The following is a 229,958-nucleotide window of genomic DNA, read 5'->3' on the forward strand; positions in this document are numbered from 1 at the left end:
TTTTTCCCCAATAACTGAAGAAATTGATTGACAACTAATTTTTTAATGCATTTAATATTCAGTGATGCAACTTATTTTATTGTAAGGGAGACATGTCATACACACTATATGAAAATTATATGATTTCATGTAATAATATAAGAAAAAGGGAAGTGGGGGTAGGGCCGTAGCCAGAAGCATTTTGTTGGGGGGGTGTACCAGCTAAATTTGCCAACTAAATTTGGCGTGACAGCGCCAACGTGAGCACAGGGGGAGTCTGATGGGGGATGTGCCCCCCCCCCCTACAATAATCACATGCTAAAAGATTTTGAATTTTTAGAATTGAATTGGTGGCATTTGGTGAATACTTTAAGGTAAAGTATACAAAGATATACAAAGATATTTGCACTTTAAAAAATAAAGGCTAGTGTGCCGTAGTTGCTAACTTGCAGTATAATGATATACCCTATATGCAATAATGATATCAAAATCAAAGATTTGTTAATTTTTAATTGACCTTCTGTGCAAGATGTCTCAACTAAAATTTCAAGAGTGCTACTGCTAACAGTGACGTACCGTGGGTCACCAGCAAAAATTTAGAGTCATTAAGTGGGCGCGCTCAATTGCCAGGTATACTGACCTGATCAGACGGAGACGTTTTAAGGACTGTGGCATTAAACGGATATGTATCTTAGTGATCAAATAATGCGAGCGCGAAGCGCGAGCTGAAAATGTTTGATATTCAGTCCTAAAAAGGGACATTATAAGCAAAGTTTTGTAATCATGATACGTACCTGTCTTACAAAACAAACAATGCGAGCGCGAAGCGTGAGCTGAAATTTTTTGTATAACTTAACCCTAAAAAGGAACATTTTCAGGACTATCTTTTGGAATTTATGAAGTGCGTACGTATCTCATCATAGTCATCTAATACAAGCGCCAAGCGCTTGCTGATTTTGTTAGAATTACACTGGCACATGAAGCACTTTTTGTGGTCATTGTAATCATGAACATGATACGTATTTCACTAATGAAATATTGCGGGCGAGAAGCGCGAGGTGACAATTTTTGAAATTCAGACCTGAAGAGGGGCATTCTATGGCTTGTTTGTAGGAATTTACTATTTCACTAATTAAGTGATGCGAGCGCGAAGCGCGAGCTGAAAATTTGTTATAATTAGATCAGAAAAAGGGACATTTTAAGGACTGTCTTTAGGAATTCGTGCACTGCAAAAACGCCTGTGTTGATTTAACACCAGCCCGGTATCTATATCGGTCCACACCAATGCGAACGTAAGCACTGACTGGAAATGTTTTATTAAGGCCTTAAAAGGGGGCAATCACTTTAAGTATATAGTCATGAAAAAAGCATATGTCACTACATAAAACAATGATAACTTGAAGTGCGAGGAGATAGTTTTTTGCATAATCTTTATGGACTTAAAATACAACAGGACTTTATGTCTCATTAGTCAGACAATGCGAGCACCAGGAATGATGCAACCCCAACCTGCCCCCATCCCCATCCTAAGCACCTTCTGACACCATAAATTAAAAAAAAAGTTTAGTAAAAATAACTTAGAACATTTTTGTGTTTTTTGCCAACTGCAAACTTGTAGACAAGCCAGTCTACAAGTTGTAGACTTGTCTTCATGAATTTGCCAACTGCAGAGTTACCATTTTTTAAAGTCTTGTGTTCTGTTCTTTTCAGATCTGAAACGGGGCAGTACTTGTACATCACTTTGCTGACTGGTAGAGCGTATAGTGTTCTGCCACTTTAATAGGCCCACTTTATAATTTGCCAACTATACTTTGGCTTTGATTATTCAACTTAAACCTTGGAAATTCATCCAACCCAATATTTATGAACCTAGTCTTGCCTCTAATTTTACAAAACTAATGTGTTTGTTAAATCGTCAATAATTGTGGTATAATTTGCAAACTAACAAGCTTGTTCACATTGGGGGAGGACCGGGGGCTTACTTTGTGTGTTATTATAGCTCCATCTGTTTTGTACTTAGTATTTTGCTGACTAGTAGGGCTCTAAGCCTGGCTACATGGACTTGGATTTGCCAATTGGTTGTCTTTACTCTAAAAGTCGTTACCTTCTTCAAAGTTAGTACCCCTATTTTCCTTTTCTTTCTTTCTTTCTTTCTTTCTTTCTTTCTTTCTTTCTTTCTTTCTTTCTTTCTTTCTTTCTTTCTTTCTTTCTTTCTTTCTTTCTTTCTTTCTTTCTTTCTTTCTTTCTTTCTTTCTTTCTTTCTTTCTTTCTTTCTTTCTTTCTTTCTTTCTTTCTTTCTTTCTTTCTTTCTTTCTTTCTTTCTTTCTCTCCCCCCTCTCTCTCTCTCTTTCTTTCTTTCTTTTTCTCCCCTATCCTCCATTTTGCCAACTGGTACATGATTTTGCCGACTGCCACGAATGTTGGGGGGGTGTCGCACCCCCCATACCCCCCCTCTAGCTACGGCCCTGAGTGGGGGTCTGACATCATCAGCACAACAAGTGAATATTCATGACAACGTGCATATAACTAATTTTCACAAAATATTTCTAAACGCTTACATTCAATAACTTTGTTATTAATTGTTATCCGACTTTGATTAAATTTTCAGCATTTTGCTCGGTGAATTTTACGCTTTTTAGCCCGGAGTACAGTGGCGTACCTAGGATTTTCCTCAGGGGGGGCAAAACCGTCCGCCCAAAAATTTGACAAGCAAAAAAAAAAAAAAAAAAGGTCTTCGATCACAAAATTAATAAAAGATTCCGTACCAGAAAAAAATTGACAAGCAAAAAAAAAAAAAAAAAAAAAAAAAAAAAAAGGTCTTCAAGCTCGTCAGGGGGGCAATAAAGGTCTTCAAGCTCGTCAGGGGGGGGGGGGCAAAAAAGGTTTTTCAAGCCCGTCAGGTGGGGCAAAGATACGTCTTTTGCATTGGTTGTGACTCGTCAGGGGGGGCAGAGTGCCCCCCCTGCCCCCCCCCCCCGTAGGTACGCTAGTGCCGGAGTATATACGCTTTTTAGTCTTGTATGGTTTGAAACTGCAACAGAAGATATCCGATATATCAGCAGGTTGTGGTACTCGAAGGTTTAAAAGACCTCTCTTTCAGGTTGTGCAGTAGACCCATTTCTTTAATAGCATTTACGAAGTTAACCTAAATATGTTTTTATTTTTAAACGTAACCCGTCCACTGTCATTTTTTTTACTCAATGCGGGCTACTACCTGACAATTTATTTCTCTTGAACATATGAAGAATAATCTAACAAACTTTAACATTAAGGGTAATTCGACTTTGGTATGATTTTACCCAGGCTGGTTGTAGGTGAAAGCCCACCCCCCCCCCCCATTAAAAAAGACGGGAAAAGAAAAAGAATAATAAAAAAAAAAGATTAATCAAGAAGGCATAAATGCTCAGACAAGGAATGGAAAGATACGAACGCTTGAAAAGGGTTTAATTTGTTTGTTTTAGATTATTCTAATTAGAAAAATTTTAATTCATAGAGTTATAAATGTGCGTTCCCCCTAATAAACTTTTTCTTTCTCTGGGAAATATTAAGACTACAGCTAATTTGTACACATAGGTTGTATATCCCTGTAAAGGAAGGGAACATTGTTCTGACGCGGGTCAAACTCCCCGTCCAATGCATGTTTGGTTTACAGATTACGATAAAGTACATTAGCTGGCTAGGCTAATCTTATCAAAAACATCTGTTATATTTCGCATGACAAATGATATGTAGTAATATTTGAAAAAGCAAGCGTCTTGAATAATTTAAGATAAAATAGTAATTAATCAATATTATTTCCCGATGAAATTATTTCAGCAAATGGAATGACGACAAAACCTTATCCGGATATTTTGTTATGAGTTTGACTACTCGCAGATTACTTAAATTGGGTTATTCATTCAGTCGTCATGGCTTTTAGAAGGTTGCTTTTGATTGTTCTTGGTGTTCTTTCAAAACAAGGTAAGAAACGAACCTTTTCTTTCATGTTGGATATATAATGATAACGCGAATATGCATACAATTGCTGGACAGATATTTTCTGGGAGGGGGGCTACAAACATGATACAAGTTTTGTTTGGGCTTTGAATTAGTCAACCTAACGATGGGATGGCAGTTTGTTACCATGACATTTGCTCTGGTAACAATTGGTCCGCTGCAAAAAAAAGCCCGGAACAACAATTGTCGCCGGGGCAAAATGTTGTGTACCGGCTGTTCATATACAACCGTATTGAACCTTATTTTGCTTTGTTGTAAAGTTGCAGAGCTCTAATGGATTAGGACCCCGCCTTATGGTGGATTAAAAATGCCACAAAGATTTTAGGGAGTTTTCGCAACAGCTACTCAGACGCTTTCTGAAACGTAGAGAATATATTGTCAATTCCCCTCATGACAATGAAGTCTTTGTCGAGGGTTGGTCAATCGAAACAGCAGTTTCGTCCGTGACGCTGGAGCTCCAAACTGTCGGACGAAACTGCTGTTTCGGTTCACCTATCCTCGACAAAGACTTCATTATCATGAGGGGAATTGACAATATATTCTCTACGTTTCAGAAAGCGTCTGAGTAGCTGTTGCGAAAACTCCCTAAAACCTTTGTGGCATTTTTAATCCACCATAAGGCGGGGTCCTAATCCATCAGAGCTCAGCAGCTTTACAACAAAGCAAAATAAGGTTCAATACGGTTGTATATGAACAGCCGGTGATTTGACTTACATTTTCAGTGCATTCTCTTCGTACTGGGATAGAGTTTTGCGTGGCAGTTAGTACAAAAATTCCCTATTATCTCGTCATGATCGGCCTATTATCTCGTCATGATGGGCCTATCATCTTACTAGCGAAAATATCAGATGACGAGATCTTGGATCTTATCGACATCGTGTTGACATCCTTGGATGTCGTTATTATGTCGACATCACGTGGGAGAGATTATCAGATTACATGATCTCGTATCTGGTCATTTGTACATACATCCTTTTGAAGAAATGATCAGATAACAATATCTTGGATCTCGTCTTGTCTCCTCTACATCCTGTGGGAGTGATGATCAGCTGACATGATCTTGGATCCATGATCATGTCATCTGATCATCTCTTCTCGAAGCTGAAAACATGACGAGATCCAAGATCTTGATATCAGAACAGAAGGGAAATGTGTCATGTCTTCCGCACGTTTTACTGTCATATTAGAGCTAAGTTTGAAATATGAATTACTGATATTATATTGATATGATATTCGTTCTTTTAACTTTGAGACCTTGAATTTAAAAAAAATGATTTTCGCTGTAACCTCATGAACAAAAATGTAGAGTTTTTGTAAGATAGTTATAAATAAGATATTTTCATCATTCATTTAACAATACATAATGTATTTCCAGATTGAAACAATTTGGTGAAAGTGTTAAAATTCTCGATGTTGCCCTTATTTGCCTTAAATTCTGAAAAGGTAGCAAAAGTGGTATTATCGTGTAGGAAATGCAATTTTCATTCATTATAGAGTATATACTTACGAAGATCTTCCATCGCTCTTGATGCAGGATAGGCTATCGGCAGGAAGATCTATGCCTTCTGTTCTGGGCTGTCCTTTTTATAAATCTGTCGAGTTGCTTCAGTCTCAGATTCTGCTTCAATATCTAGATTCTAGCTGTTTCGAGAACGAGCCCTCCTTCGTCTAAAAAAAAAAAGGTTAAAAAGAATACAAATGATCAGTCAAAAATGGGGGTTTTCATGTTCACTCCATATATAAAATCACTCACACAAGCATGCGAGGTTAGAAAATCTGAAGTGACATTGGGTGTTAAATATGCAAATCATAGTGTTTTAAACGAATTAATTTGCACACAGAAAAAGGATAATAATTATTTCATTATTTATTCAACAATGGCTTGAAGTTTACGTTGTTAAGAATGTGCCTGACAAATTTCGACGCAATCGCGCGAGCCGTTACCGAAATAAGAAGGGGGGTATCAAGTCTTCAATAAGCCTCAAATAGCCCAGTCCTTTTAGGTCTAAAGTAACGTACAATAATTTCGTTCAAGAAATAAACTTTTTATCTTTCTTCATTCAATGCAAATATTCATTAATCATTGTATTTTAAAATTCAACCTAGAGTAAGGGAAATAAGCTTCATCTATCTTCGTAATTCAATGGAAATGTAAAATGCATTTGACCATGCATAGCCTAATATAAGCCCTTTACATTAACATTATTTTGTCTGTGACTGTAAGCAGTAACAAACAATGATTAGAATTTCACTCTGTGTTAAATCACACTTAATGAAATTAAACGATTCAAATGATATAGTGACTTCTTTGCTTACCTTTCTGATGAAATTAATTTTCTAAATTTGCAGAATGACACTGATAAAATGGAATCGTAGCCCCATCTAAACATACTAGAACCTGATAATGAGCTGTAAAAGCGCGGATGAATACATCTTCGCATTCAGACCATGCGGTCTTGAGTCGGCGGTGCCAGAACAAAAGGTGTTTATTTCGACATAGCAACAATGAGGCATGACATGCCATTCCTTTACATGGCATCACATACCGTTAATCCAACAACCAACAAACCGGTCAGTAGTCACAAGGGGCGGGTACAAGATTTCATAGATGGGATAATAGCCATATATAGCTCTCTGATAAAGAGTTATCACACACAAAATTACATTTCCGTCTTATTTTAGGGGCAGATCGCCCCCCCCCCTTTCCCTCCTAGATCTGATAGGAAGAGAGAGCACAAAAAAGTGACCTGGATAGTTGACGTTAGTGTTTCATCATCATATTATATTTTCAATAAACGTTCCCATTTTTATTTAGTTAAACACTTAATGAAAGAAAAAATCCGGGACTATTTCCTTCCAGTCGGCCCACTACCCATTGGGAGTCGTCACCTTATGCACTTTTTGTTTTCAATCGGACAAATAAATTCGAATGAAGTAAAGCGGATTTTGAATATAGGCGCCGCCATTTTATTTGACTTTGAAATATTCTATTCACCTGTATTTTCACGTCTCGTTATCAGGGGGTGTTTCATCAAGCAAATAGTCAATGATTTTTACTGACAAATTGGCTCTGAGCCAATAGGATGCGAGGTATTTGCCTTTGGTAGAGGCTTATAACGAAATAGTCCGTGAAAATCACTAAATAGTTTCGTGAAATGCTCCCTTGATCACTGAAGCAGACGTGTTGCGAACATTGTTATACCAAAGACATTCTGACACATCAACATGATTATAGCACATTGTAACAGATGTACAACATTCTTACATCAAGATCCAAATTCTTTTGGGCTTTTCTTCTCGGTTTGCACGAACAAAATAATTAATTAATTTGGTTTCCTTGTTATGTAGTATTCATTGGATAATAAAGTGAGGATGGATGGATTCAATGGAGCATTAATCCGGGCAAAAACAAAGGCACCATCATGTTTTATTTCGAGGGAATCAGATTCGTAAATGCATTTGCCTTTGGGAAAATCCCCGGGTGCTGCTCAAATAGCGGTCATTCTTCTTTTTTATTGTATTAAAACAAACATGGATGGATAATTTTGGAAATGGAAACATAAGCTAAACAATGTGAACAAGATACTTAAAATAACATTATTTAACAGTTATTGATTCTCTCAAAAAAAATAGGTCGTTGGTAAAAAAAATTGTTCTTATTTCTTCAAAATAACATGATTTAGCCTTATTAATTGGTGTATTTGGAATCAAAGTGTTTATTCACCAAGAGTTAAATTAAGCTGCTAAAATGGATAAGTCCGTGGAATGTACTTGAAATGGTAATGCCTTTTGCATTTTTAAACTTTCTTTATATCTGGGGTAAGCAAGCTGCAATCTCATTTGGGGTATGAAAAACACGATCAATGAAGACAGGGTTATTTGGTTTTAAACTACATGATTGATTTTGTTTTTTTCACGGAACATGTGCTGAATTTTCAGACCGTTATGAGCCAACGGATTTTTAAATTCAGAGGTAAACTTGGTGTATGATTCAACTTGAATCAATGTCAATAATTCAGAACATTATGAATACATCCTCTTAATTCACTTCGGTTTATTTCGAAGTTTTATCCGAAGAGATATGCTACGATGACGTTGGTTGTTTTACCGATGAAGATTGCCACTGGCTAGGTTTCCCGCCGAAATCACCTCAAGAAATCAACACGCGGTTCTTTCTCTACACAAGACGCAATCCGGTCGAACCACAGGAGCTCAAACGGGGTGACGTCGACGGTCTCCGAGCGTCGAACTTTGACCCTAGGAAGAAGACAAAGATTTCCGCTCATGGCTACACAGCTGACTCCTTCAGGCCATGGGAGGTAGATAAAAAGGATGCATTCCTTGAAGCGGTAATGAAATACTTATTTATTCACTTCGATTAGCATGAGGATTTGAAATAAAAAGTCAGATGTAAAATACAAGACTTAATATAACTGTATAAGTCAATAATAGTTAAGATTTCCAAGCTTCTCGAAAATTAATTTCCATCCTTACAGAACATGCAGAATTCCTAAAGCCAACAGCCACGAAACCTTTCAATATTCGTGTTTAAATGGCCTAATGAACTGATAGCACAAATTATTTTACTCTCCCTATATATGCTTCTGTATTTGTTCGGGATTATCTGCCTTATTTTAAGCGGGGGGGTTTTTTGGTGAAGGTTGTTGAGTTGCCAACAGTGCATTGATTCATTATTCACTTTATATTGGTTAATGAATATGGCTCATCACCACCTTAGAAACCAAATCTTCGTGTGGTTTAAATGCAATCACGGAGGAGAAAGAATTCTACAACGTCGAAAATCTAACGTCAAAGCCCTTCATGACAAAGCAGCCTTTGTCGAAAAATCGTTGAAATCGATCAAAACAGCAGTTTTGGACTCTGGACTAACGACATATTTGCAATTTTTCGTCAGCTCAGAATCTTACGACGGTCAGCTCCCCCGGTTTACCAATTTTCGACAAAGACCTCTCAGCTGTTCATTGTGATTTGACGGGCATTTTCAATAGATTTTCTATGTTGTATAATCCGTCCCCGTCAAGATGGCGAAAACTCGCTATTGTTATTTTACCGCGCCCTTTTTTCATCCCCCACAGGAAGATGCAAACGTCATCTGTGTCGACTGGTCCGAAGGCGCCTCAGGTCTGTACAGCAAATGCCACCAGAACGTCCGCGTGGTCGGGCGTGAGATTGGCCTTCTCATTCGTTTTCTTAACCTGGAGATGGGGATGTTCTACAAGGACCTCCATGTCATTGGGATGAGTCTTGGGGCACAAGCAGTTGGATACGCCGGCGAATTCCAACCTGGAATTGCAAGAATTACAGGTGCGAGGATGGCGATTCCCTCGCCTTTAAGCTGTCCAAGGAGATATATCTCCTTGATCTGTCCATACCATTATGTGACTGAATTGAATTTATTTCCACATCGCCATGTGTAATAACCTACATTTACATGAAACAGTACATCACAAAATAGATTTATTTTATCAATATCCAAAGCAACTAATAGTATCAGGGACGGTGCTACTAGAGGAATCGGGTGATCACCCCATCATATCTAAAGTACAGAACGAAGAGGAGAAAAACAAGAAAAAAAAGGTACTGAAAAGATCAAATAAAAGTATCAAAAGGAGAGATATTTTTATGTCGTCTTTCCCTTATCAAAATACTCTGACACATATAAACTTTTTACGATACGCTTCATTTTGGTATAGAATATAGCTAGATTAATGTCTATCCTAATTCCTGAATACATTGAATAATGATAATTTATATGATGATATATATTATATATTGAGGGCGATCCACTGGCGTACCTAGGATTTTCCAGAAGGGGGGGGGGGGAATTTTTTGGAGGATATTTCGTCCGCGAAAAATTTAGACAAGCAAACAAAAAAAGGTTTCAACCACAAATAAAGGATTTCTTAGCACACACAAAAAATTGACAAAAAAAAAGGTATTCAACCACAAATAAAGGATTTCTTAGCAAAAAAAAAATTTGACAGGCAAAAAAAAAAAAAAAGGGTCTTCACGTTCTCGTCAGGGGGGCAGGGATACATCCCCTGCATGTGTTGTGACTCGTCAGGGGGCAGTCTGCCCCCCTGCCCCCCCCCCCCCTTAGGTACGCTAGTGGGGTGATCATTATGAGTAATCACTTAATCCCGGGACTTAATCAAGCTCTATTTATACATAAATTATATAATACATAACGCCCATTGAACGACCACCACCGAGTGCTTCTATCCGAACAACAAACCCTTGTTAATATTGAGTACTGTTAATGAACACTCAAGTTATTTAAAATTGTGACATTCTTATCTGATATCTTGTCTTAATGAGTCTTTTTTTGCTGTTATACAGGTCTTGATCCTGCCGGTCCGTATTTCCGTGACGAAGGTTTCGATTTCCGCAATAACGGACCGCAGTGTCGACTTGATCCGACGGACGCCCTATTTGTAGACGTCATCCACACAGATGCCAACGACATCACAGGAGCAGGTCAAATGTTACAGGTAATACCTTGGTCACATTTGCTCTACGGCGGCCGTACGGCGAGTCGAAAACAGCCGTTTTATTAATTTTAATTCAAACCACCTATATATACACTGTTGGTCATAAAGGTGGAATATTTTTTTTCACAAAATGTTCACAGCGTAATTATTACAACATGATTTGAATATGGCATTTATGGTGCATGATAACCACTTTACTTTATTATTATGCCTTTCACACACGTTTGACAGGGATTTTTACAAGTTTATGTCCTAAGCGATGGATGTCATGAGCATAGAACAACAATGACGACAATATACAGTAAATTGAAGGATCATGATATATTTATTTTCAATCTCTCTCAGTTTTCCAGATGACTTCTTTTTGTGATTTCATGAACAAATTTGCATAAAACTTGAGTCATTGTTCTTACTCAGTCACTAGTATCGGGTATGTCCACCCCTGACACGAACCAGCGTATGCAGACGTCGTGGCATGCTGTCCACTAGCTTGTTGAAGACGTCAACAGGCATAGCGTCCCATTCTTCCCTCAGAGCATCTGCCAACTCCTGCAGATTTTGAGGAATGACCTCTCTGTCGTTGATGGCTCGGCCTAGGGCATCCCATGCATGATCTATGGGGTTCATATCCGGCGAACAAGCTGGCTATGGCAACTGTACGACGCCCTCTGCCTCCAGGAATTCCCTTACTGCAGCGGCCCTGTGCGGTCTAGCGTTGTCATCCTGCAGTCGGAAATTGTGCCCATACACTCGTCTTGCATATGAAAGACAGTGGAACTCCAAGATATCCCTGTAGGCGGCGGCGTTCAGGTTTCCGTCCGGAACCACCAGTGGCGTTTTCCCTCCATAATGGATGCCGGCCCATATCATCACTAAGCCGTCTCCGCCTAGAGTCGTCTCGTGGATACATTCATCGCGAAGGTTTTCCCCGGCTAATCGACGAACTCGTTGTCTCCCATCCTTTCGGTCAAGGATGAACCGGCTCTCTTCCGTGAAGGCCACATGTTGCCAATGTCCTGGATGAAGCCTTCTGTGCTCCCTAGCCCAAAGAAGACGAGCTACTCTGTGGCGAACAGACAGGCGTGGACATTTGGTCAACCGTCGTGCTCGGTAACCACGTTGGAGCAATATGGGATTAACGGTTGACCGGGAAACGTTGATCCCATGATATCTCCTCCATAAGCGACGAAGACGGCTTGTTGGCAATTTCCGGTTTCTGCGGCTGAAATTCAACAGTTGGCGATCATCTCTTCTTGTGGTCAATCTGGGACGTCCTGGAGATTTCCGTGGCCGCTCAATCCCCGCCTCACGTTGACGTTTTAGGATCTTAGAGACTGCACTCTGTGATATCCCTAGGACTTCTGCGATATCAGTTTGCTTGTAGCCCTCCTGTCGCAGTGCTACCACTCTCTCGCGTGTTGCTGTTGCCGTTGGACCAGGCATAGTCCAGGGAACGTCTCTACCGATTTTTATTTCAAACGGTACAAGGAACTCGAAAAAATGCAACCTTCTTATACACATTGCTATATAAGGGAAAGGGACATAATATCATATGCATAGGCTTTTATAGTCTACAACAAAAGAATTTATTACGTAATCCAAATTTTTCATGTTATAATGTCACCTGTGTAATGGGGAAACATTATGTAATCACTCAATTACTATTTTGTCTACGCGTAGCCTTTCAAATACCAACAAAATTGTCGATTTTTATTCAAAAATATTTTATTTCCACCTTTATGACCAACAGTGTAGTTGGACAAAAAAATGTTATAACGGCTGTTCTCGACTCGCCGTACGGCCGCCGTAGAACAAATGTGACCAAGGTATAAGACTGTTATCGGAGCTAGCAGGGTGTGGATCATTTAACTGTTTAAACCAACTAGTTTAGTGACGAGATTTTAGTTTAACTAGAAATAAAACACATTCATTTCTGACTAGAATGAAATTACAGTGAAAATATAATATGTAATATTTTACAAAGTTGACCCCCAAATTCATAATAATTAGCTATTTCAGCAATGATCCTTGATAAAAGGAATACAGCACACAAGCACAACTTTTTTTCACTCTTCGGAAGTTTTATTTCTTATATTATGACAGTAAAATAGACTTATCTCTTAATAGAAACTTTAGAATATTTTTTTTCTATACGTTAACAGGGGAAGTCCTTTTTTTAAGAGAACAGTCTTTATTAGACACATTGCATAGTGTAACCTACATAGACATACTGTCATAAAAAAATCGCGCACTAACTCATTCAATAAATACCTTTAGGCAACTTTCGCTTTCGTTCGCGCCTATATCCTCATGATTACCTGTTTTTATTTGCATGAATGTGGTAATCATTATCATCTCAATAGAGTTATGGGAAATTTTTGCTCTTTAAAAACGTCATATTTGCGTTATCTGCTTAAAATATAGCCATATATGGTGCATTATTTTCGATTAATAGGCCAGAATGAGACTCTCTCAGAACAGTCCTCATTAGAAATAAATGACTAACAATCACACCAAATCATACATTCCTAAAAATATATACCTTATCATTATGTTCGTCTTGCGTACAAAAGTTTCAATTTTGATGACACTTTTTTTTTCCATTTTACACGTGGACTCGTCACACATTTACATATGTTATCTTTGCAGCTTGGCCATCAAGATTTCTACCCAAATGGAGGACGCAGGCAGCCCGGGTGCGACGGCCCAGACTTGACATCCGGATGCAGCCATTCCTGGGCATGGAGACTATTTACTGATAGCATTCGATCCACAACTTGCGATTTTACCGCGTACCCCTGCCAGAATTGGGCTCTGTTCGTTGGCGGTAACTGCCGTGAGTGCGGTGACCGCGGTTGCGCAATCATGGGTTACCATGCCGACCAGAACACTGCAGTGACGGGCAAGTTCTACTTGACGACGAACGCAGAGATTCCATATTGCATACCTGAATAAGTACCGTATTTTCGTAATAGATACCCATGATATTTTCAATCTAAGCATCCCCTCCTCATCTGTGCGCCGAATTGTCTAAAGAAAAAAAAACGCTTGTCATACTTGTGATTATATTCCATTGGAGGCGGAGCCATTGTATTTCGATAGACGGCAAGCGGATCGTGTTTCTCAATGAACTAGATGACTTAGAATAATGGTATAAGCCACTAGTTCAACGACATAGTTCACTCCCTTTTATCCATTCCATTTTATTTTTATCACTTATATCAAAATAATATTGAAGGTCTTCCCTGTATATAAGAAGTATATTAAATCATTTAGGCACCTAATGTACAAAATATGTAATATTTATGCTGAGATAGAAATTAATAGCCAGAGTGACAATATTTAATAGCGATTTCTGAAGGGTGTGCTCAAATAAATATGCTCCTCCTTGTTAATTTTTTCTTTTGCCTTGTCATTTATAATACCATCCTTTTTGACACACTTAATTGCGTATTTTATCACTGAACGGGTGATGCGAGGTGATCAAACTAACTATACGGTCATGACGGTAGTTTGATTATTAACGAACGGTGCACATAGCATATTGCTTAATTTTAGTTCATAAATAAAGTGTTGTTTGTATCCACAAGTGCTTAGATCTGTCGATTGCTATGTTTATTAATGTAATGGACGATACAAGTCATCTGCGTGTGTGTGGGTGAGGAAGGGGTTGTGTGTGTGTACATTAACATAGGCCTGTGAATGTAAACAACATGTAAAAATTGAACTTTTACGAACAGTATTGTCTGCATAAGTGCATTGAAGGCTATATTTAGTTCCATGCTTCAGCTTGTTTGTTTCTTTCTTTCCTTTTTAAATCATTTCTTTCTTCTTCTTTTTTTTTTTTTTTGGGGGGGGGTTGCAAACTCACGCCATGCTAAAATACCTGGTTATTTCCTTTCCCATTTGTCCCCAGCATCTCCCCCTTAATCTCTCCTCTGTTCCCTCCCCCCCCCCTCTCTCTCTCATATTTCATATTCTTAGCTCTTCCTTCATTTCTTAACCAAGTACAAGTTAACTATATGGAGCACTAGAACGAGAAAGGTCCTTATTAAGAAAGTAATGCCACTTCTTTAATCTCCACGCCTATATTCTATATCATCAACCCCATACCAAAATGTCCGTTTACTCCCAGTCCCCCCCCCCTCTCCCACAAACACACCCCCTCACATCCCCCACACACATATATTGAATATTTCTAAGGATTTATTCAACCAATAATAGTAGTTCCATACATAACTGTGGAGTGTAAATAATAAGGTACACACCCTCGAAAAGCCCCCATCCCACCTCTCTATCTACTTACCAAGTAGACTTTGTTCTACTCAAGGATTATGACGAGGTCCATTATCGCTTTATACATGATATAAAAGTATGTAAAATAGGCACAGTTTTAAGCTTAGCATCAAACATATTTTAACATAACTGTACAAGAGGGTCATTACAAAACATCTTGAGTAATTGCATATCTGTGAACATTTGGAAACATTTAGGCCTACTTCATTGCTATGGATTTCATGTACCTAACATGCCTAATCTGGCTTAGTTTTGTTTCAAGACAAGGTAAGTTATTGAAATTTTTAAGACGTGTTTTCTTGAATCTCGCTAATAATAATATTCATCAATTTGTACCAGTATTAATTATGACAAAGGTCATGACATTTGTTTGTTGGTAATGCCATTTTAAAGTGTGCTCTTTTTTAAACTCTTATTCACTTGCATTTTCTTTGGAATGCAATTATGTATATATCATTAGTCAAAACCTACGTATGTAGGTAGCATAATGATTTATTAAAAAATATATTACAGTGGTAATGTGACGAGTTATTTAGCAATGATGACGCGTGGAATTGTTTTTTTTAGCGAGAGAGTGGAATGTGCTTTAATAATTGGACTACAATTCATTTTTCTGCATTGAAAAACATGAAACACTTTCAGAAAAAAAATAGGTTTGTTATGTAATAAATGTATGGAATTGTCAACTATAAGTTAAAATTGCACAAAGTATCATAACTAGGCCTACTTAAAATATTATATCATTATTTAACCAACAGCTATGGTAGGTTAATAGATTTACCTAATAACTGATAACTGGATTTAGAAATCCTGAGAATACACGTGGGCATATAGGCCTACTCACTTTTCAATAGTAGAAAGTAACAATTTGTCCTCTCTTTGTTTTGCGTCTTAATTTTAAAGTTTTATCCGAAGAAATTTGTTATGAGGAAGTCGGTTGTTTTACGGACGAAGATTGCCACTGGTTAGGTTTCCCACCAAACCAACCATCCGATATCAATACCCGGTTCTTCCTATATACCCGACGTAACCGGTTTGAACCGCAGGAGCTCCGACGCGGTGATATCGACGGCCTTCGAGCGTCGAACTTTGACCCGAGGAAGAAGACGGTCTTCTCTTCACACGGTTATACTTCGGATTCTTTCACGTCATGGGAGCTGGATAAAAAGAACGCCCTCCTCGAAGCGGTGGGTGTCTAATCATTCTTCCAATATTATGAAATGATAATATTCCAATTTTATAACAGAGCGACTTCTCTAAGCGCTTGATATAACATTACCTCTGTCATCTGATTATTGCTTGCCCGCACATAATGTATGCACTTTCTCCAGTCCCTGGGGAACATTCCATGATTCCAGCATTAATTTCCAAACTTATGCACACTACACTAGCTTTCGCATCCCAAATCTAAAAGAGTTTTTTGAACCAATACTTAGAATAAAACAATAATACACATCAATTGATCGCAAGGCCAAGTGGGCAAACTTACTTAATGGTTTATGGCCATAAAAGTGTTCAAATTGTAACATTCTTTAAAAAGATACAATATTCTACTGGCGAGTCACAAAACACTCGGAATCCACATTCAACACACTTGTCAAGCAAGCTTTGGGCAAAGTTTCGAGTTGTGATTTTGAAATGTTTATAAGCCAGAAAATCATTATGCCACAGATCTATTATCCATATAATTATTTGATTTTGTCTGTCTTATATCTTTCTTCCATCATCATTACCGGGCATCATCACCACCATCATCCTCCTCATCATCATCTTCATCGTAATTTATATAATTTTCATCATTATCATCGTCGTCTTCGAATGCAGGAGGACTCAAACGTCATCTGCGTAGACTGGGGTGCGGGCGCCCTGGGTCTATACAGCAAATGTCATCAGAACACCCGGGTAGTTGGCCGAGAGGTCGGTTTGCTGGCCAGATTTCTCAACCTCGAGACCGGCATGTATTACAAGGACGTTCATTTGGTCGGTATGAGTCTCGGAGCCCACGTCATGGGATACGCTGGCGAGTTTCAACCTGGTATTGGAAGAATAACAGGTATGCTGACAGAGTGTGTAGTTTCATTTTGCCTATTTACCTTGGACTTTGTATATTGATCAGTTGCAAGGCAAAATCGCTTACACATAATATAACTATATTGGAAATTGGCTTAGAGTGTCCAAAACACAGTGCCCCCCCCCCCCCCAAAAAAAAAAAAAAAAAAAAAAAAAAAAATAGATAAAAAATAAATAAATAAAAAATAAATAAAAAACATACACACAAAGACCTTGATAGGCTGACTTTACCTGTTTGTTTAATTCTTCTTTCAGGTCTCGACCCCGCAGGTCCTTATTTTCGCGATGAAGGTTTCGACTTCCGTAACAACGGACCCCAGTGTCGACTGGATCCGACGGACGCCATCTTTGTTGACGTCATTCATACAGATGCCAATGACATTACAGGACTCGGACAGATGCAACAGGTCTGGGTCTTTTTTCTTGCTTTATGTGATTGTGTTTTAATAATAATAATACAAAAAGTTTTTTTCGTATACATAATAAACCGATTGTGACAATTTTGTTAATTGAAGATAAAAATTATTTTTTAATATCCCTCAACGAGACTGTAGGCATGAAATATCTTTGTGGATATGGGTTCACTTTCCGGCTCACTTTGTCAAACATTTATAGTTCTCGTTGACCAAAAAAACGGTCGACCAAATGGACCAATGGACACCTATCACAAATTTGACTAGCAAAACAAAAAAGATAATAGAATATCAACTCCAAGAGCTTTTGACATTACAACCTTGTTATTATTCCTGACCTTTAACAATAACCTAATCATTGATCATCACCTCTTGACTAAATTTTCCAAACTGTGTGGAGTTTTTTCCTCAATCTTAAACATTATTGGGACTGATTATTTATATTTTTCACCTATTAGATATTTATGATTTTATTCAGTATGGACGATGGAAGTTGAATTGGTTATATTCAACTGAATTCAACTTGACGAACCAATTTCCCCTTCTTTTCATACAATTGTTATGTTTGATAAGTACCTTTGATCTTGTCCATAATACCTAAGAAATATCTCAGTCTTGGTTTTCCACGCCCCCTCAGACGTCCCCCTCTCCATTGGCGGCGGAAGCCAAAAATTTAGGAAGGTCCACCTGAAATTTTGGGATGGACACAGGTAAAAAATTTGACAAGCAAAAAAAAAAGGTTATCACCCAAAAAATGTTAGGGGGGATCGTCCCCCATCTCAAATTTAGGGGGACAGGACCCCCCCCCCCCCCCGCTTCCGACGCCTATGCCCCTCTCCCACCAAATCTAATCATATTCCAATATATTATATTCATAGATGGGGCATCAAGACTTTTACCCTAATGGTGGACGAACCCAGCCCGGTTGTACCGAGTCAGACCTTCTCTCCGGTTGCAGTCACATGCGCGCTGTCGCTCTATTCAGCGAGAGCGCGCGGTCAACCACCTGCAAATTTACCGCGTACCCGTGCGACAGCTGGAGAAACTTTACATCCGGTGGATGCGGTGATTGCGGAGAGAGCGGTTGCGCCGTGATGGGCTTCCTCGCTGACCAAAACACCGCAGTTAGCGGTAATTTTTACCTCCACACCGATTCGCAGTCGCCCTATTGTTTGCAAGATTAACGGATGCATAGTCTTATTCTTGGGTTTCATTGTATATGAAAATAGCTATTTGCTTTCAAAATATCTGATGCAGAGATGTGCAATAGGTCATAGTTATGATGTCATAATGACAGAGTATATTTTTTTGTTTAAATGTTTGTTGAAAATAGTAATCGTTTTACATAAATATAAATATCCCTTTAATGTCTACTAGTAGTAATAACACAATAAAGTTACTAGCGATTTGTCGTGGTACTAGCACAATGCTAACATTAATCATGTTCATTTGCTGAATTCTTAAATTAAGGGTGTATTCAGAGGTTCATGCACGTTCAGAAAATAGACATGAATCTATTCATTCACATTAATTTTGATTATAATTAGCAAGACATTTGTATGCCAATTTTACAACCTTATAAGATCATACGCAACTATATTTACTTTATATATATTTCAAAAATTTGATTGCAGTTTCTTTTGTCATTTTTGTAGTATTGTTGTATACCGTTTGCTGGTAATAGAAACAATATTCTCCTAAATTTTCCGGTTGATAATGGGATATGAATATAGGAGACAAAAAATGCGAACTATGTAATATTGGGTAATGAAATAATTAGGTATTTTAGCCATGTATTTTTTGTTTGTTTCTGTAATCTCATAAAAATAGAATCTACAATACTAACAATAAAGAAAGATGCTAATCATAATAGTGGAATCAATGCGATAGGGATGAAGAACTGAATGCGATGATTTGTGGGTGCCATGCACGATGAGATGGCGATAGAATAAATTGATGATAGTAGTGATGTCGGTATATAGTGATGATGTGGATGTGGAAGATTGTTGTGGTGATTCTGATGACGAATTGTAATATATTGCAGCAATAAGGGTTGAAGGGCATCGAATTATGTCACGTCAAGGCATAGCAATAACAATGAACAAAACTGAAGGCTGATGAGGGGTAGAAAATATATGTGCTATAATGGGATGTAGCAGGTAATAATTGTGGTGTTGGTGATCATTCTGACTATGATGATGATGATGATGAAATATTGATGATGATGATGATGGTGGTGGTGGTGGTTGTGGTGGTGATGACGATGTTCGAGACGACGACGCTTATTACGATGACTCCGATACTAAATGGATGCATGGTGAAGATGATGAGGACGACGACGATGATATTGTTTACGACGTCGATTATGATGATGATGATGATGATGACGACGATGTTCGAGACGACGACGCTTTTATTACGATGACTCCTATACTAAATGGATGCATGGTGAGGATGACGATGATGGCGACGAGGTTGGTGTTGAAGACAATGATGAATTATTACTGAGCAATTCTGTAGAATCGAGATAGCGGTGAGGCAAGATACTCAGCCTCTTCAGTATTTAGAAATTTAGATAGCTGTCGGTCAAAGTTTTCATTTAAAGCATCTTGGTAATAAGAACTATAGACCTTATATTGATTTTGATTTCTAGCAGATTGGGATATTGAATTCTTATGTATACATATAGTAAAACTCAACAAAACGATACTAGTGTATGTCCCATAATTCAGAGGGATGATTTGACTAATTCTTATAGCAAAGATAAGATTTGATAATCTGATTGTGGCCTGAATATAGCATCTGCACCAATTCTCATAACAAAAAATGATAAACAGTAGGTCGAGCTTTTGAAGGGTCATAGTATTTACAGTTTCATGATTATACTCGAGCAAGCCCTGGACAAATCCATCATGAAACTATACGTTCCACTCTTCGCTTTGCTGTTTGCTTATCATGGTGAGTGATTTTTTTTATTCATTTCTCTTTTTGTAGATTCTCAACGATATATAAATCAGAACTATATTTGAAATTCCATCGATTGTAATTAGGGATGAATTCGAGATTGAATATATATATCTTTTAACTCTACGTGACCTAAATCAAAATTATATATTTGTGTGTGTGTGTGTATATATACATATATATATAATTTTGGATTTCCTCTCAAACACAACCTTTTTATTGGTTTTAGATCAAGGACATTCCGGCAATAGGCCTTCGTGAAATATTGAATGTTTTTATATTATTTTATGTTATTTGATATGGTTTCGCAAAGAACAGTCGATGATATTTTTCTCTCTGTGACTGAGTCAATACCAGAGTCCTTGCGTATTTCATCGGTAGTATATAATTTTAACAGAGTTTTTTTTTACATATTCAGTTATACGTGCGTAGGCCTATCATGTTCTTTATATCAAAAGATTTTTAAACACCTAATAGATGTACTTTAAAGTAAGCTACAAATTTATATTCAATTTCATATCATGCCGAATAACATTATATAGTATATCACGGAGAAGATTTCCTGAAAATTGGGCTTTATTTTTCTCCTCGTTGTTAGAAGATACGGCGTTCGAACACACGAAACCTATCCATATCTTCTGAATACTATAGGGTCGAGGATATTCTAAATGATATATTGTGGTAGTCATAAATATTGATTTTATACATGACTTGCGTGGAAAGATGACCTATTAATGCCTAATCTTGATTGTGAAAATGCTATGATAGGTACCACCCCCCCCCCGGCCCCACCCCACAAAAAGGGTGAAAGTCGTGTTTTATATCGTTTTCTTAACCCCCCCCTCCCCCTACAGTTCAAGCCGCCGAGATCTGTTACGAAGGCTTGGGCTGCTTCACAGACGATCTCGAGTGCCACAAATACCGCTTCCCGCCACAAACTCTGGAAGAAATCGACCTCCACTTCTACCTCTACACTCGACGTACACGGGACACACCCTACGAGCTATTTTGGAATGACGTCGAGAATATTCGAAGCTCGAACTTTGACCCGCTGAAGAAGACAAAGATTGTGACGCATGGTTTCCTGGGGAATTACTCAGAGCCTATTTACGCCGACATTAAGGATGGCTTTATTGCAAGGGTAAGTTGATTTTATGATTACAAAATACAGAACTATAAAACAACAGCAATCGAATGAAATTCGACAAATAGTTTATTTGATCAGAACGATACCAGAAATAAATGTATGTCGACAGTAGTGGACCGTGACCCGGAGGAGACAAAGCATTGGAGGGGCACTGTATTGTTTGTGAACAATGCTGTGCCCCCCCCCCCAAATGCTTTGTCTCCTCCGGGTCACGGTCCGCCACTGTATGTCGATGAAATTATGATTGCAATCACCTGTTAGATGAGAGCGTAGATATGACGAATGTCACGTAGCGAAATCGTGATTGGTCAAAAGTTAATCACGTGAGGAGATCTCCGTCCACCAATCACACGAGAATTACGCCTAGGACATGTAGGAGTATACTGTCCAGAATGAAAATGTGTTGCAGAGCTATACTGCCTGCACATAAATGTTGAGACCAACAGGGTGTATTATTTGATGAATCAAGTTCTTTTTTGCGATTTTGGGCCTATTAATATATTGTATATGTATACCTGTACGTCATTCTATTGGTTATATAATATATATTTGCTGATGTGAATTAAAATTACATTCCACCGCTGCCAAACTTAAGGAGCATGCCAAGGTTCGTTCAGCACCCCTTGGTAGATTGCAATGGAAGGTTTACCAGGCAGACACTCGAGAGTTTTCGCAACTGCAATAGGGACAGATTCAAGAACACAGTAAATGTATTGAAAATGCTCTTCAAATGACAATGAAGAGTTGGAAGGTCTTTGTTGAAAATTGATGAACCGGAACAGCAGTTTCTTCCTAAGTTTCGGAGCTGACAAAAACAATTTCAAATGTGTCGTTTGTTCAGAGTCCAGGACAAAACTGCTGTTTTGACTCAACCATTTTCCATGTTTTGGACAAAGACGTCTCGGTTTTCTTTGACGGTTCCATGACATTTGCTCCGGCGACAATTGCTCCGATGGAAGATCTGCACGTTAAGTCAACTATTATAATCTAATCTCCAAAACTAAATAAACCCTTATCCTTATCTTCACACTCTTTCGAAACAAAAACTCTATTACAATCCCAGCTGTAACTCCATTCCCTCTGCGATATTAAGACCGGAGTAAATGTCGCAGGAGCAATTGTCGTGTCACCTCTTTGGTTTAATTTGAAGGGCATTTGGCAATATATTTTTCTATGTTTTTTTAATCCGCCATGCGTCGTGGAAACAAAAGCACCCTAGTGGTTGTAATACGTTTCTCCATGCAGATGCATTGACGCTACCCCCCCCCCCCCCGCAGGAGTCAAAATACGAATAATAAACCAATGTATATTAACAAAATCGAAAATCATAACATCCCCTTGAAGATTTAGATTCAAGATTCTTTTATTGGTCAATGTACGCATACAAAGAAATTTTGTTTTCAATTGCTCTAACAATTTAGGTATACACAAAGATGAAAAGTACAATTTATCATAACAATATTGAAAACTTTATACATTAAAAAAAAAACTAAGCTATTAACTTTCTGCAATTACTTTAGTACCCCTAAAAAATCATTTTTTTTACAAGTAATAATTTTCATATAATTTATTTAAGTTTATATTCAAATAGCTATATCATTCTCTTCAAAATATTTTAGGAAGATGTGAATTTCATTCTCCTTGACTGGCGGGATGGGGCCGTGACGCTTTATCCGAGGGCCATGCAGAACGCCAGGGTGGTGGCCCGCCAACTCAGTCTTCTCATCAAGGCCTTGAACAGGGAGTTTGGAGCCTACTACAAAGACGTCCACATCATGGGCTACAGTCTTGGTGGCCACGTCGCCGGGTACGTCGGGCAAGAGATCCCTGGACTTGGAAGGATTACTGGTAAATAAACAGATCAATTTTTATTTCTTCATGATCAGGATGAAAGTCGGCCATAGGTACCTAAGCTCTGGATAGCGGTTTCCTGATTTAATTTAATTTATCACATTTTTAAAATCATTTCCATTGCTTTTATTACGATTATTGAATTTTTGTCATGATTATATTACGTTTGTGTTTGTAATGTTGTATACTCATTTCTGATGTGAATGCAGAAATGAAATCAATCAATCAAATCTATCTATAAAACTCGATCAAAATGATAGTTTTATTTACGTGTCGTTTCCCGTGCTGTTTCCACATGTGATTTTTAAAACTACCGGGTATGTTAATTTGCAAAAAAATATCCATGGTTGCTAATTTGCGGGGTGAAAGTAGAATTATTTCAAACTCAGAAAACTTGAGGACCATCACTCTCTACAATTATCATTCCTCTTCATTACAGGTCTTGATCCAGCCGGTCCTGGTTTTCAGAACACTGACATTCCCGAATGTAGATTGGATAAAAGTGATGCGATCCTTGTAGACGTCATCCATACTGATGGAAGACCTGCTGGATATGGAACACTTACACCGGTAAGAACTCTTTATTGATTGTGATGATATAACTGCGTCACTTGCTGATCCAGGGGAGGGGCAAAGCCGGCCGGTGCCCCCCTTGAGAAGCACAATTAAAGTTTGTAATATAAAAATGCCGTTAAAACTGAAGTGTGCCCCCCCCCCTTTGAAAGTGAAGAATTTTTTTTTTGGTTGTCAATTTTTTTGAGTGGACGAAATATCCTTAATTTGGGGTTAAAACCCATTTTTTTTTTGCTTGTCAAATAATGTGCCCCCCCACCCCTTTTGGAAAATCTTGGATCCGCCCCTCAATTGCATGTACTCCTTAAGTAATATGATTGTCATTTTTCATGAGTCAGGCTCTCGAGTATATAATATACACATCATGTTTGTTTGGTTTGTTTTTTCAAAATAGCTGATTTTTTGTTTGGTCACTGACGGGAAATATCCCAGTTCGATTTCGTATTTTTAGATAAAAGGCTTTGCTCTGAAACGCGTAGGACACTGGCGTAAATCCGTGTTGATGGGTGGGGGGGGGATGACTGAAATATTTTGGCATTTTTTTGCAATCCTGTTTTTAGATATGCAAGGAATTGTCATTGATATGTCCACAGTGGCGTACCGTGGGTCACGGCATTGGGGAGGGGGGCACCAGCGAAATGTTTGAATCACTGAGTGACCGAGCGCGCTCAGTTGCCAGTTATACTGACCTACTAGGGACATTTTCTGGACAATGTCATTAAACGGATATGCATCTCACTGATCAAATAATGCGAGCGCAAAGCGCGAGCCGAATTTTTGTTATATTCACACCTAAAAAGATACATTATAATCAAATTTGTGTAATCATGACAGGTACCTGTCTCGCTAAACAATAAGAGCGCGAAGCGCGAGCTGAAGTTTTCGTATATTTTGACCCCAAACAGCGAGATTTTGAGGAATATATTTTAGGAATCCATTAAGAGTTTGCATATCTCACCATAGTCATCTAATGCGAGTGCCAAGCGCTTGCTGGTTTATAAGAATTACATCTGAACACATGAAACACTTTTTGTAGTCATTGCAATCATGATTTTCATACGCATCTCACCAATCAAATATTGCGAGCGCGAAGCGCGAGCTGAAAACTTAGATAATTCAGACCTGAAGTGGGGCATTCTAAGGTTTCTTTGTAGGAATTAACTAGGACCATACGTATTTCAATATCCAAATGATGCGAGCGCGAAGTGCGAGCTGAAAATTTTTGATATTCAAATCAGAAGAAGGGACATTTTAAGGACTGATTTTAGGAATTCATGAAGAGCAGACATATCTCACCAATCCACTAATGCGAACGTAATCACGGACAGGAAATGTTTCATATATACGAAGACCTTAACATGGGGCAATCACTTTTTGAGTCATGAAAAAGAAGCATATGTCACTACATAAAACAATGATAACTCAAGTGCTAGGAAATATATTTGGTTTATATTGACTTGAAAACGGGATGTTTCAGTACAACAGGATTATATATCTCGTTAACAGACAATGCAAGCACCAGGAACAATGAATACGTAGGCCCTGGGCAAATTATGTTTCATGAAGTTATGATAAAAATGTTTCTTATGTAATGTAACATAACATAATTACAATATAACATTATAATGAATAATATTTTCTTCTTTCCCACTATACGCTTTTCTTCCTTTCTCCCTCTTTTCTCCTTTTCCCCCTTTTTTTTTTGGTCAGCCGATGGGGGGGGGGGGGCCGTAGTTACGCCACTGTATGTCCATATGGCAAATATATACCCCTCTAATATTATTATCTTTTTTACCCCATGATGGTTTAATGGTTTAATTAGAGATTACATTAAAAAAGAATTGACATTCCAACTTAATCCCTTCCCAAAGACCCCAACATTGATGAATTAGAAGAAACGGGAGTTTCGCTTCAATGTTATAATAAGGACATAAGTATTTCGTTTGGAAATGGTGAACTGGCTCTTTATTTGCATTTTATGATTCAATTATATTGTTTTATTTGTTAAGCGGTATTTCAGGAAGAATCTTCACCAATAAAACAATTATCTCTTGTGATTTTTTTTCATTTCTTTCGTAAAAAGTGGGGGGGATGTTTGTACAGGCCATCCCCCCCTCCTCAAAAAGTGGGGGGGATATATCCCCCCCATCCCCCCCGGGATTTACGCCAGTGGCGTAGGACGTTGATTTTTTTTAATCTATCATCTTTGGGGATGACGTGTTGTTGATGGCGGGTTCTAAGTTATTTCATCGGCCGATTTCATTTTCTTGTTTTCTGTTATTTTTTTCACACTCCTCATCGTTTCCCACTCCTTCTTTTTCCACTCCAACTTTTTTTTTTTCTTCTTCTACCCCTTTCTTCTTTAGCCTTCCTTTTTCAATTCACTTCAATTACCTCTTTTTTTCTTTCTTTCTTTCTTTACTTCTTACGTTTTATTTATTATTATTATTATATATATATATCCATATTTATCTACATGTATCTTTCTTTTTGCAACTTTTTAAATAGTTCGGTCATATGGATTTCTACCCCAATGGTGGTCTTGATCAGGAAGGGTGTTCTTTAGATGTTGTGTCTGTATGCAGTCATATGAGAGGTAGAGATTACTTCCTCGAAAGTCTGGTCAACCAAGACTGTCACTTTACATCCTATCCGTGCTCCGACTGGAATAGGTAAGGTGGGAGGTAGATAGCGAAAGAGGAGAGGGAGAAGAATAGGATGAGCGAGGGGGAGGGGAGGAGGTACCAGGGGTCCATTTCATAAAAAGTGTTATCGTACAAAATTTGCAATAACAGTTTGAAGCTACTGAAATCAGTCAATTTGATTGGCTGATAGTAAACTTGTTATAGACATTGTACATAAATTGTATTTTGTTATTATAACAAGGACCCTGATAAGCCTATAGAAAGATTCGAGAAGAAATTAACATGGGTGAAGATTGGGCAATTCGACAAAGAGATTCATACATAAGAAATTAAGAACAAATTCGCAGGCTGAAAGAATAAACATGATAAATCAATTAACGGATCATAACTTATACTAGACATGTTCTTCTTTTTTTATGAAGTCATTTTATCATCAGGTATGCAGGGACCGCGCCAGTCTGTTTTTTATAGGGAACGGTGGGGTGGCGGAGATCACGATTTCATGATGACTTTTGAAAGCATTATTTTATTTCCCTTTAATTGAATTGTGATGGAAAAATACTGTGATTTCTGCCGGCGTGTGTTACCAATAGGTTGGCCTATCTGGTTAACACTCTTCTTTCTTCGCTTTTCTTCCTTTGTTTTCTTGCATTTCATCTCCTTTTTTCTTTTTTGTACTTTTTTAAAAGAATTAATGAGGGGCCGCCCCCATGCACCCACCAGTGACGCCGCCCGCGCCCCCGTCGTCGGAAGAATACAAAAAAAAAATACGGCGAAGGAAATGCTTGCATATTATAAATTTAGTCGTTATTTTTTGCCAATACTTTGCTAAGACCTATCTGTTTTATACATGATACGCCTTTTTTGATGCAGTTTTACTTTTTTGTTTTGCTTTATTTTTTTTATTTTTTAGCTTTCGTCTCGGTCGATGTAATTCTTGCGATGACGGTGGGTGTCCACCTATGGGTATCGATGCCGAGCTCAACCCGATCGAAGGCTCATTCTACCTCCGAACCAACGCCCAATCTACATTCTGCATAGAATAAAATAATTATCAAAAATTATTTGATTGTTATTTAATTATTAAACATTAATATGAAGGGTGCAATTTTCAAATCCACTCAAAATAAGAGTCGAGATGAATTTAAAAAATAAAATAATTAAGTAAAATTTTATAATGTGATAATGACAAACATGTTTTTTCTAAAAATCAGAAGATGATAATAAAGTTAACACATATTCAAAATATCCATTTTGTATTTTGTTGTGCATAATCATGTCGTCATATTAAAGTTAATTAGCGGATCCGAAGCTACTTATGTCTTGTGGCACTTCATTTTCTTTTGAATCCAGTATTTTGTTATTGTGTAGGAAAATGTTTTTTTATTGTCTGTATAGAAAACTCAAGAAATTTAAACTTTTGTATTTATTGCATTATAGTAGTGTATATCTGTGAAAATAAGATGGTTTAAAAGTAATTTTTGTCACACATACCCAAACCGTCATAAGTGACGTAAATCCGATGCAGCAAATTTGACAAGCAAATGAGGATTACACATAATGTTTATCCAACACTCATTTGTTACATACAACAGGGTAAGGGTTTATTTAGAAGTTCATATCATTATCTCAATTTTCTGCTTTCTGCTTCAAGCCAGTGTGAGACTTCCATTTGAGAGAAATTTTGTTTTTGTTTTGATGTAGCATGTATAGGATCAATGGATATCAGTAGCTGCTATCTCAGGAGTATAATTCCCCCATGTCAAAGAGTATAGTCTTTGGAATGAAAAAAAGAGTAAAATTAAACAAGTAAAAACAGAGAAAAATCCCTCAAAGTCGAATTGTGTGGAGAGTGTCTGGAAATAATTTACATTTGGGAAATAATAACAGATGAATAAAGTCTATGTGTTGATGGTGGTGGTGATCCCTGGTGGTGATGATGATGATGTTGATGATGATGATAGTGATGATGATGATAATCTGATGATGATGATGTTGATGATGATGTTGTTGATAATGATGGTGATGATGGTGATGATGAGGTTCATGATGATGATGATGATAGTATAGTATTTATTTTCCGTATAAAAACACAAAAAAGCAAAACGGATGGATAGCCCATTATCAGTTTAGTCGACATGACTATACTGTTCTTCCATGGGGTCCATATACAATACAAAGTAAAAAGTAAACACATATGAAAGAAGCATAACATATACGGTAAATCAAACAAAATAACAAAAATGACATGATATATGTTGTTACTAATAAGAAAAGATCATAAAATTAAATAGTTTGGCAAGAATTTACACTAAATATTTTTAGAATGAAAGAATTGAATGAATTAGGCTGCTATCACGTTATTGAAAAAGGTTTCACAAGGAGCAAGGAATAATAAAATGAATAATATGATGATGATGATGATGATGATGACTGGATGATGATGATGAAGTTGATGATGGTGATGATGGTGGTGATGATGATGATGGTGACGATGGTGACGATGAAGATGATAAAAGGTATAGATCCTACTACTGAGCTAGCCTCAGCTAGCAGGAAGTATAAGCGTTTTTATTTAACACTTTAATGCTGCCAAAGGAATTCTGAACCATTTTCTGTTTCACACATTATAAATACCGTGCTCTCGTGGTCTTTGTTTGAATCATTTAATTATTATCATTGTTTTATTATTATTTTAAGCACACTTATGAAGGTTTCCATGGCGAAGAAGAATGGTGTAGCAGGTTTCACGGTACACCATGTATCTTTCTTGGGCATTCTGAAGACGACAAGAACAGCAAGAACACAGGTTTAGCGCCATCTCTTGTTTCAAACATTACAACCTTTTCACTCAGATCAGCTCAGCTCAGCTCAGCAGTGCAGTACAGTAGATCTAGATAATAATTCAGCTCTGGAAAAGGTTTTGTGGTTGTGCAGTCGAAAAATGAAACTGGTGTCCTGACATTTGTACATAATTTACGTCAATACGTGGGCATCTACAGCTGATCGAATTGACTTGGAAGAAAGAACAACTTTGTTGGATCGATTCGACATTCAGGTTTCTCTTCATGGACATTAATGAATCCTGTTTCATCTCCACCACAAAATGACGGAAGGGGCAAGTGTTACCGGTATGTGTACAGTCCCATGAAATGATAATGGTGTTTTCTCCCGGGGGGGGGGGGGGGGGAGTAGCTGTCATTGGACATTGACATTGATTGAAACTGAGAGTGAGACAGCCTCCGCGAAAATTAATTTGGCATGCCATTAATTTTTCAAGGAAGGTGCCATTCTCTATTTGTTTGTTGATTCACTTGTGTTGTAAAATAGGGGTTTCAGGTTTAACGTTAATTCAGATTTTTTTTAAAACAATTTTCTGCAGCAGTGCAGGTCTTGTCCCGGGCGGGGGGGGGGGGGGGTTCACGATTTATAACATGATACCTATGTGCCGTACCAAAGTATCTCCCATAGAATTTGTGTGCACCTAAAACTTTTGAATTGCAAAATACTCTTTTTTTTTTATTAAAGAAGACTAATTTTTCGTGTTGTTTCTCGCTCCCTTTTTTTTTCATTTGGTACGTACTTAAAAAAAAATTATTTTGATAAGTTCATCTTCAGAAATCCTTATCCAGAAGATAGAAAGGGTCAAGACATGGTCATTGGGGAGAAAGTGAGCTCATTTTGGGAACAAAATACATTAATTTTATGCATGGGTGTGTGTGTGTCGACTCTACATTTGCGAATTGATGAGGGCAATACCATATTTGTTTTACTTTAGCCTAAAGTTAGGTGTATATGCATATAGTTTTAAAAGGTCATAATGTTTTACAAGGTATATTTCGGCTAAAAACCAATGCTGGTGATGATGATGTCAAATTGCCTGTCTGATTATATACATGTACTTTGTATCTGTACAACTCTGCGAATCTTTTTCTTGTGGTTGTGTAATGTCTGATTTTGCAACCCTCTAATACAAATGGATAGGTGTAGTAGGTTATGCAGAGTCAGAGGCGGAATGGCAGTGACCAAAGCCAAGGGTGAACATGGTAAAAGGCCAATGGATGAAACAAGAGAAAGGACTATAGTTATAACTATGGAGCTACATGTACTATTGTAGGCAGAGTAGCCTATACATGTAGTATTACCCCAAATATCCAAATACATTACAGTTTTCTGTTGATTATCTGTAAAATCAAGGGAGAAAATGTTTTATTATAGATATCAAAGACTTATAAATTGAAATTGAATTGAGCTTGTAATGTAATGTAATTCCTCAATCAGGAATCTCGGAAAGAGTTGCACCTATAATGCCATGAAGATGGTAAAATTTTAAGAGCACAGACAATTTGCTTGTAAGGGTTTTGTCAAGTTGTCTCGAGGTAGAGTATTCCTGCAATACCATGGTACCACACTGGATGTACATGTATGCGACATCTATTGAACTGTTTATGTATTTTGTTCCTAAATTGAGCTCATTTGACACCATTTTTATCTACTGGATAAGGGCTTGTTAGATAGAGACTTTTCAAAATAAAAAAGACATTAAGAACACAAAAAAGGAGCTTTCTAACCACTTTTAGTGTATTTAGTGCCTTCCAATGAAAGTTTGTTGACCTTTTGACCTTTCTGGTCATAACTTTATAATGGTAGGTCAAGGGTACATGGTGCTGTACACTTGTTTGTTTAGTATTAATTTGAGGGGCTTTTAAAAATATTTACCCCATTTTTACCCCTAACATGGTCAAGATGAACATTAAAAATTTGACACCAAGTTGAAAGTTGTTCCTTGTGATGTCACCAATAACATAAAAGTGAAAAATCAGACTTGGCTAATTTTCAAAGTATATGTAGCTGTTAAATTATGACATATTGACATACATGTACATATATATATACATAATAAAACCATCAATTTGTTCAAGTAGCTTTTTTGTAAGGAACATCAATTTTTTTCACATTCACAAAAAATGTTGTTCTTTTCATTTTCACAAAGGATATAAATCCTTAAAATCAAAGTCAACTTTTGAATAATGTGCACGTTAATAATATATATCATACTTAAAAAAAAAAAAAAAAAGGATAAATTGTAGTTTTATCTATATTAATACCATCAATTCGGTCTTTTTTTAATTCTTGAAATATTAATTTTGAATCTTGTGACATAGAATTTAAGACATTATCAAGAAAGTACATATCAGGTTTATTCATTGGTCAATATAAATAACATTCAAGGAAACTGATGTCATCATACATGAACATACATATTGTAGTTTTGTGAAGAATACCATCTCTGCAATTATTTACTTCTTTTTACACAGGAATGTACATGTAAGCCATAGAAAAAGGAATTAATACTTTATACACTACATGTGATGTTTAATACTACTAAATCCATAATTACTGACATCAGTATAAATTACATTTTTTCTGAATAGTATTATTAGAAAAGATCATTAGAACTGATTTTAAATAAATGAACTTCTTTGTACACCTTGTGATAGACAGGCATGTTTGTTTACCTTCAATGTCAAAACCAGAAACAAAACTGATAGTATGTAGAGCATATTGTAGTTTTGTGAATGATATCAATGCAACCAAGCTATTTGTTGACATGGTGCTACATTTTCACAACATTTTTGTGGTATTTACAACCAAAAAATAAACTTTTGTTTAGAGAGAATTTGCTACATGTCGCCATAAAAATAAGATTTCAACTGGATCTTTGTATTATGAAGTTAGATTTTCAAATATATGAATTGATGGGCAGTCAAAGTCATCTTCTTTCAAACTTAATATTTTTTTTACCATTTACAGGGTAGGCCATACTTCTACCTCTTATTATGAAACAAATTATTGTCCTCAAAAGAAATGATTTGCAATAGCGTGTTTTTAAACTTTAATTACTTTATATATGATTGCAAAAGTTTGTCAACTGAATTAAACTAAGTCTTGGTGATTTGCTTTAAGTAGCTAGATGACACCCCCCCCCCCCCATTTCATGAATTTTATCTTTGTTTATTTATGTTTGCTTTAAGTCATTGCTTATAATACAAATGTATAATGGTGTCTTTGATCTCATATTTTAATTTGTTTGCTTGTTAAAAAAAAAACGCAAATTGCTTCCAGTAATGGCAGTGACCTTTGTCTTTTATTTTGTGCTTGGCAGAAAACTTTTCTACAGTACACCACTCCCCCCCCCCCCCTGCCTACGCAGTAAATCCCAAGATCCACTCCTGGTATTGTATGGATTTTAAAGGGATGGTCCGGGTTGAAAATATTTATATCTTAATACATTCATTAGGTGGGCTGATGACGTCACATCCCCACTTACCGTTTTCTTATGTAATGACATGAAATCATATTTTTTTCATTATTTCATACTTGTGTGAATAATATGTCTCCCTTATAATGAAATAAGTTGCAGCAATAAATATCTAATGCACTAAACCAGTTGTCAATCCAATTTTTCTAGTTCTTGGAAGAAAAATTTTGAATAAACCTAATTTCATATAATAAAATACAAAAGAACAAGTGGAGATGTGACATCATCAGCCCACCTAATGAATATTCATGACGACTGTTTTCACAAAATATTGCTAAACTTTAAAATTCAATAAGTTTGTTATTTGTTATCTACGGTAATTTTGATGAAACTTTCGGCATTTTGCTCAGTGAATTCTACTCTATTTATTAAGCTATAAATACTTTCAGCCCGGACCATCCCTTTAAGGCTCATGGGACCTGTGCATCATAATTTTCTTGAAACAGAGAGCAATTGGATTACACTGCACATTTTTTTTTAATGAAGTAATGAATGGCTATAAAATAGTTAGAGAATTTAAAGTTCCAGACTGGACCCAAAAATGAAATTGACAAATTGTATTCCAATCAAAATAAACTACTTAAGCTTTAAATGCATTTTCACCACTTAACAGCTGAGTATTTTGCTTAAGAATACATGTAGCTCCAATATCAGGCTTTGAAAATAGACTTTCTTGTAAATGCTTTCACCAGCCTCGAGACCGTGACGTCATGTGTTAGAAGCGATATAATTCCATAGAGTTGTACACAGAAAAAGTGGGTGATTTTTCCCCTTTCTGATTAATACGCATTTTATTTTCTTTACTCCTATCACATAGAGATATCATAAATGCCTTTTTCTGCAAGCTTGAATGATGAAATCTGCTGCTTTTGACTAGTTTTCATCATATCTTATTTCTTTCTTGTTTGGCAGAGCCTTCGAATTATTTCTGCATTCAGATTATGTGTAACAAGTTTACCTGACATAGCAATTTAGGCCCAATAAGAGCTAAGAACAGAAATCACAAATATCTAGTGAAGAGGTGGAGGTTTCCATCCATTCGAGCACTGAATAATTGTCATCGTCATCATTTTTCTGCAAATAAAAAAAAATCAAATTCAGAATCTGAAAAGCAGAAAAATAACCCTCTTTTTCAGTGTACAAGTCTATGAAATCACGACGCTTCTAACACAACATGACGTCACGGGCTTGAGGCCGGAGAAAGGCAATGGGAGCCTTTTGTCCAAATCCTCCACGAAACCCATTAATTTTAATTTTTCTTAAGCAAAATACTCGGCTGTCAAGTGGGGAATATGCATAAAACTTACACTGTTGTACTATGTAACTTTATATACATATTTCCCATTTGTCAGTTGCACTCTTAACTCCGGTCGGGGTCTTTAATGAAAATAAAAGTGACATCATATTGACTTTTAGTGCAAATTTTTGGGGTTGAAATCTTTTAGTGCAAATTTTTGGGGTGAAATCATCAATGAATGGAAAAACGGACTCAATTTGGAGGTACATGTACATACATGAATAATTAGTAGGATTTCTTTTCTAATTACCACTACAGAGCCACGTGAAATGATGGCAACGTAAGTGGTAGTTAATGTGTGTTGTGTAATTTGTCCATGATAACTTGACTGAGGTATTCATGAAATGTAAGATGACTCAATCACTCTTCAACACAAATGGCATCACATAGTTAGACACTGACAAAAGAGAGACAGGGAAAGACAAGGACAGAGAGAGAGAGAGACCTGAGTAGAGAGTGGAAAAGAGGACTCTGGCCAGAGTGGCGAAAGGGCGAGGAGTTGAGAGAGAGAGAGGGGGGGGTAAGGAGAGAAGGGAGAATAGTAAATGAGAAAGGGGGAGAGAGTAGGAGAGAGAATAAGGTTTGATAGAGGGACCGAGTGAGAGAGAGGGGGGGGGGGTGGTAAAGGAGAAAGGGGGAGAGAGTAGGAGAGAGAATTAGGTTTGATAGTTTAATAGAGGGAGAGATCGAGAGGGGGGGAGTGGTAAAGGAGAAAGGTGGAGAGAGTAGGAGAGAGAATTAGGTTTGATAGTTTAATAGAGGGAGAGAGAGAGAGGGGGGAGTGGTAAAGGAGAAAGGGGGAGAGAGTAGGAGAGAGAATTAGGTTTGATAGTTTAATAGAGGGAGAGAGAGAGAGGGGGGAGTGGTAAAGGAGAAAGGGGAGAGACCAAGATACAGTAGGCAAGAGAGAATAAAGTTTGATAGTAAAAGAGAGAGATGAGAGCAGGTGAGGAGAAAGGGAGAGAGAGAGCAAAAGAATAGATGAGAGGTAGAGGGGAAAAAGGACAGTGTGGTGATTCTCCATGACACACACACTGGTACCATTCACATCCACATCAGTACTAGATTTCCCAGTGTCAGTGATGGAGTTGCATCATTATAATTACCGTGAATCATCAGTTGTCTTCAAGGTCATGGACATGTGGGATGGAATAATTTGTGTATATTCAATACAAACACTTGCCTGGATTGAAAAATATGTTTGTTTGAAATGGTATGGATCAACTTTTTAATAAATATTTGGGAATCAAAAGAAATGTGTAGTGCAGGCCTTCATGTACATGTACATCAAAGCTAAAATACTGGGCATGTACAAAACACCAATACCATTAAACAAGCATAATTAGTGTACATACAGGTATTTGCTCATGAAAATAATCAAGGAGGGGGGGGGGGTTGGAAGAAAAAGAAGGAGGAAAAGAGAAGGGGCCAGGGAAAGAGAAGAGAAGGGGCAAGAAGAGGAGAAATGAGAGGAAAAGGAGGAATGAGACTAAAAGGAGGAATGAGACTTATTGAGGAAGAGGAGGAGGGAGACAGAAGACAAGAAGAATTTCCCACATCATTTTCATATGAATAAAGATAAATGTCCGTTGGTAGGCAATAAATCAATTTTCATTCTATTTGACAGTGAAAATCTGTCTACTTTCCTTCAATTTAATTTTCATTTTCTTGAATAAAATGACTTACACATGGGCACGTAAATGTCTTCTACCCTCTCTGATAAAACTCAGTGGCCCGTATTCTGAAGTCGGGTTTAACTTAGACCATACTTGGACCATAGTCTAACTCTGTGCTGAAGTTATGGAAAGCCCAAAATGTCACAATTCTCCTTACATTATATGTTTCTTATGTTTACTGTGCTCTTTCCTACATGTAATTCATGAATGGTGAAGAAAGCTTTCTTATTTATCCTTAAGAAACCATTAAGTATGATTTGAGAGTAAAATGAGCTCATACATTGAAATTATACTGTTTGAGATATAATTATGCCACTATTGGCTATCCATAGTTAAACCAAAACCATAGTTTAAATTTAACCCGACTTCAGAATACAGGCCAGTATCACTACTGGGGAGTGTTTCATGGAAGGTCTTGTGGATGTTTTGTCCAAGAAAATCTAAGGAAAGCCAGCAACACCCACATCTAAAAGGCATGTTTGTTCAAGATGTTTTCTAGATTATGATGTACAGTATATTTATAAATTCATCGTTCTCTTGACAAATTGGTGTGTTCGCCTTTGTTTACAAAGGACATTTTGCAAATTTCCTGTAGAAAAAATTATGACATTGATGGCTTTCCATAAAATCTGATTTAACCAACATTTACCTGAGGAACAGACACCTGTTATTCTCTGCCAAACAGAATCAAAGAAAGTTGTCATATCTGGGCCCTGTCTTACAAAGAGTTACGATTGATCCAATCAATCCTAATTCCATGGAAATACATCAATGTCATAATTTTTTCTACAGGAAATTTGCAAAATGTCCTTTGTAAACAAAGGCGAACACACCAATTTGTCAAGAGAATGATGAATTTATAAATTACTGTACATCATAATCTAGAAAACATTTTGAACAAACATGCCTTTTAGATGTGGGTGTTGCTGGCTTTCCATAGTTGAGGTTGATCTGATCAATCGCAACTCTTTGTAAAACGTGGCTCTGACAGATTGTTGGAGGAAAATTAGTTCTGAAATTCTCTTAGGTATCTGTACTGCTTTTACAATAATTTTCAGTTGAAAATTGTCATTTTCCTTGAAGAGGGACAGAAATCAGAGAGGAGGAAAAGAATTTAGTTTAGAATACCCATACATGTAAAATGTTTATTTCATTTCACCATGTGAACATGTCTCGGTAACCTAATAAGCTAAAGGATATGATTAATGGCACTTCCAAAATTGGCAAAATCAAGCCAAAACAAAAATGCCCATAATTTGTATGCCTATATCCCTTACATGCATCGCACACACAGCCTTCTACCAGCATAAAGCACAAACTTTGGATCTTCGATGTCAAGTGCCTGCTGCTCTGATCAACTAAAACCTGTTTTTGATCATTGACATAATTATCAGATTTCATATTTGATCTTTCTGGCGTGCTCGGGCATGCTGGCCGAGCTGCAAAAAGTGGACGGGAGCATTTGTTAGCAGAGGGGGGCAGGAAGTGTGAAAACTTTTGTGAAAGGTTTTTGGTTGGCTATATATAATTCACATTCATTCACAAAGGAGGTCTTGTTTGCACAGTGTATATTATTGACTGATATCTGTTGATAGAAGTGTGTTTGCGAACAGTTTCTAGTCTCTCTGTCTGAACTTGGTGAGACCATTTCTCTGTATGTATTACACTGATTCTCATGGAAAGTCTATGGTGTGGATGTATCCGGTTATCAGTCAGGTGATCGATGAAATTTGGAGAAGTTTTCGATTTCTTGCCTACATCCAAAGAATAATGGCATCGGGGAGTAGAAAGAGAAAGCGTGTTGAATTTGCCTTGGGTAAGTTGTTTCATCGTCCGAGTTTTCACTGCATGTGTGTCAGGAATTGTTGTCTATATACATGTATGCAGTATCTTGTGGAGTTCAGATACTTTGGACAGTTCACCCTTCCCACCAAACGAATATCAAACCCGAGTGTAGAATGGCTTGGCTGGGATGACATCCAGCACTAGTACTCTTCCGAGTCTACACTCTACTGTACAATGTACCTGTATTGTTTTTGTTTTAATAACAAGGAAAGAAGCCAAGGAGGTTGCTAGTACAACTTCATATTCAACATTAATTCTGCAGGTTTTTTTTAATGTTGTTGTTATTATGGGTGGGGCATAATGTACACTAAAAACCTTCCATACCTAGCAAGGGTTTTGTTATGCCTCAACCAGCAAAAATTACGATTTTAACAAATTTTCTGCTTTTTCTGACTTTATGTAGCATCTGCATGTAAATACTCATTGATTTTAGATCCTTGTTAGCAAAATGTCTTTTCATTTATGTTTTACCTCTTTTAATTTTTTTCCATTTCAGATATATCACCTGTTGGTATAAGCTTGACCAGTGAGAACTGTTGTAGCCAGGATGACCAGTCATATCACACACAACTGGGTTTTGTCCTGGTCAATCCAGAGGACACAGTTGTCAGTGACCTGAGAGGGGTCATCGGCCAACAACTTGAGACTGTGCCAGTCAATTACAGGTTTCTCACAAAACAAGGGTAAATATGACAATTTGAATGATTGCAAGTTTCAAAGGAGAAAAACAAATGTAACATAGCTGCTCTTCCCTTCTAAATACTGGTACATACCAGACTTTTTGTTGATTGTGTAATTTGAAGCTCAAAATTTGATTACAGAGTTTTAGAAATATGCTTAGCTTGTGTCAGAGTAAGAATGCCCCTAGCAAAACATTTAGAGGCACCCCACCATTTGCATCGACATGACAAACTATGAACGAGACTTCTCACATTATATTGACCAATATTGTGAAATAAATATGGTTAGATTTTGTAGCCTCATACATATGCAGATAAATGGGACTTTATAGTTCAGAAGAATTCCTGTTTAAAATAATGTCCTATAAAGTGTTCAGTTCAGTATAAAAGGAAATAGGAAATTGTATTTACTTTTGCCATAACCAGTACATGTATCATATTTTTTTCCTAAGTGATATATGACAATGACATACTCGGTGAGACCACATGCACTATATATGAACACACGATCATAGTTACTGTCAACAAGGCAAGGTTCATTTTGGACAAGTAGTATTTACCCATTCATTGTTTAGAATTGTATTGTGGGCTTCTTGTACTAGAAATTGTTTAATTTCCACTTCTGAAAAAAAAGGAGTGCAGATAACATACTTTCTGTTTGTGTTTATGGTAACTCCCGCAGATACTCTACATAATTATGCCATAGAGGATCATACATAACAAATAAGGCACAAATTGTAACAAATTTACTGTAGGTAATGCATTAGTCTGCAAGCACAGGCTCATAATTGACACTTTAACCAATTACATGTATACCATGTCTAGATTGAAGACTAGATGCCAAACTGTCTGTCTGTGTCAGAGCAGAGCCCGGGGGGGGGGGGGGGCAGTCAAATATATTGCTGTGCACACCCGTGACCAAAAAATGCGTTTAAAGGGGTGTTTTTTCAGTTTTGGACGCGGTCCGCGCGTGGACTCGTTAAGGGTATCAAAAACACAGATTTTGAAGAAAAAGGGTGGTTTTGAAAGACTGGTCAATGGTCAATCGCGGGGTCAAACTTATTTACGGTATGTTTTTTTCCCCAAAGCTTTTTTTTTTTAAGGCTAGATCTAGCCAAATGTGTTTAGGGTATGTTTTTTTTCCCCAAGCTTTTTCCCTGAGGTCATATTTTGGCGACATCTTGTTTAGGGGCCAAAATGTGTAAATTAAGCCTGCGAAAAACTTGTTTTGGGGGTTATTTTGCACACAGAGAAAAACTCGTTTAGGGGGTGTTTGGAAATTTCTTGGTCACGCGTGTGTACAGCAATATATTTGACTACCCCCTCCCCCGAGTGTCAGAGCCAGCCACAATACATAGTGAATCTAGTCTCACTACTTCAGACTCTGCATTATGCACTATGCAAACTGTCATATCACTAGATGATATCGATATGACAGCTCTTGCAATTTATGTCGCCACTTTTCACATTTAAATTCATACATGGAATAAATTTCTAACAGCAAAATATATGATACAAAAATCATAGCTAATTATATTTGATAGTACACATTGATATACAAAGAATAAGGAAGTTTATTATTTTGAAAATTTCAATGTCTTGACCCCTATGAATGAAAGCAATCAAAAGGTTTTATAATGTATTTATAAATACATGTACACTGTTGATTTTTAAGCTGAAATAGAAACTGGAATTCCAGAAAACAGTCAATCCACACAAACACACACTATTACCCCTTTGGCATTAATAGTTCATACAGAGCTTTGCTTTTGATGTTGTTTCCATAGTTTCAAAACCCCTTTCTGTAATTTTTCCTCTTTTTGTAAATAAATCATGTTCATGAAAAGGGATCTTATAGAAAGAAAAATTCAATATTTTGTTTAGTAGTAGCCATACTTTGGCAATAGTAATCATGCACATGAAAAGGGTTATATGTGAAACAGAAACAAAATCTTTATATTCAAGCATTGCTTTTTTAGAAGAAATTTAAAGAAAGAAAGATGAAAGATTTAAAATGAAAACAAATGGCAATGAAAAGGATAATAATAACACCTGGGGCCTGTAACATAAAGCTAATAGCGATTGATCTTGGCACTAATAAGCCAGTTCATAGTTCCACTCTGCGCATGATCAGAAGATTCTACGCATGATCAGAGGAAAGTCATTGGTACTAAAGTGACGTGGTGGTTTAAAATTTAATGAGATAAGCACCAATTTTGATGTCTTGATTATTCATATATTCTTTTCAATTAATAATAATAATAATAACCCAGTTCTTGTATAGCGTCATAACGTCCCTATGCGCTTCCAAAGGACTTGGATATTGTGTTTTTCATTTACATCCACAAAAAAACAATGCGTCCACGAATGACTGGTATATTTCACAGTTTGCCATGTACATTGTACAACATGCTCTAATATGCATTCAAAGTAGAAATGCAACAAATACCTTCATAGAGCGTTCATTAATGTGCTATTCTAGTCACTTGGTCTATTTGATTTCTTCATACTGCTATGTAAGGCAAGCTTACGTAATACCTTGCTTTGAAATCTGCCTATCATAATGAAAGAAATGAAAGGTCATTTGACCAAAATTGTCCATGAAGTAACTACGTACTGGTCTATTTTTATAAAGGATCATACACAATAATCAATGCAATCAGTAATAGATATTAGCCCCATGATCAATTGCTAACCTTTACATTACTGGGTCCTGGTCTTAAAGAGAAATTCCAGTAGTTGCAGTAAACACTGATTTCATGAGAAAGTCTGTAAAACCAGGCTTAATTGTCAGTATATCATCGAGGATCTAGATCTGGTACAGTTACATAAACTGAACTTTGTGAAATCTTGAAATCTACGCTGAAAAATGTTCAGACTGAACTTCCCCAACACAGATAAGCGCACGTGGGACAGTGTATAATTATTGCTTTGAGCGTCCAGCCCGACGCTCTACCCGAATCCTGTGCTTATTTGCTGATTTCTCAGCAATTACACAATTTCTTCCAGAATCCTTTGGCACATGCGTTTTATTTATACAAACAGACACTTTGGTGGTCATTTCATTGGATTCTGTACGAACTCATTTTGATATCGTTACCAAAACTAGCATTTACCTTTAAATGGCTTGGATTGTTGAGGTGAGGATGAGAGTTGAAAGGAGAATCTTCTTTCGATGATTATTTTGTATTTCATTCTTTCATAGCTGGTCTGTCAGACAGAAGCAGGAGCCTCAGATCAAAGCATCTCATCTCGTCACAGAGGAAGGGCTTATCAGAATACAACGGGATTATGGTAAGTAAGCTCGCTCGTTTCATATTTCCAGACTACGTCAGACAAATTAACCTCAGAATAAGTTTAGAGAGATAGTTGGCCGAAAATTGTTTGCTACGATTTTCTGATCCATAAACAACAGTACCAATCTAAGCAAGCACTCTGCGGAGTGGATATTAGTGCTCTTTAAGTCGCATTATTACTGTTGTTTCTGATATTTAGAAAAATGCATTCCATATTTACACATATGATATAGGAACTGATGCTGCTTTTCCCCCTTTACTTCCTCTGTGAGTGTTATTTTTACGAATCTAAAATTCTCTTATGCAATGCCAATTTCTTGAAATTTTAACAAAAATTGCAATTTGCTACATGTATATTCAAAAGTTTATTAATACTCTCCTTTGATTTCATCTCACTGTAATGTGGGATTTCTCATTCTTTGTTTTATTTTATATATTTGCTATATGTTTGTTGTTTGTATTTTATCAATATTTGAACTATTTGCTGAGAAATGGATAGTGATAATGTAAAGTCTTGACCTCTGTCCTATTAACCCCTCTATTTATTGTTAATGTAGGAGAACCACGTGTCGGTGTGATCTGTGAAACAGGGCCGGCTCTTGGCTTTGTCTTCATGTCGTCTCTACAACTCACTATTAACAAGCTACGTCAAGCCATTCTTGCCCAAGTGAGTAATGGCCGGGGTAACAAGACGTTTGCTCTTGCAACAGATTGCTCCTCCTATTATAAAAAGTTTTTATGAAATGGGACCCAGATTGAGGTAAGAATTAGGATTAAGGTTAAAATTAGGATTGAAGTTCCGGTTCATGTCATGCTTAAATGTGTGAATTTTCGGTTGGAGCAATCTTCATAGGAGCAAACGTCATGAAACCGGTGACTAACGGTGATGATTTTGTAGTTTTCAAAGTTGTTTGTTACAGTGTTGGATGTCCAGTTTGTTTTCTTGTACACTCTATTCCCCTCGTTTCAGTATAGTGCATATTTTTTCCTTCAACCGACCCAACTCTTTAGTTTTCAATGTTGTTGGTCTCAGTGTTAGATGTCTAGTTTGTTTTCTTGTTTTCTTATCTGAACATATACTTGTACATGTTTATATTTCTTGTCAACCAACCTGAGTTTGTAGTTCTCAAAAGTTGTTGGTAGCACAGGCAGTGTTGAATATCCCCTGGGACCAGTTTCAGAAAGAGGTGCAAATTAAATGCAACTGAAAAAAATCAATCGCATGACCTGAATGCATGCTTTTGATTGGTTGAATATCAAGTTGTGTATGACTTTATTCCTCTATCTGTCATTGGCCCTAGATTGTTTTCTTGTATTCTCTTCTGAATATTATGAATGAGTTTTTGCTGTATGGAGGATTCAAGAACACAGTTTGCAAATGCCTATCAGATGACAAAGAACATCTAAGTCTTTGTCGAAAATTGGTGAACCGGAACCACAGTTTCATCCTAAATTTCAGAGCTGATGAAAACTTGCAAATATATAGTATGTTCAGAGTCAAGGACAGAAGTACTGTTTCGAATAGCCAATTTCCGACAAAGACTACGTGGTTGTTCTTTGTCACGAAGGGCATTTGACAATACATTTTCTCTGTTCTTGAACCTTCTGTACATCTCGAGCGAAAACCTGTCTTTTTTCTCCTTTTTACCCCTGAATGTTATTCTCTTTCTATTTGATTTTAATATACATGTAATACAAATTTTTCACAGACCCTTCTTATTTTTGTTTGGGCATAGGGTCTGTTAACTGTGCAGGGAATAATTTTCCTGGTATTGCATCGCAATTTGCTCCACGTTTTTGAAAGACTGCTATGCATATTAAAGTCTTTTTGTATAGCATATTTTTACATAGGACTGTACATTACTTAGTTGAGAGCTTTTCTCTTATGAACAAAAATGCTATTCAAATTTGTAAAGCAAAATTATTCCCTGCTGTGTTGTATATCCTTGTAGCTGTACTAGCAGTGTTTGACCTGGTTTTTGTCCTGGTAATTGGTTCTCTTCAGAACTCCCAAATACTAACTTTGCATCCTCTTTAGTTTGCATGTGATTTCCTCATGTGTATGCAACTGTTTTTAATTAATTTTGATATCCCTGCGTGCACCATACAAGGGAATACACAGCCTATTACAGCTGTTGGCAAGCAGTTCTTCCTTCCTGTTTCTCTCAAATATATCTCCTTTTTATGTTCTTTTTTTTTGTATGACACATTGAATTTCTTTATTGGTTCACCATTATTCATGGTTTCACTTTGTCAATACCACCTCTTGAAAAAAAAAAAGAATATTATATATATGTATATGGAAAACTATTTTGCATACTGCTTCTGATTCCTTTGAACGGTTCACTTAATTCTATTTACATGTACAACTTTTCATATTACAGAGATTTTCGGTTTAATTTATTTTATTCTATAAAAGAAAGAGAATTCTTCAAAATATTAATTAAGTTAAATATAAAATGATTAAACTTTAATGTTGAATATTTTAATCGTTAAAATCTACCTTATTTGTTTAACTTGCACAGTAGTATATAAATAATGTACATAGCAGTTGAGTTTGGAATCTTTTTTAAATGCACCCCGGGGAGTGGAGAGAGGGCATACATTGTGTTTGGGCAACCCAGCATGCGTTGACCAGTGTAATAATTAAAAGCACTAAGAGACATTGTTCTGGGGCCCGTTTCATAAAGGACTTGCAACTTTGCCATAATGGCAACTACCATGGTAACAGGGCTCAGCAGCCAATCAGAATCAAGGTTTCCATGGTAGTTGCCATAATGGCAAAGTTACAACAGTTGCAAGTCCTTTATGAAATGGGCCCCTGATCTTTAAAGGAGAACATTAATATTGATACTCAGGATGTGTGATTCTGTTACAAAACCTGAACCTGTATAGTCAAAATTTGTGAAGTCCAAAATGTTGTTTGATTTGCATGCATGTCACCATATGTTTAACCCCGCCCCCCATGGTTGTCATACATGTAGAAAAGCATGCTGTCATCTGTTTTTACATTGTCCCTGCTTGCATGGCTACAGGTATTGGGGTTTTCAACCAAGAAATGCCTATTTGTCATGAAAAATTGTATCACTTGACTCTATTTTTCAAAAAAATATTTTGCTGGTGATTGTTTTTATCTTTCAGCTCTTTACATTGATTTTGCAGATAAATGTATTTGTTTTTTCAGATGTTGACCTTATTTTTCCTTATTTAATCCTATTTTGGTGTGTATGTATTACATGTGCATTCTTTTTATCAGTCTAAAGATGTATCCATTGTGTTGCCGGGTCCTTCCAGCTCACAGCCGAGCCAAGATTCAAACAAGTTTGACCCCACCCAATCAGAATCTTCCCCCTGCTCTGTAAGTTGAAATTATAACCAAAATATTGTTTAAGGACCAGTCCACCCCAACAAACGGTTGCTTTGAATGAAAGAAGAAATTCCCAACAAGCATAACACTGACAATTTCATCATCATCGGATGTAAAATAAGAAAGTTATGACATTTAAAATTTTTGCTTAATTTCACAAAACATCCTAGTTGGTATGTGAATGAGGGGACTGATGACGTCACCCACTCACTATTTCTTTTGTATTTCTTTATAAGAAATATTTTGATTTTCTCATTGTCATGTGAAACAATGATTTCTTCTTCCCTGAACATGTGGAATTACCTTTACACATTTTGTGGTTCAGTCAAGTTGGAAATTATTGTCATACTGTATCTGTGAAAAAAAGTGAAATATTGTATAATTCAAACAATAAAAAACAGCAGATATAGTGTGTGAGGGACATCAAAAATTCTCTCATTTGCATATCACTGAGTTGTGCATATAACTATTTTGTGAAAAATAAGCAAAACTTTAAACTGTCAAAACTTTTTTTATTTTACATGCGATTTTGATGAAATTTTCAGCATTATGCTAGTTTTATTTTTTGTATAGATTCAAATCAACATTTTTTCTGGGGTGGACTTGACCTTTCTTTAACTCTATTCAAAATGTATCTATCATTACATGGACCATTGTATAATGAAAAGGAAGTGAGTATCTTGCATGGGTGTGTTGGCATGTCATTCATGTCTATTAAAGTTTACTAATCTTTTCATTATTTCAAGAATTATTCATTTCCATATTATGATTTTATCATTATTGATCAAGGTTTCATTAGGAAAAAAAATATATAAAGGCCTAACCCATTATTTCTTATAAAAAATGTGAAAAAAGCTAACAATGACATGAACTTACTAATACATTGTGAATTGCATTTCTTTTTTCAGTCTAAAAATGTTTGAAAATACGAATGCCCCTATCCCCCACTGACTTCCCTTCTTTCTCCTACCCCCCCCCACCCCCTCACTCCATTCCCTACTTGTACTTTGCGAAGTTTGCATATTAACAAAAGTCAGAAATGCTTTTGTCCTGACATTCTCTTTAATAGCTGGAATCTCATTTAGCATTTTTTTCCCTCTTCCAATCATCACATTTCTGCTGACAGAACAATGGGGGATCTGGAAAGATATTGCAAACTCTAAAGTGGAACCAAAGCATTCAAAAGAACAAAATAAGTTTTTGGTACTGCAAAATCAAAAAATAGCATTTAAAGCAGACATACTGAAATTTTCCGACATGCACTCATCGGAGTCAAATCGCTGAATAAACATAAATAGAACAAAACAATAAAAATTGCTTTGCTACAGTACACGTTTCCAATGGGATTTGCGCATTTTATCAACAATTTATATGGCATTGCTGTGAAAATCCCCATATATCTCAGAAACTTAAAATAAATTGCTGCCTAGAAATTTAAATATGTACAAAATAGGACTTTTACTTTCAATTTCTACAAAAATCTCAAAAAAAATTTCACCAAATTTTTTTCACCAATTTTTTTTTTTTTTCACCAAATTTTTTTTCACCAAAAGAATTTTTTTTCTCACCAAATTGACTGATACGACAGTTCGGATGAACGCCGAGGATATGGTTGATAATCTTCCTTGTTGCAATTTTATTAGTAGTTTGAATACATGTAAATTTGTAGTATTTGTAGTTTTGTAGGAAGATGGAACATCCTGTTATTAATTCTGGGTCAGTTGTTTTTCAAAGAAAGTCGACAGTTAAGCTCTGTGTGACCCTAAACCTTACATTAGAAACCAAATCATTTTCTTTGAATAATTCTTAATCCACAACATTGAATACAACCCTGCTGATACGAATGTATGCTGAGATTTTAAGGCAGAGGCATTCGTTTGCTGGGTTTTAAAACCTTGTACATGTATCTGAAAATGAAAAAAAAATGGGGACAGCTGAGAAAAAGATTAGTTTTAGAGTTAAAACATGGGCATGTAGCAGTCTCCTTTGACAATCTAAATAGTTATCTCCAGAAATTAGAAATCACCATTGCCAGATTTCTATTGTACAACTCACAAGAATGTTCTGTAATCTGATTGGTCCAAATCGGATCACATGATATTCAGCGAATTGCACTTTTGCATCCAAAATGCAGTATCCTGCACTCTGACGACATACCAAATGTACTGTCCTGCATTCTGACGTCAGAGTGCAGGATAGTGCGAGATATAGAATTATCTAGAATTTAAATAAAATAAAGCATTCGGGCAACTCAGTAACATAAATGGGGGAGGGGGGAGGTTGTATAAATCAAACAATGCACGCATTCTTGTTCATAGAGGACCTAAATAATGAACTCTGTGCTTGACTCGCCATGAATATACCGCACTCGGTCATGCGGACCTTGGTGCGGTATATCAATTGGCTCTTCTCACACATCGCTCATTATTTTGGCCCTGCATGCACGCGCTTACATACATTATTTGTATAATATAGAGCTAATTTTTAAGCTGCCCTCAGAATTTTCTAGAATACGAGATAAAGGTTTTACACCTCACCATGTACATGTTACACATATCCGATGAAAATTAAAATCATGCACAATGTATACAAGTAGGTACATGTACAAAGAAAGGTTAATTTGTGTCATTATGCATGTCCACACTTAGATGTGTCCTTGCACTTTGATTTTACAACTTCCTACTGACCCTGTATACAAACTTTATACTTGGCAAAGTATACATGTACCTACTTTTTGCTGTGTATTGATGAATATATTTTGATCTCTCCATTACTGTGTGTTTTGAAATTCAATTTGAATTGTTTATTTCCATGTATGAACTAGTGCAATTTGCTCTTGCCCTTGGTGTGCACATTTATAAAAATGAAAATGTTCCTTGACTCAATCAGATAAAGGTTTATTGAATATGATAATCCGACATAACTTTGTAATGCAATATTAAGTGTCTCTATCTCTCCCTCTTTGTTTCACTTTTTCTTCTCTCTCTCTCACCCTCGCTTTTTTCTCTCTACCACTAACTCCCGTATCTCTCACTTCTATTTTTTTCTCTCCTTCTTTTCCCCTATTCCTCTTTTTCATCTGCTTTTCTTGTATGTACTTCTCATTATATCCTTGTTGTCCATTATGTTACTTTTCACTATCTTTCGTCTTCTATCTCTGCCTTTTTTGTTGCTCTCTATCTCTCCCTGTGTCTCCGTTTGTCTCAATCTGTCTTTCCCTGTCACTCTTCCCCTTTTACTGTCACTCTCCCACTATCTCTCCATCCTCTCTCTACTACAGTTGGGTAGCATGCGGGAGTTGATGCACAACGACTTCCTCTTCCTTGACTGCAACGGCTGGCCGGTCAACAGGCAGCAGGAATCCACCTTGACCATCCTCGACATCATGGTCCAGTCCTCAGTCAAGGTCAGAGTTCAAAGTTCATTACTAGAGTTGACCGGTCAGTCTGCCCTTGAGGAGTCCCAGAGCAGCTTTGCGTCGACCATGGCCGAGTTCGGCATGATGACCCCGCCTTCGAAAATGCAGAAAGTGTAAGTGTCAATGTAAAGGCCAAGTCCATCCAAATAACAATTTGATTTGAACAAACAGAAAAAAATCAGATGAATATAGCTATAAAAAAAAAAAATAAAATAAAGAAGAAAGTTACAGCATTTGCATGATAAGTTTCACTTATTTTCACTAATCAGTTCTATGCACATGTATGGAAAATGAGAGGACGTTGATGATGTTAGACACACGCCATTCCTGACAAAATAAAGGGGAATGTGGAAAAGCCGCTATGAAGAGACCTACACCGCTTTTGTAGTGGGATTTCTGCTATAATTAAGATGCAGCACAGTCCTTTGACAAGTTGCCTTTAAATTAAACTTCATGTTGATCTATGTTCAAGCGTCTTTTGCTATAAATTGCTATTCATTTACAGGAGCAAATCACCAAACAACCTCTCCCTTGATACATCCCTAAACTACTCCCCTCACAAGATGCAGCCAAGGAGTCCCCTCACTACCAACCCAGACTCACCCTTCACCAGCAAGGCACCAGCCAGTGCCAAACAGATCCTCATCAGCTACGTCAGGGCGGAGGCAACGCAGTATGCGCTGGATCTGAAGATAGAGCTAGAGGCGCTCAAGTTCAGTGTGTACTTGGTGAGCTGAGTTTTGGTTGTTCTCTCATATATGGTCTGATGCTGCAGTCATATTACCTGTATGACACTTGTACAGCGTGTCATGAACAGTGTCTTTTTACCATTTATGTATGGCAGCGTTCATAGAAAAATATAAAAAAACTGTTGTTTCGACAAGCAGCAAGGCTCTGTATAAAGCGAAATTGACAGCAGCATTAAGGAGTGTTTTATGAAAGGAATAGTTACTATAGTAACAGTTGGACCCCTGTGCTTCTAAACTAATCAAAATCAAGGAAATTTATTAGATCTGTCAACTTGTCAGACGCTATTATTTTTTTTCATTTAAATGCTTTCTTTTAGTGTATTTGAACTGCAGTGAACTGCGGATTGGCCTGTATGTATTTGGGATTTTCTTTTTAGGAATTGATTGTTATGGCTTTAAGCACTTATCTTTTGATTTGAAGTGCAGCAATTGTGTATAAAGAATATGTACATAAAAAATGTATTAAAAAAAGAGGAAATTATTTAAAAATTAAAAAAATTGATGTTGGACTCAATTATATTGGATGAAATCTGGTTAAAATATTATTTTTTTCAAGAGATTGGATAAAGAGTGTTAATAATGAACTGTATGAAATGCATTTCAATTCAGAAATAATCAATAAGAGGCTTTAAAGAATCACATTTTCAGTAACAATTTGGGCTCTTTTATTATATGTACCTTGGTGTTGAGATACAAAAGACTTGACAGAGAAAGATGTTTTAGAAAGGCATGGTGGAAATTGGAGCAATTTGAAGTGCTCTGTAGTATTGGTTTGTGGGAAGTCTTTATGCCACAATCACTACACTCGATGCAAGGCATGGACATGGTTAAGGATATGCATATATTATTCAAGTATCATATGCAATTGTTATCCCTGTGGCCAAAGTCTTCTTTAAAATCAAAACCAGACACTGCACCCCAGACAAAAATGCTCTGAGAATTATTGCAATCAATTTGGTTTGCATATTGCCCTCACAAGCCCTGGAGCCTACCGAATAATCAATAATGAAAATGATAATTTGTAAAAATCAATGAATGCCGCAAAATGTAATACTTTGCTATCTTTTATACTGAGGACACTTATGGGAAATTCAAGGTTGTCCTTTAGTAATATATGTTACCCTAAGCCCCCACCCCAACAAAAATCAATACAACCTTTTTAAAGATATTATGAATGTAATTTTAATGCCACAGTCATGCCCATAGTAAAGAAATAGTAAGATCACAAATCTCAAAAAAAATTCATATCATTTTAAATCGGTTTTGAAAGTACATCAGTTATCACTGAATGTCTGTTTCTTTTTCATATGGAAATGTTGCTTCTTTCTTTTTTTTTTCAAAGGATGTACATGAAATATTTTGTGGAACTGACTGGCAGGATAGTCTAAACTTTGCAGTGAGTAACTGTGCAGTCTTTGTTCCCCTGGTCACACCAAGGTATGGGGAGACACAATGGACCAATCGAGAGGTGAGATAGTCTTTCAGACTTGACACATAGAAGGTTGTAACTTACGTTTAGGTCACTTTGAGATTTCTGTACAATGCTATCCATAAACGCCATTGTATCGAGAGGTGAGATAGACTTTCAGGCTTGACACACAGAAGGTTGTAACATACTTTTAGGTCACTTTGAGATTTCTGTACAATGCTATCCATTAACGCTATTATATCGAGAGGTGAGATAGTCTTTCAGGCTTGACACACAGATGGTTATAAATTACTTTTAGGCCAATTTGAGATTTGAGTACTAAAATAATCTTTAACAACTACATAGTTTTAATTTAGTTTATTCTTATTCCACAAATCTTCAAGTATACATGTACAGTCAAACCTGTCTTAGCGGCCACCTGTCTATAGCGGCCACCTGCTTATAGCGGCCACTAAAAATTCCCCCGCAGGAAAATCATGTGTTGTAGACCCTGTCTATAGCGGCCACCTGTCTAACGCGGCCAGCGGCCACCCATTTTGCATCCCTCGGTCACTATCCGACCGTCTATAGCGGCCACTAAAATTAAAAATGAGCTTCGCCGAAACTTTCGGCTCCAAAACTGGTTGAATATAGCGCGTGCGCTTGCAACTACAATAATACATGAATTCATCTTCAATCTTACCGCCATGAATACACTGTTAAAAGCGATTTTAAAGTTCCCCCTTAATAGCTAAAGGCCGTTACGTAACATCTATTGTACCAAAGATTTTCTATTGTTAGTTGTTTACTCAAAGTTTCGCACCTGCAACTCGCACCCATTGTTCGGGTAAGTAGGTGCGAGACGGCGTAATTAATTGACCTCATTCAGGTTGGAGCAGCCTCGTTCACTTAAATGTTAATTTCTATGTTATGAAAATCGTAATAAAAAATTTTGGTTAGTCAAAATGAATTTAAAAAAATATTTTTATCATGCTCCTATTATTTTTTATTTTGTCTGGTAAAAATAAATTGAATTTTGAATTTCTTTTGGGGTGGGATAAAAAAAAGTTTTTTGAACCAATTTTTGCCAGCTACGACGCTATATAAGCCGTCGCAATCCCGGACAATGCAGAGATGCCAACCGTTACGGATTTGCCGTATTTGTTCCGATTTTATTCCTCCAATTACGGTGTTACGGCAACAATAAAAAGGAAAAACGGAAAAAACAACTACAATACATGTGTATTGTGTATTGCTTTGCTGTGCATGTGTATATATGCGTGTATTGTGCATGTATATGCGTGTATTGTGTATACATGTATCGTGCATGCAGCGTGTGTGTGGCCAACGGTAAACCAACGGGAGTTTCTCTACTGAGATTTCTATTGCAAGCGCCTCCGCGCGCTGCTGCTGAATACACAGCGAAGTGCGGAGTGCAAGCCGCGGTTCATGCATGCACAATGTCAATGGCGATTGGATGGTTGAGCGTATAAACGATGCTACTTTGCGGGATGTTCCTGAGAAACTCCCATTTGTTCCTGACAAATATGGTAAATATTCCTGACAACCATCCCTTTAGGTTGGCATCTCTGACAATGGCACTTGTCTGAACTTTCGACGAATCAACGCACTCAACAACGTCAAGAGGCTAAGCAGACAACTATGTTTGACTTCTTCAAGAAGGTTTAATCCAACAGCCCTTTTCAGGAGCTACCATTGGCCCTTTTCAGGGCCACCAAAGATTCAAGAAAGATAGTGTCCTATACTATAGTATGGTAATAAATGACTACCACATAATAAAATAATTTATTAAAAATAAATCAAATCCAATACATGTACATGTAAATATGAACAAAAAACAAAGCAAATACATGTAGTTTATTTCTATAATTATTTTATTACAATTCATATGCACATACATACACTTGTACATACCCTTTCTTCAGTTTCTTGTTATACAATACAATTGTTTAAAAAATCAAAATGGCCGCCAACCTCTCTATAGTGGCCACCTGTCTATAGTGGTCACTTTCGCTGCTTCCCTTGAGTGTCCACTATAGACAGGTTTGACTGTATGTCATAATAATACATTCAAGCTGAAAAATAAATCATCTTCATAGAAAATGCGAAATGTGTAACCAATAAAATGAAATAATATGGAGGTTGTAGAAGACTACCTGCCTATTGGCAGCATGGAGCATTGTGGCCCAGTTGATTAGTCTCCAGACTTTGAAACAGAGGGTTGTGGGTTCGAATCCCAGCCATGGCGTAATTTCCTTTGGCAAGAAATTTATCCATGTTGTGCTGCACTCGACCCAGGTGAGGTGAATGGGTACCCGGTAGGATTTATTCCTTGAATGCTTTAGTGCCTATTAATATGGCAGCTCAGCTACAGCCGGGGTAATAATATGATACCAAGTATCAAAGCGCAGTTGAGTATATGCACATAGTAACTGCGCTATATAAAATGGACATATTATTATTATTATTATTGACACCTGTTCATATCTCATTTAAGTGGTCCTTAATACCCAGACAGGTTTTACTGTAATACCCCAAAATGAAATTGTTGTGTTCTCATCTGACCAACACTACAATGCTAAAAAAGGAAACAAAAAAACAGGGTAAATATTTCTTCTTCTTTTTTTAAGCAGACTCAAAATATACAAATGCAAGGCAGAGAAATATGCTTAAATTTGTACTCAATGGCTGTATAAAACATGTAACATGTTTGACAGTCCAATTGCATAAATGAATCATCCCATGCATGGTTTTTTGTGCAGTGTAGCTTCAAAAGTATTTAAAAATAAAGAAGGAGGGAAAAAAAGGAAACCGACTGACTTGCCGATTTGATGCTTATTATGGCAACCTAATATTCTTTTTAGGCCTAATGTAATTTGGTCTCGATATACGATATACATAGTCTTCTCTGTGTAACTTTGGTCTTGATATGATTATCACTACTTTGTATTACCAGGGGCCGTAACACAAAGCTTAGCAATGATCGCATAGAAACACTTTTCTACGATTGATTCCATTGACTACAATACACAATCAATCGTAAAAATCAAGCGTACGATTAATCGCTAACCTTTGTGTTACGGGACCCTGGTTAAACATGAGGATGTACTTCTGTGAGTTAATTGCTAACCTTTGTGTTACGGGACCCTGGTTAAACATGAGGATGTACTTCTGTGGGTGGTCTTTATTCACAAGGTCCCTGTATCATACTATGGTCTTGACATACCGTATCGTCTTGTATTTTAGGTGAAACTTGCCGATGTACTTCAGAAGTACATACTACCCGTGAGCTTCTTGGATACCTGGCCTCCAAGGTGCCTAGCCATTCAGTTTGCCACGACACAGTTCATCAACTGGAAGAAGCCTAAACCAGGCCAGCCAGCCACCCCACACTCGCCATGTAAGTCAAATGAAGCAGCTGCTTTAACCCATAGAAGTACCGTGGTTTCACAAGAGCAAAATAAAATCAATCTTATTCTGTTCCTCAAATATGCAACAATCATTCGTTATATGTAGACTTAATTTTCACCCAAAAAAATGAAATGCAAGTAAAAATAAAGCATAATTTTGCTAAAGAGTTGCAAATTTTCATTTTTAAACAGTGATTATGTTAATTTCATCAAATTGCCAATTTAGAATGTTTAATGATTACATGTGTAGCTCTAATTAAATGGCTCTGATTCAGGAATGGAACCATAATGGCGCAGTTACATTTCGCCTACGATGGCCGTATGGCTAGTCAAAAACAGCCGTTTTTATAATTTTTGTACTAGCTTCATGTATGCAGTTCATATAGAAATTTGTAAACCGACTGTTTTTTACTCACCGTGCGGACTCCGTAGGGGAAATGTGACTGCAGCATAAACAGGTACTGCACTGGGTATGGTATCATTTTTGTTCAGTACATTTTCCATATTTATTGTTTGAATATATATTTTTTTTTTTGGGGGGGGGGCAGATTTTACAAAATCGAGACACATGCAGTCCCTCATGTTCAGCAACAAATCAAACTTTGTCTCACATTAAAATGAGGACAAAATCAATTTCATATTTTATTTCATAAGATACAAAAGAAATTGGGAGTGGGTGACGTCATTGGTTCCCTCATTTGCATACTGACCAGGATGTCTTCATAATTTTTTGGGAAATTAAGTGAAAAATGTCATAACTTTCTTTTTTACATATGTTTTGATGAAATATTCAGCTCTATGCATATTTGATATGTGTTTTTTATTGGAGTGGACTTCCCCTTTAAAGTACCATGACTACCAAGCGTTGGACCTGTTTGATATATTACCAGCTGAGTATTATTAGTAGTATTTGATTCTCTACTTGCAGCCAAAGAGACAAGCATGGACAGTCCATTGAAGAAATGCTATGAATGGGAAAAGAAAGATGTTCATTGCGTTGCCGTGGATATCGGTAAACGATGCCAATCTAGAAGGATAAACAACCTCACTAATGGGCTGCCCGCTCTGGTAAGTTGCTTTGATGGTGACCTTTGTATTAAACTTAATATACATTATGTTCTTTCTATAACAAACCTAAAGACACAATTTGTTTACTCTATCGGACAATTCTTTATATTTCCTGTTATTCCCTGTACATTGCATGGATTGTTCATTTGGCCATGCAATGTCTAATGATCTATGTGACCAGGCATGGCAGTGCCCACAGAAAGTCACCAGAAATGACTTTCCAGTTCATTATCCCTACTGAAATAGGAGATTCCTAAGAATGATATCACCCACTACTATTGAATGATCCTTAGCCCTAAATGTACATCATAGAAGAAATAGGGCTGTTTAAATATGGCCAGAAGTTAATAGATCCCGATGATAGATCCCCATTGTTTCCCTTTCCTTTTCAGTTTCCAATTTAGAAAAGTAAAATGCTTTTTAAAAATGGCTATAAGTTGATAGTTCTTTCCCTTCTTTAAAACCACCTTTAATTTGGTTGTTTTGCTTGCTCTTTGTATCTTTTCCAGACGAGAGGGAAGACAGTGAGTGTTGGAGACATCTTGAATGAAGGGAGAGAGGATGGAGACAGACTTCTTGTTATCAGCACACATCCAAAACAGGAAGAATTTGTAAGTTAAAACTCCTTGGGGTTGCATAGATTGCTGTTTAGCAGATCCTTTTTTTTGGGGGGGGGAGGGGGCATACACGTATGTAATTCGAAAATAGTAAATACCTCATCAGAAATGCGCTTGCCTATGAATTACACCTCAAGGAAAAGGTTGGAACTTGAAATAATTTAGGAATACATGTAGAAGATTAGATATTGCCTTTTCTGTGCATGATGATTAGACAAATTGAGCCCGAGAGGAAGATGTTAGAAAATAACCGTTCTAACCTTAAAAGACCGCTCTGTTGCTAAATAGAAAATAATAATTTTCTTTCATGTTTTTTGTCTCACCTGCATAGCAGAGTGAGACTATAGGCGCCGCTTTTCCGACGGCGGCGGCGACGGCGGCGGCGGCGTCAACACCAAATCTTAACCTGAGGTTAAGTTTTTTAAATGACAGCATAACTTAGAAAGTATATGGACCTAGTTCATGAAACTTGGCCATAAGGTTAATCAAGTATTACTGAACATCCTGCCTGAGTTTCATGTCACATGACCAAGGTCAAAGGTCATTTAGGGTCAATGAACTTGGACCATGTTGGGGGAATCAACATCAAAATCTTAACCTAAGGTTAAGTTTTTGAAATGTCATCATAACTTAGAAAATATATGGACCTAGTTCATGAAACTTATACATATGGTTAATCAAGTATCACTGAACATCCTGCATGAGTTTCACGTCACATGACCAAGGTCAAAGGTCATTTAGGGTCAATGAACTTTGGCCGAATTGGGGGTATCTGTTGAATTACCATCATAACTTTGAAAGTTTATGGATCTGATTCATGAAACTTGGACATAATAGTAATCAAGTATTACTGAACATCCTGTGCAAGTTTCAGGTCACATGATCAAGGTCAAAGGTCATTTAGGGTCAATGAACTTTGGCCAAATTGGGGTATTTGTTGAATTACAGCCATAAATTTGAAAGTGTGTTGGTCTAGTTCATAAAACTTGGACATAATAGTAATCAAGTATCACTGAACATCCTGTGCGAGTTTCAGGTCACATGATCAAGGTCAAAGGTCATGTAAGGTCAAAGAACTTTGGCCACGTTGGGGGTATTTGTTGAATTGCCATCATATCTCTATAAGTGTATTGGTCTAGTTCATAAAACGTGGAAATAAGAGTAACCAAGTATCACTGAACATCTTGTGCGAGTTATAGTAGTTTTCAAAATCAGCACTGCTGCTATATTGAATCGCGTGATGCAGGTGAGACGGCCAGAGGCATTCCACTTGTTTTTTAATCGTCAATTTCCATGGTACAGATTGAAACCATTATTTTGTAATGGCATTCAGTTTTTCTTTTCCCCAAAGTGAACAGTTCCTTGCTCTAATCGGCACGTTCATCATTGGTATTTTATCTTTAGGTCTTTTCCCTTATGAGAAAATCTAGATTTCCAAATTTTATTCATGTTTAAATGTTCAATCATAAAGCCCTGGGTTATTTCCTAATACAACATAAATCTGTATATATTATATAGGTTGAATGGAATGATTTTGTTTTTGCTGTATTCATATCATTTTAAGGAAAATTCAAGCTTCCGCAAAATGTGAGAAATGTTTAGCAATATGCTGGATTAATTAAATGATTCAATTTGTTGTTATATGATATTAGAATTCATTTATGCGTCTAGATCGATTTTCTACAAATTGATATGTGTGCATTTGCTAATTAGATCCTCTCTTTATTTTTCCAAAGGGTGCCGAGTTGAAGAAGTTGTTCGAGAGTAAGGGATATGATGTCTGGGTGACGACAGAGCTCTCCAGGTTGAGTGGCACAGACACAGAATCAGGTGAGGTGTTGATGATGATGATGATGGTGGTGGTGATGGTGATGATGATGATGATGATGAGGATGATGGTGATGATTATTTTGGTGATGGTGAGGATGATGGTGATGATTATTTTGGTGATGGTGAGGATGATGGTGATGATTATTTTGGTGATGGTGAGGATGATGATGATGGTGATGGTGAAGATGATGATTACGGTGATGGTAAAGAAAATGATTTGTATGCCAGTCTGTTTTGAAGTCCTGGATCTGCCATTGATGATCCCGATGATCATAATAATGATCATGGTGATGATAACCATAATGAGTAGAATTTTAATGTAATGTAACAATAATGTTGATGTTATATTGCGATATTCACAATGTTCATTGATTTCAAATATTTTGTTCTGCTTAGTATTATCAGATGGCACACTTATCCTAGACAGCAATGAAGAGGCGATGGATGGTGTGTTTGCAAGCAACCCGGCAACACTCTTCCAAGAGAAAGTAGACGAGGCTTCTATCGTTCTCTTTGTCCTCTCGAAGGCCTTTGCTGAATCAGTAACTTGCAAGGGACAGGTATGTAATGCTTCCATCGGGACCCTGTCTTACAAAGAGTCGCGATGGATTAAAATCAATCTCAAATTTCAATTGATATAAAATTCCAATTCCCTATCTACACAAATAATTGATCAATTGCAATTTCAGTTTGACCAAAATCTATTGCAACTCTTTGTAAGAAGAGGCCCTGTGCTTCTTAATGTTAAAGACTGTCTTGGGCCGGTTTCCATTAGTTGCGTGATACCTATAGGGTGTTTACCCATTGACAGGTGTTCTAAATGGCCCGTATTCTGAACTCCGGTTTAACCTACACCTTGACTTAAGCCTGGGCTAAAAATATGAGAAGCTCAAAAACATTTATTTCTTGACACCTTACGCTTCATTTTTACTGGGAATTTTCCCTTGTTTTAATGATGAAGAAATTATATCTACATTATTATATCTACATGTATCATTTCCAGTTTTTATTGTGGTGCTTTGAGTGCAAAATGTGACAATAAGGTTATAATGTAGTTATTGAGATCTGTGTCCCATTTGGCTCCCCATAGTTGAACCACAAATTTAAAACCATGGTTTCAAATAAACCAGAGCTCAGAATATGGGCCAATTTGGTTGTTTCATATTATATATGCCACAAACGTCCATTTACATGAGAGGCATATATTTCCACATGCTTTTCGACAGCTATTACATAGATAACACACACAGTGAGTGAGAATGGATATATGAAATAAATATAACGATTAACCGTTAGAGCTAGCAATAAAATCCCTTGGGAAAGTGACTCCTGGGAAGAATGCTGCCATCAACTGACAAACGGAAGCAACTCTATGGAATGAGTTTCTTATTAAATGAAGAAAATGTGTCATTGCTTTATTTAGAAATATAGAGAGTTACTTGCTCTTGAAATGTCTATATTTCAGAAATTGAGGGCTAAATGACTTCAATATCTTTAGCGTAGAGCATATAGAAAAATATCCCAATACAACAAAAAAGTCAATTTTGAAAAAAAAAATCAGAGTTGCTTCCTTTTGTCAGTGGATGCCACAATGACTCGTTGCACGATGTTAACTTTGGTATTTTTGGTGTTTATATAATTTCAAATAAATGGAAATCAGTATATAGCTATTCCTTTGCTTTCCTTCCATCTGTACATTGACCATATAACCGATTACCTCTCGTCTTTTGTACAGGTTTTCTATTGCGAGCAGAGGAAGAGAGTGGTCTCTCTAGCGTACGAAGACTTTGAGATGCCTGGCTGGATGTCAATGCTCATCGGTACAAGTACATTCGAGGTAAGACTCTCTTCTGAGAACTTTAGGTCCTTTTTTTAGATGCTTCTAATTCATTGGTATTCAATAATCTAATTCTTTGTGACTCGGTGGAATCCCACCTTAGCTCTTATGTGCTTTGACAAAGCGTTAAGCTACATTTCCACTTTCCATCAAGGTGTAGTAAATGGGTACCCGTTAGGAAGAAATTCCTAAAGTGCTCGAGTGAGGTTACAGCAAAGTAACAAGATTTCAATAAATGCTTCTCATTTAATTGTAGTTCACAGATATAAAAAGTTTTTATAGAACCACTCTGTAACAACTGAGGTAAAAAAAAATTAAAACCTGAAACGAATAATAAAAACTTTGCAAATAAAATGATTGGTATGTCTTTGTGACCGCCCCCCCCCCCCCCCAGCCTGTGAACTGATCTATTTAGTTATGACCTGAGAGTCGCAGTTAGATTTCAGTTGCATGTGGTATATATAACATCACCGCATTGGTCAGATCATGCACATGGACACTAGCCTCTGTGTATCCATCAATCAGGTTAGGTGTTAAATAACATCAGGGGGGTGTTTCACAAAGATTTAAGTATGACTGAAGTCGCACTTAAATGCCGACGCGTACATGATATGCAACGCGCGATCTTATTGATAGACACGCATTAGTGCGCGTCCTCATGACACGAACTGACCAATGCGGTCAAGCCTTTCATACCGTACGCAACTCGGTATTTAAGTGCGACTCTAAGTCATACTTAAATCTTTGTGAAACACCCCCCTGATGTTTAAGTCACACCTAATTCTTTGTGAAACACTCTCAGGACTCATAAGATTAATTTTATTCAATGTCTTTTCTCTATTGTTTTTTTTTTGTTATGTATAGAATGTAAGTCGGACCGATTACAAGGACCACCTGCTAGCAAGGATAGACCGGGCGTGTGACCCGTCCACCCTCGAAGATGATGAAGACACTGCCATTGAAAAGCAGGTCTCGCGTGCAGTAAGTTTAAAGTACAGTATAATTATGTGCTTACATGTAAGTAGTATTAAATGCATTTTTTAACTGTAGTTTTATGTTAAAAACATTGTTTATTTAATTTCTTTTATTCGACCTCGTGCCAGATTAACCTTGATGTAAATGGACTGAATGAATTATACGAGAAAGTCTGACACTGTTTGTGCCGCATATTTTCTTGAAGAAAACCAGTGGAGAATGAATTTTGTTTTAAAGTACAATATATGCTTATACTTTGGACTTTTTTTTTAAGAATAAGTATACAATATCTCTTTGGTGTTATGATTTTATTGGAAGGCATGCTAATATTATTTTGATTTTATTCGGCATTCAACAAATCATAATTTACAAACTTTAAATGTTGGCCCAGTCAGTAGAGCAGTGGTCTTGCAATCTGGGGAACCGGCAGACCTGCCAACCAGTACGTTTTAGCCGTATTTAGTATGTTTTTGCAACCAAAATACGGCAGTAGGTTTTTTTTTTTTTTTTTTTTTTTTTTTACAAAATCGTAATTTATTGAGAAAAATCATCTCTATATGTCTCTATTTCATAAAACGTACACAAATATGGTTATTAGATCAATGTAATTTCAGGTAACTTGTTTTTTTTTTCAATCATTTTGTTAAAACCAGGGTGAAGATATACACATGTTTTAATAATTTTTTTTTCATCTGCAAGAGCAGTGCGCATTTTAGCTTGCGTGCAGCTTGAGCCTAGCGATGAGCGAGTGCGCCAAGCATTTTATTATGAAATACACTTTTTTGGGGGAAAATACAGTTTTTTGTATCACAGAATACAGTTTTTCATTCCCAGAGGTTGGCAGGTCTGAACCGGGTTCGATTCCCACTTGATGTGCTTTTGCCCTTTGGTAAGGCAATTATCCTCATTAATACCAAGTCCCTCTGAAAGGACCATAAGCCTTTAGTCCTCTGGTTGCTTGTTCACAAGTATTCATGCTTTAATAGCAATCAGGTAAAGTACCACCACCATTTATGAAAAAATTACCTTATCACCTAAGTACTTAATGAGAGAAGATTCTTTCAGAATTTGAGAGTGAGATATTGAACCTCCTCTCAAAATATCATTTGACTATGACCCCGTTCTCAGTATACTTTCTTGAACTGGTTTCCCTTAAACCAGTTTGGGAAACCAGTTAAGAAGATCGCTTTTCTAGCATCCTCATCACCATCTCCTGGACTGTACCGTTTTCCAGAATCACTTCAGGTAAGGTGGTCTTCTTGTTACAGGAACACTCTCAGTGGAGTCACATGTTTCACACGAAACCGCAGCGTAGGCTTTCGTGCCCCAATCCACACACTCCCATACCTTGCAAAGATCACTTCCTGACAAATGGTTTTGTTACCTACATCAGTTTAACAAGGCAAAGTGGTCTTGAAAACCACATCACATGCTGCTTTTCTAAACTGGTTCAGAAGATTGCTTCCAAGACTGCTTCAACGTCCCCAATACATAATAAACTGGTTTCCACTAAACTAGTTTAAGGATGTAGATGAGAAGAGGGTCATCATTTCTTTTTTTGCCATTGGTCTTGTCTCTTCTCAGGTTAGTTTTGTATGCAAGAGCCTGCCTGATACAGGATGTGTATATATTGCTGGGGGTACTAAGTACTACTACGACAAGAGTGCAGAAATATGCAAGTAAGTATTATCACTCTATTGTGTCTGTATAATTATATGTGTATATATTGCAAAGTGCAAATTATATTATGTTCCCCAACCTAACCACCACTCCTTCTTGTCCCATGATGATAATGACATTCCTTCCATCCTCCAGACCAAGTGTGTAAACATTGACCACACTGTATTCAGAGCTGCCAAGTAGTATGGATTTTCCGTATGTAGTACTGAAAAATTAGAAGAATACTGATGGTTTCATGCAAAATACTGATTTCTAAGGTTTCAGTTTTATGTGTTGTCCTCTGGTATTTTTTTGAAAATACTGATTTCCCTACCAAAATATTGATTTTCAGCTTTTATAATACTTAAATGTTCCTGTTCAGGTTGGCAGCTCTGTGTATTACCCCCATTATAAACAACCCCTTGTTCTCTCCATCTGGTCTATACCCCACTTATCACCATGCCACTCAGAGAATATTATGTAACGATATACAGTGTATAATATGTTGTAGTTTAGTGGAGAATAAAGTCAGTTGTGATTGTGACTCCAAGCCTAGCAGTCATTCCTAGTTATTGAGTAGACATCGAGGCAGAGTTCAAGTGTGTATTAGAGTCAGAATACACATGCACAAAACGCCCCTTTCTGCCCAAATTGGATATTTCAAGTGCCTGTATGTGAGCATTTCTATGTAGAGCATTGTAATAAAACAGTTACATATTCTCACAAGGTCAAATAGCATCTAAAAATGTGTTCGATTTGAAGAAGAATATATAATCATTTGAAGGCAAAATTTAAAATCAGAGGTCACAGCAGGTGATGTATGGAAAAAAAAGACAGCGAGGGCTAGATCAAAGAAAAAAAAGGAAAATATTGAATTTTTGCTTTTTTTATTGCAACTTTTACTAATCAGAGGTTTAGTTACATTATATATCCATCAATGGTGACTTGGAAGGACTTTTTATAAATACATGTAGTTGATTTTTTTTTGGGGGGAGGTGGGGGTCATTCTGGTGGTGTTCAAGGAGGGGAGGGTGATTAGAGTAATTTTTTTTTTCAACGGGATAGTCGCAGATATAGTGATAATTTTACATTGTTTTGCTTGATAAAAAATATTTGTAGAGATATTGGACCCCTTTGGTTCCCTCCCCTGAAAGAAATGGTTTGCATGAAATCAAATGAATCATGAATGAATCTTGACTTCTTTGGTACAGAGCGATCGGAGCAGCCCTGGCCAAGCTGCCAACCGTCACCCTGATCACTGGAGGATTCTATGGGGTGGGTCACGATGTATCTAAGAGCTTCTATGATGAGAGGAGAAAGCTGAAGATGGAACCGAGGGTGTGGCACATCCTACCTACCAAAGATGAAAGGGTAAGATGGAATGGAAGAAAATGAGATTCCAGGGGAGCGTTTCATCAACATTTTCGTCCGACAAGTTGTCAGATCTGACAACTTTCCTTGATGGTGATTGGCTGAGAGTCACCGTTACCATAGTAGCTGTCGGATAAAACAGTACTTGTCGGATAAAACGTCCGACAAGTCCTTTCATGAAACGCTCCCCAGGATTCCCTGCCCAACAGGGTTATCAGGGAAAATTATTTTACTTTTTTCCAGTCAGGGAAAAATCAGGGAATTTGATTTAAAAAATACCTCAAATCAGGGGAAAATGCCTCAAATGGGGGGAAAATCAGGGAATTTTGATCAGCCCAAAAGTCGAAAGCACAGTAGTCGGTCAGACTCTGTTATATTTTGTTGCATATCAAGATCCATTGAATGACTGATTATAGTGGTACTTATTAGATTTACATTATTGTTTTTTATACTGAAAATACATGTAATTCATTGCAACAACTTAGAAAACAAGCAAAATGGGGAATTATTATCAGGGAATTTTTACACTTCATCGGGGGAAAAATCAGGGAATTTTGTTTTCTTGAAAAGCTGGGAACCCTGGATTCCCTGCCTTCATGGTTTGATCTCAGACCATATATTTCTGTTTAAATATAATGACATTTCTTTCACTGGATATATTTTGCTACTTTCTCCAAACCAACATCTGTATAATACCTTTATTACGAATTGTCATTGGTGCAATGGGTGGTGTTTCATAAGGCTGTTTGTATGTTAATGCACAACTTTATGCGTGATGGATGACCCCTTCTAGTGTTAATCAACACGACCCAAATTTTCCCAATTTTAACGTCTTGTGAGTACATTTCCTCTAACGATGAAAAACTGAAATATATTAGATTTTCTATTATTTAAGATGCTTGATTAAAATGTTGATTAAAAATCAACATTTCAATCTACAAAAGATTGAATTTCAACTGTAGCTGTTAGCGATGAAAATTCTTTACTTTTTTTTCCGAAAGATCACTTCCTCGATACTTTTGATTGATTTCCATGTTATTCTGAATTGTTTTTTACTAGGATTGCAGTGCCCAAGCCGACCAGAGACAAGACAAGTCTTTCAAGAAGCCACCATTTGGTCAGACTCTTTACTGCGGTGAGAGCGTCAGACAGAGAGAGTCTATTGTCTCCAAGGTCTTTGATGTCTGTATCATTGTAGAAGGTAAGTAAGGGGAGTGTTTCATGGAGCATCCTGCCAGTGATTTTCACTGACAAAATTTGCTCTAAGCCAATCAGATGCCCAGATTTCAGTAGCTTATTGTAAATGGTCAGTGGAAATCACTGATTATTTGTTTTACGAAATGCTTCTGCTGGTACTCCAGATGGACAGCTTTTTTTCTTTCTCTTTTTTAAAGCATTTATTTTTTCAAAGTAAAAACTATTGCTTCTGACAGAATGAAAGTTGTACGGTTTAATTTCTGTGTGTATAGTCAAGAATACCTGAAAGTTTAGACAAAATGGAAGTGATTAACTATCTAGAAATAGACAATTTTTTTCCCTTCGATTTTTTCTTTTCAAAGACAGTGGCCTGCGTGAAACCTTAGCTTACCTTTAGCCTTAACACATTATTTCCATATGTAAAGTGGTCGCAGTGCTATATAAGAGAGCAAGAAGTTCACATGGGGTGACCATACTGTCATACCAATCAGGTGCAATGCCTTGTGTTGAACTACAGTTGACCTTTCTCCTTTAACCTTTGATAATGCATTTTTCCCCAATATATCAGGTGGCCCTGGTGCTGCCCATGAAGCAGAAGAGTTCACATGGAGTGATCACACAGTCATACCAATGGAATGCACTGTGTTACACGTTAGGCTTAGCTTAACTTTGACCTTTGACCTTAATGTTTTGCTTTCTATATCAGGTGGCCCTGGTGCTGCCCATGAAGCGGAAGAGTTCACATGGAGTGACCATACAGTAATACCAATCAAGTGTACAGGAGGAGCAGCGGGCGGCAAATTCAAGGTGCCTCATAAGATTTTTGAGGTAGGTAACAGAAGGGCCAGGTGTCATTCAAACCTGTTATACCCTTGCGGGTGGACGGGGGGTCGCAAATTAGCTATATTCCTTGTCAAGTAGTGGCGTGACCTGGGTGAGCGCGAGATCAAGCTACTGCCTTTTGGAACCCAGAGGAGATGTGAATTTCATATGAAGGAAATACATCAGGGAAATATCTTGGTACTGTGTTGTTATGGTAATGGCATATTATGGCGATTAATAAGGGGAAATCCTTTTTTTTTAGTGTTTTTGAAAGAAAAAGGTTTCCCCCATTTCAAGTAAAAAATAAAAAAACCCTCTGAATTATATGTCATCTTCTCTTTTGAATTTCCTTTCCTCTCACCTTTTAGCTTCCACCAGGCGTCAATAGAGATGACTGGCAGTTGCTAAGCAACAAGTCTGTGTCGGCAGTAGAGATAGGTGCAGCCGTGGCTCGCATCGTGAGGGCACTGCAAGAGGGAGTCGTATCACAGATCACGTGTCAGAAGTCGTTTCGTCAGCGACCTTCTCTTTTGAGGGGTAAGAGTCTCCCATACATGGAGAGAACATGAAGTATTTGGAGCAAGGTTTACCACGCTTGATATGGTGCTTTAAGTTTTGGTACTTCTGTTATGATGAATGCATCAATGATCTTATGGACATAGTGAGGAAAAAAAAACAGCAGTTGCTAAGGGCGATTATCCCACGAAACTCTTGATACATTTGCAGTAAATAAAAAAGAGTTGCTGTCGAATAATATTTCCGTTCAATGGTTCATGGTGCATTGAAATATCTAAACACAATAGGTGGACTTATAAGCAGCCCTCGCAAAAGAAATTATGATTTTTACATAGGACTAACGAGTGAAGGTTCATTTAGACAGTAGATATGATTTGTACTATTTTTTTGTAAATGATTCCTATGTGAATAAGGTGATGTAGTGTCGCCTGTGACATTTGTATGGACAATATATCTATGTGACTAGTCCTATTTGTATGGCAAACAAATCCTAGAGTATTTAGTAGATATTCCTATGCGAATCATGTATCTAGTGTCATGCTGTAGTGGGGAAAAGTTATTAAAGGACAAGTCCACCCCAACAAAAAGTTGATTTGAATAAAAAGAGAAAAATCCAACAAGCATAACACTGAAAATTTCATCAAAATCGGATGTAAAATAAGAAAGTTATGACATTTTAAAGTTTCGCTTAACTTCACAAAACAGTTATATGCACATCCTGGCTGGTATGCAAATGAGGAGACTATGACGTCATCCACTCACTATTTCTTTTGTATTTTATCATATGAAATATTCTAATCTCCTCATCGTCATGTGATACAAAGATTAATTCCTCCCTGAACATGTGGAATTAGCATTGTTTAATACTATATGGTTCAGTCAAATTGGTCCTTAATTCTCGCTACCCCAAATAGCGATTTCGCCGAGATCCGGGAAAAATCCCTGTAACGCGCATTGCATTATGGGATAGCTTTTCGGTATTACAACTTCCTGTTCGGAAGTCCAATGCACTGTTTTGCCATTCAGATCAACGGTGCCGTCATCCACAACAACACAACGTCGCTTTCGCTCGGAAAGTTCGTGATCAAACCCTTTCTTTCACGATACAGTCAGCCTTTTCTGCTAAAGTCACTAATTCTGCCCGACGCTTTCCATATCCCTCTGTCAGTTAAGATTTTTAAAGTTCCGAAACTGATTTTTTATCCATTTTGTGGTCGACGAAAAATTGAACGGAGTGAATGCTGTAGTGTATATATTTAGCGTCTAGTCGAATACGATCGTGATGTCAGGCCGGTCACTAAATGCAAAATTTTAAGATATTCATTTTTTGTTTTATTTTTTATAACCAAATAAAAACATGAATAAAAATTATTTTCATGTGAAATATATTTTCTATTTTAATTTATAATTCAAATGGAATCAAAACTGACCAAATTAAATAAAAAGTATGATAATCTGTACATATTACGCTGATTGGCATCGATTTCAGCGTGGTGGAAAACTCAGTATCGCGAACATGCATGACTCTGAACCGGAAGTGGTGATGACGACCCGACGGAGTGAAAATTATCTCGTCTCGCGCATTATGAGATTTTTGTTCCTATTTGGGGTAGCGAGAATTGTCAAATCTATAAAAAATGAAATATTTTATAATTCAAATAATAAATAACAAAAGAAATAGTGAGTGATGGACATCATCGACTGACTCACCTAGTTGTGTATATCATTGTTTTGTGGAAAATAAGCGATAGCTTACAATGTCATCACTTTCTTATTTTACATCCGATTTTGATGAAATTTTCAGCTCTATGCTAATTTGATTTTTCTCTATTTATTCAAGTCAGCATTTTCCTGGGGTGGACTTGACCTTTAAGAGAGTAATAGGCTATAAAGACTGGTCACATGTTCAACAAGTGATATCACAAATCGTTGATAATCTTGATGTTTCCATTTTATTTCTGCGCCATTTGACATTTTGTTGTAAAAACAGTAATAGATATCACTCTTTTTAATAGTATAATTTTGAAATCTAGAAACCAACTCGGATCTAATCATATTTCTTTTTTTGTTTGTTTATTTGTTTGTTTGTTTTCAGATACTTGCCCTTTAAATGTTTTATATTCATTAATTTTGGTAATAGTCATATACATGTATCTTGCAATACAATGGCATATTTGAATAGATAACGCTGAAAAAAGTAGACATTTTTCTCAAACTGCCTGTTCTATCAATCTCTCCAATCACTTAGTCACATATGGGGGAAAACACCTGTAATTTTTTTTTATCAACACTAAAATTGTGAAATTTTTTTATTTATTGGGAATCAAGTCGATTTCACCTTCAACGTTTGCATACAATAACATGTGGAATATATTTCATATTTGGATACCTTTCTACGGACCATAAAACATATTTGGTGGGATATGTACCTCCCGGGGGGGGCCACTTACATTGACGAGTGGATACCATGCGCGACCAAAAAAACATGTAAAAAGGATGTCTTTTTCAAGATAGGGCACGTTACGTACGTAACATGATAAGGGTGTCAAAAACACACAAATAATAAAAAAAGGGTATCTATTTCACTAGGAAAGTTACGTGTTTAGGGTCAAATTTGCGGGGATGATAAAATTAAAATGTTTTATAAAGGATGTCCTTTTTGCACCAAACGTTACGTGTTTAGAGTCCGATTTATGCGCGAGGTGTGGGGCCGTACCAAACCAAATGATGTGTAAAGGTAAAACCGACGACCGACGAACCCGTGACATAACAATAAAATATCGATGTACTTGTTTAGGGGTTCATTTCAGGAACTACTTGCCAAGAGTATCGTTTTGTTTCGAATACTTGTTAAGGGTAGGGTTTCACACGCCAATACTTGGTAAGGGGTGCATTTTCAGAATTTGGAAAATACGTGTTTAGGGTGCTTTTCGAGACCCCATGGTCGCGCGTGGTATCCACTCATCAATGGAAGTGGCCCCCGGGATGTACCTGCACTCATGATATTCAGATAGTTGAATAAAATTTGGTTGATTTTTGGAAGATGGGAATAAATCACTTTAAATCTTTTATTTTTAGCACTCATTATATTTTTCTCTTGAAATTAATATTTTTTTTTAGTTTGAGCTCTTTTATCCCTCCTCATCCTTTATTCTCTTGATGCAGCTGAAGTATATAAAAAAGTTTTTAATGCTGCATAGTTGTTTGTATTAAAAAGGCACCACAAAGTTCATGATATATTGTTTATTGTCTTTATTTTCATGGGGGTCTTTGTTTTCCCTGTAGATTATTTAGTTACACCAACTAGATAAAAGTAGAATCAATCTTTAGGGCAAGTTTTGCGCAATATTATTCTTCCTTGTTGCTATCTTCATCTGTAATGTTTTCATTTAGAATTTTCATATAACCCATTTTACTCTCAGTGAAAATGTGGCTGAGTGTGTAGTTGAATGCCGATCAAGAAGTTTTACAATTTGGACACTTTCTGTTAATGTCTTCCTGGAGCATATGAATAACACAATTCATTTCTAAGTTGATGTCATTGGTGTTTCTGAACTGTATATTTCCAATTTATCAGAAAGGCTCTAATGTAGAGTTTTATTTCATTTATTTATTTCTTTATTTACTTTTACTCTTGCCACTATTGATATTGTCATTATTTGTAATGTGGCATCATCTTTACTGGGTAGGTTTGATCTCAGTTTCTCTGTCAATCATCAAAATGTTTGATGATTGAATAAAATTATAATGGTAATAAATTAGATAAAAACTGATATAAATATGTATATGAATTTATATTAACATTGATAAAACTTGAAAAAAAAATCATTAATATTTTCATTATTTAACTGACCTCAATTATGAACAGTATTAAATACTAAAAAAAAAAAAAAAAAAAACATTGATTACCAATGTATGCTTAAGACAAACTCTTAATTGGCAAATTTCTCATTGATATTGTTGACTCCTTGAAAAAAAGTATGGAAAGCTTATCGTCACAATATAGTTTCAAATTCAGTAGGTATATTGAGCATACTCACATGACATTGAGATTACACCCGCCTGCTAGATACTTCAATTTGGAAATTACAATAGAACTACAGATAACAGTAAAATATTGTCCTGAAGTTCTGATCTCAGTTACATTTTTAATATTTAATACTTTTATTTTTCAGTGTGACTGTATCCTAGGTAATATGGATCATGGTAAGATTTGATATGAGCATGAAGTGTGTAATGCTGTTTTTTTCTCCCTTTTTAATTTCTCAAGAGGGAATTTGGTTGGTTTGTTGTTTCTTTTCAAATCATTCATGAAAATAGGTTTTATTATGAACCTATCAAAAGATAACTTTTGCTGAAGATCCATGTCATATCACAGGTATTTACTTTTACTTATTCATATCAGGAATAATTTCATTGTTGCAGATTCAACATACATGGATAAGCCATTAAATTTACATCTTGTTCTTTGTCTTTCTTTTTGTGTAGCCATTGTGAAGCACTTTTGAAAATGGCTTCCCAATGCCCAAACAAGTGCAAACCTGTTTCCCCTAATTGGAAAATCAAAGACGGTACCCATAAAGTAAACAGCTAAAGAAAAATTGAAGGAAAATATGGTGAATAAATCTGCAGTCACCAAATCAGTATACTGTGTATTAATGTGGGGTTCTTATTTCTATATGGACCTATTAGAATCGTGATAAGTACTGTCAGAATCTTTCAGATAGTTTTCTCTTTTTGCATTTCGAAACATGTGCCTTTTGGTTTATACTTGAGTTAGTGTTATTGTATTGAACATGTGATTTGATTTACAAAGATGGAATTTGGAAGTTTTACTGATTATATTTTTATGTTAGAAATGTTTTTAAAAAATGTATGCCATCCTCAGTCAATACTTTATCAACTCATTTTGTGTGTTAAGTGTGCATTTGATTTGCACATCACTTTTTCATTGAAATAATTTTGATTCTGTTACGGTCATTCTACTTAATACTGTACATAGCGCATCTTTTTTGAAATTTCTAAATGAAAATGTAACTCATGATGACTAAAAATTTATTATATATATAAAAACGGAACATGGTGTATCATTTTGTGTGTACCCTTGAAAAGATAAAAGTACATACATAAAATGTATATCTTGCTCAAAGCTTTATAGTACCGATATTTGATAATGTGCAATTGTACAGATTAGACAGAGCAGTAGAGAGTTGTGATATCGCTGATGCGCATGTCACGTTTTATTGGCAGTACTAAACAAGAGAGTGACACCCTGGACTGAAGGAGCCAATAGAGGGCACTCTTGCATATTGCATTGGAAATTGTGTTTGAAGTATTTTGCATGGTGTGGTATTTTGGGATAATATTGTAATCATGAAGACAAATGAAAATACATGGGGGTTCTGATATTTAGAAATAATGTTGTAATTTCAGTATTATCATGTTGGAAAAATACTGGGTACATGGGGGCATAATGTAGTAACATCCCCCGCTAAAGAAACGGGCAAAGGAGGCCCCATAAATTACCATTGAGTAAAAATTGAAATTAAATATAAAAAGCAGGAAAAAAAAACTTTCTCCCTGGCAGTGATGTGCCATGTATACAAGTTATGGTTTGTATATTGAATAAAACATCTATGGAATGCTTCTTATCCATTTTTGTAGCAGTTAGTTTCTTTTTTTTGGGGGGGGGGGTTGAAGGGTACTGTCATAAAGAGTTGTGTGACTAACTTTTATCCTAAGTTATATGTACTATATAACATATCACTGCATGGACTATGCTATGCTCAAAATGCATGCCCATGGTTTTACGCATGTTCCAGGGGAGGGGCGCCGGGGGCAATAACTTGTGAATAAATGATAGCTACACGTGTAGGACAGAAGTGACCAAGCTGATTTTAAAGATACAAAAAAAAACTGGAATTAAAAGATCTGGGCCACACTCTGGAGACAAATTTCTTGAAATTTATGTCAGAAAAAAAACGTTTTGAACATTTCTGCCAGGGCAAGAGGTCCTCCATATTTTTTTTATAATGTACATGCATCATCTAAACATATTTTTTAGGACTTACACAAGACAAGGTATTGGGTTCTTGTATTTATACTTGTTTTATGCTCTGTGGAATGGTTGAAATAAAATTTGATATAAAGCAAATTTTTCTGAGATTTGTGAAGTGTCACTGCCTTTATGGCAATTAAAACTGATGCTGCATGATAGTTGCCATTATGGTAACTTTGCGATCCACTTGTAAATACCATGCAATCCTTGATTTTAATTGGCTGTTGAGCATTTGTGCCATTGTAGTTACCATTGGATATCAAAGATACCATGAAAGAAAGTTTTATGTAACAGGGTCCCAGCCTGCTATCACTACTGAACCTCATCTAAACCGCCAACATCCTAAAGTTGTCTTGTTATTTCTGATACAGTTAAACCCTTTATTCAAAGACCACCCAAGGGAGGCAGAAAATGGTCTTTTTGAGCAGGTGGTCTTTATGGACAAGTTCCTGTAATATTAGGGAGTTTTAGCTCTGCTATGTACAGAGGATTCAGGAACACAGTAAATTTGTTGAAACTGTCCATCAAATGACAAAGAACAGCTGGGAGGTCTTTGTCAAAAATATATGAACCACCATAGCAGTTTCATCCTAAGTTTCAGAACTGACGATAAATTGCATATATATGTCGTTTTGCCAGAGTCAGAGACTAAACTGCTGTTTTGATTCACCAGTGTTTGACAAAGACCTCTTGGTTGTTCAATTGAAGGGCATTTGACAACTGTGACATTTTCTCTGTTCTTGAACCCTCTGAAGGTCGTTGCTATGCGAAAACTCGCTATTTACTTTTTTAATGGGGAATTTTATTCAGGGGAAACCAATCGTTTGCTCTTTATAGACAGATAGCCTACAGGACTGGCTGTCTTAAATGCACGTTTGACTGTAATGGAATGGACCATTTTAATTATCCATTACTTGCTGTGATTGTATGAGTGTATGAGTGTATCATACATGTGTTAATAGTAGGATAGACAATGTATATGCCTTTGGGGGTGAATTATGGCATTTTTGACTTGCTATGGCTGAGTTTGTTGAAATACATAGCAACTGTTTGTAAAGATTGGGGCCCTAGTCGTCTGATGAAAATTAATACGAAAGGAATTTTTAATGTTATAACATTTACATAATCCATTTAATTTAGAATGGTCCTGGAATACATAAAACAGGCCATATTAATGTTGTGTGCTAAAAATAGGTTTTAAGCAGTTGACATACTTCTTGTCCGTTTCTTTTTCTTATTTTATATTGGGGGGGGTAGTATTTCAACTCAGTATGAAGAAGAAGATATAAGGTGGTATTTAGAGCAAGCAAAAATTCTACACTTTGTGATAAACTGATTGTACCTAAAAAGGTATGGATTTATATCACTTTTTAAAATCCCTATATTGTGTAACTGACTTTTAGTCCATATTTGTGATTTTGATTACTATTATACAATGATATTTGTAATGCTGATAACATGTGTAAACTTTGCCATTTAATCTTGCAGTTAATTGCAAACTGGTATGTTTATTAGATTTGAGTTGATGATTGTAAATTTACCAACAATAAATGTAATGTGAAATGTAACATGATATTAAATGCATAAATGAAATATTTGTACAACATGTGTCTTTGGTTCTTATATAGAGTTAATTATGCAATGATAGAGGTGGAGGTAGTCTGGGGCAGGCTATGGGGGTAGGCAGGGGGTTGATCATTCCATATATTCTGTCAAATAGTTGGGGATAAGAGAAGAAAAAAAAAAGATGGAGAGATGATAAGAAAGGAGGAGGAATAGTGTGAGAGGGAATGCCCGAGCTGTGCTTCTCTATGATACCCCATAAATCAATTGTGAAAATGGAAATATATGACCTCGAGGTTATCAATCTTGCTCCCCTCCCCCATCAAAATATCCTTGCACTGGATATAATGGTCATGTTAGAATAACATGTCCTCTTTCTTGTATGTAAAGAGAAATGGAAAACTAAGAAGACAGAATGATTTGTCTTACACAAGAATAAAGTGGTTTGAGCGAAGGAAAATCTCAAGAAATTAGGGTAGGAAGTGACAGAGGGAAGGATATGTAGGGGAGAGTAGGAGAGGATTTAGGAGGCAGAGGAAGAAAAGATGTTAGTATGATTGAGAGAAGAAAAAAAAGTAAATTTTAGAAGAGTTGAAGAAAACAAAAAGAAGTGGAGGAATAAAGACTTTTTTTTATAGTTTAAACAGTTAAAGATATGCGTGAGAGTAAGGGAGAGGTGGAATGTGGGGTATGAATGAGAGGTGAAATAAAAGACGATGTGAAGTTTTGAGAGAAAGTGGAGTGATTTAATTAGTAAACATGAAAATGTGAAGAGATAGAAAGAAGAAAAATAGCAAAATGAAAAAAGAAGACTTAATCTTGATAATGAAATGGTAATGGTTGAAAAAAAAATGGACTTTACAAGAGCAGCAGGGAAGTAGGAATTAATGGAGAATGTGTGGCAAAAACATATATCTTATTTTTTCAGTGGATGAAAGAGATAATTATAGATCTATATAGTTGTCGAATAAGCAGCAAAGAGGGGTATCGGGAAGTTAGACAAGTGAGAAAAAAAGAATATGGAAATTCAGAGAGAATACTGAGAAGAAAATGGCCAAAGTATTAATGGCATTATTCCATAAGCATAATCTTGTCCCCGCCCAATTTCCAAATTTGTTATGAAATGTGTGGGCGTGGCAAAGTTACGAGTAGTTTGGGGAGTGAGTTCTTTCGCGCGATCGAGCAAGGGATTTCCCCAGGCCATGAATCCCACGCCCCACCCCTAATTGGGAGGTTGTTTGCTCGATTGATCTCGCGCGCTAGTACAATTACTTCCGGGTACTGAGGAGTTCATGGCATGCTGCATATTATAACGCTAGTAGTAGTAGTACATTGTATAATGAACGAATGTGTATACGTTATACACGTACACTCATATATGCATGCGCTGCATGCAATACTAAATGCACATTACGCATATAGGGGACCTACATGCAATATGGCCGGTGTTATTTCGTAACGTGGTAAACGTGGTCGAGAAGTTGACTGGAATTCCTGATGGAGAAAACATCTTCTATTTCTAGAGTTGCCGACTTTTCATCACCCAAGTTAGAATCTCTAAAAAAGTTACCACGGATTTCGAACTATGATAAGCTGTCTTTTCGTCAGCGCATCTCAGAAATGGACAATAATGATGCCGCTGAAAAGACGAGTTGTGGAACTGACTCTTCTGCTGCCATTGGTGGACATGTGATTGACTACGATGATTACGAGGCTTTACCCCAGAGCTCCACGCTGACCACGCATTTGATTGCCGGTGCTTTTGCGGGCATGGCCGAGCACTGTGTAATGTACCCATTTGATAGCGTGAAAGTAAGTTGGGAACAAGTGTAAAACTAAATCATGATTGAAACATTCAAGGAAATTCATGAAATTCAACTTGGAATTTTTGGCATGTTTAAACTTGGGGGAGAAGCTGTACCGACTACCGGTACTAGCCTACTAGTGCTAGTCTTGAGGACGCAATGATGATGACTTTTAAAAATAAAATAATGAAATATACTTCTTCATCATTGATCATTGATGTCTTGACACTCTCTTTGTAGCGTAGTCGCAGAAGAGAAGGACCAAAACAAAGATGGATTTCAGAGGGAAATCCATCTTTTGAAACAAAAATCACTCGAATTGTATGAATTTCATTGATTTTTACACCTTCCTATGCCTAATGCGTAGGAAGGTTTTAAAAATTATAATATAAAAATTTGAAAAAATTAAGGTTTCTTAGTCTTACCTAACTGATGCCGAGTAGACCCCTCGATCCACATGTAAACAACGTAAGTACAATAGCTTCGACCCTTGAACCGCTTATGACTATGACGTACTTCCGGCTAGCAATGCCGTTCTGATGAATAATTTATAATTATAGATAAAATGATTATTTCACAAATACTAAAATTTATGTGATTATTAATAATTATTAGTATAATACTAATTATTTATAATTACGTGATAAATTTTGACATTTGCGATCTGCAGCGAGAGGTTCGAATCCAAGTCCCCACCGGAAGTAAGAAGAAAAAAGAGAACGAAAGAAGGGGGTTTTGGAGTTGTTGTTGTTGTTGTTGTTCGTTTTGGGCCTGTTTCACGCCCTAGTAGTCTCCTCGGTAGACACTTAGTGTTGAGAACTCAAAGGTAGAAAAACTGCTAGGTAATTGTTTTGTTGGCTAGTTTGGCTAGATGTTAGCGCTGGTGGATGAGACAAATGCTACCACCGATGCTCTAATAATAGATTGCATTTGCTTGGTCATTGCAGGGTTGAAGCCCAGGAGGGTGACCACCGAGATCTCTCTGAGATGGTATGGAGTGTTAGTTTTGCTGTATCCGGGTTTTGGAGAAGTAGTATTTTTTTTAATTAGTGGAGGGGACATAAGGATGTCTTTCCGTTAACCCCCTAATGGTGGCTGCACGATAGCGAGCCATCTGTGTACGAGGAGAAATTAAAAAAAAATTAAAAAACTCCTCGAAACAGACGGATGCCAGCTGTCTACACACATACAAGACCTATGACAATGACATCGGGCATTCATATTGGATTCTAAAAGGAAGCAGGTATTGTTATTGTAAACCCAAAAATTGCAGAAAAAATTGAAAAAAAGATATTGGTATAATGGTAAATGTTTAAAGAAAAATCCCTCAAAGATTAAAGGAAGAATCTTATAATTTTATTTTTTACTTGTGTTGTGAATTGTGATGTCATACATGAGCAACTTTCCCATGTTTCCTCCAAAAATTGCCTTCAGACACTATCTAAGTTGCACAAAAATTTTAATCCATTTGAAAAATCACTGCGATGGTGATGGGCAAACTATCACTTCGATTCAAGCTGGACGTCTTCTGAGACTGAAGCGAAGCTGAGGAAAGATACATGTAGCAATCTACATGATGTAGAATACCTGCTATCTTTTCTCAGCTTCGCTTCAGTCTCAGTCTCGTGTAACATCCAGCTAGCTGAGGAAGTGATAGCTTGCCTCGTCACCTGAAATCAAGAGTAGCCTGGGTCTGAGTCATCACAAGTTTTACTCAACCCGAGCGAGTTTGGGTGGTCGAAAGCAGAATAAACAAATAAAAACAAAAAAAATGTGGTTATGGGTCATGAAGCTGAAGTCCCCTATGTTTGTGTTACATGGGGAATTTTTCCTGAGTTTCATTGCCTTTTATTAGTTCAAAAGTCAATAAAGAAGTTTAAAAAAAGACTTTAAAAACAAACATCCTATGAAAGTAAAGTGTACATATTCCGAAATGACATTGTTCTTGTAAGGAACCCAAATATGCACTTGAAATAGAAATTCTAGAATTTGGTGTAGGGCAACAGTGTGAGACAGAGCTGAACATGAAAAAAATGATATATTTTAAAATATCTAATTTTTGTGATCATGATTATTTTTGCAGTCTACCTATGACCAAAATAATTGTATTTCTGTACAAAACAGATTCAGTCCTTTCTAACAATGTACAATTTTAGGGGTATAGGCATAATTTATTACAAGAAAATCAACCTGAGTGAAATCAAACAAATTTTTTATTGGACAATTTGTTATAATAACTTGCATGACCCATACCTGTTGGGTTTATAAGCTCTATTATTCATCTACTTTAAAACATTTTGAAAGAAATTATGATATCATTAGACCAAATATTACTTCTAAAATTCCTCACAATAGTTGGTCTGAATGTCACCGACCTGTGTCATAATAATCATTGATTTGTGTAAAAACCAAGTATCATTTTTATCTTCACAGTGTTGTAGAAATCACATTTCCTCTTTTTGACACATTACATTGAAATGAAGAATAATTGTGAAGAAAATATCTTTCAATCTGGAATTAATGTGAAAAATGTGAGAAAAAAATATTGTGAAAAATTAAAGAGTCCATTTTTCATTTTCTTGTTCTTTCTTTTTCTCGTGTTTTTAAGGTTGTATTTCACATAAAACATGTCAAAGACATTGCCAAACTTACTTTTCAGTCATTAGACAGTAAAAAAGAATGTACCGTAAGTAACGGTGTATTAACCGCACCCCCAACTTTGGACTAAAAAAAAAATCCTTCTCACATTTACATGCATATTTGAGGTACGAAGAAACAAAAACTAAGTTAAAGATTTCAAAGTTATCAAAGAGATTACCGGTATGTGGAAATCTGCTGACGGGATTACAGGAAGGTTCAAGAAACAAAGAAATTTGCATTTTTTCCACTTGTTTTACGGCTTCGTGCCGTCTCTCTCATACGTGGTGCACGTTGTACATGGTATCTTATGAAAAGCAAACAGGAAAGAAAAAAATAAGCTGGCGCGCGAAACGGGACTTTGAGGGGTTAAAATGAATAGCGCCAGCTTAAGTCGCACTAAAACCACAATACAACGCAAGCTAGCTTTAGCTCTCGGCTCGCGCTCTGATCTTGCTCAGCTGTGACAAATTATTACCGAGAATGCGTGGCGTCTCTTTGAACTTAGCCAGGGAACTTCGCTGCTTTGAATCGAGAATAAAGTCGAAATTAGTGTCATGAAGGTGGGTGCATTTGTTATGGACACTATTTGATTAATAGTCGCTTCCCATTACCCGCGGCTCATACCCCTCTAAACGACATTGCCCTGGGCGGCTACGCCCGGCCACTCGATGTGTTGTGAACTGGCAGACTTCTTACATGTTCGGGAGGGGTTACGCGGGCGGGCTCAGACCCGTCACCGTGGATAAACCGCACCCCCGACTTTTGCTTATATCCCGCCGAGAAAAAGGTGCGGTTAATACACCGTTACTTACGGTACTCGCTTTAATTTGATACCAAATTTGTAGTTGGAGGTCAAGTTTTGAAAAAATATCAATATTTGACTCGAAATCCTATTGGATTTGAAACTGTAGGGGTCACTGGCAGCACCGCTTCCGGCTCCAACCTTGGTGCTCCGTCTTTGAGGACAGGCAACTCAAGTTCCATAAACCTTTAATTTTATAGGGATGAACTTTTGAAATACCAAATTTGTTGGAAAAGTCCCCTTGGTTTTGAAAATAATCAAGAACAATTACATGAATATACCAAAATATGGAACAGCACCATCCATTCCTTGATTTAAAATCAAAAGAGCAGAAAATTTCCCAGGACCGAATGAAAGATGGGTATTGAGGCCAGTCAGTATGGTATCTACAACCTTGAACCTATCTGGCTTTGAATTATTGAATAGTGTTTTCATATATCCAGGCCTGATATATCAAAAGGTTTATCTGTAGACATGTAGGCCAGATTATAGATTAAGTCTTTTATTTCTTGGGGCATGTACATTGTAGGCATGCCTAAGCTGCATGCCATATATACATGTATAGGCATATTGTTCAGAATCTTATACCCTAACAGTACCATCCAGTGGGAACTACCTACATCTAGTGTCAGACTGCGTTGAACACTACGCAAACAATGACTTGCAAGTTTTACACAGTTCTAGTATTATGAAATTTAAGTATGTGTACTGTACATCTAGCAGCATTCATAGCACATGGCTTTAATACATGAACTATGATATTACATTTGTCTGCTGCTAATGTAGTCTGAGCAGATTTAGTAGTACAGTATAAAGCCCTTCAATGTGAGAATGTACATTGAGGGTACCTGTATAACTTTCATGATACCGGAATGCCATGCCATGTGTACGATGTGTGAAAGAATTCAGTCATGTGTAGCAGTGTATACAGGTAGAGATAGACATTGTGCGGCATTGGGACAAGACAATACAATCCAGGTCCTTTTGCTGTAACTGTAATAATATACATACAGGATATGTACCTGTTTTTTTAGTGTGTTTCTTAGATTTGTGATAGTTGTGAACAGGAAAGAGAAAATCTGTAAATATGTCATTGTGCAGGGATCATGTTCATTATGTGACCCAAACTTCAAAATGAGGGCTCTACATGAATGCACAGCTTACTGTGCTGGTAGAAAGGAAAGGGATCGTGATGTATGAGGAACAAGATTTCTTAAAGATGTGTGGTGGTGACTTCCTGAACTGAACAAACTTTGTAAAAAAAAAAGAAAAAAAAAATCATTTTTGCTGCCTTGTTGTTTATGGTTCAGTATAAAAAAAGGAATACTTGAGAAAAATTGATTTAAAAAAAGCATCTACATGTAGGGCTATATTTTAGCAGACCGGCCAAAATTTGCTGGTCCATTAATTACATTATATTTCTTATATCTTATACAGAGGTGAAGTAAATTCATATCCCTTTTAAGAACTTGTTCTAAATCTAAACTAGTGTGACAAATTCAGAACTAAGGAAGGCCACAAAATATTGTATTTCATTGACAAAAATAGAGGAAAATAGACATGTACATGTAGCATAGGGCTTAGTTTGGCAAACAGAAGATAATGCAATGGTTTATTTGTGAATCTTCTAAAATTTAAATGGAGATCAACCACTTCACTGTTTTATCATTTGGATCTGCTTTAAATTTGTTGATTGCGTATGCAATGTGTAATTTGAACTTAAGTAAACAAGCAAATTGTATTTGCCAAGGTTGATCTTGTTCCGCATTTTTTGTAGTGTCATTCATGAAATCACAGAAGAAGTGCAATTTTTGCCCTATAATAGTAATGGGCAAAGAGTTTAACTTGAACTAGAATGAGGAAAAATAAATGTTTTGGGATATATAAAAGGGGAGAGTAGTGCTTTTGTGACATCACAAATATTGGTTGCATTGCCAATGGGGGATTCTCCATAGCATTTAATAGTGGTCTTTGGATTTTATGTTCATATCTTTCTTAACAATTTTTCCCAAACTTTTACTGATCAATTTGTTTCATTGATTACTCTGTTTTCATACAAAGTTGTTGCAAGGGTTTTGATAGCCATGTAAAATGCAACTCTTTTTGCAGTGGACCCTGGCAGGTCTGTTGCTGATATTACCGGTACATTGTATAAAAGCTCAGCTCTCATACATGTATACCAGAACTGCCAACGAGTAGGATTTTTAAGGAAAAGTGACACTAAATAGGGTTTTCCCATTCAAAAGGATATTTTACTAATGATACTTTTTATGTTTTTGGAAACGAAAGTAGGATTTTAGGCTTGAAAATAAGATAAAAAGGTATTATGACTTTCCCCAATATACCAGTACACCATAATTCCAGATCTCGCACAGAGTGCAGGATAGTACTTTTGGTGTGACGTCAGAGTGAAGGATAGTGCATTTTGGATGCTTTAGTATACAAATAATGCACGTAAGCGCGTGCATGCAGGACCAAATAATGAATGATGTGGGAGAAGAGCCAATGGATATATAGCACCAAGGTCCGCAGGACCGAGTGCGGTATATCCATTTGGCGAGTCGAGCACATAGTTCATTATTTAGGTCCTCTATGCACACAAATGCGTGCATTGTTTGTTTTATATAACCCCTCCCCCTCTCCCATGTTACTGAGTTGCCCTGAATGCTATATTTGATCTAAATTCTAGATAATTCCAGACCTCGCACTATCCTGCATTCTGACGCCAGAGTGCAGGATAGTACATTTGGTATGACGTCAGAGTGCTGGATAGTGCATTTTGGATGCAATAGTGCAATTCGCTGAATATCATGTGATCCGAATTGGACCAATCAGATTACAGAACATTCTTGGGAGTTGTATAATGCAATTCGCTGAATATCATGTGATATGATTTTGACCAATCAGATTACAGAACATTCTTGGGAGTTGTATAATTGTACATGTATGATTTGATATAGAGTTACTACAGTACATTGAATATTTATGAAACATTTGTTCATGAAATGTAGTACATTGTAAGTCAATCAGATCTCATAATGCTAGAGAAACTTTAAGAACAAGTAGGCACTGTACTATATACATGTAACTGCTGATTTCAATACAGACCTTTTGTCACATGCATGTACGTGTATATTTGCCTTGGATTATTTATTCTGTTGGTGATGTGTTTGAAGGAAAAGCCAGAGTATTCAGATTCCTTACTTATCTGACTTCAATGCAAATAAAACTCCCTGAATAGTTCCACATGATGAAGTCAAAGATTCCAAGATGGCCGACACTCTTTGAAACGGCTTTCTTTATTGAAAAGGCCAGGGAAAAGCTTTGGGAAAGTTGAATGGTATAAAGACATTTCTGGCTTACACAGCACAGTAGATTAGATTTCATGTTCAATCTGAAAAGAACTCATGGAACCAGTGGGGTTTGATTTGAACCTGTCATTTCCTTCTTGACGGAGAGTGACTCTGCCAGGATGGTGTTTAAGTTGTTTGTAAAGTTACATACATGTACCAGTACATGTACTGTACCAATCGTACATGTGTACACCTTAGTTCTTTTCATGTTTGACGACACAGTGCTTGTCACTTGTACATTGTAATTTCCTCTGCAAAACAGTAACACTGAAAACAGGGAATACAAACAGGATAAAGATTTTTTTTTTTTGCAACCTGGGAACTCAGGATGAGGATGCCTGCTGATAACGGAAAAGGCATGCTTCAATTTACAAAGGGGGCTTATTACTTTGAATCACACTTCCAGGGCTCGTAACACAAGGGTTAGCAATGATCGTAGAACATTTTTCTGCGATTGATTCCATTGACTGCAATGTACAATCAATCGTTAAAATCAAGCGTACGATTAATCACTATAAACCTTTGTGTTACAGGACCCAGACTGTCTCAAATAAGGATACTTAGGGGGTGAAGGCCACTTTGAATCTGGACACCTGTATAGAAATGGCAGATGGCCTTGTATTATTTTTTCAAAGGGCACGAAGGATAACGAATATTAGGCACCATGGCCAAATAAAAAGGGCATTCTTTGGAGAGAATACATACCATGGCCACATGAAAAAAGGGCATTTTCAATGTATTACAAGCTGAAATTCGAATGGCATCATGGCCATGAAGAGGGGCACCAACTGCCATGGCCATCGGTGGCCATCAGCTAATCCGCAGACCTCCCCTTTCTTCACATACCCTGTAAAGGGCATAATAATTCTGATCCTCTGTTCACAGTTCTTGAGAGTGCATACTGCATAGGCCTATTTCATTAACCCTATAGCACCTACAGATTCCTAAGCATAATGGCAATTACTCACTGGAGGAAACAATAAAACTGGTAATAAGTAGGCATTGTTTCAAACAAATTGAAATAGTTTTTTATAAATTTACTTTTGTTCATTACAAGTTATATTTATTTGTAGCATAGGACCTGTTGAATAGAATGGTACATGGCAAAGTTCAATCAGATGTACGAATACCTTTGACAATCGTTTGCAGAGCGAGAAGAAAAAAAACAAAAGTTCGGGTTTCAGCCGCCCCAGTCCCACGCCTTCAAAAAAATGTAAAGTATCACTGACAGAATACTAAAGTTTTTGCCAAATCTTGGATCAAATATGTCAAAAATTAATTCCAACTCACATCTAGATGTCACTCTGTGTGATATCCAACGTTTTGATGAACATATAGCAACGCCCGAGCTTCTTTGGCGAAGTAAGTGGTTTTCCGAGACATGGACGCAGCCATCTTTGCTGAGATCGACTGCGCATCAGTCTGGAAATTGCCACACACCGATGCATGTCAATCGGTTTTTCTCTATTATACTCAATAGGAGCATACACTTTTCTATGCAGATCTATATAGCAGCCAACCTATACGGTATGCACACGCAATATTACCACGGTAAATCATAGACAAGAGATATTATAAAATAGCTGTATTATTTCAAGCATCGCGATTGGTCAATACGCGTCACATGACATCCAACTTTTTTTGTGCACTGCACGGTAGTGCAAAAGGTGTGCAACGAAAATTGACATTGCACGCTCGAGCAAACCAGTGCGGTAGAAGTCCAACAAAACTGTACTGTAACTTTAAAAAAAATTGTTTCTGTGTTGCTATTTTATAAAACAAATAATGCACTTGCTCTGTCGTGCGTAAAAGTAAATGCAGAGAAAGCTCGGTTTCTTCAGATGGAGCACACTGGGCACTCGCCGCAAGCGGCTCGTGCACAGTGCGACTCCTATCTAAAGAAACCTCGCGTGCTCTGCATTTCCACTAACGCACTCAGCTGCATGCATTATTTGTATACTATAGCGCAAAAAAACGTACGGGCGGTTAAGGGCGGTTCAGTGTGTACATGTAATAGGAAGGGCGGTCTCGGGCGGTTCAGGTGCTATAGGGTTAAACCCACTTCAAAAATCCTGTTATTTTGAATATTTTAGCATTATATAGAAATGTAAATCATTTTGTGTGTGTGTGTTTTACATTTGGTCATCTTAGACTGACATAGTTATTTCCCTTTGCTATCAATCAACCATCATTCAAAAGTAATACCGTACATTGGCGTCATCATTTATTGATTCCATGTTTTTGTTTTACTTTGGATGAAATCATTACAAGATGCATATTATAAGGGCTATTCCACGGTTACTCACGTTACATTTGGAGACACCTTGACTCATACTTGGAGCTGTAACTCCATTATTATTGATAGGAACTAAACATCTCTTTATCACAACATAATACGCAGTCTGACTATCCTTTGTATAAAAACAAAACTTGGGAAATTTCATTATGCTCCTGGCAAATCTTTGAAATGTGTCGGTTACTCATGTTACATGATTTGGACATGCATAAAATGAAAAGTGGACATAAGTGAAAAGTGTCCTCATGCAAGGCTATTATGAAAGTTGATTATATCCATTTCAAAGAAGTATATTAGGGAGACAAATTTGTATATAATTAAAAAAATAAAGAACACATGGTTTTTACAAGGGGTGCAGATAAAGTGGTTACTCACGTTACGGTTCAGATGGGCTATATGTACAAAGACACATTGAGCTCATGTCCACCAACCTATGGAATTGCCCATAACATGAACTAAAACCCAACAAGTTAAAGATTTTTACCAACTTCCCTTTCTGTCTATATCTCTTCCTATTTCCTTTCCCATCATCCCCTGTATCTCCTCTCCCCCCTGCAACCCCCTTTCTTTCTCTTGCTCTCTCTATCTTCCTCATCTTTCCTTACATACAGACACGAATGCAATCTATCAAGCCTTCACCCAATGCAATATACAAAAACGTCTTCAACGGCTTGACCACCATCATAAGGAACGAGGGAGCCAACGGAACTGTGAGGGGCATCAACGCAGTGGCGCTGGGAGCAGGTCCCGCCCACGCACTCTACTTCGCATGCTACGAAAAGCTCAAGAAAGTGCTCAGCTCTCATCCAGGCAAAAATCCTCTCGCGAATGGTAGGTTGCAACTGAAATCAGTATATAGGTTGATTTTGGAGATCTGATGGGAGATTCTCAAATAATCATCCATGAAATTTTATCCACTTTGTCATCATAATTTGATTAACAAAATATAATACTCAAGCAATTTTGAAAATTTTCAAATGACGAAGAGAAAATTAACCTGTTCATCTGGACTTACTGTTATTAAAACAGAGAACAGTTTCACGTCCGATCCAGGGCACTTCAGCTCTGTAGTTTCACTTTCAGAGCCATTTGCCAAGGCTCTGTTTTCTAGAGGTCCAAATTTTATGTTATTTTTATAATGTGGGGGATGGGAAATTCATTCTACATGTACGTATTATAATTTTGATTTTGAAAGAATTGACTTTGTGACAAAAATACTGAATTCAGGGACCATTTTGCATGCTGTATGTCAACTGTTGGGAATTTGGAGATAATTTTCTTGAGCTTTTTTTTTTTGTCTTTCAAAAATGTGATTCCTTACATTGTAAGTTTCACAAAATTTATAAATAGGAAGTTATGTATTGCCCTTTTCATTTGACAATGTAATTTATTTGGAAGAAAATGATCACATGTGTTAAATAGTACTTCGTCATCTAATGAAGATGTTAAAATGTTAAACATTGACATAACTTAATACTGACACCAAATTATGAAATTTTCTAATAATGATTAAGATATATACATGTATATGAAACATTCTTGATTTGATAGGGATGTAGGACGTATATTTAACACCTATAGTTTATATACACAGCTCTGCATATGCCTAATATGTAGTGTACACTGTAAACAAAGGAAAAAGGTAAGTACTTGTTGCACTTCAGAGAAATGTGAATTGATGCATTGTAAGTGTTGGTTAAAGTTGAAGTCTACCAATTTAAAAAAAATACATGTAGGAAATTTATCAAAAGTTTCTATTTTTACTAATGATTCACTCATCATATATGTGTTCTACATGAGTTGATGGTGTCAGATACTATTACCGGTACATACTTTGTATTTCTATTATTTAAAATATGAAACATTTTCCCCCTCTAGTAATCTAATTCATGCCACCCCCCAAAAAAAAATTTGATCAAATGATCATTCAACCTACATGTACATGTGTAGATCTCTACTCTTTTGATATAAGGGTGCCTGCATGTACAGTATGAATTTTTTTGAATATCAGTCATGATTATAATCAATACATTTTATTTAGGTCGTTCCTGAAGCATTTGTAGCGAGTGTTCTACAACTATTGAAAGGTTTGAAAATCCAATGGCAGTTCCAAACACAGTAATTAATGGCTTTACTAGGCGATACTACATTTACAGTATATGAACACAAAATGTATACCGGTAATTTAAATTTAGCAGCCTTTATGTGCACTCATACAAATGAAGTACAGTTTTAATACCGCAAGCAACTTTCGATGATAATAGAGGATGTAGTGTTAATATGAACCGTCTGGGATAAAACATACTATCAAACATCTGCTGGTGGGAATATATATGACCATTCACACATCAATATGTGTTATAGTGTCAAAACTGTCAATGTATTGATTAGAGGTCGAACAGTGAAGAAATTTTTGTACCAGTACATGTAGATTCACATGGTTACACGAAGTTACACATGATTACATAGACATGTACATATTGGTGCTGTAGAGAGAGAGAAAAAATTAGGTAGAAATTTGATTTTGTATACATGTATGTGTGACGCTGAATATTAATTTATCTGAATTTATGACAATTATACCGTCTTCACACTGGCCTCAAACACCACTACAGTCCCGGGACTGTCCCGAGATTGAAGTGGTGTTGCCTTCAGTGTGAATTCTCGGACCCGCAATAAACTACCCCCGGATAATCTCGCCTCGCTATAAATCCGCAACAAAACTTTTGCTAGGCAAGCCATAGTAATTGCAACAGGACAGCCTTGCGACTGTCTCGGTTTTCCTTCTGTGTGAAGGCACACCGCTATAAATTGGGTTAAACCACTTGTGATATGTTTCTATAATGTGGGGGCGTCATGGTCTAGTGGGTTCGATTCCCCGCCCTCAAGTATTTCTGGTGTATCAGAGTCGGGTCACTCACAGGTTCACAAGCCTACACATGTTTTGTTTTAATATGGAGGTCATAAAAATCACCTGCTGCAGTGTGAATGGATACGTGAAATTTATCCCGGGACTGTGCCAGAATAACTTTTCTACTGCGAATGCATTTATAGTGGGTTTATAGCGGTTTTTAGTCATCCCGCGACAGCACCGGGATAAATTTAAAACCAGTGTGAAGACGGTACTATAATAAAAAATGGTACTTGCTTCTGCATAAAGTACATGCTCAATTAGAAACATAAACAATTTAACTTTGAGTGATAATAGCCCATTGAATATGAACGCTGTGTAAATACAGCCCATTATCCCTCGTTACATTTTATTTTCCCTCTCAACCTGAGGGCATTTAAAATTGAGAGGTGGCAGAGTGTGGATCTTTCTACATCATTGAAGCACTGTACATGTATCTCGCCCATTGGACGTTGTACAGAAAGAAAGATTTGTTGACTTATACTCCAAATTGATGACACTAGTAGTACATGTATATGAGGACAGTCAAAGTCCAGAAACGTGTGTGGTTCTTCTATTTGTGAATGGTAGGCACAGGAAAGAGCTGAAGTGCATACTAATACCCTATTACTCCGTCATTTCTTAATGAGACGGCATGATAGATCATTCCTCAGAGGAAATGGCGTAGAGTACCGGGTATATGTAACTTCGTACATCCTGCGATTTGTGACATAAATGTACTGTAGCAATGTTGTTTATTTATTTGAAGCGTGCGCAAATATGCACAGCAATGACAGCGCACAGTGTACATTTAATTTTTTATTGGGATTATACATGTAATCTTACTTTCATACTTTGAGCATGGAGATCACCTATAAAACTAGCAAGCAGGCCATATGGGTTTATAGTAAATGTAGGCCTGGGTCATTAATACCCCAAAAATGTTGAGTGGTGCTTGATGATTCACTCGCAGGTTGGAATGGGTGCTTGGCTCGTCCAGCACTAGTGTAGATGGGAGATAAACATTTAAGAGATGAGTATAAAAACTGTAAAGATTGTACATGTACTTTCACGGATATTTCGTGTTAAGTGAAATAAATACTCATGAACTATTTTCTCAAATACTTCATTAAAAAAAATCATCTCTGTGCTTTAAATTTATAAAAGTAATTTTTGTAGGAGAATTTGAAGGAAAAAAAATCACCTCCGTGAAAAAAAAAAAGATTGAGGCCTGTCTAAGCTCTTATGCTTTCTTTGTTTCATTCTTCCTGGTCGACTCTGGAATCAACTCAAAAGAAAAAGCAACTCATGCAATTATTTTGTGGATATGAGGGCGCCAGGCTGTGCTGGGTGGCTGCCAATGAAGTAGTTTGCACTGCGTGAGCGCGGCGGAGAGTCTGGGTGTCTTTGTAGATCATAACTACCTCTTAAACACCAAGGAGCCGAGTGAGTCTTTGCTTTCAGATTGAAACTAATCTAAGCTCTTTATTTGTCAGCTTGTAAGCTTAAGATTGAAAGGAATGGCTGCAGCTTACTTCATATTGATTCAATAATTTCTTTGATATTTCAGAGCATGAAACAGATGAGGACATAAGAACTTGTATTACCGTATTTAAAAATCTTGTGAAACCTGAAAACACAAAACGGGATTTGATCACGTCTGTTTGGGACTGGTCGTCTAACCGTTTTGACTCTGGCCTAACACACCATTTGATATTTGTTGGGATTATACTGCAATATTTTTTATACTTTGAGCCTGGAAATGATTTTAAAATCCAGCAATCTGGTCAACTAATTTTCGAGATATAAAGTTCCATTGAAAGAAATGGCAAGTGTTGCTGATTATAGTTTGTCAATAGAAACTGGTTACCGTAAGTTATAAATATAATAATCACTTACATGTACTATAAACTGAAATAAAACCATGCAATAAAATGTATATCAATAGAAACTAGCAAAGATGTGAATGGCAATCTCAAAAGTTTCCTATTACTGAAATAAACACAATGTCTAAAATCAGCTCTGTACTTGTGCCATATTCCCATGTGGTTTTGTGAAAGAGTATTTCTTCTATGACATTGCAGAACAATGTAATGAAAATTACATAATAACTCAACCTTCACCAAACTCAATAATGACATCCCAAAATTGCAAAGAAATGCAATTGCTTTTAAAATTATAGTTTGATATTTAAAGGTATTGCATGGTACCCTACATGTACATGTAAGTATCTGTAGTGCCCCTTGTCTGCGCATATATATGCATATCTGCGCGATTCTTATAAATGAGGACCTGCTACGACAGCAAACCTTAAAACCATCAATACATACATGTAGGAAGATATTCATTTGCAAATCTGAGTAAAAATGGTGGGAAAATATTGCATTTCAGAATTTAATGAAAGGCTTTAAAAATTGAAGCCTTCCTCATCAAAATCTGTGAATTGTGTGTAAAGGGAATGAGTGCGTAGACATGGGGCAATATTTCCTGTTCAATATGAAAATGACTGGCCACAGTTTTTTCCAAGAAAATCATACATGTATGTTTATCTACACATTTTTGTGAGATTTTTGACAAATTTGCTCTTCAGAATATAAGAGTCATGTGAATACATGTATCAACTGAAATGTTTGTGGAATGTAAAGTTGAATTTCTCGGTGCACAGACATGCCCCCCCTTATTGTTTCCAAGGCAATGATAGACTTTAATTCCTTTGATAGGATGTAATTCAATTTTTTTTTATAGAAGACTCATTGAATAATTGTCATTAAATTGATAATACTGGTATTAAACAAATATTTTGACATCAAGATTGAAAAAAGAATTCTGTATTAAGAGTTTGTAGATTCTGTTCACTTGCGTAACTTGCACAACTTGACATGGAAGGTACATTAACTGTCGAAATAAGAGATTATTTCATTATCTACCATACAGTACAAAATTTTTTTTGGGGAGAACTAGAGTTGTAGGATGGAATTTCATAAGGCTGCTTTAAAATTTTGACCATGGAGTATGGACTATTCAATTTCTTTTTAGAATGGCTGCGCTTCTTTTAGTTTTAACGTGTAACAGACGCAAATCCATCATACTATACTAAAGTACATGCATTCTATACCTAGGATCATTAAATCATTCCATAATGTGCATTGACCATTAAAGCGCACCTATGCCACAAAGTAGTCCATGGTCTAAAATTAATCACCTTCGTGAATTTCACCCAAAGTGATCACTATTTCTGGATCAGACTGAAATAACTCTTCTGCGTCATAGCTGAGCAGGTGATGGGAGTTCGTGACATATTAAACAATTTTTTTTTTACTGCCGTTCTAACATCTCCCGATTGTCTTTACAGCGGTTGCAGGTGGCCTAGCAACAGTCATCCATGATGCTGCCATGAATCCTGTAGAAGGTATGGTATTAGAACATCTATTCATTGGATTGGAAAAGATTAGGGGCAGGGAAAAATGGGAGCTCAAAGTGAAATAGCTCCTCAAATGTTCCGAAGAACCCCAACATACTAAAAAGAGAGCTCATGTAATTCCCATTGGTTCCAGTGAGATCTGTAAATACAATGTGGGAAATTTTCGCTGTCATGCTCAAAAAGTAGCACTGTCAAAAATGACAACTCCCCCCCCCCCACTGGTTTGGAGGTAATTCTTACTATAATGTCCATAATTCACAAAGGTAGTTGAATTAAATCTCACATTGGTTTATAAATTTTAAGTGTAAAGTTATTTTTTATGAAGATTGGATTGGTTAGAATATATAGAATTTTTGGATTTCATTTCGAACAATAAAAATATTTTTTTTTTTTCATATTCACCAAGAATGGCAATATTGCCGTCTGGAACCCTGATTCTTCAGCCCAGTCATTTCAGATAATAGCAAAGATAGTGTACATGTAGATCTGTATCATAAGTGTTACATTTACCCAGTTGTATTAAACACAAATGTGTGGTTTTATGTGTTACAACTGGCAAGGAATGGTATTGATCGCATGATATCAATAATCCATTTAGTTGAGGGATATCATCATTTAATTTATGTATTATTTACAATTCATAATCATTCCAGATTAAAAGATACAGATACATGATGAACATTGTTCAAATATGACACATGACACTAAATACTTAAGGCTCTTTAGGTATAATACGGTACATGTACATGTACTTTTACTAATACTGTCTTAACAGCAGGAATGCATGTGTGCCTTCGTTGGTATCACCACTGGTATCAATTTCATTTGCATGCTGCTTTGAAAATTGATTATATTCCTGTCAAAAATGAATGAACTGTTAAAGACCTTTTTTTACATGTGTGTAGCTATGCAGCTGTCGGCCTATTAAGCATCAGTGATACGACCTTCCATCAACACATCCTTACTGGTTGCACACAAATAATACAATATTTCGGTCCATCTATTAAACCATTGACTATCATTACGTGCACTGCCATGCATGGATTCGTTGACCTTGGGGGTTTTCTTTTGTGGAGAAATTATTTTGCTTGGAAATGGGGTTAATGTTTTTGCCTGTGATTTCCTTCAACAGTAAGTTGTCAAAAATAGAGATTAGGACATTGTGGTATCATGGGAATTAGAGATTTCTGGAAAACCATCTTGATATAAAATGTGAAGGAAATGCAAAGGAAACCATGTGTAACATGCACCGAAAGTGAATGTCAAAATTGGCTAGACTAGTCTAGATTTTCCAAACTCATCAATTTCATTGAAACCAAGTAATGTAGTACTGTGGAATTTCCAAAATGATGAAAAATTCCTTGAAAAAAAAAAATGCTACCTAGTACCTACGTGTTCTGTGACGTGAATGATGCCAAAAATGGCAATGCGGTGTTGGGAATTTTTGAAATCCTTGTTCACTCACCTTTAGAAGGAAATTAGTCATCAAGAAAAAGACTGAGAAGTACATGTTGGATTTCTTGAACTCCGGGGCATGCCATAGTGGCTTAAAAGTTGTGTGCGTTGTAGTCTAATCTGAAGGTCTCAAATCAATTGCAAAGAAATAGTATACAAATAATGAATGTTTATGAGTGCAATGGACAGAATACTTCATGAGGTGAAAGATAAAAAGATCCATTCAACGAGGTGTAGTCGAGTTGAATGGATTATTCATTTCATCTTTCACCGAATGAAGTATTCTGTCCATTGCACGAATGAAGGAACATTCATTATTTGGTTTATATGACACTTAAAACTAGATTATTTTTCATAGGAAATTTATCAATGTCGATGCAAAATATGATCATGCAGTGCGAGCTTGGTCTGTTGATTGTTGCGTACAATGCGCGCGTGCAATGGACAAAAACGTATGGATCCACAATTGCACGATGAATGGATTCTAAATTGCACGGTCGATGTCGTCATTGTAAAATGGTCAGAATGATCGATATCAAACAACCAATCAAATGCCTAGGATCTATCTAGGTGTCATATAATTTTAAATAATGAATATTTGAGCCAATTTCCGAAAGTGATGCTAATAATACCAACGGGCGATCTTTCCAACAACTGAGTGGAATTTTATCTCATGATGAGTAAATATTTACAACATCGCTGCTTTTTAATAACGTATCCAATGTATTCATACAAATTTTAATTTGTTTCAGACTCTTTCCTTGGAAATTAATTATCATGCTATCCAGTAGACATTGATTATTTCATCACCTGAATTTTGATGTTTTACAATTTACATGCGCAACATGTTCCCCTACATGTGTATCCTTCCTTGAGACATACTGTACATTCCACATCAACCAAAACCACAGGAAATGATGACAGCTCTCTCCCTCTCTCTTAAAAAAACATCCTGGTTTATTAGAAAAGGGTGCTACTTTATCAAGCCTCTTTTTCTTATTATTATTATCATTGTAGTATCAGGTTGTACTTGGTGAAGATTTTGCCATTGATATTATGAAATGACTACTGCTGTTACAAAATAAATGTCATGCACCAGGATATATTCAAACGTGATAGGGTTGGTTGAACTCCTACATTGCAGTTGGGTATTGTCAGTGCATTGACATCTTTCATAATATAACTAGGATGTTACAATATGAATTCCTACTATTTTCTTTCTTTATTTCTTTCTTGCTTGCTTTTTTTTTATTCCTTTAAATTTTTTTTTCTTTCTTTCTTTCTTTCTTGTTTTATCTTTTCTTTTTTATGTTTATTTCTGTCTTTTTTCCTTCTTTTTTCTTTTTTTCTTGTTTTATCTTCTTTTTTTCTTTTATTCATTCTTTCTGTTTCTTTCTTCCTTACTTTCTTTTTATCTCTCTTTCATGCTTTCTTTCTTTATTAGTCTTTTTTTTTAAATGATTTTGCATTGATTCAAAGCAACTCTTATGAGGTATTGGTTTGGCATACAAATCCTATGGTTCTAACCAAGGTCAGCATGCAGATACATGAAGGCCCTATGTGCATATGTGGAGCGTTGCGGCCCAGTGGATTAGTCTTCGGACTTTGAAACAGAGGGTCGTGGGTTCGAATCCCAGCCATGGCGTAATTTCCTTCGGCAAGAAATTTATCCACATTGTGCTGCACTCGACCCAGGTGAGGTAAATGGGTACCTGGCAGGAATTTATTCCTTGAAATGCCACCGCGCTGTAAAAGGCTGCGGGGCTAAAGCCAGGGTAATAATATCCAATTAAGCGCATAGGGACGCATTTGGCAGTGATATGCGCTATATAAGCATGTTGGTATTATTATTATTATTATTTCTTCTCATTGGGCTTCATACGATGTAGCAGAACTGCTCTACAATATTATGTCACAAATAACAAATTTCCTTTTGTTTTTTTCTTTTCCTTTTCTGTGCTCTCATCTGATGTATTACTGGACTGACCTGGATTTCCATTACATCACACCGGCTTGACCTTCACCACCAAACCTCATGGCTTCCTGCTCACTTTCGTGGAACTGATCAATGTGATATCAACATGGATATTGGTGCCAAATTGAATACAACAGTGATCAAGCAACGCATGCAGATGTACAACAGCCCCTACAAGAACGTTACAGACTGTTTTAAGCGGGTGTGGAGAACTGAAGGCACCAATGCCTTTTACCGGAGCTACACCACCCAGCTCACTATGAATATACCCTTCCAAACCGTCCACTTCGTCATCTACGAACTGGGCCAAGAGTACCTGAACTCTGAACGAAAGTACAACCCAAAGACGCACGTCATGTCGGGCGCGTTCGCGGGAGCCTTCGCCGCCGCAGTCACGACCCCGTTGGACGTTTGCAAGACTCTGCTGAACACGCAGGAGCGGGGCGTGACTAACGGGAGGTCGTCAATAAACGGCATGCTCCATGCCTTTAGGACTATATACGACGTCGGCGGGCTCCGCGGTTACTTCAAGGGTATAGGCGCCAGAGTTGTGTTCCAGATGCCGGCCACGGCGCTATCATGGTCCGTCTACGAGTTCTTCAAGTACTTCTTAACGAACCAATGGCCAAATACATAGGGAAAAGATTTTACATCTTCTACGTGCAAGAGCTTTTTTAGGTCTATATGAATTCCCTTGACAAACGGCTAAAAAGAGGTTGATAAAAAATAACTCTTTTTGTTACCTTTTATTACCCCTCACATATGTATATTGAGTATTTATGACACTTATCCCTCGTAGACCATTAAACTGCAATGTAGACCTATACAGATAGGAATTCAATGCGAACCTGTTTTGGGTGAATGTGTTCTGTACCCTTTTAATATCCCATCCCATCTCCTCTTTCGTCATGCTGTAAAAAAATTGTTGATCAATTTAGATTTTTCTCCAGTGATGCTTATAAGTGGCCCTATCAGCTTCAATAACTTTTGTCATTTGTTGCTCATGAATTTAGACGCTAAAAATGAGGCGGCTTTCCCTTTTTATAGCTGTAATATCAATAGTGAACTATGCCAGAATGCATGTACCTGTATGATCACAACATTGCTGTTTAATGTCTCTCAGAAAAAAAATGTACGTGAAATTCTTTCCAATCTGCCTCGTGGTGTATTCTTTGCTGTTTAGTGCACGCATAAAAGTGTATCTGCTCTCCGTGAACATGTATGTTAACTACAAATATTGAGCAGCAGTGTTTATTCTGAAAATACCATGTTTTTTCAAAAATCAAGATATGTTGATTCTTCTTGTATATCAGAACAGATGTGCTAAATTGATCAATAATGAAAAATTTAATCCAAGTTGATTGCTTTTGTGGTGGAAAAAACCTGAGCCGATAAAGGGAGGGGGGACTAATGTTTTTTTTTTTCAAGTAATAGAGGCACTGATCTCGTCAAAGTCTCCAATGACCTCCCTAGTGCCAATTGTTGAGTCCTAAAAATTCTTCAGAAAAAAAGAGAAAAATACATACATACTGCATCCAGTTTTACTGCATCCAGTTTTATTGCATCAACGCTTCTTAAATACTCAATGATAAACAAATATTTAAGGCATAATCGTTATTAAATGTATAGATTGGCAACATTATGAGAATTTGCAAATTTTAATTGACTTTTGCCACTCTCAATGCTATTACTGATGAATGATAAACAAAAAATACAGCTGTGAAAGAAAAAATTCTGCCAATCTGAAGAATAAAAGTTGTTCAAATTAGGCATCAGATAATTCAATGCTGGGAATGTGTTGAGCTTATTATTTTTTTTTTGCATAAGAAGGCAGTACTGAATATTTTTAAAGAGAAGACTATTTTTGTATTCTACAGAATGTCCCAATTCATTGACAGTGAGAAACAAAATTTTATCTTGAGATACGTTGGGGTCAACTTGTCCAATGTGGATGCATTTAAAACTTCTTTATGGTAGAATGATTGCTCAAATTTTTTTCAAAAAAAAAAAAAATGGGAAGCAGCATAAATTTGAAATCATTAGTTCGGTATCAAGTTGAAGTTTCATCTTTATCATGCAGTCTTACACGTTAATTTACCGGTACAAAGTCTATTTACGTGTGCTTACATCATGTGTAGGCTTACCAAAAAAAAAATTTCAAAACAAAACTATTAAGTCACAAACTTCATGTATGAAATATGGGAACATCGTAACTTCTACTGGTTTAATAATCCAAACTAGTAAAGCTTCATTTGGATGAGCATACCAAGCAGCTGGCATCATCAATGTGAAAGTACAGATTTTGTGGAATATTTTTTAGTTGTGTATAAATTTTCATTTGAATTGCTTTAAAAGATTAAGTGCCTTATGCCGAAAATGAATTGAATTCTTCGATTAATTTTCAAATGTTATTTATAGCTCTTTGAATGAGATTCTTGTCACTGTGAATGACACAAGTCGGTGTAGACTCAATGGAGCAGAGACATGTAATCTTGGTCTTAGGCAGAGCATTTTTCCGGGGGGGGGGGGGGGTTGACAGACACATTGAATATTTTTCAAAACCTTAGTTACCACATACAACTTATACTATTTAAAACCGAATGAGAAGGATTCGGTACACATTTTACCTGTTTGTTTGTTTTTTTTTAACTTGCAATTAACAACAAAAAAAATTGGAAGAAAAGATTGGAGGGGGTTGCACTCTCTCTGCTGTGTATGGTAATTAATTGTACGATCATTTTGATACACTTGTAATTGTAAAGATGATATTAATTCCAGCTTTGTCAATAGAATTCACAACCCTTATTTTCAGTCAAAAGCTATGCATGGTATGACGGACACAGATCATTTCTTCGTACAACACTCCTACTTATTGGGGTTTCTGACACGGCTCTTTACAAATCTCATTCAAGAAACTTTTTTAAAAGTTAAAGATCACAACAAAAAAGAACAGCTTCCATATCTTAATTATCCTGTGGATATGCCCAAAATAAAAAGATTTCAATTATAAGCAATGAATTTGATAATATGTCTGTATTATTTGTGAGACGATGACGCTCTGGTGTATTGTGCTCTGTATAAAAGCCAATTGATATTATGTTGCTTTGTTTATTTTTTTGTTTTGTTTTTTTTCAGAATAGTTTCAGAACACCTATTTCAATATAATATATAAAAGTTAATTTAGTCTTTTGGCTTTTTAGATGACTGAATAATATTGAATGAAAAATTACATGTACATGTATGCGCCATCTTCAAATAGGGATTATATAGACTCAAATTGTGACAATGCTTCAATGGAGGAGGCTGCAAAACTATGTACTGCCTTTCTGTACAAAGAGGGCAAAATGCATTGCAAGGATAAATGTATTTTAAACTCTGAAAAATCCCAAGATTTAGTGAGAACCATGATATGAGTGCATTCATGGTAGAATGTATTCCTCACCAGTTAAGTACCATGATTAAATGTGGGACTATAAGTCTATTAATTATTATTGCAAGGAAAAATATCTGACAATATGCAGGAACCCCATGCTTATTTTGCTAATTTCTCAGTAATCTTACAAATTTTAATCAAATCCTCTGGCATATATTGTTATTTATACACAAAGACACCTGTGTGGTCATTTTCATTGGATTCTGTATGAATCATTTTGAAATCGTTACAACTGGCATCTCTCTTTAAGCATCTGATTGGTGTCAAATTCCCTATGAAAACAAATGACAGTGAGATGTCCCCAAAGCATTGGTTGTATGTTTGTGGTTCAAACTATCTTCCATAATTCTTGTTTACAGTATGACTTCCATCGACTTTTGTGTACATCAGGAAGCCGTCTGTTATATTAAAGTAGTATGAGAACGGACTTGTTTTCACAACAGAATGCACAAAATCTATACTGCTTCTCTTTATATGCAATAATGGGCATTTTCACATGATTTTGGTTCATGATTAAGTATGGGTATTAGTAAACAAACTCTTTATATGTCATTTAGTTTTGTAATTGTGTTTTTCTGAGGGATATATTCCCGGCCAATTCATGAAAGCTCACTGGATGGTATCAAGGTTGGTGTTGACTTTTGGTGTTGGCATCGGGCTGATTTTTGTGCAAAGGTCAATACAGCACCAAATTTAAAATCATGGTGTCCTGTGATTAATTTCACTAGGTGTTTATAGGCTATCATTAATGTGATTTGAATCTTTTTGTGAAGGGAAAGCACATTGAATTGTGCTGCCAACACCAACACTGAACTTGAAATCGTCCAAGTGCTTCTGTTTGAAAGGATTGCTGTTCGCAAACATAATAACCCTAGCAAATGAACTGAGTGCTCCTACTAATGGGCCATGTCTCAAGTAGTGTGACAAATGCACTTTGAAGAAGACCTTCTCTTTATGTTTGGAATCATCGTTTTTTATTGCAATGTCCGTCTTAAATCCAATTTAAACCTGTAGCCTCCAGTTAGTCTATAAAGGGGAGAGTATTGATATTTCACTCTCTTGCAAAAAACAAAAAAATAACTCTGCACCAAAATAAATTTTAAAAAAGTTATGATCGTATTTGTTTCATCTTCTCCACCCAATGAGCGGAATAACAAAGGTTCAATGTAATTTTTCTGTCATTTATAGATCTAATTTCCTGTTATAATATCTATCATGTGCTACACACTGGTATTAGAAAGCAATATTGACTTTTCATTGCTCTGATGATTGTTATAGATGTTTATTTGATTAATCAGTTCAAAAGGAAATTGTGTGCTGAAATCATAACGTTTTTGATCTATATAATTAAAGCATAAAAAGACACAGGCCATGCAAAATCATGGTTAAATCTTTTATCGGTTGATGGGTGTAGAGTGTTAGGCATACAGGAAACTGCTGCATGTACATTTACTTGTATAGGTATATTATAGTTGACTTATTTTGTATTTTTATTTTTTGTATGTGTTTTTATTCAGAGGCATTTTGCTGTAAGAGGCAGAGATGATGCACGCCAATTGCGAGTTCTCTCTCCCTCTCGCTTCCATCTTCGTCTCTTTCCCAATCACTGGTATTCTCTTTCATGCTTCCTCTTTTCTCTCTTCCCCTGTCAATGTCTCTCTCTCTCCATCACCCTCTTTCCTTCTCTTTCCATCTGTCTCCCGTACCTCTTAACCCTGTTTTTCCCCACTCTCATTAGCCTTTTCTTTCTCTTTCTCTCTTCCTCTCTCACCCTCTTTCTTTCTCCCTGTCTATCTCCACACTCATAACATGCCCCTTTATCTTTATTTCACTTAACCCCCTCTTCCCCTCTCTTTGTCTATCTCTCTCCTCATCTCTGTTTAAATGACTATTATCTTAAACACTAATCACTGCTCATATAAAAAATTTAGAAAAATATTTTCACTTGTTCCACAAGCTTTTGGCAGACTCGGTTTTCTGCTTTTCTTTCAACGTGGACAAGAAATTAGGATTACAAAATCAATTTTTGAGGTATTTAGAATAGTTAGCCTACAGATGTATGTATTTCACACTATTAAGGATGCAAACTGCTATGAAATGTACTTTTTAATGTTACTAAAGACGCACAAAAAATGTACTATTTCTCTGTGTATTGGAGAGTGTATTTTCTGATTAGTAGGGTTATATGAAGCAGTGCGAAGCACTGAACAGATTTGAATATGTACATAACAGAGAGCAATATAAGAATTATGAAAATATATGTTCATTTACTTATGGTTATCCAATGCTAACGTGACTTGATTTTTATTGGAATAGTGTAAATGTCCCATTATTTTTCTTGAATGTCATTTACACCATAGTATTTCTGAACTTGAAAATAATCCCAATTGTGATAACTGGAGTGAAGCTAAATATTTTTTTTAATATTAAATCTATAAAATTTGTTACATATGATGGGTTTGTTTTGCTTGGGATGTTTCCCAGTAAAGCCTTATGTTTTTGTAGGAGCCGTCTCCCATTGTAAAATATATCACAAGTAGAGTCGATGCTTTGCATAATATTTCTGTTACATGCTTTCCAATTGCATATACATGTATTACTATAATCAATCTTTAAGGAACGTTGGTCTGTGGATTGATGCCCAGTTTTCATGGGCTTGCAATTAATAGTGAAGTATAATGTGGATGTTTCATAAAGCTGCTCGTTCAGTTACGCACGACTGGAACGTGTTCTAATGTGCTAGATTGGCTACATAGAGGTATATAATCAACACAAGAAAGGGTTTACCAGTCTCATATAAAATCAATCATAACTTTTGATCAGCTTCATGAAATGTCCTACAAATAACTTATTTTGACAAAATATACCATAGAGATCTTTCATGAATTAAGACTTGAGACGCACAAATATCACTTGTTCGTGTGTGTGTTTATCATATTTAATAGAGATTATTAAAATGAATAAATGTAATATGTATGGGAATGAAGTTCATTACATATGCTAGTAATGTCTAATTATTGGTATACACTTATTATTAAAACGGTTCTTTATTCAGAAATTCAAATTTCCAAGGTTGATAAATCCCGTCAAAAAAGGTTCATTATTCAGAAGTTTTCGATCATCTGAAAATCAATTAAGATCTGTTATTCTGAAAGTTTGATTGTTTGAAGGGAAATAGGTTGATGAGTATGAAAATAAATGAATAAAGAATTCGAACCTTTTTTTTTTCGAATGAATTTACCTTTCACACCTCATTCATTTTCAGAATATAAAAGATACATTAAGATTAAAGAACCTTCCAGCTAATGAACCTCCTGTGTATTGAATCTTTGGTATTATTTAGTCAACTGTTTTGGAAGAACCATGGAACCTAGAAAGGGAGAATGAAAAAAATGAATGCAAAAGCTTGGAGATGGTTATTGGTTAAATGAAATTTTGATCTATTTCTATTATAACCATTGTGGGTACGAATTTTGTATGAGAAATGAGGGATGCAGTCTTTTTTTTTCACAAATGATTTTTTGTTCTGTTGCTGAAAGAGAATGGTGAACTAAAGTATAATGGCACGTGTAGATATCTCTGCTCCTGCATGCCATTTAGTGATTGAATTCAAATTCAAAACTGTGAGAGAAATTCTGAACTCGACATTACATTGCAGCTCTTCCCTTGTGAATATAGAAAAAAATGTTACTCGTGCACTATTTTGTATTAATTATCATGAACATACAATATGACCTTTTATTAAAAATGATATGTATATGCCAAGTTTGAGATGGGCCATAACATGTTATCAGAGTTGTATGATATACTCTGTAACAGTGAATTATATTATATTGAACATGAGACAATTCTAATAAAACGAAGGACAGTATGGTCTATGTGAAGAACAAACAGAAAATGAAATGTGAGAAATTTTGTTGTCTTGTATCTTACAGAAAAAAAACCCAGAGAGGAATTGAAACAGAACCAGTTGACGATGGGCTAAAGGGGGAGTTCACCGTCACCATTATATTAAAGAGCAGAAAAAATGGAGAAAAATATTGGTGGTTTGATAAAGATCTGTCACGAGTCATGATGGGGTTTTCATTTGTTTTGATTTTTTTTGAGTTGGTTTGCTATGTCAGACAAACAGCTCCCCCGAATGTCATAATGGCATAAATTCCATAAAATACAATTTTCATTAAACAGAATTGAAATTTTTATCACTCCCCCTCCCTTTCTCACTCCGCTCTCTTCTGCCCCCCCCCCCCTCTCTCTCTCCTCACTCAACCCCCCCCCCCTTCTGCTCGCATTTAACTGTGTATTTTGTTTCACTATATTCTCTTGCTAAGTAAAAGTGAACGAAGATTGAAATTTATTTTTGTGCTCTCCATGTAGTTTATTGTGATTTAAATGGCGGGTGTGCCTGAAATGATATCCTATTTTTGTGAATTTGTTTCCACATAGCTGTGTATTTTTTCAATCTGTTATCGAAAAAGCTAGGTTTATAAAGGAAATAGTGGCAAAGGTTTTAGTACATAACAATTACGAAAAAGCTGAAAAACTTTATCGAATTTATACCAAACAAATCTCGGCTTTTATAGAAGCCCGTTGTAGCTAAGTGAACGACTCGCTGGGCTTCTGTGGAAGCCTGTCGCACCCAAAGGGTTCACATATTATCCTGAACTAACCAGTCAGTCCGCAAGCCCTGAAAAAGTAGCTTCTTTTATCCAAGTGATATTCATGACTAGAGGGTTTTTGCATAGTTAATGAGCTTGGTGCGAACCAAAACACCTCTTTTCATTCGGCCATAGCTGCTCTAAATATTGACCAATTTTCATGTTTTTGGTATCTTTGTAAAGAAGAAGAATCATTCTTTCAGGTCATGTGTTTGGATTTTTAAAAGAATGTTGTAATATAGGAAAAACTTTTGATCTAAAACATGAAACAAAATATTTTTTTTCATGCAACAAAAGTTGTTGTTTTCACACTTAATTTCTGTTTGGGCACAAATGATTTTTAGATCATGATAAAGCTGAAGATCTAAGCTTTAATATGATATAATTTTTATAAGAAGATGTATTTTAGATGGGTCAGCAGCCAGCTTCTCATAGGCCAAGTACATTTTGCAGCTCAAAAACAAGAATACTGCGCTCTGATTGGTCATAGAGACCACACACCCACGCAAATTCCAATGTTCCCCACACTGGGCCTCTGCAAGGTCACACACACCATGTGGTAATCTCTTAAAATTACCCGCGCCTGTTTGTTTTGAAAACAGTATTCAGCCAATCAGAACTCTGGATTTAATGTTACTCAGAAATTTCAGAAATCTCGTCTTGCTTCTTGATGAAAAAAGCTGGCTGCTGACCCATCTAAAAGATGCCACATATCAAGAGTGACATTTTAAGAAAGTATAGAGTTTGAGCTTTCTGATGATATAAATAATGTTGGTGCCTAAAACACAAAATGTTGCATAATTTGCAAGTGAAAATAGAGGAAGAAAATTCTGTTTGATGCATCTTTTCAGGTAAAAAATTCACTTATTTATCAAAATATTTCATTCAAAAGAAATGACCAATATAAAAGAGTAACATTTACTCTTGCCCATGGTACAAAAATAATCAATAGGGGCCTATTACTCAAGGAGAAAGTGGTTAAATTCTTTGAGAAAGAAAGTCTCACAATTCACGAGATTTTGCAGGGACATGAATTCACCCACGAGAGGACTTGGATAAATCTTGCTCTTTTGCTCATTAACACAGGGGCTTGCGGACTGACTGTAACCCATCGCCATTCATCCAAAATGTGACAATTTAAATATTAAAAAAAATAATTGAAATTGCCTCTATCCCCTTCTGACGATCATGAGAATTTTCATCAACATTAAAGTTGACATATTTCATAAGGTTATACATTCAATCTTCTTTCGATCCTCAAGTTGGCAACAATTATTAATTTTCTCACATGTTGAAGACAAAGATATTGATGGGTAAAAATGAATAGTAAAAGAATGTATGTACTGAGAAAAGTTGCCAATTTGTATTTTTGAAACAGTGATTTTGTTGTTTTCATTGGGTTGCCAATGTATATTAAACGTTTAATGAGTAATTCAAGGCGAACAGCTTTTTTTTTAGGAACAGCACCACATATCGTACTGGGAATTACAATTTTCTCTTTCAGACCATTTTCCATATGTAATTTCTAGCATTCATAATAATGAAAAAGTGCAATACACCAAGCCTCAGTGGCAGATCCAGGGGCCGTGCCCCCCCCCCCCCCTTGAGAGCCATACTCAAAAGTTTTAATGTAAATGTGTTCTTAAACAAGTGTGCCCCCTTTAAAAGGTACAGCATATATTTTTAATGGAAATGTGCCATTCATACAGAAGTAAGGACCTTTCTTTTTTTTTTTGCTTGTCATATTTTTCGTGGACGAAAGGACCTTCATTTTTTGGTGATCACCTTTTTTTTTGCTTGTCAAACTTTTCTCAGGAAAATCCTGGATACACCGCTGCTGTACGTATAAAACTACTGGCTATCAAACACAATACAAACCCAATGGATAAAGAAATTGAAGGTTTTCTATTTTACTGAAATAAGAGCCGTTTTCATTAATTTCCCTTCACAATGGTCATATTCAAGAACATTCATGAACATGCAGTGAATCAAATCAGAATACGCTTAATACCAGAATGTGATATTCATTTGTTTTATTTTTTTCTCATAATATTCCGACAACGCGTTACAAATTTACACACATATTTCTCACATTATACAATTTACTTCACACTTCATTATAGGCCTATTTCGATTTGCTTGCATACTATTAAAAGGCACCCTGCAGTTTTAATAAACATTCCAAATAAAAAGAGAAAACATATATCAAAATATAGGTAATATTGCATACCTAAAAATTATGTAAAAGACAAGTGGATATATGCTTAACATTGTGAAGTATAAAAGATAGTACTGTAACAATTGCATCAAGATTCTACACTCACATTTAGTTCAACCAACTCAAAAGTTGGTTAGGATAAGAGTATTAAACTGTTGGTTAAAAAGGGGATGTACCAGATCTTTCTTCAATTAACATTTAAATGAAAAACTGAAAACAAGAAAAATAAAACTGCCATCTGGAAAACTCAGTTGCTTCACTACCTCTCTTACTTTATGTTCAATAAGCCTTGGTCATGCATATAAGTAAGAGTTAAAGACATTTAAATACATCATATTTAATGTCCTTGTAAAGTCATTTTTGTCTCACCTGCATAGCAGGGTGAGACTATAGGCGGCGTCAACACCAAATCTTAACCGAAGGTTAAGTTTTTGAAATGACAGCATAACTTAAAAGGTATATGGACCTAGTTCATGAAACTTGGCCATAAGGTTAATCAAATATTACTGAACATCCTGCCTGAGTTTCATGTCACATGACCAAGGTCAAAGGTCATTTGGGGTCAATGAACTTCCATGTTGGGGGAATCAACATCAAAATCTTAACCTAAGGTTAAGTTTTTGAAATGTCATCATAACTTAAAAAATGTATGGACCTAGTTCATGAAACTTGGACATAAGGTTAATCACGTATAACTGAACATCCTGCATAAGTTTCACGTCACATGACCAAGGTCAAAGGTCATTTAGGGTCAATGAACTTTGGCCAAATTGGGGGTATTTGTTGAATTACCATCATAAGTTTGAAAGTATATTGGTCTAGTTCATAAAACTTGGACATAAGAGTAATCAAGTATCACTGAACATCCTGTGCACATTTCAGGTCACATGACCAACGTCAAAGGTCAATGAACTTTGGCCATATAATGGGGGTATCTGTTGAATTACTATCATAACTTTGGAAATTTATGGATCTGACTCATGAAGCTTAAACATAAGAGTAATCAAGTATCACTGAACATCCTGTGCGAGTTTCAGGTCACATGATCAAGGTTAAAGGTCATGTAAGGTCAATGAACTTTGGCCATGTAGGGAGTATTTGTTGAATTACCATCATATCTCTGCAAGTGTATTGGTCTAGTTCATAAAAAATAGACATAAGAGTAACCATGTATCACTGAACATCTTGTGCGAGTTTCAGGTCACATGACCAAGGTCAAAGGACATTGGCCATGTTGGGGGTATTTGTTGAATTACCATCATAACTCTGTAAGTATATTGGTCGAGTTCATAAAAACTTGGACATAAGAGTCATCAAGTATCACTGAACATCTCATGCGAGTTTCAGGTCACATGACCAAAGTCAAAGGTCATTTAAGGTCATTGAACTGTGGCCATTTTAGAGGTAATTATTAGATTGCTGTCATAACTTTCAAAGTTTATAGATATAGTGTATAAAATGTGAATATAGGGGTAATCAAGTATCACTGACAAGTTTTAGGTCACATGATCGAGGTCAAATGTCAATGAACGTAGTATTGTATCATTATATGAATGGTGTTTTTTGTGAATAATTATTTGATAGTAGTTTTCAAAGTCAGCACTGCTGCTATATTGAATCGCGTGATGCAGGTGAGACCGCCAGAGGCATTCCACTTGTTACTATTGCGTGCACATCATAAATATTTCATAATTCTCTACTTATAGTACTATCCAATTCATTTCATGTCATAATGCAGCTACACTTATATGGCCACAAATAAAGTTTATTATATTGCATGATATCAATACTCAAATTCACAATTTCTAAAAATGAGATAGAAATTGTACATATATTATTTTTCTTAAGAATTCTACATTATAAGTACTTATGTTATTCTGTTTTTTTAACAATCAAATGTTTAATTTGGAACTAAAAATCTAAATAAGCTAATATTTCAGAAAAAGAAATGCAAATATTACCAATTTACTAGTATTTTTTAAACAAAGCTCACTTCAGATCAAGGGGCATTGTCATATTTTGATGGGGGGGGGGGGACATCCTCTAAGTGACTTAATTCTTTTTCTAAATTGAATAAAATTGGAACTATAGACTTATACCTGCCCAAGACTTCATTCTGTGAAGTTGGTATCTTTATTCCCTTTTTCTTTCACTTTTTTAACTAATCAAGAGTTCAAAGGGGCAGTAACCCCTGTTCCTTAGTTAAGTTAAATTCATTAAAAAACCAGACAAATAAGTACAAATCAATGAACAAATAATACAAAAAGATAAATAATATATATGAGAGGTTTTCAAGGACCCCTAAAAAGCAGAGCTTGTGAGTGGGGCCCTACAATAAATGAGATGTAAGCAATGAAGGAACATACTGTACATAATAAGAATAAAATACAGATATGCTGTACAGAAAAAAAACAGAGATAAGCAAAAACAAATATGCCACACATACACATCCCCCCACACACACACACGACTATAGGCTGGCCAGCTACGTGATAACTCATATTTTTATAGAACAATACTTTCTATACTAGATCTAACCCAGATTATCAAAAAGATATCCTTTACATTGTACTTTAAACCTATAATGAGTTGTACAGTTCCTAATATCAGCAGGTAACCGGTTCCACTCTTTAATGCAAGATGTTATCAAAGAATTCAAGGAATTGGTTCTTATATAAGGTCGGTGGATAAGGTTTTGTTGACGTGTTTACAGTGTCGCCCCTCTTTAGATCATACTGGATGGTCTTGAATTTTGAAACGTGATAATATGGGACAAGCTGTACTTGAATCAAGGCATTAGCAATATTGTGTCTCGCCCACTTGTGAAAATAGCTAGAAATATTGCAATCCCTTTGCCACGCAACAGCATTGTATCTAAACCTCATTGTGAACAATCTAGTATAGAATGTAATACCAAATAATGTTTGAGAAGGGCTATTTCATGAAATGCTACCTTTCCCTGTACCTACTCCACCCTTTTGATATGAATTACATTATTGCACTGATATTTTACATGTGTGAAGGTGAAATGTGTTTGTGGATGCAGTATAGCTGAGTGTTCTAGAAGATGTGGTGTCATATAAACCTATTTGAAGAAAATAATAAGAGAACAAAGTTTTTGAAGAAATGACCTTTGACCATGTGACCTCTGACTGCATCTTAACGTGTCTGTCCCTTAAATACATTAACAACCCAAGTTTGCTTGAAAGGTGATAAGGTTGCAAAGTTATCTGTCATAAGAGTCTTGCATGTAAACTTTAACATTTGACCTGAAATGACCTTTGACCTTTCCATGTGACGCATAACTGCACCATACAACCGAAGTTTGGTTAAAAAGTGATGTACGGTTGCAAGGTCATCTGTCATGTTTGTGACAGACGGACACAAGAAAGAAGATATAAGGATCCCTTAGTCTCGCCTTCACCTCCAGTTGGCGAGACAAAAAGTATCATGTAAACTGCAATAAAAATGTCAAAGAGTCAACTTATTTGAGTATATGTCAATTGTTATATACCGGCGACAAGTTTCAACTACCTGATGATAATGTGACATCCCAAGGAGAGTTTGTTTCTTTTGAAACATCAAAATGAAAAGATTTGCATAAGACACACAATTATCATGGCCAATTTAATGAAACATCATTGCAAGTGCATTTCTCTTATAACTTCCTAAATTTCTGTTGAATATACGTGTGCATGTTTAGATATATTACATTATGTAAAAACTTTCTAAGAAAAATAAAAGGCAGTGAATATTCAAAGATCTTAAAATATCTTGATTACAGAATGTGAATAAAATGAAAGACACAATTTCAGAGTATACATCTCACTCTCACACCCACTCTCCCCCTTCTCTCTCTCTCTCTCGCTTCTCTTTCCCATATTCCTATCGCTACGTTTAACCATTGCTCAAAGAACATATGCCTTGGCTTGAGACCGTCGCAACCTCAAGCCAATTACTGTTAAGAACAAAACAAGAGCAGCGAATACAGCAACTCCTGTGGCAATGATTTGCGAGAGATGGGCTGCGACAGGATCTGTAGTTGTCGTGCGGCCAGCTGACGTGCTCATTCGCTGCGACGTTTCCTCCTCCTCATCTACTACACGGATCCTCCAGCCGAGGAAGCGGTGTGTGTAGCACTGCAAAGTCAAAGAATAGAATATACCGTACTTAATGAAATGTAGAATAAGTTGTAACAATGTGCATGTATTTCATAGAGTTGCCAATAAACTAGTAGCCTAGCGATGTTTGACCTTGCAAAAAAGGAAAAATGTAAGCGACGTTTAAGGGGCATTAATTTCTCAATCATTGATTATTTTTTTCATTGAATACAACCTATAATTGGGAGGTACACTATTTAAAAATTTCAATTTTGAAATGTCTCAAAGTTTCATAAACCAAGTCAGATTTAGAAGGTCGATCCTTTCAGTATGATTGTCTTCATGATGCGGAGTGGACACTGAGTTTTATGCCCTTCATGGGCAAGTGTTCTATTGGTAATGCCATCATGGCTTTAAATACTTACATGGTAATAGAGGATATCCGGGGCATCCATCGGTACTGTCCATACCAATTCACCAGGATCACCGGGCTGGCAATCTACAGTCAAGGTGCTCTTGAATTCTTCAAATGAAGCGTATGAATCAGGGTGTCCTGTATCGTCGGTTGTCTCCCATTGGCAAAGTGGACCCTCTTTAAATTGAAAGAATGAATTTATTCAATTAAATTACGAAAACAAACAGATGATTGTAACAGACATGAGGAGAACAGCAGAGGGTTTCAAGACTTGTTGGTTTTTATCTGACAAAGACTGTTTTATTTGACAGTTACCACAGGGAAATGTGCCTCTCAGCCAATCAAAATCAAGGAATGTTGTCAAATTTGACAACATTTCAGATAATAAATGTTGATGAAACTGTCCACTGGCTTTTAATAAAATCATGATGATTATTCTGATGCTGACAATGGTGATAATAAAAATAAAATGAAAAAAAAACATAAAAGAATATAGATACAGTACAGTAGTAAAAATAATAATAGAAGGACAAATTCAAATTGGCAACTTTAATGAGAATTAAATGCATCAAACTGAGATTACCCTGGCCTGCTGGTATGGATGATCATTGCCAATAAGCCCTGGATGGTTAACAGAAGACTGTACAATTATTAAATTGATATGTTTCAAAGATGGAAAGTGAAGCATAAACCTCTTTCAAGTCTCAAGATACAAAATTAACTTGTTATTGAATGTTTTGTGACAGAAATACATGTATTGCTGAATAATTGCTCCAATATGACAATACGTTTTAAAATGATTTGAAGAAAAAAGGAAACCTACCTTCAGGTCCAGCGAAAATGTTGATGTTCTGTAAACATGATAAAAGAAATGAGATAAATAAAACGATAACCAGGTCCCCAAAACTCTCCCATTACATATATATTCTATAATAGCAAAATATGTAAATTTTCGTATTTCCTTCATATATAAAATACAAGGATATGAATGTAATGCTATGGTCATAAAAACCCCTATGAACACTGTAAGAACAAATTATATATAAAGCAATAAATGGTGGACAGTCATTTGTAAGGTGTTCATAAAGGTAAACATGATAAAAGAAATGAGATAAATAAAACGAAAACCAGGTCCCCAAAACTGTCCCATTACATATACATTCTATAATAGCAAAAAATATAGATTTTCGTATTTCCTTCATATATAAAATACAAGGATATGAATGTAATGCTGTGGTCATAAAAACCTCTATGAACACTGAAAGAACAAATTATATATAAAGCAATAAATGGTGGACAGTCATTTGTAAGGTGTTCATAAAGGTATTTGAGACCACAGCAAAATTGAAACATCAAATACAATTAATACAATTACAAAGTCTTTTCTTCACCTCCCCTTTCTCCCCCCCCCCTCCCCCTCTTTCTTTCTCTTGTCTCTTTTATAAGGTATAGTCCTATTAATGGGATGTTATTTCCGACCACCTATATCACATTAATCATCCCCCTTGGTACAGAAGTAATACCACACCCTCAATTTTCTTACCTCCTGTTCCGCCTGCGATAACTGGGCGTAGCCTCCACTAGGGTCATCGGTGATGTAGAATGGATGATAGTTGGCGCTCAATGTGGGATTATCCCCTCCACTCACCAAGAATGTGTAGGTTTTACCACGAGTCAGTGTGAGTTCTGGTATCAACCGCCCATTGATAAACCAAGCAATACCCCAACCAACAGATCCTGATGATTAAGATGACAGGGTTAAAGATTACGAAAAACCAAGGAAATATCTTAGAAATAAAACAAATAAAAAATTATTTAAAAAATTAAATGAAGAAATATAAAGTGATGTAATGTACCACAATTTTGAGGGGTACAATGTGAAGTACGGAGCAAACTATCTAAAACGTTGCGAGTGGGCAAAGCGATCAATTGAGAAAGCAAAATTTTGAAATGAAAAATTTAGTGTTATGATAAAATGTTAACATGATATTAAATGAATAATAACATATTTCACCCATTTCCTATTCTTTTGGTTTTTTTCCCTTCTTTTTCTTCAGTCACCTTGGTTGTGGAACTTTTGGTGGTCAGGTGCCCCTAGCCCCCCCCCCCCCCTCTGTCTATATGATAGTGCTTTATATGTTCAAAGGATAGCAAGATAATTAGTACCAAAATTGTCTCAATTATCTTGTGCACAAACTCATATCTGCCCCAGTTGTAGACATGGCAAAAAATGCTTCAGATTTATACAAGAAAACACAAACTCCCCTCGAAATGCAAATGTATAATGTGCATTATATTTTGAAAAATAAAGAAAATCTTAATGGGGCATTAGGTTGGAGAATATGGTCCCCCTTCTAAATATATATGCCTCATACAATTCAGGAATAATGAATTACCAGTGATGTAATTGTACCCCTTCTGACCCCCTGTTAATCCCATCTCAACGGTGAAGGTAGCATTTTGGGGCTCCACGATGCCCTCAATGGTCCAGCCCGCCTCCTCATCCGTGGGTGTGGTCTGGGTGGCCGGGACCACGCCCACTGGGTCACATGTCGTGCTGACCTGACTGAAGTCGATCTGGAGATTTGATTCGACTGCAGACAAGAGCATGAGAGGTTTGCAAAAGAGGAGGAATTTTATGAAAGATCAAATTAGATTAAGGTGACAAATGATGAAGCAGAATCCTAAGGAACATTTCATGAAACAGACAGTGATTTTCACTGACAATTGTTACATGCTACTGAAATCTTTGCATGCTGGGAATAAATAAGTCATTGGAAATCACTGACTTTTTGTTTCCTAAAAAAATTCCCTGAACTTAAAGCACAGAGTGGCACTAAAGAGTTTGAAAGTATTTCACCTTTTCTTTTGTTAAGTCTTTTTTTCTATCCCCAAAATTTGTATTGATTTCATCACCATAGTAATAAGGATGGGTAAAATGGTCATCTTACAACAGTCATAATCATTATTATAATTTGTTTTATTGTCATTATAATTTCATATTGTCAATTATAATTTCTTACTGTAAATATGATTTCTTACTGTCATTATTATAATTAATTTATCATTATTTTCAATTATCACAACCACCACCAGCATCATTATCATTGTTTTGTCTTGTTATTTCCTCTACTCCTACTGTAACTATCAACTTCATTACAGTATCACAACTACTAATATCCGTGGCTTCAAACTTATATACTTTTGGGTTCAGCCATTTAATCTGGATTCCTTGTTTTGCAATCTCTTGTATCTCGCCACATAGCGCTATTCCATATCAGTCATCATCATGTTTTTTATGTCAATTCCTATCATGATTAGAATCTATCTTCATATTAACTATAGAAACACACTCTTTCATACTGGCAGCTCATAATTTTATTCCTTTATCACAATTTTATTCATTTTTCTCAAGTTCTCACTTATACTTACTTGGGGAGCGTTGACCTCCTGCATGATACGAAACGCGGCCATCAGCATTGATGAGTCCTCGGGCCCAGATGACGTAAGTAGGTCCACTCGTCGAAAATGCCTTGTCATAAGTCCCATCTGAAAGGAAAAACAACAAGATATTATCAGGAAAAAACACAATTTTACTGAAAAAAGGTACATCTTATCGAGCAGAATAAAATTTATGAAAGGTTCCTGCATTTTCTTTTCATTTTGTTAACACTGGGAAAATAACAGATTTTTGCTCCATGACACACGACAGATTCCAAGGGAAAGAGTATCGCCAAATGCCTTCATGATGACAACGTACAACCAAGAAGTCTTTATCAAAAATTGGTGAATCAAAACAGCAGTTTCGTCCTGGACTCTGGAAACACGACATATTTGCACTTTGTCATCAGCTGCACAACTTAGGATTAAACCCCTGTTCCTGTTCACCAATTTTCGATAATGACCTCCCAGCTGTTTATGGTCATTTGAATTTTCAATACATTTACTGTATTCTTGATTTTTTCATGCGTTGCAGATCGAAAAGTCCCTATTATAAACGACCAGAAGACGTCACTGAATGCCATTTTTTTCTAATCCACTATCAGCATGTCGGGTTCTTGGAACCAAACTAATTTGATCCAATGACTTACCACTAGCAGCCAGCGGTCTCCGATAACTGATGTGGGTCTTCCCATTTATTCTGGATGACTCAACAAGCGTAACGTCATTCGTTGCCGAACTCGATGCGATGTTGTCAGGGCATGAGCCGGCGCGATTTTGCGGAGAACACTAATTAAGAGGGAGAGAGTGTAATGGGATCGTTAAAATCATAAATGCAATACATGTAACGGCATACACATAAATGAATGTTTATGAGTGCAATGGACAAAATACTTCATGAGGTAAAAGATGAAATGATCCATTCAATGAGGCATCCATGAGATCATGAATGAAAAGAACATTCATTATATGATTTATATGACACCTAAAAATAGATCAATTTTCATTTGAAATTTATGAATTTTGATGCAAAATATGCTCATGAAGTGCGAGCTTGGTCTGGTGATTGTCACGTAGATATATGTGCGCTGCAGACACGAGTGTTTGACTTGTGGTGCCTGCTTTCTCAGTGTGCGCATGGATCCAAAATTGCATGATGAATGGATCCAACCTTGCACGGATGATGACGTCATTGTAAAATGGGCTGAATGATCAACATCAAACAACCAATCAGATGACAAGGATCTATTTAGGTGTCATATAATACAATGTGAATGGAGACAAAAATAAGTGGGAAATAAACACAGCAAATACTAGTCCGATGCTGCAGATTTCATAATTGAAAATCAAATGCGTAATCTGGAAAGCAATAAAATAATCCAGTTCTTCTATGCACAAACCTAATGACATCACTGAATTGAGGCAGGTAAAAAGCACAATAAAGCCTATATATTTTTGAAGGCCTCTTATTGGAGCAATTCTCAAGCAAACTAATCACCTGGCAAGCAGTGAAAATGCAATAAACATTGCATTGCTGTGTTTTGTAGTTTATAAGCTTTTGATTGGTAAATGATTTGACAATTTCACTGCTGGGTCCGGCCAGGGTCTTCAATCGATTTCTGAGCAAATACAAATTTTTAAAAATTGGCAGTTTGGGAGTTGACGCGACATTTGCTCCAGTCTTAATATCTCAGAGTCTTAATATCTCAGAACATCCATAGGGTTAGAGTTAGGATTGTAAATAGAGTATTTGTTTAATTCGGAATAATGTGAAGATAAGGATAATGGTTAATTCAGGATTGGAGGTTAGATTTCATGTTTGGCTTAACGTGCAGATTTTCCACCAGAGAAAATGTCATGGAACCATTTGGGAACATCCAAGGAGATGTCACACTTTGATTGAAGATTTAGCCAGCGTATATATGCTGTTGTACATATGACAAGCCGTTTTGAATTTAATCATGTTTCCTAATATTAAGATGTGATTCCTTAATATCAAGAAGTATGATTTCATGATAAAAATGCTTGCCATAGGTATGTTGACATATATGATGGCTAAATGGTCTAGGTGTGATAGAGAGTAAGCTACTGGTACAATATTGAGATATTTTAAATACTGGGCTGCATGGAATAATGAAAATACTGAAATTATTGTTAAACACTTACTTGAGCCTTGGAGCCCAGATAGTAGTCAACCGCCGTTGCGACTCCGTTATCAATGAAGGTCACCACGACATCGCCGCCGACCATCTCCGTGCTCGTCGGCAACCCACTGATGCCGAATGCGCTGTACATTCCGTCATTGTCATCCGTACTGGGGGTACTGTGACGAATGACGATGTCCTCCCCGTCAATATACCAGCAGATTTCAAGCTCAGAATCCAACGTTTCGCAATTGCAGAACTGAAATTGAGAAGGAAAAAGGTGGTGTAACCTATCACAATGTTACAGTCTAAAAGTATCTAAGTGCTGAGCTCCTCAGTGAATCGTTTTCTAATGATGAAGAATAAATGTGGCATAAATGAAAATCTAAGAAACTATTCAGAACTATGATTTTCATTCAGATACTCGTCTTACCAAATTGGGTGCCGTACTGGTAGTCATTACAGTTGCTGTTGTTGTGGGAGGGGTAGGCAGTGGTAAGGGTGGAATGTTGAGTACGTTCTCGTTGGGAATGTCAACATGGCCGAAATCTTGTTTGAATATGACACACCAAAGTCCAATATGGCCGATGTCAAATACAGTGATGTTTTCAATGAGGTTCACAGTGACGGTTTGACCCGTATATGCCTCGAGTACTTTGATTCTGAGGAAAAAAAACATATTTGAGATTGAGGTATAACTATTTTACATTTACAAAATTCAATCAAATTAACAATACATAGTCAAATATCAGTGTTCAACGTCAATCATAATAATACACAGAGATACTAGTAAACAGGAACATAAAAATACCCAAAACAAACTTACTCTCCTGTTTCATCGTACGTCCTGTAACTCTCATCATAGGTTGGTGTGTCGCCTGGCCCCACCCAAAAGTAGGCGTCTGCAAAGTTAAGATTGTCATTCAATAAGTTTAATGCAAGGCAATGAAGAAACAACCACCTCCACACATCTATAACCATTTACTTATCTCACTGCCCTATAGGATAGACATTATCTCTTCTATAATTCTGCTTTCAATAAATTGTGAATTGTAAAATTGATTTCCATAATTTAAACATTCTTATTGGTTTATTACTCCTCAATTTTTTTTATCCTTCTCTGAAACTTTTGATTGAGATCATTCGTATGCCAGCTTTTATACTTATGTCTTTAAGAGCAATAATAGTTGTCGGATTGATAATCCTTGTAACATGGGGGGGGGATTGAAGTGATGAGGGTTGTAATAAAATGATGTTTAGGGTTTTGATTTCCATTACTTTTGGTTTTTGTGTATTTTGGAAAATCTCTTTTTTTACGTTCTGTCTTAAAAAGAAAGGGAATATGTACGGTATATGAGTGCCACTATATTGAGACACTCTTTTTTTATCATTATCATCATCATCATTTTTTTCTTAAAAGTTATGTGAAGCAGTGTTCAATGTAATAAGAGCTGGTACTGAAGCAAAAAGTTAATAAAAAATGTAAGAAAAGGGTGTATTATTATTATTTAAGTGCTTCAAAAAAATGAACAAGAAACATCTTACCCGGCCCAAATCCATCGTAGCGCAATTCTTCAAATTTGATTCTCTTTGGATCAAGGACTATCACGGCTGTAGCTGATGTTTGGTGAGCCAAATTTGGAAGAGCACCGAGGTTGTAAGGAGTAGGTGGTTCAAAATCTTGTGGGAATACAACATGTCCGAAATTAACCTGTGAAAAGTAAATGATGATCAGAATTTCGATCTCTCGTAAGGATTGAAGCACAGCTAGCATAACCAAAGATGAGGAAGAATGGCAGGGTGCTGTCTCCCCCCCCCCCGGGCAGAATTTTCATGACCTTTATTTTTTACCGAAAAATTTGATGAGAAATTGCTCGCAAAAGTGGTGATCTGGTAAGCGTTTCATGAGAAGACTTGTCAGATATTTTATCCAACAAAGTCTGTTTTATCTGACAGTTACTGCAGTAGCAGTGCTTCTCATAAGTCAGATCTGATAATGAGTTGAGCAACAAATGTTCATGCTATGCTGTTCTGATGAACATTTTCTTATATTTTGCTAGTCACAAAAGTTTTATTCTGAAATAAAAGATGAAAAAGTCTCTCCATGCAGGCAAGGTTCCCAAGGTATGTCACCACATTGTTTGAGGTTTCTTAAATCACAATGTAAATCCATGACACAGTTTCTTTATTTCATATCATCTACATCATATGAGCTCTATGACATTCTGATAACAAAAAATTATAATGTGGTTATGAACCAGAACAGTAATTTTTTTTGGGGGGGTAAGGTAGGAGAAGATGAAATTTGGGTGGAATGAGATTGAGGGAAGAGAGAGTGGAGGTTAATGTATTAAAGTGGAAAAGACAGAAAAATTAGATAGGGGAAAAGGAATGCAGTGGAGAAGAGGTTGCAAAAGTAAGTTAATGACCGAGATGCCAGTCAAATTCATGATTTATACATAATCTGGACTTAATACAGTATCCGTCTCAAATAAGTGGAATTTTAGAACTTTTTATCTTAATCAATAATAAGAATGGGGAAAAGGTTACATAAAAAACAGCTCATTGAGAATTATGTTGAATTACCCCAACTTGTCGACACCAGACCGAGACATAGTTCAGAGTTGAGACAGTCCTCGATGGCGGAAGAGTGACCGTGATATTGGCGTTGGAGTAAGAGCCCAGTTTTTCTTCTCTGAAACAAAACAAGAACAAGAAAGATATAGCAGTGCTCCAGATTTGTGGACTAATAGCATATAAAATGTAGTGAATATTAGAAAGAGAAAAATCGGACAAACATATTAATACAGATTTGTAATTCTGATGTACTTTGAGCATCTTAGCATCATCATTTCCATCTTAAATAGGAACATATCTACCCTTCTCACATGATTTTGTAACATGTTATATGAGTCCAGATAATTCATTAATTTTAATCATTGAAAGCATTATGATGAAAATATTATTATTGAAAAACTTATTTATCTTTCTCCCCCCCCCCTCCCAAAGTGCAACTTACATTCCATTTTCTATATGGATGGGGAAACCAGCACCGGTTGGTAAGTCTCCACTCGCTCCTGAGTCTCCTCCCCATAGGAACGCATCTGTTCAAGACCAATGGAATTGAATGGGGAATCAAATTCAACATAGAACAATATATCATCATCATCATCAACACCATCACCATCATCATCAACACCATCACCATCATCATCATCATCATAAAATATTGTTTTCATTATCATCAACACCAGCATCATCTTCATCATAAACATCATAAACATAATTTTCATCATCATCATCATCATAGTCATCACAATCATCATCATCACCCTCCTCATCGACATCAACCCCATCATCCACCACTGCCATCACCACAGCTATTGACATCGTGGCTTTATGTACCTCTAGCTCTACCACCTCAATCATGATCACATCATCCCCTCTACTACCACAACTACCACCACCAACATCATTCGTTGTCATCATCATCATCCACCACTATGCCATCATCATATCCTTCTCATCCTAAGATTTTAACAATATTTACCTGGAGCTAACCCATCGTAAGAGAATCCAATGATTCTTATCGTCTGATCATCCTCTGCGTAAATTGTCCCTGCAACACCATGTGCGGTGCCAGCTAATGACCCAACAAGTTTGCCATGGTAGGTACTGTCATCGCTTTGAACTGCAGACGGCGATTAAAGAAAGGAGATCCATTTCATGAAAACAAAATTCAGACCAAAATATGTTGATCCTCTAAATGATGCATTTCAATTTTGTTATGTCAGTGTTTTTATTTTTCTAATCTATATTCATCATCATTGCTATCAAACTTCCGAAGACCCTCCTTTTTACAATAAGTCCGTTCCAAAGCCCCCGGTTTTTTTGTCTCGCCCATGGCACATGCCTACCACTTTTGTGGTTGAGTGCCCCCCCCCCCCCCCGGGCTGTGGTCACAAATATTCATCATTCATGCACATGCACCATGGGTGCATATTTCTGTCTCCAGAATGGCATCATTCTTTTGAGGAACGCTGCCATTAAGACACCAACAAGAGGGGCGGCATCAGTGTATCTTGATACTGGGGAAGAATTAAAACTTATAATGGTGGTGTCAATATTTTTAAGTTGAAAAAAAAGTCGAAAAATAGGCGATACATGGCCCAGATGTCTTTTTCTTACATTATTTCTCTTTTTCCATCTTCACTTTTTTCAGTACTTAAAAAACCATAGGGACAGTTCCCCCCTGCCCCCTTGCACCATTCCTGATCTACAGACGTGATACCTGGATTCGAAGTTGTTATGGCATCAGGAACACTTGTTGCTGTGCTGCCAGTAGTGGAGATACCAGGAACCATGGAGGTTGTGATGCTGGTCATCGTGGTTGTCTCTTGTGACGTTGTGTTCCTCTCGTCATCGACTAAATGGATCTTCCAGCCTAGGAAGCGATGGGTGTAGCACTGTTAATTCAAGGAGTACAGGTAGAATAAGTTAGGTCTATCAGGGTGCTAGCTGCAAGAAACTTATGCTCGATTGCAAACCAAGCATACGTCCAAGCGTAACAGGGTGTTTCAAGAAAGTTGACTTACAATGAAATGCAAATCAACTACATACTGTTTAATCAAGTGACCTGCACTACATGTATGCTTGATTTGGAATTCAATGTAAGCTTCTTGCAATGCCCAATATGTCGTGGAAAATGTCATCCGTTTGTTGAGCTTGTTACTTTTATTTCTAGACCTTTCAGGACTGTATTCTAATTATACCATCGACTGTGGGTATCAGTCACCCAATTACTTTCTAGCTCTCATTGAGAATAACTGTAAGTGTTCGTTCATGGCATTACTTTGAAATCTTGGCTTAGGGGTGACAGCCCCTATGATTTTTCAAGTAGTGAAGAGGGTCAACCTTATGATTTTTCAAGTAGTGAAAAAAGAAAAACAGGAAAGAGAGCAGAGAGAAGAGCATTAGGAGAGAGTATTAAATCATACTGTGGTTACAAATATCAAAGGTTGCTGTTATCCCATGTATGCAATTATTCTACTCTACTGCTTTTTCAAATTTCAACATATAACATTCATTTTATTACTTTCACATGTCATTTTGTTTTGATCATTGATATTGTATATATTTTGTATTTTACCTTGTAAAGAATTTCGCAATTCAGCCTTCGGCTGCAATTAAGTTTTCCTAATAAAACCATTTCAATTTCAATAATTTCAAAAACAAAATAAACATGTAATTCTATACTATCCCTGTATGTTAATTGGGCAAAAATATGTCATCTTAACCCCTATCAAAATACCCTGGTGCAGCCCCTGCTTTATCAGGTAATCACACCATTTTTTCTCTTCTCTATCTTCTCTCTATATATACAGCATGTCTGCCGTACTTTGGCAAAAGGAAGCAAGTTATAAAATTATCATTTGTTGTAAATGAGCAATGTGTGTTCGTCATTTACAAAGGCTTCAATGCAATTTAACAAAATATTTTCTTTAATAACTTTCCATAGAACGATAATTTCTTCCCCAAATTTAACCTGAACGTGCAACATACAAAAGGTGTTTCAGTTGGGCAGATGTGGGATATCAATTTGGAGAGACAGCTCCCTTTGAGAAGTTCGGCTCTTGGGAGATAAAAAAAATATAGTTACTGTACTTAAAAAATCAAATTGTCTTACATGGTAATAGAGGATATCAGGGGCATCCATTGGTACTGTCCATACCAGTTCACCAGGGTCGCCGGGCTGGCAATCTACAGTCAAAGTGCTCTTGAATTCTTCAAATGAAGCGTATGAATCGGGGTGTGAGGTATTGCTGGTCGTCTCCCATTGGCAAAGGGGACCCTCTTTATATTGAAAAAGTAAATAATGATATTGTTCTTAGAAATGTCTAATACCATATAAAGAGTTAATATGAGTTTGTGTGTAAAGACAATCAAATCAATTACTTCTTAAAAGTGTAAGATCATGCACAGATTAACACAAATATGCCAAAGTTCTGTCACAGATTTGCAAAAGTCTGTAATTGTAAATGATGAATTGAATTTCAATATTGCCAAGTGGACCTTCTTCAAAAATTAATAATATAGATAATAATAAACATAGTAATAATAATAATAAGTTATTCGAAATGCTAAATACCATATTAAAAAATTATCTCTATTTTAGGAAGTGGAAAGACAAAAACTACTTGTTTATAGGGTAGGACATTTAATACACAGATTAATACAGATATGCCAAATTCCTAAAATTTGAATGAAGAATATATTTTTAATACTAAATATACAAAAATAGTTATTTCTTGAAAACGCATAGTACCATATAGAGAGTATCCGTGCGTGTGCATAAAAGTAAAATTCTATCATCAATAATCACCAATACTTCTTGAAAGGATAGGTTTTTTAACAAAAAGTTGTATCTACCAAAGTCTGCAATTGTAAATAATAAATACAATATCAATATTCTGATAAATGATAATTATAGTGAAGTAGCTACAATGGTGATGATCAAAAGTCTCCAGTGTGATCATAGGAAAAAGGAAAATATTGCCTAATGAGGAATAAAAATCAACTGAAGAATATTCAAAAGAGAAAGATAGCACTACATCAAACATTGTCTATGATGTAATTTAATGTTATGATCAACATGGTATATCCTTTTCTCCTTTTTTAGAATGATAAAGTGTACTTCGTTGGAATGAATTACTGGCATATTATAAGTTCCAACTTTTAAATAATATTATGAGAATATAGCTTTTAGAAATGGCCTGAAGAAATTCATGGGAAAATTTAAATACATGTACCTTCTGGTCCAGCAAAGATTAGGATTTCCTGAAAATGAAATGAAAGATAAGGTATTATGATCGACAAGATTTTCGTAAACATGACATCATAGAAAAAACAATTCCTTTGCAAGCACCTAAAAAGGTGGGGTACGTGTTTCAGAACCCCATCCCATTCCATTGCTATCTACCTAATAAAAAAAAAACAATTATAGGGCGCTCATTTCGGGCGTTTCTAAGCATGCCGATTTCTGATTATAATTTAAACTTGGGGACAAAATGAAATGGGCCTAATAAAACGAAAGGGAATTATGAAATAATGATTAATTATCTGGTTATTTATAATGCATTTAAGACATACATTGTACATATCTAAGCGCTAACAGCTTTATTATTACCCCAGTCATCGGATTCAATCAGTCATTCCTGCACACAATGTATGCACATTCTCTACTCCCTGGGGAGCATTCCAGTCAGTCGGCATTGAGGCCATTTAATGCCTTGCCAAAGGACACTGACTAGGCAGCGGTGTGATTCGAATTAAACAAGACCCTCTGATTACAAGTCGAGAGTCTGAACAACTACAACGGCTCTTCTACCAACAATTGTACCAACTAATAATTACTAATTGTGATAGCTGGCAAAATACCGCAATTAAGATATCCGTTATCTTACCAACCCTCTCTTCACTCTCTATTTTACTATATACCACAATCGTACCCTCATTCCCCTTTATATGTGTTTTAGAATTATATTGTGATACACCATGAACCGTTTCCCACCCTTTATCGCAAGGCAACCCCTTGGGAACAACCTCACACCATCATGGGGGGAGGAGTGTTTCACTTATTAAAGAGTTATTAAGTGTGATTTAAAGTGCCGATGTTCACATTTATTTATTCTCGGTGACCTGATCAGCATAAAAACATAAAATTTACACATATGATGAACACAGTAACAGGACATTATGAGATACAGAAGAAAAAAAAAAGATCAAACAAAAAAACCAAAACACATAATAATCGACACACAATATCATTGATTGATTCCCATTAGTGCATGTTCCCTGAGCATTATTTGACCAATACAGTGATATATTTTATACCGCCCCCAGTTTCTATTTACCTCCTGTTCCGCCTGCGATAACTGGGCGTAGCCTCCACTAGGGGCATCGGTGATGTAGAATGGATGATAGTTGGCGCTCAATGTGGGATTATCCCCTCCGCTCACCAAGAATGTGTAGGTTTTACCACGAGTCAGCGTGAGTTCTGGTATCAGCCGCCCATTGATAAACCAAGCAATACCCCAACCAACAGATCCTATAAAATATTTAATTGATTATGTTGATCGGGTCAGTGGTTATGCAAAATATTAAAAACTTCTTAATTTGACAACACATGTTAAAAGATAAGGAGATAATTGATATCAAATTCATTCAAAATTTATAATGCACAAAATGTTAAGATCCCTGCACCCTAAATAATCCAATAAACAGGAATGAACAGTGAATTAGTACCCTATAGGCCAAAATGACTAGGAATAATGTTCGATGCGATGTAAAAAGAATTAGATCTGATCCAGAAATATAACTGGGTGTGGCTTAGTATATAAGACCCATTTATGGGTTTATTCAGGGTGTAGTTTGTCATTTGTATCTCAAAAGAGATAGAAATCTTTGAATGACATTAAAGAATACAAATACATGTAAGGAAGATGAAGTATGTGTAATATACTAAAGAAATATGTCAACTCGCCTCATCATATGAATCTATGGTGCAATATGAGTGTGTTTTGTAAATATTGCTATAAAATGAAGTTGAGAGGAAGAATCTGGCACACTTGAGTGTGTAAACCATAATCTACTACAAATGAAATCTGACTCTTACCAGTGATGTAATTGTACCCCTTCTGACCCCCTGTTAATCCCATCTCAACCGTGAAGGTAGCATCTTGGGTCTCCATGATACCCTCAATGGTCCAGCCCTCCATCTCGCCTGTGGGTGTGGTCTGGGTGTGGTTAGGGGGTGTGGGCATGGTCCCTGGGGCACATGTTGTGCTGACTTGATTAAAATCAATCTGGAGATTCGAAGTGGCTTTTAAGACAAAGGGTTGGAAAACATTTTTTATTTTGTAGGAGTTAGACCTAAATTTCAAATGGGTATAAGGTCAAAAAATAAATACATGCATCTTTGATATTAATTCTTGAAGTCTTGAATTTATCCATCAAGATATAAAATAAACTTTAATTGTTGTATATGTATAATTTTTATATGATTTCATACTGATATTCTAGTTTCTTTTTAATTGAAAAGCCATTCAAACATCATCCAAAATCTTCATTAAGAGCACATCCTCAAAACCACTGAGCACTTTTTTCAGCATCTGAACAAAACGTATATAATTAAGATTAGAAAATGCCAACTACCTTTATATCTCACCAAGCATATGAAGGAATATTTGAACTGAAAATACCCTTTAAATGTAGACAAAGCATGTTTTAAAGGCACAATGTACATTTACCCCAATTTTCTATTGCATCTCAAAAAGTACCTTCCCATTTCTTGAATCTAGAAATTATTTTGATTTGATAGTATTTTAAACTTTTATTCTGAAGTGTAGTGGTTTGACAGTTCTGACTCTTAAATAAAAGAGTCATGTAGTTGAATCCACATTAGCCTGGCATCATTTGGCAAGGCATTAATCCACACTTCACCCAGGTGTTAAATGGGTACCTGGTAGGATGCGAAAGCCTAGCAAATGAACCTTTGAACTCTTTTTGAAATGCTCCCAAAGGAGTGGAGAAAGTGCACACATTGTGTGTGGACATGCCAGAATCCGATAACAGGGTAATAATAATTACAATTCAGAGCGCATAGAAACATTAATTATTCAAAGCGCTAATAATTGTAATCATTATTAAAGGACAAGTCCACCCCAACAAAAAGATGATTTGAGTAAAAAAAAGAAAAATCCAACAAGCATATTACTGAAAATTTCATCAATATCGGATATAAAATAAGAAAGTTATGACATTTTAAGGTTTCGCTTAATTTCGCAATATAGTTATATGCACATCCTGGTCAATATGCAAATAAGGTGACGGATGATGTCATGCACTCACTATTTCTTTCGTATTTTATTATATGAAATATTCTTATTTTCTCCTCATAGTCAAGTGAAACAAAGATTAATTCCTGCCTGAATATGTGGAATTAGCCTTGATTAAATACTATATGGTTCAGTCAAATTTGTAAAAAATGAAATATTGTATAATTTAAACAATAAAAAACAAAAGGAGTATTGTGTGATGGACTTCATCGACTGTCTCATTTGCATGTCACTGAGATGTGCATATAACTATTTTGTGAAAAATAAGCAAAATTTTTGAAATGTCATAACTTTCTTATTTTACATCCGATTTTGATGAAATTTTTAGCGTTTTGCTAGTTTGATTTTTATTTATTTATTCAGGTCATAATTTTTCTGGGGTCGACTTGACCTTTATTAAACAAACGAGCCCTTCTAGTTTGGAACCTCACCTCTCTTCATTCATTTCCTTCTACATAATATTGCAATCATTTTTCTCTCTCACTCGCATTTCTTCTAACCTACCCGGGGAGCGTTGCTGTACTCCGTGATACGAAACACGGCCATCAGCATTGATAAGTCCTCTGGCCCAGATGACGTATGTAGGTCCAGTTGTGGAAATTGCTTTGTCGTATGTTGCATCTAAAAAAGAATGTAACAAGCACAAACTTTTAGCTCATTTCACTGAGGAAAGAGTCCTACCGAAAAATCAAGAAAATAAAAAGTGTGAAAGAAAATTTTCCATGATGTCTTGATAAATTATAATTTATAAAAATGTTTGATAGATACCTTTCGCAAGTGATAAAGGGGGTTCAGTTTTTTTCTTGAACTCAAGTAACAAAAAAAAAAGGAACAATTTAAAGAAGAATTTCAGGTTGAAATCGTAATTCTGATTCCCTTATAAAAGACGGTGATTCTACCTTCTTCTCTTGGCCATGACATTAAATAGTCTAAATACGACAGTAATTCAATTTCCATGAAACACGATCAGCTTAAGAAATCTAGCATAGCTCAACTGTTCATTTTTAAGGAATTATTTCTGAGGCATGATGTTGTGGAAACTTAAACACACTTTTTATCTAATTAATTATAAATTTTGATCTGCATTCAAACATGTTTCTTTCAGATGCATTACAGTGTATGTATTTAGATGCTTCTTTTTGCTTATCCAAATTTTGAATTTTTTATCAAATATATGTACGACTTATTTGTGCTATAACTCATCTTTCATCTATATAGATCTGTTCATCTTATTTGAGTGGAATGAAATTAATATTGAATCTCAAATCTTGGTTAAAGTCCTAATCAACCATGTCTAAATGAAAATCGTAATCGATTCAGCTATCATTTAGGCCTTACCACTAGCAGCGAGGGGTCTCCGATATATGATATGGGTATTTCCATTGACACTTGAAGCATTGACAAGTGTGACATCATCACTGGCCTGTCTGGCCGGGTTTGATGGGAGGACATCGGGGCAGGAGCCGGCGCCATTCTGAGGTGAACACTTAGAAAAAGAAACAAAGTATACAATAAAGACAGTTGTATGGTTTGATTGACATCAAATATTTTCATGAATAAAAATGGCAAAACAAATATTTTTGACACATTGAAAGGGAGATTGACTTTAATCACTTCTGTTAAGAATGCATAGAAATGTATTTTGAAATTAAGCGGGTTCTTCATCAACGATCAAGTTTTGTTTTATCATTACGTAATAGTGCACCGGTACAAACGCTATGAACATTCTCCATTATCATAATTTTGAGTACCGACAATGATTAGTTTGTGTTTGATTTTGAACAAAATCTTTCTGTGAAAAAAATGTAATTTTTAAACAAAGCATAAAATTATGAAAACAAGTAGTTTGTACAAAGCAAAGTGCATATATTAATCTTTAAGTGGTGTTAACATCTTTTTCAAGTACATGTGTTGCATGTGAATTACTAATATCGAGACTTTCATCAAAATACAAAGATCTTTCAAGACTCTTACTTGGGCCTTAGAATCCAGGTAATAATCAACAGCCATTGGAACTCCATTGTTGACAAAGGTAACTGTGACATCGCCGCCGACCATCTCCGTTCTCGTCGACAACCCACTGACGCCGAATGCGCTGTACATTCCGTCATTGTCATCCGTACTGGGGGTACTGTGACGAATGACGATGTCGTCCCCGTCGATATACCAGCAGACTTCAAACTCAGAATCCAACGTTTCGCAATTGCAGAACTGAAATCGACCACAATACAAAATCAGTATTGCAGGTATATTATTATTAATTTCAAGTAAATTCCCTAGTCCAAAATTATGTAGATTTCAGTGTTATAAAGTCATGAAATTATTACTATTGGAAGAACATGCTGTAGAGACTCACAAAAATACTCTTAATCTTTCCTTTAAAAACTCTTCAAACAGCAAATCTATAAAATTACATATGCGTCAGAGGCCACGATACAGTTTTGAAAATGGCGGGGGGTGAGTGACCAAGCAAATATCACAATCAGAAATCATTCTATGTGCAAAAAAATTGAACCTTAAATGACACATCCCAATCAGAGGCTGCGGAAACGGGGGGCTGGGGGGGCTTCAGCCCCCCACTTTTTTCCAAAACCGTGTACAAAAACGTAAAAATTACCATATGATTGTGATCTTTTGCATGGCCAGCCCCCCCCCCACTTTGAAAACCGTTCCGCAGCCCCTGCCAATCACCCCAACCCCCAGGAATACAAGAAAAATACATCATATAGGGCACATCTGGCATCAACCCAATCTGACAATTAAAAAAAAATTATATCTTAGAGTATGGGATTTACTGTCCCTATTTGTACGACACTTGATTGTCTTACCGAAGGAGCTGCCATACTGGTAGTCGTTATAGTTGCTGTGGTTGTAGTAACTATCGTCGTTGTTGTGGGAGGAATTGGCAGTGGTAAGGGTGGAATGTTGAGTACGTTCTCGTTGGGAATGTCAACATGGCCAAAGTCTTGTTTGAATAAGACACACCAAAGTCCAATATGGCCGATGTCAAATACAGTGATGTTTTCAATGAGATTCACAGTGACAGTTTGACCCGAATATGCCTTGAGTACTTTGATTCTGAGGAAAAAAAACATATTTGCGATTGAGGTATAACTATTTTACATTTACAAAATTCAATCAAATCAACAATACATAGTCAAATATCATAACGTTCGATGTCAATCATAACAATACAAAGAAATCCAACTTTGTGATTGTAACAAAATTGAGACCTTCAAATCTGAAATAAAGACCCATCTTTTCCAGCAACTTTGTGAATAATGTGGAGAACCGGCGCCTTGGAATGTATTTTTTACAGATAAATGGCACTATACAAATGCTGTTCATCATCATCAACATAATGAAATACTAGTACACAGGAACACAGAAATAACAAAAACAAACTTACTCTCCTGTTTCATCGTACGTCCTGTAACTATTATCATAGGTTGGTGTGTCGCCTGGCCCCACCCAAAAGTAGGCGTCTGCAAAATTAAGATAGTCATTTGATAAGTTTAGTGCAAGGCTATGAGGAAACAACCACCTTACACACATCTATAACCATTTAGTTATCTCACTGCCCTGTAGGATAGACATTATCTGTTCTCATAATGGTTATTCACGTGCATTTGAGTGTCCGAAAGTCCACACACACAGCTTCAACACAGGGAACAGTGGTTTTCATGAACGTAATATTGCAGAAATCCGGGTATATCTTTATAACTATTAATAATCTCACACCAGATTGATAATAGTGTGAAAATTTTATCCTATTCCATTAATTTGATGTAAATGTTATTACAATTAATTTATTATTTACGTCTCGCTGTTCATTTGAAAGTGTCCATGTTCACAACTTTTGCTATGGCAAACGGTCTGAAATCACCCATATTTTCGAGACACTGGCACCTTTGTTTTCCCACTGGAATATCCCTGAGGGTCAAAAAGGTCGAGATTGATTGTCATCTCAATGCTAAATAGATTACCTACAGTTTGATGTTTAATACTTTATGACTGGTATAATGGTTACATCTCATTTTTCTCCCAAACTTTGAGATCGAGCAGGCAGAACATGGCATATTTCTGTGTACAACGTCACGTGACTAACGTATGATAGTTTCCGTTCCTAGACCCTTTTCATTTGAAACAATTAATACAGTTTAAACAAACTTAATTTACGCATTTAATGTTGAAAGTAACAATGTTCTTGTACTATAAAGCTTTGCCTACTGATATTTATAATATAGCTACAGTTTGAGAAAGCAAATATCGAGTCCAGAATTGATTTTGATTTGCAATAGGGTCTGCGTAAGTATACTATAATATACTAGCAGGCTAGCATCGTCTGCTGCGTAAACCAAATGAGCGAACATGACCGAAACTAACCATTATGATAATTCTGCTTTAAATAAATTGTGAATTGTAAAATTGGTTTCCATAATTTAAACATACTTATTGGTTAATAAGTCCTCAATTTTTTTTATCCTTCTCAAAAACTTTTGATTGAGATCATTCGTATGCCAGCTTTTATACTTATGTCTTTAAGAGCAATAAGAGTTGTCGGATTGATAATCCTTGTAACATGGGGGGATTGAAGTGATGAGGGTTGTAATAAAATTATGTTTAGGGTTTTGATTTCCATTACTTTTGGTTTTTGTGTATTTTGGAAAATCTCTTTTTTACATTGTCTTAAAAAGAGTAGGAATATGTACAGTATATGAGTGCCACTATATTGAGACACTCTTTTTTTTATCATTATCATCATCATAATTTTTTTCTTAAAAGTTATGTGAAATAGTGTTCAATGTAATATATTTTACATGATAAGAGCTGGTACTGAAGCAAAAAGTTTATTAAAAATGTAAGAAAAGGATGTATTATTATTATTTAAGTGCTTCCGAAAAATAGAAAGAACAAGTGTTGGTGTCAATGTGTCAATATGAATGTCTGCAATATGGTTAGAAATAAATTTAATTTTCTAAATGTATTTCATTTGTTTCTGTCAAGGAATTGAAGTTATTGACAAATAAACAAAAAACATCTTACCCGGCCCAAATCCATCGTAGTGCAATTCTTCAAATTTGATTCTCTTTGGATCAAGGACTATCACGGCTGTAGCTGATGTTCGGTGGGCAAATGTAGGAAGAGCACCGAGGTTATAAGGAGAAGGTGGATCAAAATCTTGTGGGAATACAACATGCCCGAAATTAACCTGTAAAAAGTAAATGATGATCAGGATTGAAGGACTAGCATTACCAAGGATGAGGAAGGATGGCAGGGTGCTGTCCCCCCCCCCCCCCGGCAGAATTTTTAGGACCTTTTTTTTATGAAGCCGGACAGAAAAATTGCTTGCAAAAGTGGTGATCTGGTATTCGTTTCATGAAAGGACTTGCCAAATATTTTATCCAACAATGTCTGTTTTATCTGACAGTTACTGCAGTAGCAGTGCTTCTCAGTTGTCAGATCTGATAACAAGTCGAGCAACAAATGTTCATGCTATGCTGTCATGATGAACATTTTTTTTTACATTTTGCTAGTCACAAAAGTTTTATTCTGAAATAAAAGATGAAAAAGTCTCTCCATGCAGGCAAGGTTCCCAAGGTATGTCACCACATTGTTTGAGGTTTCTTAATTCACAATGTAAATCCATGACACAGTTTCTTTATTTCATATAATCTACATCATATGAGCTCTATGACATTCTGATAACAAAAAATTATGTGGTTATGAACCAGAACAGTAATTTTTTTGGGGGGGGATATGGTAGGAGGGAAATTGAAATTTGGGTGGAATAGGATTGAGGGAAGAGAGAGGGGAGGTAAATGTCTTAAAGTGGAAAAGACAGAAAAATTAGATAGGGGAAAAGGAATGCAGTGGAGAAGAGGTTGCAAAAGTAAGTTAATGACCGAGATGCCAGTCAAATTCATGATTTATACATAATCTGGACTTAATACAGTATCCGTCTCAAATAAGTGGATTTTTGAACTTTTTATCTTAATCAATAATTAGAATGGGGAAAACGTAACATGAAAACAGCTCATTGAGAATTATGTTGAATTACCCCAACTCGTCGACACCAGACCGAGATATAGTTCAGAGTTGAGACAGTCCTCGATGGCGGAAGAGTGACAGTGATATTGGCGTTGGAGTAAGAGCCCAGTTTTTCTTCTCTGAAACAAAACAAGAACAAGAAAGATAGAGCAGTGCTCCAGATTTATTTACTAAGACCATATAAATGAAGTGAATATTAGAAAGAGAAAAATTGGACAAACAAATTAATACATATTTGTAATTCTGATGTACTTTGAGCATCTTAGCATCATCATTTCCATCTTAAATAGGAACATATCTACCCTTCTCACATGATTTCGTAACATATGTTATATGAGTACAGATAATTCATTAATTTTAATCAATGAAAGCACTATGATGAAAATATTAACTTATTGAAAAACTTATTTATCTTTCTCCCCCTCCCAAAGTGCAACTTACATTCCATTTTCTATATGGATGGGGAAACCAGCACCGGTTGGTAAGTCTCCACTCGCTCCTGAGTCTCCACCCCATAGGAACGCATCTGTTCAAGACCAATGGAATTAAATAGGGAATCAAATTCAACATAGAACAATATCATCATCATCATCATCACCACCACCACCATCATCATCAACACCATCACTATCATCATCATCATCATCATCGTCATTATCATCTTTATCATAATCATCATAATCATCAACACCACCATCATTAATATTGTTTTCATTATCATCAACACCAGCATCATCTTCATCACAAACATCATTTTCATCATCATCACAATCATCATCATCATCCCCCTCCTCATCGACATCAACCACTGCCATCACCACAGCTTCATGCACCTCTAGCTCTACCACCTCCATCAAGATCACATCATCCCCTCCACCACCAACATCATTCGTCATCATCATCATCATCCACCACTATGCCATCATCATATCCTTCTCATCCTAAGATTTTAACCATATTTACCTGGAGCTAACCCATCGTAAGAGAATCCAATGATTCTTATTGTCTGATCATCCTCTGCGTAAATCGTCCCTGCAACACCATGTGCGGTGCCAGCTAATGACCCAACAAGTTTTCCATGGTAGGTACTGTCATCGCTTTGAACTGCAGATTGCGATTAAAGAAAGGAGATCCATTTCATGAAAACAAAATTCAGACCAAAATATGTTGATCCTCTAAATGATGCATTTCAATCAATTCAATTTTGTTATGTCAGTGTTTTTATTTTTTCTAATCTATATTCATCATCATTGTTATCAAACTTCCGAAGACCCTCCTTTTTACAATAAGTCCGTTCCAAAGCCCCCGGTTTTTTGTCTCGCCCATGGCACATGCCAACCACTTTTGTGGTTGAGTGCCCCCCCCCCCCCCCGGGCTGTGGTCACAAACATTCATCATTCATGCACATGCACCATGGGTGCATATTTCTGTCTCCAGAATGGCATCATTCTTTTGAGGAACGCTGCCATTAAGACACCAACAGGAGGGGCGGCATCAGTGTATCTTGATACTGGGGAAGAATTAAAACTTATAATGGTGGTGTCAATATTTTTAAGTTGAAAAAAAAAGTCAAAAAATAGGCGATACATGGCCCAGATGTCTTTTTCTTACATTCTTTCTCTTTTTCCGTCTTCACTTCTTTCAGTACTTAAAAAACCATAGGGACAGTTCCCCCCTGCCCCCTTGCACCATTCCTGATCTACAGACGTGATACCTGGATTTGAAGTTGTTATGGCATCAGGAACAATTGTTGTTGTGCTGCCAGTAGTGGGGATACCAGGAACCATGGATGTTGTGATGCTGGTCATCGTGGTTGTCTCTTGTGACGTTGTGTTCCTCTCATCATCGACTAAATGGATCTTCCAGCCTAGGAAGCGATGGGTGTAGCACTGTTAATTCAAGGAGTACAGGTAGAATAAGTTAGGTCTATCAGGGTGCTAGCTGCAAGAAACTTATGCTCGATTGCAAACCAAGCATACGTCCAAGCGTAACAGGGTGTTTCAAGAAAGTTGACTTACAATGAAATGCAAATCAACTACATACTGTTTAATCAAGTGACCTGCACTACATGTATGCTTGATTTGGAATTCAATGTAAGCTTCTTGCAATGCCCCATATGTCGTGGAAAATGGCATCCGTTTGTTGAGCTTGTTACTTTTTACTTCTAGACCTTTCAGGACGGTATTCTAAATCATACCATAGACTGTGTGTATCAGTCATTCAAATTACTTTTTAGCTCTCATTGAGAACAACCGAGTGCAAGTGTTCATTCATGGCATTACTTTGAAATGTTGACTTAAGAGTGACAGCCCCTATGATTTTTTTTTAAGTAGTAAGGGTCAACCCTATGATTTTTCAAGTAGTAAAAAAGAGGAGGAATTAAAACAGGGAAGAGAGAAGCGCATTAGGAGGTAGTATTTAATCATACTGTGGTTACAAATATCAAAGATTGCTGTTATCCCATGTATGCAATTATTCTACTCTACTCCTTTTTCAAATTTCAACATATAACATTCATTTTTATTACTTTCACATGTCATTTTGTTTTGATCATTGAAATTGTATATATTTTGTATTTTACCTTGTAAAGAATTTCGCAATTCAGCCTTCGGCTGCGATTAAGTTTTCCTAATAAAACCATTTCAATTTCAACAATTTCAAAAAAAAATAAACATCATGTAATTCTATACTATCCCTGTATGTTAATTGGGCAAATATATGTCATCTTAACCCCTATCAAAATACCCTGGTGCAGCCCCTGCTTTATTAGGTAATCACACCCCTCATTTTTTGGGGGGAGGCGGATTTTCTCTTCTCTATCTTCTCTATATATATATATACAGCATGTCTGCCGTACTTTTGCAAAAGGAAGCAAGTTACAAAATTATCATTTGTTGTAGATGCGCAATGTGTGTTCGTCATTTACAAAGGCTTCAATGCAATTTAACAAAATATTTTCTTTACTAACTTTCCATAGAACGATAATTTCTTCCCCAAATTTAACCTGAACGTGCAACATACAAAAAGTGTTTCAGTTGGGCAGATGTGGGATATCAATTTTGAGAAGTTCGGCTCTTGGGAGATAAAAAAAATATAGTTACTGTACTCAAAAAATCAAATTGTCTTACATGGTAATAGAGGATATCAGGGGCATCCATTGGTACTGTCCATACCAGTTCACCAGGGTCGCCGGGCTGGCAATCTACAGTCAAGGTACTCTTGAACTCTTCAAATGAATCATATGAATCGGGGTGCGAGGTATTGCCGGTTGTCTCCCATTGGCAAAGGGGACCCTCTTTATATTGAAAAAGTAAATAATGATATTGTGTTCTTAGAAATGTCTAATACCATATAAAGCGTTAATATGAGTTTGTGTGTAAAGACGATCAAATCAATTACTTCTTAAAAGTTTGAGATCATGCACAGATTAACACAAATATGCCAAAGTTCTGTCACAGATTTGCAAAAGTCTGTAATTGTAAATGATGAATTGAATTTCAATATTGCCAAGTGGACCTTCTTCAAAAAATAATAATATAGATAATAATAAACATAGTAATAATAATAATAAGTTATTCGAAATGCTAAATACCATATTAAAAAATTATCTCTATTTTAGGAAGTGGAAAGACAAAAACTACTTGTTTATAGGGTAGGACATTTAATACACAGATTAATACAGATATGCCAAATTCCTAAAATTTGAATGAAGAATATATTTTTAATACTAAATATACAAAAATAGTTATTTCTTGAAAATGCATAGTACCATAAAGAAAGTATCCGTGCGTGTGCATAAAAGTAAAATTCTACATCAATAATCACCAATACTTCTTGAAAGGATAGGTTTTTTAACAAAAAGTTGTATCTACCAAAGTCTGCAATTGTAAATAATAAATACAATATCAATATTCTGATAAATGATAATTATAGTAAAGTAGCTACAATGGTGATGATAAAAAGTCTCCAGTGTGATAATAGGAAAAAGGAAAATATTGCCTAATGAGGAATAAAAATCAACTGAAGAATATTCAAAAGAGAAAGATAGCACTACATCAAACATTGTCTATGATGTAATTTAATGTTATGATCAACATGGTATATCCTTTTCTCCTTTTTTAGAATGATAAAGTGTACTTGGTTGGAATGAATTACAGGCATATTATAAGTTCCAACTTTTAAATAATATTATGAGAATATAGCTAGAAATGGCCTGATGAAATTCATGGGAAAATTTAAATACATGTACCTTCTGGTCCAGCAAAGATTAGGATTTCCTGAAAGCGAAATGAAAGATAAGGTATTATGATTGACAATGATTTTCGTAAACATGACATCATAGAAAAAACAATTCCTTTGCAAGCACCTAAAAAGGTGGGATGTTTCAGAACCCCATCCCATTCCATTGCTATCTACCTAATAATAGAAAACAATTATAGGGTGCTCATTTCGGGCGTTTCTAAGCATGCCGATTTCTGTTTATAATTAAAACTTGGGGACAAAATGAAATGGGCCTAATAAAACAAAAATGAATTATGAAATAATAATATAATTATCTGGTTATTCATAATGCATTTAAGACATACATTGTACATATCTAAGCGCTAACAGCTTTATTATTACCCCAGTCATCGGATTCAATCAGTCATTCCTGCACACAATGTATGCACATTCTCTACTCCCTGGGGAGCATTCCAGTCAGTCGGCATTGAGGCCATTTAATGCCTTGCCAAAGGACACTGACTAGGCAGCGGTGTGATTCGAATTAAACAAGACCCTCTGATTACAAGTCGAGAGTCTGAACAACTACACCACGGCTCTTCTACCAACAATTATACCAACTAATAATTACTAATTGTGATAGCTGGCAAAATACTGCAATTAATATATCTCTTGTCTTACAAACCCCCTCTCCATCTCTCAATTTTACTATATACCACAATCGTACCCTCATTCCCCTTTATATGTGTTTTAGAATTATATTGTGATACACCACTTTATCGCAAGGCAATTAACCCCTTGGGAACAACCTCACACCATCATGGGGGGAGGAGTGTTTCACTTATTAAAGAGTTACCGGTATTATAAGTATGATTTAAAATGCTGACATGCACATTTATTTATATCTATTTATTCTCGGTGGACTGATCAGCATAAAAACATACAATATACACATATAATGAACATAGTAACAGGACATTATGAGATACAGAAAAAAAAAGGAGATCAAACAAAAAAACCAAAACACATAATAATCGACACACAATCTCATTGATTGATTCCCATTAGTGCATGCTCCCTGAGCATTATTTGACCAATACAGTGATATGTTTTATACCACCACCCAGTTTCTATTTACCTCCTGTTCCGTCTGCGATAACTGGGCGTAGCCTCCACTAGGGGCATCGGTGATGTAGAATGGATGATAGTTGGCGCTCAATGTGGGATTATCCCCTCCGCTCACCAAGAATGTGTAGGTTTTACCACGAGTCAGCATGAGTTCTGGTATCAGCCGCCCATTGATAAACCAAGCAATACCCCAACCAACAGATCCTATAAAATATTTAATTGATTATGTTGATCGGGTCAGTGGTTATGCAAAATATTAAAAACTTCTTAATTTGACAACACATGTTAAAAGATAAGGAGATAATTGATATCAAATTCATTCAAAATTTATAATGCACAAAATGTTAAGATCCCTGCACCCTAAATAATCCAATAAACAGGAATGAACAGTGAATTAGTACCCTATAGGCCAAAATGACTAGGAATAATGTTCGATGCGATGTAAAAAGAATTAGATCTGATCCAGAAATATAACTGGGTGTGGCTTAGTATATAAGACCCATTTATGGGTTTATTCAGGGTGTAGTTTGTCATTTGTATCTCAAAAGAGATAGAAATCTTTGAATGACATTAAAGAATACAAATACATGTAAGGAAGATGAAGTATGTGTAATATACTAAAGAAATATGTCAACTCGCTTCATCATATGAATCTATGGTGCAATATGAGTGTGTTTTGTAAATATTGCTATAAAATGAAGTTGAGAGGAAGAATCTGGCACACTTGAGTGTGTAAACCATAATCTACCACAAATGAAATCTGACTCTTACCAGTGATGTAATTGTACCCCTTCTGACCCCCTGTTAATCCCATCTCAACCGTGAAGGTAGCATCTTGGGTCTCCTTGATACCCTCAATGGTCCAGCCCTCCATCTCGCCTGTGGGTGTGGTCTGGGTGTGGTTACGGGGTGTGGGCATGGTCCCTGGGGCACATGTTGTGCTGACTCGATTAAAATCAATCTGGAGATTCGATGTGGCTTTTAAGACAAAGGGTTGGAAAACATATTTTATTTTGTAGGAGTTAGACCTAAATTTCAAATGGGCATAAGGTCAAAAAATAAATACATGCATCTTTGATGTTAATTCTTGAAGTCATGAATTTATCCATCAAAGATATAAAATAAACTTTAATTGTTGTATATGTATAGTTTTTATATGATCTCATACTGATATTCTAGTTTCTTTTGAATTGAAAAGCCACTAAAACATCATCCAAAAACTTAACAAAGAGCACATCCTCTAAACCACTGAGCACTTTTTCAGCATCTGAACAAAACGTATATAATTAAGATTAGAAAATGCCAACTACCTTTATATCCTTGATATCACCAAGCATATGAAGGAATACTTGAATTGAAAATACCTTACCTTTAAATGTAGACAAAGTATGTTTTAAAGGCATAATGTACATTTTAACCCAATTTTCTATTGCATCTCAAAAAGAACCTTTCCATTTCTTGAATCTAGAAATTATTTTGATCTGATTGTAATTGAAACTTATATTCTGATAGTGGACATGTAGTGGTTTGACGGTTCTGATTCTTAAATCGGAGAGTCATGTAGTTGAATCCACATTAGCCTGGCATCATTTGGCAAGGCATTAATCCACACTTCACCACTCTCCACCCAGGTGTTAAATGGGTACCCGATAGGATGTGAAAGCCTAGCAATTAAGCCTTTGAACTCTTCTTGAAATGCTCCCAAAGGAGTGGAGACAGTGCATACATTGTGTGTGGACCTGCCAGAGTCCGATAACAGGGTATCAATAATAACTAATTAATAATGTAAAGCGCATAGAAACATTAATTATTCAAAGCGCTAATAAATGAAACTATTACTAAATAAATAAGCCATCTTTGGAACCTCTCTTCATTCATTTCCTTCTACATAATATTGCAATCATTTTTCTCTCTCACTCGCATCACTTCTAACCTACCCGGGGAGCGTTGCTGTACTCCATGATATGAAACACGGCCATCAGCATTGATAAGTCCTCGGGCCCAGATGACATAGGTAGGTCCAGTTGTGGAAATTGCTTTGTCGTACATCGCATCTAAAAAAAGAATGCAACAAACACAAACTTTTAGCTCATTTCATTGAGGAAAAAGTCCTACTGAGAAAATCAAGAAAAGAAAAACGTGTGAAAGAAAGTTTCCATGATGCCTTGATAAATGAAAATTTATAAAAATGTTTGATAGATATCTTTCGCAAGTGAAAAAGGGGGTTCCGTTTTTTTCTTGAACTCAAGTAACAACAAAAAGGAACAATTTAAAAGAAAATAACTTCATGTTGAAATCGTAATTCTGATCCCCTAATAAAAGACAGTTATTCTACCATTTTCTCATATGGCCATGACATTGAATAGTCTAAATACGACAGTAATTCAATTTGCATGAAACATGATCAGCTGAAGTATATTTTTATATAAGAAATCTAGCATAGCTAATAGCTAATAGCATTAAGTTGGACAATATATATAATTAACTGTTCATTTTTAAGGAATTATTTCTGAGGCATCATGTTGTGGAAACTTAAAGGACAAGTCCACCCCAACTAAAAGTTGATTTGAATAAAAACAGAAAAATCCAACAAGTATGACACCGAAAATTTCATCAAAATCAGATGTAAAATAAGAAAGTTATGACATTATTAAGTTTCACTTAATTTCAGAAAACAGCTATACGCACATCCCAGTCAGTATGCAAATAAGGGAACTGATGACATCACTCACTATTTCTTTTGTATTTTATCTTATGAAATATTCTAATTTTCTCCCCACTGTCCTGTGAAACGAAGTTTTATTTCTCCCTGAACATATGGAATTACCACTGATTAAACATATATGGTTCAGGAAAGTTTATCCTTATTGTCAAATCTGTAAAAATTGAAATAGTGTATAATTCAAACAATAAAAAACAAAAGAAATAGTGAGTGAAGGACATCGACTGTCTCATTTGGATGTCACTGAATTGTGCATATAACTATGTTGTGAAAAATAAGCGAAACTTTAAAATGTCATAACTTTCTTGTTTTACATCCGATTTTGATGAAATTTTCAGCATTATGCTTGTCTGATTTTTCTCTATTGATTCAAATTTACATTTTTCTGAGGTGGACTTGTCCTTTAAACACACTATTCATCAGATTATTCTTAAATTTTGATCTCCATTCAAATATGTCCATGTTTCTTTCAGATGCATTACAGTGTATGTATTTACTAGATGCTTCTTTTTGCTTATCCAAATTTTGAATTTTTTATTAAATCTATGTACAGGTTAGTTCTGATATAACACATCTTTCATGTATATAGATGTATTTGTCTTATTAGAGTGGAAATGGAATGAGATGAATATTGAATCTTAAATCTTGGTTATTGTCATAATCAACCATGCTTTAAAGGTCAAGTCCACCCCGAAAAAATGTTGATTTGAAGAAATAGAGAAAAATCAAACTAGCATAACGCTGAAAATATCATCAGAATCGGATGTAAAATTAGTGACATGCAAATGAGTCAGTCGATGATATCCATCACTCTTTATTTCTTTTGTTTTGTATTGTTTGAATTATACAATATTTCATTTTTTACAGATTTGACAATAAGAACCAACTTGACTGAACCATATAGCATTAAAGAATGCTAATTCAACATGTTCAGAGAGGAATTAATCATTGTTTCACTTGACAATGAGGAGAAAATTAGAATATTTCATATTTCATTTAATAATATACAAAGGAAATAGTGAGTGGATGACGTCATCTGTCTCCTCATTTGCATACCGACCAGGATGTGCATATAACTGTTTTGAGAATTTAAGTGAAACTTTAAAATGTCATAACTTTCTTATTTTACATCCGATTTTGATGAAATTTTCAGAGTTATGCTTGTTGGATTCTTCTCTTTTTATTCAAATCAACTTTTTGTTGGGGTGGACTTGTCCTTTAATTGGAAATTGTAATCGTGTAAACTATTATCTAGGCCTTACCACTAGCAGCGAGGGGTCTCCGATATATGATATGGGTATTTCCATTGACACTGGAAGTATTGACAAGTGTGACATCATCACCGGCCTGTCTGGCCGGGTTTGATGGGAGGACATCGGGGCAGGAGCCAGCGCCATTCTGAGGTGAACACTTTGAAAAAGAAACAATGTATACAATAAAGACAGTTGTATGGTTTGATTGACATCATATATTTTCATAAATAAAAATGGCAAAATAAATATTCTTGACACATTGTAAGGGAGATTGACTTTTATCACTTCTGTTAAGAATGCATAGAAATGTATTTTGAAATTAAGCGGGTTCTTCATCAACGATCAAGTTTTGTTTTATCATTACCTAATAGTGCACAAGTACAAACGCTATGATTATTCTCCATTATCATAATTTTGAGTACCGACAATGAATTAGTTTGTGTTTGATTTTGAACAAAATCTTTCTGTGAAAAAAATGTAATTTTTAAACAAAGCATAAAATTATGAAAACAAGTAGTTTGTACAAAGCAAAGTGCATATATTAATCTTTAAGTGGTGTTAACATCTTTTTCAAGTATGTGTTGCATGTGAATTACTAATATTGAGACTTTCATCAAAATACAAAGATCTTTCAAGACTCTTACTTGGGCCCTAGAATCCAAGTAATAATCAACAGCCATTGGAACTCCATTGTTGACAAAGGTAACTGTGACATCGCCGCTGACCATCTCCGTTCTCGTTGACATCCCACTGATGCCGAATGCGCTGTACATTCCGTCATTATCATCCGTACTGGGGGTACTGTGACGAATGACGATGTCGTCCCCGTCGATATACCAGCAGACTTCAAACTCAGAACCCAATGTTTCGCAATTGCAGAACTGAAATCGACCAAAATACAAAATCAGTATTGCAGGTATATTATTATTAATTTCAAGTAAATTCCCTGGTCCAAATTTATGTAGATTTCAGTGTTATAAAATCATGAAATTATTACTATTGGAAGAACATGCTGTAGAGACTCACAAAAATACTCTTAATCTATTCTTTTAAAACTCTTCAAACAGCAAATCTATACAATTACATATGTGTCAGAGGCTACGATACAGTTTTGAAAATGGCGGGGGGTGGCTGACCAAGCAAATATCACAATCAGAAATCATTCTATGTGCAAAAAAAGTGAACCGTAAATGACACATCCCAATCAGAGGCCGCGGAAGCGGGGGGCTTCAGCCCCCCACTTTTTTCCAAAACCGTGTACAAAAGCGTAAAAAAGACCATATGATTGTGATTTTTTGCATGGCCAGCCCCCCCCCCCCACTTTGAAAACCGTTCTGCGGCCCCTGCCAATCACCCCAACCCCCAGGAATACAAGAAAAATACATCATACAGGGCACATTTGGCATTAATTAACCCAATGCGACAATTTAAAAACAAATTATGTCTTAGATTATGGGATTACTGTCCCTATTTGTACGACACTTGATTGTCTTACCAAAGGAGCTGCCGTACTGGTAGTCGTTATAGTTGCTGTGGTTGTAGTAACTATCGTCGTTGTTGTGGGAGGAATTGGCAGTGGTAAGGGTGGAATGTTGAGTACGTTCTCGTTGGGAATGTCAACATGGCCAAAGTCTTGTTTGAATAAGACGCACCAAAGTCCAATATGGCCGATGTCAAATACAGTGATGTTTTCAATGAGATTCACAGTGACAGTTTGACCCGAATATGCCTTGAGTACTTTGATTCTGAGGAAAAAAAACATATTTGAGATTAAGGTATAACTATTTTACATTTACAAAATTCAATCAAATTAACAATACATAGTCAAATATCATAACGTTCGATGTCAATCATAACAATACATAGAAATCCAATTTTGTGATTGTAACAAAATTGAGACCTTCAAATCTGAAATAAAGACCCATCTTTTCCAGCAACTTTGTGAATAATGTGTGACATATTGGACAGCCTTGGAATGTATTTTTTACAGATAAATGGCACTATACAAATGCTGTTCATCATCATCAACATAATGAAATACTAGTACACAGGAACACAGAAATAACAAAAACAAACTTACTCTCCTGTTTCATCGTACGTCCTGTAACTATTATCATAGGTTGGTGTGTCGCCTGGCCCCACCCAAAAATAGGCATCTGCAAAATTAAGATAGTCATTCGGTAAGTTTAGTGCAAGGCTATGAAGAAACAACCACCTTACACACATCTATAACCATTTAGTTATGTCACTGCCCTGTAGGATAGACATAATGGTTCTCTTCTCATAATGGTTAGTCACGTGCATTTGAGTGTCCGAAAGTCCACACACACAGCTTCAACACAGGGAACAGTGGTTTTCATGAACGTAGACGGTAATATTGCAGAAATTAAATTTTGATAAAACTTTTTGTATGTTATTCCAACCTAAAAATAAAATATAAATTGTAATGAAATAGATGTATGTATCAATGGTTGTAATATTCCATTTGTTCATTCTACTAAATTTTTGGGGGTTACCATAGATGACAAATTAACTTGGAAAGAACATATTAACAGCGTGTCTTGTAAAGTAGCAAAAACATTAGGTGTCATGAATAGACTTAAACTTATATTACCTTTGAATATCCTTCTTAATCTGTATTATACAATGATTTTACCACATTTTAACTATTGTAATATTGTTTGGGGAAATTGTTCTGATTGCCATCTGAGTAGATTAAAGGAGAATGAAACTCTTGGAGCAAGTTAGCTTTTGTGAAAGCAGAAAAATCAAAGAATAAGATCAACAAAAGTTTGAGTAAAATAGGACTAGCAATAGAAGAGTTATGAGCATTTGAATGTCGAGATCACTAATGCTATGGAGATCCTCCCATTGGCAATGCGACCAAGATCTATGATGTCACAGATGAACAACTCTCCCCTTTTGGACACAGAAAATATACCCCAAAATATCTCGTTTTGCTCATTCTAACCATATGACAAACGATTCATCAATTATATAATGTTGTGAAACCTCTGTACTTGTCCTCTCATAAAGAGAACACCTCACCTTGTGATAGACTCTATAAAAGTGAGAATATAAGTTAAATAAGTACTTAAGTAATGAGGGAGTTGTACGTGTGTGACATCACAGATCTTGGTCGCATTGCCAATGGGAGGATCTACATGGCATTAGTGATCTCAATATTAAAATGCTCATAACTTTCTTATTATTCATTCAATCTTCCTCAAACTTTCAACAATATGTTTCTTTGATTTTTCTCTTTGATATGGATTCAGCTGGTTTCAAGGGTTTCATTCTCCTTTAAGAATACTTCAAAAACGTGCAATAAGAATTATCACAAACTCTAACCCTCGTACACATACAGCACCATTTTTTGCTAAATATAAAATACTCACTACAGATCAAATTAATAATCAACAAACTGCTATATTTATGTATTCTTATTACAATAATCTCTTGCCAAACTTTCTTAATAAAGGTTTTGTACAAAATAAATCACTTACTGGTCATCTAACCAGACAAGCGAATGATCTCTTTATTCCAAATTTCAAATACACATTTTCACGAAACACTATTCAATATGTCGGACCCAAACTTTGGAATTCTTTATCAAATGAACTCAAACATTCCCCCACACTCCTGTCTTTCAAACGGAAATATAAATTTTACCTTCTTACTCCTTAATGTAGTTTTATATTTGCCTCTCCCCCTTTATTCGTATTTTACTTTTTCTTGCTTTGTCTGGGGTTTTGAGGTCTAGTATCTTTTTTATTTTTTTATCCATATGTAATTTGTGTATTCCATTTATTTCTTTCATTGGGGATTGACCTTGATAGATCAATATGGCCTTTGTCAATCCCCTCCACATTTTGATTATTCTATGTCTTTTTTATGTAATATATTGTACCTTTTTATATCTGTATTGTTTATTATCTATGTATGTATTCAATTGTAATTATATTGCATGTTTTTTACTCAATATGTGGAAAATAAAATTGAATTGAATTGAATTGAATATTCCCTATGGCGTTTTTGTACAGGAAAAAATCTAAACCGCTCAAACCAAAATAACAAGCATTATAGCTCTTTTGCGATAATTTCTCTGATTCTTAATTCCGCGTAAAGGTAAAGATACCAATGTTAGAGCACTTGTCTTGGTCTTTCCTACTATGTATTTTTCTAGCAATAAAAATCTTGTAAGGCTTGGGACAAAAATTGTAGTAAAATTTGAAGTTCAATTTCTCCGAAATGGGTTTTTGCAATGTTGTATCGCGATACGACAGTTTGGATGACCACCGACGATATATAGTAAGTTAATTGTTGATGAAATTGGGATATGGGACTGGACGGAATGTAGACAAGCAGGTTAATCAGGGGCGGATCCAGCTTTCGCCAATAGGGGGGGCCGAAAAATATTTTCATCAACATTTTTCCCGATTGGCCGCTATAATCTGATTTTTTTTTTTTTTTTTCAGGGGGTAGTCCTAACAATAGTCTGAAGTTTTAAGTATATGTTAGTTTTTATTGTTATAAACAAGATAAGGTATCTCATGTGGTCTTAATATATAATGCGAGCGCGATGTGTTAGCTAAAATTCTTTGATATTTTATGTCCTTAGAACTGAAGATTCTGAGCATTTTTTATAATCATGAACAAAGATAAATGAGTATCCAACTAAACAATGCGAGCGCGAAGCGCGAGCCGAAATTTTATTATAGTAACGTGAAAAGGGACTCAATTAGGACTGTTTTTAGTGATTAATGAAGAGGATATAAGTATCACCAATTACAGTGGCGTTACTACGGGGGGGGGGGCATGGGGGGGGGCACGTGCCCCCCCAATCGGCTGGCAAAAAAAAAAACGGGGAAAAGGAGAAAAAAAGGGAAAAAGGAAGAGAAACGTAGTGGGGAAAGAATTATTGTTCATTATAATGTTATATTATATTACATATTAAGAAGCATTTTTTCATAACTTTATGAAACATTATTTGATTCATTGTGTCTTCATTGTTCCTGGTGCTCATATAGACTGTTTAACGAGATATATAATCCTGTTGTACTAAAACCTCCCTTTTCAAATCAATATACAACAAATATATTTTTCCTCGCAATTCGAGTTATTATTGTTTTATGTAGTGACATATTCTTCTTTTTCATGACTACTTAAAGTGATTGCCCTATTGTAAGGTCTTAATATAAAACATTTCCTGTCCGTGCTAACGTTCGCATTAGTGGATTGGTGAGATTTCTGCTCTTCATGAACTCCTAAAATCAGTCCTTAAAATGACGATTTTTCTGATCTGAATATATGAAAAAATTTTAACTCCCGCTTCGCGCTCGCATCATTTGGTTAGTGAAATACGTAGGGTCTTAGTGAATTCCTACAAACAAGCCTTAGAATGCCCCTCTTCAGGTCTGAATTTCCTAAATTTTCAGCTCGCGCTTCGCGCTCGCAGTATTTGATTAGTGAGATGCGTATGATAATCATGATTACAATGACTTCAAAAAGTGCGTCATGTGTTTAGATGTAATTCTAATTTCTAACAAAATCAGCAAGCGCTTGGCACTCGCATTAGATGACTATGGTGAGATATGTATACTCTTAATGGATTCCTAAAAAACATAGTCCTTAAAATATCCATGTTTGGGGTCAATATATACAAAATTTTCAGCTTGCGCTTCGCGCTCGCATTATTTGGTTAGTGAAATACGTACGGTCTTAGGGAATTCCTACAAACAAGCCTTAGAATGCATCTCTTCAGGTCTGAATTTCCTAAATTTTCAGCTAGCGCTACGCACTTGCAGTATATGATTAGTAAGATGCATATGATAATCATGATTACAATGACTACAAAAGGTGCTTCATGATCTGTGTTTAGATGTAATTCTAACAAAATCAGCAAAGGATGGCACTAGCATTAGATGACTATGGTGAGATATTTATACTATAATAATAATAATAATAATATAGGTATATTTACCCAGGGTAGCCACTTCAGTTTCGAAAACTGTTCTACCAGCGGGCCCTGCTATTATTATTACCCCGGCTTTAGCTGAGCTGCCTAGGCGCTCAAGCATTCAAGGAATTTCTTCCTACCGGGTACCCATTCACCTCACCTGGGTTGAGTGCAGCACAATGTGGATGAGTTTCTTGCTGAAGGAAATTACACCATGGCTGGGATTCGAACCCACGACCCTCTGTTTCAAAGTCAGAAGACTAATCCACTGGGCCACAACGCTCCACTCTTAATGGATTCTAAAATATAGTCCTTAAAATTTCCCTGTTTAGGGTCAATATATACAAAAATTTTAGCTCGCGCTTCGCGCTCGCATTGTTTGTTTAGCGAGACAGTTATGTATCATGATTACAAAAAAATTGCTTATAATGTCCCTTTTTAGCTCTGAATATCAAAAATTTTCAGCTCGCGCTTCGCGCTCGCACTATTTAATCAGTGAGATACATATCCGTTTAATGGCACTGCATGTCCTTAAAATATTTCTATTAGGTCAGTATACCTGACAACTGAGCGCGCTCCCTTATTGACTCGAAATTTTTGCTGGTGCCCCCCCCCCAATGCCGTGACCCACGGTACGCCACTGACCAATATAATGAGAGTGCGAAGCGCGAGTTCAAAATTTTTGATATTCCGACCTGAAAACTGGACAGTCTAAACGGGTTTTTATTTAAAGAACAAGCTGTGTGTCTCAACAATTAAATGCGAGTGCGAAGCACGAGCTAAATTTTTTGATATACTCACATGATAAAGGAGCATTTTGACAAATTTTGGAAAGAATTTCCAAAGAGGTTAGGTATCTCACAAATTAAACAATGCGAACGCGCAGCGCGAGCTGAAAACTTTGATATAACAATTTGTGTAAATCAAACAAAATAATGGAAGCTTGATGTACGAGCTAAAATATTGTGTGCAAATTGATTTTAGAACTGGATATATTAAGTGTCATTTAATCCTCTTGAATGGGATTCATTACACAGGCAATGCAAACGCGAAGTGCGAGCGAAAATTTTGATATAAAGTCTATTTTCTAATTCTTCCCCTCACCTTTTTCTTGTTTCCTTTCGGGGTCGGGCCGGCCGTTAAGAGGCTGTAAATTACACATCATGGGTATAATACCTCTTTCCTACTTTTCTGTCTGTTTTTCGTAGTTTCTATCAAGTTAAAGAGTACACTTTTTCTGCAAGTTGTAAAAAAATAGGGGGGGGGGGGCCGGGGCCGGCTCGGCCCCCTCCTGGATCCGCGCCTGTGAATAGATCTAGACCAACTGGCAATTTACTGTACATCTTACCTGGCCCAAATCCATCGTAGCGCAATTCTTCAAATTTGATTCTCTTTGGATCAAGGACTGTCACGGCTGTAGCTGATGTTTGGTGAGCAAAATTTGGAAGAGCACCGAGGTTGTAAGGAGAAGGTGGTTCAAAATCTTGTGGGAATACAACATGTCCAAAATTGGCCTGCAAAAGAAGGTGATAATTGAGATTTGACATTCAGACCAAGATTTATTCTTTTCCGTTAACATACAAATTACAGTAACAAAATATCCACAGTGATTTTATTACAAAACACAGCCAAATACCACTTAATATTAAAAAAAAATAGGTTTATATTTTCTTTTACAATTGCTATAAGTACAAGAACTAATATTTTGGAATCACAATGATCATTTCATTTTAAAAAATATTTTTCCTTAACGTGCTTAAAGAGCAGGAGGAAAAGGTGTGGGATAAAAGGGGGTCTCGGCAGAGGGCATGGAGGTAAGGTGGTGAAGAGGAGAAAAGGTAAGGGTTGGAGAAGGGAAGGGAGAAAATGGAAGACAAATAAGCGACAAGGGAGACTGTTGTAGTAGAGAGGGAGGGGAAGCTGTCAGCTCGAATTCAAATGGGCTCCATCCTTTCATCTGTTAACTACAAATTTTGACCTAGGCCTATGTATTGTTGATCTTTGGATTCACAGTTAAGTGGTGTAAAGCCAGAGAAACAGATTATAATTACCGCATATTATTGGATGATTATTAACAGATTATCATTTCATATTTTTAAGTTTAACGCTAGCATAGATGAGTAGACTCTCATTATAGATTATGAATTGCAAAATAGAAATTATTCAAAATTAAATCTATTAGTGTAATTTCACAATTTTACACAATTACAGGCCTATAAAAACTTCTTAGTTTAGAAAAGAATGTGATATACATGTACACAAAATACTCGGAATGTTGAGGTGAACTTCTATTTTGAAATTGTTTTGTATCTACTTCATCCTTAATAAATACCTTGATGTAAGGGCAGAAGAAATAAAAATAATTACCGCAAATTGCCGACACCAGACGGAGATATAGCTCAGACCTGCGACAGACCTCGACGACGGAAGAGTGACGGTGATATTGACGTCAGAGTAATAGCCCAGTTTTTCCTCTCTGAAACCAAATTAGGAAAGAGAATGATGAAAGTAACCAAACTTTTACAACTGACTTCATCCTACATATCTACTATATGCATTTGCATTGTTCATGTAAAATTACATAAAAATACTTTGATACGAACAAGTCTGTAAACAAAGTAAATAAGACATCATTTTTTTTACTTTCATTTTTTACGCAAATTTTTCACACGAATTTCACTTTTTAACTCTTTTCATGCCACGGGCAGAATCACTCCATTGCCACATTAATTTGAAGGTGCAACCTTAAGAGTGCTTTTCCATGGACTACCGGTAATTCAGCTCATATATAGTAGCTTTTTATTGTAAAGAAAAAATTGGCGTGTACACAGTACAATGCGATGCACACATCACTAATGTGTATGTGTATATGAACAATAGTCTTAATTAATGCACTGTGTGTGTATTGTGAACAGAAATACATTTTCTTTTCTTAGCAGAAGTATCCGATTAGCATAACAATGCTTGCGTGAGGAGTGTCTGAATTCCTAAACGATTCGGAATTCACTGACCGAGTTCGACACAGCACAGTACGGACGTCTTATTATCAACGCTTCTTCCACGTGTTAAACTCTATAGGCTTTATCGTAATAGATCTACGTTTGGATTCGATGTTAAATATAAAATAATGGCGAATCAAAAAAAATTAACCTCGGGTTATGCCACAAATTAAAGGCAGTTTCAGAAAATTTTACTCAATAATCTGGAGTCTCTTCGCCTTCTTGTAAGTAATGCTACAAAGGAAGCATTTGCTCGTTTAAAGATTGGGCTGGCTGTTTGATTATGTTGATTCTCGATACATTGCCCGGGTCAGCAGAGCTTCTACAACTAAAAAAGGGCGTCGGAGATGTCTTTCGAAAGGTAATAAGGTTCAATATGAATATAATTCTAGACGCCAGAAAGAGTTGGATAAGAAATTGGCCTTATTAGAGTAAGGTAAGCAGCGGGCGCAGCCCTTGCTTTGCTGAAGTAAGGTATTGCAGATATAATTAAAAGGAAGAAACATATCAGAAAAGCAGATGAATCTGAAGCAGGTTAGTGAGATAAAGATGAATGAAAATTCCAAACTAGGCTATTGCTTTTGAAATTTATGAACGGTTGTACATAATAGATATGGCCTTATGTTGTTAATGGAAGCTGTTCGTTTTTCAGCGGAATTACTTTATGACTTAATTATGGGAGATTAATCAAATAAATATATAGAGATCATTTTTATATTTTAGGTTGGTCCGCATTGGATGAATACTGATGAGGGAGAAAAGAATGAGGCAAGCTCAGGCTTGTGTAAATAGAAAGCGTAAGTTATTTCGTTCAACAAACAAAGGTTATATTGGGCAAGAATGTTGGAAATTTTCAAGGTTCTTCTACTACTTCCGACAACTTATTTCGTATACCATTTGGGTCAAGAAATCGATATTCGCTTGGCAGTGTCGCCAACTTATATGTACAAAATAGTTGGCGCGGGTATGCAAGTTGCCTCAGACCACCGACGAACGTTTTGCCTGTGGTAGACATGGGCACTGGAGAAGTTGCCCAGGTATCAGGAAGCAAGATCCCAGCAAGATTCATCCTTCAGAGATAACAATGCTCAACAGAGTTAAATGATCCATTGATCATGGTCAAACTGAGCAAGGTAAATGTCAGTTTTGTTCTGTATTTGACGAAGTGTGGTATTTTAGAACTGAAGAGTAGAATGATCAGAAGGGCGTAGCAAAGGAATCTATTCTTGATTCTACCTAGTCCATAATTATATGTTAAGAAAAGATGTGTTATTTTGGTTGAATTCCACCTCTAACTAATGAACCTAGACATAGATATGACACAGATCAAACAATCTGGAATATATTCACTACTCCTGGTCCGTCAGCGGGCCCTTCTAAATTAAGAAATACAGAAACAGAGCATTGTTGAATTTGTTTCGGTTGGGAAACATCGAGTAACGTTAGTGTTGATTCGACAAGATGTGCAGGGTAGGAGGAAGAATTTTATTTGAGAAATTATGAGTATGATCAATGAAATTCAGAACCTTTGGTTAAAGGTAGATTGAATGCTTCCTTACAATTTGGAAATCAACTGATGCATCTCAATTTGTTGTAGATGTCAATGAACATGGTTACAAGTTATCTTACAATAAGATGATAAGTCAGCATTGACATCGATCCCGATTTCGTTTCTGAAGCCATTAACGAATTATTATTAAAAAGGGTTTGGTTGTTGAATCCACCACTGCACCCCATGATGTTACCCCCTTTCAGATTCAATTCAGAGTTCAGATATAAAAAGAGACTGATTCTTGGTTAACGTTATGTCAACTAACACTTGTGGAAGAACACTATTATACTTGAAGACTGGAATGTAGTCATGTCTTATTTAAAACAGGGAGATTTTATGCTTTCCTTTGAACTTAAGCAAGGTTATCATCATTATTACATTTTTCAAGTGCATGGAAAATTGTAGGCTTTAGTTGGGATTTTGGTAGTGGTACAAGGTTTTTCTCTTTTAGGTTTTGCCATTGGGTTGGCAACAGCTACCTTTGTTTTCATTACACGATTTAAGCCTATCGTTAATCATTGGCGTATAGAAATGGTATTTTCATTTTTTTTGTATATAGATGATTGGGTCGTGCTGCTTCCTTTGATTCGTATGATACTATGGTCAAGACGGTGAAAAATGACTTACTTGAAGCAGGTTTGATACCAAATGTTGAGAAATATCTCAATGGACTCCTGTCCAGTGTTTGGATTGGTTAGGAATACCACGGGAAAGCAGAGTAGCTTATATAAAGATTACTGAAAGAAGGATGAAGGATCTTGAGTTATGTTCAGATTCATTTCAAGCAGAATTGCCTGAGGTTTCAGAACGAAAGATCGTAGTTATAGTTGGAAAGATACATTGTATCCAGTGTTTGGCACAGTTACTCAAATTAAAACCAGATTTATGCATCACGAAATCATCCGGAGGGTACATTGGGATAGGACATAATGTGATCAATATTGATGAATTAATATTCGTGTTCTTCTTCTGGAGAAGAATTTGCATATTCTTAACGTAAACATTATTTCTGCTTATTCAGTTCCACAGACTTTCATCTATTCTGATGCAAGTCCATCAGGCTGCGGGGCCTGGGTTTCTGAGTGCGCAGGCATGAAATGTGATGAGATTGGTTTGAGTTTGAAATGGTTAAAAACTCCACTTGGAGAGAACTCAAGTCAGTAAGTATGACACTGCAAACAGTTGTATCTCACATGAGACATAAAACTGTCAAGGTCCTCTGTGATAATAAAGGAGTAGAATCGATTGTAAATAAAGGAAGTATGATTGCAGAATTGCATGAGATGAGTTTACACATCTTTGAGTTGTGTAAAAGAAACAACATTAGTCTTCACGTTCATTGGGCTCCCAGAGAGGAGAACCGTTTTGCAGATGCATTAAGTCGCATGATAGATTTTGATGATTGGGGTGTGTCAGATGAATTTTTCGGATTTTTGGACAAAATCTGGGGCCCTCACACTGTGGACAGACTTGCGGACGATTTTAATTTCAAAATTAAGAAGTTCAATTCTAAATATTGGTGTCCCCTAATAGATCATGTTGATCCCTTCTCATGTGATTGGTCGGGCGAGAATAATTGGTTGGTTCCACCTATCGAATGTATAGGGCAAGTACTTAAGCATCTGAAGGTTTTGTTCTGCTAGGGGGACTTTGGTTGTTCCCTTCTGGCCGTCTGCACCCTTCTGGCCGATTCTTTTCTCTGAACAAAGTGATTTTCGTTCCTTATTCTCTGAATACTTCAAAATTGATATTCCTCAAGGAATTTTCGTTCAAGGCAGAAATAATAATTAAAAAAAAAAAAAAAAAAAAAAAAAAAAAAAAAACGGTTTGTGAGAGATGGCTGACATGAATGCTGGTATGTAATAAATCCATTTGACGGAGGTTAATTCAAAATTATACTGTTGGAATGCAACATGTAATTTTTACACGGCCGCATGGCAGATAGCTGCATAGCTAGGATCCACTTATGCTGCAGAGCAAAGAAGTGGTGATGGAAATTGGAGAATGTTATGATTATGTAAAAGGATAACCATCGTAAAGGTTGATAAGGAATTGATATGAGATTTCATTCTCAAATTAGTTATAATTTACTGGCGGCGGAGCTCAGAATGAAGAAATTGGTGATGATTGAAAACATTCAAAGTCTCAAAATTACAGAATTCTTGAGAATGAAATGTTTCAGAAAGTTTTTTGCAAGTGTTTTAAGGCAAAAATAAATATTTTCGCAAAGGAAATGAATCCCAAAGCTATTGTTTTGCTAAGCCTTCAAGACGATTGAAACGAATTATGATATGGAATTGTGATCTAATGAATTTCATACTGAAATTTTAGTGAAAATATAAAACCACCTGGTTTGAGGATAGCTGCATAGTTAATGTTTAATTTTGCTGTCATGGCTGTAAAACGTATTAGAAGTGATTAAATTTTGAGAATTTGATAAGAATGACTGAACTTGAGAATTTATCACAATTTGAATATATTGTGTTGAGATAAATATATACCAGCTTAAGTTTTGTTTAATTTTTCTTAAATCCAGAAATTCTCTTCATGAAGGATATGATATAACTTTGAACAAGGTCTTGACAGCTTCGAGAGCTGATAACACTATGAGTAAATACAACAGAGCGTTGAATACCTGGAAAGATTAGTGTAAGCAAAATAAAGTAAATTCTGACACAGCAGAACCAGAAGATATTAGTCGCTATCTTATTCATTTGTATCAAAGAGAAGCTCCTTATTCGAGGATAGAATCGGCTTTTTACGCCATTAAGTGGCATTTTGACTGCAAGCCAAGGATGAATGTTAATCCCTGTGATCGCAAGTTCATACATATTGTTTTACAATGTTTAAAGAAATTACTAAACAAACCGATCGTTAAGAAAGAAGTTATAACCCCAGACATTTTGAAAGCAGTTGTTGAGAAGTATGGATCTTCAACGAGTCTATTAGATATTCGATTATGTGCTATGATTTTGATTTCCTACGCAGGCATTCTACGATTTGATGAAATGATACATATTCGTAAATGTGATTTAGACTTGTATTTGTCTCATGTGAATACTTTCATCATGAAAAGTAAAACCGATATTTACAGGCAAGGAGCATGGGTTCTTATAGGTGCTACAAATTCCCCACCTGCCCCGTATTAGCTTTGAGGAAATATTTGATTGCAGCGGGGCTTAACGATGCCTCTGATGAAGTATTTCTTTTTAGGCCTCTAAATTACTGTAAATCCAGTAATAGTTACAAGTTAAGACGTGGACAGTTGTCTTATACTAGATGTTTAGAATTATTGAGAGAGGCGTTGGCGAAAGTAGGGTTGAATCCAAAGAGTTTTGGCATGCATAGCCTCCGAAGTGGCGGAGCCACAGCAGCAGCGAACTTTGGTGTTCCAGACAGGTTGTTTAAGAAACATGGTAGGTGGAGGTCGGAGACTGCTAAGGATGGATATATTAAAGAAAATATGAAGGATTGTCTTTCAATTTATATGAATTTGGGGCTTTAGAATTATTTTTATACCGGGTAAATTAGCCTCAGCCTAGTATGATTATACGTATAACTTGTTAAAGATGGATTGTAGGCGTTCGATGAGATTGTTGAATGAGACATGTATTATTATCATTATACATTTAAAGTTGGTTAAATTGAAATGATTGCGTCGTGTAACTCATTTTCTTGTTTACCCGTTCTTTGATTGACTGAGAGGGGGAGCTATAAGTTTAGCTTGTCTTGCCGTCGAAGCTTGGTGCTCCCCTCGAAACAGGTATGCTTTTTGTAAAGTATATAAATGTTTTCTATTTCAGGTGTTGATGTTGTTGCACTGGTTGTGCTTAAGGATAGTGAGGCGTGACTGAAAATAATTTATTCACGATTGAGAGTCGAATTAGGGAATAAATACATTTTCTTTTCTTAGCAGAAGTATCCGATTAGCATAACAATGCTTGCGTGAGGAGTGTCTGAATTCCTAAACGATTCGGAATTCACTGACCGAGTTCGACACAGCACAGTACGGACGTCTTATTCGGGATGGATATGTGGACGATTGACTGGATGCAAGAAGATAGAGCAAAGAGAATTCTGATGGATGAATAGGCCTTACAGCATGTACAGTACATTGATGAGTTCTTCGAGATCTGAACTCAGAGGGAGGCCTCAGTACATTCGTCAGTAAGTACCGTTCGTGCTGTCTTGCCGTCGAAGCTTGGTGCTCCCTGAGAGGGGGAGCTATAAGTTTAGCTTGTCTTGCCGTCGAAGCTTGGTGCTCCCCTCGAAACAGGTATGCTTTTGTAAAGTATATAAATGTTTTCTATTTCAGGTGTTGATGTTGTTGCACTGGTTGTGCTTAAGGATAGTGAGGCGTGACTGAAAATAATTTATTCACGATTGAGAGTCGAATTAGGGAATAATGTAACTTGAGTTGAACTTGGCCGTCTGCCATATGTGACTCTAGTCGAACAAAGCAGAAAAAGAGTTGAAATTCACCTAACAACATGGACTGGTGTACAAGTGGGAGGGGGGCTTGGAAACAATTGACCCCCAAAATGTTCATGGCCAAGAAAAAAGAGAAAAAGAAGAGAAAAACAGAAAAGAAGAACGGGGCCATTTTCTGAATTTAATGTCAAAGTCTATCACAAAATTTGTTTTTTAAATTCTCTAACTTTTGCTTGCTCACTTTGCTCACTTGCAGCATTTGAGAAAATTCCTCCCACACGCCATGTTTGGCTGATTGACTCCCTCAAAAATGCTACTGACAACAAGTGAAAGACACTCTATTGAATTTGCACTCCATCTGAGGAGTGAATTGTTCACTCATTGTTTGAATTGTTTGGTTCTGTAGAGAGTAAATAGTTGCGATCAAAATTTCTTAAGAGTTTTCTCATTCATATTGACATGACAACAACATAACTTACATTCCATCTTGTATATAGATGGGGAATCCATTGCTGGTCGGTACGTTAGTCTCTCCTCCCCATATGAACGCATCTATTCATGACAGTAAAAATATAACAAGAAAGATGCAAGGCATTTACTCTTATATGATAATAATAAAAAAATCTTTTTATAAAAAAATAATAATATAGGATTTGAATAGCGCACGTATCCACCTTGCTGGGTGCTCAAGGTCCTACGTATATATTACCCCGGCTAAGCTTGTCTACCGATTCTGGTGTGCACAGCTTTTTAAGGAATTACTTCCTGCCTGTACCCATTTACCTCACCTGGGTTGTGTGCAGCACAATGTGGGTAAATATCTTGCTGAAGGAAAACATGCAATGGCTTGGAATCGAACCCACGTCCTTCAGACTGAAAGACGAGAGTCTTTACCACTAGACCGCAACGCCCCCAAATGCATGTAGAGAATGTGAAAAAAATATTAAAGGGAATATTTGCCCTGGTGTCAAAGTGATTTTTACAAGAGCAGAAAACAATTAGTTCATTTTGATGAAGGTTTGGCAAAATATATGAAAGAATATTATTATTAGGATAATGGATTTAAAAACTTTTTAAAGTTTTGAGTCTGATGCCATGCACTATAGCGAGCAGCACCCTCATGACAAGCTTTTTTCAATTTGCTCCCTTGCTTTAAGTTCATTAAAAATTTTGTAAGCATCTTGAATTTTTATAAGCATCTGCCCTCCCCCCCTGATTAAATTTCTGCATACTGCCATATACAATAAATATGCATGAACAAGAAAATTCTTCAAAATGATCCATTGATAAATACTGTCACCATCTTTCACTTTCAGCATTTGAAGAATTAAGAGAAGGCTAATTTACATAGGCTATAGGCCTACAAGAGGAAAATAATTTTATGAAAGGCCATGCACTGGTAGACCAGGTTCATAACTCGAATAAATAAAACATTATTACTGCATCCTATTATCACATTTGAGTCGATCACCAATATCACTGCCGGTAACCATCATCATCAACACCATGGTCATGATCCTTACCATGCACTGTGCAGCACCACTGTCACAATCACACCACCACCATCACCACTGTCACCATCTGCACCACCATGATCATCATGACCATCATCCCCACCATTGGATCACCATCATCACCAACGCCAGGAACATCATCACCAACATGCAACAGCACCATCATCAAGAACGACCCCCATCATCAACACAACCATCACAGTTATCATCACCACTACCACTATCCCACAATCATCATCATGAACATTGACATCATCATCCAACATTATCATATCATCATGCAAATCAACAGCATATCATCTGCTGTTCATAATTACGACCAAGCCCAGGACTAAAATCCAGTTGAAACCAATTAGAGCAAAACCAATTGAAACCAGTTGGCCAACTGGTTTCAATAGGGAAATTGAAACAACTGGAACCAATTGAAACCAGTTGCCAACTAGTTCCATTTAAAACCAATTGGGCAACTGGAACCAGTTGGCAATTGGTTTCAATTGGTTCCAGTTGAAACCAATTAAGCAACCAGTTGGCAACTGGTTTCAATTGGTTCCAGTTGTTCCAATTTCCCTATTAAAACCAGTTGAATCCAATTGGAGGCAACTGGTTTCAATTGGTTCCAGTTGAAACCAATTGGAGGCAACTGGTTTCAACTGGAACCAGTTGAAACTAATTGGTTTCCAACTGGATCCAATTGGAAATTCCAGTTGGAATGAGTTAATTATAGTTACAAATTAATTAGAATTTGCACTAACTATATTGCTCATGCCAACAAAGAAGCAGTGCTATATGTTTATTAATACCAATGTAAAGGGCATTGATAAAATAGACTTTTTAGTGTATATATATTTATATGAAAGATCTTCAAATATATGTATTTGTATTTGATGTAATTTGGTAACAGTTAGTGGTGTACTAATTATCTTATAATCTGTTTTAATTATAATCTATAACATTTATGAACATGGTTTTCACTGCTAAGCATTCTTATCTGAAACAAGTATGGTACTTGAATTACAAAAGAATTAAATAGATACAGTTTAAATGATGATGAATCACATAAAACATTAATCTGTGCACACTGGCAAATAATATGCAAATTAACTGGTTTCAATTGGAACCAGTTGGGTAACTGGAAAATTTCCAATTGGAAACCAATTGGAAGTCATTTCCAGTTACCCAACTGGATCCAGTTAGGATTTCCAGTTACCAAACATGGTCCAATTATAATTAATTTCCAGTTAATCACCTTTCCAGTTAGAAGTCATCTCCAGTTACCCAATTGGTTCCAGTTAGGATTTCCAGTTACCCAACTGGTTCCAGTTAGAAATCATTTCCAGTTGGAAGTCATTTCCAGTTACCCAACTGGTTCCAGTTAGGATTTCCAGTTACCCAACTGGTTCCAGTTAGAAATCATTTCCAGTTGGAAGTCATTTCCAGTTACCCAACTGGTTCCAGTTAAAAATCATTTCCAGTTAGAAGTCATTTCCAGTTACCCAACTGGTTCCAGTTAGGATTTCCAGTTACCAAACTGGTTCCAGTTAGAAATCATTTCCAGTTGGAAGTCATTTCCAGTTACCCAACTGGTTCCAGTTAGGATTTCCAGTTACCCAACTGGTTCCAGTTAGAAATCATTTCCAGTTGGAAGTCATTTCCAGTTACCCAACTGGTTCCAGTTAGGATTTCCAGTTACCCAACTGGTTCCAGTTACAAATCATTTCCAGTTACCCAACTGGTTCCAGTTAGGATTTCCAGTTACCCAACAGGTTCCAGTTAGAAATCATTTCCAGTTGGAAGTCATTTCCAGTTACCCAACTGGTTCCAGTTAGGATTTCCAGTTGCCCAACTGGTTTCAATTGGTTTCAATTGGAAATTGTTATATTCCAGTTAAAACCAATTGAAACCAGTTGAAACCAATTGAAACCAATTGAAACCAGTTGGAAATCCAACTGGTTTCAATTTGATTTTTGTCCTGGGAGGTGTACACCATTTTCATCATCACCATCATATCATCATCAACATCATCATCATCCCTATCGCCATCATCATCATCATGTGCGCACCATCATCTTCATAATCATCATCACTACCACCACCACCATCATCATTACCTCCATCATCATCACCATCATCACTACCACAATCATCATTATCATCATCATCATCACTATTCCACCATCATTACCATCACCATTCATCATCATCATCATCACCATGCACCAACATCATCTTCATTATCATAATCATCATCATCATCATAATCATCATCATCATCATCAAAATATCGTCAACATCGATCATCATCATCCCTATCGCCATCATCATCATCATGCACCGGCCATCATCTTCATAATCATCATCACTACCACCACCACCATCATCATCACCATCATCACCATCATCATTACCTCCATCATCATCACTAGCTACCAACATCATCATCACTATCATCATCATCATCACCGTCATCCACTGACATCAGCTCCACCACCATAATCACCAGTACCCATGCAGGCCAGTCCACTCAGTATGGCCGGCTCATATCGTTTCTTTAGAACTTTTTCCTTGCTCGTTTCTTCACTTCTTATACGCCATCGACCATCACTTATCCCGGCCCCTCCCATGCACCATCAATATAGCGCCTGTCACATCATTATCTATCACTAATTCACTACGCCATAATCACCTCTTTCTCATCCTAAGATTTTTAGCCAGTTTATTTACCTGGAGCTGTCCCATCGTAAGAGAATCCAATGATTCTTATCGTGTGATCATCCTCTGCGTAAATCGTCCCTGCTACATTATGTGCAGTTCCTCCAAATGATCCCACAAGTTTGCCGTGATAGTCGCTCTGAGCGTCGGTACGAGTTGCAACTGAGAAGGGAGGGAAAGGGCGGAATGATTAGCCTATTTACAGAATGCAATTATCAATCAAAATAACATCATGATACGTACGACCCCCCCCCCCCGCCTATGCTTGTTCCCTCCCTTTGAAAGCACCCCCCCCCCTATCTCCTGTCTGCCAAAATTTCTGAAACCCCCCCCCCCCCGCGGGAACGCCCCCTCCCCTTTCGCGGGCTTTTCCTGTCTTGGAGACAGGAGACCCCCCCTAAATCCGGAACACTGCTCAATGTAACCCCTTTATCTCAGGTGAGCTCTCATTCCAACCCCCTATCTCAAGACAGACAACCCCCCGACCCCTTCAACTGCAGGTATAAGCTGTCATTACAATAGAGGTTAATTCCCTGATGTCGATGGAGGACAAAACGATAGCATAGCAAAACCATGAAAACAATGATTTTTCATAGTATGATGCACAGTTTTTTATTGTTTGTCCTCCAAGATGCTTGTAGGAACCCTCTATACCTTAGGAAAGATTTTTTGATTTCTCAGGAGTTCAAAGAGAGAAAAAAACACCCCCTTTTTAAAGAAATCTCCGGGTGAAAAGTCAAATACACCCCCTCAGTTTTAACAATTCGCGGGCCAGACTTGTCCCGCGAAAAAATACCCCTTCACCAGACATTTTGGGAACACGCATGCGGTACGTCCCTCCGACCCCGGAGTGGGGGGGGGGGGGGCGGGCATTAATATGATACATTGCGCAGCTTCTATAAAAGGAAATAAGCACATCTTTATAGGGCTATTGGGATGGGGGGTACTATTGAATACTGATGTTTCAAAGTCTTCGGCATTTTTGTATACCCTTCTTATACCTCTGAAATTACTCATAACACGACTTATTAACCTCCGTTAAGTCCACCTCAGAAAATGTTGGTTCAAATCAAAATATTCAGACAAGTATAATCCTGAAAATTTCATCAAAATCGGATGTAAAATAAGAAAGTTATGACATTTCAAAGTTTTTCTTATTTTCACAAAATAGTTATATGCACAATTTAGTCACATGTGAATGAGAGAATCAATGACGTCTCTAACTTATTATTTCTTTTTTTTATTGTATGAATATTCAATATTTCAATATTTTTACAGAATTGACAGTAGGGTAGACTTGACTGAACCATGATAAAATGTTAAACAACGTAATGCCACATGTTCAGGGAGAAATAAAACTTTGTTTCACAGGACAATTAGGAGAAAATAAGAATATTTCATAATACAAAAGAAATGGTGAGTGAGTAATGTCATCAGTTCCCTCATTTGCATACCGGCCGGGATGTGCATATAACTATTTCGTGAAATTAAGCGAAACTTAAAGATGTCATAACTTTCTTATTTTAGATTCGATTTTAATGAAATTTTCAGTGTATGATTGTTGGATTTTTCAGTTCTCTTTTTATTAAAATCCACTTTTTGTTGGGGTGGACTTGTCTTTTAATGACTCTAACTTTGAGTAACTTTGGAGTATGAGTAATGAATTTTTGTATAAGCCGGATCACTAAAATGTCACCAACATACATGTTGATTAACCCCAATACACGTATACCCTTCATGTGCATGTGCACATTTGAGAGTCGCGATGACGTCATACTTATAATATATATATATATATATATATATATATATATATATATATATATATATATATATATATATATATATATATATATATATATATATATTTCTATTGAAATATCGGATACTTCAGTATCTTTTTTTTAACAAGTGCACACCTATAGTTACCTATACTAGTACTACTGCTGCTGCTACTGCTACTACTACTACTACTACTACTACTACTAGTACTACTGCTGCTGCTGCTGCTGCTGCTGCTGCTGCTGCTGCTACTACTACTACTACTACTACTACTACTACTACTATATACTACTACCCACTACTACGTACTCCAATATCTATACTACCACGACTTAACTGATACACATATATGCATTTACTCCTATTACTAGCATATATCTGTATAAAATATACGAATATAATAGCTAGTACAGTGTAGTACGATGGGGTACTCCCGGGGGTACTAGATAACCGTAGATAACACGAGCTGCGACGCAACTGCTACATGGGATGAAGTATAGTAGAGTATAGTGATACAGATAGTCCCAATAATATACTGTAAAAGAGTGATATGTTGACATAGAGAAATAGGCACAATTTGCATAGACATATAGCCATGGAGGCCCAATTTATATCATATTGTTATTTGGGACGAAGGAGAATGCACCAGTTATAGTTACAATATACATCATACTTACGATAAAGCAATACCACCAGCGATGCAGCTGCTACTCTGGGAAGATACATCTTTCTGAGAATGATGTCAATGATTTTACATGGAGATCTAAACTGGGAGATATAGTAGTTGTTCCATTTGGTGTTGGTTCCAATCTATTTGCACATGTCTTTAACTCCGCTTTAACTTTATGAAGACCGCAAAAAACAGAAAGCGGATTGATAAAGTCCAGTGATTTCAATGAATACAGGGTTAGAAGGCTTTTAGCGAGGATAATATAAAAATGACGCACATCCGTGCCAGCCCTATATTGGTATCAGGTCCCTCAGGTCACAATTACCACGCCTTTGTATTTGGGCATGTAACCAAACAAATAGCACACTCATAGTCAGAACTAAAATAAAAAGGAAGAAAGGTATATAGAGAAGGATTGAGGAAGAAAGAACGAGATAAAGATAAAGAGAGTGAGGGAGGGAGGGAGAGAAAGAGTAAACGTTGATAGATACACAGTCATGAGTCATGTAGAGGGAGAGAGGGGGAACTTTAAGGGGTAAGGGATACTCCAGGCTAAAAATAATACGATTTAAACAGATAAAGAAAAATCAGACAAACAAAACACTGACAATTTTATCAGAATCGGACAAGGAATAACATAGTTATGGCATTTTAAATATTTGCATTATTCCTGTGAAACAGTTCTAGGCATGTCTTCATTGAATATTCAGTGAGCAAATCCATGATGTCATATCCCCACTTGTTCTTTTGTATTTTATTGTATGAAATCACTGAGGTTTATTCAAAGTTGTTATACCAAGAAATTAAAAAAATTGATTGACAACCGATTTAATGCATTAGATATTCATTGCTGCAAATTTATTTCATTATAAAGGAGATACATTGTTCACACATGTATGAAAAAATGAAACAATGTTGTTTCATTTTTTCGATGTGCATATAACTGTTTTCACTAAATATTACTAAATTTTAAAATTCAATAACTTTATTATTTGTAATCCGATTTTAATGAAATTTTCAGCATGTTTTGCATGCTCCGTAAATTTTACTCTATTTATTTAGATATAAATATTTTCAGCCCGGAACATCCCATTTAAGGGTGGGTTGATAAGGAAAGACGGAGAAGTACAGAGATTTGTGGAAGGGAAATAGCAAGGAAAGTCGACAAAACATGAATCAGAACTTGAAAGTGTGAGAAAGGGATGAGCTGCCTAAAGATAAATAGAGAGAGAGGGGGGGGATTTGAGAGGGATCGAGGAAGAGGGGGTGGGGGTTTATGCAGACAGATCCAGAAAAGATTTTTTGAAAGAGGTAGCATGGCAAGTACAGATAAAACATGAATTATGGCATGAGATGAGGGTGGGAACAATAAAGAGAGAGAGGGAGGGAGAGAGAGAGAGAGATGGCCAGGGGCACTAATTCGCAGATCTAGTGAGACGGATTGAAGATAAACACGTCAAAATAGATCGAAACGGAAGAACAAGTGGTAAAATAGGAAGGGAAAATCCGGTTTGAACTTCAATCGATTTGCATTTATAAAAAAAAATATATAAAGGGAAAAAGGCTGATTGTATTCGCAACGACGCAAGGTTATTAACAATTGAAAAAATGTTATCCTACCTATTGTTGACAATACCGATCGCCACTCCCTCATTTTACCACCATGACAGCATTGCAAGCCAGACATTTTGTAGTAATTCATGCTCTGGAATGTCATCTGAGTAATAATAGAAATGAAACTGGGTTCAAAATATATATGTTCCATTTTTTGTGTTAATGTCTGTGATAAGGTTTTATATGTTCTTAAATGTTAACTGTCACATTTCCTCTTCGTATTTTGTTAATATACCAATATAAGACCAATAATGATAATTGTGAAATTTATGTTAGTATTTTTGTATTTGAGCATTTTGGTGCTACAAACAATCAATGTGAATTGACATTAAAGCTATTGTTTAATTTCATTTCATCGAATTCACTTGATGAATTTTCATAGCCCTCGATCGATCACTGGTTAAAATCTTTCGTTTAAAATCTTATTTTTATCTTTTGTTTATTATTTCAGATTTTTATGAATGTTAATCTGTATTAGTGACAAGTTGTGTGTTCTTCGTTATCATTATAATTTTATATTTTTCATTCTTAATGATCGACAATTCTGTGATAATACTTGTTTTAGTGATTGTTTAATTTGCTTATGAGACTAATTGTTAATTGTATATTTGATTTGAGAGAAGACGTAAAAAAAACATTTTATAAAACAGAAAAAAATAAAAGTCACAAACCAACGTTCAAATTCATAGACTAGGGCTTGTTGTATAAGTAAAAACAAAAGGGAGGCATCAATGTTCGTGACAATGTGTATTTCGAGAAGCAAAAAAATTATTTTGCCTCTTAAAACTTTATTCCTATTGTATAATTCCTTAGTACTCCCGTATATTACTTATTGTAACGTTGTTTGGGCTTATTGTGGCTCTACAAAGCTGACTTCTCTTTTTAAATTACAAAAGAGAGTTATTCGCATTTGTACAGTATCTCATTACTTGGCCCACACTGATCCTTTATTTTTCAAACAGAAAACACTAAAAGTTGCCGACTTGTATAGTCTTCAAGTAGCTATCATTATGTTTAAGTATATTAATAATCTATTCCCTTCGTCTTTTGATGATATGTTTAAGTTCAATAGTTCTGTCCATACCTACCCCACTCGTACATCTAAAAACTTTCATCTAACAAACCCCAGACTGTTAATTACCTCTAAATCAATTCGACATCGTGCGGGTCCAGACATTTGGAATAATCTTGCAGAAAATATTAAATCTTGTTCCACTTTATACTCCTTAAAATCAACTCTTAAAAGAAATATCATTCAATCTTATTCATCCCATACTTCAAATTAATCCTCATTAACCACTATAAATGAAATAAAAAATATAAATTCTACAGCTATCTTCAGCACCCGCACCTGCATTGCACCCACTTGTTCAGTAATTACCAATCATAGTCACGAACCCTTTATTATGAGACCGCCATCAATTACAAGCTTAACCGCTCACGATGGCGGTCTCCTGCGTTCATTAAATTTTGTTAATGTTCCTTTTTTTATTATTAATATGTGAAGTATATGCCCACATCATTTTTTTTCTAATTATGTATTAAGTTTATATTGTATACATTATGGATTATTTTGTATATTACAAACAATTTAAATATTTTTGATAATGTATTGTGAACGCAGAAATAAAAATAAAACAAACAAACAAATAATAGAATCCGGCTGCCAGACAACGTTGTCATTGTATTTAGGTATGTCATATTTTGACCCAGGTGTGAAATGGGTACTCGGTAGGATGTTAAAGTCTGTGATTAGATGTTGTGCACACGATGAATGGTTGCCTGACTCCCCAGGGAGTGGAGATGGTGCACTTTATGTGTGAAACAGTGATGGATCCTATGACCGGGGTAATGATAATTACATTAATGTAAAGCACTTAGAAACCAAAGTATGAAGCGCTGTATAAATTAACTTTTATTTATTTATTTATTACCATGAATGCCAGATTTATCAACAAAAATTGGAGTGCCATAAGCAGCATCATGCTCCTGCAACGAATCTAACGCGGGCCTTTGCACTTTTAAAACCATCGAATAGAATATCAGATTTTGGTTTTGTTATTATCAAAACCATATATCAATATACATTCAATGGCAAGACAAATCTCTACACTAAAAACTATTTTTTTCCAAGGTGGACCAATGACCATGAACTGTGAAAGATATTTCTAATGTAAACAGCTCGAAAATGAATATCACGATTATGCAGGTCATATGTCTATCATAGAAAATGAGATACATTACTTACTTGTCCCACAAAAAAGGATATAATACCTTTCAGTGGCGTAACTACGGGGGGCATGGGGGGGCACGTGCCCCCCCAATCGGCTGACCAAAAAAAAAAAAAAAAAAACGGGGAAAAGGAGAAAAAGAGGGAGAAAGAAATAGAAACGTAGTGGGAAAAAAGACATTATTGTTCATTATAATGTTATATTATTTCATAATAATATGTTATGTTATATTACATAAGAAACATTTTTCATAACTTAATGAAACATAATTTGCTCAGGGCCTATGTTTTCATTGCTCCTGAAGCTCGCATTGTCTGTTTACCGAGATATATAACCCTGATAAAAACTAAAGCCTCCCGTTTTCAAGTCAATATATACCAAACTGCCAAATATATTTCCTCGCACTTCGAGTTATTGTTTTATGTACAATATAGTATGCTTCTTTTTCATGACTAAAGTGATTGCCCCATTTTAAGGTCTTAATATAAAACATTTCCTGTCCGTGCTTACGTTAGCAGTAGCGGATTGGTGAAATATGTCTGCTCTCAATGAATTCCTAGAATCAGTCCTTAAAATGTTCCTTTTTCTGATCTGAATATCAAAAATTTTCACCTCGCGCTTCGCGCTCGCACCGTTTGGTTAGTGAACTACGTATGGTCTTCGTGAATTCCTACAAACAAGCCTTAAAATGCCCCTCTTCAGGTCTGAATTTCCTAAATTTTCAGCTCGCGCTTCGCGCTCGCAAGATTTGATTAGTGAGACGGGTATGTTAATCATGATTACAAGTGCTTTATGTGCATATGTTTAGATGTAATTCTAACAAAATCAGCAAGCGCTTATTGGCACTCGCATTAGATGACTATGGTGAGATGTGTATACTCTTAACGGATTCCTAAAATATAGTCCTTAAAATCTTCCTGTTTGGGGTCAATATTTACAAAAATTTCAGCTCGCGCTTCACGCTCGCATTATTTAGCGAGACATGTACGTATCATGATTACAAAAGAATTTTATAATGTCCTTTTTTAGGTCTGAATATCAAAAATTTTAAGCTCGCGCTTCGCGCTCGCATTATTTGACCAGTGAGATACATATTCGTTTAATGGCACTGTCCTTAAAATGTCTCTATTAGGTCAGTATACCTGGCAACTGGGCGCGCTGCGCTCACTAAGTGACTCAAAATTTTTGCTCGTGCCCCCCCAATGCCGTGACCCACGGTACGCCACTGATACCTTTAGTGATATATTTGACTTTACCTTTTATTCATTGCGTTCACCGTCATACCTGTGTGCATATTAACTACGTCACAATGGTCCGAATGCCCTTCATTGTTGAATGCAAATGTTGACATAGATTTATAAAAGGGCCCCTAAAGGATTTGTCATTTTTTTTGTAAATTCATGCCATTCGATCTTTGATGACCTAAATATATTTTTTTAGTAAGAATAAAGGCAAGACAAGGTTTTGATGAGCTTCTCAGTGATGATGAACTCAACAATTAAAGAATGCATCATTACTAGATACTCAACAAGCATTACTCACACAACCTAAGTTAGATTATAGGCTCTCAGACAATTATCACTCATTAGCTTAAAGAAGTCGCATAAAAACATTTTTATTTTCCAATTCAGATTTTTAGGATTAAAGGTATCATTTTTATATTTGTAAAAATTTCCTTTATTTATCGTGCCAATTGTAAGCACTTCAGGCCATTTGTGGAAAGGCGCAGCACATAAATAATAATAATGATGATGATAACGATAATAATAATGATAATAATAATAATAATGATAACAATAATAATAATAATGATGATGATGATGATGAGAACAATAATAATAATGACAATGATAATAATACTGATGATGATAATAGTAATAATACTAATAATGAATAATGATAAATAATAAAAACAATGATATTATTAATATAATCATAATTAGCTGAGAGTAGGTTCTCACACAAGTATTACTTAGCTTATAACCTATGCACTCAAACAATTATCACCCATGAGGCACCCAAACATTCATTACTTGGCACTCACACAACTATTACTCTTTACCTTGGACTATGCACTCATACAATCATAACTCATAAGCTTTGACTAGGCTCTCATACAATCATTACTCATAAGCTTTGACTTGGCACTCACACTATTATCACTCATTAGCTTGGATTAGACACTCAAACAATTATCACTCATGAGACACCCAAACATTCATTACTTGGCACTCACACCATTATCACTCTTTAGCTTGGACTAGACACTCATACAATATCACTCATTAGCTTGGACTAGACACTCATACAATTATCACTCATTAGCTTCGACTAGACACTCATACAATTATCACTCATTAGCTTGGACTAGACACTTATACAATTATCACTCATTAGCTTAAACTAGACACTCATACAATTATTACTCATAAGCTTGGACTAGACACTCATACAATTATCACTCATTAGCTTTGACTAGACACTCATACAATCTTTACTCCTAAGCTTAGACTAGACACTCATACAATTATCACTCATTAGCTTGGACTAGACACTCATACAATTATCACTCATTAGCTTGGACTAGACACTCATACAATTATCACTCATTAGCTTGGACTAGACACTCATACAATTATCACTCATTAGCTTGGACTAGACACTCATACAATTATTACTCATTAGCTTGGACTAGACACTTATACAATCATCACTCATTAGCTTGGACTAGACACTCATACAATCATCACTCATTAGCTTGGACTAGACACTCATACAATTATCACTCATTAGCTTGGACTAGACACTCATACAATTATTACTCATTAGCTTGGACTAGACACTCATACAATTATCACTCATTAGCTTGGACTAGACACTTATACAATTATCACTCATTAGCTTAAACTAGACACTCATACAATTATTACTCATAAGCTTGGACTAGACACTCATACAATTATCACTCATTAGCTTTGACTAGACACTCATACAATCTTTACTCCTAAGCTTAGACTAGACACTCATACAATTATCACTCATTAGCTTGGACTAGACACTCATACAATTATCACTCATTAGCTTGGACTAGACACTCATACAATTATCACTCATTAGCTTGGACTAGACACTCATACAATTATTACTCATTAGCTTGGACTAGACACTTATACAATCATCACTCATTAGCTTGGACTAGACACTCATACAATCATCACTCATTAGCTTGGATTAGACACTCATACAATTATCACTCATTAGCTTGGACTAGACACTCATACAATTATTACTCATTAGCTTGGACTAGACACTCATACAATTATCACTCATTAGCTTGGACTAGACACTCATACAATTATCACTCATTAGCTTTGACTAGACACTCTTACAATCTTTACTCCTAAGCTTAGACTAGACACTCATACAATTATCACTCATTAGCTTGGACTAGACACTCATACAATTATCACTCATTAGCTTGGACTAGACACTCATACAATTATTACTCATTAGCTTGGACTAGACACTCATACAATATCACTCATTAGCTTGGACTAGACACTCATACAATTATTACTCATTAGCTTCGACTAGGCACTCATACAATTATCACTCGTTAGCTTCGACTAGACACTCATACAATTATCACTCATTAGCTTAAACTAGACACTCATACAATCATTACTCATAAGCTTCATCAAGGCACTCATACAATTATTACTCATTGGCTTTAACTACGACTCATGCAATCTTTACTACTAAGCTTAGACTAGGCACTCATACAATTATCACTCATTAGCTTGGACTAGACACTCATACAATTATTACTCATAAGCTTCGACTAGGCACTCATACAATTATTACTCATTAGCTTGGACTAGACACTTATCACTCAGCTTGGACTAGACACTCATACAATTATTACTCATAAGCTTCGACTAGGCACTCATACAATTATTACTCATTAGCTTAAACTACGACTTCTACAATCTTTACTCCTAAGCTTAGACTAGGCTCTCAATTATTACTCATTAGCTTAAACTATGACTTACACAATTATCACTCATTAGCTTGGACTACGCACTCACGCAATTATTCTGACACTCAAATTACAAGCAAGTACTGTAGCCATATTAATGTCACAAAATTTGCAATTTAATAGCAACTTAGAACCATAAGCATCAGCTTTCAAACATTTCTATAAAATAGACGGACAGAACTCGCACAATAACAAGTGAATATTTACAATATTTCCATGGGACATCTTCCAAAGTTACAATGGCTTGTGCCAGAAGAGCACATGGCAAATGACAGGACAAAGCAGCGGTGACACGACATATGCTCCTGCGACATTTGAATATCTCAGAGGGCATAGGGTTAGAGTTAGGATAGTATAGAGTTTTTGATTCAGAATAAGGTATAGATAAATATTAGGGTTTATTTTTTGGGGGGAGGTTAGGTTTTAGGTTTGGCTTAGCATGCAGATTATCCACTGGAGCAATTGTCGCCGGGTCAGACGTTAAGGTACCCAAAGCAGCATCACTTACTCTTTTGGAATATCGGAGATTACTGTGAGCTTAATTTTAGAATGGAATCTCATTTGATGCATTACCATGGTAACCAAATAAACATACAATGCGTAAAATTTTGTACAATTATATATTGTGTATTTTTATGAGAATTGCAACTGATTTCCAAACATTTTAAATCTATTGGGTTGCTTTGTAATAATAAAGACTGCTCACATTGTCAGCTATTCATAGATACCAAAATCACAGAGCACCAACGATCTACACTAAGTTTTTAATGAAACATATGAATATTGAGTTGCAAAAAAGTCCAAAAATTTGAAAAGGAGATAAATATGGGAGGTAAATCAGCCAAATGAGTAGGCCTAATATTAATAATTACACCAGTCATCAAATAATCTGAACCAGTGATTCCTATATACAGATCAATTTATTAAAAGTAAATCTTTTCAGAACATAATTGCCAATTTGTGAAGAATTACTCTTCCCAATTTTGCTATTAATTTGTGAGAACTGAATATCTTTTGGAAGAGCATTCAGAGAATACATGTTTAAATTTTTTTGGACTTTTTGTGTGTGGGGGGGGGGCTTACAATAATTACTTGATTAATGTTTCACTACCTAAAACATTGTATATAACATAGTAAGAGATTGAACAGTATTTTTTTTACATAATCATACTCAACAGTTTAGTATGAATGATCAAATGATAAACAAAGTCCTATAAGCCCTATCACATTGTTTTCTACATACATTAATCATTGTTTTTTACATTAACATCCAAAATTCCTTTCCTATACCTGTAAAAATGCTTCAGGTACGATGACACTTACTTCAATATATCAAACCATGGGCCATGAAATCTACCAATACTTGAAAACACTGATTTATATTTACAGAGACCATTATAAATCTACACATACTAAATAACAGTAAAAAAAACACACTTCTTGGTGTACAAATAACTTTTTCCTACCAAAAAAAGTAATAAAATAATCCAAGCCCAAGTGATGTCTGAAGGTTTGCATGGTGATATGGACAATCGCAGAAGTGGTTAAAGGTACGCCATGCATAAAGTCTTGGGAAGAACTAAGAAAAGTGGATAGACGTAGAATTGGAATGGATAGGCGAGAAAGTGGAGGTTACAAAGTAGAGAATCTTCTCTATCTTCTAACCTTAATTGTCTTGTTTCTCCATTTCACTTCTACATCTATCCACTTTTCTCGGTCCTTTCTAGGACTTTCCAAATGGTATACCGTACACAACTTACGCGATTGTTCAAGCACAGTTGTACTTGATATGACAATTCACATGTAACTTGTCTTCAATTGATTGATCAGGCTCAGTGTCTTTTCTTTTAGAGTTGTCCAATATAAGAAGTTGCTTCACACCACTGTCAAATATGGACATGTGTTAGCTACTACTAGTTTACCACAAACAATCAATATCAGACAGCATAATTCATAATGCTTACTTTCAATCTAGTCTTTTCTCCAAATTTTTCAACCCTTTATTTCGGGCAATTGTGTTTTTCATGAAATTTTTAAACATAAAGTTTGTCAAGATGGCATTCTTGATCGACAGAATCCGTATTTTCAGAGAGCTTTCAATGCATCACACATGCTATATTTGGAATGTTACTTCAAAATAACTGATCTTTAATGGTTGTCTGTTTTCATAAAGTATCAGCAAAAATTTAATTACAATGATGGTACTGGGATGATTACAAGAAAAAAGTGAGGTTTCATATTTACAGTGTGAGCTGAATGATACAAAGGAATAAACTACAAGGAATAAACTATGAGTTTGTAGAGTGAGTCTGGAGTGATTAGGTGTGGGCGACATCGTCTTCAAGGAAATCCTGCGCTTGATCCTTGCTGATGACATCAATGTGGCTAACCTATTAAAGATAGATAGATACAAATGAACAAGTGTATTTAAAAGGTCAACACAGCCAAAGGACATTTTGTGATAAATTTTACAAACATTTAAGTCATGTACAATGATTGTGTTATCTCGAAACCATTACATGACTTAGTTGGCATGGGGTCGTTATCTTGTTGGAAGATCCAGACCCCGGACACACTGCCAAGAAATTCAAGAAATGGTTTTGGGAGGACTTAATCAATGTTTTGGAGTGGCCAATCCACAGCCCTGACCTGAACCCTATTGAAAATCTGTGGAGAGATCTTAAGGTGCAGAGTAATGCAAGGATACCAATCAACTGGAAGGACCAAGAGAAACTTGCAGAGGAGGAGTGGTGCAAAATCCCATTCGACACATGCAGGAACCTAATAGCAAACTACAGGAGGCGTCTGTAACCCGTCATTGCTAATAAAGACTATAGGTGATGACATTGATAGTACTGGCCTATAATGAGATTTACATAAGCTGAATGTGAATGCTGATTTCATTGATCCCAGTATTATGCATAGATCAAGAGAAAGCACTCACCTTATTCCTAAACTTGACACCATAGAACTTGTCTGCTGATTCCAGTAACTCTGGCCTGAAGGTTGTTGTGATGAATTGAGCATTAGCTGCAAGCTCATGGATCATATCTGTATGAGAAGAGAGGTATGTTAGAATAGAGGCTTGGTAAGGAATTATCTATCATTCAAAAACTAGTAGAATATATAATTCCACAAATATATACAAATATTCTAATTATTCACATTTCATACTTATTTTGAAGAGAAAGTTGTGCGCATGTCGCAACCACAAAGCGTAGGGTCCCAGAAAGCTCTAGGGTTCTAAATGCTCTCTGCTGCAATCTGGGCCTATCTGAATGGTTTTTCCTCCTCAAATTCAATCAAATTTTATGGGTAATACTGATGTATTTTAATAAAAACATCAGATTCAAGTTTAAGCCATCAAATTTATTTTTCACAGCAGTATCAATAAATATCACACCAATGTCTCTTCCAACCTCCATTTTGTTTTTTATCTTAGGTGATGTAGTCAACAACAAAAAACCCAATGCATTGGCAGTGTCAGTCATTACCAAAAATGCACTTGTCCAAGTTGAATTGCAGCCCCAGCTCAGATTCACAAGCGAGAGGGTGCTAGTCTACATGTGGGACTACAATATTGTACTCATTGTGGTCCCACATGCAGACTTTAATGTAGGTAGACCGAGTGTGACATCAACCGAAAAGAGATTACTTACCAGCCACTGCTTTCCTATGCATGGCATCTAGAGCCGAGTCAATCTCATCAAAGAGGTAGAAGGGAGCAGGATCACATTTCTGGATGGCAAAGATTAGAGTAAGGGCTACGAGGGACTTCTGACCACCTGACAGTTGCTGCATCTCACGAGTCTCACCAGCTTTACCAGAAAATGAAACCTGAATGCATCAGAGAAAAAGATTCTTGTTATCATCTGTGGGGTGTTAAAATCCTAGTATCTCAAAATTTTATATCTTTGACAGCTCAGAAAATCTTGAAGGTTGCAATTTTTTCACCCCCCCCCCACCTACACATGATTAAGTAGGCCTATGCTTAATGCATTATGTTTGAAGGGCAGTATTTCATTATCCCCCGCCCCACATGTTTATGCTACTACGCCACTAAGGCTTGTGGTTAAATGTGTGGTTTTCTCAGGGGGGTGCGGGTGGTGGGTTTTGGATGATGGAGTGAATGATAATGGGGTAGGGGTGAGAGGGCATGTGAGGTTGGGGGTAGAAAAGCAGCCCATGTCTCATTTCTGCAATGCAAGCGAGACCAAAAAAATGGGACCAGCACAAGGATTATCTGAAAACATGGGTAGCGGCCTGAAATTGTAAGCTATCATCTTACCTTGATGCCAACGCCTGTAAACTGTTCTACCAATGGAAGTCCACTTGATCCAGATGGTCCTTCACTCTCAAGCTATAATACAAAACAAATTTTTAAATATCATCAGCAGAGCCAGAGCATTTTCACATGCGAAACACAAAATAAAAAAAATTACAAAAAATAAAATCAATCATTGTAAATATATATCACTGCTCCCCTCTTTACAAAAACATTCCAATATACTTAAGTTTTAAATGTCAAATCATACAGAAGCACATAGCAAATTGGGGATACTAGGTTCATCCATTTTTAAAACCACATGCCACCCGAAAGAAAGTTTGTTGAAAAAATACCAGAAAATAATAAAAAGTATAGGTGAAGGTTTGAGGATAATCCATTAACGATTTTAAATTTTTTAATGGTTCACGACTAAAATGTTTTTTCTCTTAGGAGTGGTTGTGAAATAACTTATCAGTTACTATTGCGGGAAAATAGAAACCCTATTTTTTTGATTTTTTGGAAAATGTTATTTCATCGAATTTTTTTTACTACCCAATATACGGGGAATCTGCTTGCATATTATGTCACAAATGAAAAAAAAAAAAATTCTAATAACTTTTTCAATCTTTCACGGATTTTCCTCAAACATTCAACCAATAATTTCTACTATTATTATCTTGCTATTTTTACACAAAAAATTTTATTTGGGGTGAACTTCCCCTTTAAGATATGGCATGTGATAAAAATTGATGAGAAGGAACAGAGCCCTGTTGCACAAAAGCAACTAATATATGGTAGCTCTCCCATTCAATGGTAACAAACAGAGAATCCTTGATTTTGATTGGCCATCGAACATTTGTTACCATGGTAGTTACTATTTGGATTACAACAGTACCTTTTTGTGCAATAGGGTCCAGAACAGGGCCCCGTCTAACAAAGAGTTGCGATTGATCCGATCAATCGCAACTATGGAAAGCCAGCAACATCAACATCTACTATGCATGTTTATTCAAAATATTTTCGAACTATTATGTACATTCATGCATTTATTGTTTTCTTGCAAGTCTGCTGTGCTTCTATTCGTTTACAAAACACATTGTGCAAATTTCCTGTAGAAAAAAAATTATGACACTGATGGATTTCCAGAGTTACGATCAATTTGATCAATCGTAACTCTTTGTAAGACGGGGCCCAGATTATTCATAAAGAAATCAATGACTACTCACCTCTTGAGATGTTTCATAGTCTCCTTTCTTCATGACGAGTGTGGCTTTTCCTCCAGGTACCAACTTCTCAAAGACTTCACTGAAGTACTTGGACACCTGCTTGAAGGTGAGCTGGATGGCTTCATATTTACGCAGTTCAAGGACATTCATCAGGTCAGTAATTGCCTGTACATAAACATTGATTTATCAAATCGTTATTTTATTATCATCCTTGCAGAAGAAATTCAAAATACAATTACGTATGACAATTGAAAGAATGCATTCCCCTTTTAACTAAATAACTGGCAATTGCCTTCTGCTCCAGTTCTGAGGAAATGGAAACATAACATGAAAAATCATGAATATTGTTTGAAGGTGGAATGCACAAATAATTACATTCATTACCAACATCATAAAATTTCAAATATCTTTTTGATCGAATGATATCTATCTAATCATAAATTTACACGAAATATCTACATAATTTTATTCTTGACAGTTATTTCTTGTTTTCATGAACTTGATTTAATTTTTTTTTTTTTTTCAGAGGCCCATAACAATAAGGCACATGGTAGATGCAGTACTTTGTGATGATAAGGAAAAGGAATTTTATCAAAGTACCTCTGAATCTGATTGATCTCTATCCAATCATAAATTGATACGGATCATTTAGAGAATCTCTTTCTAGACAAATTATTTCTTGTTCTGAGATATTTTTTCAGTAATAATAAATAACTGGATGGTAAACTTTGCACATAACACCTACTGACGAGATAAAACATGGCTTTAATAAGAATTGAAATGAGTAATAAGAAAAGTTAAAATCTTTGAAGGTTTGCATGGTGTTCAAGATAACATAGAGGACGCTTATGATTCATCATGAGATTATTCCTGAAAAGGACTGAAGCAGAGCTGCCAAGTAGTCCTGGTTTTCAGTAATTATTACTGAAAATTGAGGAAGAATACTGGTGGTTTCATGCAAAATACAGATTTCTAAAGTTTCAGTTTTATGTGTTGTGTATGGTATTTCTCTTAAAATACTGATTTCTTCACCAAAATACTGAAATGTTCTTGATCAGGTTGGCATCCCTGCTAGAGGTGAATTTTTTTTTTTTTCAATATACTTACAGCATGACCACTGTCCAACTCATCCTTGCGTTTGATGAGCTTTTCCTTCTGATCTGAGAAGTTGACAAACTGGTCGAGGGCCTTCTTGTTGACGTGGCTGTATTTCTTGAGCTCTTGGTTACACTGTTCAAGCTTCCTGAACAGAGCCTTGAGGGAGAGGTGGGTGTACTTCTCAAAGGCATCGCTGGGCAGGGATCCTAGCTCTCGGATCTTACGCATACATTCTTCTTTCTGTAACGTAATGGGGAGAGCAAAACAATAAAGTACAAAAAAGTCTGGATAAGCCCACCTTCTACAGCTTGGGCTATAATCATTAGACCATACCTTGTGGGAGATAAGTAGAAAAGAAATCTTATAATCATTGACCAAACTGTGTATGTCAACTTAAGAGCAGCAAATTCAAAGCACATGTTCTCTGCATCATCTATGTTGAATTTAACATTAGTCTAGTAGATTTCTTAGGCCCCGAGATTCAACTCGGGCCAATCCTCATTTATATAATTTATTTAGTCACAAGTAGAGACGACAGTTTTTTTAATTTTGCACTGAGCATGAAATTAAACCGAAAATTGGATCTAAGGTTGATATTAAGCTTACTTTCAAGATGAGTTCTAAATTCATTTTTTTTTCTGTTTTAAGAAAAAAAGTAACATACTACTAATTGCAAATGCTGAAATACCTTTTTGAGGAGCAAACTCTGTTTATTGGTCATCTTCTCCAGCATCTTGGCATCATCTTGGATTTTATCACCGAATTCTCTTTCCTTGCTTTTCCATTCTTCCAAGTCACCTTGTTTACTGCTCTGTTCCCGATTCAATCCTTCCAACTGTGCATCGATGTCTACGAGTAAAATAATTGTTGAAAAAATATATATACATACAATATTAATACATATTGAATTGAATTGAACATATATTTTTTAACGTAATTATGACGAATTGAGAGTGAAAAATAAAACAATTGAATGGGATTGAATCAAGCAATAATTCAAGGGATTTGCCATATACACAACAACTTTTCACAGAGAATTCAAAGGGTAAAGTGGATTACCACGTACCCAGGCATCTCAAAATTTGATCATAAATGATGTGGGAGTCTCAAAGGATAAAGTCATAAAACATCGCGGCGAGAGCGTTTCAGTCACGTTGTGAACATATTGTGCAATGAATGATGAAAGCATACATTGGTTAACACTGAGAGATGTGAGAAATTTTAAACTTTTAAACTTAAAACTAAATATGAGCTCACCTTCTAGCCTTGCCTTATTGGTATCAATGGCCGTTTCAGCAGTCTGCATCTCCATTGTATTATTCTCAAGCTTCTGACGACGATCTTCAACTGAGATTTCTTGTAACTCCTGCAAAAAAAATTGTTTTAAATTAATAAAACCCCACCTAAGTGGAATGCAACTGGCAGTCTCGCCTGCTTCACGAAATCCAATATAGCAGTAGCTTCGACTTTGTAAAAATGTGATGTCTGAAATGTATAAAAAAATTATTTGATTATAAGTTAAATAAACCAGAGTCTGATCGATTTGTAGCCAGCGCTCGATTGATGCTCTCAAGCCCCAGTGCATATAAGGTGAAGCTGGTGTCTGAGAGATTTTTGAAAATAGCAATAGGTAGAGTACTGGTATCATAAAATATGGTATACATAACGATGGACATGTGAAAACCATTTTGTCTCAAATTCTCATGCCCCATTAATTTGAAGGTTAATTTCTATATTGTTTTCATAAATGACAATCAATTTACATTACTTGTAAAGTATAAATTGCGATTATAAATTGTTATCCCTCCAGACAAAGTTTACAGGGCCCCATCTTACAAAGAGTTACAATTGATCCAATCAATCGTAACTCCATGGAAATCCATCAGTGTCATAAATTTTTCCAAAGGAATTTGCACAATGTCCTTTGCAAACAAAGAGAAGCACAGTGAATTTTCAAGAAACAATGGATGCATGAATATACATCATAGTTGACAAATATTTTGAACAAACATGAATAATAGATCTTGACGTTGGTGGCTGTCCATTGTTGTGATTGATTGGATCAATCGCAACTCTTTGAAAGACGGGCCCGGGTATGCCACTGGTGGTGATGACACTAAACATAAAGGAAAACAGACTGACCTGCATGTGCTGTTCTCGTTTCCTATTCAGGTTCCCAGAAAGGTAGTTTTCAATCTTATTCTTCTGTCCTTCAAGCTGTAATATAAAACAATTAAAAGTAAACAGAAAAATCATACTCAATTATATTATCTATGGGATAATTGAATGGGGCGATTCCATGCTAGAAAAATCAGCCATTTTCACAGCATTTTCCAACCTGCTGTCCAAACGAACAAAGAACTTCAATTTGTTTTGTGGTAATATCAAAGTACTACTGGGTAAACATGCAAAAAACTGACAACCAGCAAAAATACGTTGTCCATAGGTGAATTAGAGCTCAAAACGTTGCGTGTCGTACGGGACATTTCTGCGTCCCGTACGACACACAACATTTTCACCTATAACTTACCCATAATCAATTTTGTTTGTGTTGGTTATTAGTTTTTCACATGACTACCTACTATAGCTTCATCACTGATAAAACAGAATATTTTATTGCTCAAGCATTCGGCTAGGAAACTAGACATTGTTGTCAAAATGTCCCGTACGACATGTATGGAATCACCCAATGCATCTACCAATTATATGCTAGTTTGATTTCAACTTGCTGCCCAAAATAATTCAAGCTTGTAAGGGTACCCTCATAGTAGGGTAGGGACAGATCTTGGCTGGTTGCAAAATGTCTGATTGAAAATAAAATTCTGCAGACAATGAGACACTTGTAAAGGTGCAGCTTTGTATGTTTTTGTTTTATTTGCTAATTAAATTGTTTTATACTTCATGTTACATTTTGCAATCTTTTTGATATCATTCCCTCAAAGTTTAGTTTTTGTGCAAAAAAGTTTTTAATTTTCTCAACATTACTGTTTATGGGGAAAAAATGTCAAATTTGAATTGATTTTGATGTTGTAAAATCGCAATTTCCTATGTCCTTTATCATTTTCTTAATTCTTATATATTTAACTTCATTTATGATTGAATGTCTTCCAAAATTTCATCTTGATCAATTTGAAATCTGCGTAGAAATGGGCAGTCAATGGAAATGTGAATGTTCAATTTGTCTTCTTCTTTTTTAACCAAAAGAGAAATTATCAAACAATTAAACAAATGAAAAGTCTTTTTACCTTGACTCGTTCAGCAAGGGCTTTCTTGTTCTGCTGATTCAAGTCTTTAATCTCATCATTTAAACTGTCAACCTCTCTCTGGTCACCCATGCTCAGCTGGGAAAGTAAATCAGTACCTACAAGAGAGGGAATGAAAATGACATTAAATCCATGTGCTTGCGCCCGGCGGAAAAGATTTTCATTGGTTGAATGACATGAGTGCTATAAAACACCCTTTCTCATTGGATATTGCTTCACAAATAGGCCTGCCCTGCATAGATAAAATGGTTCTCAGAACACCAATTTGGAGCAATTTCAAGGTATTCTATCTCACTCATTTTAATGTAGCTTCTAAGATAAAATGGATCTCTTTCCTTCCAAGTTATAAGTCAATGTCATGTTCATTCACAATGTTATTAAATGAGTCCAGATGAATGAACTTGTAATGTGCTACATAATGATAACTAACCATCAGGGTTCTAGCCACGCCGGGCGGCGCCTCCCGGGCAAGGCAAATTACCCACCGCTTCTTGAATTAAAATTGGATGAACCACCCCGCACATTTTCTGAAAAATAGAACTAAAAGTTTGCTGAATACATGTATGCACTAATTCAATTTTATTTCAAGCTGGCAAAGTTGTAGTTTTTGCACAATACAATGTCTGCATGCATTATTTTGCCAAAGACACTTGATCTTGATAAAAATTCTTTCGTTGTGAAACTCCGCTTAGCAGCTTCACCTATTCATATTTAACCAGCCCTAAATTGGTCCTAGCTAGAAGCCTCCCATCCACGTACCAATTTCCTCTTCCAGTGACGATGCCGTACTACGCATGGCCTCCAGGTTGGTATTCAGACTCTGCTGACGTCTTTCCTTGGGTGCCATCGATTTCTGGATGACCTGACTCTCTTCCTTCATGATTCTCATGTCACTTCGCATCTTGTCGTAGATGTCCCTGAAGCAAAGAATACGATCGAGTAAACTTTCGGCTGGATATTTGTCTCGGTCTCATTTCAAATGCAAATAACTCACTCACTATAAAACCTGTTACAATTTTGGAATAAATTTTATCAGAAAATATCATTTGTATGGACAAGTGGAACGCCCCAGGCTGTTTGGCCTGCATTATTAAATGCAATATTGAGATAGAATCGTCATTGTAAAATTGAAATACCGAGCATTTATCTGTTTCATTTTTTCATTGACTGGCCTCATCGACGCTGCCACTTTCGTCGGAAAAGAGGCACCTGTCTTGCTTCAGCCAAGCAGGAAAGACAAAATGAAGAGACTTCTTTGCTAACCCACATTGCTGCACCTTCAAATCATATTTTATTATAATAATAACGCAGTTCTTGTATAGCGCATATCACATTATGTCATAACGTCCCTATACACTTCCAAAGGACTTGGATATTATTACCCCGGCTTTAGCCCCACAGCCTTTTAAAGCGCGGTGGCATTAAATGGAATAATTTCCTGCCAGGTATCCATTCACCTCACCTGGGTTGAGTGCAGCACAATGTGGATGAATTTCTTGCCGAATGAAATTACGCCATGGCTGGGATTCGAACCCACGACCGTTTCAAAGTCAGAAGACTAATCCACTGGGCCACAACGCTCCACATTTGATTTGATTGATTGACTTAAAAGAGCCGCAACCAATAGACTACTCTCATGTGAATGCCCCCCCCCCTCCCTTAATAGTACAGCTAAAATATGCAGCAATGTTTTACATGAATTAAATGTTTTCCATGACTTTGCTGTTAACAAGATTATGGATAACTTTCCTGCCCCCTTCTTTTTCATTGAGAATGGCACCCAGGCAATAACTCATTCCTCCCTCTCAATCTCATCACCACCCTGCCCCTCCAAATGTATCACCGTCCCCCAGCCCCTCCCTTGAATGTGTCATACTTGTTCTTTCTATTCTTGGTCTCTATCTTCTGCATGTCACTCATGAGACTTGTAATGTCAACCTCCACCTTCTGAAGCTTGTCTCTCAGTTCCTTGTACTCCTGCTCCTGGTTACTCAACCGAGTTCTCAGCTCCACAATGCCACTTTGAAGCTCCAATCGAGATTTACGTGTGTCGTAGTAGCCTCCTGTGATGGCTCCCTTGCGACTAACTTGATCACCTGAAAAGAAAAATTCATGTTTAAAATTACTCTTTGGGCACATAAGGGTGCGAAGGATTTGTGTATACATATTCGATCAGCTTAGTTAATGAAATCGACTGGCAAAAACAGGTAGATACATCTAATTATTGAAGTAAATAACATTAAAAAATTAATAATTATGACAGTATTTTAATCCAGCATGCAACAACATCACATGGCACTAATCAGGTAGACTATGGCCCGTATTCTGAAGTCGGGTTCAATTGAAACTCAGGTTTAATGTTGTGGTTTAAGTATGGGAAGCCAAAAGTATCAAAATTTTCATTAAGTTTTACGTTTCTTATGTTTACCGTGCTCTTTCCCGATTCATCGATGGTGAAGACAATAATCTTTTCATATTTCCTAGACAATTATGAATGATTTGAGAGCCAAATGAGCTGAAGTATGATATCTCTACTGTTAGTGATTTATGTAACAATTGGCTGTCCATACTTAAACCACAACTTTAAACCTGAGTTTAAGTTAAACCCGACTTCAGAATACGGGCCTATGTAGCTCAATAAAGGTCATGAATTTTTCAAATCCTAAACCTTGCGTAAAGATATAACTAAAATCCCATTGCAAAATAATTTGTCTAGGTATGACAGAGGTGGTCAGTAATCACAAAAAGAGCTGTAAAAAAGCAGGAATCGAAAGAGCTCCACATTTATATACCAAGAAAAGCTAAAATGAGCTGAAATTCAGCTGAAAATCCCCCCCCAAAAAAAAAGCCGAGATCAGCCAAAATGGTGAACTTTCACGCCCCCAGTATAAACAAATGTTACCTAAATACTTTTAAGTGACACAAGACTTACCTTCTAAGGTGACACAATCAAGGTTCTGGGTTCGAGAAAAGCTGGTAGCCACCTCAATGTTACGACAGATCAGGGTCTTTCCAAAGACATGCTTGTAGACATTAGCGAGTGTATCTTCATACTCCAGGTTGGAAACCATCGGAAGAGCATCCTGAAATAATGGTACAATAGCAAGAAAGTAGGATTTTAAAGGGGGAATTCATCCTGATAAGTTGGTTTTAATCAAAACAGAAGAAAATAAAGAAAAATATTGGTGAAAATTTGATGAAAATCTGTCAAATATTAAGACATTTTTAAATCTAAATTTTGTGCCGTCACAGAAACCTTGGCCGTTGAACTCCGTGATTGCCGGAAAATCAGCTCATTTGCTGTTTTGATTTTTGGATCTTATTTTCTATTGATTATGATTACCTATGCATGAAATCAGAATTTTGCTTTAAACAAGAAACATAGGTCCCAATTTTTAATTTTTTATATATTTCTAATTTGTATAACATAGCTTGTATTCTCTGTATATTGCTGGTAGGCCTGAGTCATATCGATTATTTTGAAAACGGTGTTCGACAGGTTTAATTCGATCAAACATTGATGCATCGAATTTTGAAGGCGGGAAAATCAAGTCAATTTGTTTTGCTCCGGCTGGCCGCCGCCGATGCATGCATGCACGCGCACTGTGACAGTATGCATTGGGAGGGTACCGTATGTGTTGCTCAAGCAGATGACAGAGCAAAGTTCGTTTGTATTTTCCACGATCACAGAACACAAAAAAGGGACAATGCAGAATTCTTCCAGAATATCTTAAACAATGATTTTTGCAGATGACAAAATATAAGTTTAAAATGTAACAATATTGAAGACATGAATCACGCAGATTCGATCCGAATGATTTTTGTTCACTCCACTAGCAATCGCAGCCGTACGGACTCGCACACACTACAGCCCCGTCCACTCACTCTCCCAAAACGACAGGCGTGCTTGCCGGCAATCAAGTGCTTTACCAGCGGAGGGCACTGTAACTTGTCTGAGATGTAGTTGGATCCAAAATTAGCTCCAAATTGATGGGAATAAATATCATATGTAATTTTCTCTGGATGGTCTGTTGAATTGGTATTAAATGCTGATATAACGATTGTGAGGAAAGATTGTGGAATATGACTGATGTCGATGTTCAAGAATTAATCCTGATATGATTGATAATCCTTTTTTTATTTTAGACACAAGTGAAGAGCATGAGGATATCGAAATAAATACGAATGTTTCGGATCGAGCTCTAAATTTATATAAATTATTCTTGAATGTTATATACATGTAATTACGATTTTATAAGATTTTATGGCCATTCTAAAATATTGACAATGTCAGCAAAGTATGTTATGTTCATATGGAAGTATTAATTAATACTGTCATTATTTTTTTTTATTCCATCTCTGGACGTCTCCGAGAAAAGAAACACAATGCGCATGCGCATTCGATGACGACATGACATATTTTCCATTCATGGATTCAGAGCCCAAAGTTAGGCACAAAAGAGCTTCAAATTGATGGAAAAATTATCAAACGTAATTTTCTCTGTTTTATCATGTAAAATGTTATTACATGGTGAAATTACGATCGTTAGAAGAGTTTATGGATACTGACAATGTTCGAGAATCAATCCTGACGTGATAATTTTTTTTAGACAAGTGCACTCACGTCGATCGTGACTGATGTGATGTCCGCCCATAAACAATTGAAATGAAATACAAATGTTTCACATCATGCTCTAAATTCATATTAATGATTATCATATGCACATTATTGTTAAAATATTACGATTAAATAATGTTATATGGTCATGATATTAATATTGTTCATGAAAGCAAGGTTTATTTTACGTCGATCGTGTCAATTTTTTTTGTTTGATTAAAGCACAGTACTATGCATGCGCGATCGATGGCGATGACTCCATTCATGAATTCATCGTGCATAAATCTCAGCACGAGCAGACCAGTAAGACTCAAACTCCGATAGAAATAAACTTCAAATTAATGGTGAATAGGCATCATAATTACACAATCGGTTTCATTTTGGGGGGAATATAAATCAAGTAGTAGTTAAGTTAGACATTACTGTTTATTTTGATGATTGTGTGAACCAAACGAAACGTTTGATCTAACTGGGTTTTTTTTTTCTGATGCACCGATTTTGCAAAATCTGCACCGGCGCTCGATGACATCGATCGAACACCAATTTTAAAATCGATGCGACTCAGGCTTTATTGCTGGTTTACACTGTGAAGTAGAGTGATACTTACTGGTGATTCTGGGTAGACAGTATCTCGGACCTCCAAGCGATTGAGAGGCATGAAGGTCACTTCACCGGGCATCTTCTGTTTGTTCATCTCTGATAGAATCTTCGTACTGATCATATCCGTATCCACAATGTGGTAGAACAATCTGTGACAACCAAGAAATTTACTTTTAATAATAATAGTAATAACTGGATTATAAGGCACTTTTTGCCTGAGGATACAAAGCGCTGCTATTATTACCCCGGCTTTAGCTGCGATGAACATATAGGCTCTCAAGCATTATAGGAATTTCTTCCTACCGAGTACCTATTCACCTCACCTTGGGTTGATTGCAGCACAATGTGGGTAAATTTCTTGCTGAAGGAAAACACGCCATGGCTGGTATCGACCCCATGTCCCTCAGATCAAAAGACGAGTCATAACCACTAGACCACAAAGCCCCCATGACAAACTCATATACTCTCTTAGAAAATCCCTCCCAAAATTAGAGATGAACATGATTTTATCATGCCAATTTATATAGATATCTTGACAGTAGGTTATTGTCAAGCAATGCCACAAAGCGCAAAGTACATACATTGTCATGTAATACTAAATACAAGCTGGTATGTAGTCAAACTTCGCACTGTTGGGTCTCCAAAATTTTGAGCGCTTAACTCTCAAGGAGCATAAAGTACATAAATTGTATACATAAATATTAGAAACCATATTTGCATCCTATGGTGAGCTGAGAAATGTAAATAAAATGGATTAATTTCTGAAGATGAAAATCCTAGTTTTCAACACTGACTCTTCCTCGTACGTATTACATTTCCCCCTTTTATATCACCCTTGTGATAAATGTAGATGACTGACTTAAGTTTTGAGTATTAATTCCAAACTGACCTGCTGCCAGCAGTGACCTCCACACAGGTGTTAAAGCGTGAAGCGCAGGAGAAGTTTTCAATCAAGACTCCGTGGTAGCCTTCCTGGACATCTCGATGGATGTTCTTCTCACGGAAGTTATCCAGGACTCGCTTGATGCTGTCAATACCACGTAGTACGGCCTGGAAGAGAATTTAATACAAAAAGACATTTGCCGGTATTCTGAACTCGGGTTTATAGTTGTGGTGTAACTATGGATAGCCAGTTGTGACATATTTCCCTAACGGTAGAGATTCAATGCATCAGCTCATTCGACTCTCAAATCATTCCTAACTGCCTGGGAAGGATAAATGAAATTGTTGGTTTCACCATAAAAGAATTAGGAAAGAGAACATTAAACATGAGAAGCATTTAATGTAAACAAAATTTTGATGTGTTTGGCTTTCCATAATCTTAGCACAGAGTTAGGACCAGGGTTTAAGTTAAACCAGACTTCAGAATATGAGCCATTATCTTAAAAGCACATACGAACCACCAGCCTTGTCTATCACCACATCAAGTCTTCACCTACTCAAATCTGGACAGGTTCATAACCCATAATGCAACATTCTGACCAGTGTAGTCTTGTAATACAAAGTGTCCCAGAAAAAAAGGAAACCGTGATTCAGTGTAGTTTTTTCCTTTTATGATCATAAATTTAATTGAGATGTACATGAATGGAAAGATATACTTCCTTTCTTTTATTCAAGACCCATCCCAAGTACATAATGCACGCATGACTGAGTTAGAACAATGAAAAGTGGTGCTACCATATTTTCATTTGCCAGAGCAAATTACAATATTGAGTGAGTTTCTCTGGCTTTTAATGTTATCTCTTCGGAAAACAAATTTCATAACTTTAATATCCATCTTTTCCTCTTGCAACTTTTCCTTGTCCATGCATAAGGTCTCATATGAAGAGGAAAAAGTGGATATTCAAGTTATAAACTTTGTTTTCCGAATAGATAGCAGTAAAAGCCAGAAAAAGTCACTTAATATCGTAATTTGCTGGTGCAAATGGAACTTTGCTATCACCTATTTACATTGTTCTAACTCAGTCATGCATGTATAATGAATGTTGAAATGGGCTTCAAATGAAAGAAGGGAAGCAGATTTTTCATTAATGCACACCTCATGAAGCAAATGTATGATTATGATGGCACCAAATGACTTCATACTGCGATATTTTGTTATCAAGTAGCAAAGCAAGTACTCTCCTCTCAAAAACATTTGAGTAGTCTTTATACAAATAAATTTATAGGTTAATTTATTCTACTTACTATTAAAAGTTTTGTCAAAAGGTAATTTGCGCAGAAGCATGTAGATCTTGCGCGAGTAAGGTAATTGTGATGTCAAAATTTTCACTGTCACTGCATGCGATGGACCCAAACTTGAGTGGCAATGCATTTTTATTTCACGCATACTCAAAATCACTGACGTTTTATGACTCTATATGGACTGAAATGACCAGTAAAACGTAAATTAAAATTCCATGATCGAGAGTGAAGATTGATGAGGGAACTACATATTCACTTTATCAACTCATTGACCAATCCCATTGCAAGATTCATAGTACATGGAATATAATTTCAATTAAATCATCAATCAAATACAAGTGTCATTCTGAAACACTTTTATGGTTAATTACAGCCTAGGATTGGGCCTGGGATTTTAAATGAGATACCTTTCCGATCATAGATCGAAGGGTCTGTTCTTTCTTGTGTAGTTCTTCCCTGGTTGTGGCAATCTCTTGCTGAATACTGTTCTCCTGTCTCCATAGAGCACTGAATAAAAATATTACAATAACACACGAACATGGTCATTCAAGTGAGCTCCTATAAATTACTTTTTGTTTGTTTCTTTGTGGATATCAATGACTTCCTGACTACAATCGGTTAAAGAATTAACTACTCAATTCATTCATTCCTTCAAAACTTATTTTTTTCAGGTTCTATTCAGTAATTTTGGAATAGACAGGACTACTAAAGCCTGCACAACAGAGATTGATATCGTAAGCGAAGGCATCATTTCATGCAAATCTCCTAAGTCAATTCCTCTATAACATAGAATTTGTGTGTACTAGAAGCAAAAGATATAGAAACTAGTTTTATGCATTCAGCCCAGACTGTGTGCTCAATAAGTTTAAGTCCAAAGTCACATCCATCTATTTCTCATCTTTTCAAAACATAATACAACACAGTAGACTTTGCTTTCTCTGAAAGGACTTGGCTATTTGAGATGTTTTGTGGACTTGAGGGGGGGGGGGTGGCTTGATGGTCATTAAAACAATGAAACAATAACTAACTTGCGCTCATTCTGAAGGTCATCTTTTCGTTTCTTGAGGTCATAGTGACTCCTATTAGAACCTTCAACCGTGTCCTTCATCTGCTCAATATCGATGTTCAGTTTGGCCATTCTTCCCTCAAGATCTTCATTTTTACGGATGTCAGAGGCAATGTCATCATGCAGCCTGGAGATCTGTACACAAAACAAAGCAAGATAATTTGACAAAGTTAGGTCCTGTGTCTAGCCTCTCCTATGCAAGCAAACATATACAGATATATCATTCTGAAAGATAGCATGACGGACAACCGACTGACATTCTTTTGATTTCAAAGGCTAAATACCTGTTCTTCTTTGTCCTTGATGGACTTGTTAAGAGATTTCAGTTCCTTGCGTATCCATTTATCCCTATCTTCTCTTGTGGTAAACTGGTTTCCTCGACCTTGTTTGGCAAAGAGCTCTGTACGGCGCTGCTCACATTGCTGTAATCTGTAAGAAAACAAAAGCCGAATTAATATACAAAGGTATACCACAAAGAAGTTTTTATTCAATTTCAATGGAAAGTACAATTACTTTGCATAAATTAAATGGGACCCTAACCTAATGACATCTCCTTTTCTTTCTTTCTTCCTTTCTCTCTCTCTCTCTCTTCCTTCCTTCCTTTCTTTCATTCTTTTTTTCAGTACTTTCCTCAACGTTACTGTCATGATGGCTTATGTTTGTATCAATGTGTCACGATGATGGACAATCAAACTGCCCGGAACGTCGAGACACCTCATAAAGATTAAAGTATATCGATCATGAAATCATAGAAAAATTATATTATAGAGAAAAAGTTTCTTTTCTTTTTTACACTGGTATAAGATGACTCTCTTGGCAGTGGCATGGCTTCCAGTAAGAAACTATCACAAGGTACAATGAAGAATAAACCATTTTTGCCAATTTAAAGCACATTGATAAATTTTGCTTAAAAATGAATGGAATCCTAGGTAGCATTTCATGAAACAAGTGGTGATTTTCACTGAAAGCTACTGAAATTCTTGCATCTGATTGGCTAAGAACAACTAAGTTGGGAAAAATCACTAACAAGAGGCTTCATGAAACAGTCCCCAGGGTGGCCCGTTGCCATTACCATCCAATGGTAACGATGCTTAGCAGCCAATCAGCACCCAGGGAAGTTACCATTGAATGGCTATAATAATAATTGAATAGAGCTAATACTATAATACTATAATAGTAAATTTTGTGCAATAGGGCCCAGAAATGATTCTTACCTGGCTGTACACTGCTCTTCCTTACGTTGGAGATCTTCATAGCGTGGCATTATGGCTTCTAGCTCGCCTTGTTTACCACCTATCTCAGTGTCTAACTTTTCAAGTTGGATCTCAATACGACCCTAACAAAAAAATCAAATTAAAATAATTCATAAAATTCTTCTAATAAAATTTCATAAGTATGAACAATAACAGAATCAAATAATATGCTCAAGCTTTCTCCTATACCTTGAAATTTATGTTTGAAATAAAATCAATGGTACCATATTGAACAGCAAGTTTTATACAGCAGTTTATTGGATATTTGTCAGATTTTTTAACTTTGGCAAATCAGCAGACCAAAATATGTTTTTAATGCATCACTAAAACGTCATATGTATATTATTCATAATGAATTCAAAGCCTAATGGCCTACGGTAACCACCTACGATGGGCAGAACTGAAGCAAACAAATGTAATAAATTCACCAATTAAGGTATTAAAGCTAAATGAAAGTAGTTGCAGTAAAACACTGATTTCGTGAGAAAGTCTGTAAAACCAAGGTTCAGCATTACTATATCATCGTGGATCTAGATCTGGTACAGTTACATAAACTGAATTTTGTGAAATCATAAAATCTAAGCTGAAACACGATCACACTGAAGATCGCCAACACAGATAGGCACACATGGGACAGCGTATTATTATTGCTGGAATAAAGACCAGACGGAAGTGCCCGAATCCGTGCTTATTTTGCTTATTTCTCAGCAATTACACAATTTCTTCCAGAATCCTTTGGCACATATTTTTTATTCGTACAGACACTTGGGTGGTTATTATATTGGATTCTGTAAAAAGTCATTTTGAGATTGTTACCACAACTGGCATTTATCTTTAAACAATTATACTTCTACTGACCTTTGCATCCACATCACCCTTGACCTCTTCCTGCAGATCCTTGACGGATAATTCAAGCTTGGCACGGCGTTTGAAAAGATCTTGTCTCTCATTGGTCAAGTGATCTCTCTCTTCATTGGCTGTCCTCAACCGACCTTTCAACTCCCGAAGTTCCTTGTTGATTGTCTACAATTAACGTCATAGTGAAGGTTACATACATTTTCATTTTTGCTTGCAAATATTGTCTTGATATTCAATTGTAGCATTATAAAATATATTTTAGAAAATAAGAGGAAAGCCCTTGGCTATCTTGTCTGCATTATGTAATTATTATGCAAAAGTTATTGAATTCTCAGTTTTCGATTTGTGACGTTTTATACAAACAGCTGCCCATATTTTATGTAATATAAAAATAAAATGCATAAATTTCGACTTTGTAATAGTTCATGATGATTACAAATTTGTTTTTTTAGGAGCGGGTATGAAATGATTTGTCTGTTGTCAGTGATTTAGTGAAGGTACAATAAAAACCATTTTCAATTTTTTTTTAGAAAATGACATTTCATTGATGCTTTTACTACACGATATATTGGTATGTTGCTGGCATATGATGTCACAAATAACAAAAATAGAATTTTAATATCTTTTTGAATCTTTGGATTTTTCTCACACCGTCACCAATATTTCTAATTTTTTCTAGTATTTTTAAAATTCAATTTTTATCAGTGATAACTTCCCCTTCCATCAATAAGATGATAATTTTACCTTGATCCTTTTAGAAGCTTCCTCTTGAGCATCTCTGATGTGTTTAGTCATCTCTCCACTATTCTCACGTTTATTGGCAAGCTAAGAAGAAAAGAAAAGCATCACACATCTTTAATCTTTCAATGTAAATTTATGTGATGTGAATACACTTTGAGCATACTGCAATTAAGTTATGTGGCATGATAGTTCTGGGCCCCGTCTTACAAATAGTTACGATTGATCCGATCAACCACAACTATAGAAAGCCAGTAACGTCAGCAACTGAAATGTATGTTTGTTCAAATATTTTGTAGATATGATGGATATTCATACAACCATTATTTTCTTGAATATTCTGTGAGATTCTCTTTGCTTATAAAGTACATTGTGGAGATTTCCTGTAGAAAAAAAAATTGACATTGATGGATTTCCATCACTTATCTTCAAACTGCTTTTACCCAGTCAAATACAACATATTCTTATCATAAATTGTGGGAAATGAGGGTCTAAACATATGTATATATATATATATACTTGAAATTTGACCTGTCTAAAGGACACAGATGCCCCCACTTAAAGGTAAATGCTAGTTTTGGTAACGATATCAAAATGAGTTCGTACAGAATCCAATGAAATGACCACCAAAGTGTCTGTTTGTATAAATAAAACGCATGTGCCAAAGGATTCTGGAAGAAATTGTGTAATTGCTGAGAAATCAGCAAATAAGCACAGGATTCGGGTAGAGCGTCGGGCCCGACGCTCAAAGCAATAATTATACACTGTCCCACGTGCGCTTATCTGTGTTGGGGAAGTTCAGTCTGAACATTTTTCAGCGTAGATTTCCAGATTTCACAAAGTTCAATTTATGTAACTGTACCAGATCTAGATCCTCGATGATATACTGACAATTAAGCCTGGTTTTACAGACTTTCTCATGAAATCAGTGTTTACTGCAACTACTGGAATTTCTCTTTAATGCGATCAGGAATTCATTCAATATGATTGAACTTAATATCGTGCAGAAACCAATATGCATATATATAATGCAAATTTAGACCTTTGAACCAACTCGCATATAAAATGAGCTGTGACCTCTGACCTACGGACTCCGAATTCAAACTTAGCCTGTATTTTGGTGTCATCTACCTACACACCTAAAAAAATTTAAATCCATTTAATATTTTTCGAGTTATTGCGCGGAAACCAAGTGGGGGGACGGACGGAAGGACAACGCTTAATGCCCCATCCAGACTTCATCTGCGGGGGCATAAAAAAAAGATCATTCAGTAATCACATTAGCCATTTACCCAGTGTTTTTATTTTTGTTGGTCCCAGGGGAGAGGGACCGGATCATGCCGAAAATTTGCAAGATGGGAGAGAATGATGTTATCTACAGTTGCATAGCTCAACTTCACTACATTTACACATAATATTTTATGACTTATGCTAATTTATACATCCAATTAGAAGTTGGTTGTAAATCTATTTCAAAAAGCCCTAGAACAGTTTTTTTTTTTTCAGAGAGACTGTGCATATTTGGTACTTTTCTGAGGCATATTTATGATAAACATCAATGACTTACATCTTCAAGTTTCTTCCTTGTGTCCATGAGTTCCTGGTTGTGAATAGTATACTCAAGGGATCTAAAGAAAATAAAACACAAAGTTTTTTTCAATAGTGTACTTTAAGCCTATTTCTAGCAAGAGGTGGATGTTGCCATTCAAATTCATTACTACATTATATAAAAGTATAATGTCCTAAAACAGTTAAGGTGTGAATGATAAGATTATAAAACCTTACCTTTTATTGGGTAAATTTTGCAATTTTGCATGAACGTTTTGATTGGGTGTCCGATAAAGTAAAATATCCCTGTATTTTCTTTTTTAATAAAAACCATTCTCAAGCATGGAATGGGCTAAAAAAATTCAGGACATGATTCTATTATCCAATTAATAATTTAATATAATAAGTGATAAAAGGGTAATTTTAAAGCAAAGTAAAAACATTATCGAGAGAGGGTGCTAGAAACATTAATTATCAAATTTCAAATTTGCACTTTAACAGAATCAGCCATTGGAAGATTGCAAGATTGAAATGTTATATATTAGAGTATACATGGCCATTTCAGCCACTGAGCTGCACCTTCTGTTTTTAGTGAGCCTTGGATTGACTCTCAATTCACATTATTGGCCCTTTACCAAAGCTCTATATAGGCTTAAAAGGGTCTAAGAAAATGAAATATGACTTGTGCTGATGAGCTTGTTTTAATGGAATACTGGAATAAATAAAACATGATAAAACTGGAATGCCTTGGTCTTATTCCTACATGATACCCTTCTTCAATAAACCCTTCTAATTATATCCCATTTCTCATACCAACCTCCTCATCTTATCCCATTTCTGATACTGCTTGAGTTCTTCCTTCTCTTCCTCCAGTGTCTGTAGTCTTTCCTCAATGTACTTCAACAAATCTTGAATCTTTTCTCTTTTACCCTCTGAAAAAGTGTAATATAATAATAAGTCATATGATCAGGGTCTTAAAATAAAAGGTTTCTCTTTACACACGACTTAACATGTTACTAAACTAGGGCTGACTGCTGTCCATATGGGAAAGGAAAAAAAATTCTCCAAAAGTTGCTGGAAATTTGCATTTCATAATCATATCTATATAAATCCATGAAATAACCATCTACTATCAAAATCAATTTGAAATATTTGTATTTAGTTGGAAACAACCAAGAAAATTTTGAATATTCCTTTCTTTAAGGACTATGACAGAAGGATTCAATTGACGTCACACTAGATCTAGGCGAGACAAAACCTGAGTTTTATTTCTCAACAATTCACATTATCTTCCTATAACTTTGAATATGTTATGTCAAACCATATACAAACAAAACTAAGAATAATTTTGCTGACTTTTGTTTGTGTTGAGCCGGGTGATCACAAATGTATATATTATCATCATTGCTATTATTTAAACACCAAACAGAGTACAATAGAATGATGAAATATGGCTTGACAAAATAAAAAGGCTTCCTCCACTGCAGGTCCCAATAGGCTAGTCCCAAATGTGGTCTAGAGAAAGAAGAAATTAAAAATTGTCTTTTCTTCTATGGGTTAGTCAGCGGTGATGTTTAAACATGATAGAATCTAATTTATAAAAAAAAACATTAGCATGCTAATGAGAATAAATAGCAGAAAATTTGAACCAAATAACAAGAGGGTATGTGATCCGTTTCATTATAAAAGGAGATGCATATGCTGAAAGGATGATATAAAAGAGTAGCAAACCTGTTTCTTTGAGAATTGTTTGACTCTCTGCCTTTCTTTCATCATAGACTCTGGTACCAGCCACTTCTCTCAATAGTTTAAGACGCTGAGAATCTGGGGCCGTAGCCATCTGGTTAATCTGCCATGACAAACATTCCAGTATGCAAATGGTTTAAATAGAATACCTAGGCCTAAGTCATTACATGGTTGGTTACAGTTAACCAGCAGGGTAATAAAAAAAATAAGAACTACCCCAAAAAGTGGTTGAAATTTCACATTTCACATCTTTACATCCATGGAATGTTCATCTATTTTCTATATTTCCTTGAAAGTGATTTAGTTGGAAACTATCAAGAAAATGGAGAATATTCCTTCTTCCTTGACTCTGAAGATTGTTTTCAGTTGATGTCACACTCTATCTACTACATAAAAATCTACACATGGGACTACAATATATAATAAAAATTGTAGTCCCATGCCAGTTAATAACTACTCTTTTCAACTTATGTGATAAGAAATGAGGATCTGAGATAACACCATCTCTAACTTACTTATCGATAGTAATAAAGAGGCAAAGTATAATGGTAACAGCACTCACCATAGATTTGCCCCAGTACAAATTTCATATTTATAACTCATTTTACATGTACATCTGATTTGTTTAATATACTCGTTTTATTTCATTCATATTTATTCAGATTATTTTGCTGTTTGACAAATAAAATTCCATACCTTTCCTTGTTTGACCACGTAATAAGGATTACTCCTGGAAAATCCTGCACTCTCCAGCAAATTCATTACATCAGTTTTTCTGTAGTCAATAAAAGATATAGAAGCCACATTATTGAAAAAAATATATTTCAAAAGGACACATATATACAAGGGTCTTCTTTAAAGGAACCCAACGGTTGAAAAAAAAAACAGATGCAAGATCAAAAATTAAATGCGACATAATTATTTATAAACAACAAATAATAGAAGTCTGAGACTCTGAGTTATGGAGACTAAGTTGTACCAAGCAATCAAAAGATTGAATTGTACAACACAAAATGGATGCATACTAGCAATGGTTGACTGGTGTTATAGGGATCCTTATGAAATGACTAGCTAAGAGCTAATCATGTGATATGCATCAGTTTTACTGTTACAACAACCATGCATTTTTTTTCCAAGGAAAGTTGATTTGCACATGGGTGCTTCTCGCCCCTGATTGTGTAGGGACATAAACGCGGTGCCTAGTGGGCTGGAAAGGCTTGCTAGCTAAGTCAACTCATTTGGAGGAGTTACTCAACTGTGATGTCACAAAATCAAAACAAAATTCATAACTGATATTCTTTGACATATTTCCATCCAACCTTCACCATTATTTTTTTTTCTTTTTTTCTGCCTTAAATAGACCAACTTGTCAACAGGGTGAATTTCCCATAAGTCTGCAACTCACCTACCACCAATGTGGCTTAAGCAATATAAACTTGACCTCTTGTTACTACTCTTTACTAAAAATGGTATCAACTTACGTGACCATTTTCTTGTCCAAGAAATACTGATCTTTCTTAGATCCAATGACACGACGCAAGGTCACCTCTTCTTTTTCAATCTGTAAAAATAGTTATGATCATGTATATATGAGAAGTGAATCCAGGGTCCCCGTCTTACAAAGAGTTACGATTGATCCGATCAATCGCAACTATGGACGACCAGCAACGTCAACATCTATTATGCATAACAATTTTGTTGAACTTTGGTTCACAACACAAAAAACAGAAAATAACGGATCTTTTACCAACACAGATGAACTTTCATAATCGTATCTAATATGCATGTTTCTTCAAAATATTTTCTAGCGATGATGTATAATCATGCAATCATTGTTTTCTTGAAAATTCACTGCGCTTCTCTTCGCATACAAACGACATTGTGCAAATTTTTCGTAGAAAAAAATTATGACACTGATGGATTTCCATCGAGTGATTGATTGGATCAATCGCAACTCTTTGTAAGACGGGGCCCAGGTCAGTGATGTATCCTCGACACAACCTTTATCAAGGGCAAGTCCAAGCTAACAAAACATTGATTGAATAAAAAGACACAATCCAAACAACTATAATGGTGAAAATACCATCGGAATCACATGTAAGATAAGAAATTTCCTAACATTTTAAAATTTTGCGTATTCTTCATTAAACATCTTTTTTTTTTTCATGTGATTCATGAAACATTTATATGAGCAACAAGGTGATATGCAAATATGAGTCAGTGATGTCACTCACTCGCTACATCTTTTGCATTGTACTGTATGGATTGTACAATAATTCAATATCTGCAAATTTTACAATAAGGTTTCTATTCATCAAATCACAAGTCGTAAGATGTCAGCACTTTTCAATGCCTTTTTTGTAAATCCCCAGGAAATTTCCCTAAAGAAAAAGTATATGTTTGACTTGTTCATATGGCTAGAATAAACGATTTTGATACTGATGGGTGCACTCTCATTTGATTGGGGACGAGCTAAAAACACATAGCCAAAAAGACATAAAGTGTGGGAGAAATGACAGATGAGACAAGACAAAATTATTTGAAATAAGGACAAAAAAAAAAAGAGCTCTGTATTCTTTGAATTTATTGCCGAAATCTGGCTACCCCTGAAAAAATTTGCTAGCCCACAAGTGTATACTTACAGGAATCCTGTTGTCGCTGTTCTCAAAGATGATCTCGACAAAGGCAGAAATGACCCTTGGACCAGTACCTTCATGCAGTAAACCCTGACGCTGCTCAGGACGTAGATTGTTGAACTCGTCGCTGAGAACAAACTGGATGGCTATAGATAAAAAAATAATAAAAATTCATATTAGCACTACCTGGAGAAAAGGAAGGCAACTCAATAAGCCAGTTCACGGTTAGCTCATGATCAACTTTTCTCAAATGACCTTTGTGAATTTTCATTAGGATAAGCACTATCATTTTCAAATGTAGATATTGCGTAAGCTTTACCGGTAGGGTATTCAAATTCTAGGAACAAAAGGCATTGTATAGACCAGGTGACTAGAATAGTACATCAGGGATAAAGTTTGGAAATCTGTTTTATTGTCTGCCTTTGGCACATTTGACTATTGTTTAGGCTACTGTCAAATACCAGTGATTATGAAGGCTCTATTTAATTACTCTTCAGCTTGGATGTGATAAAATGAATATTTTGAAAGGAATACATGAATAATCATCAAATCACAAATGCCTATGTCGGTGAATTTGAAAGCCACCTTCATGGTTTATCTCAAATGACCTTTTTCTGCTCGTGCACAGTTTACAACCGTGAACAGGCTTATTCATGCTAAAAAATTAAAAACAACATTGAACAAGTCAAATGTGAAAAATTGTAACTGGACTAATCTGCCGTACTTACTATATCAGGTAGTTCGGTTCGGGGGCTAATCTAGCCGATATTTGTAGTGCTTTATTTGTCACAACAGGGAATAATTTCTACTGGTTTTGCACCGCAATTTGCTCCACATTCTTTGAAGACTGTTAGTAATCAGAGTTGCCAAGTTGTATTTTGCATTTTCAGTATTCTTATCCCCAAAAATCAGTATTTTGACCAAAAAAAATCAGTATTTTTACCGTGTGAGATGAATATTTTGTATTTTTCCCAAAAAAAGTGCATTTCATAATAAAATGCTTGGCGCACTCGCCCATCACGACGCTCAAGCTGCATGCAAGGTAAAATGCGCACTGCTTTTGCAGATGAAAAAAAAAACATTGAAACTTGTGTATATCTCACCCTGGTTTTTACAAAATGATTGAAAAAAAAAACAAGTTACCTGGAATTACATTGATCTAATAACCATATTTGTGTACGTTTTATGAAATAGAGACATATAGAGATGATTTTTCCCAATAAATTACGATTTTGTAATAAAAAACTGCCGTATTTTGGTTGCAAAAATGTACTAAATACGGCTAAAACGTACTGGTTGGCAGGTCTGAGTAATGCACATGTTTGTTTTTTTGTGCAGCAGACTTTTAAATAAGACTAAAAAGAACTTAGTCGGGAGCTTTTCTCTAATGATAAAAAAATGCTAATCGAATATGGGAAGAGAAATTATCCCCTGCACTATTCCCATGAAAGATGGATAGCAACCTTTGTATGCCTAAATCTCACTTTCCATAAATCCAGTATTTGGGAAGGTTACATTCACAATACCTACCCGCTAATTGATTAAGCAGCAAGTACAGTGTATGAATTATTTTTTATTCATCTATTACATTACTAGTGCATAGTTTCATAGTCAAGATAGAGCTCCAAACTATTGTCATATATGGAGAAAAGAATAATAAAAATATATTCTGTACATTGGAATGAGAGCCCTCAACACTAACTGTCATGTGGCCATGCTACAGCAGCGCTGTACATGGCTATGCTCAGTGTGTGTGCATAACAGAGAGGTCTCTAATACCTCGATGCATACACACACTTAGCCCTAAACCTACTGGGGAAGCAGACCTGCCAACCTCTGGGAATGAAAAATTGTACCGGTATTCTGTGATTAAAAAAATGTATTTTTCCCCAAAAAAGTGTATTTCATAATAAAATGTGTGGCGCACTCGCTCATCGCGGCGCTCAAGCTGCATGAAAGCTAAAATGCGCACTGCTCTTGCAGATGAAAAAAAACAACATTGAAACATGTGTATATCTCACCCTGGTTTTAACAAAATGATTGAAAAAAAAAACAAGTTATCTGAAATTACATTAATCTAATAACAATATTTGTGTAAGTTTTATGAAATAGAGACATATAGAGATGATTTTTCTCAATAAATTACGATTTTGTAAAAAAAAAAAAAATAAAAAAAAACGTACTTAAAGGGATTGTTTCACTTTGTGAGCAATTAAAAAAATTATCATATTGCTTTTTGAAAATGGTATGAACATTTGACTAACAGCTCAAAAATACCCATGTGAAAGTTTGGGATCATAACATGTTCGGGAAGTGTTTTTAAAAACTGAAAATCTGAGGCAATGTTTGAAGAGAAAAATGCACTTCTCGACGGTTGATTCATGATTCTGTTTCCAATTTAAATCGATATTATATAGCGCCACCTTGTGATGTATGCAAGAAAGTAGGCGGAGCTTACCACGGGGAATTTCGCTTCTTGCGTGATCTGTGGGCGAAGTTAGTTTGTTTTGGGTTTTTTCTGTGTCTCCGCTCGGTGTGTGCGATACGCGATCGATGCATGTGCGTTATTGCCTGTGTGAAAGGGTGTAGCTGTGTGTGTCGCTTGTGGGGGAATATCATAGGTCCATGATCATACTGTCAAACTGTGTCGAACTCGTGAATGTCCATTCCGTCTGTTGTCTGTACATTTGAATATGCTACATGTATGCCTCATAATGAACTTTGTAGACTTACAGACCATGGGATTTTGATGAATTTATATTTTGGCGACGTAAATTAGTAGCAAATAAAACGACTACAACAGAAAAGAACGCGACAAACCGGGGCTACAAATACAATCTCGGATCTACAGTGTAGAGTAATAGTAGTTTTTTTTTGTGGATCATGGGGGCCGGGGATGGAGCGTGATTTTCCAGAAGCTATATTGTGCCCCCCCCCAAAAAAAAAAAAAAAAATCCCCTCTGTTCTTTTCTTTAGTTTACCTTTGCATGCACTACAAGATATATCCTTGTGGTTGTTGATAATTCTCTTTTACCTGGTCACGATATAGCAAACGTCCGTCGACTGATTCGAGAAGAGAATGCAATATAGCTCCATCCCGGAGCTCCATGTAATGCACTATCATGGAGCTGTAATATGTATCCGAACTCCACTCTGGCCATGTTACGTCCACGTAGTCACAGGCCTTCGTGTGTCATGTGCATGTTTACATGCACGGGGCATAGCTGGGTAGGAACTCGGAATAAAGGCAGTGACCTCTCCTTCTCCCCCCCCCCCCTGGCATGGAAACATCCACCATCGTGGTTTTTTTTTTTTTTGTGGGTGTGTGTGTGTGTTTTTACGTTCTCCACGAGCTCCCCCAACAAAGATATTCCCATCCCGGATTTCCCGTCCCATCAAAATCTTCGGTAGGCCTATCTTCACGTAAGATGCTTATGAGAAACTCCCGGGGAGAAACTATATGATCAACATGATCAACGTATTGCCCCCCCCCCCTCCGATCGATCGGGGCCTATCCGTTTTGGACTTTATTTTGGAACGTGGTAGATAGGGTAGTTGCAAACCCAAAACATCTCAACTCCTAGACCCCGGACTATAATGACTATTAGACCTACAAATTATTATCCATAAACTTTGTTGGTTTTTTCATTTTTTTTATTTGAATGGTTTTTTTGTAAGGGGTAGGAATCGTATTTAATTTTATCCATGATTGGGGTCAATAATTCTTTCAGTTTCTCCGCCATATAATCCGCTCATGACATCTTTCAAATCATATCACTTTTCTTTTACATTTTCCATTTCTTTCGGCCGCTCTTTTCTTTTCTTCTGCTTCCCCTCTCTCGATCCTCCTTCCGTAAATTCTTTACAGTAAAAAAGAAGTCTGATTTTTTTTACACATCCCTGATTACTATATGAACCTTACGTGAAAATAGTGTTTTGTGTTCTTTTCTAGCTCGTTTACCTGAAAACCTGTAAATTGGTTATTGATTTTCTTCATACAATTTATATGAAACCTCAGCGTATATGAAGCATCCTTTACCTTCGATCTGGTATTGTTTATATTGGTTGGTTATATTCACGATTAAAAAAAATGCATAAATATAAACAAAATAGCATTACATAATCAAATAATTAAAAAAAAACCAATATAACAAATTAACAATATAACAGTAATGAAGCTTACAATGCATGTAATACAGAATCGTAGGTATAGACCCGTTTCAGATTGGCTATTGATAGCCAACCTGTTCTTCCCCGGGGTCCCTAAAAATAAATAAATTAAATTAGCATTACAATATGAAAATTTCTAATAAATACAAGTATAACAAATCAATATAAAACAAATGTAAAATAATATATCCTCATGATATCATTCATTTGGGGAAAATAATGAAAAATGAAATAGTGTAATTAGTCACACGTTATCAATCACGAAAGTTCCCTTTTCTGCTCGATCCAATCACTGAAACATTCAAATTCCATGGAACAATTAGTCATACATCATCACCACAACTATCACATAACAATACACTTAAATTCGTGTATTTTAAAACAAATTCTTGTGAATGAGCATTATTGTATTATTATATTAAAAGGCCGTCTCTAACAGGGTATGACCCCCCCCCCCTTCCCATGTCGGGGTAAGGGGGAGAGGGGGAAAATAGAAGTGAGGATGGGGAAGAAGAGAAAGAAGAAAAGTGGAAGGAAAGAAAAAAAATGAAAAGAAAAGAGGCTGTCGGACTGACGCCTACCGGAAAAATGATATAACTGTTGGGTCACGAAGGAATGTTCCATTACTCCGTGTATATATATGCTATACCAACAGTGATTAGAATATACTGTCACACAGGGCGGTTCTAATTAATTGCTTCATGTTCCGAGAGAGATTTGAATGTATATAGGTTTTAGGTCTAAATCGCCTTACAATCAAGCCCATTCTTTTTTACGTACAGTGATTAAAATTGCCCGGCCATATGTCCCAGTCGCCAAAATTGTTAGCTCGCGCTTCGCGCTCGCATCATTCAGACTGTTCCATTATCATCTTCACAAGTTTCTTACGTGTTGGGCAGCGCTTTTAAGATATTCACTTTTATGTCAGTAAATTTAGTTCGCGCTACAAACAGCTTGTTCTTTATTGTTTTACAACGTCCAGTCATGATCAATTATATATAAAAAAATATATATTGTTGAGCATGATATACCCTTCGTATTCATTATTACAAGAAGTGCAAAAGGAATGTCTAGTTTTTATGTCTACATGTAAAAAATAGCTTATTGTGCTTCGCGCTTGCAATTATTGTTTACTGAGGTACATATAATTTGATATTTACATTAAAAAAACCTGCTTAGAATGTCCAGTTGTCGGGCCATAATAATATTCAGCTCGCGCTATTCGCTCGCATTGTTTAATTTAATGTCCACCATGTCCACAGTGGCGTATCTAGAACAAACGAGGCCCGGGCAAGTGCTAAAATCGCACCCCTTTCAAAATATAGGTCTATTGTGTATATACTCTGCACTCGACCAGTCAAAATAAAACATAATATTCTAGTCCGGGGTTTTTTATCATGAAAATGATGCGTATCTAACGAAAACAACGTATGCGAGCGCTAAGCACGTGCCTATTATTTTCAGTATTAAGATCTTAAAAAGGAATATTCTAAGCACTTTTTGTAATAATTAACATGATGCATATCCAGACAATGAACGCATTCGCGAAGCGCGAGCCGAAAATTATTGATATTGAGACCTACAATCGGGACATATCGATGCTTGTCTAATTAAGCATTTCATGCAAGCACGAGGGGCGAGCTGAAAAATTAATATTGAGGGGAAATCTTAATAATAATGATGATAATGATAATAATTATAATGATAATAATAACAATAATAATAATAATAATAATATTGGTGGCTTCTTATATAGCGCACGCGTCCACCTTTCGGTGCTCATGGCGCTTGTAGAAAAATAAACACAACACCCAACAACAATAGAAAACGAAAAAGAATAGAATTTGAATTCTCCTGAATGTTAATGGGAGATCAAAATTTTGTTTTCACTGGGACTTGAATGTTTCTGTTGATGAAAATTTGGCGTAATTGGATAGGCAATCGATTCCATAGCTTTGGTCCTATAACAGAGAATGCATCCCCCCATTTGTGTTTGGTTCTGGGTGTCTGGAGCAATAGAGCATCAGAATGATGAGCGGAGACTGCGTGAAGGCTGATATTTTGAGATAGAGCTGCGGAGATATGTGGGGGAAGAGAGAATAAATTGAATAATAGTAAAATAATTTTGAAGGAGATTCTTTTATCAACAGGCAGCCAATGTAAGGACTGGAGGATTGGCGAGATGGAGTCATACTTTTTAGTGTATGTTAGGAGACGGGCAGCAGAGTTTTGTAGACGTTGAAGTTTTGTCCAATCTTTTTGTGGGAGGTTAAAGAACAATGAGTTTGAAAAATCTAAACGGGAGGGAATCAAAGCATGGATAATTTTAGGGGCTTTTTGTAGGAATTCATGAAAAGGATACGTATCTCATCGGGGTAGGTCCTAATGTGAGCGCGAAGCGCGAGATGATATTTTGTATATCCTCACCTAAAAATGTATAATGGAGAGTTTTTATCTCCCTCATCAAAATCAGAGCGTGGTGAGAAGCCTTTACAAACCAGAAAATTATATTTCTGAACTGTTTGCAAGAATTAATGAAAAGAAAGGTATAAAAATAATGCAAACTCGTAGCTACAGATGAAAAGTTATGACATTTGAGTTTGAAAAACTATTTTTTTTTATAAGGAGTGTTTGTTGGAATTCATGGAGAGAATATAAGTATATCACTAATTAAAAGTTGCACGAATATTCATCCCTGGGAAAAGACATGCAAGATTATTTTTTTACGTTGAAAAGTGCATTAATGGTACAGAGAACGGGGGTATTACCGTCAGCGGTATTCCTTTTTTCAGCGTCTTAATTCCTTTGCTTTTTCTATTCATTTTTTCCCTTTCTTTCTTTGCATCTATCTCCCGTTTTTGCACCACTGAAAGTAGCACCCGGGGCACGTGCCTCCATTGCCGCCCCGGCTAGATACGCCATGCAATAAAGTCCACTTTTCATGTCGGAAGAAATATCAGCTTGCGCTCCGCGCTCTAATCGATTGTTGAGTTATGTATAACATGTACATGTATATATGTATAACATGTACATGTATAACTTCACACATTTATATATATATATATATATATATATATAGCCATTCTGTTCATGGTTCCATTGCTTTTTATGTCTTGTTTTAGGTCTAAATCTAGGGGGAAAATCACCTCGCGTCTAATTCTCTAATATGACGTTTCTTCTTTAAATAAAAAACGGACTTGAACTTTCCAGTTTTTAGATCTGAATTAAAAAAAATAATAATCAGCTCGCGCTTCGCGCTCGCATTAATTGTTTGATTACATACTCATCCTGGTTATGATTTCAAAACGTGGTTAACATGTTCAGTTCTCAATAATACTCATATTGTACATGACAGAAAAAGTGCTTAGATTGTCCGAGTTTCGGGCGGAAAATTAGAATTTCTGTTCGCGCTTCATGCACGCTCGCATCATAAAGTTATGCTTATATATCCATCCAATTTATGGTTGAAAATGTGATTCGAATATACATTTTTTAGTCCCAGATATTGAAAATGTACAACTCGCTCTCGCATTTTATTGATTGGTGAGATTTGTGTTACATGTACATTCATGAGTCACTGCAAAACGAATACTTTTGTAGGTGAGTATATTAAAAATTACTTCTGTGTTTCGCGCTCGCACGAATCTTTTCGTTAGATACGCATCTTCTTCATGATTACAATAACTGCCCAGAATATTCAATTCTCAGTTCTAAATAAAAATATACAATAAATTTAGCTTGCATGTGATATATTTAGACCTCATGAGATAAGGTAAGATAAGACTGTATTAGAACTTCGATCTTTAGTTAGGTCAAGCCCTCTAATATATAAATGAATAAATAAATAAATAATAACGTGAATAATGCCCCCCCCCAAAAAAAAAAAAAAAAAAAAAAAAAAAAGATTTTGGCGGCCTATCGGGAAAGTGTGAATGATAATTCCCACCCCTACCTTTAACTGATGAAAGCCTGTACTGCCCTGGGTATGGTGGAAGAAAATGTGACTGAGGAGAGTGTTGAACACTTCCAAGACTCATGGTCGTATAGCTGACGTCGGTACACGTTACCGATATACATTTGTAGAATCAAGGGCTATACCGACAAACATTTTGAACATTTACGATGGAGTGTAGCTCGTGAGCAAAAAATAAAATAATATAATCACTTTTGAAAATGAACACCACTTCTCCCCCCCCCCCCCCTCTCCCTTGCATGGTTGTGGAAGTTCGTAGTGTTTTTCGTTTGCGCGGGGGAGGGGCTCAAATAAAGGATTATAGGTATGTTCGTTTTGATCACACGAATCAAGCAGTGAGAATAATACATGGGCACCTTGAGCACCTAACAAGATGGACACGTGTGCTATATAAATATTATATTATTTTATTACTATTATTATCATTACTTAGAACTTATACGCTACTCGCTCGTCTCCATTTTTTTTTTGAGGGAGCCGCTGGTATAGGCATAATCTATAGCGTTCCCGCTCCCCCTTTCAATAATTTTAATTTTTTTTCATCGTCCATTCTGGAGATATATGATTTCATCTCTCCGATCCGCCTCGTCAGTGTGTAAATGCGCTAGCGTGAAGGGAGGGGGTCGCTAGCAACCAACCTCCAACCTTGGACAACACAAGAAATAGGAGAAAAAATAAAGGACATTTTAATATTATAAACGAAAATGTCTGCTATGTTCTTGTTTGTCTTTTCCCCTGTTTATATTCCATAATGATGTAATGATTTTCATTTCAAGATTTCAAAAATCACATGTTCAGACGGCTTGTTATAATCACTCGGGTCGCGTTCGCGTTCGAAATCACTCGGGTCGCGTTCGAAATCACTCGGGTTTTGGATTTTTGGCGATTTTTTTTATTTCGATGCGATTTTTTTTTCTAACGGTGTCTTCAATGGGACAAACACGCTGGGAAAATAAAATGAAATTCAAGTTTTAGTTTCGTTTTAAGCCAGCAAGTGCCTTAAATAAAATGCACTCGCCTACTGCTTAACATAACAAACAAGCAATCAGCCATGTGGCTCAACTATCCTAGAATACATCCAGACTTCTACTGTTTTTATACGAGGACTCCGAGTCGGAACTTGCCATATCTGCCACATCGATATTACATCGTCATTCCCATGTACGGACATGTATGCCTGCATGCAATGGCCACAAGGCGGGACCCGGCCACGGTCGGACACGGCGTGCATCGGTAGCATGGAGCAAGGTAACGTGAGTCCAGCCGAGTTAGATCCCACGTTACAGTGCCAGTCAGTCTGCAGCTCGTCCGAAAGTATTTTATTCAGCGGTATGCATAGCCAGCCATCCGTGGTTTAATGCATATATACGTAATTAGACCAAAAGCTTCGGTCTCCAGTCTGTAATGTTCGTTGTTCCGCTGAACTCCATCATCTCCACTCACCAATACAGAGACCGAAGTTCTAGCTCGATCTGTACAGGGACTCAATGGCCATATGTTTATGCATTAAGTTCCAATAAAACGGGGAAGTGAAGTTGCGAGACAGCCGAAGCAATTAGTTACTGTTTTTCCCCTTTTAAGTTTATTTTCCCTTTTTTTGGTGCATTTTAGGACAAAACGGAATAATAATATTAATTTGATACAGTTCTTTCCATATATTTTTATGAAATAAAGACAAAAATCGATGAGCGCCGTCTGGGGGATTTTGCATTGTTAACCCCGTAATGATGGTTGCACCATAGCGAGCCGTCTGTGTACGAGGAGAAATAAAAATGTTAAAAAACTCAAAACAGACGGCTGCCAGCTGTCTAATACGTAATGAGCTTTGAGGACGATCTTTCCGATAGGCGTTTTAAAATTCTGTTCTTAACTATTGTCCATTTCTCATGAAATTTGTCTTATTTTATAGATAAAATGGCCATATCATGTTTTAAGTAACTGGAGACCTAAAAAATTCCCTACCTAAATTCTCGAAACATTGCATTAGGTGATGTGCTTAATTGATCTTCTTTGTGCTCGCGTGCCAAACGTATACGTTGAGCTGAATGGGGATCAGTCTCTCTCTCTGTCTCTCCTACCTTTCCGAAATTAAAATGGTCCTTCGATCGGACATAGTTATTTAGACGCAGGACAAATAATGCTCTGACAACCAAACTAACTTTTCGTCAGCATCAGTAAAAATGTGAATGGGCTTTTAAAAACTAATACTAAAACTGATCTAAAATTGATCTTAGATCGATTTTAAAATTGATTTTGGAAATCGATTTTAAATTAATTTTAAAATCGTAATTGTACCTGTTCTAATTAACCGATTTTACCACAATCGGCGCGATCACCTGCCAAACTTCGATCATGCCCCTTGAAGGAAAAATCGGATATAAAATATCGGCGTAGATCTAGTTACAGTGCGTGATCGTTCATAACATATTTCAAGATTTTTTAGGTGCTAGCTATTAAGAGGTCGCATTAATCAGGGAGAAAGACGCAGTATTATCTCTGACGATGTTTACGGGGATAGATATCTTCTCTTCAACCTCGTGGTGATAGCGGACGCCGCCGTGAACTTTTAAAGGTCGTATTACCGACGGACATCACTGCACTACTCTCTTACCTCCTTTATGATGATAGACACTTCTCTTCAACCTCGTGGTGAAAGCGGACCCCGCTTCATTTATATTTGTTCTTGGTTATCAAAAGTTAATTTCTGAAGATAGTAATAAATTGATTTGAAAACGTTAGCTCCCCAAAGCATTTTAATAACATGTTCCGAATCATCGCGCGTGCTTGCGACTTCTATTACATTTTAATTGCACTTGCGCCTTTAAGATGATGCATTTTATTTAAGGCATTTGCTGGCTTAAAACGAAACTAGAATTTCAATTTCATTTTATTTGCCCAGCGTGTTTGTCCCATTGAAGACACCGTTAGAAAAAAAATCGCATCGAAAAAAAAAAAAAATCGCCAAAAATCCAAAACCCGAGTGATTTCGAACGCGACCCGAGTGATTTCGAACGCGAACGCGACCCGAGTGATTATAATAAGCCGTTCAGACCCCCCATTCCTCCATGTCCAGGGTTGCACTTTGTGAATAAGAGAATTCAACCTGGTCACACGTCGTTTTATTTTCGTTTTCAGATCCTTTCATTTTACTTCTCTCTCCCAATTTTCTTTCTTTAGTCATGTTCGTTGTGTTGTAGAACAATAGAGTGGACTCTTTGACGTCGAAATAAGGTTACCAGACTAACGAAGGGAATGGGAAAGGTAGCGATAAATGGAAGCGAGGGGAAGGGGCACGCCCTCCTAAATTTTAGATAAGTGGGGTAGTTACCCCCTTAAAAGGAAGAGGGAAAGAAAGAAAGAAAAAAGAAAAGAAAGGAAAAATGTGAAAATAAAAATAAGAAAAAGATGAATATCACATGTTTACTAAAACCAATAATACCAAAATAGCAGTTTTGACAAAGGAAAATACTTAAAATTTAAAGCAAAATAATCATACAATCAAAAATAAAAAGTTTGTTTTCCGCACCAAAATGAAGGTGTTTGGATCAAACCTGTACATCACCCCCATATAAATCTTGGAGGTGATTTAGCACCCCTGCTTACAAAGGCCATGTGCATCGGTGTTTCCACAGATCCAAAACAAACTTCTCGAATTTATAGACATTTCCTAGAATTTTTAGTTTGATTTTAACAAAAATTGTACAAAAATGTAGCTAGCCGAAATTTTCAGCAAACAATTTTAAAAATATAACATGAATGTTGACAGTTGCTATGTTTAATTATTGTTTACTTGTAATCTTTGGATTTCCGGAAATTTCCTGCATGGATTTGTTTCATTCGGAACCTTTCCTGGAAAAGGTAAAATTTCCCGAAATTTCGGGAGGAGTGGAAACACTGATGTGCATCACGGGAATATCTATATATAACCCTTCATAATGCAATGTTATAAGGGGTTATAAGTAATATCACGAACATGCTATTAAAATAAAAATGTAGGATTTTAATATAAAATCGAAAAACTTTTCAAATTCAACTCTTTGCGTTTACTCGCATTTCTCTATTTTATTACTAAACTTTATATGCCCTGTCGCCGAACCCTGCATGTGTCTTTCCACATTTTTTAAAATCGGATTAAAGTGACATTTTTAGATTGGTGACTTCATTTTTTTGTACAAAATACCATCTGGACGTCTCAGGATTCTGGAGTTTCTTGGGGCTTTGCTATCTATGCCTAGAGAAAGGGGAAATAGAGAGGAACGATAAGAAAGGATATAAGAAGAAAAGTGAATGAAATAAGAAAAGAGGAACGATTTGAAAACAGAAAAAGTAGAAATCATTATACAAAAAAAATCAATCGCGAATATACTTTTTAAAAAATCAGCTTGCGTTTTACATGCGCTCTTATCATTATTCAGGAAAATATGCAGCAATATTCCAAAACAGTTTATACAATGTTTCGTATTAAGATCTTAATTTCAACAAATATCAGCTCGCTTGGCGTATAAACTTTATACTTACCATAAGACCGTATTTGATTAGAATGACCCGATTCAGCTCTTCATGTCAAAATATTAATAATTTTCAACTCGTTCTTCGTGCTCCGCGCTCGCACCATTCTGTTGTATAATCAATGCAATTTAATAAGTTTGAATCTCGGGTTTTCAGTTATTTTTTTCCAAGCAATGTGCTTATAATGACAATCCTCGATCCTGCTAATTGTTAATATCATAATATGTTGGGTGTGGATCATTTGGTGTGTGTGGGTTGAATCATATTTTTAATAAGTACACTCTATTATTCATGCCAAAATTTTAAACGATATTATGTTTCTTTTGTTATGAAAATGCTAATACGCATTTACGAGAACAATAAATCAAATCGAATTGTTTAAGATGAACATACCTTGCGTGATTACCAAAAGTGAGTAGAATGACCCGTTTAAGATGTTCATGTTCATAAAACAATTCGCGCTCCTATATTTATTTTCAAGGCGAAATATAAAAATAAACATTACCTTGCGCGCTTCGCGCTCGCATCATTAATTTAGGCCATAGTAGGTCCATGATTGTAAGAATAAAGCTACGATGTACTTAAAAATTCAGACTTTAGTTGCATGGGACACCCCCCCTAAATGATAATAATTAAGCATTTATCAGCCGATGTGGAAGAAATGTGGATGGAAATATTTCTTACCCCCCCCCCCCCCCCCCCCCCCCGAAGTACGTAAAAATATACATTCTGGCACTGGCGGCGGAAGATCATGCTTCAACACCGCCGGAACACCGCCAATCCAGAATCTAATATTTTTATGCTTTCGCCGCCGGCCACAGAATAATGCAATTATTTTTATGTCCTTTTTATCCCCAGCATATACGATTATATTTTATATATTTTATGCTGCACCAAATCTTTTTATATAATTATTATAAAAATGTTCGTTATACATTGGTTGTTGGGCTGTGCAGTTATGTGTTGGAGGGGGGGGGCAGCTTTACGTTGTGCAGGGGTGGATCCAGGTTTTTCTAAAGGGAGGAGGCACAATTCATGAGAAAATTTTGAAAAGAAAAAAAAAAGAAAAAAAAAAGGTTTTCATCTAAAAATTTACAATCTAAAGGTATTTCGCCAAAAATTTGTCAAGCAAAAGAAGAAGAACTGACCTCGCGTTCAAAGGAAGGGAGTGCATACGTGAGTAAAATATGGCAGATTTACTACACAAGTTTTGATTACTGCTCTCAAAAAGGTGCTCGGCCCATTAGAGAAACAGTCTTGAATAAATGAAATGTTATAATCATGTGACTGCACAATTAAAAATGAATGTCCTGTATTATGTTCATTTTTCGAGCGATATGGGAAGAGTCTTACGTAATACCAAGTAATTTGCATACCCACATAAACAACGAAACGTTCACGCATGGGATAAAGCCATCCTTCCCTCAGCTAGCCATGCATGGTCCATGCCTCAGCTCACGACACACGCAGAGCTTGAGAGACCACATGTTCTTATTCTATTCTCAAGTACATGTATGATGTTCTGGATCGCACATATTTTATTGGTGCTACACTTTCGCTTTATCTTCATGTAATATTAAAGTACATCGCCCCAAATTTGCCACGTTACTACCATCCCGGCGAGGAGTCAGTAAGTCTGCATTTTTCTTATCTTAGATGGTCTGTACATATCTTTCGTTGCGCTATCAGAATCTGTTTTTCTTCTTTCATACTACTTTCCCTGCTTCGACTAGAACCGTCAAGGCACTATAGAAAAGAGCCAGCAGAGAACATGCGCTGCATGTAATGTTTACAATTCTCAGTGCATGCCGGCCGGAGCGGCCTTGCCCCCATTCACTGTTGGTTGATTGACAGTTCTCGCTTGCGTGTCCGTTACGATCTCAACGCAGAGGGGGAGGCATACAATTTTATTTTCAAATCGGGATGTCACAGTAATTTGGGAAATCGTCTAGTAGACGAGTTCTAATATAATCACATTTTCCTACCTACTAACAACTTTTCATTCAAAATAAAGATGATTTTTAGGGTTTCTTAGAACAAGTACATAAACTCATAAACATAATTCATCTTAATTTGAGAATTTTTTAAATCAGCTTCTCACAATGTTAAACGATCCCTTTAAAGAGAAATTCCAGTATTTGCAGTGAACACTGATTTCATGAGAAAGTCTGTAAAACAAGGCTTAATTGTCAGTATATCATCGAGGATCTAGATCTGGTACAGTTACATAAACTGAACTTTGTGAAATCTTGAAATCTACGCTGAAAAATGTTCACACTGAAGATCACCAACACAGATAGGCACACGTGGGACAGTGTATTATTATTGCTAAAATAAAGACCCGACGGAAGTGACCGAATCCGCGCTTATTTTGCTTATTTCTCAGCAATTACACAATTTCTTCCAGAATCCTTTGGCACATATTTTTTATTCATACAAACAGACACTTAGGTGGTCATTATATTAGATTCTGTAAAAAGTCATTTTTAGATCGTTACCAAAACTGGAATTTATCTTTAATACACCCAAAACGTACTGGTTGGCAGGTCTGCGGGAAGGGGGGCTTCTAGAAAAATGGAAAAGGGATAAACTGGGTTTCCCGCAATGAAGCTGTATGTCTGCCATTACGGTTCTGAGAAGGGACTTCATTATTAAAATCAGAAATTTATTAAATGTTTAATTGCAAACTTACCATAGAAAAAGTTGCTTTTTCCAGATCCATTTCTACCAACTGAGAAAAAAAAATACAGGCGTGTCAAATGATAAATTAGATAATCCAAAACAAGACAAAAAGAAAATGACAAACATCATTGTATGCTGCTGTATTATTGGAGAGATACAAATTACAAAAAATTCTCATTATCATCAATTATAATGATACATTCTTATAAACAAGTGGAATTGCTCTGCATGAAACCATTCATAGCAGCTGTGCTCACTTTATGACATTTAAATATCTCTTTTAAAAACCTTAAAGTTTTTGGTTAACCCTAAAAGGCCTGGGGAGCCAAAATTTAGGGCAAAAATGTTATCACTTTTTTCATTGAAGTCTCGCGCAACTTTTGAGACCAAATTCGCGACATACAGGTTTAGCATCGCAATGCCACGTGACTTTTATAAGAGACAATGTCGTGCTGAAAATGGCTCAATTTTATACTTTGTGTACAAGGCCAATGGAAGATGAAATTCATAATAGGGTGATTATTTTTTGTTCTAATTGGTCTGCTGAATTAATCTAGGGTTTATTTTTCTTGTTAAATAGTCTGTAATAATTTCCATTGAAGAAACAATGAAAAACAAAAGATGAAAAAACAAAGAAATACATAAGAAATTCTAAAAACAAAGAAGTATATTTAAGGAAAAAATTGGTTTTTGCAAATTTCTTTGTGGAAACCTTTATGCCCCCCATCATGCCCCCCCCCCCCAGTCCTCAATACATCTCAAATAGCCCAGTCCTTTTAGGGTTAAAGCCTGACGTAGCTTTGGTGATGCTGTAACATGGTGGAAGTACATGTACTTTACTAGACATTTAATGAAAACTACCTACTGCCTATTAAAGTCTGGAATTCTGGACTTGCCTTTAAAACGTTGCAGTGAATGTGGATTATCCCCGGATATTTTTACAAATTTTCCATGGCTTTTGGCTTTTTGTGAATTTGGGGGGGCAAAATCACCCACCCCCCCCCCCCCGTGTATTTTTTCCCCCTAGAGTCACAAACTTACTCTAACAAAAGTAAATAGGAGGACACATGTATAACAGACATAACTTTTGTAATGTCCCAGAATTCCCAGGAGAAAAAAAAGAAGATTTTTGCACTTACCAACAACATTATGCTTGGGACTGAAGGGATCCACAATAGTCTGATCCCTGTAGGATCGAAACCCTTGTATCGTTACCTATGAACATGAAATGAAAAAAATATCAATTTTTATTTAAGACAGGGTTCACACACTAATATTCACAATCTCTAAATTCAAAGACTTTTCATGGTTTTCCAGAGCTGAGCAGAAAATTTAAATTTCTATGACAATTGGGCGATTCCATACGTGACGTACGGGATATTTTGACAACAACTTCTAGTTTCCTAGCCGAATGCTTGAGCAATAAAATATTCTTTTTTGTCAATGATAAAGCTATAGTGGGTAGTCATGTTAAAAACTAATAACACACAAAAAATGATTATGGGTAAATTATACAATGTAGGTGAAAATGTTGTGTGTCGTATGGGACTCAGAAATGTCCCGTACGACACGCAACAATTTAAGCTCTAATTCACCTACGGACAACATATTTTTGTTGGTTGTCAGTTTTTTGCATGTCTACCCAGTAGTACTTTAATATTACCGCAAAGCAAATTGAAGTTCTTCGTTCGTTTGGACAGCAGGTTGAAAAATGTTGTGAAAATGGCTGATAGTCTTAAAGTGCCGTAGGCCTATTTTGTATTACCAAACATGCATCAATAGTACGCTTTTCTAAAACTTTGCACATCCAGGAAATTTGAATACAGAGTTGATGAAAAGGGGCAAAACACATTTTCAAAGTCTTTATTTTCTCAAAATAACAAAATATGGTCAAAATATAATGTCTACAGATCTAGAGTCTATAAGGTCAAAATATCATGAATTAGTCAATTTTCCAACTTTCTCTCTTGTTATCAAAATATATCTAGATGATTTTTAATTCAGGAAAATATCAAGTCTGAATGACTGACTATCCATGCACTGAAAAGTATCAGCTTAAAACAGGTTGATTTTTTTTCTTAGGGGGGGGGGGGGAATGGCACGATTTTGGAGCAAATTCAGCCTGCAAGAAAAACGCGATCTGATTTGATTTTCACCTCATATTTGGGATGTATGGACATTCAGGGGCTTCTTTTTATGCGAATTATGGAAAAGTTTTATAGGATCATTAGAAATGAGGATTAAGAGATAAATAGCAAACCTTTTTTTTTTGTGTCTGTTGAGATGGTCATGAGTTTAGATGGGAATTTTGAATTTCTATTTGCCACAATTTTTTCACTTTGTTGCAAATTTTTAATCTTAAATTTCAAAAAAAATCATACCATCAGAGAGTGTCAAATTTACTATTTAGCACTCTGTGGAAGCTAAAATTTGGATTTGTGTGTGTCCCATTTATTGCACTGCCTACATCTAGATCTAGACTAGAGTCTATGGCAGGAAAATGCTGAAAATCTGTCTGATTTCATTCTTCTTTTTTGCAGCCATTAATCAGAATTTTTCAGAAAATGTCACATTTCTTATTTTGAAAGTTTTTCTGTTCAACTCCACATGCACGAACAAGGCACACATTCAATATTTTCTTGAATAGAATTAGAAAGTAGATCTGAACGAGTGAGGCTAGCTTAACTCTAATTCAATGGTGAAATCCATCCCCGAAAAATGTTTATCTTAATCAGACATTAGAAAAAAATCAAACAAGACACAAGTACTATAGTATAGAGTATGGTAGTGGATCGTATTACCGAACACTTTTCATGAATTCAATCATATCAAACACATTATTCTCATAAAATTTACCAAACTTTCACCATAAATACACAAGTCACAATTACCTACAAAATATAAATATGTAAAAAATTTGCTGAAATCGTTTTTCATTTTTACGATATTAGCTTCAAATCAGACCCCTCTTCATCTTCACATGTGAAATATTTTGGTCACTTGAAAAAGGTATCGTATTACCGAACGTGTGTTTTCTATGGGAAAAGTTGAGAAAACAACAAGATCACTGATGAGCTACTTTGACCGTACTTTATTATTTTTTAGAATATTAAGACTTAAGAAATGTGTTTTCGACCATTTTTCATCATCTTTCTATTTCAAGTTCCCTTTGCCTTTGGAAAGATGTTGCAAAGTTTTGAGCGTATGAAATTATTTTCTGACGAGTACGATGCGCGCGTTCGGTAATACGAGGCCAGTCGGTACTAATAATAATACATTCACTCACTATATAAATATGCTGAAAATTTCATCAAAATTGGATTTAAAATCAGAAAGTTACAACGATTTAAAGTTTTGTTTATTTTGCGAAACCTCGGTCAGACTCTCAGAGCCTCAGAGGTACGGTATGACTGAGCATAATTTATTTTCCCCTTTAGTTTTATTTGGGGTGCTATTGCGACCCCATTCTACCCCATTTTTGGAGTATCCTCTGCCTTATATTACACGGACGAGTCCTGGGCTCCGGCCCGCGAAGCCGAAGCCCAGGCCTTCCTGCCAGTACCGGTATTAACACAATTGCACTTGCTCTGCACTGCCACTAGTAGTATAGTACTACCGTACTACTAGAGATAAACTGAGCAGCCAGTAATTGCGAGAAAAGCTCCGAGTCCGACTATCCGAGATCTATATATTTAATTATGTGCATAATTACCTGTTTAATGTACATCTTAAGACTGCCTTTAGACGTTTAAGATGGACTACGAAATTTTCAACCTTGCACATCCATGCAATAAGATGCAAAAAAGGGATCTTAGTGAATAAAGTCGAGGTTATCTCATCCCATCACGTCCACTTCAGTCCCGCCACTGCCTACACACGCCATGTAAATTTGCTTCAGATTATATTAGCGCCCTCAACCTTAATCTACGCTGTATGTACTATCGCTGCTCGACTAGCGCGAGCGCAGCAGCTTCGAAGCCTGAGCTACCCGCGTAGCTATCGTCGCCGCGTCGTTGGCGAGCTTGGCTGGGCTCGATTAAAATGGCGCGCTTTGTTCAGTAAGCCTAAGCCGAGTCTATTTTGACAGAGGGGTATATTAGAGAAGTTTTGAAACCTGTAAATTCACTGCAAAGTTAAAGAAAATATTGCTTAGTTTTTGCAAGTCCAAGTAAACCTCTGCATATTTTAATTGTATTTATTATGCATCTTACATGTGGTAGACCCTATACCTCTATTATGCTATTTCCCCCAAAAAAATACTTGATTTACATCCTGATGGATGATGACATATCCAAACACTAGACCCCTTCTACCGTGTCACCATTCATAGATTTTGCTGTTTTGCCAGCTTTATAAACGTAAATGCCTTGTTGTTGAAATTAATCTGGAATTAGCAGATGATTGTTTACTGAGTTCAAATTACATCTTATAACTAATTTAGTTAAAAAAACACAGAAAGTCGCCTAAATTACAAAAAATATATTTATCAAGAAGTTAAGTGATTTAATTTTGGGAAATATACATTATTGTTTCCCAATACTTACAGCAACGGGGAGCTAGCTCAGATGGTAGAGCGCTCGCTTAGCATGCGAGAGGTACCGGGATCGATGCCCGGGTTCTCCAACCGCGACATTTTTATTAATTACTTTTTTTATGGTTGATTGTTGGACAGTATGGTCACTCTAAACAATAGGCCACTGCACTACCATGTTATCAGTTTATACAATAATATAATTGGCGCAGAAGGGGATGGGGAGCACGCCCCCTAAAAGTATATTTAAAAAAATATTAAAGACAAACAATAATCAAGGCACTTTTTTCACTTGATGTCACAATTTATCAATTTCGTTTAGGCGCGGCCCGCGTCCAAAACTGAAAAACACCCCGAGCTTTATGATAACCGGCCCGTTTATGGTCACGTATGTGTATAGCAATATATTTGACTGCCCCTCCCCTGCCATATATATTCATTTTCTTCTAAATGTACTTGCACTCATTGCTCGCGAACTAAAATAATAGTTTTTATAAGTTATGATTATTATAATCATAACATATAAAAAAAAAAACAGCCTTTTTTTTATTATGACTGGGGCCCTGGGGTGTGTAGGCCTATCCGTCGCTACATAATGGTTAGTTTCCAGTGGCGGATCTTGGGGGGGGGGGCACAGGGGGCGCGCCCCCCCTAATATTTGAGCAGCGCCGAAGGCGCCGCTCAAAAAAAAGAAAAGTATATAAAGTAAAAGAAAGAAAAGGTGCCGCTTGAAAAAATAAAAATAAAGGAAAGAAAAGAAAAGACGCCGCTTAAAAATATATACGCTGATATAATATTAGCAACAGTAAAGGAAAGACTATCCCCCAGCAAAGCACAATCATATCATCTTCCTTATCTTTTCTTTTATAACTACCCTTTTCCCAACAACTTCGCCGGTTGAAAATAATCAGCAGTGCGCTGCCTGCATACAGTGCGTCCCACAAAAAACTAAACCGAGATTTATCGATGATTTATCATAACTTAATCACAAATACAATAGACAAATGACCTACCATTGTAAGGATTAGAATCTCCTCTTTCATCTGAAATTACTTAGATTATTTCTCGTTCACGCATGAGTGAGCAAAAACAATTTGAAGAGGGGATACCAAAAAGTCATTTGGCGGGCTGTATCTGGGTTTAAAAAAGAAAACCACATTTTAAAAAAGTTCAATATCTGCTCTTTAATTTGATACTTCAATTACAGAAAATGGTCAGGAAAAAACAAAGTTCTGGTTATTTGAAATAATTAAGGCTTGAATTTCAATAATTTCATAACATGAAGAGGTTTTACAGGCTAACGTTTTGTTGACGATCAGCCATGCATTAAGTCTTTTGTTAATCATGCGATAGCTTCTGTGGGAAACCGGTGAAAACACGTTTATTTAATAAAATTATGGAAATACAAGCATTGTTTCGAGGGAACATAACTTTTTTACTTCTTGACCATTTTTTGTGATTAAGATATCAAATGAAAGAGCAGATATTGAACTTTTTAGGCATCTGATTTTCTTTTTGAAATTCAGATACCCCCCGCCAAATGAGTTTTTGGTATCCTTTCTACAAATTGTTTTTGCTCACTCATGCGTGAATGAGGAATAATCTAAGTAATCTCAGATGAAAGAGGAGATTCTAAGCTTTACATTGGTAGGTCATTTGTCTATTGTATTTGTGATTAAATTATGATAAATCATCGCTTAATCTCGGTTTCGTTTTTTGTGGGACGCACTGTATAACTGGCGCCAATCAAGAATAATCAGCGCCACTTAAATCTAAATCGGCGCCGGACAAGAATAATCAGCGCCATCTGGTTATAAATCGGCGCCGGTAAAGAAAAATTGGCGCTGCCTGAGATCGTAACCGGCGCCGGATCAAGGATAATCAGCGCCATCTATATCTAAATCGGGGCTGGTCAAGAATAATCAGCGCCATCTGGTTATAAATCGGCGCTGCCTGAGTCTTAACCGGCGCCGATCAAGAATAATCAGCTCCACCTAAATCTAAATCGGCGCCGGACAAGAATAATCAGCACCACCTGGTTAAAAATCGGCGCCAGTCAAGAATAATCGGCGCCTCCTGGTTCTAAATCGGCGCCAGTCGATCATGAATTGCCGCTGCCAGAATCTTACGTGACGTCGGTAAAAATAATCAGCACTACTTGTTCTAAATCGGCGCCGGTCAAGACAAATCGGCGCTGCCTTTGTCTTAACCGGCGCCACTAAAATTTAAATCGGCGCCGGTCAAGAATAATCAGCGTCCCCTGGTTCCAATAAATATGCGCCGGTAGAATAATGAAGAAGGGCCTTTTGCCAACCAAATCTAGATCGGCGCCGGTCAAGAATGATCAGCGGCACCTGGTTATACATTTTATTGTTGAATTGTCATGACTGGGGCGGGGCATTTGCCACAGATGTCATGAAATCTTTAATTTGTTATTTAAAAAATCCCAGAATCATACAAAAGTGTAGAGCAAATCATTTAATTTTGATCTTATTTTCCAATGCTTTAATAAAAAAAGGTCAGTCACTTTTCTTCTTTACACATTCCACATTGTGCCACCTCTATGGCCTTTAGTGTAAGACAGCTACTATAGTGTTTTATGAAGATGATTCGATATTTTAGTCCAAAACTTTGCTAAAACCCGTTGCTAATATACCGGGAGTGTATAATTACGCAACCAGACGTATATTCGTTAGACCTTAAACCACTAAATATCGTTTTCAATGTATAAATACAGTTTGTCAATACCTTTGTTTTAACATTTAAATGTTTACGCCACAAAATTTGATTTATTTTCATCTTCCATTAAATTAAATATTATTCATCTGATCACTCAGGAAGAAGTTAAAAACAAAGATAACGATACCTGTAAAACTGGAGAACTATTTCCAAAGCTCTGTCTTGAAGGATCTCTTTCTGAATTCAGGTCTTAAGCATTATATCCAGTTTCATCAAATTAGATAAAAATTACTCATCATTACAAATTGCATTATATTTAGTGAAAAGCATCACAATATATATATAAATACAAAATTCTGTATATAGGCCTATACATCATGTACATGAAAATTGAATGATAATTATAAACCTGGATTGGTGATGTATTCCAAATGATTCACGATGTAGTATCATTGTGTATACAGAGGCGTCGATCCTGGGGGGGGGATCAGGGTGGCGATCGCCCCATCAATAAATATATTTGGGGGGGGGCAAACATATCGTTTTGCCCCCCCCCCCCATGACTCCGCATGTGCAAAAATAAAATAAGATGGTAATGTTACACAGAAATCAGCAAGCGAGATTGAGCTACACAACTCGGTTCTTTATTTAAAATCATGCTCAAATTTTCCGCTTTCAGATTGGAATATAAAAATTTTCAGCTTGCGCTTCGCGCTCGCATCATTTCTGTAGCAAAATCCCATACTTTTCATGATTAAATAGGTGAATAGAATGTCCCGTTTTCAGTTCTAAACCTCAAAAGAACTCCCGCTTCGATTTGCAATAATCTCTTGTTGGATATAATCTTGTTCTTTATTAAAAACGTCCATTAAACTGTCATTTTTTTTCAGATCGAAATATCAAAATTTTAAGCTCGCGCTTCGCGCTCGCATCTATTTTTTTTTTTAGATACCCATCTTAATCATTGGTACCAAAACTGCTTAGAATATCAAGCTTTCTGGTCAGAATATAAAGAAATTTCAGCTCGCCCTCGGCACTCGCATTATCTGTGTAGTGAGATATGTATCCTCCTCATGAGTTACTATACTACAAACAGTCCTAAACAGGCACCTTTTTCCTGTTTTCATGTCAGTATACTAAAAAAATTCAGCTCGCGCTCGCATTAATTTGTTGGTGAGATATGTATCTCATGAGTCATATAAATATGCATATGTGTGTGTTCGTGTTTGTGTGTGTGAGTTTGTTTTGTGTGATCGAGCGCCTATGGAAAGTTGATTCATGATTTTGCCCCCCCCCCCAAGGATCGACGCCCCTGTGTATATATATATATAGTAAAAAAACTTGTATCTCAATTAATATACAAAAGTATTGGCCTCATCGCAATAAAAGGGTTAGTTCACGAGATTTTGAAATCGCACATAACATGCATAATTTGTGTTACTTTTTGCTTGTTTCTTTCTTTAATAAGTTTTTCAATCTCTCTCTAAATATGTTTTTAGAAAGATTATAAATTTTATGTTAAAATTGATGTATATTTTCTGTTATAATGAGATATGTTTAAGTGGACTTCAGGGAATGGTCGTAAGCAGCAAGGGGGATGGGCAAATTCCCGATCAGCTGTTGTGAAAACACTTTTTTTTCCTTAACATTTCAAGAAAACTATGAAAAATGTGCATATGTGAGATGTGCACCAAATACTTTTATTACACTTGTAAGAAAAAAGAATCGCCCCAATGAGCAGCTCGGTCCATTTACTCTATCGATTTTTTTTTATAATAAGTTCGAGTCTTGCCCCCCCCCCCCCCCCCAGAAATATTATCTGCGTGTGGGCATGCAAAATGGCATGACTAGAAATCCTACATTTTGAAAAAAGCATTTGACAGGGTCAGACTTTACCCCTTTTTCAACATTTTCTTTTATGGCGCCGGTGAAGTACAAAAATATGTGCGCCGCTCGGCAGTGCGCCCCCCCCCCTTCCGCCTATGGTTTCGGTCATGTTCGCTCATTTGGTTTACGTAGTAGACGATGCTAGCCTGCTAGTATATAAAATGCGAGCGCAAGCTGAAAATTTTGAAATCTACCTGAAGAATGGAAAATCTAAACACTTTTATAATCGTGAAAAGGATAAGTCTGTAACTCACAATTGATGCGAGCGGAACAATTCAAGATTTACACCTAAAATGGGACACTTTATTCATGCTTAAAGGATGAGTAATTGGAAATCTTCCGAGCGCAAAGCGCGAGCAGAAAATTTTTGATATTGTGATCTGAAACTGGATAGAGAACATGCTGCGAATCTGAATAAACATGTCATGCGTGTTTAGTGTGTTTCAGATTTCGACCTAGAATCTGGGCATTCTAAATACCTTTTTAATCATAAAATCAATAAAGCGAGAGCGAAGTGCGAGCTTAAAATATTTGATATTCCGATCTGAAAAAGGGTCAATTTTGCTCTGTATTTCAAGCACTTTGTAGGAAATTGTGAGGTGGATATAGATCACAGTTAAAAAAAGAGCTGATATGTTTCATTATTATTACTTTAAGTTTTCACATAGGACCGGGACATTCTGATAACATAATGTCATCCAGTGGCGTAACAGGCGGGGGGGGGGGGCAGGGGGGGCAAGTTGCCCCCCCTGGCGGATTTCACCGGGAAAATAAAAGAAAAACGGGAAAAAGAAAAAAAGGAGGGAGAAAGAAAGGGAAAGGGGAAGGAAAGGGGAAAGAAAAGGAGGAAAAGGAAAGGGAAAGGGAAAAGAAAACGAAGAAATTTTTTCTTTATTTTAATGGAAAAGGAAGGAAAGCGGGAAAATGTACGAAAGAAGAACTGACATTTGAGAAAGAACAAATCATTCCGAAATAGGCCTATGTTATGCAATAGCACGGTGGGAAATGATTTAAAAGATGACAAAATGGCAACTAGCGGGAAACGAAGATAGAGAGTAATTATAGTCAAAAGCTAAATTGGAAAAGAAAAGGGACAAGGAAAAAAATAATAATAACACGACCGGGCTGCCGATGATTGAAATTAAAGAGCGGGAAAAAAGATGGACTGCATACAACATTGTGCTATAAGCTTGCTAAATTGTATGAAAATAAGCTAACCTTCAAATGGCTCTATAACGCCCCCCGTTCAATCACAATCAATCACTGGCATACAGGCGCGGGGGGTCTTGGTTCCACACCCAAGAGAAAATAAAAGAAATTGTAGGAGACAACGTATATCATGAAATGAATGGAAACAATGAAATGCGTTATTTGCTGAATATAATGGAAAAAGCTATCACATAATTAGAATTTAATTTCAATTGGCAATTTTTTTTCCAGCTCGCTTTGCATGCTGGCGACTTTTTTTTATACAAATTTTCCCACATTGCTATGTTTTGCCCCTTAAAAATATTTGGTTCATTATGCAACCGGGTTGAATAAATGTGTTGTGTAAAAGCTATATTCTGTATATGACCGCGATTTGATTAAAATAGCGGCAATCTGCGAGGTTTAAATGGCTTTGATATCAAAAAGTTTCGGGGACTCCGCCCGGACCCCAACCGCACAGCACTGCGTATGGAAGGGTTGGGCCATGGCCCCAAAAAGTTCTACAAACAAGAATTTTAAAAAAGGAGGAAAGAAAAGCGAAGGAAAAGTGTAGGATATGATTTTATTTACTGAATATAATGTCAAAAAATAGCTCAAATTTAGATTCTCATGAAATGGTGATTTTTTTTCTCGCTCGCTTCGCTCGCTCGGGACTTATATAAAGCAGCTTTTTAGCACATGTGCTATATACTGCTCCCCTGTTTTTTTTTCCTTCTTTTTTTACTCTTCACGCTATACTGCCACAAAGAATCCTGTTTGGCGTATCGTACAGACCACAAAAAAGGAATCTAAAGAGAGAAGAGTGAAATATATTGTTTTCTGGATATCATGTCAAAATCTATCACAAAATTGGATTTTTGTATCAAAAAGGTCCAAATTTTTGCTCGCTCGCTTCGCTCGCTCGCTACTGTTTTTAAAGATAAATTCTGCCTGATACGCAATATCTGGCCTTCTCAAAATAGTCGCCTCATTACACCATTACGCCTGTTCATACCATGATATGACCGGGAAATTTTTGGCTCTTGCCCCCCCTGGCCACCGACCCCTGTTACGCCGCTGATGTCATCATAATTAAAATGGTGACTATCTTCCTATTCCTCTTCCTAAGCGCGAGATGAAACTTGTCGATATTCCATTTTGAAAAAGGGACAATTTGATTATTAAATTAATATATTATCTATTAGTTATTTATTAATAAGCCTACTAATGAGAGCGCGAAATATGTTAATATTATGGCCTGAAAACTGAACATTTAAATCACTTTTGTAATTATGAATAAGATGCATGAGTTAATATATTTTCAACAATCAATGCGAGCGCAAGTCGAGAGCCGAAATTGTTGATGAACTGTTATGAAATGGTTTTCTTTAATGATTTTTTTAATAGAATTAATATTGAGATATACATAATTTACCAATCAAAATGCGAGCGTGCAGCGCTAATACGTTTTGACAATCTGACCTGAATACGGATATTTTGAGAACTTTATGGAATACAGGAAAATAATAGGTACCTGAAAAATCTAATTTTGCGAGCGCGTAGCACGAGCAGAAAATGTTATCATTCAGACCATATAACAGAAATTGTTACAGAGCACTTTAAAAAATCAATTTGTAAATCAAACAAAATAATGAAAGTTCGAATTCCGAGCTTAAATATGTCTTGTATATTGACTACAAAATTTGATTTTTTAAGCTCCATATTGAGCAAGATATGTAAATCACCTAAAAGGCAATGCGAGCGCGAAGCGCGAGCGAAAATTTTATATAGAGCCTAGTGACATGAAAGACTTTTCAAAATTTATTTTCCAAGTCTTGCCCTCATCTTATTTTATGCTCTCGTCTTCCTCCTCTTATGTTTCCCCTTCTTTTTTCTCCTTTCTTTTCCCTTCTTTTTCTTTTTACCCTTTCTTTCCCCCTTTTTTTCTTCTTTTTTTGCTCCGCCAATAGGGCGGGGGGGGGGGGCCCTCGCCCCCCTGGATCCGAATATGCAGCGATATTTTAATTGTTATGTCACGGACGTCGGTTTTACCTTTACCTATACAAAATTGGGTTTAGTACGGCCCCAGCTCCCACACCTCGCGCAAATTTTACGGGGCCGCCATCATTTTCAAGCTTATCCGCTCACGATGGCGGTCTCCTGCATTCATTTAAACTGGTATTTTCTTTTAATTGAATATTGCTTCTTGTTGATATTTATTTTTCATTGCTTTATTATGACTATTGCTCTATTGTTTTGTAAAACTTAAAAGTATCACCTTAATGTTATGTTGCATATTTATCTTGAATGCAGAAATAACATATAATCAATCAATCAATCAATCAAATCGGACTCTAAACACTTATAGACGGGCAAAAAGTACATGCTTTATTACCCTGCTTCAGTGGCGTAACTACGGGGGGGGGGGGCATGGGAGGCACGTGCCCCCCCCCCCCATCGGCTGGCCAAAAAAAGAGAAAATGGAGAAAAATAGGGAGAAAGGAAAATGAATGTAGTGGGAAAGAAGAAATTATTGTACATTATAATGTTATATTATATTATAGTATATATATTATGTTATATTACATATAAGAAATATTTTTTTCATAACTTTATGAAACATCATTTTGCTCAGGGCCTATTTGTTCATCATTCCTGATACTCGCATTGTCTGTTTAAAGAGATATATAATCATGTTGTACTAAAACATCCTGTTTTCAAGTCAATTTACACCAAATATATTTCCTCGCACTTCGAGTTATTATTGTTTTATGTAGTGACATATGTTTCTTTTTCATGACTACTTAACCCCATTTTAAGGTCTGCATATAAAACATTTCCTGTCCATGCTTTAGTTCGAATTAGTAAATTGGTGAGATATGTCTGCTCTTCATTGATTCCTAAAATCAGTCCTTAAAATGTCTCTTTTTCTAATCTAAATATCAAAAATTTGAGCTCGCGCTTCGCGCTCGCATCATTTGGTTAGTGAAATACGTATGGTCTTAGTAGATTCCTACAAACAAGCCTTAGAATGCCCCTCTTCAGTCCTGAATTTCCTATATTTTCAGCCCGCGCTTTGCGCTAGTGAGATGCGTATGATAATCATATATGACTGCAAAAAGTGCTTTATGTGTTTAGTTGTGATTCTAACAAAATCAGCAATCGCTTGGCACTCGCATTAGATGACTATGGTGAGATATGTATACTCTTAATTGGTTTGAAAAAATAGTCCTTAAAATGTCCCTGTTTGGGGGTCATTATATACACAAATTTCAGCTCGCGCTTCGCGCTCGCATCATTTGGTTCGTGAAATACGTATGGTCTTCGTAAATTCTGAATTTCCTAAATTTTCAGCTCGCGCTTCTCGCTCGCAATATTTGATTAGTGAGCTGCCTATGTTAATTATTATTACAATGACTACAAAATTGTTTCATGATTTATGTTTACCTGTAATTCTAACAAACTCAGCAAGCGCTTGGACTCAAATTAGATGAGTATGATGAGATATGTATTCTCTTATTTGATTCCTAAAAATAGTCCTTAAACTGTCCCTGTTTGGGGTCCGGCAATAAATACAAAAATTTCAGCTCGCGCTTTGCGCTCGCATTGTTTCTTTAGCGAGACAGATACGTATTATGATTACAAAAAAATTATTATTATGTCCCTTTCTAGGTCTGAATATTTAAAAAATTTCAGCTCGCGCTTCGTGCTCGCATTATTTGGTCAGTGAGATACATATTTCATGTCCGTTTAATGGCACATTCCTTAAAATGTCTCTAAGGTCAATATGCCTATACCTGGCAATTTAGGGCGCTTCGCGCGCTCACTGAGTGACTCACAATTTTTGCTGGTGCCCCCCCCCCCCCAATGCCTTGAACCACAGTACGCCACTGCCCTGCTTTATAAAATAATTTTAGCCTTTTCATACCCTCACAAATTTGACCTTAAACACGTAGCTTTCCTAAAATCGGTACCCTTTTTTTCATAATTTTAGTGTTTTTTACATAGTATTTATAAGTTACGTGCATGCGTAACGTGCCATATCTTGAAAAAGACATTTTCACTTTTTTTTTTGGTCGCGCATGGTATCCAATCGTCAATGTAAGTGCCCCCCCCCCCCCGGGTGAGTAGGTCTCTACACCTCTGTTATAGGGATATTTCGCTCCGCCACATTCATTAATGTATATAAAATATTTCTATGATATACAGTATAGTTTACCTACAGGTCTTGTTATATGTCATGCATGGTGGCCAATGCGTTTATGCAGTGCAGTATGTACAGTGCATTGTATTCTGTATAGCACCAATGGATAATTGACATTTTTTATTTAATAAGATATATTTCACAAATATCCATAAAACCAAAAGTAGAGGAAAAAGGCAATATAGCTATATGAAGATGCTTGCTATTGTTGACCTCGTACCATCTATATATCCAAGAACTCCAGGACGATAAATCCGACTAGTTTTGGCTGAAAAAGGGCTATCAAATTTGGAAAATCTAGGTATAATTACCTTTAAACTCTACAAAAAATGGTTTAAAAGTACTAATTATAGGGAAAACAAATTGCCTGCCCAAAAAAAAAATTTGAATAGACACCAAAACCAGAGAAAAGACCACCAAATAAAGAAGTTGTGGCCAAAACTGATTTTGTGGGGTTTTGGTGGCCATTTTGGATATTGGCCTGGCACACTTTTTTTTTCTCGGACCCGAGACAAAAATATTGATGTCGAGATACAACATACACACGAATACTCATACTTTTAAGAATGTTTAGTTTTATAAAATTATGATATAAGTATCGTATTTTGTTCGTATAATTTACATTACCCAATTTTTGCAAATGCAAGGTCATTACTTTTGTTCATTTTTGTTTGTAAATGTATTTATGTATTTGTATTTATGTATTTTTGATTTGTATGTGAAAACTGGAAAGAAAAAAATGAAATAAATCAATAAATATATTTAAAAAAAGGAATAAAAAAACTGTTGCCATATTGAAATTACAAAAAAGTATTTTTGACCCTTGTATAGCCCACTCCTAGAAAACAATGTAATTTTCATTTCAGATGATAATTGTATAAAAACATTGTTAATTCAATTTGTATTTCTATGCATTGATCGTTATATCTCCCTCAAGTAGCATCAAAGTCTTTTTGTTCAACACCTATATGCTAATTTGTGTTAATGATGCTTACTTTCTTACATGTGTTATTTCTAACAATGGTTGAAATACAATCACTGTAAGTGTAAAGTGCATTATTGATCACATATTTTATATTTGTAAAATTTTGATTGTAAATATAAAGTTTTACTTTGAATAGTCGAAAAGTCTTCTTCTTCTTCTTCTTCTTTTTTTTCCTTCTTCTCCTCCTTCTTCTTCGTCTTTTTCTTTCTTCTTCTTCTCCTCTTCTCGCTGATATTCCTCTTCTTTTCCTTCCAGTATGCGCCTAAAGCTCTTATACGAGTGTCGTCTCACAACACATCTTTGATATATAATAAATTATATTTGGGAAAAAATAAATAAAATAAACTGTGTCCAAAAAATTTGAAACAATGACGGTCTCAGTAAAATATTACACACTATGACATTATTTCGATTTTCTCCGATTCATAACGTGAAAATAATTTGATTACTCCCTGGCCATGCCATGTGGAATTGCATTGTTTAAAATATTTAAAATAGTGGGTGACGTCATTAACTATTTCATTTTAATTTACTTAATATTTTCAAAAAAGGGTTAGGGCCTAAGAAGTATAGCACAGGGACATGCAAATGAGAGATCGGATGATTTTGCTCACATTTCTGTGTTTTACTGTACGAAATATACAATTTTGCAGATTTGACAATTAGGAGACTCTTCATCAAACCACAATCATTGACAATATTCAAATGACGTACATAAAGTATACCACATGTTTACAAACGAATCATAGGCATACTTTGATTCACGAAATAAGATGATCGACAAATGGGTTGAGAAAATTAAAATATTTTATATTCCGTAGAAGAAGTTGAGTACGGTTATCGGTTTCCTTATAATTAAAGGCCGACCAGGGTGTGCATATTGAATTTGTTTTTGTGAAATCAGGCAAAATTTTAGAATATCATGACTCTCACTCTCTCAGGCTTATTTTACACCCGATTTTGATTAAAATTTTCAAGTAAAATTATGTTTGTTTGATTTAGTATTTTTTATTGTAATATAAACTTTTCTTCTGCATGGTGGGCTTGCCCTTTAAATAATATTGATATTTCATTATGATGATAATGAAGCGAATGATGATGACGATGACGATGATGACGATGATGATGATGACGATGATGATGATGATGACGATGATGATGATGACCATGATGATTATGATGATGACGATGATGAATGAGGATGATGATCGTGACCACGAGGTGATGATCACGACGACGAGGATGACGACCGTACGTGGTGATCGAGGGTGATGGTAATGAAAGATACATATGAAAGAAATATAATAGTTTGGTGAAAAGACGTGTTCTCCATCTCAAATACACACAAAATAAAAAAAATAAGATAAAACAGGGCTTATATGGGCCATTAGAAATCAACTGACCTGCTAGTAAAAAATAATAAATTCTTATTGGTCTTACTTTTTTCTTCTTCTGCGGAGCTATATATCTCCAAAACATCCTGAGGAGCATGAGGCTCTATGGGCTATATTTCCCTTTGTAAATACCCAGGGGCATGGGGGCACTTGTCCCAAAAATTTTCCGCCGGAAAAAAGTGTCCTTTTTCAAAATTGAAAATGCCTTTTTTCAAAATTAAATGTGCCCTTCAAAAAATGAAATACCCTTTTTGAAGTAAGCATAATACATTTTATGTTAGAAAACCACAATTTTTTTGGCTCGCGCCTTCGCGCCCACATCAATTATTGTTTATTGAAGAACACATCCTGTTCATGATGAAAAGAATGTCCAGTTTTCAGTGTGAATTATCACAAATTTTGGCCTCGCGTTTTGCGATCGCGTCAATGTTTGTTTAGTAAGGTACTCATTCTGTTCCTGGTACAAAAATGCTCAGAATGGAAAATGTCCTTTTTTCAAAATGAAATTTGTCCTCTTTCATAATGAAATACCTTTCTTGAAGTAAAATACAATGCATTTCAGGTAAGAAAATCACAAAAAATTTTGTTCGCGCTTCGCATCAATTATTGTTAAGTATAAGGTACTCATCCTTTTCATGGTTACAAGAATGCTATATGTGCATGGTTTATAGGCCTACAGGTTTATGTAACATATTTTGTTACCTCGCGGTTCGCGCTCTGTTCCTGCATGCTTAGAATATCAAATTTGCAGGTTGGAATATCACAAATTTTCCGCTCGCACTTCGCGCTCGCATTATTCGATTGATGAGATATGAAGTCTATTCATGAGTCACTATAAATGCAGTCCTTAATAGGTTACTTTTCTGGTCAGTAGGCCGATATAAACAAAATTCAGCTTTTTTTTAAGATTACAAAAACTGCTCGGAGTTAATTTTCATGTGTTATTACATGAAATGTTCAAATTTGAGCTCGCGATTCGCGCTTATACAACATGCCCCTTTAACAGAAATAGCGCCATTGACCAATGTAAAAGGGAGTTTTACAACTTCGATCAGATTATGATTTTTTTCCAAACCCGCGCTCGCTCGCCGCGGAAGCCCAAAATATCTTTTCAATCAGATATCATTTCAAAATGGCTTTGCCCAACTTAATTACTACAAAACATACAATTACTTCACGCAGAACTGATGATAATCTCATATGGTGAAAAAAAATCCGTTTGCACCAATTGCCCATTTTGACATACAAGTGCCTTTTTTGGCTTTGTTCCCCCCCCCCCAAATGAAAATACGTTCCGCCACCCTTGTAATTCAATACCCAATATGCCTATGTAGATTTCCCTGCAATCTTCAAAGTGAAAAACTAAATCAAAAGAAGTTCTCGTATGGGT

The 229,958-nt window shown here is 36.2% G+C and overlaps 7 protein-coding genes and 1 long non-coding RNA gene across 13 annotated transcripts; 5 read left to right on the plus strand and 3 right to left on the minus strand.

Moving 5' to 3' along the window:
• Positions 1-3,684: 3,684 nt before the first annotated feature.
• LOC129272522 (pancreatic triacylglycerol lipase-like) lies at positions 3,685-14,076 on the plus strand. The gene is made up of 5 exons (XM_054909653.2): positions 3,685-3,939; positions 8,041-8,324; positions 9,072-9,300; positions 10,336-10,487; positions 13,137-14,076. Exons 1-5 carry the CDS (start codon positions 3,888-3,890, stop codon positions 13,440-13,442), a joined length of 1,023 nt encoding a protein of 340 aa, XP_054765628.1. The 5' UTR covers positions 3,685-3,887; the 3' UTR covers positions 13,443-14,076.
• A 794-nt stretch (positions 14,077-14,870) lies between these two features.
• Positions 14,871-19,134, plus strand: LOC129273007 (pancreatic lipase-related protein 2-like). Its single transcript, XM_054910074.2, has 5 exons — positions 14,871-15,050; positions 15,687-15,970; positions 16,608-16,836; positions 17,109-17,260; positions 18,145-19,134. Exons 1-5 carry the CDS (start codon positions 14,996-14,998, stop codon positions 18,448-18,450), a joined length of 1,026 nt encoding a protein of 341 aa, XP_054766049.2. The 5' UTR covers positions 14,871-14,995; the 3' UTR covers positions 18,451-19,134.
• A 948-nt stretch (positions 19,135-20,082) lies between these two features.
• On the plus strand, positions 20,083-27,757 carry LOC129273008 (pancreatic triacylglycerol lipase-like). Its single transcript, XM_054910075.2, has 6 exons — positions 20,083-20,224; positions 21,085-21,371; positions 22,997-23,225; positions 23,668-23,798; positions 26,310-26,473; positions 27,360-27,757. The coding sequence occupies exons 1-6, from the start codon at positions 20,143-20,145 to the stop codon at positions 27,490-27,492; spliced, it is 1,026 nt and encodes a 341-aa protein (XP_054766050.2). The 5' UTR covers positions 20,083-20,142; the 3' UTR covers positions 27,493-27,757.
• A 1,555-nt stretch (positions 27,758-29,312) lies between these two features.
• On the plus strand, positions 29,313-67,459 carry LOC129273642 (uncharacterized). 6 transcript variants are annotated; one of them, XM_064107362.1, is made up of 20 exons: positions 29,323-29,577; positions 38,083-38,269; positions 41,472-41,560; positions 42,120-42,229; positions 44,819-44,920; positions 48,210-48,460; positions 48,853-49,075; positions 50,439-50,564; positions 53,772-53,925; positions 54,864-55,003; positions 55,513-55,614; positions 57,357-57,450; positions 57,847-58,010; positions 59,186-59,287; positions 60,152-60,268; positions 61,847-61,941; positions 63,133-63,292; positions 64,352-64,493; positions 65,196-65,317; positions 65,680-67,459. In XM_064107362.1, the coding sequence occupies exons 1-20, from the start codon at positions 29,553-29,555 to the stop codon at positions 65,878-65,880; spliced, it is 2,706 nt and encodes a 901-aa protein (XP_063963432.1). In that variant the 5' UTR covers positions 29,323-29,552; the 3' UTR covers positions 65,881-67,459. The 6 variants fall into 6 exon arrangements, with proteins under 6 accessions (XP_063963435.1, XP_063963432.1, XP_063963433.1 ...); XM_064107363.1 differs by having other exon boundaries at positions 57,856-58,010; XM_064107361.1 differs by lacking the exon at positions 29,323-29,577 and adding an exon at positions 37,196-37,557 and having other exon boundaries at positions 57,856-58,010.
• Positions 67,460-74,598: 7,139 nt separating this feature from the next.
• On the plus strand, positions 74,599-101,409 carry LOC129272508 (mitoferrin-1-like). Its single transcript, XM_064107821.1, has 4 exons — positions 74,599-75,260; positions 84,956-85,175; positions 90,587-90,643; positions 94,223-101,409. Exons 1-4 carry the CDS (start codon positions 74,946-74,948, stop codon positions 94,720-94,722), a joined length of 1,092 nt encoding a protein of 363 aa, XP_063963891.1. The 5' UTR covers positions 74,599-74,945; the 3' UTR covers positions 94,723-101,409.
• Positions 101,410-104,064: 2,655 nt separating this feature from the next.
• On the minus strand, positions 104,065-161,684 carry LOC129273664 (uncharacterized). Its single transcript, XM_064107941.1, has 43 exons — positions 161,389-161,684; positions 158,942-159,091; positions 155,186-155,258; positions 148,092-148,200; positions 147,073-147,238; positions 141,846-141,921; positions 141,261-141,510; positions 140,410-140,646; positions 139,775-139,922; positions 137,728-137,844; positions 136,562-136,768; positions 135,801-135,994; positions 134,691-134,718; positions 133,570-133,736; positions 132,156-132,330; positions 131,405-131,545; positions 130,883-130,967; positions 130,452-130,560; positions 129,437-129,602; positions 127,800-127,875; positions 127,219-127,468; positions 126,365-126,601; positions 125,729-125,876; positions 124,895-125,011; positions 123,169-123,375; positions 122,408-122,601; positions 121,304-121,331; positions 120,181-120,347; positions 118,786-118,960; positions 118,045-118,185; positions 117,514-117,598; positions 117,081-117,189; positions 116,040-116,205; positions 115,321-115,396; positions 114,928-115,156; positions 114,517-114,753; positions 113,001-113,139; positions 112,342-112,458; positions 111,306-111,503; positions 110,453-110,646; positions 109,733-109,760; positions 108,920-109,086; positions 104,065-108,533 (listed from the first exon to the last, which is right to left on the minus strand). The coding sequence occupies exons 1-43, from the start codon at positions 161,435-161,437 to the stop codon at positions 108,303-108,305; spliced, it is 6,363 nt and encodes a 2,120-aa protein (XP_063964011.1). The 5' UTR covers positions 161,438-161,684; the 3' UTR covers positions 104,065-108,302.
• A 7,675-nt stretch (positions 161,685-169,359) lies between these two features.
• On the minus strand, positions 169,360-196,517 carry LOC129273665 (structural maintenance of chromosomes protein 3-like). The gene is made up of 27 exons (XM_054910731.2): positions 196,373-196,517; positions 195,212-195,291; positions 194,427-194,505; positions 193,716-193,833; positions 192,802-192,916; positions 192,004-192,064; positions 190,443-190,523; positions 189,699-189,863; positions 188,802-188,923; positions 187,872-188,016; positions 187,550-187,722; positions 186,929-187,028; positions 185,227-185,387; positions 184,345-184,486; positions 182,052-182,202; positions 180,996-181,215; positions 179,879-180,036; positions 179,102-179,217; positions 177,999-178,073; positions 177,114-177,222; positions 176,545-176,705; positions 175,866-176,096; positions 174,759-174,923; positions 173,554-173,625; positions 172,925-173,102; positions 172,210-172,316; positions 169,360-171,655 (listed from the first exon to the last, which is right to left on the minus strand). The coding sequence occupies exons 2-27, from the start codon at positions 195,217-195,219 to the stop codon at positions 171,584-171,586; spliced, it is 3,285 nt and encodes a 1,094-aa protein (XP_054766706.2). The 5' UTR covers positions 195,220-195,291; positions 196,373-196,517; the 3' UTR covers positions 169,360-171,583.
• Positions 196,518-211,707: 15,190 nt separating this feature from the next.
• On the minus strand, positions 211,708-215,596 carry LOC135156215 (uncharacterized). Its single transcript, XR_010295347.1, has 3 exons — positions 215,413-215,596; positions 212,840-212,915; positions 211,708-211,749 (listed from the first exon to the last, which is right to left on the minus strand). It is a non-coding gene; the product is annotated as an uncharacterized LOC135156215 (long non-coding RNA).
• Between the last annotated feature and the right edge of the window lie 14,362 nt (positions 215,597-229,958).

This window comes from Lytechinus pictus, chromosome 12 (genome assembly GCF_037042905.1).
Source record: "Lytechinus pictus isolate F3 Inbred chromosome 12, Lp3.0, whole genome shotgun sequence".
NCBI classification, from domain to species: Eukaryota; Metazoa; Echinodermata; class Echinoidea; order Temnopleuroida; family Toxopneustidae; genus Lytechinus; species Lytechinus pictus.

Bases quoted from the DNA above. Each gene is read 5' to 3' on its own strand.
- LOC129272522 (XM_054909653.2), top strand. From the start codon at position 3,888: ATGGCTTTTAGAAGGTTGCTTTTGATTGTTCTTGGTGTTCTTTCAAAA. The intron at 9,301-10,335 runs GTGCGAGGATGG...GCTGTTATACAG, and splicing joins TGGAATTGCAAGAATTACAG to GTCTTGATCCTGCCGGTCCG. The intron at 10,488-13,136 runs GTAATACCTTGG...TTATCTTTGCAG, and splicing joins GAGCAGGTCAAATGTTACAG to CTTGGCCATCAAGATTTCTA.
- LOC129273007 (XM_054910074.2), top strand. From the start codon at position 14,996: ATGGATTTCATGTACCTAACATGCCTAATCTGGCTTAGTTTTGTTTCA. The intron at 15,971-16,607 runs GTGGGTGTCTAA...CTTCGAATGCAG, and splicing joins AGAACGCCCTCCTCGAAGCG to GAGGACTCAAACGTCATCTG. The intron at 17,261-18,144 runs GTCTGGGTCTTT...TTATATTCATAG, and splicing joins GACTCGGACAGATGCAACAG to ATGGGGCATCAAGACTTTTA.
- LOC129273008 (XM_054910075.2), top strand. From the start codon at position 20,143: ATGATTATACTCGAGCAAGCCCTGGACAAATCCATCATGAAACTATAC. The intron at 23,226-23,667 runs GTAAATAAACAG...TCTTCATTACAG, and splicing joins TGGACTTGGAAGGATTACTG to GTCTTGATCCAGCCGGTCCT. The intron at 23,799-26,309 runs GTAAGAACTCTT...CTTTTTAAATAG, and splicing joins GATATGGAACACTTACACCG to TTCGGTCATATGGATTTCTA.
- LOC129273642 (XM_064107360.1), top strand. From the start codon at position 37,398: ATGTATTACACTGATTCTCATGGAAAGTCTATGGTGTGGATGTATCCG. The intron at 44,921-48,209 runs GTAAGTTGAAAT...TCTCTACTACAG, and splicing joins CAGAATCTTCCCCCTGCTCT to TTGGGTAGCATGCGGGAGTT. The intron at 55,615-57,356 runs GTAAGTTAAAAC...ATTTTTCCAAAG, and splicing joins ATCCAAAACAGGAAGAATTT to GGTGCCGAGTTGAAGAAGTT.
- LOC129272508 (XM_064107821.1), top strand. From the start codon at position 74,946: ATGGAGAAAACATCTTCTATTTCTAGAGTTGCCGACTTTTCATCACCC. The intron at 75,261-84,955 runs GTAAGTTGGGAA...CCTTACATACAG, and splicing joins ACCCATTTGATAGCGTGAAA to ACACGAATGCAATCTATCAA. The intron at 85,176-90,586 runs GTAGGTTGCAAC...TTGTCTTTACAG, and splicing joins CAAAAATCCTCTCGCGAATG to CGGTTGCAGGTGGCCTAGCA.
- LOC129273664 (XM_064107941.1), bottom strand. From the start codon at position 161,437: ATGTATCTTCCCAGAGTAGCAGCTGCATCGCTGGTGGTATTGCTTTAT. The intron at 139,923-140,409 runs GTAAGAGTCTTG...TCTTTTTCAAAG, and splicing joins ACTTGGATTCTAGGGCCCAA to TGTTCACCTCAGAATGGCGC. The intron at 117,190-117,513 runs GTAAGTTGCACT...GTTTTGTTTCAG, and splicing joins ATCCATATAGAAAATGGAAT to AGAAGAAAAACTGGGCTCTT.
- LOC129273665 (XM_054910731.2), bottom strand. The intron at 187,029-187,549 runs GTTAGTTATTGT...ATTTTTATTCAG, and splicing joins GACCTTCAGAATGAGCGCAA to TGCTCTATGGAGACAGGAGA. The intron at 176,097-176,544 runs GTATTTCAGCAT...ATTACGTTACAG, and splicing joins AGAGTTTGCTCCTCAAAAAG to AAAGAAGAATGTATGCGTAA.